Source organism: Lactuca serriola, chromosome 4 (assembly GCF_051521515.1).
Source record: "Lactuca serriola cultivar US96UC23 chromosome 4, Lser_US96UC23_V15, whole genome shotgun sequence".
Taxonomy (NCBI): domain Eukaryota; kingdom Viridiplantae; phylum Streptophyta; class Magnoliopsida; order Asterales; family Asteraceae; genus Lactuca; species Lactuca serriola.
The window spans coordinates 209,885,883-210,174,240 of NC_136411.1; positions in this window are offsets into that span (position 1 = coordinate 209,885,883).

Consider the following 288,358-nt stretch of genomic DNA (forward strand, 5'->3'; position numbering starts at 1 on the left):
GAGTCTGGATACCTACGGATGGGTTGTTAATTATTTGACCTGGTGGGTGGTCCTTCGTCCATACGTGAAGACGAGGCATCAGATGGTCATCGGCTGTGGTAGAAGGAATGTTTTCAATATCAGAGGTTTCTTCGGATGGGGAGGGCAGTTCCCCCTGGATTTGAGAACATCCTGCATAGTTATCTTGGCTTGTTGGAGCGAGAATGAAATTTTGAGCAGCTTGGAGAGGTTCCCTCTGGATTGCTGATGGGAGTTCCTTTGGAACCTGAGAAGGTTCCCCCTGGACTGCTGATGGGAGAGAAATGATTCTTGAATCGGTTCGAGTGTCAGTGGTCTCTATCATTTCATCATCCGAATCCGAAGATACGTTTGATGGTAGTGATCTTTTAGGGAGAGGAGTTTGAGCATCATCAAATATTGGAACCTCGATGGTTGTTGCTTGATCCGGAGTAGAGCTTTCCCTCTTAACCGGAGAGGTGAAAGTATAGAGAGATGCTACTTCGAATAGAGATGGTCCAGAAAAATCAGCATGTTGTTGTTGAGCAGTCGGTGACACAAGAACTTCGGATTGTTTAGCAGTTTCAACAAGGTCGAAAAGATAATCATAAGTGACTTCAACCAGGTTTAGAGGACCTATAGAAGCAAGAAGATCACTTTCCATGATGGCAGGGGTTTCAATAGATGGAGGGTGTTGCGGATGTAAGAGTCATCGAACTTCACATCAAAACTTTCAATGATAAGCCTCGTACGTCTGATAAGAACCCGATAAGCAACCTTGTTCGTTGAGTAGCCAAGAAAAATGCCTTCATCGGACTTCGGTGCAAATTTGTTAAGCTGATCTCTGTTATTGATCACAAAACATCTACACCCAAAGATGTGAAAGAAACGAACATTTGGTTTCCGGTTGTTGAGACCCTCATATGGTGTTTTATTAAGGCGTTTGTACACAATGCTTCGGTTTTGAACAAAGCATGTAGTTGCTACGGCTTTAGCCCAGAAGTAAAGAGGAAGGTGTGCGAAGTTGATCATGGATCTAGCAGCTTCAACTAGAGTACGATTTCTTCTTTGTACTATGCCATTTTACTGAGGTGTATAAGGAGCTGAAAAATTATGGGAGATACCTTTTGACACCAAGAAGTTGTTGAGAGGATGGTTAGTGAATTCAGTGCCATTATCACCATGGATGCATCTTACAAGCAGTTTAATCTGAAGTTCTATCTCTTTGATGAAGTTAATGAGAATCTGTGGTGTTTCTAATTTGAGTATGATGAAGAATACCAAGTGAAGCGAGCTAAGTCATCAACTATAACCAGTATGTACTTTTTATGATGAAGACTGGCTATGGTTGATGGACCGTAGAGATCAATGTGTAGAAGTTCAAGTGGTTCAGATATTGAAGAGTCAACCACCATGGGATGACTTGCTTTGGACTGCTTACCACATTCACAAGTAGGACATAGAGTGTCATTGCTGTACTTGAGAATGGGTAATCCTCTGACCAGCTCTCCAGTAACCAAGGTTTGATATACTTGTAGTTGAGATGAGCGAGCTTGCGGTGCCATAACCAGCTAACTTCGGATACATATTTGGAGAGAAAACACAACTGTTGTTTTCCGATGATAACAGAGACATCCAGAGGATACATGGTACCCTCGGATCCTTACTTGATCAAGCAGGTACTTCTATCACTCGTCATAACGTAACAGAATTGATCATCAAACTCAACTCGACGACCTGCCTTACATAGTTGGCCAACACTGATGAGATTGTGTTTAAGGATTTCTACATAAGCAAACTTCTAAATTGAAAAGTTCCCCATAGTGAGTACACCGTAACCTTAGATGATTCCATTCACATTGTTGCCAAATGTAACATTTCCACCATTGCATATAGGCCGGAAATCCCGAAGGTATTCTAACCTTCCGGTCATGTGTAAGGAGCAGGCACTGTCGATCAACCATTCTTCTTCTTGATCCTCCTTGCACAAAGCCTACAAAATTTAAGTGGTTAATTTGGGTACCCAAGCGAGTTTGGAGCCCATAGTAGCTCAAGAAGTTTCAAAAGATGCATGTTGTGAGGTTGTAGGGATAGGTTTCAAGTCAACTTTCAAGCCTAGTCCTGGGTGTTTGAGATTTTTTGGAGTTTTGTGTGATTGAGGATAGCTACGAGTCTTTTGAAAATGATTAGATTTGTCATGAGAGAAGATCTTTTGACACTGACATTGACACGTGAACTTTGTATCATTTACCCTGACATTTGGCTTGATCTGTGGATTTGAGGATGAAACATGCTTTCGTGCAGTCCGAGGATTGTAAGATTTGACCTTTTTGTTTGTGTGTTTTGAAAAGGTGTTTTTTGCAGGTCTTGCAGGTGTGTAAGCACATGCAGGCGTTTTGTGATGTGATTTCTTAGGCTCTTGAAGTGACCTTTTGAGTGTCGGAGTTGGAAAAATTCCTTTCCAATTTTGAGTGTTTGAAAATGACTTTAGAAGGATTGGAGTAGGTAGAATACATTTCCATTTTGGATTATCTAATGAATAGACCTGAAAACCATTTGATCGAAAAGACTTATCCTTTGAGTCAGATGATTTCTGAGCAATTTTTAAAACAATGAACTCCTTCCTTTTTGTTTTCATGGAAATAGTTGATTTGAAGTGATAATTTGAGAAAACAAGTTTTTCTGGACTCTTTGACTTGGTACATTTAGCAAATTTCTTTTGTTTTGAATAAATTTCTCGTTGCATGCCATGGGAACGAAATTCTTCTTTTAAAACTCTTTTTGCTTCGGTTTTAGGAGAACCGCAGTCAGTGACATTCAGTTGCGGTTTCCTTAAATCCTTTGAAAATTTCGAAAAACATGGACTAGATTCATCCGAACTGGAGAAATCAGGGCTTTGAGAGCATTGACCAACTTCAAAATTTTCGTTTGGAAATTCATGATTAATTGGTTCAATAGTCACAGAACTTTTGACTATGGTCTGCGGTGTATTGCTTTGAACAACCACAAAGTTAGTCTTTGTGGACAAGTTTGTGGCACATTTGATACTAGGTAATGGGACAAATTGAGGTTCATGACTGTGGTTAGGAGTACTGCGCTAAGACTGAAGGGATGGAAAGTCAATGTGACTTCAAGACTTTCTACAACAATTTCCTCATCAGCTACGGTTGATGTTTGAGAATTTGAGTGAATTATGTTATCATCATCATTAGAAAATTCTAGAAGAATTTCCTCGATAACACAGTTATTACTCAGATCATGAAGTTTACCAAAATGAGTTGGATATCTTCAGGAAAAGTTTTGTCATTGACCGGAAACAAAAAGTTGTGGTCTGGAGGGACGTAGGGACGTTCCGGGGTGAACCGGGGTGAGGAGTCCGTTACGGTTGGATATCCATTGGACCATCACCAATTGAAAGTGTTATCAACATTCCCAATATTAACTAGATTCTCAATGGCCTCAGTTTCATTAAAAACCTTTTCAATCAAAAAATTTAAGCGTACAATTTCACTGTGTGTTAAATCTCTCTGATTTAAAGCTATGTCTAGTTGTGTTTCACTTAACATTCTACCATCTTTTTCTAGCATCAAGTCCTTCTCTATCATTGCTATTTTGAGTCTCTTATTATCCAAACGTCCTCTAACATGGAACATGTCCTGCGAAGTGATGTTCTTCTTATCTAAGGCTTTATTGTAGTCTGTAAGGATGGCTGCACATGTGTCATTGAGTGTGTCCAAGTAAGGTTGACAGTCATGCATGCTATAATTTAAAGTTTGGATCATAAGTTTTACCTGTTCCACAATGTTGAGAGTTCCATTTTTCCCCATATAGCAATGGTTCTTCTTTAGCATGGTTGAGTAGTCTTCACCAGCAGTTGCCATCATACAAATCTTTCCTTCTCCTTTACTGTGGTCGTCTTCGTCTTCGTCTCCGGATGACCACACTTGATGATTCCTTTTCAGTTGAGCAACATAAGCTTTTCCCTTTTCTTTGTCTTCCAGTTCTTGAACCATTCTAAGATAAAAGGCTCTATCTTTCACTACGTTTGCCTTGTAGTCCTTGGCAAAATGGTTTTCCTTGTTACACTTGTGACATATAACAATATCACTTTTGTCTTCTAAAGAAGTACCAGAGTCAGTTGATTGAGACTGCGGTGGTACATCTTTAGACTGTGTTTGCTGAGACTACGGAGGGAGCGGATTCTTGGTGGAACGAAGGTGATTGTTTTGAAAGTTGCCGTTAAAAGGTGGTCAGTTGTACTGTTGATTTTTACGAAATGAAGGTGGTAAGCGATTGAATTTTTGACTGACAAGGGAAATGGCATTCTGAAACTCTTCTTCATCGTCATATTCTGAATCTGCTTCATATGACTGCAGTGGTGAGTCATACGAGGTGGGATATGTTTGAGTGTGAGGTGATTGTGCTACAAGAGTAAGTGGACCTCCGAAGTCTGAACAGTCCTTGAGAACAGTGGACTCTTGAGCTTGCAATTCTCCATAGAGCTTATAGAGAGACAACGAGTGAATCTTCCTATCTCCCTGAACAATCATTTTGGCTGTCGTCCAATGTCCTCCTAATCCATTAAGGAACTGTAGATTTGTTTCATGATTGCTGTGGACAGTGACAACATTGGACAATTTTGTGACAATCAAGTTGAATCTTTTAAAGGAGTCTTACAAACTTTCACCGGTGTGAGCTTTGAACTTGTTGAACTCATTGAGTGCAATTTTAAGCTTCTTGTCTTGAGCTTGCTCTGAGCCTTTATACAAATTTTTGAGAACATCACATATCTCTTTTGCTAATTTTCAATTTATGATGATGTCGAAGTTGTTAGGAGCAACTCCACATGAGATTTCATAAAAGGCAATGACATCATTTTCCATCTTGTCGAGATCATCCTTGGTGGGACGGTTCAAGGCTGGTTAACCTCCTCCTAGCCTTGCTATGGCTCTGTTAGTTTGTACTGGTGTAAGGACTGGGACATGTGGTCCTTCTTCAATAGATCGCCTTACATCTCTGCCAAGTTTTCTGAGATATCTTTCCATCCTTTATGACCAGTGATGATATTCATTTGCAACCAGTATTGGGGCTCGATTTGAACCACCAACACTGTTGGAAACATTCAGTGATAACGATTGTGCCATGTTTTGAAGTTTTTCTTTTGTTGATATTTTTTTAATAAATGAGCTTCATTGGTATTGAAGGCTCTTCGACAAATCAGAGTTCCGATTTTCAAAAAGCAACCACTATGGCTCTGATACCAATTGTTGAGAGAAAAACTTTGAGACACACTTGAGCAAACGTTAGAACAAGTATATAGTAGAATAGTTAATCTCGAAGGATCAAAAGCTCAACAATAATATTAAGAATTAGAAGTTAGAGAGTTAGTTGCAGAAAAGTAAAGAAATGTAAATGACAGCAATTGTTATATCAAGTATACACATAAGCAGATTCATAACGAGGAATGCATTCAAACCAAGTTAATAAGTGAGATCAAACTTAGTGATTAAGTCACAATAGACTTGCTCCAAAGAGATATGATGATTAATTATGTGAGTAAGAAGATTGGATAAGTAAGATCGAAAAAGAATTCAGAGATGTGTATTAGAAAATAGATGAGATGTTTTTTGTATCTCACCGTGTTTGAATTACATGAGAATGTGCTCTATTTATAGAGACTCAAAAGATAGTAGATTTACAACTCTAAGAGTAGCCATGCAAGGCATACTGGACGATAGAGTGTTTTACTATAAAGACAATATAATCTAAGTAAAGATAGTGACTGCGGTGCTTGAAGACTTCGGATGATGATTGACGAAGAGACTGCTTGACTGCGGTGGGTTGGAGGCTGCGGTAGCTAAAGTTCAAGAGGGTCACTTATTTTTTGCTTCAACATTGGGGATGTCACAGTTCGTTTTAGAGCATTAGTTTAAGCGAACTAGGAATTTGTAGGATGTTTGGACTTAAACTTAGAATGCTAAGTGAAGATTAAGAGATAAGTGTCTGTCATATTTTAGACATGAGAATTAGTTTATTTTAGGAAAGATGCCTAAAATGGTTTTGTGTGCTAAATGTTATATGTTTGCCATATATGATATTATTTTTTCAGATCTACGGTTTGTTGCCAACCGGATCTGGAGACCTTATGTGCTTAGGATTCTAAGCATATGATTACAGTATTAGAACTAGCATGTAAATGTTTCGAAGTGATAAGGAAGATTTAATTATGTATCGTGACTGAGGATCTAAATTCACCTTATTCGGTCTATAGATCAAAAATGTCAAGAACTAGAAGTTGAGTTGGAAACGCAAACGAAAACAAGAATCAACCACCTATGATTGAGCAAGTGGCTGTTGCAGCAGCAACACCTGAGCCAATGACAATGGTTGGGGTACAAGCGATGATCCATATGATGTTGGATCGTCAAATGGAAGAAACTAGACGTCTGATTCAGCTGAATCGTGAAGAAATTTCAATTCCGATTGAACAGCCTGAGTTAAATGGTGGGCAGTAGGAAGGAGGTAAGTTTAGTGGGATTGTTGGTCAAGCCAACCCACCATTAGTTAGACAAAATAACCAAGAGGGAGGAATTGATGGATTTGGATGAAAGTACAAATATTTTCTGACTTGCAAACCACCGACCTTCACTGGAAAGGAAGATTCGATCGGAGTCATGGATTCCTCCCTCTAACAGCTATGGAATCTTCTGAGAGACTCCAACATCTGCCTTGTTTCAGTTTTTTCCATGGGTAAGGGGTAAGATTTAATTTATTTCTTTTGAAAATGTCTCCAGAATCTGAAGGCTCATTAAAACTGTCATCAACTACGTAAACCGATGGATCATGATCCTTGGATGGAGAAGGTTGAATTCGATGAGTGGACTCTATGGTTGTGACTTTTCTCTTCCTTAAAGCACCAACGCCCTTTGATACAACATTTGTCACACCCCAAAACCACGAACGGCGGAAACGTTCAGGGGTGTAGGACGTCATGTACAGTATCACAACAGTGTAATATAATAAACAAGCAACAACATCATCCATTGCATTATAAGTAAAGTTTTATACATGTGTGTTCTTTCATGGTGGTAAGACACCAAAAATATACAATCAAAAATAAAAGACGAGACTTGTCTGCTCCGTCTTCTCATAACCTGGCCTCCGTACCTGTCTACTGGCGACCTGAGAATACAAGTTATTTTGAAAGAGAGTATCAGCTTTAAAGCTGGTGAGTTCATAAGTATATAAGTGTCATTGCTTTGTTTGTGAAAACCTGCTATGAATGCCATGAAAAACCTTTAAGTGAAAATGTTGAGGTAAGTATGAAATCCCTAGAAAAACCCTTATTTTCTATAAGTATGAAGTGTAGTCTTCTACCAAGACCCAGTATTTTGTATGTATGAAATGCAGTCTTCTACCAAGACCCAGTGTTTTGTATGTATGAAATGCAGTCTTCTACCAAGACCCGAATGTTTTGTATGTATGAAGTAGTGTAGTCTTCTACCAAGACTCGAATGTTTTGTATTTGTGTAGTGTAGTCTTCTACCAAGACTCGAATGTTTTGTATGCATGTAGTGCAGTCTTCTACCAAGACTCAAATGTTATGTATGTATGAAGTACAGTCTTCCACCAAGACTCGAATGTTTTGTATGTATGTAGTGCAGTCTTCTACCAAGACTCGAATGTTTTGTATGTACGTAATGCAGTCTTCTACCAAGACTCAAATGTTTTGTATGTATGTAGTGTTTTTCCTTTGTGTAGACTAGTACTAAAAGTGCTTAGTCTAACTCATCGTTTATGTGAAGGTGTCACAAAATAAAGTAAATAGGAAAATATGATATGGTAAGTGTTGTCACTGGGTACTAGGACCAACACTACATCGCACAAAGTGAAAGTTAGACCCCGAGGAACATCCGAAGAGTGTCCCCTCATCCCCTGTAGCAGCAGCAGGATGGAAGGAGGGTTAGTCCCTGCATCGATCTCTTGACGTAGATCGTCAACTTAATGATCCTCCGAAGATTCACATCTCGTCCACTGTTGCAACAGCGGGCGGAGGGATAGTTAGTCCCGTCACTGACCACAAATCAAGTGACTACCTTAGACATCCGTAGACGCCATCTCTCACTGGCGCTAAACAGTGAGATTCGCAATGGTAAGTCCCGCTGTAAACATCCCCTCGAACGGGAATAGGAAAGACAATTTATACAGTAAATACAAATAAATCATCCTCTTAGATCTAGTTCAAGTATCCAAGGTAAGTAAGTACAGAATAATGTACTTAATAAGAAGTGTCCCTGTCTAGAATTCATGTAGGTGTGTTCCTGTAACAGGTAAGTATATGTAAACATATTCATGTTTCATAGAATCCTAAGTACAGGTAATCATGTATCATGTAAGGCATTAGTATAGACTCATGAATGAACTGACTCTTGTTTGATATTCTCTGACTATCCCTATGATAGTTAACTGAAATGTATGTTGTTGTTCAAGTAGGTTTATGCAAGGTATCTAGGAGCTTTGAACAATAAGATAAAGTGACTTGAGGTCATTTTACAATTCAAAACTAATACTTCTGTTGTCTAAGTATTTTAAGATAGAAAACCATTTCACGTGACTTCCTTTGAAATATGTGAAATCTATGAGTGAAAACATAGTTATAAAATACATGAACTGATTTAATAACATGTTTGTTTCTACTTGTATTCCCCCCCCATTAAAGCATTTAAAATCCTTTAAAACATTAATTACGGGGTATGAACTCACCTGTAGTTGGTGATTGGAATGAACTGAACGGTATCGGATGGCTAGGTGTCAAGCGAGGACTTGTGCACACACTACGATCCTAATGAACATATAAATCACACATATATGCACTCAATTAGACACCAAAGACTAATTGATAATGTTTAAGACATCTTAGATATAGATAACACTTTATGTAAGTGTTTTAAGCCGTAAGGACTTCATCTAAGCTATTGTGGGACTGGGTACTTGAGTTTAGGGTTTCCAAAGGACCCCATATGAGAGTTTACTCTCCATAAACCATCACACATGGAGTTTACGGTTGTAAACTCTTGAGTTTACGGCCGTAAACTCCCAAACATGTGTGTTTGGTGTGTTTTGAAGTCCAATATGCTTTCTAGAATTATTCTAACCTAGTGGCTATGTTCTTGGAAGGGTTTAAGGCCTAGAAGTGCTCCAAATAGGAGTTTACGGCCTATAGGACAATTCCCCTTGGAGTTTACAGCCGTAAACTCCCTTGGGGTGGTTCCTTGGTTGTTTTCAAGCCTCTTGCACTAGTGGGATGTGTTCTAGACTTTTAATCCTAGCATATGAAGGCATTAGGCACCACTTAGTGCCCTTTATAGGAGTTTACGGCCCAAGAACCATGTCTTGGCCGTAAACTCACTTGTTTAAGTGATTTTGGTGTTGTTTGGTCCTTCCATTTAGTGTGTACAATTTCTTGTAAAGGGCTAGGGCCTTAGGTGTCATGAAAACACCCTTTGTGACCATTTTCATGGAGTTTACGGCCTAGGAGAGTTCTGGGCCGTAAACTCACTTTCATTTGTGTCATTCGAAGTGTTTAAGACCTTAAGCTACTTGGGGAATTAACCTAGATGCAAGCCTTAAAGTCCTTTAGTCCAAAAACCACCATTTAGCCCTTTGAAATGGAGTTTACGGCCTAAGAGAGTTCTGGGCCGTAAACTCCCAATCTTGGGTGGTTTTGTGTGTGATTTCATGTCCCTCATGTGTTTACCTAATGTCCTAAGGCCTTATTCTAGCATCAATGTCGGTTTTGGCCTTGTTTCGGGAGTTTACCGCCCAAGAACACCTTGGGGAGTAAACTCCTAGATCTCATGATTTAGCCCACTAAATCATGTTATAAGCATCAAATATGTAATATAACACTACAAGAAAGAGTTACTCAGAATCTGGGATAAAAACCCGAAGATCTGTCAGAGAGAAAATGGCTTTTCTCTAGTTGGAATTGTGAATAATGAATTAAATAAATTCAGAAAACTATTTATAGTCCTGAAATATTTTGACAGAAAATATTTTTATTCTGGAACTTAGACTGTAACAATATGAAACTTGAAATGACCAAATTTCACAATCTCAGGAGCATCCACTCTCCTGATATCTCCTAAAGTGTAAACCCTAAGGTACACTAACTTGTTTGGAAAAGTCTGAAAATCACTGAAATTGAACTGACTTCTATTGAATAGATATTGTTCGTACAAATGGAAATTTCGGGTTGTCACAACATTTGAGGGAGTTTATTTGATAGCTAAGGATTTAACCCTTTTTGGCTTGGGCTACGGGGCTTGGACTTTGGTTAGATGTGGGGGGCTTAGCGGGGTAGAGCGGTATGGGGCAATACCACTCGTATGCACAATATGGTAAACCAACAGAAGAGTAGTGAGTCTAATAGACTCAAGAATGTCCTTGAGAAGACGTCGAATGGGACCGCAGAAAGATTGATCTTTAGAAGGATTTTACCTTTTGAGATGTCTTGCAGAGAAGAGATTGGTGTCATTGCCAAGGCTGAGGTATGCATCTTTGTGAAGATCGACCAAATACAGGGACCAAAATCTTGTAGATGTTAGTTCCATCATCCCTTCCTTTGGGGTCCCCTTGCTGAGTTATTGGAGAAAATCCTCCCAGAGAATGTTGCCACAGTTTACCAGGTTTCTAGTGAAGATGCTCCACACTATGTCGAGAAGTGGCTTGCCCATGTTGTCTGTACCACCTGTCCTTTTGGACAGACACCTGATCATATACTGGCAAACGTTTTGCCAAATAGCAGGCAATCTTCTTTTCTTAAATGCAGCTACCCCTTTCAGTTTAGCTTGATAACCCATCTGGTATAAGGATGTGAAGATATCGTTGGTGCTGGGAGAGTAGAACTTAGTTTATGGTAGAACTATTATATTGATGGCTTCTAGAATTTTTTCCTTGGTTAGAACATCCAGGGAATCATTAATCAAATGAAGATGAACTTCTTGCAGTTTGTTCAAAGGCCTAAATGCAGAGAAGGCACATTTGGACAAGATGGCTTGGGGAAAAACTTCTGTGAAGGAGTCAAACGCACAAAACAGTGGGTGAGTGGGAAGGAACTTGATCATAATCCTAATAAAGTCTTTATAGCTTTCACGATCATCAAAAATGCCTTTGTAGTTGCCTGCTGCGAGGCAAGGAGTGTGATCCTTGATAGTTGATCCAAATCTGCTAGGTTTAGTAGAGCAAGAATCTTTAGATTGTTTCTTTTGAGACTCTGATTTCACCATTGTTTCTAAAAGGTTTTGAAGAACTTGTATGAAAAGGGTTTTTGGTGGCAGAAGAAGAAGAAGAATATCGTTGGTGAGAGTTTAGAAGGTGTAAAGCTTTCTTGGGGAAGAAAAAGGGTTTTTATACTTCCGGATGTCAAAAGTGATTAATACTAGTTTAACTATAGCTGTTGAAAAACCGTTGGGTTTTTATCTTTATCGGTTAAAAAATAAATCAAAAATGTTTACTGGGAAAAGAGGAAACATTAACTGCTATTGCAGTGCATGATGATGCATCCGACAGCCGTGGGGTGAAAATGGTTTCATCCGTTGAATAAAGTGGGGGAGTGGAACAGATGTGACCTCAAACAGTTTCTTAATGGGTTAGGCTAAGGAAAATGGGATTTTCATAAAATATTTCTTTTTAAGGAAAATGAACATGTTTATCCTATACCCAAAAATAGGCCTGATTAAGAAAAGTCACTTGAAGAGAAAACGTTTTTATGTGCGACAAATTAAATGAAGAATAAAACATTTTTCTTTTGAATTATTGAAGTTCCAGATTCATTAAATAGCACATAATGAAACTTAATATGTCTGATTCAAGATGGATTTAGGCTGCGGGATGAGTCTGCGAGAGATGATACTTTAGAGCATCTAGAACACAAAGGTTAGAAATACAAATAATAAATAGACCAGAGGAGTAAACAGATCATAAAGGGTCTTTGGTATACAGAGCATACTGAGGAGCAACTTATGAAGTATGCACTACATCAGTTATTCTACAAATAGATAAGGTAAGTAAAATGCTTCAAAAGTTTTGCTTAAAAGAAAAGAAGCCAATTTAATTAAACCCGAAGATCATGAGATCTTCATTCGTTATCCATTCAATAAGAATTTATGTTCTAGATTCATCATTCCTAACATTTCTTAAAATTAATTAACATTTGTGGTTTTAAGTGCTTTTATGAAAACATCACCTATTTCCTCGTGAGATGGAACAAAGATTAGTTCAATATTACCTTTGAGGATGTGGTCATTGATGAAGTGATAACATAGCATTATGTGTTTCATCTTTGAGTGATTAATAGGATTGTGTGAAATGGCTATTGCATTTTCTGAATCACAATAGATGGGTACGCATAACATCCATACTCATAGTCCATAAGCCGAGTTTTCATCCAGAGGTCCTAAGAGTAGTAACTGGCTGCAACAACATATTCAGCCTCTATGGTGGAGAGTGGAACACAATTTCGTTTCCTTTAAGACCAACTCACTAATATTCCACCTAGAAATTGGCATCCTCCTAATGTGCTCTTTCTATCATATTTGCACATTGCATAGTCTCTATTAGTGAAACCCTTCAGACTGATGTCGTTTCCTATTGTATACAAGAGACGTAAGGCTTTGCTCAGTTTAAGATATCTGAATATCTACTTGACTGATTTCAAGTTTGATTCTTTGGGATCAGCTTGGTATCTAGCAGATAAGCCCATGCCGATGACTAAATCTAGTCTACATGCGGTGAGGTACATCAATGAACCAATTATTACTCGGTATATTTTATGATCAACTGAGTCTCTAGTAGGGTCAGCTGAGATCTTATATCTAAAGGCCATGGGGACCTTTGCTAAGGAGCAGTTGTCCATTTAGAATTTCCTCGAATTTCAATCGTATATTTTCTTGACGGATAAAGATTCCTAGAGAGACCAACTTGAATTGAAGACTTAGAAAGAAATTAATCTCTTAATTGATATTCATTTGAAATTTGTTGGTCATAAGCATTGCAAAATCATCCACCATTCCTTGATTAGTTGAGCCGAAGATAATATCATCCACAGAGAGTTGCATGAGCATTAGGTGTTTGCGATTTAATCTTCTAAAAAGAGTGGTATCAATTACACTTTTTTTGTACCTGTAGTCGACAAGAAACTCTAAAAGAGTCTCATACCAAGCTCTTCGTGCCTATTTTAAACCGCAGACCACCTTCTCCAACTTATAACAATGGTTGGGAAAATCTAAATTTTCGAAGCTTAGAGGTTGCTGAAGATACACTTCTTTTTTTAATTCTCCATTGAGGAAAGAACTTGTCACATCCATTTGATGAACTTTGATGTCCTTATGAGCTGCACACACAAGAAAAATATGTATGGCCTCCATCCCAGCAACCGTGCATATGTTTAATCATAATCAACACCATGAAGTTGACTATATCCTTTGGCAACCATACGAGCTTTGTTACAGATCACCACACCCGATTCATCAAGTTTTTCTTGTAGACCCATCGGGTCCCAACTATAGTATGGCCTTTGGGCTTTGGTACCAGTTTCCAAACCTTGTTCCTTTCAAACTTTGCCAGTTCCTCTTGCATTTTCATAATCCAATCCGGCTCCAGAGGAGCTTCTTTCATGGTTTTGGGCTTGGTTGATGACATAAACGTTGCATAGTGACAAAGATTAGTTAAATTGGAAGAAAAACCAATTAGTATACCTTCAGATGGAATCTAAATGATCTGGCCGTGTGGGTGGTCTTTTGTCTAGATATGTAGATGAGATTATTGATGTTCAAAAGCTGCCTTAGAGGGAATATCCTCTACTTCAGCAAGTCTTCGCGTATGTTTGTTGAAGGTTGTTTCCCCTCAGTTTGTGAGCATCCTGCAGATGAGTCTTGGACTGTTAGGATTGGTTCACTAGCTAAATTGGAAGGTTATGGGTTTTGAGCATCCTAACATCCTTAAGGTGCACATACAACCCTAGAATCCATGGAACTAAGTTTTTTCTATTATACATGAAAAATGATTTCCAAAGCTTTAACATATCTAGCATGCAATCCTAGGTACATGAATAACAAAAATTCTAGATAGAATTACATACCTTTTCGTTGTAGTGAGTAGCTTGGAGTTTATGAGCCTAGCACCAATAATGTGGATGCCTCATGTGGTGTCACAAATCACCAAAAGTAGTTGGAAGCTCTTGAGAGAATTAGAACACTATAGAAATCAGCTCACCCTTATGCTCACACACACTAGTGCAAATTCTTGAACCAAAGGCTCCTTTACCTATGGATGATTAGGGTTACATGCATGCAAACCCTAATACCCATGAGTCTTCATTTACATAGGTTAAAAGCTCCATGGACTATCTATAGACCTCATATACTCTTAGCCCATCCTAAATAAATCTAAGCCCAATCCATATATATATATATATATATATATATATATATATATATATATATATATATATATATATATATATATATATATATATATATATATATATATATATATATAAGTCCATATTTAAGTAGCTCCATTTTGATCACTAAATTAATTCTTGATCAATACTAATTAAATAATTATTATTTCATATTAATATATTATCACTAATAATATATTAATGTATCATAAACATCTTATTCTCAAAAGTATAACCATACAAGTTGTTAGGAAAAGTGCAACCCAAATGGACCAGGCCGGGTCGGGTCAAGTTGATAGCAAATACAATTACGGACTTAGAAACTTTATCCAACAGAAAGATCCCCTGGACTGATAATGGATCTCCCGGGATTGATGATGGTTCTCCCTAAATCAAAGATTGAGTTACTATCCTTGGATTCTCTTCGGTATCAATATTTTAACTTTTTCATCCTTTGAATCTTTGGAGATTGTAGACTGATTGGTCACTTTGTAGACAAGTACTAGATCAACATCTTCAAGTGCTAGAACCTCGATGGTTTCGATTTCTAAAGGATTTGAGTTTTCCCCTTGAACCGGCAAGGTGGAAGTATTGAATAAGGATCCTTTAGAAGTGGTTGGTCCAAATACTTCTGAATGTTGTTGTTGTGCTATCGGAGACACTAATATCTCTGAAATACGTGAAGTCTCTACGGGGTCAAACATGTCGTCATAGTTACTTCAACTATGTTTAAGGGTCCTGATGATGGCGGGATATGATTTTCCAAGAAGATGCATCCATCAGATTGTGGTGCAAATTTGTTGAGATGATCCTTATTGTTGACCACAAAACACCTGCAACCAAAACTTTGAAAGAAATGTACATTGGGTTTTCTGTCGTTAATACCTTCATATGGAGTTTTGTTGAGGCTTGCAGATGATACTTCGATGTTGAACAAAACATGCAGTTGACACAACTTCAACCCAAAAGTAGCGAGCTTAGTTGGCATTGTTGAGCATTGATTTTCCAACTTCGACCAACATTCTATTCCTCCTCTTCACTACTCCATTTTATTGTGGTGTGTATGGTGTCGAGAAGTTATGGCTAATTCCTTTTGATACTAAAAAGCTATTCAACAACTCATTAGTGAACTCAATACCATTGTGACTTCTTATCCGTTTGACAGGAAACTTGATCTATAACTCTATCTCTTTGTTGAAGTTGCCTAGAATCTACAGTGTGTTTGACTTTAGTCTCATGAAGAATACCTAAGTGAAAAGAGTGTAGTCATCAACTATAACCATAATGTAATTTTTATGATGAAGATTGGATAATGTTGAAGGACCACAAAGGTCTGTATGAAGAAGCTCCAAAGGTTGAACAATTAAAGAATCAACTATCAGAGGATGACTTCCTTTGGTTTTTTTTACCACACTCACATGATGGGCACAAAGTATCATTGTTGAATTTTAGAATCAGTAGTCCTCGGACTAGCTCTCCAGTCACCAAATTGTTGATGTATCTGAAATTGAGATGTGCAAGCTTTCGATGCCATAACCAACTGAACTCAGACACAACTTCTGAAAAGAAACATAAATGTGGTTTGATGATGATTAGAAAAACATCGAGTAGGTACAATGTCCCTTGAGCTCCGGACTTGATCAAGAACTTATTTTTGTCATTTGTGATGATGGAGCAATACTTATTGTCAAAGTCTACCTGGTAACCAGCTTTACACAATCGACCAACACTGATTAGCTTGTGTTTTGAACCCTCTACATAAGCTACTCATTAAATATAGAAGCAACCAGTAGTTAACACACCATATTCCCTTATTATGCCATTTGCATTATTCCCAAAGGTGACATGTCTGGCACCACTAATCGGCCTGAAGTCACGAAGGTAGTCTAAGTTTCCTGTCATGTGTAAGGAGAAGGCACTATAAATTAACCATTATTCCTCAAGGTCCTCCTTGCACATTTCCTACATGACTAGTTGGTTAGTTTGGGCACACAAACTAGTTTCGGGCCCGAGGTAACAAGTGAAACGTTCTTAACAAAAGTCGGCACGTGGGAATGATGAAGTGATTTCTTTTTCCATATTTGTTTGTGTGACATCCCCAAAATTACGGCCAGAAAAGACCGGTTTGTTTATGCTTTGTTTAAAAATCAGAGTAACATTTTAAATGAAAGTGTTGCGGAATTTGTCCCAAAACAAAATATGATAAAGATTTATCAAAAGCATTTCCATAGAAATGTATTTCATTAAAATTCTTGGGATGTCATGTTCGTACAGATCAAAAGCATAAACAGTACAATATAAGCCTTACTACATTATTTCATATCTACAGGCCTATATCCGTAATCCCTCGTCCAAAACATCACACCTATGCTCATGCGCCACTACCTGTAATACATAAAACTGAGTGGGTCAGGCTTGGGAGCCTGGTGAGCACATAGGGTTTTAAACCCACAATAAATAAGTTTATTAATTTCATCGATCAACAATAACCCGATTACCCGTTCCCGTTATCCTCACTTTACGTCCCTAAACACCTACCATAAGGGACCTAGCCTAAGGATCATCATCGGGACGGACACTACTGCTAAGGGGATTCCTCAGCAATAAATGTCCTAAAGGCAACCATGTGGCGGATGGAGTACACCGGTGAACATATCGTTCACAAACACCTACAGGTTGCGAGCCTGCTAGTGTTCCACTGGACTGTCTAGAAGAGTCCGTGGTCGTCATCCATACTCCGCTAGATGACAGAATCAACAATATCAACATCGAGGCCTCTCATCATTTTATCACACATCACCTATTGCATCTACCCATGTTTTACCCCAACATTTTCGTAGATATAAAATACATATACAGTTTAAATCATTGAAAACATGTATAACAACGTTCATCTAGCATAGATAGCAAGTATTGAGATAATATGCACTTATAGCACGTAATTTATATAAAATACTTCATATCTACGTGTAAGTTGAAAGTAACTATGCACTCACTTGTTAAGGTGATGATTCCAAAATCGGGCAGCGCTTGCTTCTAACGATTCTATTTTCCTTCGACGAAACCTAGCATTATTATCGCTAAATTTTAGTCTAATATTTACCGTGACCAACTATTAGTCTTAGTATTATTATTATTATATAAGCGTTAAACAATATTTTCCAACCACTATGTACAGACAGGGGCCAGACATAAAACACCGGAGGGCAGGACCATTTTGGCATATAACACTTCTGAAATCCAACAACCCTATGCGGCCCTTTAAACCAGATTCCCCGTACCGCGAGTAGTTAAAAAAAAATTATAACGACACTTATATAAGTTATAATAATAGCTCAAATATTTATTATAAGTTCATAATAACAATACTAATTTTAAATATAAGCTATATTAAAATAAGGTAAGCATAACTTACTTACAAGGGGGTTTTAGCTAGGAGTCGGGCTCTGCAGGGGCAAAACTTCGTCGCTGAATCTTTCTAAGAAAGATTCGTGCAGCGCTTCAGCGCTCACCTTACTATACTAAGCTACAAAAAGAGAAGTCGAATCACGAGGGACCGAAATGCTCGGGGGATAAGGAGAGAAAGACTCTTGAATCAAGAGAATGGTGCAAGAAATATGAGAGCCCAAGGCTCTTATTTATACTAATTGAATTTTCAAAAACTACCCTCCATAATTACTTAATGACCTTTTAGTTATATAAACTACTAAACACCCCTCTATAATACTATTATAAATGGATTTAATGATATTGTACTAAACTAATGTCGAAAGAACTCAACATTAGTCTTATAATGACCGCATCGCCGATACTTTTCTAATGATATATACATATGTATATATATGTGTACCTATACATGATTTATACTTTATTTTAATACGTAAATATGCTATTATAATTTGTAACTCGTTCATACGAACTCCGTTTTTGACGTTCCTTATATCCACGCGTAGGTGAAGACGTACTCTACAACTTCCGTTTAGACTCCGTCGGCTAATTTTGACTTTATTTTTAAAGTTATATTTTTAACAAGCCGGGACACGATTGGTCTGTTTAAAATCTCATAACTTCTTCATACGAAGTCAGATTTGGGCGTTCTTTTTATCGATATTCTTAGTTTAATATATTCTACGACTTTCGTTTAGATCACTAAGGCTAAATCTCGCTCTATCGTAAATTCACTATTCACGCTTCCCGGTATCGTGTCGGTTCTGTCGTGAAACTTCGACGGGTCATAACTTCTTCGTTATAACTCGGATTTCGGCGTTCCTTATATGCACGGAAACCTTGAGACATATTCTACAACTTTATGTAGAGATATCGGGATTATCTCACACTTTAATTTTTGACGCTCATTTTTTATTCTTTATTAATTATACATTTATAATTAAATAATAAACACATATAATTCACATAATACTCAAATATTTCATCTTTATTACTTCAAAAAGACTTACAAGAGTTGACCTAGACTATTACATTGACTAAAATGCTTAGCCCTGAAACCCGGGCGTTACAGTTTGTGTCCATGATGTTTTACGTTCTTTTTGACACTTTGAGTTGGGATTGAAGGTGTCTCTTTTGATGTTGGATAGAAACAATAGGTGAGGTTCTTTTCATTAATCCACAGACCATACTTGGTCAATGATCTGGAGGGTGTCGTTTGGTTCGTTTGACTGGTCCTTGGGTTGTGCTTTACAGAAGTGTCCGTTGTGATTGAAGAGGACTTATTAAAGGACCTAGAGATAGGTTTTGACATCCTAATTGATTGATGGGATTTTGAAGAGTGTGGAGTGTTCAAAATACATTTCCTTTTTGGTTCTTTTTAGGAAATTTGTGACAAGGATTTGACCTTGTTGTGAGTGGGTACAATGTAGTTGTTTTCGAAGGATTTAGTCACTGAACAAGTTTTTTGACAAGATCCAATGATTGTGGTGTCATTTTGATTTTTTTTTTTTTTTTTGCAGTGGTAAATTTTTCGAAATTCCATTTGTTTGAAAATTTGGCCTGAGTGTTGAAAGATTTGTTTCAAGACTCAGCTTCCTGCTTTTCTAGTCGAGATCTGACTTCATTCTTCAGAACCAATTTTACCTCAAATTTTGGTGTGACAACATCATAAGCATTTACTTGGGTTTTTTTTTAAAGTGCTTTGATCTAGGAATTGACCCGGGGTTTGAATCATAAAAACTATAGAGTTCATGATTTTGGGAGCACTGCCCAAACTCAACATAGTTAATGGGCAGTTCGTGTATGAATGACTGAAGAGTTGATGTGGACTTGAATGGGGTCTGTGGGATGTCATTAGTTGTTTATAAGGGATGAAGTACCACATAGTAGGTTAATAGAAGATCTTTTTTTGGGACTAGTCTTGGTTTCAGGTTCTTCCATAACTATTTCCTCGTCCACTACAAAGCTGCACTGAGAACTGGGACTAATCCTACTGATGACAAGAAAGAAAATTTCAGAATTTTGCGAGGATTCTGGATGAATTTCCTTGATCACAAAATTGTTACTGAGGTCATGAAGTCTAACGAACTGGCATTGAAGGTCTCCCGGAATAGTCTTGTCATTGACTGGATAATGAAAGGCCCAGTCTGGTGGGACCAAAGGACGTTCGACATCAAACTGAGGAAGAGAGTTCTATTTGGTAGAGTACCCATTTGAGCATCCCCAATTATATGTGTTATCAACAATCCTATTATTAACTAAGTTTTCAGTGACCTCACTTTCATTAAACAACTTTTCAGTTAAACGATTCAGACGTAAAATTTATTTACAGGCTAAATCCCATTGATTGAAAGCAACTTCTAACTGAGTCTCACTAAGTAACCTAGCATCCTTTGCTAACAACAAATCTCTTTCAAACATTATGACCTTCAGCTTCTTGTCTTCTAGTCTTCCTCTCATTTGATACAACTCTTGGGTCGCTAAGTTATTTTCATCAAAGGCTTTGTTGTAGCCTATAAGGATGGAAACACACGTTTTGTTATGTCTTTCTAGTTGAGGTTCACAATGATGCATGCTAAAATTATTAGACTGAATCATAAGTTTTACCTGTTCAACGATGTTGAGGGTCCTTTCCCTTGCCATGTAGAAGTAATTCTACTTTAGGTTGGTTGATCCATGTTCTTCACTTGATACCACCATGCATATCTTTCCTCTCTTCCTTTTGTTGTCAGTTTCCTTGCCTTCATCACCCAAATACCATGCCTGATGATCCCTACGAACTTGAGCTACACATACTTTTGCTTTTTCTTTCTCCTATTTTCCATCTCCTGAGTTGTTCTAAGATAGAAAGCTTTGACTTTCACCACATTGGATTTATAGTCTCTTGCAAAGTGATTTTCTCTGTGGCATTTGTGGCAGACAAGAACTCCATCTTTGTTGTCTTTGGTAGTAATACTAGAGTCTGGTGATTTGTTAGTCTGCGATATTTCCTTATGATTGGAAATCATTTTAGAAGCATTCTGAGGCTGAGGTTGGTGATGAGGGTTTCTGGCATACCGTTGATGATTTTTCTGTGGGTTGAAGTTTCAGTTAAAAGGTGGTTTAGTGAACTGTTGGTTTTTATGAAAAGTTGGTGGTGGGAGTCGATTAAATTGTTGAGTGACAAGGGCTATGGCATTTTGGAATTCTTCCTCATCATATAGTTCTACATATGCTTCATTGATTGTAGAGAGTTTTCATATGGATGCTGATATTATTCTCAGGGATAGGGATGCTGATGTGCTTGGAGGGCATACTGAGGAGTTTGAGCCTTTCAAGCTAGTGATCCACCCATATTTGAACATTATTTTAACACCATGGATCCTTGAGCCTGAAGTTCACCATAGAGTTTGAACAATGAAAGAGTCTGGATCTTCCTATCTCCTTGAACTATTATTTTTGCAGTTGTCCAATGTCTTCCTAACCTATTTAGAAACTGCATTTTGATTTTGTGGTTGCTTCTAACGGTACCAGTATTTGAGGGTTTGGTGATTATGAGGTTGAATGTCTTATAGGAGTCATCCAGACTTTCAACACATAGAGCTTTGAAGTTGGTGAACCCGTTGGGAGTAGTAGTGAGCTTCTTGTCTTGAGCTTGTTTAGACATTTGGTAGAGATTTTTTAGTACATCCTAAATCTCTTTGGCAGATTCACATTTGATGATGATGTCAAAGTTGTCTAGAGCAATGCTACATGAAATTTCATAGAAGGTAATTGCATCTTTCTCCAACCTTTCAAGATCATCCTTGGTAGGTCTGTTCATGGCCACTGGATCACATCCAAGTCTTGTCGGGGCACCATCAGCTGCAATGGGAGTGCGAAAAGGGACATTAGGTCCTCATTCTATAGATCTCCAAACAGCTCTTCCAATTCTCTTTAAATATCTTTCGATTCCTTAGGACCAATGATGATATTCAACTGCAACAGGTATTGGAGCTCTATTGCAACCTCACCCACGGTTTGAAATGTTTAAAGAATAAGCTTATGCCATTGTTCCTTGTTTTAATGAGCTTTAGTGGTATAGAAGGCCTTTTAAATCAGAGTTTTTAAAGAAAATGCTTCGCTTTTCTGAAAGTAGTTAAAAGGAAACCACTTTGTCTCTGAAACCAATTGTTGTGAGAAGAACTTAATAAAAGTTAGTAACAGGATAATATATTGCGGAATAATAAGTTAATCTCAATGGATCTTTGTTAGCTCAACAATAATAGTTAGATTGCAGGAAAGTAAGGAAAGTAAATAGCAACAAGTGTCACACCCCAAAACCGGAACGATGGAAACGTTCTGGGGTGGATGACGTCATGTCAAGTATCACAACATATGTAGTATAGTAAATCAAAGTACAACAACCATTGACGGTAAAGCTCAACATCCGAAGACTTTTATTCTTGTTCTTCTTGTGATACTTGTGTTTGAGTGTTTAGGTTCTGGATGTTCTTATACTTTGGTAAAATATGGTTATATTTTAAAGTAAAATTCTTGGTCAGAGTGTTTTATCCCTATGTATTTATAGGCTGTATATCTTTTATGAATTGATATACTTAGCTCACTATAAAAAATGCTCTGATACCAATCTATCACACCCCAAAACCGGAACGACGGAAACGTTCTGGGGTGGATGACGTCATGTCAAGTATCACAACATATGTAGTATAGTAAATCAAAGTACAATAACTATTGCATTAATGGTAATAGTTTTACATGGTTTACATTACAATACATCAAGGTAATACAAGTAATAGTCTATGTGCAGCTTGGTACTAAGCTATCTTCATCAAAGGATCCTGAGATGTACCTGTCTAATGCTGACCTGAGAATACAAGTTATTTGAAAAGCGAGTATCAACATTTTTACAAATACTGGTGAGTTCATAAGCATTTAGTGACATTGTATACAAATAACTTTATATAAGTAGTAGCTTTCAAGTATACAGTGAAATAGAGTCCTTTCCAGAAAATCCTATATTTTCTAATTAAAAAGTAGTCTTCTACCAAGACTGGTCAGAGTTATGTGGTAAAAAGTAGTTTTCCCTTAAACACTTTCATTATCCAAATACGGGATTTGCTTTTTAAGAAAGTCGGAGAATATCAGGGAAAATAACATATGCCTCAGCAATGAGGACTGCTGACTAAGGCAAAAAGAATCATAGACTCCAGGAGAGTATCGAATGAACGGTATGCCTGGCTCAGTCTAACAAAAGGAGACACAGACCCCAGACAATATCAAATGAAAGATACGTCTAGCAGGGTCTAAAAACAGTGAACACAGACCCCAACCAGTATCAAATGAAAGATACAGCTAGCATGGTCTAAAACAGTGAATACAGACCCTAACCAATATCAAATGATATATATAGCTTGTAAGGCCTAATACAGTGGAGATAGACCCTAGACAGTATCAAATGAAAGATACAGCTAGTAAGGTCCAATACAGTAGAGACAGACCCTAGACAGTATCAAATGAAAGATACAGCTAGTAAGGTCCAATACAGTGAACACAGTGTATATAGTAAATATTGTGTATAAAACCCGTTACCTTAAAGCCATGAATTATAAGGTAACCCTGAGATACTCGTAACCATACTGATAGACACTAGATAATCATGACGCCGTGCAAGCGTTGATATAAATATGACATTTTTCACCCCTTGGCTTGATAGGCCGTGGACTGTAGCTAGCAGTCAGGGTGCAGGGGTGTCAATCCCATATAGATCTATACACACAATGTCCGCTCTCCCTAAAAGAGACTCTGGATACCAACTCGACAACGGAGAAGGCCGTGTACTGAGGATGTATCTCGTGTAGTGAGATTTAATGTAAAATACCGGACTAACGATAGAGACTCACAACTGAACTGACCAATGTAAACCTATATGTCTATGCTTGTATACATAATATATAGATAATGATCAAACGACCTTCAGACGGACATCCGATCCCACCAGACCACATCTCAACGAAGAAAAGGAAATAGGGCGAACAAACCTTCCTAAGTCCTTTAAACATTATTTATATATATCTATACAAGCACAGGGATACCTTTAACAAATAGGAACGTATCGTGAAGTAGAAGCGTATCGTGAAGTATAAGCGGATCGTGAAGTAAAAGTGTATCGTGAAGTATAAGCGTATCGTGAAGTAAAAGCGTATCGTGAAGTATAAGCGTATCATGAAGTATAAGCGTATCGTGAAGTATAAGCGTATCGTGAAGTAGGAGTGTTAACAAGTATAAGTGAAGTAGAAGCGATAACAAATATAAGTGAAGTAGAAGCGTTACAAGTATAAGTGAAGTAGATGTGATAATAAGTATAAGTGAAGTACAAGCGTTAGAAGTATAAGTGAAGTAAAAGTGATAACAAGTATAAGCGTATCACGAAGTGAAAGCGTTATCAAGTAGGAGTTTAAACTAAGTAGAAGTGAAGCAGTGGTATCTTAGCCAAGTAGGAGTATAAAAACATAGACGAAAACTTTGGAAAACCTTTATACATTAAGAAAATCACGACTTGGTATTCCTTTGTAAAATAAGTTTGAAAATCTTTAAAAATCCTTTGAAAACCTTTCATAAATGAGTTTAAAATGAAACTTTGATTTAACATTATAAGTAAAAGCTGAGCAAGTAACGATGTTTTAGAAAAACATTTTCAGTATCATTCTCGGCAAAACAGTTAACAGTGTAATAAATCCTTGTGCATGCGGGTTATCAATCACATGTGATTGATATGATAACTGGCATGTTTAACTTGTATTCCCCCCTATAAAACTTGTAAAAACATTTAAAAGGTTCATTCAGGGATATGAACTCACCTGGAGTAAGTGGATCCATCGAACGTGCCGGTTGGGTGCTCGGTGTCAAGTAAAGACTTGAACACACTTAGTGACCTATTAACATATGACAACATATGTTTACATACAATTAGTATATATAATACCAATTAAACAAGTATACGCATCCTAAAGTGTGGAAAACACTTTGATTAAGTGTTTGGAGTGTCCTGGGTAACATTTAAGGGCTTGAATGGCTTAGGAATTGAGTTTACTCTCCAAGAGTAAACACTATATATAGAGTTCACGGCCCAGGGACAACCCCCCATGAGTTGACGGCCGTAAACTCATGGTGAGGGTGTTCTAGGATGCTTAAAGGCCTTATATAAACTGTGGAATTTTGCTAGGTCCAAATTTAAAGTGTATGAATGGATTTAAGGCACCTAAATGGACCAAATGGGAGTTTACAGCCCTAAACAAGGGAGTTTACGGCCATAAGCTCCTATGGACATATTCCTTGGGTGTTTTAAGGGCTTAAATGATAGAGGGTAAATTCCTAAGCATTTTTCCAAGTCAAATGGGGAGTTTAGGGCACCATTTAACCCCTTTATAGGAGTTTACGGCCCAGGTACCCTTTCATGAGGGGTTTACGCCCGAGAATTTCGTATGGAGTTGTTTTAATCATGCTTAAGGCCCCTAACTTGTTGGTGGTTGATTCTAGAATTCAATCTAAGGCTATTGGTGTGTTTAAGTGGCTTTTAAACACTCAAATATGAGTTTACTCCCCATAAAGAGGAGTTTACGGCCCAAGCATATTCTTGGGCAGTAAACTCATGTTTACTCCCCAAAATGCTAGTTCAAGGTGTTCTAAATCCGATTCCATAAGCCTACAAGTGATATCTAAGCCTTAGGGACAATTTGGAGGGGTTTTGGGGCTTAAAAACCCCATTAAATGGTGTTCACTGTCCAAGAGTGTTCTTGGGCTGTAAACACATGATTTTGTCCCTATTTTATGTTTTAAACACGAATTTGCATGCTAGATAAGCTATACTACGAGTTAGGATAGTTTACCTACTCGTTTGGGGCTCGAAATGGACGATTTTGGCTCGAAAACTAAGTTGTAGAGAGAGAGTATAGAGAGAGAGTGAAGAGGGTGGAATTGAAGTCCACTCCCCTCTTATATAGGGGTTTGAGTTGGGCTCAGTGGAAATCTACCCGATACTACCATTAAACAGGGCTTTTTGTGTTGGATTAATGTCTAAGTCCATAACTATAATTGGTAAGACTTGACCCGACCCGGCATGGTCCATTTGGGTTGCATACCATCATGCACTTGGATAGACTATAATGAGAGAAATAAGACACTTATGGTTATTAATATATTATAAGTTCTAGTATATTAATAATAAGAATAATAATATTATTTAATTAGTATTGATCAAGAATTAATCTAGGATTAATTAAGTGATCAAAAGAAGACTAATTAAATATATGGGTTGATTGTGTAAATCATCCATACTTGTATAGTGGGCTAAGCTCCATGGATAATCAAGTTGGGCTAAAACCCATAGGATGGTCCATGGATTCTCCATGGTGTATTTGAACCCATGGATCCAAGGAAATGGAAAGTCATGACAATTAGGGTTTACCCTAATTGTAACACTATATAAAGATCACATTCTTGGGAAAAATCGGCCACTAGAGAGAGTAAGAAAGGGCTAGCCGATTTCCATGAAGTGTAGAATTCTCTCAAGTCATTCCATTTGTATTTGATGTTGTGTGATTCCATTTGAGGCTTCCACACTATTGGGGCTAAGCTCTTAAAGCTTGAAGACATCAAGCTACATCAAAAGGTATGTATTCTATCTTGTTACATTCATTGATTTGTATGCTAGATTAGGATAATACCTTGGAAGTTCTTATTTGCATGTATAATAGAGAAAACATAGATCCAAGGTATTTAGGGTTGCATGTACACTTAGGAAGTGTTAGAATGCTCAAAACCCAACATTTTGGTCGCGCCCAATTAAACGGTCAAATTTTGACTTGGTTGTAACTAAACATTTTTAAGGGCATGTTGTGGGTGTTTCTAATTTGTTTTAACCCTTACCAAGTCATTATAAAAGTCTTAAATTAATTAACCTCTTCCAATAGGTTTAACGGACGAATAAATAAGCGAGGCTTATTAACAAAAGGAGGTTAAAAATGACGGAATAAATTTCGGGTTGTCACAACAAGTTATATCGATAAGCATTAAACAAGTAGACACTTAGTTGAATCGTAACATGGTTTGCATGCAAACACAAGTTAGTAAATGATGAACAACATAAGTGAATAGGTACTCGGATATAGTATCAATAAGATAACTTTAGATAGTATAGAGATGAATATATTTTCTATTGATAAGTTCAGAATTGGTAGGTAAACATGAAGTGGAACACTCTATTTATAGAGGCCTAAATGTTACACCAAATTAATAAACAATTACAAAGCAGCTGAATTCGGTGACCCTTAAAGGTACATTGGATAATACTAAGTTTACAAGAAAAGTCGGTAAATGTAACTTGTTGCAGTCTTCATGTTACATACGTCTACGAGTTTTCTTCTTGTCTCCGGGCTTCCATAAGATAACAAACAGTCTTCAGTATCCACCTCTCCAGTTCACACGAGCATTTGGGTCTTCAGGTTCATTTTAGCTTCTGAGGATTACTTTCTTGTATCAACAAGGTTAGCTCATCGTCTACCACTTTTGTTTTCCTTTAAACCAACCAAAATGGAAATATTAGTAAGTGTTAGCATTTGTGTGTATTATTAGATACTATATTAACAATTTATTAGATTCCTCATTAATCCCAAGGAATACCAAGTCCTATCAAATAAGTAATGACCAGTTAAGATCATATTGGAGTTAGGATCCATTTGATATATATATATATATATATATATATATACACACACACACACACACTTTTTAGAAATCTAATTTAAACACGTCACTAAGATATTCTGTAGACATAAATCCTATAATTAGATTAATCAATACTATAACTTCAATTAGTGATGAGAATCTTATTTATAGGTTCATCACAATGACAATGAACAAAATATAAGTTACACTTAAAAGAATAGTTATTGCGAGTCAACATACAAGGTTTTCTTGCGAAAATTCAAAAACTTTGCAAGGAGAAATTTGATGTTGAATACTTCTTTTGTCGAGCTTTTGAACTCTGTAATGTCTCGCTATTGTTAGGGCCAGGATCGTTGAAATATTCAGGATCCTCAGCCGCCTCTGGATCTCGTATATCACCGTTATTATTTTTATTAATATTTATAGCAATCATATTTCATCCATAACTAGCACGTGTGCAAAAGTAGTCAAGGGAAGACCAATTCTCAACAAAGAATCATCTCAACTATGCTAAAGACCCGGAATGCTTGGTTAAATAATGTTTGTGAAGCTGGTCATAGAGGATCCCATAAATATCGGACATCTTGTTGGCTAGTTTAGAGTATAAATTGACACTTGTAGTCTGCACACAACACACTGTTTTTTTTACTAGAAGCTTACTCTACGAGATTAATCACATGTTCATACTCAAATATTATCTATAAAAATTATTTTACATCAATAAAATCATCAAGGCAGGTGATCATTATCACTTCTCAAGGTTTTATACCGGAGATCCTAGCAATGATCAAGGGATTTCCTTGTAAACCATTGTGTCACATTCTTTTATCATTTGCTATTATATAATCTGAACATCATAGCCTCTCATTCATTTTGGTTGATTAGTACTTGTGTAATTTTTCACCACAACAATTTGGCGCCCACCGTGGGGCTGTGGTGTTCAAAATCTTCGAAAAAATGTTGTCTACACAGCCGATCGTCTCTTCGTACTCTGCTCCTTCCATTCCAAAAAAAAAGCTACCACCTCCTCCCAGTGGCCCCCCTACTCAGAGGAAAACGCCTGACACTTCCAAGAAAAGAACCCCCTCGATCGCCAATCCAGAAATTTTAGGATCCTCATGGGTCCACGATCCGACTGCCACAGTCACTGCAGTTGAGCTTTTCGCTATGATGAGGAAAATGACACAACAGGTGACCCAATAGCAGGAGGAAAATAGAGGGCTGGTCAAAAAGTGGAGAGGATGAAGGTGGAATTTCAGAAATCCCAGGAAACAACTCCCACAATTGTGCAACTAAGGATCCTAGACTTCGATAATGTAGGATCCTCAGAAAATCGCCAAAAGAACACAGTTCCTACCACTGTGGCATCACCCTGGGGGACAACTACGGACAGGGGAGGTCCTAGTAACTTCTTAAACAACAATATTATTAATACTAACTATACTAACGTTGATGCAGGAATAAACCCAAACATGGCCAGGGAACTTCAGCAGTTGAGACAAATGATCTCAAGTGTACCCGAGGAGGTCCAACGTGTACTGGAAGCGTCTCCAACAAGTCAAAATATCTCTAGATTCGCCCCCGCAATAGCCGATACTGAAGTTCCTAAGTGCTTCTGAACTCCTAGCATGAAGCCATACGATGGAACTACGGATCCTGAGGAGCACATAGCGCAATATCGAGAAAGGATGGACATCATTCCTATCCCAGGACACTATAAGCAACCTTGCCTATGCAAAGGATTTGCTTCAAACCATACAGGATCAACTCTCAAATGGATGCTAAACATTCGCCCATACTCTATTACTTCTTTTGCACACTTACTCAACATTTTCAAAAAGCAGTTTTGTTGCAGCAGAACCATCAAAAAGATGACTAGTGATCACTATCTAGTGGTCCAGGATGCTAAGGAAAGACTTAGGGATTTCGTTAACAGGTTAGGCCGGGAAGCTCTAAGCATCCCTAACATTGACATGGCTACTGCTGTAGACGCCTTCAAGATGAGACTAAGGAAGGACTTACCCTTCTATGAAGACCTTGTGATGACCCCATGCAAAATATTATACGAAGTCAGGTGCTGAGTGTTAAGGTTCATAAGGATCGAAGAGGACAAAGAAATACATAAGAGAAGCAACCCCTAAAGTTAATATGAGAACCCCAACAGGAAAGCCAAATCCTCAAACCAAAGATCTTACAAATTGAGGCCATATTCCATACCGGATCATCACAGGGTTAATGCCCTTGATGATGATGGAGAAGAGAAGTTTCCAAAGATCAATGACTATTGTTTTTCTGTGAATGTTTCAAGTGTAATTTATGTTATGAAGGATCTTGGAGACAAAGAAAGTTGTCCAACGAGGGATAACAAGTCCACCACTTGGAAAGACAAGTCCAAATGGTGTGCTTACCACGAAGACTTTGCCCACATGATGAAGGAATGCATAGCCCTAAGAAATGAAATCAGCTACCTCCTTAGTAAGGGACACCTCAAAGAGATGCTCGGAAGAAAAAGAGAAAGATCGAAGGAGAACAAGTATGATGGTCACAGGATCCTTGAGAAACCAGGATCTCTACCCTCTGACGCTAAGATAATTAACGTTATCTCAGGCGGATCTAACATCTGTGGTACTTCTTATTCGCAGGCGAAAAGACACATCAAGGTCTCTAAAATAGAAGAGGATAATAGACCACAGAAGAATACCATGATTAGCAGTGAAAAAGAAATTGCATCAGACGAGACAGATAGGGAAGGAATTTAGGATCCTCACTATGACGGACTTGTGATAACACTATACATGGCTAAACATTTTGTCAGAAGGATCCTTGTTGACGGAGGATCCTTGGTTAATATCATACTGCTAGACGCACTAAAAAGGATGAACATCCCACAATCAGAAATAATCAAGAGATCCTCATTCCCCATTGGATTTAGTGGGGAAACAAAACACACGATTGGGGAAATGAAGCTACCAATATACATAGAAGGGGTAAACTCTATAAAAAATTTATGTGTTATTGACACCTTATCTTTTTATAATGTGATACTAGGTAGACCATGGATCCACGAGATGAAAGCGGTTACATCAACATGCCATCGGTGTGTAAAGTTTCCTACTCCATGTGGAACAGTGAAGATCATGGGAGATCAACAAGAATAGAAAGAATGTTATAAGACCTCCATGAAATTTATTACCAAACTTCAACAAGCATAGTAATTCAGGTAGGGGGAACAACACATCCTGGAAATGAAGGAACAAAATGTGAAGGAAGTGACCTTGGGCATCGAGGATCCTGAAGCTAAAATCCTCATAGGGTGCTCATTTCCTAAGCAGATCAAGCAGGATCTATTGAATTTCCTAATAACCAGAAGCAAGACATTCGCATGGAAACACGAAGATATGATAGGTATAGACAAGAGTGTTATCACTCACAAACTTAATATTGATCCTTCTTTCAGACCAATACATCAAAAGAGAAGGAAGTGTTCACCTGAAAGGAATCAGATCATCCAAAAAGAAGTAGAGGAGCTCCTAGAGATAGGAATGATCAAGGAGTTAAAGTTCCCAAGGTGGTTAGCTAACAAGGTTGTCGTAAAAAAGAAAAACGGAAATGGAGAGTGTGTGTAGACTACATAGATCTTAACAAGTCTTTTCCTAAGGATCCTTTCCCTCTACCACATATTGACTCTATGATAGATGCGACGACTTGCCATGAACTCCTGACCTTCATGGATGCTTCAACAGGATTCCAAAAAATCCAAATGGAACCATCAGACCAAGAAGATACAATGCTCATAAGACCAAAATGTATATATTGTTACACCACAATGCCTTTTGGTCTGAAAAATCTAGGTGCAACATATCAAAGGTTGGTGAATCGGATGTTTAAAGACAAGCTGGGGGACATCATGGAATTCTATATCGATGACATGGTGGTGAAGTCAACGAAAGATGAAGATCATCTCAGAGATCTTAAACAAGCATTTGGCTTCCTAGAAGAATACAATATGAAGTTAAATCCACTCAAATGCCACTTGGGAATGAAGTGGGGAAAGTTCCTTGGGTATGTGGTAACCAAGAGAGGAATTGAAGCAAACCCGAAACAGATCAAATCGATCATTAAGCTAAAATCCCCATCTTCAACATAAGACATCCAACTGCTATCTGGAAGGGTAGCGGTACTCAACAAGTTTATCTCAATATGATAAGAAATATGTAAACTCTGTACGACATCTTGAAGAAAAACAAAAGGTTCGAATGGACAAAAGATCACGAAAAAGCCTTTCAGGAGCTCAAAAAATGCTTGAGTTCCACATCATTACTGGTAATGCCCATAGACGGGGAACCACTCTTCCTCTACCTCTCGGTATCCTTAAACACCGTAAGTGCTATCTTGGCTAAGGATCTTAACGGAGACCTACATCCTATCTACTATGTAAGTAAAAGTCTCCTGGATCCTGAAACCAAGTACTCTCACCTGGAAAAATTAATTCTTGCCGTAGTAACTGGTTCTTCTAAATTAAGACATTATTTCAAAACATACAATATACATGTAAAAACTAATTATCCTGTTAAGAATGTCATGAGAAAACCAGAAATGTAAGGATGGATGGAAAAATGGTCGGTGAAGTTAAGCACGTCTGACATCAGATATGGACCAAGATCTGCCATAAAACCACAAGCATTAATAGACTTTGTGGCTGACTTTAGTAATGATCTTTAAAAAGAATTAGACATGGAATCTAAGCAAATCCTAGAAGATGAACACCTAAGAAAATGGACATTGTTCACATACGGAGCTTCCAATAAAAAAGGAATAGGGCTAGAGATCATACTAAAGTCGGCACTGGGGGACATCATACACCAGGCATTTAGTTGTGAATTCAACACTAAAAATAATGAAGCAGAATACGAAACACTCATCACGGGACTACAGTTAGCTAAGGATCTTCAAATCAGGGATCCTCAGGTATTTGTTGTTTCTTTATTACTAACCTGCCACATTAATGGATCTAATGCAGTGAAAGGTGAAAGATTAGCAATATATCTACAGATCATCAAAAAATTGGCTTCTAATTTCGAAAACATTAGCATATCCCAAGTTCCTAGAGAATAAAACACAAAAGCAGATGCATTTTCCAATTTAGGATCCTCCCTTAGAATCCCACCAGAGACGAAGATTCCTATAACCCATATAATAACTCGAGCCACATAAACCCTCTCCGAAAAATCAGAAGATCCTAAACATCCGAAAAGTGTAGCAGCTATTGAAGATCCTAACCCTATGATTCCTCCTCAAAGGGACCTCGATGAATAGGATCCTTGAAGAAGTCTGTGATCTTCGACCCAACCCATTATGGAGTATTTCCCAAATGGTACGATCCCGATAGAAGAAAAAAGTTAAAGAGCTTTCAGGACGAGAGTCTCAAGATTCGTGTTAATCCTAGGTAAAATTTATAAAAAATCTATGGCAGGTCCATACCTTAGATGCTTGGAAGACCCTAAAGCTGCAGAAAGGATATACATGAATGAGATTGTGGCAATCACAACGGGGGCAGATCCTTATGCTCCATATTACTAAGAAAAGGATAATACTGGCAAACCATGAAGAAAGATTCCTTTCTACATGCTCAACAGTGTGATGGGGGATGGATATAGTAGGAAAATTACATGTGGCCCCGATAGGAAAAGCCTTCGTGCTGGTAATGACTGATTACCTCTCCAAATGGATCAAAGATGATGCCTTCGTTCAAGTAAGAGACAACGAGGTAGTATCATTTATTAAACGTAATATCTTGACCAGGTTCAGGATCCCGACTAAAGTCATATGCGAAAATGGATACCAATTATAAGAAAAAGGACAAGAGACTTTTGCACAAGCTAGGGAATGAAAATGATAATGTCCATTCATGTTCATCCCCAAGCTAATGGCCAAGCGAAATCTAGCAACAAAATCATAGTAAAAAATTTGAAGAAAAGGTTAGACCACTTCCAAAGTAGCCACAGGTTAGACCCCCTATTCGTTGGTGTTTGGGACAACAGTAGTAATCCCTACTGAAGTAGTGATCGCAACAACAAGATAGTTGTTGCAACACCAAGAGATTAACGACAAGATCCTAGCACTGGATCTTGACACTATTGACCAACTTAAGGATCTTGCCAAAATACGCATTGATGCTCATCAACAAAGGATTACCAAGGCTTACAACAAGAACACAAGAATAAGAAGCTTTAAAATAGGAGACTTGGTATTAAGGAAAACATTCCAAAACACCAAGGATCCTAGTGTAGAAAAATTAGCTCCTAAATGGGAAGAACCACATCTTATTGATTTTGAAGCAGGAAAGGAGCTTATTGGCTACCAACAATCGAAGGAGACATTCTGCCAAGATCCTAGAAATATGTACACATCAAACCATACTACATGTAAGTAGGGGCGACTAATCCACAACAACACCAAGGTACACATTCTCTTTACCTTAAAATTTTCTTCTTTACTTATTTTATCCTCGAATACATCACTAACTTAAGGATCAGAGGGGCATTAGCTAGACTAATGCCCACCCTAGCTGACGTTTGCTATGCAGAACAACATACAATTAAGGATCCTTAACACTGAAGATCCTGAAACATATGGATCCTTCAGATTGAATACCCTGATACACAAGGATCTTGACACGTGAATATCTTAACACCATAATACTTGATAAACTCCATTATATTTAACAGTGTAATCTACAGACTATCATATACACATGCTAGAGACTGATCATCTCTCCTTCGCTTAAGGGTACTTAATCCCCTCTATGGTTTAAAGAGGTAATTACCTATTTCGCACTAAATAAGGTTTTTATACCTCGCTTGGACGCATGATATCTGACTTTGGGATGCAGGTAAAGTGATCATTTCACGATTCAGTGGCTTGGAAATCCCTTTATCTTTGAACATAATTTGAGATCCTTAAGGTTTATACAATTTTTATATTATAAAAAAATTGGGATCCTACCCCAGCGATAACTTAAGGTTTATAACATTTTCATGTTATCAAAAAATTAGGATCTTGCCCCAGAAGCTATAGAAGGTCTATAACATCTTCATGTTATCACACATTAGGAATTTTCCCCAGAGAATACACTTGAATCATAAAATTTTCATGTTATCATAAGGCATAAACTATATCACAAGCTAGAATCCTCCCCACGTATATAATATTAATGTGTTATCTATTGAACCTATGGTGCTGCATGATAATTTTGTCAGAATCTATAACCTAAACACGTTATCCTAAGAAGGTATTTTCCTTGTATGATCTAGGATCCTCATCTTTAAGAATCCTCGTGCTTAAGGATCGTTGCCCTTAAGGATCCTCATCGACCCTCATTAGTAAAGAGCCTCATTATGAGCAATGAACCAAAGTTCTCTCCTAAGCTGAGATTTATCCTCATATAATTTCAAGACTTACAAAGCATAAGAAAAAACTTGGAGATAATCAGGTTCCATCTATCCTTATTCTCAAAGAAATTTAGATAAATTTTAAGCGTCATGAACCTTCCAGAATCCTAATTATTTAAGGATTTTAATATCATAACAGCCGTGTAGAGAAATCATGAGTGGTATATAAAAGGTAAATGCTACCATACCATTCAAAAGAAGAATGGGTTAACTATCAACCCATCTAAAAGGTTAATTGTCTTACATTACTAACAAAAATAAAAACTATTTAAACCAAATTTTTGCAGGCCTAGACCTTAGTATGGTCATCATCATCCGCGTTCTTCGGTCAACAACAACAGAGGATCCTGATTGGCAATAGCAAGCTTATCGGTCAGTTTAGCCAATGCCTCGAGCCATTCGTCCATGTCCCAAGAACTTGCGGTTTCTAGATCCTCAACCAGCTTAATCTTAGCCTACAGAATTGCTACCACATCACTTTTGTTTGCATCAACAATCACCTCCTCATGATTCGCGAGATGCTCTTCTTCCTTTTCGACTTTCTGTATACTTAACGACTCTACCCTATTGAGAAGATCCCCATTGCTGACACTCTATGTCTTCTCCTGCTCCTTTAGAAAAAACTCGACTTTATCTACATGGACCCTGAGGTCGTTGGTGACGTGGGAAACATGAGCGAAGATCTGAAAGAAACATAAACATCAACATGAAAGAAAAGAACATGTATCATAGATTAATATAAATTATGCCTATGCGCAGAACACTTACAGCTTGGGACAATCAGTACAACTTCCCAAGAGTATCCTCGATGATGAGGTTCTCTAGGATGAAGTCTATAGCCTCATAAGTATTTCATTTTCGGGATCCTGAAGCCTTAACATTAAGATCTTTATGATATCTCTTGGGAAGAGGAAGAATAGCACCTTTTTCCTATTTGACTTTAATCGAACCACTGGTCATATCATCTTCAAGATATCCCAAACCACAGAGGGCCTTGGATCGAGTAGTCTTAGAACCTGCCAGAGATCCCTGTTAAATTAGGATCCTCTAAAAGACACATCCACGAAAAATAATATTACCAGTGGCCATAGAAGTAGTAGTGGAGGAACCTTCTTGAAGACTGGAGTATTCAAGCTTGAACGACCACTAAAGTGCAGGAAGTGTATGAAATTTGGAAATCTTATTCTCAGAATCACCAGCGACAGTAATAAGCTCCTCAAACCTGAACGCTGCATCAAAACCAACAAAATAAGTGAAGTAAATTTTAGGATCCTTGAAATATAATTTATTTCCTACCCTTTTAATCCATGTTTTTGGCAGCGAATCCCCATCAGGAATCGAGTCACGTCTCACGAAGAAATATTTTTCATTCCAAGCGCCATCATTTTGCTAGGATTTCAGAATGAGGTGGGGTCTGTTTGTCTTAACTCTTAATAGGAAACAGGAAGAACCGAAAGTAGAGAGATCATAGATGGAGGCCAACTCAGGTAAACCACTATTCATATTCTTGGACTGATTCAAGAGATTATCCAAAAGAGTATCCTCCAAACTACGATCATAGTTTGGATATAGGAGATTTGGGTATACAGAAAAAATCATGAATATTACTAGTAAAAGGATAAGTTAAACCTAGAGTGAATGGGTATTTAGGAAAACAAACCCACGATAGAGACACGAAATCAGGTTGAACGATAGCCTCAAAAGGACAAAAAACCACATCAGAAAGAAAATCCCGAATGGCTTTCAAAAATTCCATGTCTTCATTGTCAATGGAGAAAAATTCATCATATGTTAAGATTGCATGATCACTTAAATCATTCTCGGAGGATGTGACAATACTGACTCGAGAGAAACTAGTTTTCTTAGCCATGACAAGAAAAATCGAAACAATAGGAGAAAAATTAAAATGAAAAAGGATTACCTTCACAATGAGATGATGGCGACTTGGGAGAGTAAAAACAGGAGTTACCGGAAGCCCTCATTTAAACCCACGTTGTAATTCACTAAGTTTGGTCCTTATAGACCATTTTGCTATTAAAATAATATTGACTACTAAATCAATTTTTGATATTTGAAGGATAAAATCTCAATGTACATTCTCTCTCTAACTATAACCATTTATTTACAACCAGTCACAACTCTTAATTCTTTTCCACTACTAATATTTCTCTTACTACTATCCATAATTGTTAATAGCATTTTTTATCATCAACTAATAGTATTTCTCTTACTCTTAGTCATAACTATAAGCTATCAATACTCACTCCTTTTAACTCATCATCCACTCATTAATCACATAATTCAAATTTTTACTCTAAAATAACTCAATACAATATTTTTTTACAATACTAATAATAACTACAACGTATATCAATTAAATAAACTCTCAACTCTTAACTGAACTTTGTATATACAAGAAATAATGTATTATATGATAATTAATAATTTTTTGATTCATAATGATATCAACCTTCTGATGATATCATATCTTCATCAATTAACTCACATAGGTTTTTAACTCATTTCTCTTTATACTCTACCAAATGCTTGTCTTCTTTCAATATGCATGGCTCTTCCTTCAATTTTATATCTTACGTCATTTCATTCAGTCTATTTATTACTCTAGTTGTATTTCCCATACTAAATTCAACTTACTCTTTCTTAAATATTTTTCTTGTCTCTTACAAGTTTAAACAGCCCACATATTTATATTTAGACACCTCATGTGTCTTAATTCATCTAACTCTTTGGTAGTGACCGACTTTAAAAACTAAGGAAAAAGGTCCCGAAAATTAAAAATCGATACTTCTCTTTTAAAGTGTGGTCACTTCACCACTTCTAATTTAATATATCCACTTAACATGTTTAATACATGCTTCTCAATTCTATTAAACACTATAAATTATTAGTTATACTAATTAGAAACAAGTCATCTCGTATTTAATCTGTATATACTATAATCACACAATACATAAAATTTTTATAAATAATAAGTTATTTCACTCATTCATAGATATCAGAGGTGTCACGAGGCAACTCTATTTGTGTCACGATGTACTAAATATCTTGCAACATATAACTCTACTATTACAATTGTACTCTTTATAGTTTAATCTCGTTATCCAAATAAATTTTAGATATCTACAACATTGTAACACCCCAAATTTCAAGGCCGGAAATTTCGTTTTTAAATAAATTATAACATAAAAACCAACATTATAAAAACATTCATAATGATATCTCATGTCGCAACCAATGTCTCAATAATCCAAAACATGTCACCATAAAAACCATTTTGTCAAAAGTGAAATAAATCAAAGTACATTCCCAGGAAACACCATGCGTAAAACATGTGTGTGTGTGATGCACTGCTATACCGCCGGCTCCTTCCCTTAGACGAAGAAGTACCTGAAACCAAAACTGAAACTGTAAGCACAAAGCTTAGTGAGTTCCCCCATCATACCCATATCACATAATCATTAGTATCTTTCAAATGGTAACCGGGAGCTACCCTCCCCTACGGTATCTTTCAACCGGTAGCCGGGAGCTACCCTCCCCTTCGGTATCTTTCAACCGATAACCAGGAACTATCCTCCCTTTAGTATCTTTCAACCGGTAACTCGGAGCTACTCTCCCCCTCGGTATCTTTCAACCGGTATCTGGGAACAAACCTCCCCTTCGGTATCTTTCAACCGGTACCTGGGGACTATTTCACCCCTATCCCTATCACATATTACAGGTCATAAACATATTGGTTTCATAATAACATACATAAGCATATTGAGTCACATAATTACATATCATTATCGTACTACTATACATACATGGGTTTAATCCACCCCTTCGATATCTTTCAATCAGTAATCATCCTCAGTATCTTTCAACCGGTAACTAGGGCTAGTGTACCATACTACTACTTAACACATACTCAACACATATATAACAACCAGACAATTATCACATAGATAACCGTCTCGACCATAATCACCTACTGGTGGGCCAACATTGGTGCCTTAGACCCACCCCTACTAGAAGGTAACTCACCTCGTAAGGCTGACTGCTGAAAAGTTGATCCACAGATGTCTGACTGTTGCTCCGGTGATCCTCTAGCTATAATCCCCATAAAACAGTTAGTCAGGCATTGATAACTATTCCTAGGGTAAATGACTATTTTACCGGTGACCAAGTCAAAGTCAAAGTCAACTTCCAGTTGACCTGACTCGCCGAGTTGGGCCTCCAACTCGTCGAGTCCTTACCCTTCATCTATCCTTCTTCACGCCTCTACTCGTCGAGTTTAGCAATGACTCAACGAGTTCTCCTTCTAAAACAACCTCGAATGAACCTTCATCCGACTCGCCGAGTTGTATGAACAACTCATCGAGTTCATCCTCATTCTACAAACAAGTGTTGTCCTTGACTCGTCAAGTTGTATGAACAAATCGTCGAGTTCATCTTCAATAGTTGGGAGATTGCCTTGGACTCGCCGAGTCTACTCATGCTCTCGTCGAATCCTATGAACTCCAGGTCTATGGCTAAGTCCAATGCGTTGGGTCACTCCTCGGACCCTTCTAAGGCCATTCTAACACTCATTGGGTTCCTTTGAAGCATAACAGAAAAGGGAAGTCAAGCCTCAGACTCGCTGAGTCCCAAGAACAACTCGCCGAGTCGAGGTTGTCCAACTCTCATTTCTTGATTTCTGATGTACAACATTGGTCCAAATGATAGATCTAGGCTCCTAAGATCGATCTATCATGTAAAGTTACGAACTTCACGTGCATGCATGGGATTATGAGCTAAAAGGACCCTAAAAGATGCTCTTGAGTTGCCTGGGGCTTCCCATGGGTGCAAAGGCAGTCCCTTTCTGCCTTCTAACCCTTTAATGAGCCTAGATATGAAAACTTAACCCCCACCATGCTTCCAATCATGGTTGGTCACCAAGAATGGCTTATAAACGCCCTAAATCTCCCCAAAAAGTGATCTAATACAAGAAGGAGCAACATGACAACTTTATACCTTCCAAGGACTGTAGATGATGCACAAGTTTGACTCCTCTGGCCAATCTCTTGGTTCCTCAAGTTTCTCCTTCCTTCTTGCCACCACAAACCACCAAGAATCACTAAAAAGGCCTTAGATCTTCACCAAGGACGATTAGGGTTTGATGTGGGGGGGGGGGGGGTTCTGAGAACATAAGGGGTGAGAGAGGCTGAATAAGACGTTTAAATAGGGTGCAAACCCTTGGATTAGGGTTTTGTCCATCCATAGTCTGCTCGTCGAATCATGCAGCCAACTTGACGAGTCTGCCACTTAACCCCTGGGTCCAAGTCGCTACTACTGGATGAGTTGGGCAATCAACTCGCCGAATCTTAGTCCAAATTATGAAAAATACTTAAACAAAATACATACCAGGAACCGGGTGCTACAAACATATTCTCACTAATGTTATTTTATGGATATCAAAATTTATTCACACATTCATGGAAATGACTAAATCAAATTTTTAGTCATATTTGTCTCTCAATGTGACTAACACATAAAATTCACATAATAGTAAGCAACAACTCTATAATGTTGATAACTCATTTATAATGATAATAGTTTGAACTACTCATGCCATCATTCTAAATTAACAAAATTCATAAATGGGTTTACAACCACTATAGGTACCATTATAATCATCACGAGATACCCATTATGTGACATCAATTCTCTCGTTACTCAATATAAAAAGAAACTCAACATGTGATATATTTAATAACTCTACACCATTATATACAATCTCGACTCTTTATTATCAATATATATATATATATATATATATATATATATATATATATATATATAAGAACAATACTTAACTCTTTACACTATATAGCTATAATATAGTTATTTTACACTTACTCAAAAATATTTTACCATAAAATATTCTTTATATGGTTTACCATACTCATTCTTTCTATTAACAAAATATTGTCAGAAGGAGCTTGTATTGTGACTCACCATACTCAATTATATTTTTAGTTAAAGAAACTCTCACTCTTATTACTCAACTCTTAACTTCATGAAATCATTTACTAATAATTTAACACATGATCACTTCAAAATTCTCTATTTACACATTAACTTAAACTCGAATACATGCCCTGGCCTGATCCTAGCCGTGCTGAGATCTTCTCGCCATAATTAATCATATAACAATCTACTTTCAATTCATGTCGTGGACAACTCCATCCCATAGTGATAGTTCAAAGTACGTTACCCTATTTACTCACTATTTTTAACAACGTTGTGGTATACTCATAACCGTGTCTTGGTAATCCAGTTAAATTGCGGTATCATTCTCTCCATGTATTGATTTCTAAAACACAACTATAACATCCTATTTATGACCACATCATGATCACTTTCATTTCACGTCGTCGTTAGCAATCTACATTGCTATTTTTCAATTAAACCACACCGTGTACCTCTGATCACTGCTCCATGTATCCATAGTCAGCGCACCACATATCTTTAGTTACCATGCCATATATACCACTGTAGATCTCGCAATTATGCTCTGCAATCTTTCTCCATAATGCTCCATGAGATTATTTATAAGGAAATATATATATATATATATATATATATATATATATATATATATATACATACATACATACATATATATATATATATGTATATATATATATATATATGTATGTATGAATGTATGTATATATGTACGTATGTATATATCTGAGTTCCCTAAATGTCAATTAATTGGCTAACTCATACTTATCAGCTTAGATCAATAATCATCTCTACTTTATGGTTTAGGATTAGAAATTTAGTATAAGAACCTAATTCTTTTAAACCACAGCTCTGATACCAACTTGTTACACCTGAATTCTTAAAGCATGGTACACCAAAAAAGTTTCACTTTTTATTTAATAAAAGACATTTGTGTACTCTTACATTAACAATCCAATACAAGTAGTTATCAACAAGTTCAAAGAAAATAAATACAATGATCCGAGTCGGATATTCCAATCTGTTTATTTTTGTGCTGGCTTATATAAATTTTCCTGCAAAACACACATCAAAAAGAGGATAACCTACAAAGAGCTTATTGAGTAATCCTTTTTTCAACTCACATAATAATTATAACTTAACTATTTTCTTTAATTATAGTATAAAATACGATGATCCGAGTACCTTTTCAATCTAAATTATATATATATATATATATATATATATATACATATATATATATATATATATATATATATATATATATATATATGAGTATAAATTTATTTAATAAAACCTTAGCTCTTTTGTATTATGTTGAGCAAAAGGGTATCTTTTCCTAATATTTTATTACTGTTTATACAAAATATTGCATAACATAGGTTTTCATTACATACAGAACATACATATAAACTATAATAGGTATAGTTTAGGGAACTTACATACTATTTTACTAAATCAGATAACAGTACGAGAACAAACATATAAACTATAATAGGTGTTGTTTATGGAACATATATACATGGTTTTCACTATGGAAAGGATAACTCGTACGATTTATCATTACTAAATGGATTTTCATTATTCTAAATGTAAGAGTTAATATAGCTTTGTGAGACATACCTTCATGTACTTATCTAAGTGCCAACGAAAGATCTGATTTTTTTACCAGAGTCTCCTAAAGGTAGAGCTTGAATTTGTGTATATATCTATATGGGACTGACAATCATGCACCTAAACTTTTAGCTTCAATTTGGCCAGTTGGCCTGGGGTGAAAAATGTCATAACTATTCTGACGCATGATGAACGTCGTATCCGGCCATCATAGGTCATCAGACATGGTTATAAAAGCTCATAATTTGGTATTAACAATACGATTAGTGTATGAGTACATAAAAGACGGTACGTAGTTTATATAATAATAAAAATACAATACAAGACTTTACAGTACAACTGGTGAATCCAGGAACATACCTTCGAACTAGTAAGAAATCATGGACCCTTATTGCTAATTCTATGATTTATTAGTTTATACATCAAATTTATACATAAATAATATCATATAGGAAGTGGAATGTGTGATTCCACCTCATTTCCTGTTCGTTGTTTGGTTGTGGGCTTAGGGTAGAATCACAAAATCAATTGTCTATTCGATCTTTTTTATATATAAATTGTATACACTAAGTAATCATAGGAGGAACAGATATGAGTGATACTACTGATGAAGCGATAATCGAGTTTTAAACAAATCAGACTAACAGAAATGTAATAAGAATAGAAGAAGTAAATATAATCTAGTTTCAGCTCAATTATACTTTCAACTGTTTACAGAAAGAAAAATAGACAAGTTCTGTAAAGACTCTTATCTAACTCTAAGTAATGTCCTTATTTATAAGAGATGTGAAATTATACAAAAATACTAAGGCATAGACATTAGGCTTCCTACAAAAGACACCTTAGCAAATATATTACAAAATATATGAAGGGAATGATAAACATACTTCGACTCTTTACAACATTTCGACCCTAACAATCCCCCCTTTGTAAACAAGTCGAATCCTCTGAGTTCGTGAGTATTTGTATAGCAAACATCATCACACTTTGTATTTCCGTGTATCGAGAAATAATTTTCATTAACTCCTTCTTATCCTTTTCATTATTCTTCTTGCAGTTATTCATACGAACTATAAAGTTTGTATACTGGGACGTTGTGTACCTTTCTACTTCACAGGCTTCGAACAAAAACCATTTAGCCTTCCCACTCTTATCTTTTCCTACAAAGACCATTCCAAAAGGCTTTAAGCAGATCTCCCCATCTGCATACTTCTTCAACTCTGATTGAGACTTAGTTGGCTCCATGGGAGCTTTCACTTCTAAACCCTTCGCAGAAGCTAACACAACATCAGTAAGTGCTAAACACTCATAATAATTGTCTATGAATATCTTGATTTAAGCAACTCCAAGTCCAAAAACCTTTAGATCAGTTTCTCGAAGATACGAAGCATTTTTGTCTTTTAAGAGCAATGCAACTTGTATAAACTCATACAAGTTCATCAATGGAAAGTCAGCCACAGAAAAATCACAAACTTGCCCATTTGTTCATGCCACATAAAACCTAAGATTCTGCATTGTGTCTTCGAATAGAACATCCTTCTTAATGTTGATAACCTTCTTTATTTTTATCACTGACCATATTTGCTTAGGAGCTTTCCCAAGAACAGCATCAAAATCAAAGTTTCATGTAGTTATATTCATCTTTATTCTTCAACTTCTCTGAAATCTTGAACTGAGGCATGAAGAACATCATTTCGTTAATTGGGAAATCAAGTTGGCGCATATCTGCATTGTAGGGTTTCAAAGCACTCCATGGATGATGGCAATGGGCCCATTTGATGAATTGTAGGTTAAAAGCCCAAGACTTGTCTTTTCCGTATAAATAGTCATGTATTATTCACAATTAGGGTTAAGAGTGAGGCAAAATGTAGCCGCCACGTGAGGTTTTTTATGTAGTGTTAGATTCTTTAGTCTATGCTGAAAGTGTAATTTATTCCTCATATTTGAATAAATCGAGTGATCATTCGACCTAATCTTCATATTTGCATTTGTTCTTATTTTCCGCATCTTGTTCATCAAATCTTAATTAGGGTTTTAATCCCAACAAGTGTTATCAGAGCGGATCTGTGAAGATCTATTGATTTTTGAAGTATCGGTTCTTGATTTGATGATTTTCTACACAAGATTTTGAAGATTTTTGATGTTTTGGCGGTATGGAATCAAGATTTTTGTTCGATCTACTGTTCATGGGGATTTATGTTGTTCATCTACTGTTCATCTGGTATTTTTTTTTAATTTGATTCATTTTTCTGTTCATATTTGATCAGATCGTTTGCTAAATCCCAAATCAATTGATCTTATTCCTTTATTTTAATTCGGATCAGTTTTGTATTCAATTTTGTTTTGTCCCAATAATTCATCCATCACTGTTCATGAAGCGTGATAATCCAGTTTTCATTCTTTGGCCCTTATGTTATATCGGGTTTCTGTACGCTTGAATTCTTGTTTATCAAATCCGATAATCGACGATTTCTCTGAGAGTATGGCTTATTGTCATTTATAAATCAACGATTCCCATTTTCTTGTACTGTTCATCGACGGTGGTTTTGTCCCTTTATCATGTTCTTTGTAATCGTGGACTGCAGTCAATAAAGCTTATCTATAATTGTCAAAACTATTGCTCATCCATTCCAAAGTCGATTACCGTGAATAAAGCCATTATCGAGATCAATTTTTATTTTATCAATTGATTCCATGATTTCATAAAGGTCGAATCTTGTTTCCAATTAAATTTGACATGAAGGGTTCATTATTAAGAATCAATTCTGGGAAGCTGCTGATTCGTTATCAGGTTTCAAGATCTGAGAACGAACCACTTGGATGTTAATGGGAAGATGGTTTGGTCTGATTGCGACTGGGAAGGACTTCAATTGGGAAGAAGTTTGATGGATTGTAGTTGGTGTAATGGTCCTGCAAGCAGAATGGTTTTTGCGTATCTGTTCGCTTTTGCAGGTCAATTCTCAAGGTCGAAATTGGTATTGCAAACACTTTGGTGCAAGCGAACTCACTGAGAACGAAAGAAATCGGAATTGGTATTCAATTGGGATGAACAATGGTCATTGAAAAGTCAAAATTGACTGTGAACGGGGTTGAACTTTCTTTGAATCTCACTGTGCTTTCCACGAAAAACGAACCTGTGACGAACGTTCGCTTTCGGATGTGTAATGTGAACGAATGAATTGCAAATCAAAATTCAACCAGGGGGAATATGATTGTGTACTTGCTCGCAATTGGATCTCAAAATCAAAAAGTCAAAATTTGACTGCGATTCGCATCGGGGTCGTGAACGATTGATTTGGAACGAATGTTCTTACCTGCAAAAATTATCGGATTCGTAGCTCCTTCAAACATCAGAAAAAGCGAACCTGGAATGAACTTGAGGTCGTTTATTAGTGGTTGGAGCGAACGAAGGAAGGACCGAAAGCGAAAGGTGATTCGCCTGATGAAGCTCGGAACGAACCTGAGATTCACTTTCGGTCCGTGTCCATTTGAAATTAGAGCGAAAGGAATGAATCTGCATTCATTTTGGGCTGTATTCGACCGAATCTGAAGCGAACCTATGATTGGGTTCGTTTATTAGCCTTGGAACAAAAGAGGGGAAAGCGAACCTGTGATTCGGTTTGGCTAAGGTTTCGCTTTTGTCATGAAATTGGATTCTGATGCTCGGAACGAAAGTGTAAATTCGGGGGTTATTGATTTCTTGGGTTTGTTATTTGATCGTGGGTTGTGTCGCTGTGCTCTTTCATCTACGCCTAAATGGGGAAGAAGATAGTAAAGTTTAATTTTTGGTCCCTGCAACTTCAGCGCATTGGCACTTTTGGTCCCTGTTATTTTCATAGCTTGGTGATTATGGACCATTTTTAGATTTTGTCACAAATAAAGGGGGTATTGATGCAGAATTACATTTTCAGTCCCAGAATTTCTGCAAAGTGACAATTTCAGCCATGTATTCCGAAAAGTTTACAAATTTAAGTGCAGGTGAACAGTTTTGAATTCTTTAACGCACACATTTTTTCGTGAACAGAAAAATAAAGATTCCATCAAGTCTTGGCGGTTCGGAAAGTCGTTTTTCGTGATAACCTCAAATTTTCACAATTTTTTTCGGATTTTATACATTATTGTGTATATCATTTTGTCACGGGGGAGCATGGTAAACTTTTATCCATTCAAGATCATTCTCATGACCATTTGAAGGCTTTATAATCATGTTTTTGATTATAAATCGGGGGAGAATTCAGTATGACCATTCGAAATTGGATTTGTGACTTCTCAAAGTTGAAGTTTTTTTTGATAAAGCTTGTGGTAGAATCATGAAGGTAGCTTTTACAGCGGAAGTTCTTCATCGAGCTCTGCTAAAGCTTTTACAGAGAAGTATCCTTTACAGCGGAAGTTCTTTATCGAGCTCTGCTAACGACTTGTTATATCTCCGACTTCTTGTATTTTCTCAATCAAGTGGCGTTACGAATCTTAAAGTTTGGGTTGTTACATGATATTTTTTGATGGCTTATATCATTAGCTTATTTGAAGATCATTGTGACTTGGAGGGGGAGCTCTTCAAAGACAAGAAGTGATTCGGTTTCTTTGTTCTGAAATGGGTTTTTATGGCGGGTTTGGTTTTCATGAAGATTCTTTGGGATTACATTCGAAAATGAAGTTTAAAGACATTACTTCAGTGCTTGATTTATATATCCTAGAGCCCGTGTTTGAAGACTATTGAAGAATCAAGATTCGTGGATTGCTTCATATATTCCTCGTTGCAGATCTTTTTATTTGCTAGATGCTTGTTTTGGAAGTTAAAGCATTGTCATCCATTCCATACTTTGAGGGGGAGATTGTAGGGTTTCAAAGCACTCCATGGATGATAGCAATGGGCCCATTTGATGAATTCTAGGTTAAAAGCCCAAGACTTGTCTTTTCCCTATAAATAGTCATGTATTATTCACAATTAGGGTTAAGAGTGAGGCAAAATGTAGCCGCCACGTGAGGTTTTTTATGTAGTGTTAGATTCTTTAGTCTATGCTGAAAGTGTAATTTATTCCTCATATTTGAATAAATCGAGTGATCATTCGACCTAATCTTCATATTTGTATTTGTTCTTATTTTCTGCATCTTGTTCATCAAATCTTAATTAGGGTTTTAATCCCAACATGCATTCGTAACCATGTAGCTTTGCTTTGGTTTTTTCTCAAAAGCATACATGTGGTTGTACGCCACTTTCGCTTGAATGGTCTCATAGTTATAATGTTTCGCGGGATCTTATTTGTTCATTCCAAGAGGATCATTTGCACATTGCCTCATAATGCTTTGAACAACTCTTAATTTCTCAATTTCAGCTTCAACTTAAGCTTTCTTCTTCTCTTTTGATTTTTCAACCTCAATTGTTTTCCCTTTGTTAGAAGAAATATTAATGGCTTCCTTTTTCTTTTCCTTCGAAATGCTACCACCTTCAACAGAAGAACCAATCACAATTCCTTTTGAAATTGTCCTTGTTATTGGCATTGAGGTTACAACAGTTGAAGTAGCTGGCCCTGCAGATGAAATGATCGGTTTTGTTGATGGAAGTTTTGAATAAATAATTTTTCCAATAACCTTAGCATCTTCATGCGAAGCTTCAGCACCATCCTTCGCATGCGAATCTTCACCAACCTTCTTCTCTCCCCCTTGCACCCCTCTAAAAATAGGAGGGGCATTGGTTGGTAATAAAATTGAAATCCGTGATAAAGGAGCTAACTATTTGTGAAGGATTGCTTCGAATTGAGTGAACCTTTGTGACAAAAACTCATAAGTGATTAACGAAGAAGAGCTTGACTTCGTGAGGAACCCTTTCAACTCGATTAACTGAGAAGTGATCTCAATTAAATTTTTCGCTTCTTGAGTTTGACAAGTTAGTAAGTTGAGGACTAATGGCTTCGTATAATGTCACATATTTTGTTACAACATCAGCAATGGATGAGATTGTTTTCAAAAGTAGGTGACTCAATGGATGAAGTATTGGGTATGATATATGAAAGTAAAGAAACAAGGGCACTAGTGACAGTTTCGATAGGAAAGACAATAGGAGTACCTTGGGAAGATTTTGTTGCTTCTTGATGCAAATCTCCTTCACCCATGTTGACATTTACATCCGTACTAGATACGTGTGTAGCAATGTCTGAAGTTTGTACCTCCTCATGAAATGACTTGGTAGACGAATGTTTGGGTGGTGTGACTGTAGTCTTCTTAGGAGATGAAGTTTTGATAACTAGAGTTGCTTCGGAAGTTTCAGGCACTTCGAATTCTTTAGAAGACTCTGTTGGTATAACAAGATTTCTTGGATTAGTCTTCTTCTTATTCTTCTTCTTAGAAATTTGTTTTGCCGTGTCTTCAACTTTTTGTTTCTTAGATGAATGGGAAATAGGAACTGGAACTTCACGGATAAGAACTCCTTGATGATTAATATGAGGTTTTCGAATAACATTGGAAGTTGGAGATCTTTGCGAACCACTATATCTCTTCTTAAGTCTTCAAAAAACACCAAACTTTTATGGAATAGTGAATAGAGCTTGTTTAACATCAACAGGTTCAACTGGCTGTATCAAAACATTCGAAACTTGATCTTTTGGCTTCGCATGTTCCTTTGGGGACTTTGTTTTCTTTGGTTCGTGAACTGCTTTCTCAGGAGTAATGGTGACATTCTTCTTTGACTTTCTAGATTTCTTTGAGGAACCTGCATCTTCTTTGGTCAATAACATCCGAGTTACAATCCTAGAATCAACAGTCTTCATATATTCCATTAACACAGAATTTGTCAAATCAACATGCTTTAACATTGCATCATGAATTCTTGCAATGTGTGTAAATATTTCAGCATCATCGGAAACCTCCTTAGGAAAACGATATTTCATAAATTCAGCAGTTTCTTCATCAGCAGACACCTGAATCCCTTCTTTATCATAGAAATACCAAAGAATGAGGCTCCAATACCTTGCACACGAAATACCTTGCACAACTTAACATTCGTGTTTTCTACACCCTTCTAAAATACCTTCCGCAACTGTGTAGAGTAGTCCATAGGAATATCATAGTAGACACCTGCTACCATGGCATACACTTCCATCCTTCCTTTTTCAAGACCAACACTGCGACCAGTAAAACAACATAAAAAGATTCAAAATAGAAAATTCTAGATCATCGGAAGACCAGACTTCTTAAAATCACTTCTCTTGGTGAGTGAGGGTTGATGACCCATCTCATTAAACATATGGTTGACTTGGTCAAAAGAAAGAGCAATATATGGTGGTGAGTTAGGAATTTCCAAAATCTGACAAAACAATTTGTTCGTCAAATGAACCTTCTTGTCATTCACTAGATTAAATGCAATGACATCTAGGGATTTCCTATAGGTTAGAGTGGATCCTGCTTGTGAAAGCCAGTATAGCGGAACTGCAAAAGAGTTGAATATGGCTGTTGAAAGAACACAACTTTTAAGAGAAACCACCAACATCTTCAAATCATCAGAATAAAGTGATACGTTTTCTTCGACCTAATAGTTGGTTCCTTGGATCTTCATGATCGGTTGAGAAGTAATGTCTTCTGTGGTTTGGGATGGTACATCAACATCAATAGGATTAGCCATGATTAGGGTTTTGAAAGCTTCTGAAGAACAAATTGATTTTGCAGAGAGAATTTGGGAATTTTTCTTTTGAAAGTGTAAACTGATAAAGAACCCTTGAATCCCCTTTTATATGTAACCTTGAAGTTTGAATTTGAAGCGGGATATGCATTAATGAAATACAACGTGGCACCTTGAAACTCACACCATATGCCGATAAAGTAGCCATGCATGAAAAAGTAACTGTCACTTCTCCTTGAGTACCAGAAAGAATACGAGACCTCACATCAAACAACTTGTTTATTTCTCCCAATAGAACTTTAATCGACACCAACCTTTGGATAGAGGTAATGCTCTTTCACTTTTGGGATTTAAAGCGAAGTCATGTGCCAGACTTTTGAAATCATCAGCTTGAGTTTGTATTACTGAGAACCTCAAGGATTTCTTGAGTGCAGTGTGCCAAAAAGAATAAGATAAGAATCTAATTAACGAAAATTTTGGATTCTGTGATGTCGAAAAAATAAAATTTCGACACAAAGGCAGTATAACCCCGGGCAAAGGTTGCTTCGTTAATCATCAAAAGAGATGAACAACAGCTTGTGTAGTTTCCCTTGAATTACAATAGAATACTTATGAAGAAGTATCGAAGGGCTTCTTTTTCAAGGCTTCGTGGTTGGCTTTACAAAGTTCGTTACATTTCAACCTAAACATAAGGTGAGTAATTGAAACATAAATCACTTATTTGATCAGTGTAATCAGTGACAAGTACGCTTTGGATTGATTTTGAAAGTGACTCAGAAATCAAATGAAACTCACACGGAAATCATATTCATGAAAAAAAAAATTATGCTGGATCCTGTTGGTTAACAAATATCATGGGTTTCGATAATTTGATCAACATCACTCATAAGAAATGAATATGACTTTGAGTTTCGAAAATGGGTATTGAAACAAATGTTTCTTTAAAATCTGGAACATAGTTCCCCATCAATTCTTTAAAAGGATCAATTTTGGATATCACTTTCATCACGGCCTCATGATGTTAGATCATTAACAGGAATTTTTAATATGTCTAGATCTTGACGGGTTGTATCAAAGACCTCTTGGACACATGTCTTCGTGTGTGTAAGTATAAGAAATTTGTAGAAGAAAAAGATTGGTTTGAGAAATGACTTGTACCTTTGTTATGTTCTGACATGCACGAACATGCTTCTAGGGATGCCCTAACTAGTGTAAAGTTTTTGAAAATTTACCTGGCCCTAGAACTGCAAGCATCTATCCAATACAAATCATCATTGATATATGCCATAAAACACTAAAACAAATAAAGAAAAATATTTTTTTGTTTTTGAATTTTTCTAAATTCAAAGACAAAACAAATGAAAATATTTTTGTAGTTTTTTAATTTTTCTAAAATAAAAGACAAAACAAATGAAAATATTTTTGTGGTTGAATTTTTCAAAAAAAAATTACAGACTAATGAAATATTGTAACAAACACACGAAAAGTATGACAAACTAATTAAATTTTGACAAACTAACGAAACTTTTGTCAAATTAACGAAATTTTTTCAACTAATGAAATGTTACATATTGTCAAATGCTAAGGGGGTTGAAGCGCTGAATATGAACAGTAACCTCTATACGCTGAATGAAATCCCTTTGTTATTTTATTCAGCACCTCTGAATCGACACCTTTTAACCCTTATACCTTGTTCCTGGAACAGAATTCCCTTCGATCATTCCAAGTCCTCCTAAAATTCTCATAAGTGATTTTTCATCTAATGGTTTCGTGAAAATATCAGCCAGTTGATCAATACTTTTTACGAAATGCACTTCAATATTTCCATCCTCCACATGATCTTTTTATAAAATGATAACGAAGAGCAATGTGCTTGGTCTTCGAATGTTGCACCGGATTATGACAAATACGTATTGCACTTTGAGAATCACAATACAATGGAAATTTCTTCATATTAATTGCATAATCACACAATTGACTTTGAATCCAAATTATTTATGATGTGCAAGCTGCAGCCGCAACATATTCTGCTTCTGCTGTGGAAATCAAAACACCAGTTTTCTTTTTCGATTGCATGCTCACCAATTTTCCATCAAGTAATTAACATCCTCCACTTGTGCTTTTTCGATCCAGATTGCAACCTTCGAAATTAGCATCTGAGAAATCTTGAATGATGAAACCAGTTTTCGAAGGATGCCCCAATTTCCTAATGAAATTGAGCCTTTGAGATAACAAAAAATATTCTTAACTGCAGTGAGATGTGGTTCTTGTGGATTTGCCTGGTACCTGGCACAATTACAAACAAAGAACATAATATCAGGTCGACTTGCCATGAGGTAAAGTAACGAACCTATCAGGCTTCTGTAAAGAGTTAAATCAATAGCAGGTTTATCTAACGAAGGTGTAAGCCTTTTTTCTGTTTCCATTGGTACTCGTAAATTTGTGCAATTCATCAATCCAAACTTTTCCAGCTGATTCTTTGTATATTTTTCTTGATTGATAAAAATTCCTTCTCTGCTTTGACGAATATTTAGACCAAGAAAATTATTAATTTTTCCCATCATACTCATCTCAAATTTGCTTTTCATCGGATTTTCGAATTCATTTGATAACGCAAAGTCAGTAGAGCCAAAAATAATATCATCGACATAAATTTGAACAAGCATCAGATGATTCCCAACTTTCTTTCAAAATAATGTGGCCTCAGCTGATCCTTGTTTAAACTTTGACTGTTTTAAGAAAGACATAAGTGTTGCCTACCAGGCTGTTGGTGCTTGTTTTAACCCATAAACTGCTTTATCTAAAATATAAACATGATTAGGATATTTTTCATTTATAAAACCTAGAGGTTGTTCAACATACATTGTTTCTTCGAGTTCTCCATTCAAAAAAGCACACTTCACTTCCATTTGATAAGCATCGAAATCTTTGTGAGCTGCATAAGCTAAAAATATTCGAACAGCCTCGAGTCTTGTGATAGGGGCAAAGGTTTCTTCATGATCGATACCTTCTTGTTGCGAATAACCTTTAAAGACAAATCGTGCCTTATTCCGTACAAGCTTTCTATCCTTTTCGGTTTTATTTTTGAAAATTCATTTTAACCCGGCAATTGAAACATCTTCAGGTTTAGGAATTAATATCCAAACCTTGTTTCGTTCAAACTCAACCAATTCAGATTGCAGTGCAACAACCCAATCAGAGTGTTCCATTGTATCCTTAACTGTCTTTGGTTCAAATTTAGAAATAAAAACATTGAACATACAATATTCTTGATGAGTATTCAGTACTTCATTCTTTGCACGAAGTCGAGCTCTTGTTAAGACTCCATCTTGTGGATTCCAAATAACTTGTTCCTTCGGATGATCTCTTGTCTATTTTTCGAGTGGTGGATATGCTGGATCAAAATACAAATGTGCATATTTGTATAATTCTTCATTTTCAGATCCTGCAACAAAAAAATTATCATTAATTTCATGAAATATATCATTTTGATCAAGACTGATCGTATCATTGTCATTATGATTCTGTTGCAACCCTTCAACTGGATGCTCCCCCTAAACATCTTCATTCATTCTTCCATTCTCCCCTTGAAAGAATCCTTCCCCTGAATCTGAGTATTCGAATCCAAGTGCTCCCCCTCCACTTGATTATTAAGCATACTTTCGCCAATTCTTGGAGAATTCAATGTTGAATTGCTGTCAACAATGATTTGAGTAAGATCCGAGTGATCAATATTCTTCGAAGATTTAGATTGATGATTATCATTTGCATGTTCTTTAGCATTCATAGTCCTGTCAGGAACACCAAAAATTAAATCATAATACAAATCAAATGAACTCACAATTTCATACTCATCATTTGATTCATTAATAATCAACTTTTATTCAAAACGTTTGTCAACTTGTTTGACATAAAAGTCATCAAAAGTAAGATTGAATGTCTCTTCGACTTTTCGTGTGCGCTGATTTAACACTCTGTAGGCAACCGAATTTTGAGAATATCCCAAAACTATTCCTTCGTCAGCCTTAGCTTGAAATTTCGAAAGATTATCCTTGAGGTTCATGATAAAGCACCTACAACTAAACACATGAAATAATTTAACATTTGGTTTTTTATTATTAATAAGTTCATATGGGGTGATGTTAAAATGTCTATGAAGAAAAGAACAATCCTGAGTAAAACATGCTTTTGACACTACTTTGGCCCAAAAATATTGAGGAAGATTCGCATGTGTCAACATTGTTTTGGCTGCTTCGCAAAGTGACCTATTCCTTCGTTCAACTACACCATTTTGTTGTGGTGTATATGGTGATGAAAAATTATGCAAAATTCCTTTCTTAACTAAGTACGAATCCAACATTTTATTTTTGAACTCAGAGCCATTATCACTTTTGACTTTTCAAACATTCTTTTTCAAACAGTTCTCAATTTTCTTGATAAAATCAATCACTGTTTGAGCAACTTCAGATTTTAACCTGAGAAAATACAGCCAAGTAAATTGAGAAAAATCATCAACAATAATCAAAATGTACCGTTTCATATTGAATGTTTCAACAGTTGATGGTCCACAAAGTTCAATATGAAGTAATTCCAATGGTTCCGCAATTTTCGAATCGATCACAATTGGATGTCCTTTCCGATGATGTTTCCCTTGTTCACAAGTTGCACATAAGGTATCATTATAAAATTTTAAAACTGGTAAGCCTTGAACAAGATCATCAATTACCAACTTATTTAAATTTCAAAAATTTAAATGTGATAAATGACGATGCCATAACTAGCTAAAATTAGATGTAGCTTTCGAAAGTAAACAAATTGAAGGTTTCCCAACAATCGGTTTCATATCAATAGTAAACATGTCGCCAAAGCGTTTTGATTTTAGCAACACTTCGTTCATTTCAATCTTTGAGATTATACTTCCTTCTTCGTTAAACACAACTTGATTGCCAGTGCGCACATCAAGTTGTGAAACACTTATCAAATTATGTTTAAGACCTTTGACATAAGCAACACAATTTACAGTGAATTTTCCATTCGTTACTTTATTGTATCCTTTGACTTGACATTTGTGATTGTTTCTGAACTTCGTAACTCTAGCATTTTCCAAACTTCGAAAATCTCTCAAATTTTCCTTTCGACCAGTCATGTGACGTGAGCAACCACTATTGATATACCATTTCTCATCATATTGCTTGTCACATAGAACCTGCGATCAATGAAAGAATTTAGGTACCCAAGACTGTTTGGGTCCTTGGAAATTAGTTGTAAATATATAATGAAATGCAAAACTTTTAACCCAATCACGAACTTTAGTTTTGAGACCATTAATTAAGTCCACATCACTAGGCAAAGGAACCGAAACATAAGTTTTCGATAGTTTGGGATTGTTACTGACATAAGCCTTCGTCTTCTTAGGTTGTATCTCAACATGCTTTTCTTTCAAAACCGGTTTCCAAGTCTTTACTGAAACATTCGAATCTTTTGACGATGAACTTTCAATTGACGAAGTATTCAGATACTTCTCATACGCTTCTTCGATTTGTTCTTGAGAGTAATTCTTTGATTGATACATTCGTCCTTTTCCTTCAAGCGAATGATCAATGTTTTTCTCTCGAGACAACCCTTATGTGTATGAAACATTTAAGGTTTGTTTAATCGAACGATTTGGAAAATTCGATTTTTGTGGAATAAAATAAACATTGGATTTTGGAGGAAATGTTTGAGCATCTTTACCATGAACCTCGTTTTTATCATTTGTACTTGGAAAATGTTATTTTGAAAATGTTTTGATTGATTTGGAAATGATTTTGGTTTTAAGTTCTGATTTTGAGAAAATCTTTGTTGTGGATGATATGAAAAACAATTTCCAACATTTTGATTTTGAAATTTCTTTGAAGAATTATTAACATTTGAAGAAAATAACATCTTTTGAACTTTTAAAAACTTTTTTTGTGAAGTGAATTCAGACTTTGATTTCTTTCTTTGAGTTGAATTTTTCTTGTTGTCTGAATAGTATGATAATACGAATACTTGTTTTTCACAAATTTAGTGTTTGTGTTTGCAGATGTTTTCGATGTCAAATCTTTTTGTTTCATTCGAGACTCAATGGGTTGCCAGAAAATCTTCTTTCACGCTTGTCTTTTTGAAATTTTATTTTGTTTTGTAACCTTGTCAATTTGTTCTTTAAATTCTTGTGAATTTAATTTGACAACTGGTTCAGTCTCCACAATAACCTCTTTTGTAACTACTTTCACAACCCACTTTCGTTGAGGTTTTTGTCTTTGAAAAATATACAAATTCTTTGTTAATGTGTTTTCGATAGTGTTTTGATTTGCAAAGAATCCTCTTCTGTTGTTTTCTTATTGTCTTCTTCAACTAATTTCTTGAACTCCGGTTTGACATTCTCAACATTCCCAGTAGTAACAAATACTTGATTTAGGAATATAACAGCATCGGTGCACTTTATATTTGGATACATCACAGTGTTTGTTTCCAGAAAATGAGCACCTTTTTTTGACAGCACTTTGTCGAATTTTTCTCTATCCCCATACACTTGGTCGACACTATATGTGGAAGTACATTTCCTTTTTAATCTTTGATTGAAGAGATGTTTTTGTACAAATTGTCTTTATCATTTTTCAGTGTCAATCTTAACATTCGAATCCTTACATATTTCTTTTCCTTTAGATTTTGATGCAACATTAATGATAGACAACTGAGAACAGTCAACATCCTCAATATCGCTAATTTCACTAATATTATCAGAAATATCTTCAATATCAGCAGAATTAGAATGAGAATCAGATGTCAAATTCTCAGTCTTTTTCAAAATTTTGATTTGTTCACATTTAGTCAAAGTTTCATTTACAATGTTAACTAATTCATTTGTATCAAGACATTCATCAATTTTGACAATTCCATATGCATATCTATCATCAAGAACTTTGTCAAACTCAACAATATTTTTCTCACAATCATACGAAAGATTCTCAACATTCTCTCTTTCATATGTTAGAAAAGGCAATAATTTTCTATGTTGTTTCTTGCTAATTTCACACGAATGATGTAATGCAGTTAATTTGCCATAAAGTGTTTTAGTAGAATTACAGTAAATATTACGTTGAGCTAACAATAGTTTTACATGACTAGTAAGAGAATCCCTATCACACATGATGCTTGCAACCTGCAATTCTAAACAAGCTATCTTGGCAATTTTCGTATCTAACTACTTTAGAGTCTCTAACAACTGTGTGCTTAATTTCTTAACTTCGTTACAAGCAGACACCACAAGTGAATCAAAGTAAGCAATAGTATCATCAAAAGCAACAATTTGTGAATCATATGCACTCAAAGGAAATTTAAAAGATTCAAGTATAGAGCATACCTTAGTTGTCATTGGAGACTTATCAGCAGATTTTGATACAAAACATCGACCCATCAAATCTTCGTCTGAATCTTTCTCTAGCTTCGCATACATGGCACCATGCGTAGGATTATGCATTTCTTCATCATCTGATCCCGAAGACCAGATCTGATAAGTGTCATCATCGTCCTGTTCACCTCTAGCCACCAAATACATATTCTTCGCCTTAACTCTCACTTCCTCTACTCTCCCAGTATAGTACTCTTCATCCTTCACTTTGTTCTTTCTTTCATCATTCTTACGAAGAATGCAATCATTTGCTAGAAGATTTGCTCCATTGCAGTAACGGCAATACACACCCAAATCTCATTTCCATTTCCTCTCATTCTTATCCTCAACTACTTTTCCATCATTCTTCTCAAACTTCTTTTTCTCTTCTACAACATTTTTTTTCACTAAACTTCCTTTTCCCTCACTTTGTTTCACTTTTGAATTAAACGGTTTCTTGAAAAACTTTTTGACTCAGTTTTTCGAGTAAAATGCTATTGCCTCATCATCCGAATTTATGATAAACCCCTCTTTCTCATCAGAATCACCTTTTCAGATACTTTACAGACAAGAGCTAGTGGACCTCCCAGACCGTGCGTCGACTCTTCAGCTATTTCATTCACCTCATTTTCGTGTGTTTTTAATTGATTGTACAAATCGTTTAAAGAAGATGTGTAGAAACTCGGTTGATTTTTTCACCGTCATGCTAGCAATCCTCCACTCCTTACAATGTCCCATAATAAATGTAAGATTGAACTCCATAGCAGACCATGTGATTCCATATCGATTGCACCGATAAATCAGCTCATTTAGGCGAGCATAGTAAACTTCAATTGTTACACACTCCTTTTGTCTGAATTCTTTCAGTTCCACAAGTCATTGCTTTACTGAATTGATTTTCATCTTCTCGTTTCCCTGATATTTCTCGTTGAGAGTATTCCAGATTTCCGTTGCACTATTACACCCACGCATGTAATTGTAAACCACAGGATGTGTTATACATATCAATTCTCTCATACAACACTTTTCGATTTTTTTTTAAACTTGCGGATTGTTCATCAACAGCAGAGGTGGAATTTGAAGATCCGGTGTTTTGAACATTCAATGGAGGTTGAGCAGTTCCTAAAATACAATTCCAGAGTTCTTCATCCAAGCCATTCAGATAATCCTCCACGCGATCAGCCAATCGGTCATAATACTCCGGAATTAACGTAGGAATCTTTGTGGAAGATCCTAAAAGCTGAGAGAAAGAAGTAATTGTGTTCATGTTGAAGTTTGCCATTATTGTACTGATGAGAATTTTTCTGAAAACTTGAAGAAATTTGAATATGATTGAATGAATTGAACAGAATGTCAAAATCAAACACTCAATTATGCAAATCAAATGCAAAATCAAATCAAAACTGATGATCAGAGATTATTTTTTGAATTTAATAGTGCGGAAACTTTTGAATCAAACTTTACGATTCAAAAATAAAAGATTCAACTGAAAATCAGGCCACAGTTATACCAATTGATGAAGTGATAATCGATATTTAAACAAATCAAAGTAACATAAATATAATAAGAGCACATGAAGTAAATATAATCTGGTTTCCACTCAATTATACTTTCAATTGTTTTATAGAGAGAAAAATAGACAAGTTCTGTAAAGACTCTTATCTAACTCTAAGTAATGTCCCTATTTAGAGGTGTCGTGAAAGTATACAAAAATACTAATGCATAGACATTAGGCTTCGTACAAAAGACACCTTAGCAAATATATTACAAAACATACGAAGGGAATGATAAACATACTTCGTCTCTTTACAACATTTCGACCCTAACAACTACTACGTACTGGTATAGGACACTATTTTCTAACATAGAATTTCGAATTCCAAGAAACATTAATTTTATGGTTTTATGTGGGTTAAAACTACATCATACTGTTTCAGTGTACAATAACATTTACACAATTTGGTCTTTAGATATTAAGACTACAATACATTTACAACATGAAATATTGGATTTTCTGGAGGAACACACTAATGTATTCAAAGAACAAAGAACATATCTTCTCATATAAAATACTTATGAACTCACTAAATTAAATTTTGTTACACTTTCAAAATCACTTGGATTCTCAGGAAACCAGTAGACAGTTACACTCGCAGGTTTTGAGAAGACGGAGCATCATACTGACATATCTTATAGTTTTTTCTTTATAGTATCAACGTAATGGTGGTTGCTTTGATTACTATAGTTCAATTGTTGTGATATTGTACATGACGTCATCTACCCCCGAACGTTTCTGCTATTCCAATTTGGGTGTGTGACAAATTGGTATCAGTGGATTGTTTATAGTGAACTATGTATATCAACCTATATAAGATATAAAACAATAAGTACAATGGGGATAAAAACACTCTTACCAGGATATATGCTTTTAAAATATAACAATATTTTTATAAAAGTATACACAAATACATACTAGAGCAGTATCACAAGACGAACAATGCAAAAGTATTTAGAAAGTTGAACAACACGAGTAGGCCTAGAGATATATAATCAGTTCTGGAAAGAATATAGCATGATCAGCTATGTTTATCCGAGAGGTGATTAACAAATGCCAATGAATGGTCGTGGTGTTGCAACAGGTCTAAAACTTTCCAACTCTACATGCAAAGGAACACTACAACCAAACATAAAATTTAAAATACTATAGGAGTATTTTACGATACTATACAATAACAAGTCTGAAAACTTATCGACTTCGTATACCAAGAAAATGCTAGAATCAAACATAAAGTTAAAATAAAATAAGAGTATTTTCAGGTACTATAAATAACTTATGTTAAAAGTAAAAGACCCTTACTAGTAGTTCTATAATTGTTGAGTGGATACGCTAAGGTTATACATAATTAAGATTTTATAGACTTATAATTTGTGATTTTTGCTCTACTCCTGTTGATTGTTTGGTTGTGGTCCTAGAGTAGGATCACTTATTTGAAGATCTACTTGATCTTAATTATATATAACTGGTATGCACTACGTAATTATACGAGGACCCAATAAGGAGCTCCCCATAAAAATTTATTTTTTTTATTAGAAATGTTCTATTAATCTCATAGATTGTTTAGACATCCCTACTCTCGTGTACACAACCTATTTCGATATCGAAACCCCACTACAACAATCAGCCGAAGATTTGAGGAAGAACCAGAAAGGGTTAATGAGGAGGATTCTGAGGAGGGATCAAACGAAGAGAAAGGCACATGAGAGATTGTTAATGAACCTTACCCCACCGGGAGCAAACTAGAGAGCCCGCTCGGACATTTGGGTCCAGATTAGAGCAATCATAGGAACGGTAACACCATAGGAATTCCAGGAGAAAACCAATCTTTACAATTGAAACTAGGGCAATCATACCCAAGACAAAGAGCAGAAGAGACTATTCGCGAATCATGTGAGGAGGCCGAGTTCCTTATGCGTCACACTAATAACTAATAAACTAATATAACCTAGTGAGTTAGTGATTATGCTACTCACACTATGTGTTAGGCTTATTGCCTTTTTCATAACAATGAATACTAGTAAAACAAGTCACATGATTTCATTAAAGGTGGTCACTATTAAAAATTCATAAGTTTATTTTATATAGACCGCTGTTATTAATTTTTTGCAAAACACTATAAAAGTCGAAACATGATACGCACAGAACCAAGATAACAGAGTTCGATAGACACTCGACTTATAGCCACTACTAAAAGACTTACCACAATTTCATCTTTTAAACCATATAGCAGAAAGATGTCGCCTCGTAGATATATCAGGCGTAACAACAACACGTCAACAAATCCACCACCACCTACACCACCACAGTACGATCTTGCTGTCTTTCAAGTTGATGTAACAACCATAGTAACAGTCACCGTGACTCAAATCCACACAAGTGGTACCAGTGGGACGGGTAGAGGTGCCAACCCATCTAACCATGGAGGAATCCACGGACACCCGAGGGAGTGTACCTAAAAAGACTTCAATAACTGCAAACCTAAATCCTTTAATGGTAGTGGGGGAGTCATTCCTCTAATGCAATGGTTCGAGAAAACGGAGTCAGTTTTTTAGATTTGCTCATGCCCAAAAAGGAGCCAGATAAAGTTTGTTGCATGTACCTTCTTTGACAGAGCCCTTACATGGTGGATGTAACAATGTAAATTTTCAAAACAATTTTTCATTTTTAAAACATACACATACTCATAAAATATTGTCAAAACATATTGTATCAGTTGTTTTCATCACAAAACTGTTGGGTTTTGAGCAATCTAACACTTCCTAAGTGTGCATGCAACCCTAATAAACCTTGGATCTATGTTTTCTTCTAAAATACATGCAAATAATAACTTCCAATGTTTCTTGCTAACTTGCATAGCATAAGGATTATGAATCATAAAAGTACTAGTAGAAATACATACCTTTTGATGGTGGTTGATTTCTTAGAGTTTGAGAGCCTAGCACCAATAATGTGAATGCCTCAAATGGAATCACAAATGACCACAAAAACTTGGAAAACTTTGAGAGAGTAGTATACTTTCTTATGAAATCGGCCACCACTAAGTCTCACACAACTAGTGCCACTAGTGGCTATTTCATGCAACATAAGCATGCTTATATAGTGTACATGATTAGGGTGAAACCCTAATAACCCATGACCTTTCCTTTTCCAAGGATCCATGGGTTAAAAGCTCCATGGATAATCCATGGACTTCCATACAAGTCTAGCCCATTAACAAATGAGTGTTAGCCCACACTATATAAAACCTATAGCCCACAATCTAGTTAGTCTTCCTTTTAATCTCTAAATTAATTCATAATTAATTTAAGACTAAGACTAATTTAAATAACATGACTTTATATTAATATATTATAACTTATAATATATTAATAAATCGTAAGTATACAATTCTCATAAAATTATCCATAAATCGTTTGGGTGAAGTGCAACCCAAATGGACCATGCCGGGTCGGGTCAAGTATGTACCAAATAAGTTATGGACTTAGACACCTTATCCAACAGACTCCCACTTGGATAAGTCTAATAACTATATTTGCGTTTGTTACTTCCGTAACCAACCAGCAATCGTAGCTCTCAAAAACTCTGTTGAACTATGAAGCGCCATTTTAGATAAGTGATCATATAATCCTCTGTTCTCATGATATAAGCCAGACAAATACATGGAACAACGTCGTACTTATTGTCCATCAGTTTGTTTCCCGATTTTCGATTTGTTTGACAAAGAACTTAATCGAACACATCAATTTAGTTCTGACCGGCCGGTACATAGGTCACAACAAAATCATCGAGGGGCCCAGATATCGCTTCTATTTCTAGAAGGAACAGATAAACTTCGACTCATATGCTTGTTCTACTACTTGTTGAATTGTACACAAAGGCACGTTTTATAACATCAAGTTACTGATGCGTTTACGTGCAATCAATGCACAACCAACTCATAGGTAACAACTCATATCTCTAGGTTTGAAGATTTATATGATATTACCATCTCACGATCACTCGAGATAAATTCCATGAAGTGATACAAGTGAGCGTGGGTTTATTCCAATACTCATAACTTATGAGCACTCATGAATATTGTAGCAACCATTGCTATGACTAAACCCATTTAGCCATCTACAAACTCGATTCATGACAGTCTTGATTCATACCTAGTTCCAACATATGAACGACTGTGGAGTGTTTAAATAACTTAGTCATTCGGAAAGAATAACCTAGCTATTTTGGAAGTCAAAACATGCAAAGTGAAACACAATAATAATAGAATCCAATATGGTCTCAGAACCCATTTGAATATAAATAGAACTACCTTTTATTTATCACCATATTGATTACACATTATTCATTGTATAATGTTTCAAACAATCAACCTACGACTCGAATAAAAAACAACAGTCGTCCCATGCTCCTAGCATGTACACTTTGTTTTTCTAAACAATAGTTATGCCATACTCCAAGTATGCACACTATGTTTCTCTATGATCCTTACATTGTGATGTAGATCAATTGAACATGATTCCAATGATACTCATTTCACAATCCCAAATCCTTATTGTAAATGTGAGAATCCCTAATTCCTATCATTTACCAAAAAATCTGTTAGATTTTAAACTTTTATGCAATGTTCCTCTTGTAATGATTATGCACAAAGTCACCAAAACCTTGTCACCAGTCATTACAGAGTATTCCAAAGAAGGTCAACTTCTATGGAACGGAAGTCTCATATTCAAAGTACATTGCTTTGCACATCCTTCTTGCATTAAGGTTTTCTAATCTTACATAAATTGAATAACTTCCACCTATGGAGACATTTCCATAGTCCCATTTTGAATATCACTTCCGAACAAGAGTTACTTCTTTTCAGAATATGTCAATATGGTCCTTTCCGACCACTTACATGATACTTCCAACTTTCCCTGAGCAACCAATCTTTGGCGAACCTCAGATTGTCCTTGACAATTGCTTAATCACTTTAGTCATATCCAATTCTAGACTTTTCCCTTCTCAATGCCTTAAGCATTTGGAAAATTTAGAAAAGATGAATATTATAGCACATGCAATCGATCCTATATCCGAAGCATATGGGACACGATTCATGATGTTTGACATAAAGACATGATACTAGACAAGTCTTTTGCTACAATATTTTTTTATTTGCCATATTTTCAAAATTTAACTATGAAGAGGGATGCCGTAGTCATAATTGAATTTTGAGAGCGCAACATATATAGAATTTCTTCAAGTTGAACCATTCAGACATAAAATTCATATATATATGTCCTTGACTAAAGATGATTAAAATCTCAATCTAAGCTCCTAGAATTGAAATGAAGTATAATTTCCTCTCCCTTAATTATAGCAAAACAACTTTTCAACCCCTGCAACTTCACGAATTGAAAGTTTGTTTTCTATAATTAACATTGCTAACTTGTAACACTAAACGTAATAATCATGCTCCCACTAACATGATGATTATCAGCATAACACTTATGCTCCCACTAGCTCTGACATATTTCTAGAAATTTGCTGGACTTCTAAAATTTAGATTCATACACCCTTTCTTAGATAGCTCACATGTGTGTCTAAACAATTTTCAGAACTATGAAAAGGGATGCCGTAATCATAGTCTCATTTGCTTAGGCATTTGCCATTTCTCACAAGTCCATGTTAGTGTGCCGGTTAACCACACGCGCTCCACTAACGACTTTTGAAAATGCAAATAACATAATTGATATCTACGTAAAATCTACTTAGTGAAAGCGTTTCCTCACCATCATTTTCATGAATCGGAGAGAAACCTTATGACACTAAGATTTTATAGTGTATGAGTTCCTATCCATGTGAATTTGTCAAAACCATAATCACAAGATAAGGTTAGTGACAAATTCAGCCTTACATGGATTAAACTTGTTCAGTCTTAGTTTCTTGTCACCTTGGTAGCACAAGGCCCACCAATGGTTCCAAGTTGAACTCTGATAACTCACATCCAAATTCAACTTATTTGAAGTAGGTAAAGAAATAAGAATTATGTCAACACGATAGGTTGCAAACCTTAAGTCGTGTGCTAGTGATAAATTACAAGTTTTACTCTTGATTAAATCTTGAAACTTTTTCAGGATCTTTAAGGCTCCCACTGTCCCCTTGACATATAAGTTTCCCCAGTCAAGAACCATTCCTTGACAAAACAAATATTCAAGTGCAATGCGGATTCTTATCAAGACTAACACTTCACACAATTGGTCTTAGTTGGTCTTTGTCCCATCCAAGACATCACAACTTACCAATCTCAAATGTACAAGAGTAGAAAACATTTTACTCTTACATTTGACTAGTGTTAATAAATCTTCCTTTATGTCACTCTAAGAATTGTTTTGGAATGAAGTATGACTCGTCTTCTCGATCTTAACCAATCCAATAATTCATGACCTCTCTTCTTAGCCATAACAATGCACTAAGACGTCCTTAGAGTATGAATTTGTGATATGGTTTCATAATCATTAAGATGATCATGAAATACGATACTAAAGTACTCTCCCATCCTTTCAGATTTGAGAAACTTTTATCTTTCTGCCTAATTTGATTCTTCTCATTTGTTTTGTCACACATTGTAACCTTTCCAATGTTATAGAATTATACTTAACCTCATAAGTATAATCATATTTACTAATCTTTAGTAAGTCATGACAAATCAATCTTTGTGGAGGACCTTGACTAGCGCACACCCAATGTACCTAATTCCTTAGTCCTTCAATTGAGTCACATATACATGTGATCAAAGAATTAGTCTTAATGTTTAAAGATGAAAATTCTCATTCATCATACAATACAATTTGTATGATTCCAAGTTTCTGTCCAATTGAAACTTGGGTGATGAAAAACATTCTTCATTTCGTAAATTCAGACACTACCACAAATGAAAGAATCAAATCCATTTTCCAGTATTGCCATTACTGGAAACATATAAGCAACAATTTTCCACAGATGCCATTGTAAGGATATTTTTAAAATAAATAAAATTAAAACCCTTTTTTTTATTTTAAAACTTTGCGGAAAAACTTATCCTTACAATCCACATGAAAACCTTGTTGTTATCTATTCATAAGTAATATATTATAACTCTTAAGCAATAGCTCAAAATTCTGATTGCCGAACCATGCGATCGAAACCCACCTTTGCAATCAGAATCAACATATACTTACTTTAAGCATCCTATTTGATTCTTAAAAACATCAACATGTGACCAATTCACATTATGTAATAAGAATCTCAAAATAGGAACTTAATAGAGTTAGACAGTGGACTTTACCCGAAGTAGAGTCAAACCTCTTGACTTGATCAAACTTCTGACCTTTCAGGCAGCTTCGCAACCAATGCCCCTTCCTTTGGAAACAAAACACATGGACCCTTTGGTAATGGCACATGAGACTATCTCAGAATTTGCCTTTCTCTTTACTATTTGGTCAACCGAGTTGACTATAGCCGATCCCTTTCCATTGGGAAGAGAAATCTTTTTCTAGATATCCAATGCTACCTTTGTCGATGTCCATGTAGACTTGGGAAGTTGTTCTTTTAATCAAATTTGCTTAACTGGTGCTCCAAATCATTGCTGATTCCACAACACCAAGCAAATAGCTAACATCATTAAGGGTAATGTCATAGTCTGCCTCATAGTAGTCCCAAAGAGACTCACTATGTTACTAAGAAAGTGATTGAACATCCAACTTTCACGAGAGTTTGACACCCAACTCTCCCGGCTTGTCAATATGTGACTTTATCTCCAAGATGTGAGCACACATAGACTATGCTTGCCAATAGGGATTGAGTGACTTTAAACTTTTCAACAACTTGTGGGTGAGGGAGAATAATTGGAGGAGGTGGAGGAAGTGAAGCATGATGTTGAGGGACACCATCTTCAAGAGATTTGGGAAGATCATAGTTGTCTGAACCAGACATCTATAATGGGTGAAAATCAAGTTAGTTGATTCAAAGTCCTTAATATAACACCCAATATGAAATATTAAGGCTAGGACCCAACAAAATATTTTATAATTTGGAAGAGGGATGCTGTAATCCAAGCTATAAAATATTTGAAGGTAGGCGAATGACGATTCACCAATTTCCACCATGAAAAACGAAATAATTTATTAGGTTTTAATTGGATTTGAAATTCCTAGATCTTTTGAGATTCATTGAAATTTTCAATGGCATGTTTCAATCTCGAGTGTGTCCTCTCAAATTTTGGGACTAGGATGCCGAGGATCACAAAACAAGGCGTGAATAACCATACCAATTCACTTGGTACCCTTAATATTATCACCCAATCAATGTGCCGGTTAACCACACACGCTCCATTGATCCATGACAAACATTAAGTCAGCCTTCGTGATCCTTACTAGTCCAAGTTAGTGTGCCGGTTAACCACACACGCTCCACTAACTTGGTAAGGTACAAAGTGTGAATTCCATGGGCTAGCACCAAATTCACATTTTTCCTAAAGTAACTAAGATTGGGAATTAAATAAAAATATTTAGTTACTTTATAATAATCATTATACTTTTAATGAGAATTTAAAGTCATTGTCCTACCCGTTCGGCTAACGACCCTCCACCGATCAAGCAAGCGGTGGGTGAGAGTGGACACCCATTAAGTCGCCATTTTATAGGCAACAACCTTATACCCAACTTATAGACCGACTTCGTGAATGAGGCCTACTAACGGTAAAACGACTTGTTCTTATACATATATATAATAATTAACCATTAATCTTATAATACTATAAGGGTAGAATTTTAACATTTAAAACTTCTAGGGTGTGGAATTAAAGTTTGTGTGAGACTTTACAAATTCCTAAACTTGAGTGCAAGTTTTGAACAATTCATAAACTTTTGGACATTCATAACTTATGAGTTTTAATTAAGTGTTTAAAACTTTTAATGAAGAGTCTCTTGGAAATCCATAACTTGAGGACAACTTATGGAGTCCATAAAACATTTATGGGAAAAACTCTTCAAGAAAATGTAACCTACAACTTCTTAAAAAACATTTAAAAGAAAACCACTTGGAATTCCATAACTTGAGGACAAATTATGAATTCCATTGAAACACATTAAGATCAAGAATTAACTAACAAACAATTTGCAAATAATTCCTATGATCTAACAAAACTCATATGAACATGAACATCCACATCAACAGTTTCAAGAATAATATGAACACATATAAACTTGAAATTTTGATTATCACTTTGAAATTGGTCCACCATCATCATTACCACATCAAAAACAGGTTTTATGAGTCCAAAACAGTTTAAGGTAATGATTCTAGACCAATTCCAGCACGAAAACTCGAAGATATGCTGTCTGGGGGTCCAACTCGTCGAGTGCATGAACCAACTCGCCGAGTTGGATGAGTTTTGCCTTGGACTCGTCGAGTCCCTTCATGGACTCGGCGAGTCAGCTGTGCAGACAGCATAAAATCTTCGATTTTCAGCACTTTGCATCAAGTATTCAAACAAGCAAGCCTAGTCTCCGATACCACTGTTGGGTTTTGAGCAATCTAACACTTCCTAAGTGTGCATGCAACCCTAATAAACCTTGGATCTATGTTTTCTTCTAAAATACATGCAAATAATAACTTCCAAGGTTTCTTCCTAACTAGCATAGCATAAGGATTATGAATCATAAAAGTACTAGTAAAATACATACCTTTTGATGGTGGTTGATTGCTTGGAGTTTGAGAGCCTAGCACCAATAATGTGAATGCCTCAAATGGAATCACAAATCACCACAAACACTTGGAAAACTTTGAGAGAGTAGTATACTTTCTTTTGAAATAGGCCACCACTAAGTCTCACACAACTAGTGCCACTAGTGGCTATTTCATGCAACATAAGCATGCTTATATAATGTACATGATTAGGGTGAAACCCTAATAACCCATGACCTTTCCTTTTCCAAGGATCCATGGGTTAAAAGCTCCATGGATCATCCATGGACTTTCATACAAGTCTAGCCCATTAACAAGTGAGTGTTAGCCCACTGTTGAGCTGAAGATTATTTTGAAGTGTTGCGTCGTTGGGCTCGATAGTTTATTTATTTTGTATTCCGGTTTGGGCCTGTCCAACCGTGAGCCCATTATGTTTAATATAAAAGTATATGCTTGCATGCATATTAGGTTAATGATTTTAGCGATTCATCTAGAGCATAACGATAGCATTTACAGGTTTCTTTAATCGTTCTTGTAACCTACCAATCCTCTACAGTTGATGTTCCTAATCGAGCTCTTCTGAGGATTTTGTTTAACCATTCGACACATTTGATTCACTCTTGTCTCGTTCTTATTTTTGTGTTCTTACAGTTTTATATTTTCTTACTTGTTCAAGATCTAATCGATCTTCATAGTTTAAAGGTTTTTAAATCTCATCAATTGGTATCAGAGCGGGAGACTGTGTAATCAATACACATCTTTTCTGTGAAAAGGTTTCAATTAGGGTTTTTCCGCAACTACCGATATTTATTGAGCCGTCATCTCATTATTGACGTATCTTGATATTTATTGTTTTGCCCTAATCTGCTTTATTACAAGTCTGATCTTTGAACAGGTTTTTACGATCATAATGGACGAGTCACAATCAAATCCAATCAATATTTGTAACAGCATCGGTTCAACCACGAAGATTCCAATTCTATACACCCATGACTATGAAGTATGGGCGCATCACTTCGAAGACTACGTGATTGGATCTGAGGATAATGGGTACCTCATATGGGAAGCTATCATTAATGGACTGTTTTCTCACTCTGCAACGTCCAGGACTATTAAGACACAAAAGGAATACAATGATCTGCTAAAGGATGTGAAGGATATTGCACAAGATGAAAAGGACAAATTTCAGTGCAATATCAAGGCGTTAAGGTTGATCAGATTCGCCCTTCAGTCCGACACCTTCAGGTTGGTCAGCTCATGCACGACGGCAAAGGAAGTTTGGGATAGACTTCGCGAACTGTATTCTACAGACGAGGATCTTGAACATTCTATCCAAACTTTGCTCTTATCTGAGTTTGGAGAATTCAAGCAAGGAGCCGAAGAAACAGTAACCCGGACGTTCGATCGCTTCAATCATCTTCTCAACAAGATGATCAAACATGACATCGAAAGGAAGCTTATCGAGTAGAAGGTTACTTTCTTAAATGGTCTGAGGTCTGAATGGAGAGCAGTGGTGTCTACAGTCAAAGCCCATGAGCAGTTTAAATCATACTCTTTGGCAAAACTGGTGGGTATTCTCAAATCCCAAGAGAAGATTGTGCTGCAGGAGAAGAATGTTGTGTCAAGCCTTGGTTCGTTGGCTCTCCTATCAAAGAGTAAAGCTGTGATGGAGGATGAAGACCTCAACTTGGAGGAGTATGACCTCACGTCTGAGGATTATGCTATGATGGTGTCTAATCCCAAAAGGTTCATAAAGAAGAGATTCCCCAGCAATAAAAACCGAAACTGGCAGGGGAGCTACAGTTCAGAAAAGGTGAACAATGAACCGAAGGTTGAGGAGCCCAAGAAGGAACCGAAGGTGGATGGCGATTCCGGAGTAAGCTGTTACTAATATGGTGGGAAAAACTACTATGCTAAGGATTGTGTCCTTAAGAAGATGGCTGAAAAAGATGATGGAAAGGATGAGGAAGTTGTGTTGCAGAAAAGGATGGATAAGTTGAGAAAGAAGAAGTCTACCGCTAACCCTTCTATTAATGCTCTTATTGTGCAGGGTTCGGTTAATGATGACGAGTTCGATAGCACGGAAGTTTGGTCTACCGACTCAGAAGACGATGAAGTGAGGAAGCCTACTCATGGAAAGGCTTATGTGGCAAAGGAGGAGAGCAGTGAAGGAAGATGCTTCATGGTGTCTGATGTATCTCAGATGAGGGGATACAACACCGATGGTGGAAGCGATGGACCGAAGGGGCAGGAGGACATGTGCTTTACGGCCAAACCACTCAGCCAATAGTTCAATGAGCTTGATGAACTAATAAAGAAGGTACAATCGGTTTTCATTTCATCTAAAGTACCACAATCCTCATATGAGAAAGAACTAAAAAACGTTAATACAAGAATTTCTCATCTAGATAGTAGCTTAACTCAAACTCGAGTCACCAATTCTAACCTAACTGATCAATTAAGCAAGGTGTCTTCGAAGAGTGAAGAGCGGCGGATGTGGATCGAGTTGAAGGAGTCTGAATTAGTTAAAATAAAAGACGAAAACATTTATTTACAAAGAGACAATTTGAAGTTGTTAAAACAGCGAAATGTTTTTTGTTTAATTGCAAAATGTCTATATTCTAATATTACTCAGCTTCACTTGGACTGTGAAATAGGCCAAAAGATCCATCGCATGATCTTGCCCTTCCTTGAGTTTAAGGAGGATGAAATCGATGCTGAAGCCTATAATTGTGAAAGTGTGATATCGTCTGATGATGTCAATCCGACCTACATGTATGGACTGGACAAAATTGAATCCTTCATTAAATCCAAGGACCACAAAGACATGCTTAAAAATCTTTTGGATGAAAATGATAGACTTAAACTGAGAACCGAAACCATACAAAAATTTGACTCTTTAAACGCCAACGTAAGCTCAGAAAACAAAATTGATGTTGAAAATGCATCTGAGCTTAACGAAGACGATAACATGAGTGAAATTTCTGTAGAGGACATGGTTGACTGCTCAGAATTTGTTAAAAGCGAACCTGAAAACCACAAGAATCTTATTTCTGAAAATTCAGTGGAGTTCGCCCGATTGTCCCAACAAAAGTCCCCGATCTTAGCAGAGAAAGCAGTTGTGTATCAAAAGGTCAGAACCACTCCTAATCAAGTATACAAGGTCACTGGAGTTACCGAACATCAGACGGCTGAACTCACAGCTATTGTAAACGAAGACAATGCTGATGGCTGTGATGAGAACTTCTAGTCAGCTCCTATAGATAATGCAAACGAAACAGTGGGCTTGTCTGAAAGGACCTCCTGGATAAGTAAAGGTAGATACATACCTGAACCCTTGAATAAGCCGGATAATTTCGATGAGCCAAGCACCAGTGGTACGAAAGACATTCCCCAGGAGGATGAAAGTTCGGCAAAAGAAGACGTTCCCTCCACTCCCTCAGCTCAAAGTGAAACTCCTTCAGACATTCCCTCTACTCCCTCAGCTCAAAGTGAAACTCCTTCAGACATTCCCTCTACTCCCTCAGCTCAAAGTAAAACTCCTTCAGTTCAAAAGGAACCAGCCAAGGAAAAACCGAAAATGAAGGCAAATATTCATCATCAACCAAAGAAGATGAGGAACAAGAAGCGTGAGAGGAACCAAAGATACAGGAAGAATCTGTCTGAAAGGAGACAATTCTGGCAATCCCAGAATGCATACTTCTCACATCAAGTCAAGAATCTGAAGTATGAAAACAATCCTGTAGGAAAGCCTGAGAGCAACAATAACCGACAGCAAAGGTTCGGTTCTGAGAATGACTTCAACCGAAAGCAAAGGTTTGGTTCAAAGAACGATTCCAACCGAATGCAAAGGTTTGGTTCTGAAGTCAAAAGAGAACAAAACTCTAAGGTCAGTCCCTCCAATGATCAAAAGCAAAAGGGTCACCTAGAGTCTCCAGCCAAGAAGTCCTCTCAATCCAAACCCACTCCTTCTAGTTCTTCTAATTCTTCCACTTCCACTAATTCATCTCATCTTGCTCTAAAGCTAATTCTGTTCGTTCTCAAACATCTCATTCGTCAGCTGAACAAAAGGGCAAACAGAAGGTCAATGAATCCAAACCAGAGTCCAAACCGAACGCACCCAATCCTAATAAGATAAAAGTCTTTACCATTAAAAAGAAAAATGAAACAACACTCATAAAACGAACATATCTTGTTGACATCTCTCTTACTGTTCCTGTTCCCATGAAAAGCTCACGTGGACCTAAGAAACTTTGGGTTCCTAAATCTGCTTAATTTTTGCAGGTTATAAGTGACGAGCAGTTCGACGAAGAATGGTACATCGATAGTGGCTGCTCACGTCACATGACAGGGAGGAAAGAGGAGCTCAGGGAATATAGATCTCTTGCAAATGGTGGCAATGTCAAGTTTGGAAATAACTCTTTCGGCACCATAAAGGGATACGGGATGATAACAAATGGTGACTTTACTATAAGGAAGTTGGCTTATGTGGAAGGACTCCAACACAACCTCATTAGTGTATCTCAGCTTGTTGGAGGTACAGGGCTCAAAGTCTCATTCGATGATGAAGGTTCTGAAATTATTGAGAAGAAAACAAAGAAGGTGATTCTCAAGTCGGAGCGAAAGGGTGAAATGTTTCCTCTAAACATGAAACCCATCAAAGGAAACCCAGCTATATGCTTATTATTAAAAGCTCAATCTGACGAAAGCTGGTTGTGGCACCGAAGACTCTCTCATCTCAACTTTAAAGATATCAACCGACTTGTCACAGGAGGTCATGTTAGGGGCCTTCCATTGCTCAAGTTCGACAGAGATCATTTGTGTGCTGCATGCGAAATGGGGAAGCAGAGTCGTCAAAGTCATCCATCTGTAATCAACACAAAAGTTGTTGAACCACTCGAATTACTTCATATCGATTTGTGTGGTCCTTCATCTATCGAAAGCATCGGTGGTAGCAAGTATATTCTTGTTATTGTTGATGACTTTTCACGATTTACATGGGTGTTCTTTCTAAAGCTCAAATCTGAAGCGACTCATAAGCTGAAAATGTTCATCAAGCAGATTGAAGTACAGCTGAAGAAGGTCGTTCGCAACATTAGAAGCGACAATGGTCTGGAATTCAAGAACAAGGAGTTTGAAGAGTTTCTAGCAGAAAAGGGAATATGTCACAACTTCTCAGCTCCCTACACACCTCAACAGAACGGAATAGTCGAAAGATGAAACCGATCTTTGTGTGAAGCTGCCCGAACTATGCTAAGTTTCGCTTCCTTACCTCTTTATTTTTGGGCTGATGCTATTTCTGCTGCTTGTTTTACACAGAATAGGTCTTATCTCAACAAGCGATTCACGCTCACACCTTATGATATACTAAACAACAGAAAGCCCAATGTGAAATTTTTCCATGTGTTTGCCTCACGGTGTTTCATCTTTAACTCTAAAGAACACTGCAACAAGTTCGATGTCAAAGCCGACGAGGGAATCTTTCTGGGTTACTCGCTCACATCCAAGGCATACAGGGTCCTAAACAAGCGTTCGAGAAAAATTGAAGAGACATACTATGTAACCTTTGACGATAGCTATGTCAAAAAGCTACATGTCAAAGAAGACACCGCTGGGGAAATTTTTCCTCAAACTGGCCAAGTCACAGTCTCGATCGCTAACCTATACGATAAATTTCTGGAGCTCTTTAATGAACCAGAGAAAGCTTCTCTCTCAGAAGCAGGTGCAGCAGAGAACAAGGTTGACCACATGAAGCAGATTGTCGAAGAAGCTGCAAGGAGAATGCGTGAAGGAGGATCGACTACTGATGACCCTCCATCCAACAATACTTCAGTCGAGGGGGAGCCAAGCTCAAACGTCGAGAGGGAGCCAAACTCTCATGTCGAGGGGGAGCCAACTTCTACAACTCCAACCAAAGGTGCTTCTCCAACCGAAGGTGCTTCAACGCCTGAAAGCTCAGCACCACAAGAAACCCCTGAACCTCAAGTTTCTCAGAGCTCATCAATCGAGGGGGAGCATGATGATATGACGCTTGATTATGATAGCCAATCTGAGCCAGAAGAAATGATCAATGCTGAACTAGACCCAACCTTTGATTCGAATTACCCTCCTCTTACCAAATGGACCAGAGATCATCCTATCTCTCAAGTAGTTGGTGATGTATCTGAAAAGGTTCTGACCCGATCACAACTGAAGGCAAAACAGACATCCTTATTTTCAAAGGTTGAATTTTGTATGTTTAACTCATTCGTATCAAAAGTTGAACCGAAGACAGTTAACACTGCCTTCGATCACTCTGATTGGGTTCAAGCAATGCAAGACGAACTGAACGAATTTGAAAGGAACAAAGTCTGGCGCCTCATTCAAACTCCTCCAGATGCTTCGGTTGTTGGTCTCAAATGGGTTTTTAGGAACAAAATGGACAAGGAAGGTAACGTTATAAGGAACAAGGCTCGTCTGGTGGTAAAGGGATACTGTCAAGAGGAAGGGATAGACTATGAAGAGACTTTTGCTCCGGTAGCTAGGCTAGAATTTGTTAGAATATTTCTGGCTTATGCTGCTCATAAAAACTTTGAAGTTTTCCAAATGGACGTCAAGTGTGCATTTCTCAATGGAGAACTCGAAGAAACTGTATATATGGAGCAACCTCCTGGGTTCGTGAACGAAAAGTATCCAAACCATTGCTATATTCAGGATAAAGCTGTGTACGGCCTCAAACAAGCTCCGAGAGCCTGGTATGAAACGCTAACTAAATTTTTAAAGATGTCTAAATTCAAACAAGGTTCGGTTGACCCAACCTTCTTTCGCAAAAAGGAAGGTAACCACCTTATGATAGTTCAAATTTATGTCGATGACATCATCTTTGGCTCCACGAATCCCAGCTTAACAGCTGAATTCAGAAAGCTGATGGAGACTAAATTTGAAATGAGCTCAATGGGTCCTATTAACTTTTTCCTTGGATTGAATATTAGACAGGGACCCGAAGGCATCTTTATCAATCAGGAAGCTTACACGAAGACTCTCCTAGCAAAGTTTGGCATGATGGGAGAATCAAAAGTCAAAGTCCCAATGGCATTCGGCACCAAGCTTACCCCATCTCTAGACAAATCGGCTGTCGATATCACGCTCTATCGTCAAATGATAGGCTCACTAATGTATCTTACTGCTAGCAGGCCTGATATCATGTTTTATGTGTGTTATTGTGCTCGATTTCAGGCAAACCCACGCGAACCTCACATGCTTGCAGTGAAGAACATCTTACGCTATCTCAAGCGAACCACCTCCTTAGGTCTATGGTATCCATCCAACTCAGGCTTCTTTGTTCAAGCCTATTCTGATGCTGACCTTGGAGGATGTGGACTCGACAGAAAAAGCACAACTGGTGGCTGTCAATTCCTTGACGGGAAGTTGGTCAGCTGGCAATCCAAGAAACAAACATGTGTGTCATTGTCTACTGCCGAAGCGGAATACATTGCCGCTGCATCCTGCACATCACAAGTGATTTGGATCCAAAGTCAACTTCGAGACTATGGACTCAATATGAAGAAGATCCCACTATACTGTGACTCTGAAAGTGCAATTAGGATCTGTCATAACCCAGTGCAACACTCTAAAACCAAACACATAGCACTGAGGTATCACTTCATCAAAGATCATGTGGAAGATGGAAATGTCGAAGTTCACTTCGTAAGAACCACTGATCAACTGGCTGACGTCTTTACCAAAGCTCTTCCTGAAGCATCATTCAATAAAATATTGCAAGGGCTAGGTATGATGGAATCAGAGTCAGTACCTCAAACTACCTCTCTACCTCAAACGTAAGAAGCGAAACCAACTGAACGTTCGGCTTCGGTTAAACCATCTGACTCGCTCATCACTTCAAAGGTAGTTTTTCTCTGTTGTATATTACTTGTACAATTTTGTTTTTCTTTGTGTTAAAAGTATATTCCAATTGCATGTCTAAATTCCTTGGTTTCTCGAAATTTTTCCAAAACCAAAAACTACCGAAGGTTCGGGTTCGGTTTTTCAAAATTTTGTTGAACCGAAACCAACCGAAGGTTCGGGTTCGGTTTTTCAAAATTTTGTTGAACCGAAACCAACCGAAGGTTCGGGTTCGGTTTTTCAAAATTTTCCTGAACCGAAACCAACCGAAGGTTCGGGTTCGGTTTTTCAAAATTTTCCTGAACCGAAACCAACCGAAGGTTCGGGTTCGGTTTTTCAAAATTTTCCTGAACCGAAACCAACCGAAGGTTCGGGTTCGGTTTCTCAAAATTTTCTGGAACCGAAACCAACCGAACGTTCGGGTTTGGTTTTCCAAAATTTTCTGGAACCGAAACCAACCGAACGCTCGAGTTCGGTTTTTCAACTTTTTCCCAACCGAAACCAACCGAACGTTCGGGTTCGGTTTTTCATATTTTTTCCAAAGTTTTTTTTTAAGTCCTATTTTTTTTTACTTATTTTTTTTATTCTTTTTATTTTTTTTTATTTTTTTTTATTTCTTTAATAAATCTCAAAAACTCCAAAAATATTTTTTTATTTTTTTTGTATGTTCATTCGTTTATGGGGGTATAATTGATGAATTACTTAAGTGTCCCTAGAAGCATGCTGCTGTATGTGTCCCAAACCTCATAAGATTTTGAATAATAGCCTTCATGACCTGGTATACACAAACCTTGTCTTCCCAATAAGGCTAACACATTTATTCTAATCGTGAGCTACCTCACTCTCTTCTCACATGAGTTAAGAGTTTCCTGCTTGGTCCTTATTTTCGCAGCAGAGGTACTATGTTTTCTTACACCATCTCCATTTTACTTCTCCATTACATTCGTGTCATCATCGTAACCCTTGAGACTCTCAGAAATTACCACTGAGGTTTATGGTTACACAACATCTGTGTTTATGATCTTAGTTTCGTGTCACTACGAGCTGAGTGAAACCCCAAATTCAACACCTAATGGATTTACGGTGAACAATTAATTTGCTCAAGTTTTCACCAAAGGATTGACGAATGTACCCTAATGAAATCTCAAATTTTCTTTTGTGTGATTCCTATGAAATTGTTAAACACCATAACATTTCTTCCCTTGGGATCCAGTTTTTATTTTTTTCTCTGAGATTTTATAATTTTCCAAGCCAATTTAAAATAAATTCCTACCTACTTGTTCAACAGGCTACACCGGTCTCACAAGTACTTTGTTCACTTTCTTTCTTCCTTCAAGAATAGAATCGCTGAATCAAAGCGAAAGCCACCCTTATTTAGCCTAATTAAAAGAAGCCTTTCAACATTTATTAATAAGTGTTTGATCGTAATTCAACGGGAATCCACACTAACACTTTAAGGTCTCTCTTGACCTTGAAGGAAGAGATTCGTGCCCGGGATCGTCAGTTTCGTGTCATTATTGACATCACAGAATATCCTTAAGAGAGTTGCTTTATTTCTTTTTCTTTTACACTCTTTGCACGAAAATCTTTGATTTTCCAAAATTCCGTTACTAAATTTTACAGGCTGTATTATTACTTGGTGGTTAATTATGGAGTTGTGGTAAAAAACGATCCACGTGGGCATTTAATTCAAAAGATGCCGTTTAAAAGGATAAGACGAAAGGTTGCTAACTCGGCGGGAGTTAAAAGGATTGAAATTCAAACGACGGTAAAAAGGGGGCGCGTGTGAATTTGAAACAGCCATGCTTTTACTGACATTGTGGACGCGTGTGCAAAATCCAAGCATCATCACTCTAGTAATTAAAGGCGCGTGAGGAATTGAAACGGTTTTCTCTCTGAAACGGCGCTTGTTGGGCGGCGTGATCCTAGGAATCTGACATTCTCTCTCCTACGTGATCATCGCACGCCTCAATTGTCATCCATCTGTCCCTCAGGAAACCTTTTCGTATTTCCATAGAAGATTTGAAAAGATTTTTCTCTCTCCTATCACTCACTATAAAAGGCCATCTACACCACCTTTTACCTCTTTACTGCCTCCGAAATTTCCAAAGAACACATACTCCCAAACAGCTTCACTGTTCATCATCTTCTTCATACCTTCAACAATGGCTGAATCCTCTTCCGTCCATGCTACTTCACAAATCCTCCCCATCCGTCCACAACAATGTCTGGTGATTGACCTCAACCCTTTGGCGTACGATTCCTACATGTCACCGATTATTGAGTGCTTGAAGTACTCCCAACTTGCTCCAACTCTCTCAAGAATCGAATCTGTGCCAATGGTAGCCCTATCGCAGGTCTACGCGATTGCTTATTACGACAAGGCAGTCAAACGGGTGTTCTTCGAAATTGCAGACCACAAGACATCAGTTTCTCGCCAACGTTTCTGCACCATGCTTGGGTTTGCTGTTGACCCATCAAGAATTAATCCGGAGACGATTCCGGTTGGGCATCTGTATAACATGTTTTACAACATGGGGTACACGGAGGTCCTCACCTCCGTCGCTAAGTTCAAAAAGTCCTGCCTGCCGCCACAGTGGAACGACTTATTTACAGTCCTCTTCAAGGGCTTGTTGGAACGGAGCTCAGGATCCGACGGTGCCAGTCGCCTCTTCCTGTCGATCATGTACGCGGTCTACAACGGGATTAACCTGGACTATGGGTTGGTCCTATGGCAACAGCTCATCCATAGCCTTTCTTCATCATCACGACACTCTGAGGTGTCGTTGGCCCGGTTCTGGATTTTGATTACAAAGTGGGCGATGGACAAGTTTGACATTCCCACTGCTGCCGGTGCATCGATGTCATCTGTTGGTACGTTTCATACCAAGAAGATCATCGTCTCAGATGCATCTAAATTCTCTTTCATTGGATCCATTCCGAAAACAATGTATGGAGACGTGCCCTCTGAAAGCAGGTTGATTCGTACGATCAAGGAATTCAGGCCAACTGGTCCTAGGGAGCTTACACCAGATATGCTCAGGTCTATTCACGATCTAGACAAACCGATGAACAGGGGCAAAAAGGATGAAAAAGGGAAGCAAGCACCCAAAGCTCCTAAGGGTCCTTCTCCCAAGAAGAGGAAACAGACAAAGGCTGCACAGTCCCCACAGCCGAAGAGGAGGAAGACACAACCGAAGCGCAAGCTTGTTATTCCCTCTTCTTCAAGTGATTCTGAGGGCGAGAGTTCGGGTTCTGACGGCTCTCAAGGAGACGAATCCCCTCAACGAGGCAACACACCACCTCGATCACCTACCCCAGAGATGGAACTTCACAATTCACCAGTTCCTTCACCTCCTCCAACCATTCATACTTCCATTCCGACCATAAACCCCACTATTCCACCAACATCTTTCCCTATACCACCACCCATTTTCACAACTGCCACCGAAACACCACCAGTAACCGAAACCCCTCCCGTAACCGAACCACCACAAACCGAAACCCATACAACCGAACCTACCCATACTCAACCACCACCCAAATTTAACCCCACACCCACTCAACCTGAATCTACCAAAACCACAACACCCCCAGCTTCACCACCCCCTCCATCTCCAGAAAATGCCTCTGATGGAGACAACCCTTACCTTGGCGGTGAACACATGAACTTTGATTCAGTATACTATAGTCCGTTTCAGGTTCTGAGTGACGAGGAGGATGATGCTCCAGTGACAAAGAAACATCTAAAGGAGCTCCACGAGAAGGTTGACCTACTTCTCGCCTCCTCTTCCAACCAGCAGTCCTCTCTCTCTGAAGTTGCGCTTCAGAAAATTGTTGATGCCTTCTCCCGGGCTCAACATGATTCGGTGGCCTCAGCAACTACTGCTATTGACGCCTCAACAAGAGCCTGTGAGGCGGCGACCAAAAAAGTCGATAAACTATTCACCGATGCTTCCATCCTGTTGAAGTCCTTACAGGAAAGCGCCGACGCCACAAAGACAACTTTGGAACCGATTGTTCAGCAATTGGCCAAGTTCGTCTCCACGGAGTTGACTTCGTTCGCTACCCTTCGCCAAAACATAAGTGACGACAACTCGGCTCTTCGTGCCTCCATCGATGCGCGCCTCGCTAAGCTACAGGAGGATCTCGCAGCCGAGAATTCTTTCATGGACGTTCTGGCGAGCAAAACAACCGCCCTAAAGGTCAAGAGCACTCAGCTATCCAATTCTCAACAACAGCTGGAAGCTCTTCGTTCCGAAAGGGAGGTCATCAAGACATGTGTTTCGGATGTACACGCTGCCTTATCAAACATCCTTGAAGCACACGATCCTATTCTCAACCATTCAGTGAGGCGAACCCTTGCTGAAAAGCTCTCTCCGACCATGGACCTTCTCAGCAAAATAGAAGGCCTTCCTAGTTTCGTGTCCATTCCGAAACAAGGGGGAGATGAGAAGAAGAACGAATCGAAACCACCTCCTTCCTCCAAAGCTACTCACACAACCGAACCACCTCCGACTGGTCAAGCTTCGGGTTCGGGTGTGAAGAACAAAGGCAAAAACATAGCTGAGGAAGAAGATGAGGATGAAGACAAGGAGACCATTGCTGACATGTTGAAACGAAAGAACAGTCACAATGCTGACGATGATGCTAGTCGTGTGGCGCGAGAGGCTGAAGAAGCTGAACGCAAGCAAAAGGAAGCCCACGATCTCCTTGAGAGCAGGAAGACTCTCTTCCCTGCCTGGACCAGAGAGCGCTTGATTAAAGAGGCCATAGATACTCCCAGCATCTTATGGCTCGAGCCGGTTATCTCGTTCGACTGCAATAATACTGTCGACTCGCAGTTCGACATGCCGCTGACTCGAAAGGCGTTTATCTTCCATGCCTTCTCAAACATCTTTGAAGTCACTCATCCGAACGCTGAGCTTGACAGAGAGCTCATTGACTTCTACCTGGCGGCTGCTCATCCTCAATACCTTACTTGGAGCGCCCAGAAGATTGTAAACGTTCGGGTACTGAAGCCTTACACCGAAGGTCGTTTTATAAACGTTCGGTTCAAGTTGATTCGGGGATCTGCAAGAACTGCTCATCTTATCTCCCTGGCAGATCTACCGAACCTAAATCCTCATGATTGGATTGTCCTGCATAATATCCTTTTGACTGATGAAGCCAAATATAGTCCTATCATAGACCATATCAAAAGGATGTTAGTCTGTTATATCATGGAGGTTGCCCTTATGGATCAGGAGGTCGCCACAGTCTTCAAGAAGAAACCAAAGATTGCTCCTGTGGGATCGGCCAGTGATCTCAACCAAATGCAAATGGGCAAGATCGACCCGAGACGCAACTCGGTTATGTTCACTAGAGCAGAAGGACAGAAATGTCTCTTTGCTTTAGCCGACAAACACCTTTACACCACTGCTTGTCTGGAGCATGTGTTGTCGATCATCAAGAGGTGTAAAGAGAATTCGGCTAATGACATCAAGTACTTCAACGACATGATCCAATGGTACATTCGGTTTAGACAGACAATTCTCTCTCTCACCAAATGTCTGTTTAGCACCGTGAAGAAGAAGGTACCTGCTTCAGCTGCTGGCCCAAGTAACAAGTGAAGGTCTCGCTCCAATTGACGCAAAGGGGGAGATTGTTGAGCTGAAGATTATTTTTAAGTGTTGCGTCGTTGGGCTCGATAGTTTATTTATTTTGTATTCCGGTTTGGGCCTGTCCAACCGTGAGCCCATTATGTTTAATATAAAAGTATATGCTTGCATGAATATTAGGTTAATGATTTTAGCGATTCATCTAGAGCATAACGATAGCATTTACAGGTTTCTTTAATCGTTCTTGTAACCTACCAATCCTCTATAGTTGATGTTCCTAATCGAGCTCTTCTGAGGATTTTGTTTAATCATTCGACACGTTTGATTCACTCTTGTCTCGTTCTTATTTTCATGTTCTTACAGTTTTATATTTTCTTACTTGTTCAAGATCTAATCGATCTTCATAGTTTAAAGGTTTTTAAATCTCATTACCCACAATATATAAAACCAATAGCCCACAATCTAATTAGTCTTCCTTTTAATCTCTAAATTAATTCATAATTAATTTAAGACTAAGACTAATTTAAATAACATGACTTCATATTAATATATTATAACTTATAATATATTAATAAATCATAAGTATACAATTCTTATAAAATTATCCATAAATCGTTTGGGTGAAGTGCAACCCAAATGGACCATGTCGGGTCGGGTCAAGTATGTACCAAATAAGTTATGGACTTAGACACCTTATCCAATAGACTCCCACTTGGATAAGTCTAATAAATATATTTGCGTATGTTACTTCAGGAACCAACCAGCAATCGTAGCTCTCGAAAACTCTGTTGAACTATGAAGCGCCATTTTAGATAACTGATCGTATAATCCTCTGTTATCATGATATCAACCGGACAAATACATGGAACAACGTCGTACTTATTGTCCAGCAGTTTGTTTCCCGATTTTCGATTTGTTTGACAAAGAACTTGATCGAACACATCAATTTAGTTCTGACCGGCCGGTACATAGGTCACAACAAAATCATCGAGGGGCCCAAATATCGCTTCTATTTCTAGAAGGAACAGATAAACTTCGACTCATATGCTTGTTCTACTACTTGTTGAATTGCACACAAAGGCACGTTTTATAACATCAAGTTACTGATGCGTTTACGTGCAATCAATGCACAACCAACTCATAGGTAACCACTCATATCTCTAGGTTTGAAGATTTATATGATATTACCGTCTCACGATCACTCGAGATAAATTCCATGAAGTGATACAAGTGAGCGTGGGTTTAATCCAATACTCATAACTTATGAGCACTCATGAATGTTGTAGCAACCATTGCTATGACTAAATCCATTTAGCCATCTACAAACTCGATTCATGACAGTCTTGATTCATACCGACTTCCAACATATGAACGACTGTGGAGTGTTTAAATAACTTAGTCATTCGGAAAGAATAACCTAGCTATTTAGGAAGTCAAAACATGCAAAGTGAAACACAGTAATAATCGAATCCAATATGGTCTCAGAACCCTTTTGAATATAAATAGAACCATCTTTTATTTATCACCATAATTATTACACATTATTCATTGTATAACGTTTCAAACAATCAACTTAAGACTTGAATAAAAACAACAGTCGTCCCATGCTCCTAGCATGTAGACTTTGTTTTTCTAAACAATAGTTATGCCATACTCCAAATATGCACACTATGTTTGATTATGATCCTTACATTTTGAAGTAGATCAATTGAACATGATTCCAATGATACTCATTTCACAATCCCAAATCCTTATTGTAAATGTGAGAATCCCCAATTCCTATCATTTAACAAAAAATCTGTTAGATTTTAAACTTTTATGCAATGTTCCTCTTGTAAAGATTATGCACAAAGTCACCAAAACCTTGTCACCAGTCATTACACAGTATTCCAAAGAAGGTCAACTTCTGTGGAACGGAAGTCTCATATTCAAAGTACATTGCTTTGAACATCCTTCTTGCATTCAGGTTTTCTAATCTTACATAGATTGAATAACTTCTACCTATAGAGACATTTCCATAGTCCCATTTTGACTATCACTTCCGAACAAGAGTTACTTCTTTTCAGAATATGTCAATATGGTCCTTTCCGACAACTTACATGATACTTCCAACTTTCCCTAAGCAACCAATCTTTGGCGACCTCAGATTGTCCTCGACAATTGCTTAATCACTTTAGTCATATCCAGTTCTAGACTTTTCCCTTCTCAATGCCTTAAGCATTTGGAAAATTTAGAAAAGATGAATATTGTAGCACATGTAATCGATCCTATATCCGAAGCATATGGGACACTATTCATGATGTTTGACATAAAGACATGATACTAGACAAGTCTTTTGCTACAATATTTTTTATTTGCCATGTTTTCAAAATTTAACTATGAAGAGGGATGCCGTAATCATAATCAAATTTTGAAAACACAATATATATAGAATTTCTTCAAGTTGAACCATTCCAACATAAAATTCATATATATATTCTTGACTAAATATGATTAAAATCTCAATCTAAGCTTTAGAATTGAAATGAAGTATAATTTCCTCTCCCTTAATTATAGCAAAACAAATTTTCAACCCTTGCAACTTCACGAATTGAAACTTTGTTTTCTATAATTAACATTGCTAACTTTCAACACTAAACGTAATAATCATGCTCCCACTAACATGATGATTATCAACATAACACTTATGCTCCCAATAGCTCTAACATATTTCCAGAAATCTGCTGGACTTCTGAAATTTAGATTCATACACCCTTTCTTAGATAGCTCACATGTGTGTCTAAACAATTTTCAGAACTATGAAAAGGGATACCGTAATCATAGTCTTAATTGTTTAGACCGTTGCCATTTCTCACAAGTCCATGTTAGTGTGCCGGTGAACCACCCGCGCTCCACTAACGACTTTTGAAAATGCAAATAACACAGTTGCTATCTACTTAAAATCTACTTAGTGAAAGCGTTTCCTTACCATCATTTTCATGAATCGGAGAGAAACCTTATGACAGTTAGATTTTTATAGTGTATGAGTTCTTATCCATGTGAATTTGTCAAAACCATAATCACAAGATAAGGTCAGTGACAAATTCAGCCTTACATGGATTAAACTTGATCAATCTTAGTTTCTTGTCTCCTTGGTAGCACAAGGCCCACCAATGCTTCCAAGTTGAACTCTGATAACTCACATGCAAATTCAACTTATTTGAAGTAGGTACAGAAATAAGAATTATTTCAACACGATAGGTTGCAAACCTTAAGTCGTGTGCTAGTGATAAATTACAGGTTTTACTCTTTATTAAATCTTGAAACTCTTTCAGTATCTTTAAGGCTCCCACTGTCCCCTTGACATATAAGTTTCCCCAGTCAAGAACCATTCCTTGATAAAACAAATATTCAAAGAATAGTGTGGATTCTTATCAAGACTAACACTTCACACAATTGGTCTTAGTTGGTCTTTGTCTCTTCCAAGACATCACAACTTACCAATCTCAAATGTATAAGAATAGAAAACATTTTACTCTTACATTTGACTAGTGTTAATAAATCTTCCTTTATGTCACTCAAAGTTACAATCTTGGAGTATGACTCTAAGAATTATTTTGGAACGAAGTATGACTCATCTTCTCGATCTTAACCAATCCAACAATTCATGACCTCTCTTCTTAGCCATAACAATGCACTAAGACGTCCTTAGAGTATGAATTTGTGATATGGTTTCATTATCATTAAGATGATCATGAAATACGATACTAAAGTACTCTCCCATCCTTTCAGATTTGAGAAACTTTTATCTTTCTGCCTAATTTGATTCTTCTCATTTGTTTTGTCATACATTGTAACCTTTCCAATGTTATACAATTATACTTAACCTCATAAGTATAATCATATTTACTAATCTTTAGTAAATCATGACAAATCAATCTTTGTGGTGGACCTTGACCAGTGCACACCCAGTGTACGTAATTCCTTAGTCCTTCAATTAACTCACATATACATGTGATCAAAGAATTAGTCTTAATTTTCAAAGATGAAAATTCTCATTCATCATACAATACAACTTGTATGATTCCAAGTTTCTGTCTAATTGAAACTTGGGTGATGAAAAACTTTCTTCATTTGGTAAATTCAGACACTACCACAAATGAAAGAATCAAATCCACTTTCCAATATTGCTATTACTGGAAACATATAAGCAACAATTTTCCACAGATGCCATTGTAAGGATATTTTTAAAATAAATAAAATTAAAACCCTTTTTTTCTTTTATTTTAAAACTTTGCGGAAAAACTGATCCTTACAATCCACATGAAAACCTTGTTGTTATCTATTCATAAGCAATATATTATAACTCTTAAGCAACAGCTCAAAAATTCTGATTACCGAACCATGCGACCGAAACCCACCTTCGCAATCAGAATCAACATATACTTACTTTAAGCTTCCTATCTTTTCTTTGATTCTTAAAAACATCAGCATGTGACCCATTCACATTATGTAATAAGAATCTCCAAATAGGAACTTAATAGAGTTAGATAGTGGACTTTACCCGAAGTAGAGTCAAACCTCATGACTTGATCAACCTTTTGACCTTTCAGGTGAATAGGGCAGCTTCGCAACCAATGCCCCTTCCTTTGGCAACAAAATACATGGACCCTTTGGTAATGGCACATGAGACTATCTCATACTTAGTCTTTCTCTTTACCATTTGGTCAACCGAGTTGACTATGGCCGATCCCTTTCCATTGGGAAGAGAAATCCTTTTCTAGATATCCAATGCTACCATTGTCAATGTCCATTGATGACTTGGGAAGTTGTTCTTTTAATCAAATTTGCTTTACTGGTGTTCCAAATCATTGCTGATTCCACAACACCAAGCAAATAGATAACATCATTAAGGGTCATGTCATATTCTGTCTCATAGTAGTCAAAAAGAGACTCACTATGTTACTAAGAAAGTGATTGAACATCCAACTTTCACGAGACTTTGATACCCAACTCTCCCAGCTTGTCAATATGTGACTTTATCTCCAAGATGTGAGCACACATAGACTATGATTGCCAATAGGGATTGAGTGACTTTAAACTTTTCAAGAACTTGTGGGTGAGGGAGAATAATTGGAGGAGGTGGAGGAAGTGAAGCATGATGTTGAGGGACACCATCTTCAAGAGATTTGGGAAGATCATAGTTGTCTGAACCAGACATCTATAATGGGAGAAAATCAAGTTAGTTGATTCAAAGTCCTTAACATAACACCCAATATGAAATATTAAGGCTAGGACCCAACACAATATTTTATAATTTGGAAGAGGGATGCCGTAATCCAAGCTATAAAATATTTGAAGGTAGGCGAATGACGATTCACCAATTTCCACCATGAAAAACGAAATGATATATTAGGTTTTAATTGGATTTGAAATTCCTAGATCTTTTGAGATTCCTTGAACTTTTCAATGGCATGTTTCAATCTCGAGTGTGCCCTCTCAAATTTAGTGACTGGGATGCCGAGGATCACAAAACAAGGTGTGAATAACCATACCAATTCACTTGGTACCCTTAATATTATCACCCAATCAATGTGCCGGTTAACCACACACGCTCCATTGATCTATGACAAACATTAAGTCACCCTTCGTGATCCTTACTAGTCCAAGTTAGTGTGCCGGTTAACCACACACGCTCCACCAACGACTTGGTAAGGTACAAAGTGTGAATTCCATAGGCTAGCACCAAATTCACATTTTTCCGAAAGTAACTAAGATTGGGAATTAAATAAAACATTTAGTTACTTTATAATAATCATTATACTTTTAATGAGAGTTTAAAGTCATTGTCCTACCCGTTCGGCTAACGACCCTCCACCAGTCAAGCAAGCGGTGGGTAAGAGTGGACACCCATTAAGTTGCCATTTTATTGGCAACAACCTTATACCCACCTTATAGACCGGCTTCGTGAATGAGGCCTACTAACGGTAAAACGACTTGTTCTTATACATATATATAATAATTAACCATTAATGTTATAAATAGTATAAGTGTTGAATTTTAACTAATAAAATTCTAAGGGTTGGAATTAAAGTTTATTAAAGTGTGTGAAACTTTACAAATTCCAAAACTTGAGGGCAAGTTTTTTAACTATCCAAAAATTTTCATTTCATAACTTATGATTTAAAGGTTCATAAAAATGAAGACTCTTCATTTTCATGTAACTTATGTGTTTTAAGTGTGTGTTAAAGAAAAGTGACCTTTGGATATCCATAACTTGAGGACAAATTATGGACTCCATTGAAACACATAAATGATCAAGAATTAATTCTAAACAATTCTGCAAATAATTCCTATCATCTTCTAAATTCATAAGAACATGAACATGATTATCAAAGTTTCAATAATTATATGAACACATACAAGGCATGAAATTTTGATATATGCTATTGTAAATGGATTAGAACAACCATTACACCAACTAAAATAAGATTTAAAACATCAAAACAGTTTAGGGAACCTACTCACCTTCTACTCACCGAGTGCACGAACCTACTCGGCGAGTAGGATGAATTTTGCCTTGGACTCGTCGAGTCCCTTCATGGACTCGGCGAGTCAGCTGTGCAGACAGCATAAAATCTTCGATTTTCAGCAATTTGCATCAAGTATTCAAACAAGCAAGCCTAGTCTCTGATACCACTGTTGGGTTTTGAGCAATCTAACACTTCTTAAGTGTGCATGCAACCCTAATAAACCTTGGATCTATGTTTGTCTAAATACATGCAAAATAATAATTTTCCAAGGTTGATAACCTATCTAACATGGCATCGGGTACTTTTAAACATAAAAGAATTAGATAAGATTACATACCTTTTGATGATGAGTTTGATTTCTAGGGAGTTTGAGGGCTAAGCACCAATAGTGTGAAAGCCTCAAATGGAATCACAAATCACCACAAACTCTTGGAAAACTTTGAGAGAGTGTATACACACATATAAAGTCGGCCACACACAAAGTCTCACACAACTAGTGTCATTAGTGGCTATTTCATGCAACATAAGCATGCTTATATAGTGTGCATGGTTAGCGTGAAACCCTAATAACCCATGACCTTTCCTTTTCCAAGGATCCATGGGTTAAAAGCTCCATGGATCATCCATGGACTTCCATACAAGCCTAACCCATTAACAAATGAGTGTTAGCCCACACCATATAAAACCAATAGCCCACAATCTAATTAGTCTTCCTTTTAATCTCTAAATTAATTCATAATTAATTTAAGACTAAGACCAATTAAATAACATGACTTCATATTAATATATTATAACTTATAATATATTAATAATCATACGTGTATAACTCTCATAAAATTATCCATAAATAGTTTGGATGAAATGCAACCCAAATGGACCATGCCGGGTCGGGTCAACTATATACCAAATAAGTTATGGACTTAGACACCTTATCCAACAAGAAGACCCGGAGGAAGACCCAGAGGAAATCGAAGAGGAGGTCGAGGAAGAACTCGAAGGGGAAATCGAAGAAGAATTCGAAGTCGAAGTCGGAGAGGAATTCGAAGTCGACGAAGAGGTCGAGGAAATTACTAGTGGAACAGACTCCGAGCCGGAAGTAATCGACCATCCCATCCCTCATCCTCCCGAAATCAGACCATATCAACCGGGACCCATTCCCATGTGGGGAAGTCACCTCTACTACTGGAGCTGCCAGCAAGGTGTACGCCCTCCCTTCGGCATGTGTCGAGATTTTTACAATGTCAGTGGGGGAGGCTCAGCTGATCGAGCACTTCCTGTTATTGTGGGCGCCATAGCTACCAAGAAGTACCAGACGGACAAGCATGCAACCAGAGTTCGCGAGATCAATGCTGTTACTCAAGGTAACGCCGCAGACATCCGTCGTTTGGAAGGACTACATGAGAATACCCAAATCTACATAGGGACGCTTCAGAACCAAATGATAACGACACTAGTAGAAATAAGAGAGATGAAGGAACAACAAGCAGATCTCGAGAGGCGCCTGATGGGAGTCAAATAGTCGGATGTCGAATCTAGCTCCAAACATGCAACACGCCGCAAGTAGAGCTTGCTCAAACCCCAAAAATTTTGTTATAAAATAGGACTTCGGATAAAAGTTTTTCCCTTATTTCCTTTTGTATGTGTTATCGGAGACCTCTAGGTAGGTCAAATTTTCCAAAAAGAAGCGTAATGTAACACACCTCAGGTGTGACCTATCTATATGAATATGAAGTACTACTTTGTATACCTCTCGGAACTTATGGGATTAACTAAAAATTTCTATACTTACCTTGAAACCATAAACTAAAGTCAAAACAAATTACAAGATACAACTAACACACGATTGTCAAAACATTAGAAACTTATAGTATTCATTCTTATTTTCTCTACCAGAACATGCCTCCTCGTAGATCAACACGTAAAAACTCAACTTCAACACCACCTCCACCACCTCCTCCAATTATGGATGACGTTATTGTTGGGTTTTGAGCATTCTAACACTTCCTAAGTGTACATGCGACCCTAAATACCTTGGATCTATGTTTTCTCTATTATACATGCAAATAAGAACTTCCAAGATATTATCCTAATCTAGCATACAAAACAATAACTATAGCAAGATAGAATACATACCTCTTTGGTGTAGAAAGTCTTCATGAAGCTTGAGTGCTTAGTGCCCCAAGTGTGACACCTCAAATGGAATCACAATCATCAAAACACTTGGAATAGCTTGAGAGAATTCTACACTTCTTGAAATCGGCTAGCCCTCTCTAGAATACTACTAGTGGCCGATTTTGCCAAGAATAATATCTTTATATAGTGTTACAATTAGGGTAAACTCTTAATTGTCATGGCTTTCCATTTCCTTGGATCCATGGGTACAAATACACCATGGAGCATCCATGCACCATCCTATGGGTTTTAGCCCAACTTGATTATCCATGGAGCATTAGCCCACTATACAAGTATGGATGATTTACACAATCAACCCATATATTTAATTAGTCTTCTTTTGATCACTTAATTAATCCTAGATTAATTCTTGATCAATGCTAATTAAATAATCTTATTATTCTTATTATTAATATACTAGAACTTATAATATATTAATAACCATAAGTGTCTTATTTCTCTCATCCAAGTGCATGATGGTATGCAACCCAAATGGACCATGCCGGGTCGGGTCAAGTCTTACCAAATATAGTTATGGACTTAGACATTAATCCAAAAGTTATGTTCCAAACTGCTGTAACCGCTGCTGTAACCGCAGCGATGGCTCAAATGAGCAACAACGGATCGGGAGGAGGAACAAACAGCTTTACAAATGGCCAAGGTCAAGGCCGTTCAGGGGTATGCACTTACAAAGACTTCACCAACGGAAAACCTATTCCCTTTTATGGGACTGGGGGAGTATTGGCTCTATTTCAATGGATAGAGAAAACAAAAGTTGTAATCGAAATTTGCGCATGCCCTGAAGAAAGCAAAGTAAAGTTTGCTGCTTTTACTTTCTCTGAACGAGCCCTGACATGGTGGAATGGCCACGTCAAGACACTAACCCTAGTGGTGGTGAACTCCATGGGTTGGGAAAACTTGAAACAAATGCTCCTTCGAGAATACTGCCCAAGAGGCGAGATTCAGAAGCTTGAACAGGAACTGTGGAGCCTTTCGATGGTAGGCTCGGACATCGCAGGTTACACCAACAGATTCAGTGATTTAATAACACTTTGCCCAGGAATATTGATCCTGGAAAGCCAAAAGGTCGAGAGATACATCTGGGGACTATCACCCCAACTTCGAGGAAGTGCGTTAGCTTCCAAACCCATGACCTTCGACAACGCCAAGGAACTGGCGCAATCTCTCATTGATCATGGTGTCTGTCAAGGAGTCACGGCTATCATGGCTGAACCAACTAAAGGGAACATCAACAACGATATCGATGCCAACAACAACAACAAGAAGAAATTCTGGAACAAGAGAAAGGGGCAAACTACGCAAGAACCTTCAAAGAAACAAATGGTTGCGGTTCATGCTGCTACTACTCCCACCACAACTCCTGCTACCCCTGCGCCAACAAAACCATATGCAGGGAACCTGCCCAAGTGCAGCAAATGCAACTACCATCACCACGGTATTTGCTGCGAGATGCACTGTAAGAACTGCGACAGGAAAGGGCACACAGCCCGTTTCTGTAAGGCTCCAACATGACCAATCACTCAAGTTCCTGGTACTGGGTTAAGCCAGGCATGTTACGGGTGTGGAGAAACTGGGCACTTCATGAAGGACTACCCCAAGACGAGCAATGTCGGCGGTGTTGGGAGTGTACTAGCAATAGGTCAAAATGAAGCAATAGCCGACCCAACGGTGGTTACGGGTACATTTCTCCTCAACAAAATTTATGCATGCATACTCTTTGACTGCGGTGCGGAGAGAAGTTTTGTGGGTCATAAATTCAAACACTTACTTAATCAAAGACCCCAACCACTCAATAAAATATTCACTGTAGAAATGGCTAACGGTAAAACGGAAAGCACAAGCGATATGTACGTAGGGTGCACATTAAATTTAGACGAACACTTATTTAAAATCGACCTAATGCCCATTTCGATAAGAAGTTTCGATGCCATCATCGGTATGGACTGGTTGAGCCTTCACCATGCCCATATAATTTGTCACGAAAGGGCCTTTCGCCTCAATCTGCCAAACGGCCAAAACTCTTGTTATTTAGGGTGACAAACCTAGTTCAAGTTTACAAATCATCTCCTGTGTTAAGGCACAAAAATATCTTCGCAAGGAATACCATGCCTTTCTAGCCCCTGTAGTAGACCAGAAACAAGAACAAAAGAACATTAAAGACATTCCGGAAGTCTGCAACTTTCCAGATGCAGGAACTGTCCAGTCAATTAAATGAGCTGCTGAGCAAGAGATTCATCAGACCGAGCTTCTCACCATGGGGAGCACCAGTCCTATTCTTGAAAAAGAAGGACGGATCCTTTCGCATGTGCATCGATTATCGGGAGCTGAACAAACTCACGATCAAGAACTGATATCCCCTACCGCGCATAGACGATCTGTTCGACCAACTACAGGGAGCAAGCTTCTTCTCAAAGATCGATCTAAGATCTGGTTATCACCAACTGCGAGTGTTGGAGGGAGACATCCCCAAAACGACTTTCCGAACACGTTATGGTCACTACGACTTTGTAGTAATGCCCTTCGGTTTCACAAATGCTCCAGCGGTGTTCGTGGACTTGATGAACCGAGTATGTCGTCCCTTCCTAGATAAATTTGTGATCGTGTTCATAGATGATATACTCATCTATTCTAGAAGCCAGGAAGAACACTGCCAACACCTCCGCCAAGTCTTGGAAACGTTGAGGACAGAGAAACTTTACGCAAAATTTTCCAAGTGCGAATTTTGGATTTAGAAAGTGGATTTCCTAGGACATGTAGTAAGCAAGGACGACATACACATGGATCCTTCTAAGATCAAGGCAATAGAACGTTAGACGACACCAAGGACCCCTACAGAAATCCGGCAATTTTTGGGACTCGCCGGGTATTACCGAAGGTTCATACAGAACTTTTCGAAGATTGGCAAAATACTTACCACCCTAACTCAGAAGAGTGTGACCTTCGACTGGGGAGAAAAACAAGACACCGCGTTTCAAACGCTAAAGCGAGCCTTATGTAGTGCGCCCATCCTAACCTTGCCAGAAGGAACGGAGGACTTCGTGGTCTATTGTGATGCATCAAACCAAGGACTTGGGTGGGTCCTGATGCAACGAGGGAAGGTCATCGCCTACGCCTCAAGGCAACTAAAGACGCACGAAGTGAACTACACAACGCGCGATCTTGAGTTAGGAGCAGTCATCTTCGCTCTAAAGATATGGAGGCACTATCTCTACGGCACAAAATGTACGATCTTCACCAACCATAAAAGCCTCCAACATATCCTCAACCAAAAAGAATTCAACATGAGACAAAGACGGTAGGTAGAACTACTAAATGATTATGAATGCGAGATTCGATATCATCCCGGAAAGGCTAACGTGGTGGCTGATGCACTCAGCCGGAAGGAATACTCGGGCCGCAGAGTAAAGTCTTTAACCATGACAATCCATTCACACCTGTCCACACAAATCAAGGAAGCCCAGATAGAAGCCTTAACATCTGGAAATGTGGCAGGAGAAGCCTTAAGGGGAATGGATAAGAAGTTTGAGGTCAAGAATGATGGAGGTCATTACTTCATGGATCGGATCTGGACGCCGAAGTTTGGCAGATTCAAAGGTGTCATCATGAACGAAGCCCATAAAACACGATACTCCATACACCCCGGCTCCGATAAGATGTATCTCGACCTCAAGAAATTGTACTGGTGGCCGAACATCAAGGCCGAAATTGCTACCTACGTGAGTAAATGTCTGACGTGCGCTAAGGTCAAGGTAGAATACCAAAAACCCTCGGGATTATTGCAACAACCAAAAATACCCGAATGGAAGTGGGAACGTATAACCATGGATTTCATAACCAAACTATCCAGAACGGCAAGCGGATTCGACACTATCTGAGTGATTGTCGACAGGTTAACTAAACCAGCGCACTTCCTACCGATCAAAGAGACGGATAAATTAGAGAAGCTAACTAGGACATACCTCAGAGAAATTGTACGACTATATGGTGTGCCCATATCCATTATCTCAGACCGAGATAGTAGGTTCACCTCAAGGTTCTGGCAGGCACTACAAAAATCTATAGGGACAAGATTGGACATGAGTACTGCTTATCACCCACAAACCGACTGCCAGAGTGAGAGAACCATACAAACCCTAGAAGATATGTTGAGGTCTTGCGTAATCGATTTTGGTAAGGCATGGGACACACATCTACCTTTGGTCGAGTTCTCGTACAACAATAGCTACCACACCAGTATCAAAGTTGCTCCGTTCGAAGTCCTCTATGGCCGCAAATGCAGGTCGCCTCTGTGTTGGGCCGAAGTGGGGGACACACAGCTAGCAAAAGGACAAGCAACAGACAACGCGCTCACTGGACCAGAAATCATAAGAGAAACTACGGAGAAGATTGTTCAGATCTGGGAACGTCTAAAAGCATCAAGAGATAGACAAAAGAGTTACGCGGATAAAAGACAGAAACGCTTGGAATTCTAGGTCGGAGATCGAGTTCTACTAAAGGTCTCGCCCTAGAAGGGATTAATACGCTTCGGGAAGTGCGGGAAACTGAACCCAAGATACATCAGACCATTCGAGATCCTTGCCAAGATCGGCCCAGTGGCTTACAAACTTAGATTACCTCAGGAGCTCCACAACGTACACCCTACCTTTCACATATCAAACCTAAAGAAGTGCTTGTCCGATGAGACCCTTGTCATCCCTCTAGACGAAATTGCAATAAATGAAAATCTCCACTTTGTAGAGGAACCAGTAGAGATCATGGATCGGGAAATAAAAAGGACTAAACAAAGCCGCATACCTATTGTAAAGGTCCGCTGGAACGCCAAGCGAGGACCTGAATACACCTGGGAACGCGAGGATCAGATGAAACAAAAGTACCCGCATCTTTTTCCTAACCGGTAAACTTTATCTTAGATTAAATTTCGGGACGAGATTCCCTTAACAGGGGGATGATGTGACAACCCTATATTTTTCCAAAAGCAGTGTAACGCTCAAAAGTCAAAAACAACGAAAACTATTTGGAATCAACTAAATTAACCCCAAAAATAAAGTGTTCAAATATCTAAGTTGGGATGCATCAAATATTAGATATCGTGCCAAGGTTTCCAAAAACATAAAGAACGTTCAAAACCTGGTTATATTGAAGAAATTATAACCAATCGTATATTTACGACACACCGTTAAAACGCTATTTAACGTAAAAAGTGAAATTTCAATAAAATGCATTTTTGCCTTAAGTATCTAAACAAAAGATGTAGAGTTCGTTAATCTATAAACATACATAAAAAGATCGCCCAAATTGGACCTCGTATGAAGAAGTTACGAATTTCCTATGTTTCGTAACAGTAGTAGAGGCCTAAAAATTCAAATTGAAGATTGAGTGTTATTTAGCTATCGCCACCTAAACGGAAGTCGAACATCTCCACAATTGTAATAAAATGATAAAAAGGCAAACGAAAACCGACGTCGAATAAAGAAACTATGAATTTTAACGGACTTTAGTAGTCCCGGCCTATTAAAACTATATCACTAAAAATAAAGTCAAAACTACCCGCCGGAGTCTAAATGAAAGTTGTAGAGCATAATCTCACCTGCGCGTGGATATAAAGAACGCAAAAAACGGAGCCTGTACGCGAAGTTACGGAATTTAGAAAATGGAAGACTGGATTACGCCCTGCGTAATCCAAAATTACGCCCCGCGTACTAGACCCAGAGTGGAGTCCCCTCGGCTGCAACTCTACGCTTCGCTAGACCGGAGTCGTAAGCCGTGATGCATTTCTACGCCCCGCGTACCAAGTACGCCCTGCGTACGCCGGTAGTACAACCCGCATACGCGGATCCTCCAGCTTATAAATAGAAGGTGTGAGCCACGGGTTTTTGCACACATTCTCAAACTCTCAGTCACTCCCTCATACATTCAAGCTTCAGAGACCATCCCGACACCCTCGGTTTCCGTACCCGATCCCTCGACGAAAGATCTACGCTACCGAGACCCCCAAAGAGCCTGAAGGCGCAACTTTCCACGGTCGAAGTTCTGCTCAACTCTAGCGTCTCTCTCTTCAAACCAAACGAGCGAGTTCATACCCTTACTTTTCAATTCTTTTGATGTTTTAGGGGGGAATACAAGTACATTACAAGTCAAAATATCGTTTTATAAACATAATTATAATATCTATCTTATAGAGTATCGATACAAACATCTTTATGTTTAAAGGGCTATTATATCACCAAGTTATTCTTACTAAATGGAAACATACTTTTTGAGAAACTATAATGAGTATAGTTAACAAGTTATTCATACATTTTACATATACATCTTGACAAACGATATACTTTCAACTGAAGTAAAGTCTTTCTTATCGTAAATTTGTTTATACCAAGTAATGTGAGATATTCAAACTTCAACGTACTCGTATGTATGCATTTCAAGTCCTGCATTATATACCATAATCTCTTGGAGGGAGAGCGTGATACTTGTGTATAGATCTATACGGGATTGACAACCCCGCACCTAAACTATTAGCTATAGTTAGACCGGCAGGTCTGGGGTGACAAATGTCATAACACTACAACACCTGAATAATGTTTTTACAGGCAGTCAGTGTCAATAGTATGGTTATAGAACTCACATAAAAGTATAAAAACAAGTTTGATTTACGAGATTCATATATGCATTCAGTTTTCCACATCGTTTTTATCACAAACTTTATCATTATTATTCAAGTATGGAACATACTAATGCATCCAACTCTGGAAACTTTTCAAACCATTTATAGAAAATACTGGATTTTCTGAAAACCTCGTTCATCGATTTACTACTAAAAGGACATACTTTTCAATGCAAAACACTTATGAACTCACCAACTTAATTGTTGACACTTTTTCGAAACCACTTGTATTTCTCAGGGAATCAGTAATACAGGTAACTACCAGCTTTTGAAGAAGGAACGCTAAGGACATTTTATTATTGAACATTTATCATCATATTGTAATATTCTTTTGCTAATATGTATAACGCAACAATATACGTTTTCATTATATATATGATGGTTGTGTTACTTTCTTTACAATATTCAATTGTTGTGATACTACGTGAAGTCATCCACCTTCAAATGTTTCCGCCATTCTGGTTTGGGGGTTTGACAGATTGGTATCAGAGCATTGTTTATAGTGAACTAAGTATATCGAACCACATAAGATATACAAAACTATAAATGCAAAGGGGACCAAAAACCCTCTATCAAAATGTTTTCATGAACAATATATTTTCTTTTAAAAATATACATCTTTACTCGCATGTATTAGTCTCGTGTCATGACAAGTTTTCTAAAGAGTATTAAGGCAAGTTGCGACACTACGATTGGGCCTCGGGGTATGTAATCAGGTCGAGAATAAATATAGCTTGATCAACTATATTTATCCTAGATTTGACCAACGTACGTCGAGGAATGGTCGTAGTGGACAACAAGCCAAAAACTTACCAAATAGAAATTATTTTAGTTTCGCCAATTTGAAATACTATAGGAGTATTGTTAAAAATAATTATACAATGAAACACTTGCGCCCCGTAAGGATATAGTTAAACATAGGGAGTCGTTAAATAGAAATTTCTTTTCTTATGAAATTCTCATACCTCTAACCTAGTACAGACAAATGGCTGGATTCCATTTACCGGGAGATCCCCACTACCCAAACCAAGGCAACGACGGCTGGATAGAAGAAGACCCGGAGGAAGACCCAGAGGAAATCGAAGAGGAGGTCGAGGAAGAACTCGAAGGGGAAATCGAAGAAGAATTCGAAGTCGAAGTCGGAGAGGAATTCGAAGTCAACGAAGAGGTCGAGGAAATTACTAGTGGAACAGACTCCGAGCCGGAAGTAATCGACCCTCCCATCCCTCATCCTCCCGAAATCAGACCATATCAACCAGGACCCATTCCCATGTGGGGAAGCCACCTCTACTACTGGAGCCGCCTGCAAGGTGTATGCCCTCCCTTCGACATGTGTCGAGATTTTTACAATGTCAGTGGGGGAGGCTCAGCTGATCGAGCACTTCCTGTTATTGTGGGCGCCATAGCTACCCAGAACTACCAGACGGACAAGCACGCAGCCAGAGTTCGTGAGATCAATGCTGCTACTCAAGGTAACGCCGCAGACATCCGCCGTTTGGAAGGACTACATGAGAATACCCAAATCTACACAGGGACGCTTCAGAACCAAATGATAACGGCACTAGCAGAAATAAAAGAGATGAAGGAACAACAAGCAGTTCTCGAGAGGCGTCGGATGGGAGTCAAACAGTCGGATGCCGAATCTAGCTCCAAACGTGAAACACGCCGCAAGTAGAGCTTGCTCAAACCCCATCAATTTTGTTATAAAATAGGACTTCGGATAAAAGTTTTTCCCTTATTTCCTTTTGTATCTGTAATCGGAGACCTCTAGGTAGGTCAAATTTTCCAAACAAAAAGCGTAATGTAACACACCTCAGGTGTGACCTATATATATGAATATGAAGTACTACTTTGTATACCTCTCGGAACTTATGGGATTAACTTAAAATTTGTATACTTACCTTGAAACCATAAACTAAAGTCAAAACAAATTACAAGATACAACTAACACACGATTGTCAAAACATTAGAAACTTATAGTATTCATTCTTATTTTCTCTACTAGAACATGCCTCCTCGTAGATCAACACGTAGAAACTCAACTTAAACACCACCTCCTCCAATTATGGATGCCGTTATGCTCCAAATTGTTGTAACCGCAGCGATGTCTCAAATGAGCAACAACGGATCGGGAGGAGGAACAAACAGCTTTACAAATGGCCAAGGTTAAAGCCGTTCAGGGGTATGCACTTACAAAGACTTCACCAACGGAAAACCTATTCCCTTTTATGGGACTGGGGGAGTATTGGCTCTATTTCAATGGATAGAGAAAACAGAAGCTGTAATCGAAATTTGTGCATGCCCTGAAGAAAGCAAAGTAAAGTTTGCTACTTTTACTTTCTCTGAACGAGCCCTTACATGGTGGAACGGCCACGTCAAGACACTAACCCTAGTGGTGGCGAACTCCATGGGTTGGGAAAACTTGAAACGAATGCTCCTTCGAGAATACTGCCCAAGAGGCGAGATTCAGAAGCTTGAACAGGAACTGTGGAGCCTTTCGATGGTAGGCTCGGACATCGCAAGTTACACCAATAGATTCAGTGATTTAATAACACTTTGCCCAGGAATATTGATCCTGGAAAGCCAAAAGGTCGAGAGATACATCTGGGGACTATCACCCCAACTTCGAGGAAGTTCGTTGGCTTCCAAGCCCATGACCTTCGACAGCGCCAAGGAACTGGCGCAATCTCTCATTGATCATGGTGTCTGTCAAGGAGTCACGACTATCATGGCTGAACCAACTAAAGGGAACATCAACAACGAGATCAATGCCAACAACAACAAGAAGAAGAAATTCTGGAACAAGAGAAAGGGGCAAACTACGCAAGAACCTTCAAAGAAACAAATGGTTGCGGTTCATGCTGCTACTGCTCCCACCACAACTCCTGCTACCCCTGTGCCAACAAAACCATATGCAGGGAACCTGCCCAAGTGCAGCAAATGCAACTACCATCACCAAGATATTTGCTGCGCGATGCACTGTAAGAACTGCGACAGGAAAGGGCACACAGCCCGTTTCTGTAAGGCACCAGCACGACCAGTCACTCAAGTTCCTGGTACTGGGTTAAGCCAGGCATGTTACGGGTGTGGAGAAACTGGGCACTTCATGAAGGACTGCCCCAAGACGAGGAATGTCGGCGGTGTTGGGAGTGTACTAGCAATAGGTCAAAATGAAGCAATAGCCGACCCAACGGTGGTTACGGGTACGTTTCTCCTCAAAAACATTTATCCATGCATACTCTTTGACTGCACTGCGGAGAGAAGTTTTGTGGGTCATAAATTCAAACACTTACTTAATCAAAGACCCCAACCACTCAATAAAATATTCACTGTAGAAATGGCTAACGGTAAAACGGAAAGCACAAGCGATATGTACGTAGGGTGCACATTAAATTTAGACGAACACATATTTCAAATCGACCTAATGCCCATTTCGATAAGAAGTTTCGATGTCATCATCAGTATGGACTGGTTGAGCCTTCACCATGCCGATATACTTTGTCACGAAAGGGCCGTTCGCCTCAATCTGCCAAACGGCGAAACTCTTGTCATTTATGGTGACAAACCTAGTTCAAGTTTACAAATCATCTCCTGTGTTAAGGCACAAAAATATCTTCGCAAGGAATACCATCCCTTTCTAGCCCATGTAGTAGACCAGAAACAAGAACCAAAGAACATTAAAGACATTCCAAAAGTCTGCAACTTCCCAGATATTTTCCTAGAAGATCTTCCAGGAATTCCACCAGAGCGCCAAGTTGAGTTCAGAATCGACTTAATCCCCGGAGCTACCCCAGTAGCAAAGTCGCCTTACCGTTTAGCCTAGCCGAGATGCAGGAACTGTCCAGTGAATTAAACGAGCTGCTGAGCAAGGGATTCATCAGACCGAGCTTCTCACCATGGGGAGCACCAGTCCTATTCGTGAAAAAGAAGGACGGATCCTTTCGCATGTGCATCAATTATCGGGAGTTGAACAAACTCACGATCAAGAACCGATATCCCCTACCGCGCATAGACGATCTGTTCGACCAACTACAGGGAGTAAGCTTCTTCTCAAAGATCGATCTAAGATCTGGTTATCACCAACTGCGAGTGCTGGAGGGAGACATCCCCAAAATGGCTTTCCGAACATGTTATGGTCACTACGAGTTTGTAGTAATGCCCTTCGGTTTGACAAATGCTCCAGCGGTGTTCATGGACTTGATGAACCGAGTATGTCGTCCCTTCCTAGATAAATTTGTGATCGTGTTCATAGATGATATACTCATCTATTCTAGAAGCCAGGAAGAACACTGCCAACACCTCCGCCAAGTCTTGGAAATGTTGAGGACAGAGAAGCTTTAAGCAAAATTTTCCAAGTGCGAATTTTGGATTCGGAAAGTGGATTTCCTAGGACATGTAGTAAGCAACGAGGGGATACACGTGGATCCTTCTAAGATCAAGGCAATAGAAAGTTGGACGACACCAAGGCCCCCTACAGAAATCCGACAATTTTTGGGACTCGTCGGGTATTACCGAAGGTTCATACATAACTTTTCGAAGATTGCCAACCAACCCTAACTCAGAAGAGTGTGACCTTCGACTGGGGAGAAAAACAAGACGCCGCGTTTCAAACGCTAAAGCGAGCCTTATGTAGTGCGCCCATCTAACATTGCCAGAAGGAACGGAGGACTTCGTGGCCTATTGTGATGCATAAAACCAAGGACTTGGGTGTGTCCTGATGCAACGAGGGAAGGTCATCGCCTACGCCTCAAGGCAACTAAAGACGCACGAAGTGAACTACACAACGCACGATCTTGTGCTAGGAGCAGTCATCTTCGCTCTAAAGATAGGGAGGCACTATCTCTACGGCACGAAATGTACGATCTTCACCGACCATAAAAGCCTCCAACATATCCTCAACCAGAAAGAACTCAACATGAGACAAAGACGGTGGATAGAACTACTAAATGATTATGAATGCGAGATTCGATATCATCCCGAAAAGGCTAACGTGGTGGCCGATGCACTCAGCCGGAAGGAATACTCGAGTCGCAGAGTAAAGTCTTTAACCATGACAATCCATTCACACCTGTCCACACAAATCAAGGAATCCCAGATAGAAGCCTTAACATCTGGAAATGTGGCAGGAGAAGCCTTAATGGGAATGGATAAGAAGTTTGAGGTCAAGAATGATGGAGTTCATTACTTCATGGATCGGATCTGGACGCCGAAGTTTGGCGGATTCAGAGATGTTGTCATGAACGACGCCCATAAAACACGATACTCCATACACCCCGAATCCGATAAGATGTATCTGGACCTCAAGAAATTGTATTGGTGGCCGAACATGAAGGCCGAAATTGCTACCTACGTGAGTAAATGTCTGACGTGCGCCATGGTCAAGGTAGAATACCAAAAACCCTCGGGATTATTGCAACAACCAAAAATACCCGAATGGAAGTGGGAACGTATAACCATGGATTTCATAACCAAACTACCCAGAATCGCAAGCGGACTTGACACTATCTGAGTGATTGTCGACAGGTTAACTAAATCAGCGCACTTCCTACCGATCAAAGAGACGGATAAATTAGAGAAGCTAACTAGGACATACCTCAGAGAAGTTGTACGACTACATGGTGTGCCCATATCCATTATCTCAGACCGAGATAGTAGGTTCACCTCAAGGTTCTGGCAGGCAATACAAAAATCTCTAGGGGCAAGATTAGACATGAGTACTGCTTATCACCCACAAACCGACGGCCAGAGTGAGAGAACCATACAAACCCTAGAAGATATGTTGAGGTCTTGTGTAATCGATTTTGTTAAGGCATGGGACACACATCTACCTTTGGTCGAGTTCTCGTACAACAATAGCTACCACACCAGTATCAAAGTTGCCCCGTTCGAAGCCCTCTATGGCCGCAAATGCAGGTCGCCTCTATGTTGGGCCGAAGTGGGGGACACACAGCTAGCAAAAGGACAAGCAACAGACAACGCGCTCACTGGACCAGAAATCATAAGAGAAACTACGGAGAAGATTGTTCAGATCCGGGAACGTCTAAAAGCATCAAGAGACAGACAAAAGATTTACGCGGATAAAAGATGGAAACCCTTGGAATTCCAGGTCGGAGATCGAGTTCTCCTAAAGGTCTCGCCCTAGAAGGGATTAATACGCTTCGGGAAGCGCGGGAAATTGAACGCAAGATACATCGGACCATTCGAGATTCTTGCCAAGATCGGCCCAGTGGCTTCCAAACATAGATTACCTCAGGAGCTCCACAACGTACACCCTACCTTTCACGTATCAAACCTAAAGAAGTGCTTGTCCGATGAGACCCTTGTCATCCCTCTAGACGAAATTGCAATAAATGAAAATCTCCACTTTGTAGAGGAACCAGTATAGATCATGGATCAGGAAATAAAAAGGACAAAACAAAGCCGCATACCTATTGTAAAGGTCCGCTGGAACGCCAAGTGAGGAGCTGAATACACCTGGGAACGCGAGGATCAGATGAAACAAAAGTACCCGCATCTTTTTCCTAACATGTAAACTCTATCTTAGATTAAATTTCGGGACGAAATTCCTTTACCAGGGGGATGATGTGATAACCCTATATTTTTCCAAAAGCAGTGTAACGCTCAAAAGTCAAAAACAACGAAAACTGTTTGGAATCAACTAAATTAACCTAAAAAATAAAGTGTTCAAATATCTAAGTTGGGATGCATCAAATATTAGATATCGTGCCAAGGTTTCCAAAAACGTAAAGAACGTTCAAAACCGGGTTATATTGAAGAAATTATAACCAATCGTATATTTACGACACACCGTTAAAACGCTATTTAACGTAAAAGTGAAATTTCAATAAAATGCATTTTTGCCTTAAGTATCTAAATAAAAGATGTAGAGTTCGTTAATCTATAAACATACATAAAAAGATCGCCCAAATTGGACCTCATATGAAGAAGTTACGAATTTCCTAAGTTTCGTAATAGTAGTAGAGGGCTAAAAACTCAAATTGAAGATTGAGTGTTATTTAGCAATCGTCACCTAAACGGAAGTTGAGGATCTCCACAACTGAAATAAAATGATAAAAAGACAAATGAAAACCGACGTCGAATAAAGAAACTATGAATTTTTAACGGACTTTAGTAGTCCCAGCCTATTAAAAATATATCACTAAAAATAAATTCAAAACTAGCCGACGGAGTCTAAATGAAAGTTGTAGAGCATAATCTCACCTGCGCGTGGATATAAAGAACGCGAAAAACGGAGCCCGTCCGTGAAAGTTATGGAATTTAGAAAATGGAAGACTGGATTACGCCCTGCGTAATCCAAAATTACGCCCCGCGTACTAGACCCAGAGTCGAGTCCCATCGGCTGCAACTCTACGCTTAGCTAGACCGGAGTCGTAAGCCGTGACGCATTTCTATGACCCGCGTAACCGAAGTACACCCCGCGTACCGAGTACGCCCTGCGTACACTGGTAGTACGCCCCGCGTACGCGGATCCTCCAGCCTATAAATAGATGGTGTGAGCCACGGGTTTTTGCACATATTCTCAAACTCTCAGTCACTCTCTCATACTTTCAAGCTTCAGAGACCATCCCGACGCCCTCGGTTTCCGTACACGAGCCCCCGACGAAAGATCTACGTTACCGAGACCCCCGAAGAGCCCGAAGGCGCAACTTTCCGCGGTTGAAGTTCTGCTCAACTCTAGCCTCTCTCTCTTCAAACCAAACGAGTGAGTTCATACCCCTACTTTTCAATTCTTTTGATGTTTTAGGGGGGAATACAAGTACATTACAAGTCAAAGTATTGTTTTATAAACATAATTATAATATCTATCTTATAGAGTATCGATACAAACATCTTTATGTTTAAAGGGCTATTATATCACCAAGTTATTCTTACTAAATGGAAACATACCTTTTGAGAAACTATAATGAGTATAGTTAACAAGTTATTCATACATTTTACATATATATTTTGACAAACGAAATACTTTCAAATGAAGTAAAGTCTTTCTTATCGTAAATCTGTTTATACCAAGTAATGTGAGATATTCAAACTTCAACGTACTCGTATGTATGCATTTCAAGTCCTGTATTATATACCATAATCTCTTGGAAGAAGAGAGCGTGATACTTGTGTATAGATCTATATGGGATTGACAACCGCGCACCTAAACTATTAGCTATAGTTAGACCGGCAGGTTTGGGGTGACAAATGTCATAACACTACAACACCTGAAGAATGTTGTTACAGGCAGTCAGTGTCAGTAGTATGGTTATAAAACTCACATAAATGTATAAAAACAAGTTTGATTTACGAGATTCACATATGCATTTAGTTTTCCACATCATTTTTAGCACAAATTTTATTATTATTATTCAAGTATGGAACATACTAATGCACTCCAACTCTGGAAACTTTTCAAACCATTTATAGAAAATATTGGATTTTCTGAAAACCTCGTTCATCGATTTACTACTAAAAGGACATACTTTTGAATGAAAAACACTTATGAACTCACCAACTTAATTGTTGACACTTTTTCGAAACCACTTGTATTTCTCAGGGAATCTGTAATACAGGTAACTACCAGCTTTTGAAGAAGGAACGCTAAGGACGTTTTATTATTGAACATTTTATCATCATATTGTAATATTCTTTTGCTAATATGTATAATGCAACAATATACGTTTTCATTATATATATGATGGTTGTGTTACTTTCTTTACAATATTCAATTGTTGTGATACTACGTGAAGTCATCCACCCTCGAATGTTTCCGCCATTCTGGTTTGGGGGTGTGACACATGGAGAACTACTCGGCCGGATAAACCCCTTCCCCAGCAGCTCTTGAAGCTGCAAGAATAACTCATACATCTCCGGAGGAGCAAGGCGATATGGTGCCTTGGCGATAGGCGCAACTCCGGGAACAAATCCAATTTCAAACTCTACCTGCCTCTCCGGAGGCACACCCGGCAACTCCTCTGGAAACACATCCAGAAACTCACACACTATCGGGACCTCATCAACTGACTTCGGTCTTTCTGAATCAACCCTCGCATCCGTCACATATGCCAAAAATCCCCTACATCCCTGTTGTAGACTCTGTCTCGCTCTGGTGGCCGAACAAAATGCTGACCCCGAGCGTGTACCCTCGTCGTACACCGTAAGAACTCCCCCAATAGGGTCTCGAATCGTCACCAATTGACGCTCGCAATCTATCATAGCTCCATATCGGCTTAGCCAATCCATACCCACTATAACACACACGTCCCCTATCGCGATCGGACCAGATCTATCGGAAACTCCACACCGAAGATCTCAAGGACACATCCCCGAATCAGATCCGAAGCATACACTGGTCGCTCATTAGCTATGGAAACTCACAGAGGCCGATCCATTGCCTCTTTACGGATACTAATATGCTGACTAAATGCTACGGAAACAAACCAGCGACTCGCACCCGAGTCAAATAATACCAACGCAGACACAGAACTCACAAGAAAAGTACCTACACATACCATCATATAAGCATAAAACTCAACTCAAATAAAAGATGGAAAGAGAATACATACCAGCCACAACATCGGGTGCCACGCGGACCTCCTCCGCAGTCAACTGGAATGCTCTTCCACGAGCCTTCGGGGCCTCAACCTTCACCGGCCAAACCTCGGTAATCCTAGCAGCAGGCGCAGATCCCTGTGTTGATCCCTGAAGAAGCTACGGGCACTTGGACTTCTGATGGCCAGTCTGGTTGCAATGAAACAAACCAAAAATCCCTTTGGGAAATCCCTCGCGATATGCTCCTCCTTCCCACACTTGTAGCATACCCTAGCCCTGCACGTCCCCTCGTGACTCTTACCGCACTTCCCACAAGTGTGGACCTTCGCGCCCCCAGATCTCGAATCAGCGGGACTAGCCCACTTGGCTTCCGGCTGAGACTGAGCCGGCCGCCGATCCACCCTCAGTGACTCGGCTCCTCCATGGCCTGAGTCTCCAACTCGATCTCCCTCTTCCGGGCATTTGCTTGGAGCTCAACAAATTTCTGATAAGTCGAGTTCACCACGATCTCCCGAATATCTCTCCTCAGCACACTCAGATATCAGCTCATACGAGCCTGCTCAGATGACACCTGCTCAGGGAAAAACATCCCCCTCTCATGAAACTTCCTGGTGATCACTGTTATAGAATCAGTACCCTGCTTGAGGGTCAAGAACTCCTGAATCAACCGTTCCCTCTCCACTGGGGGAACATACTCCTCTCTAAACATAGCGGTGAACCTCTCCCAGGTCACCTTGGAAATTTCAGTCAAAGTGAAGTTCGTCGTCATGAACTTCCATCAATCCTTCGCCCCCAGGCGGAGCTTGTTCAAGGCGAACTGAACCCTCAAGTGCTCTGGACAAGAGCACGTATAGAAACATCCCTCGATGTCAGAGATCCACCTCATAGCGGCAATTGGATCCTCCGTCCCGTCGAACTCTGGTGGTTCGTGTTGCTGAACTCCCGGAAAAACAACCAGTCACCTCCCTGAGGTCTGGCAGCAGCCACAACAGCAGTAGCTGCAGCTGCAGTAGCCTCAGTCAACGTTGCGTACCGCTCAGCAAAAGTCTCAATCAACGTGGTCATGATGTCCCCAAACATCTCAGGAATCTTAGTCCGGATGGCAGCAGCCACCTCCGCATGAATCAATCGACGGATCTCCTCGTCGCTGACACCACTGCTCTCAGGTGTGTGTCGGGTCCCAACCATGATGCCTCTAAAATACAATAAAATTATCAGAGACCCGATCGAGCACACACAAACACGATGATGCAACCCTACTTGTCCTCTGTTGTCCAAAAGATTCTTACCAGGAATGCCCACTGATCCGTTGTCTTCAGTAGTACGGTCCCAATACTACTGACCACACTGCATCAGCATTCACTCCAAGTCCTCCTCCTTGGATCTTGGATTACAAGTACTCTATCTTCATGAGTTCCTAACTGATATCTACTCACTCACGAAGCATCTCAGCAGCAAAAATCTCCTAGGCTAAGGCATCACAAATCAGGCCACTCTAGTCCTAATATGTATACCTAGCCTACTTTAGCATGCAAACATAACATATCTCATAACACATAATGTAAGGGTACTTTTGGGGGATTCACTGTTCGGGCGCTGGCTGATCATACACACGACTCTGCTCTGTTTGTCTCAAAACTCTTTTTATTCTTTTCAAAAATTTTACTTTATTATCAAAATTTTCCTCAAATCCTCAGTTTGAGTTCAGATACGCCCGAAGATGCATCCGAATCCGTCAAACCAAGGCTCTGATACCAACTTGTAACAACGTAAATTTTCAAAACAATTTTTCATTTTTAGAACATACACACACTCATAAAATATTGTCAAAACATATTGTATCAATTGTTATCATCACAAAACATCTCCCTAGAATCTCAAACATAAACTCCATAAGTGTGTACGAATCATGTCGGCGCCTTCCCGCGCTCAACACTAGTACCTGAAACACATAACAAACAACTCCAAGCATAAATGCTTAGTGAGTTCCCCAAAATACCACATACGACATATACACCACTCGAGGCTATAATACGACCTTCCGGTCGATGTGTCTCAGCGGTACCCTCCAGTCCTGTAGATTCGTTGGGCCCTCTGGCCCGGTCTAAATCGTTGGACCCTCTGGTTCGGTCTGTATCGTTGGACCTTTCGGTCCGGTCAATACAATCATATAGCATATAAATATCACATAGAACATAGATTCACATAGTCTTATAGATAACACTTAAGACCCTCCGATCCACATAAATACCACTCTAGGTAACGTATAATGAGAAGGCTCACCTCGAATAGCTCGGTAACTCGCAATCTCTGAAATCTCAGACTCCGTGGGATAAGGCCTAGCCTCCGCCTAATCATATGAAATAAGTACTCGATATCAACACATTTCCCAAGGCTAGACCATCCCTTCTGTTAATAGTCTTATGAGGGTAAAAGACCATTTTACCCTTCACATGGCTCAAATACCCTAATGTTAACCAAACCCTAAAAGTCAATAAAAGTCAACCCTTCGGGTTACACTGCACGCACCAAACATGTACACTGGGCGTAACCGATAACATCAGAGGATCGGGGTGTGCCACCCCCTACGTTGCGCGTAGTGGAATTACGCCCGGCGTAATACCCAGTTTCAGTCCTTCAGCTCTTGGGGACTTAAACAGTTAAGAGCCACGAACAACTTTTAGATCTGACCATATCTAACCCTCCAAAACCATAAAGTAGATGACTTTAAGCCCTTGCATGGCTGAATAAGTCACTAGAACCCAAAACATCTCATTATCTAACCCTAGAAGGCATAGAACTCAAGTATGACCTCATATCATCGACATAAATGGGGACTTTATGGATCTAGACCACAAATGCTACAGAAAAGGGACAGATCTTGGACCATGGAGCACCTTACACTCATAAAGTCTCCACCTTTGGGGGTTTTAACCCTAGAAAAGGCACATGCAACCACAACCAAAAAGAAGAGGAAGGTTTTGAACTTTATACCTCTAAATGCAACTCCTTTCTCTGTAGATCTTAGATCCAAGCTTACACTTCAAGCTTTTAGTCTCCACAAGCTCCTTTCTTCCTTCTTCAATAACACACCAAGGCACTATTAGCTCCAAGAACACACACACTCACTAAAGATGATGAAAGGCTCTCTCTTAGGGTTTTACTCATTGATATGGAGGTTGAGGAATGAGCCTTAGCCTCCTTTAAATAGTGCACAAGACTTAATAGGGTTTTGCATCTGGGGTGGGTACGCCCGGCGTAACTATGGGTACATCCAACGTGTTGGATATAGTGTCTAAGTCCATAACTTTATTTGGTATGTACTTGACCTGACCCGGCATGGTCCATTTGGGTTGCATGGCATTGCAATACTTGGATAGACTAAATGACAGAATATGGCACTTATGATTATTAATATATTCTAAGTTCTAATATATTAATAATAGTGTTATTTAATTAGTATTGATCAAGTATTAATCTAGTATTAATTTGGTGATCAAAGTGAGACTAATTAAATATATAGGGTTGATTATGACAATCATCAATTCTTTTATGGTGGATTAATGATCCATGGTTTATGGGTTATGGATGTAACCATTTGGAGCTCCATGGATAGTCCATGGGAGTTACAAACCCATGGGTCATGAGAAATAAAGAGTCATGACAATTATGGGTCTTCTTAATGAAACCCTAATTGTGACCCACTATAAAAGAAACCCTTTGGCTAGCAAAATGGTGACCTAGTGTTACTAGAGAGGGCATAACCGATTTTGAGTGCTACAAGTATTCTCTCAAGTTATTCCAAGTTTTGTGGTGTTGTGTGAAGCATTTGAGGCACAACATTTGGGGTGCTAGGGTCACAAAGTCTTGAAGGAATCCAAGCAACATCAAAGTATGTATTTCTACTAGTTTTATATTTTATTTATTCCCCATGCCATGCTAGTTAGATAATAACCTTGAAAAAGAAATTTGCATGTATATAGAGAAAACATAGATTAAAGGTTATTAGGGTTGCATGTAAACCTAGGAAGTGTTAGAATGCTCATAACCCGTCAGTGGTATCAGAGCCTAGGATTGTTTTCTGTATATTTGATGCAAAACTGCTTGAAAATCGAAAATTCTGCTCACTATCGACTGGACTCGCCGAGTTCATGGGGAGGAATCGCCGATTCCATGAACAAATTCATCCTACTCGTCGAGTAGGATCATGCACTCGACGAGTAGGAGCGTGCTGGGCAGTCTTTTTGTGTTTTGTTGCTGGAAATGGATTAAAATCATTATCCCAATCTATTTTGGACTTGTAAAATCTGTTTTTCAAAATGATAATGATTATGTTAACCCATTTTACATGACTTTTATTAATTTTCAAGTATTGTATATGTTTATATGATTTCTTGAAATTCCTTGACATGAATTTGTGTTCTTATGAGTTTTTAGAAGATCATAGGAATTATGTGTAAGCTCCATGTATGTTTAATTCATGATCTTAATGACAATGATGGTGTTCATAACTTGTCCTCAAGGTATGGAGAACCAAAAGTCACTTCTTTAAATTGTGGTTAAAGAACTAAAGAGGTTTCATAAAATGAGGAGTATTCATTTTTATGAACCATTAAAACTCATAAGTTACAAATTGAAGAGACTTGGAATAGTTTCAATTCTTGCCCTCAAGTTTTGGAATTTGCAAAGTCTTACACTTTAATACTTTAATTCCAAATTAAACCTTAGATTTTTAAAAAGTTTAAAAATCAACACTTATACTATTATTATAAGTTTATTATATAGATATGTACAAGAATATGTCATTCTTACCGTTAGTAGGCCTCACTCACGAAGTCGGTCTATAAAGGGGGTATAAGGTTGTTGCCTATAAAATGGTGACTTAATGGGTGTCCACTCTCACCCACCGCTTCCTTGATCGGTGAGGGTCGTTAGCCGAACGGGTAGGGTACGACTTTGAATTCTCATTAAAAGTATAATGAATTATAAAGTAACTATACGTTATAAATTCCCAATCTTAGTTACTTTAGGAAGATGTGAATTTGGTGCAAGCCCATAAAATTACACTTTGTACCTTACCAAGTCGTTAGTGGAGCGTATGTGGTTAACCGGAACACTAACATGGACTAGTAAGAGTGGCAAAAGGTAACTTGACTTTATTATAGATCGGTGGAGCGTGTGTGGTTAACCGGCACATCGATTAGGTAATATTGTTAAGGGTACCAAGTCAATTTGTATGGTTATTCACACCTTGTTTGTGATCCTCGGCATCCCAGTCACAAACTTGAGAGGGCACATTCGAGATTCAAACATGCCATTGAAAAGTTCAATGTATCTCAAAAGATCTAGGAGTTTCAAAAGCAGTAAGACCTAATAATAAAATATTTCGTTCTTGTGGTGGAAATTGGTAAATCGTCATTTACCTACCTTCAAATATTTTATAGTGTGGATTACAGCATCCCTCTTCCACCTATAAATAGTTTGTTGGATCCTAGCCTTAATATTTCATTGGGGTGACTTATTAAGGAATCTTAATCTAATGAAACTTATCTTCCTTTTATTCCAGATGTCTTCCAATAATGTTGTTGGCTTAAACCCGACGGGCTCCTTTTCCCTAATGAACTTTTGTGTTAAGGTCATCTTTGATGGATCCAACTTTAATGAGTGGATCAGAAACATCAAGATGATTACCCACTATGAGGAGAAAGAATATGTCCTTGACAGGGAGCTTAAGGTTGTTAATGAAGCCACTGCTACACCAGAAGAGCTTACGGAGTTCATTGCACATGAAAAGGATGGCACCAAGGTGTCCTGCATCATGATGGCCACAATGACTCCGGAACTCCAAAAATCTTATGAAGATTTCTACCCCTATGAGATTCACCTAGATCAGATGGAAAGGTACCATCAGAGCGCGCGTCAAGAGAGGTATGAAATCATTTCCTCCATGATAACCGCAAGGATGAAGGATGGTGAACCCATCACCAGTCACTTGTAGAAGATGCAGAGGTTCATTGACCGGTTGCTAAAGCTTAATGTTGACTTCCCTAAGGAATTGGCGATTGACATCATTCTCCATTCCTTACCTCCAAGTTATGATCAGTTTTGTATGACTTATCATATGAACAAGGAGGAAGTCACACTTAGCAAACTTCAAGGACTCTTAAGGACAACTGAAAATGGCCTTAAGGGTAAAGCGGTTGCTACTTCTACTCCTTTAACAACCGCTGTTCTGGCTATTTGGCAGGGAAAGAGTAAGAAGAGGAAAAGCCCTTCGAAGGGTACCAAGGGTAAGACTCTTGATGGTTCCTCTTCAAGTGGGACAAAGAAAGGTCCCATTACTCCTTCTTCAAACCCAAAGGAAGCACAGTGCTTCTATTGCCAGGATAAGGGACACGTCAAGCGAAGCTGCGCCAAATATCTGCAAGATGTAAAGGATGGGAAGGTTAAACCCACCCATGCAGGTATTTACACAATATTGTATAACAACTCATCTAATGCTAATTCTTGGGTGCTTGATACAGGGTGTGGTATTCACATTTGTACTGATTTGCAGGCACTAAGAAGATGTGAGCAAGTGGAGCACGGGAAGATAAACTCAGTCATGGGCAACAGGAAAGCATCACCTGTTACCAAGATAGGAGTTTATTCTTTATTGCTTAATAATAGGTTAATGTTAGATTTGAATAAGTGTTGTTACTCGCCCGAAATGGCGAGAAATATTATTTCTTTTCATGGCTTGTACAAACAAGGTTTTACATTTTCATTTGATAATAAAAATGGTGCTATTAATGTTTATTACAATGACGTATTTTACTTTAAAGCAATACCTTATGATGGTGTATATGAAGCTGTGAATGTTGTAGACAATTTAGGAAATAATGTGTTGTATATTGATTCTTCTGATAGCTTGGACAAAGCATCCTTGTGGCATTGTCGTCTTGGACATGTTAACAAGAAGCGCATAGGCCAACTCCAAAAGGCTAGAGTCTTGGAATCATTAGACCTCAAGTCAGATGATAGTTGCGAGTCTTGTTTACTTGGAAAAATGACAAAGTCACCCTTCACAGGTACTTGTGATAGGGGTGAAGGTTTGTTGGACCTTGTACACATAGATGTATGTGGGCCCTTCAGAGTTGCTACAAGGGATGCTAATCGTTATTATGTGACTTTTACTGATGATTACAGTAGATATGGATATATTTACTTAATCAAGCATAAGTCAGAAACCTTTGAAAAGTTCAAAGAAAACAGGAAGTTGAGAATCAATTGGGCAGGAACATCAAGATGCTCTGATCCGATCGGGGAGGAGAGTATCTTAGCATTGAGGTCCTTGACTATCTTAAGGAATGTGGGATTGTCTCACAATTGACACCTCCAGGACACCACAGTTGAATGGTGTAGCTGAGAGGCACAATCGAACCCTGTTGGATATGGTTCATTCCATGATGAGTGGAGCTTCATTACCAATCTCTTGTTGGGGGTATGCCTTAGAGACTGCCACCCATATCCTTAATCTAGTCCCTACTAAAAAGGTTGCCAAAACACCTCATGAGATGTGGACTGGGAAAGTGCCCAATTTGGACCACATTAAGATTTGGGGTTGTGAAGCTTTTGTGAGGCGTGAGACTCATGACAAGCTTGAACCCCGAAGCGAGAGGTGTATTTTGATCGACTACCCACAGAGATCCTTTGGTTACCTCTTCTACAGACCCAGTGATAATGTGGTCTTTGGAGCAAGAAGAGGAGTCTTTCGTGAGAGAGAATTCATAAGCTAGGGGGACAGTGGGAGGCAAATTGACCTTGAAGAGCTTCAAGAGTCAAGTGTTGAAGGAACCTCAAATGCTGTCAGCCAACTTGAGGAGGAAACTCCTGTTGAGCCGATAGATGAGTCTGTACCTCCAAGACATTCCACTAGGGTGAGGAACACACCTGAATTTTATTATGGTTATCACATCACCACTGAAGGTGATATATTTATCAGTGATAGTACACTGATAGATTTGGATGAACCTAATAATTATAAGGAAGCCATGGAAGGCCCTGAGTCTGCGAAATGGAAAGTGGCTATGGACAGCGAGATTCAGTCCATGTATGACAATCAAGTTTGAAACTTGGTTGACAATGTACCAGGTCGTAAGACAGTTGCGTGCAAATGGATCTTCAAGAAGAAGACTGACATGGATGGGAAAGTACACACTTATAAAGCGCGACTGGTTGCGAAGGGCTTTACTCAAACTCCGGGAGTTGACTATGATGAGACCTTCTCACCAGTATCTAAGATTAAGTCTATTAGAGTTTTATTAGCCATAGTTGCATTTCATGATTATGAAATATGGCAAATGGATGTCAAAACCGCTTTCCTTAATGGGAAGTTGGTTGAGGATGTTTACATGGCTAAGCCAGAGGGTTTTGTCGATCCAAAATACCCTAATAGAGTGTGTAAGTTTGAAAAATCCATTTATGTATTGAAACAAGCATCTCGCAGGTGGAATCTTTGCTTTGATGAGAAAGTCAAAGAGTTTGGCTTTTCTAGGAATGAGGATGAGTCTTGTGTGTATGTTAGGGCTAGTGGGAGCATAGTTAGCTTCTTGGTGTTGTATGTGGATGACATACTACTCATAGGAAACGACATCCCAACTTTGCAGGAGGTTAAGGCCTGGCTTGGGAAGTGTTTTGCTATGAAGGACCTTGGGGAAGCTGCCTATATCCTAGGGATAAGGATATTGAGAGATAGAGTAAGAGACTAATTGGACATAGTCAAAGTACTTATGTGGATAAGGTACTAAAGAGGTTCAATATGCAAGATTCTAAGAAAGGAGAATTACCAATCTAGAGTAATGCGAAGCTAAGTAAGACTCAGAGTCCGAGCACAGAGGCTGAGATAGCTGAAATGAGTCAGATACCATATGCTTCCGATGTGGGCTCGATCATGTATGCTATGACTTGTACTCGCCCTGATGTGGCCTTTTCTTTTAGCATGGTCAGTAGATATCAAGAGAACCCTGGCAAGGCACACTAGACAGCGGTAAAGAACATTGTCAAGTATTTGCGGAGGACTAAGGACTGGGTCCTTACCCTCGGAGGTAGTGATGACTTGAGAGTGGAAGGATATAGTGATCCTAGCTTTCAAACTGATAGGGATAATTTCCGCTCTCAGTCAGGCTGGGTCTTTATCCTAAATGGAGGAGCAATTACTTGGAAAAGTTCCAAGCAGGAGACAGTAGCTGATTCGACTTGTGAATCAGAGTACATAGCAGCAAGCGAGGCAGCAAAAGGCGCGATATGGCTAAATAACTTCATCGGAGACCTTGGAGTTGTACCAGCTATAAAGGAGCCAGTGGAAATTTTCTGTGACAGTGAAATTGCGGTTGCTTTGGCTAAAGAACCAAGAGATCATGGGAGATCTAGGCACATTGACAGAAAATACCATTTCATCAGACATAGAATAGAAGAAGGACTCCTCGTTGCAAAGAGGGTATCAACAGATGAGAACCCGGCAGATCCCCTCATGAAGGGACTGAGCAGGGTTAAGCATTTACAGCATGCGAGGCGCATTGGGCTGAAGGATGATATTAGTTTCAATAATTAGATTCCTGAAACTTCTAAAATGTAATTGACATTTGATGATAAATAAAAGTTGTTATTTATTTATGAGTAAGGTGTTACTATCTTGTGTTGATTGTTTACTATGTTTCAATTTTGTATGTTTCTACTTCCAGAATAATCATGTTATTATTCAAACCATCCACAGTCAGTCAAACTTTGGAAGTAAGTATTGATTTAAGACTGTCATGAATTTGGATTGTATGATTTGTCTAAAGTGCTTTAGACAATGCAATGGTTGCTACAACATTCATGAGTACTCATAAGGGTTGAGTATTGGATTCAACCCACACTCACTTGCATCACTTCATGGAATTTATCTCGAGTGATCGTGAGACAGTAATATCATATAAATCTTCAAACCTAGAGATATGAGTTGTTGACCATGAGTTGGTTATTCATTGATTGTACGAAAACGCATTGGTAACTCGATGTTATAAAACGTGCCTTTGTGAGTAATTCAACAAGTAGTTAGTATAAGCATATCAGTTGAAGTTTATCTGTTCCATCTAGAAATAGAAGCGATATCTGGGCCCCTCGATGATTTGGTTTTAACCTGTGTTCCAGGCCCGGTCAGAACCTAATTGATGTGTTCAATTTAGTTCTATTTCGAAACAAATCGGAGATCGAGAAACAAATGTTGGACAATAAGTAAGACCATGTTGCATGTGTTTGTCCGGCTGATATCATGAGAGCAAAGGATTGTATGATCACTTATCTTAAAGGACGTATCATCATCATCTTAGTTCCGAGAGACTTTGAAAGAGCTACGATTTCTAGTTAGATTTTGAAGTCATATTTGCAAATATAGTTATTAGACTTATCCAAGTGGGAGACTGTTGGATATAGTGTCTAAGTCCATAACTTTATTTGGTATGTACTTGACTCGACCCGACATGGTCCATTTGGGTTGCATGGCATTGCAATACTTGGATAGAATAAATGAGAGAATATGGCACTTATGATTATTAATATACTATAAGTTCTAATATATTAATAATAGTGTTATTTAATTAGTATTGATCAAGTATTAATTTGGTGATCATAGTGAGACTAATTAAATCTAGAGGGTTGATTATGACAATCATCAATTCTTTTATGGTGGATTAATGATCCATGGTTTATGGGTTATGGATCTAACCATTTCGAGCTCCATGGATAGTTCATGGGAGTTACAAAACCATGGGTCATGAGAAATGATGAGTCATGACAATTATAGGTCTTCTTAATGAAACCCTAATTGTGACACCACTATAAAAGGAACCCTTTGGCTAGCAAAATGGTGACCTAGTGTTACTAGAGAGGGCATAACCGATTTTGAGTGCTAGAAGTATTCTCTCAAGTTATTCCAAGTTTTGTGGTGTTGTGTGAAGCATTTGAGGCACAACATTTGGGGTGCTAGGCTCACAAAGTCTTCAAGGAATCCAAGCAACATCAAGGTATGTATTTCTACTAGTTTTATATTTTATTATTCCCCATGCCATGCTAGTTAGGAAATAACCTTGAAAAAGAAATTTGCATGTATATAGAGGAAACATAGATTCAAGTTTATTAGAGTTGCATGTACACTTAGGAAGTGTTAGAATGCTCAAAACCCGTCACAGCGTACCTAGAGACTCTGCGTCCAAAATAAGCGCATGAGTACGCACAACGTACCCCTCTGGTACGCCTAGCGTACTCACTTGCAAGGTTTTCTCCACTCAAGGACCAATCATGACCAATTGACAAAGAACAAGGGTGAAAGAAATGCACCTGAATCTCGGGGTGTTACAGTGGAATGGCCATGTCAAGTAACTAACACTTACAATGGCTAACTTAATGGGCTGGGAGAACCTATAAGCACCGATGATGGATGAGTAATGCCCGAGGGGTGAAGTACAAAAGCTAGAACAAGAGCTTTGGAGCCTTATCATGACATGCTCTAACATCGTGGCCTACACTAATAGATTTAGTCACCTAGCAGCACTATGCCCCGGGATGGTCACCCCGGAAAGTTAGAAAGTGGAAACGTACATCTGGGGACTATCTCCTCAGATCCAAGGAAACGTGATACTACAAATCCACCCACTTTCGATAGTGCCAAGCATCTGGCTCAAGCGCTCATGGACCATGGAGTCCTCCAAGGCATGATGGCCCCTATTCCTAAGACATCCAAAGGGAGTGAATATAAGAGAAAGTCTTGGAGTAAGAAAAAGGGACAACCAACACAACAGCCCTAGAAGAAACAACAAGTTGTTGGTGTTCATGTTGCCACAACCCCTGTCACTCCGGCACCCGCTAGTCGTTACTCTGGAAACGTTTCAAAGTGTAACAAGTGTAACTTCCATCACACCGGAGTTTGTCGAGACATGCATTGCAGAAATTGCAACAGGAAGGGGCTCACTACCTGTTTCTATAGGGCACTGGCGCAACCCCTCACCCAAGTCCCCGGCATTGGAGTAAACCCGGCTTGTTACAAGTACGGTGAAATAGGACACTTCAAGAGATATTGTCCAAGAGCAAGGAATATTCGTAGTGATGGAAGTGTACTGATGACCACCGCAGGAGAGACTCTCGTGAACCCGCCAGTGAATAATGGTACGCTTTCAAATAAAATTATTTAATGCTTAAATGTTACTAAAACTGGTGACAATTAAATCGTAAGCATAAATTTACTCCCTCATCCGAATAAAATGCATCGTTGATAAAAAAACTAAGAATCCTAGCAGGTGGTCTATGATGGCTTAGTGTAAACATTAGGGTCATATATAATTATGGTTCTACAGGCTTAGAGTGAGTGATTCCGTCTTATCTCCTGTTCCTTGTCTGGTTGTGGATTTAGTGTAGAGTAACTCAGTCGATTGTCTTCTCAATCTTAATTATATACGACTTGTATACACTAAGCAATTATAGAGGGACTTCGTAGGGATCATATTACAATATTTCATCACTAATTATCAGAACACTCTTACTGTTTGGGCTCACTAAATGCGGTACAAAATCATTCGCAGTAGTAACCATAAGGATAGAACGAAAGGCACTAAAAACATATACATAGAATACACCATCACTCTAAACAATCACTCCTTCCAAATCAACTTAACACCTTTTACCATAAGAAGCTCCGACATCATCATTTGACATGGATTGGCTTGGTCCTCACCACACCAATTTCGTGTGCTTCGAAAATTCCCATCGCCTTAACCTGCCAACTAACAAAATCCTTTCAATCTATAACGACAAACCCGACACAAACCTTTGTATCGTCTCTCGCTTCAAAACTCATAGGTACCCATGCAAGGGGTACCATTCCTTCCTATCCCACTCCGTAGACAACAAAATTGAAGCGAAAAACATCGAGGATGTTTCAGATGTTTTTGTAACCTTCCTGAAGTATTCCCAGCAGACCTCACGGGAATACCGCTCATACAGCAAGTCAAGTTCAGGATTATAGACTAAGGATCCATGCAACTAACCTTTCACCACTAGGTGTATACGCGAGGGTGGTATATAATTAAGATTCTACGGACTTAGGATGTGTGATTTCGCCCTACCTCCTATTCTTTGTCTAGTTGTGGACTTGGGGTAGACCCATGTTGAGTCTAGTGGATTGCGTCATGGGCTCGGTTCATAGCCTAGTTTAGTTGCCGGTATTAGGCATGTCCAGCCGTGCATAATTTTGTATTAAGGTTTAAGTATATAAGTTGCATGCATGCAGACTTAGTAAGTAGCGCTTTCCTTGTTTTCGTATTCATTAATTTCGTAAACCCTAGCTCGCCTCTACAGCGGAAGTTCTTCATCGAGCTCTGCTGAGGCGTGACTCAGTTTTGAATCATAAGCTCTTATTTGATTCTGATCTATGCTCGTTTATAATTTATTCTTGTCTGTTATAATTCTTTTATCGTACTTGTGAAAGATCTAAACGATCTAAGAGTTTTGAACTCATCAATTGGTATCAGAGCAGGAGACTGTGTAATCCATACACACCTCTTCTGTCGAAGAAGTTCATAGGGTTTTTATTCCGCATTGATTGATATTTATTGAGCCGTCATTCCTTATTGGCGTATCTCATTAATTGTTAATCTAACCCTAATCGATATATTACAAATCTGATCTTTTACAGGTTTTCGATCAAAAGTACTCACAATGTCTATGGACGATTCTCAAACCAATCCGATAAATATCTCAAACAGCATAGGGTCTACAACAAGAATACCGATCTTGTATACGCAAGACTATGAAGTCTGGATGCATCACTTTGAAGACTACATGATTGGATCAGAGGATAATGGGTATCTAATCTGGGAAGCTATCACTTCAGGCCCATTCGCTCATTCTAGCACGTCAAAGATTGTTAAAACGCAGAAAGAATACAATCAGCTTGTTAATGACGTCAAAGACATCCCTCAGGATGAAAAAGAGATGTTCCAATAGAATATCAAAGCTCTCTGGATGATACAGTTTGCGCTACAATCGGATACATTTCGATTGGTAAGTTCCTGTGCTACAGCCAAGAAGATCTGAGATAGATTGAAGGAATTGTATTCTAGTGATGAAGATCTGGAACACTCTATTCAAACCCTCTTGTTGTCAGAGTTTGGTGATTTTAACCAAAAGCCTGAAGCAAAAGCTTATCCAAACTTTCGATCGTTTCAATCATCTTTTGAGCAAGATGATAAAGCATGGTATTGAAAGAAAACTGATTGAACAAAACGTCACTTTCATGAATAGTCTCGGACCTGAATGGATGGCCGTTGTGTGAACTGTCAAAGCTCATGAATAGTTCAAGTCGTACTCTTTGGAAAAACTTGTGGGTATTTTAAAATCCCATGAGAATGCCTTATCAAAGGAAACGAATGTTGTTTTGGGTCTTGGTTCTTTGGCTCTTGTCTCGAAAGGAAAGAGCTCGATTGAAGAAGAAGAGGAATTAGATCTTGCTGACTTTGATCTAACCGGCGAAGACTATGCAATGATGGTGTCAAACCCCAGAAAATTCATTAAGAAGAAATTCCCATCCAACAAAAACCAAAATTGGCTGGGAAGTTATAGCGTCGAACGGGTCAAGGAGGAACCGAAGATGGGATCAAAATCTAAAGAGTCTATGAAGGAAGCTAAAATTTGAGGCGACTCAGGATTTGATTGCCATTACTATGGAGGCAAAAATCATTTTGCGAAAGACTGCATGTTGAGAAAGAAGGAATAGAAGACAGGAGAAGATGATGAGGAAGCGAGCCTCCTGAGAAGATTGGAGGAAATAAAGAAAAGAAAGTCTGATGTTAATAACTCTACTATGAATGCTTTAATTGTGCAGGGTTCAACCAACAGTGATGAGTTTGGAGGTGTGGAAGTCTGGTCTACAGACTCTGAGGATGATGAAGTTAGGAAGCCAAATCATGGAAAAGCAATGATAGCAAAAGCAGAACAGTCAATGGGAAGATGTTTTGCAGTGACCGAGGGTGTGTCCCAAATGAGAGGATACACAACAGATGGGGGAGTTGAAGAAGAAAGAGAGCGAGAGGACAGATGTTTCGCTGCCAAGCCTGTAGTGCTCAGATCAATGAATGCGATGAGTTGATCAAAAAGGTACAAGATATTCTTGCGTCTCTAAAATTACCTGCTAATAATTATGAAAAGGAATTAAATAATTTGAAGTCAAAATTCTCTAGCATAAGTAGCAGTCTCACCCAAACCCGTGTCACCAATTCTAACCTAACTGATCAAATCAGTAGGATTTCTTCAAAGAGTGAAGAACGAAGAATGTGGATTGAGCAAAAGGAAAAGAAATTAATTAGATCAAACGATGATTCTATTTATTTGCAAAGAGACAATCTTAAACTTCTCAAACAAAGAAACATTTTTTGTTTAATTGCTAAGAGGCTTTATTCTAACATTACTCAGTTGCATCTTGATTGTAAAATAGGGAAGAAAATTCATCGTATGATTTTACCTTTCCTTGAATTAAAGGAGGATGAAATCGATGCAGAAGCATACAACTGTGAAAGTGTTGTGTCCTCTAACGAAGTGTCTCCAGCATATAAGATTGGTCTGGACAAAATTTAATCTTACATAAAGTCCAAGGACCACAAGGACATGCTCAAAAATCTACTAGATGAAAATGACAAATTGAAACTGAGAGCCGAAACTAAACAAAAATTTGACTCATTGAATGCCAATTTAAGTTTAGATAACAAAATTGATGTTGAAAATACATCTAAACTTAATGAGGTCGATGATATGAGTGAAATTTCTGTACAAGATTTGGTAGATTGTTCCGAATTAGCCAAGAATGAACCAAAGTCCATAAAAAACCTCATTTCTGAAAACTCTGTTGAGTTTGCTCGTTCCACAACTGACAAGTCCAAAACTCTCAAAGCTAAAGTTGTGGTGTACCAAAAGGTTCAAACTACTCCAAATCAGGTTTACACTGTGCCGGTGGTCACTCCACAACAAACTGCAGAGTTCACTGCGATGGTAGAAGAAGACAATGCTGGTGGATGTTATGAATACTTTTGGTCTGCCCCAATCGACAACACAGACAAGACGAAGGGTCTCTCTCAGAAAACCTCATGGAGAGTGAAAGGTAGATATATACCCGAACCACTGAATGAGCCAACAAAGTATGATGTGCCTAGCACAAGTGGAACTAAACCTTATGTTGATGAACCGATGCAAACTACGAGTGACACTTCTTCAACAAAGAGTAAATGTTGTGCTCATGCTTCTAAAAGAAAGGCCAATATTCACAGAAATCCCAAACAGGTCGTCGATCGAAAGCATCAACGTAACGTAAGATACAAGAAGAATCACTCCGAAAGAAAACCATTTTGGAATTCTCAAAATCCTGACTTTGTAAGGATTGAAAGAAAGTCTAAACTGGAGGAAAACTCAAAGAACCAGAAGCGCAGTTACGACAGGAACCAAAAGAGCAGCTTCGGTCCTTCAAGAGATTGGAACCGAAAGGGTGGTTTCGGTCCATCACCCATCAACAACCGAAAGGGTGGCTTTGGTCCATCACCCATCAACAACCGAAAGGGGGTTTTGGTCCATCACCCATCAACAACCGAAAAGGTGGTTTCGGTCCATCACCCATTCACAACCGAAGGGGTGGTTTCGGTTCATCTTCCAACAACAACCGAAGGGAGAGTTTCGGTCCCTCATCCTTGGACAACTGAAAGGGAAGTTTCGGTTCCCCATCCAACTCCAACCGAAAGAAAAGTTTTAGTCCTCAAGCCTACAAGCCAGATCTCAATAATCAAGAACCTAACGTCGCTCCTAATTCTAAATATCTAAATTCTAGTCCTTCTGTCAAAAACTCTTGTTCTCCTAAGTCGACAAAAATTAAAGTTTTCACCATTAAAAGAAAAGATGAAACCACTTTAATTAAATGCACATATATGGTTGACATTTCTCTTACTATACCATGTCCTATAAAAGGCTCATAAGGACCCAAGAAACTTTGGGTTCCTAAATCTGCTTAATCTTTTGCAGGTTATACATGACGAGCAGTTTGATGAAGAATGGTACATTGACAGTGGCTGCTCACGTCACATTAAAGGAAGAAAGGAGGAACTAAGGGAGTTTCCCTCTTTAAAAGATGGCAGCATTGTAAAGTATGTCAACAACTCGTTTGGACCTATTAAAGGCCATGGAATGATCACTAATGGCGAATTCTCCATAAGGAAGGTAGCATACATCGAAGGACTTTAACACAATCTAATAAGTGTATCACAGCTGGTGGTTGGTACCGGGTTGAAAGTATCTTTCGACGATGAAGGCTCAGAAATTGTCGAGAAGAAGTCAAGCAACGTTCTAGTAAGATCCAAGCGAAAAGGAGAAATGTATCCACTGAACCTCAATCCAATACGAGGTAAACCTGCAATCTGCTTACTCTCAAAGGCACACTCCGACAAAAGCTGGCTATGGCACAGAAGACTCTCACACCTGAACTTCAAGGACATCAACAAATTAGTTTTCGGTGATCATGTTCGAGGTCTGCCAGTTCTGAAATTCAATAAAGAGCATCTTTGTGAAGCATGTGAAATGGGAAAGTAGAGTCGACAGAGCCATCCCTCAATAATCAACACCAAAGTAATAGAACCATTGGAGTTACTGCATATTGATCTATATGGTCCATCATCCATCGAAAGCATTGGAGGAAAAAAATATATTCTGGTTATAGTAGACGATTTCTCAAGATTCACATGGACCATCTTTCTCAAGCAAAAGTCTGAAGCTGTAACAAAGCTCAAGCTCTTCATTAAACTGTTTGAAACGCAATTCAGAAAGATTGTTCGAAATGTAAGGAGCGATAATGGCCTGGAATTCAAAAACAAAGATTTTGAAAGTTTTCTTGCTGAAAAGGGGACAACTCGCAATTTCTCAGCCCCTTATACTCCACAATAAAACAGCATTGTTGAAAGGAGAAATCAATCCTTGTGTGAAGCTGTTCGTACCATATTGTGCTTCGCATCCTTGCCATTATACTTCTGGGCTGATGCAATTGCGGCTACATGCTATGCCCAGAATCGATCTTACTTGAATAAACGGTTCTCCATTACTCCTTACGAGATTTTGAACAATTGAAAACCAAACGTGAAATTTTTTCATGTGTTCGGTTCTAGATGCTTCATTTTCAACTCCAAGGAGAATCGAAACAAGCTCGATGCCAAGGCAGATGAAGGAATTTTCTTAGGCTACTCCTTGAACTCCAAGGCATATAGACTTCTCAATAAACGCTCGAAGAAAATTGAAGAAACATACTATGTCACATTTGACGATAGTTATGTTAAGAAGTTAAGAGCAACCAAAGATGCATCACAAGACATATTTCCAAAGAATGGTCAGGTTACTATTTCCATCTCAAATCTTTTCAATCAACTCATGCTCTTGTTTGATGAGCCTCAGAAAGCAATTGACTTAGAATCAACTGCAAAAGACAACAAATTTGACAAATTAAAACAAGTTGTAGATGATGCTGCTAGAAAAATGGATGATGATCAATCCAAAGGAACCAAAAGTACAGACGGAAGCGAACCTTCTGGTGACCATCCTACTGTCGAGGGGGAGGGTTCTTCTCCTCATCATGGTCAAGGTTCTTCGTTCCAAGGGGAGAACTCATCGCCAAATACAACAGCCTCCACTGAAATTCCAACCAATGAAGGAGGTACAAATGCTTGTCCTAAACAGGAATCATTCTTCGAGGGAGAGAAAACAATTAGTGAAGATGACAACTTGTCTGAACTCAAAGAAGAAATCAATGCTGAATTGGATCCCATCTATGATTCAAAGTTTCCTCCACTTGTGAAATGGACCAAAGATCATCCCCAGACTCAAATTATTGGGCAATCCTCTAAAAAGGTGTTGACACGATCTCAAATCAAAGCGAAACAGGCTGCTCTATTTTCAAAGATCGAGTTTTGTATGTTCAATTCATTCGTGTCCAAAATCGAGCCAAAGACTGTTAATTCGGCTCTTGATCATTCAGACTGGGTTTAAGCCATGCAGGATGAGCTAAATGAGTTTGAAAGAAACAAGGCATGGCGTCTTATTCCAACACCAAAGGATGCTTCGGTTTTCGGTCTCAAATGGGTGTTCAGAAACAAGATGGACAAAGAAGGAAATGTTATTCGTAATAAAGCTAGGCTAGTAGTCAAAGGATATTGTCAGGAAGAGGGAATCGATTATGAAGAAACCTTCGCTCCAATAGACCCGATATCTTGTTCTCTGTCTGCTATTATGCTCGATTTCAGGCCAACCAACGAGAACCTCATCTTCAAGCAGTGAAGAACATCTTTCGCAATCTAAAGCGAACTTCCTCTCTAGGTCTATGGTATCCAGCCAACTCTGGATTCTTCATGCAAGCATTTTCAGATGTTGATCTGGGTGGCTGTGGATTGGATCGAAAAAGCACCACAGGAGGATGCCAATTTCTAGATGGAAAATTAGTCAATTGGAAATCAAAGAAACAAACTTGTGTTTCGTTATCCATTGCAGAAGCCGAATATATTGCTGCGACATCTTGTACATCTCAAGTCATATGGATACAGAGTCAACTTCGGGATTATGGCTTATACATGAAAAAAATCCCCCTATACTGTGACTCTGAAAGCACAATTAGAATTTGTCACAACCCAGTCCAGCATTCGAAGACAAAGCATATCGCACTGAGATACCATTTCATCAAGGATCACGTCGAATATGGCAATGTAGAAATTCACTTCGTAAGAACGACTGATCAACTGGCAGACATTTTCACAAAGGCTTTACCTGAAGCAAGCTTCAATAAAATCTTACAAGACCTAGGAATGATGCAAGTCTAGTCAGTACTAAAATCGCCTTCGCTCTCTTAAAGGTAACAAGCGAAATAGAGCGAACCTATATGAACCGAAATGAACCGAGCGTTCGGTCTATTTAGGGTTCGATCCATTTCGGGTTCGGTCTATTTCGGGTGAAGTTGGTCCATGAACCGAAATGAACCGAGCGTTCGGTCTATTTCGGGTTCGGTCCTTCTGAACTTGTTCATTTTTTTAGGCGTTTTCAAGTGTTTACTTATGTACATCTTTTCTCTATTTTTTTTTCTCTCTTATAAAATTCCCAAAATATTTTTTCTTTAAAAAATCTTAAGAAATCCAAAAAAAAAATATTTTATTTTTTTGTTTTTTTATCTCAATGGCATTGCTAAGACAAGCAAATAGTTTTCCTAGTTAGGAGTCCCTAGAAGCATGTTGTTGTATGTTGACTAAAGCCTCGATATATTTTGAGTGAAGCCTTAATAACATGATATATACCAATCATGTTTTCCCAATCCAGGCTATGTGATTCACTCTAATCATGAGCTACCTTACTCTACTCACATTGAGCTTAGAGTTTTCTGCTTGGTCCTTCTTTTCTTTAATACAGAGGTACTTTCTCTTCTTCTACCATCTCTATCATCTTCTCCATTATAATTCGTTTCATCAATATAACCCTTGAGACTCTCAGTCTTAGCCACTGAGGTTTATGGTTATACAAAATCTGCGTTCATGATCTTAGTTTCATGCCACTATGTACTAAGTGAAACCCAAAATTCAACACCATTAACGAATTGACGGTGAATTCAATAATTCAAGATATTACTTGTTACCCAATGAAATCTCTTTTTCTTTTTGAGTAATCTTTATGAGATTGCCTTTCACCAAGGTGTCTCTAACCCTAAAAGATTCAGTTTATTTTTTTTTTGAGATTTCTTAAACTCAGTTGTCACTATAAATTATTTATCACCTACTTGTTCAACAGGTCACAATGATCTCACAAGTACTTCATTCTATTTTTATCTTATGTTAAGTATCAAAATTATGAAATGAAGCGAAAGACACCCACTTTACCCCTTAAAGAGAAGCCTTTCAAAACTTCTGAACAAGTTATTGATAGTTATTTCATTGGAAACCAAGCAAGCACTTCAATGTCTCTCTTGACTCTGAAGGAAGTGATTTTTGCCCAGAATCAATTGCTTTATGTCTATACACGACATCACAATCAATCACCAAATACTCGTTCTATTTCTTTATCTTTTACACTCAATTTTCCAAAATTCTAAGTTTTACAAAGATTATCAAGACACAAATACTCAAGCGTTATCTGGTGAAACGATTAGGTTGAAATGGTCGCTGACTCAGTAGAAATTCAAACGGTTTGGCGATTTGAAAAAGGTGAGTTTTTATCAAAAGGCGTGAAAAAGGGGAAATGTTTTTCTCTCTCCTGCATCACCTTTGGCATGCCAACTGTTCCCACATCAAGGCAGGCGCGTTTTTAGAGATAATCCAGGATTTCAGCCAGATTCTTCTCTCTCAACCCTGTACGTATAAAAGGAATTGGAACGGTACTCTCTCAACCTTTATCAGTTCCAAAAATCTCTCAAAGAAACCCGACTATTTTCTACACTCTTCATCAACATTCCCATGTTTCTACAATGGCAGAATCTTCATCTGTTCTTGATACCTCAGTTCGTCAACCCCTCCTCACAATAAAACCCCAACAAAACCTAATCATCAATCTCACTCCCTTCGTTTATGAGCCGTATATGCTTTATGTGGTTGAGTGTCTCAAATACTCACCTCTTGTAGATGCCCTGAAAAAGGTTGAAATTGTGCCAATGTCGTTCTTATCTCGTGTCTACTCCACGACGTTCTACGATAAAGCCAATGAGTGTATCCACTTCGAGCTTCACGATGAGAAGTTCTCTATCTCCAAAAGCAGATTATGTGCCCTAATCGGTCTCTCACAAGACCCGTCTCTGGTAAACCCTGACTCCATTACCACTAGCCAACTGTTCACCATGTTTTATCAGATGGGGTATACTGAAACCCTAACAACCGTCACAAAGTTCAAGAAGTCCTGGCTTCCTCCTCAATGGAATGGGCTACTCACACTCTTGTTCAAGGGTTCATCTGAGCGAAGTGCTGGTTCTGACGGTGCTAGCAAGGCCTTCATGATGGTGTTGTATGGGTTGTACAGCGGGCTCAATCTTGACTATGGGTCTATCATTTGGCAGCAGCTGGTTCGAAGTTTACTTTCTTCATCAAAGCACTCCGAAATTTCTTGTGGGCGTTTCTGGACCATTATCGCCAAGTGGGCAATGCATCGCAATCCCGTCCCAATAATGGCGGATTCCTTACTTTATTCGATCGCCAACTTTCATACGACGAAGATCATCATCACTGACCCCACAAAGTTTTCATACATTGGTTCCATTCGTGAAAGAATGCTTAATTCAATCTCAACATCAAGCAATCTTCTTTAGCAGTACCAGAAATGCAAGTCTGTTGGTCCGCGTGAGCTTACTCCTACAATGCTTCGTTCTATTGAAGAAGTTGATAAACCAGCCAAAAGGGGCAACAAACCTGAATAGCAAAAGGAGGGACTAGTAGCAAAACCATCCAAGGGGCAGACTCCCAAGAAGTGGAAAACTGATCAAGCAGCTGCTTCTCAACCACAACCCAAAAAGCAGAAGAAGCCTGCCAGGAAACTTATTCTTTAATCCTCCATCGACTCGGATTCAGAATACTTTCCTCCTAACCAGAAGAAAGCTCTGTCATCATACTATGAAGACGAAAGTTCAGATGAAGAGGCTTCAAGCCGAGGGGATACTCCACATTGCTCCCCAACTCTAGAAATTCCGGTTCGTTCATTGCCTCCTTCACCTCCACCTGTTACCATTCCTGCTTCTATCCCTCCTATCTCTCAAACAACCACCTCTCAAACTTTCACTTCAACACCTATTCCCACTCCCATCCTCACAGACACAACCTCTACCACCACTACAAAACCTACCTTCACTATTCCCAACCCACCTGTAACCGAAGCTACTCAAACAACCGAACCTCCACCTTCCTCAAAACCCTTATCACCAACACCTTCTACAGAAACAACCCTAATTTTGGGCGGTGAGGACTTGGAGTTTGACTCTACATACTTCAGTCCTTATCGATTACGGAGTGAGGATGATGATGACGAGCCTATTACCAAACGTCATCTCAAAGATGTAAACGAAAAACTGGATCAAATGCTTTCCTCCTCTTCCTCATGCGCTTATTCAGATGTGGCATTTAAGGCTCTCTTCTCTTCAGTTCTTGCTGAACATTCAACCTTCTTAACTGCTGCAACCAAGGCTATTGAAGCCTCCACTTCTCAGTGTCAACAGGCCTCTAAAGCTGTTGATGCATCTACAAAAGAGTGCAAGGATGCGACCACAAAAGTCGATAAACTAGTTTCTCAGGCTCATATCTTTTTAGATTCTTTGCAGGCTGCTGCTGCCAAGAATGCTGCTACAGTTACTGTTGGGTTTTGAGCAATCTAACACTTCCTAAGTGTGCATGCAACCCTAATAAACCTTGGATCTATGTTTTCTTCTAAAATACATGCAAATAATAACTTCCAAGGTTTCTTCCTAACTAGAATAGCATAAGGATTATGAATCATAAAAGTACTAGTAGAAATACATACCTTTTGATGATGGTTGATTGTTTGGAGTTTGAGAGCCAAGCACCAATAGTGTGAATGCCTCAAATGGAATCACAAATCACCATAAACACTTAGAAAACTTTGAGAGTGTGTATACACACATAGAAAATCGGCCACACACACAAAACCACACTAGTGTCACTAGTGGCTATTTCATGCAACATAAGCATGCTTATATAGTGTACATGATTAGGGTGAAACCCTAATAACCCATGACTTTTCCTTTCCCAAGGATCCATGGGTTAAAAGCTCCATGGATCATCCATGGACTTCCATATAAGGCTAGCCCATTAACAAATGAGTGTTAGCCCACACTATATAAAACCAATAGCCCACAATCTAATTAGTCTTCCTTTTAATCTCTAAATTAATTCATAATTAACTTAACACTAAGACTAATTAAATAACATGACTTCATATTAATATATTATAACTTATAATATATTAATAAACATATGTGTATAACTCTCATAAAATTATCCATAAATAGTTCGGGTGAAGTGCAACCCAAATGGACCATGCCGGGTCGGGTCAAGTATGTACCAAATAAGTTATGGACTTAGACACCTTATCCAACAGACTCCCACTTGGATAAGTCTAATAACTATATTTGCGTATGTTACTTCAGGAACCAACCAGCAATCGTAGCTCTCGAAAACTCTGTTGAACTATGAAGAGCCATTTTAGATACGTGATCATATAATCCTCTGTTCTCATGATATCAGCCGGACAAATACATGGAACAACGTCGTACTTATTGTCCAGCAGTTTGTTTCCCGATTTTCGATTTGTTTGACAAAGAACTTAATCGAACACATCAATTTAGTTCTGACCGGCCGGTACATAGGTCACAACAAAATCATCGAGGGGCCCAGATATCGCTTCTATTTCTAGAAGGAACAGATAAACTTCGACTCATATGCTTGTTCTACTACTTGTTGAATTGTACACAAAGGCACGTTTTATAACATCAAGTTACTGATGCATTTACGTGCAATCAATGCACAACCAACTCATAGGTAACAACTCATATCTCTAGGTTTGAAGATTTATATGATATTACCGTCTCACGATCACTCGAGATAAATTACATGAAGTGATACAAGTGAGCGTGGGTTTATTCCAATACTCATAACTTATGAGCACTCATGAATGTTGTAGCAACCATTGCTATGACTAAACCCATTTAACCATCTACAAACTCGATTCATGACAGTCTTGATTCATACCTACTTCCAACATATGAACGACTGTGGAGTGTATAAATAACTTAGTCATTCGGAAAGAATTACCTAGCTATTTAGGAAGTCAAAACATGCAAAGTGAAACACAATAATAATCGAATCCAATATGGTCTCAGAACCCATTTGAATATAAATAGAACCACCTTTTATTTATCACCATATTGATTACACATTATTCATTGTATAATGTTTCAAACAATCAACCTACGACTCGAATAAAAAACAACAGTCGTCCCATGCTCCTAGCATGTACACTTTGTTTTTCTAAACAATAGTTATGCCATACTCCAAGTATGCACACTATGTTTGTCTATGATCCTTACATTGTGATGTAGATCAATTGAACATGATTCCAATGATACTCATTTCACAATCCCAAATCCTTATTGTAAATGTGAGAATCCCTAATTCCTATCATTTACCAAAAAATCTGTTAGATTTTAAACTTTTATGCAATGTTCCTCTTGTAATGATTATGCACAAAGTCACCAAAACCTTGTCACCAGTCATTACAGAGTATTCCAAAGAAGGTCAACTTCTATGGAACGGAAATCTCATATTCAAAGTACATTGCTTTGCACCTCCTTCTTGCATTAAGGTTTTCTAATCTTACATAAATTGAATAACTTCCACCTATGGAGACATTTCCATAGTCCCATTTTGAATATCACTTCCGAACAAGAGTTACTTCTTTTCAGAATATGTCAATATGGTCCTTTTCGACAACTTACTTCCAACTTTCCCTAAGCAACCAATCTTTGGCGAACCTCAGATTGTCCTCGACAATTGCTTAATCACTTTAGTCATATCCAGTTCTAGACTTTTCCCTTCTCAATGCTTTCAGCATTTGGAAAATTTAGAAAAGATGAATATTATAGCACATGCAATCGATCCTATATCCGAAGCATATGGGACACGATTCATGATGTTTGACATAAAGACATGATACTAGACAAGTCTTTTGCTACAATATTTTTTATTTGCCATGTTTTCAAAATTTAACTATAAAGAGGGATGCCGTAATCATAATCAAATTTTGAAAACGCAATATATATAGAATTTCTTCAAGTTGAACAATTCAAACATAAAATTCATATATATATATTCTTGACTAAAGATGAATAAAATCTCAATCTAAGCTTTAGAATTGAAATGAAGTATAATTTCCTCTCCCTTAATTATAGCAAAACAACTTTTCAACCCCTGCAACTTCACAAATTGAAACTTTGTTTTCTATAATTAACATTGCTAACTTGCAACACTAAATGTAATAATCATGCTCCCACTAACATGATGATTATCAGCATAACACTTATGCTCCCACTAGCTCTGACATATTTCCAGAAATTTGTTGGACTTCTGAAATTTAGATTCATACACCCTTTCTTAGATAGCTCACATGTGTGTCTAAACAATTTTCAGGACTATGAAAAGGGATGTCGCAATCATAGTCTCAATTGCTTAGGCATTTTCCATTTCTCACAAGTCCATGTTAGTGTGCCGGTTAACCACACGCGCTCCACTAACGACTTTTGAAAATGCAAATAACACAATTGATATGTACGTAAAATCTACTTAGTGAAAGCGTTTCCTCACCATCATTTTCATGAATCGGAGAGAAACCTTATGACACTTAGATTTTATAGTGTATGAGTTCCTATCCATGTGATTTGTCAGAACCATAATCACAAGATAAGGTTAGTGACAAATTCAGCCTTAGATGGATTAAACTTGTTCAATCTTAGTTTCTTGTCACCTTGGTAGCACAAGGCCCACCAATGCTTCCAAGTTGAGCTCTGATAACTCACATCCAAATTCAACTTATTTGAAGTAGGTATAGAAATAATAATTATGTCAACAACATAGGTTGCAAACCTTAAGTCGTGTGCTAATGATAAATTACAGGTTTTACTCTTGATTAAATCTTGAAACTCTTTCAGGATCTTTAAGGCTCCCACTGTCCCCTTGACATATAAGTTTCCCCAGTCAAGAACCATTCCTTGACAAAACAAATATTCAAGGGATAGTGCGGATTCTTATCAAGACTAACACTTCACACAATTGGTCTTAGTTGGTCTTTTTCTCATCCAAGACATCACAACTTACCAATCTCAAATGTACAAGAGTAGAAAACATTTTACTCTTACATTTGACTAGTGTTAATAAATCTTCCTTTATGTCACTCAAAGTTACAATCTTGGAGTATGACTCTAAGAATTGTTTTGGAACGAAGTATGACTCATCTTCTTGATTTTAACCAATCCAAGAATTCATGACCTCTCTTCTTAGCCATAACAATGCACTAAGACGTCCTTAGAGTATGAATTTGTGATATGGTTTCATAATCATTAAGATGATCATGAAATACGATACTAAAGTACTCTCCCATCCTTTCAGATTTGAGAAACTTTTATCTTTCTGACTAATTTGATTCTTCTCATTTGTTTTGTCATACATTGTAACCTTTCCAATGTTACAGAATTATACTTAACCTTATAAGTATAATCATATTTACTAATCTTTAGTAAATCATGACAAATCAAACTTTGTGGTGGACCTTGACCTGCGCACACCCAGTGTACCTAATTCTTTAGTACTTCAATTGACTCACATATACATATGATCAAAGAATTAGTCTTAATTTTCAAAGATGAAAATCCTCATTCATCATACAATACAACTTGTATGATTCCAAGTTTCTGTCCTATTGAAACTTGGGTGATGAAAAACTTTCTTCATTCGGTAAATTTAGACACTACCACAAATGAAGGAATCAAATCCACTTTCCAATATTGCTATTACTGGAGACATATAAGCAACAATTTCCACAGATGCCATAGTAAGGATATTTTTAAAATAAATAATATTAAAACCCTTTTTTTTTAAACTTTACGGAAAAACTTATCCTTACAATCCACATGAAAACCTTGTTGTTATCTATTCATAAGCAATATATTATAACTCTTAAGCAACAGCTCGAAATTTTGATTACCGAACCATGCGATCGAAACCCACCTTCGCAATCAGAATCAACATATACTTACTTTAAGCTTCCTATTTGATTCTTAAAACATCAGCATGTGACCCATTCACATTACGTAATAAGAATCTCCAAATAGGAACATAATAGAGTTAGACAGTGGACTTTACCCAAAGTAGAGTCAAACTTTTCGACTTGATCAATCTTATGATATTTCAGGTAAATAGGGCAGCATCGCAACCAATGCCCCTTCCTTTGGCAACAAAACACATGGACCCTTTGGTAATGGCACATGAGACTATCTCAGACTTAGCCTTTCTCTTTACCATTTGGTCAAACGAGTTGACTATGGCCGATCCCTTTCCATTGGGAAGAGAAATCCTTTTCTAGATATCCAATGCTACCATTGTCAATGTCCATTTAAGACTTGGGAAGTTGTTCTTTTAATCAAATTTGCTTTACCGGTGTTCCAAATCATTGCTGATTCCACAACACCAAGCAAATAGATAACATCATTAAGGGTCATGTCATAGTCTGTCTCATAGTAGTCCCAAAGAGACTCACTATGTTACTAAGAAAGTGATTGAACATCCAACCTTCACGAGACTTTGACACCCAACTCTCCCGGCTTGTCAATATGTGACTTTATCTCCAAGATGTGAGCACACATAGACTATGCTTGCCAATAAGGATTGAGTGACTTTAAACTTTTCAAGAACTTGTGGGTGAGGGAGAATAATTGGAGGAGGAGGAGGAAGTGAAGTATGATGTTGAGGGACACCATCTTCAAGAGATTTGGGAAGATCATAGTTGTCTGAACCAGACATCTATAATGGGAGAAAATCAGGTTAGTTGATTCAAAGTCCTTAATATAACAGCCAATATGAAATATTAAGGCTAGGACCCAAGACAATATTTTATAATTTGGAAGAGGGATGCCGTAATCCAAGCTATAAAATATTTTAAGGTAGGCGAATGACGATTCACCAATTTCCACCATAAAAAACGAAATAATTTATTAGGTTTTAATTGGATTTGAAATTCCTAGATCTTTTGAGATTCATTGAACTTTTCAATGGAATGTTTCAATCTCGAGTGTGCCCTCTCAAATTTTGTGACTGGGATGCCGAGGATCACAAAACAAGGTGTGAATAACCATACCAATTCACTTGGTACCCTTAATATTATCACCCAATCAATGTGCCGGTTAACCACACACGCTCCATTGATCTATGAAAAACATTAAGTCACCCTTCGTGATCGTTACTACTCCAAGTTAGTGTGCCGGTTAACCACACACGCTCCACCAACGACTTGGTAGGGTACAAAGTGTGAATTCCATGGGCTAGCACCAAATTCACATTTTTCCTAAAGTAACTAAGATTGGGAATTAAATAAAACATTTAGTTACTTTATAATAATCATTATACTTTTAATGAGAATTTAAAGTCATTGTCCTACCCGTTCGACTAACGACCCTCCACCAGTCAAGCAAGCAGTGGGTGAGAGTGGACACCCATTAAGTTGCCATTTTATAGGCAACAACCTTATACCCACCTTATAGACCGGCTTCGTGAATGAGGCCTACTAACGGTAACACGACTTGTTCTTATACATATATATAATAATTAACCATTAATGTTATAAATAGTATAAGTGTAGAATTTTAACTTTTAAAACTTCTAGGGTATGGAATTAAAGTTTGTGTGAGACTTTACAAATTCCAAAACTTGAGGGCAAGTTTTGAACAATTCATAAACTTTTGGATATTCATAACTTATGAGTTTTAATTAAGTGTTTAATACTTTTAATGAAGAGTCTCTTGGAAATCCATAACTTGAGGACAAGTTATGGAGTCCATAAAACATTTACGGGAAAAACTCTTCAAGAAAATGTAACCTACAACTTCTAAAAAAAATTAAAAGAAAAAACTTTTGGAATTCCATAACTTGAGGACAAATTATGAATTCCATTAAAACACATTAAGATCAAGAATTAACTAACAAACAATTTGCAAATAATTCCTATGATCTAACAAAACTCATATGAACATGAACATCCACATCAACAATTTCAAGAATCATATGAACACATATAAAATTGAAATTTGATTATAACTTTGAAATTGGTCCACCATCATCATTACCACATCAAAAACAGGTTTTATGAGTCCAAAACAGTTTAAGGTAATTATTCTAGACCAATTCCAGCACCAAAACTCGAAAATCTGCACTCAGGCCTGCCAACTCGTCGAGTGCATGAGCTGACTCGGCGAGTTGGTTGAATATACACATGGACTCGGCGAGTACCATGAATGGACTCGGTGAGTCTGCTGTGCAGAATGCAGTTTTTCGACATTTTTCAGCAATTTGCATCAAGTATTCAAGAAAACAAGCCTAGTCTCTGATACCACTGTTGGGTTTTGAGCAATCTAACACTTCCTAAGTGTGCATGCCACCCTAATAAACCTTGGATCTATGTTTTCTTCTAAAATACATGCAAATAATAACTTCCAAGGTTTCTTCCTAACTAGCATAGCATAAGGATTATGAATCATAAAAGTACTAGTAGAAATACATACCTTTTGATGATGGTTGATTGTTTGGAGTTTGAGAGCCAAGCACCAATAGTGTGAATGCCTCAAATGGAATCACAAATCACCACAAACACTTGGTAAACTTTGAGAGAGTGTATACACACATAGAAAATCGGCCACACACACAAAACCACACTAGTGTCACTAGTGGCTATTTCATGCAACATAAGCATGCTTATATAGTGTACATGATTAGGGTGAAACCCTAATAACCCATGACCTTTCCTTTCCCAAGGATCCATGGGTTAAAAGCTCCATGGATCATCCATGGACTTCCATATAAGCCTAGCCCATTAACAAATGAGTGTTAGCCCACACTATATAAAACCAATAGCCCACAATCAAATTAGTCTTCCTTTTAATCTCTAAATTAATTCATAATTAATTTAAGACTAAGACTAATTAAATAACATGACTTCATATTAATATATTATAACTTATAATATATTAATAAACATATGTGTATAACTCTCATAAAATTATCCATAAATAGTTCGGGTGAAGTGCAACCCAAATGGACCATGCCGGGTCGGGTCAAGTATGTACCAAATAAGTTATGGACTTAGACACCTTATCCAACAGTTACTGCTTCTGTAGAAACTCTTCAACAAACTCTTCAGTCTGAGTGCTCGAAGGTTGAAGCAGCACGCCATGCTATTGAACAGGCGAATGAAGCGTTCCATGCTGATGTTAACGAAATCTTATCTCAACTACAAGCGGACTTAGCTATGGAGAATGGGCTTATGGATGAGCTTGCCAGACGCACAAATCAGCTTAAATTGCAAACACACAAGCTGCAATCTGCTCATGCTGAGATTGATGACCTCAAATCAGAGAGAGAAGTTATAAGGAGTTCAGATGCCGACGTTCACTCCATTCTTCTTCATCTCATTGAAGGTCAAGATCCCCTTGTCACTATCACCACCCGATGGCAATTAGCAGACAAGCTCCGACCGACTCTAAACGTCCTTAGTCGTATCGAGGGTGTTCCGGTGACTGGGGTCCGACCGCAGCAAGGGGTAGAGAAAGAGTTCAAGAAAGAGAAACAATAGGCGAACCAACCTCCTCCATCTAGCTCCAAGCCAGCTGCTGAACCGAAGGTTAATGAAGCTTCGGTCAGTAACAACGAAAAGAAAAAGAAGAAAATCGGTGAAGATGATACCGACAACGAAGATGATGTCTACGTTGATGTGACATCCCCATATTTCTCGTCCAGAAAAGACCGATTTAATTTATGCTTTTTAAAATCAAATTAGAGAAATCTTTTTATAAGATGTTGCGGAATTGGTCCCCAAACAACATATGATAAAAGTTTATCAAAATCCTTCATTAAGAAGGTATATATTTTCCATATATATATATATATATATATATATATATATATATATATATATATATATATCAACACCTCGGGATGTCATGTTCCGATACAGATCAAAAGCATAAACAAGACATTATAAGCCTTTCAACAGTTATTTACAACTACTGGCCTATAATCCAAAAATCTCTCGTCATCCTGCGACTATGCTCGGGGTCCACTACCTGTAATCATAAAACTGAGTAGGTCAGGCTTGGGAGCCTGGTGAGCATATAGGGTTTTCAACCCACAATAATAATATACTTATTAAGTTCACCAATCAAGAATAACCCTGATTACCCATTCCTGTTGTCCTCACTTTACGTCCCTAAAAACCTATCACAAGGGACCTTGCCTAAGGATTTTCATCGGGATGGACACTACTGCTAAGGGGTTTCCTCAGCCATACATGTCCTTAAGGCAACCATGAGGGGGATGAACTATGCCAATGGACATTTAATTCATCAACACCTACAAGTTGTGAACCTGCTAGTGTTCCACTTGGACTATCTAGAAAGTCTGTGGTCGTCATCTATACTCCGCTAGATGACTACAACAACATCGAGGCCTCTCACCATTTTAACACACATCAACTATTTCATCTACCCATGTTCTACCCAATATATTTTGTAGATAAAAACATATACAGTTTAAAACTTGTATAAAACATCAATTCAAGAGTCACCTCGAATAAACAATTAGCATATTTACACATAACACGTATTTCAAGGTAAATACTTCATATCTATGTGTAAATTGAAAGTAACTACACACTCACTTATTTTGGTGAAAATCGGGTAGCAATTTGTTTCCTAAAACGATCGTTTCTAATAAAACCGGGAGTTTTATTGAGAAACCAGGCTCTGCAAAAGTCGGGCTTCGAAACCGAAAAGATAAATTTTCCGGGCTTCACAGGCACTTCGTGGTGTATTCCGAGCTTTACAATGGATACCGGGGCTTTACGGGATGTTAAAATGAAGAAAATATGGGTTTAGGGTTAAAAATGACAAAATTCCAAAATTACCCGGGAGGTCTCGCACCCTTCACTTTATAGGGGCGAGGCTTCTGATCAGATGGTCAGGAGGGAGACACGCGTCGCAGATCCGAAGCTCGCAGAGGGGGATGGCTCAGACATGGCTCGCACATGGTCTGCGCATGCGAGGGCTCGCTGGCAGCTTCCAATTGGACCGCGGCTTACTGGTGCACCTGCGAGGTTCGAAGTTGGGTGCGAGGCTTGGAGCTAGGCTATGCGAGGCTCGAACACACGCGGCAGCAGGGCGAAGCTTCGGCTGGGGAGCTGGCTGCTTCGGATTGGGCCTCCTCCTCGGTCCAATCAGAAGTGGACACGTGGCTTTGCATGACTCAGCCGTGTCGGTGACTCAGTAGCCTGGTGACTCAGCAGCCTAGTGACTTAGCAGGACACGTCTCACATTCTAAGCAAGGGTGACGTGGCAAAGTGTTACTATGCGAAATTTCTCGGTTTTCGCGCCAAAACTTCTAAAATCCACAACTTTCGCATACGAGCTCCGTTTTTGACGTTCTTTATATGCACGCGTAGCTAAAATTACGCTCTACAACTTCCGTTTAGATTTCATCGGCTAATTTTGATTTTAAATTTTATATTATTATTTTTAATACACCGGGACAGGAAATCTGTTAAAAATTCATAACTTCTTCATCCGACGTTCGTTTTCGTCAGACTTTTTACCGTTTTGCTCCTAATGACGAGACCTTCAATTCTCGTGTAGGTTGTGTCAACTAAAAATCGCTCGATCTAAAATTCGAGTTTTTAGTTGTCTACTGCTACGCTGAAACTTCGAAAAATCATAACTTCCTCATACGAAGTCAGATTTGGGCGTTCTTTTTATCGAACTTGTCGGTTTAACGAATACTACGACTTTCGTTTAGATTACTAAGGCTAAAAAGTAGTTTATCAAAAACTCACTTTTTACGACATTCAGCACCGTGCCGGTTTTGTCGCGAAACTTCGACATGTCATAACTTCTTCGTTATAACTCGGATTTTGGTATTCTTTATATCCCCGAAATCATTGTTGTGACCACTACAACTTAATGTAAAGATATCGGGCTTAGCTCACACTTTAATTTTGACGCTTATTTTTATTCTTAATTAATTAAGCCCTAATAATTAAGCATAAAACATATAATTCACATAATATTCACATAATTCCTTTTCATTTCTTCAAAATGAGTTACAAAGGTTAACCTAGACTATCAACTCAATATAAATGCCTAGGCTAGAAACACGAGTGTTACAATTCTCTACTTCGACATGTCATAACTTCTTCGTTATAACTCGGATTTTGGTATTCTTTATATCCCCGAAATCCTTGTTTTGACCACTACAACTTAATGTAAAGATATCGGGCTTAGCTCACACTTTAATTTTGACGCTTATTTTTATTCTTAATTAATTAAGCCCTAATAATTAAGCATAAAACATATAAATCACATAATATTCACATAATTCCTTTTTATTTCTTCAAAATGAGTTACAAAGGTTAACCTAGACTATCAACTCAATATAAATGCCTAGGCTAGAAACATGAGTGTTACAATTCTCTACTCCTTAGGATGATTCCGTCCCCGGAATCACATATCACCAAACAACTGCGGGTAGCGACTCATCATGTCACTCTCCGTTTCCCAAGTGAGATTTGGTCTATTCGTATGTTTCCAACGCACAAGCACTAAATCGACCATCTTGCGTCGTAACTTCATAGTCTTACGGTCAACGATTGCCTCAGGTTCTTCGATCAACCTCTTGTTTTCATCCAACCTTAACTCAGAAATCGGAATTATGTCGGGCACATCTCCTGTGAATTTTATCAAATAACACACATGAAAGGTGTTATGAACACCCTCTAGTTCTTCCGGTAACTCTAGCTTGTAAGCTTGATTCCCGATTCTCTGAAGAACTTTAAATGGTCCAATAAACCTTGGACTCAATTTCCCTCTCTTACCAAATCTTATAAGTCCCTTCCACGGCGAGACTTTAAGTAAAACCGAATCTCCAACATCGAAGGATATTGGTCGTCTTTTCTTGTCAGCATAACTCTTTTGTCGATCTTGAGCAGCTAACATCCTTTCCCTTATCACTTTCAACTTTTCAACAGCCTCATGGACTATTTCAGGTCCCATAAACTGCTTTTCCCCAGCTTCCAGCCAACATGATGGCGTTCGACACTTCTCCCCATACAAAGCGTGATAAGGTGCCATCTTAATGCTTGAGTGGAAACTATTATTATAGGAGAATTCTACTAAAGGTAAGTGTTCATCCCAGTTACCTTGGAATTCTAGGGTACATGCTCTCAGCATATCCTCCAATGTTTGAATCGTTCGCTCGCTCTGACCATCGGTTTGCGGATGGTAAGCTGTACTCAAACACAACTTGGTACCCAATTCCTCTTGTAGACTCCTCCAAAACCTTGAGGTAAAATGGCTATCACGATCGGACACAATCGTTAACGGAACACCATGAAGCCTCACAATTTCCTTCACGTAATAATTCGCAAGTTTATCCATAGACCATTTCTCTTTGGCCGCTATGAAATGCGCACTCTTAGTGAAGCGATCAACGACCACCCAAATCATGTCGTGACCGTTCCTTGTTCTGGGTAGTTTAGTCACAAAATCCATGGTGATGTCTTCCCATTTACCCATGGGTACGAGTAAAGGTTCTAAACTCCCATACGATTTCTGATGTTGTACCTTAACCCTAGCATAAGTTACACACTCGGCCACATACTTAGCAACATCGAGCTTCATCGTTGGCCACTAATAATAGGGTCTTAGATCCCTATACATTTTTGTACTGCCGGGATGAATCGAGTACATGGTCTTGTGAGCTTCTTCCATCAGAAGATCTCTTATTCCGCCCGTCTTAGGTACCCAAATTCTATCTTGCAATACCTTCAACTCTTGGTTGTTTGTACCGAACACTAACGTTTTGCCCAAACGTTCTTCCTTTCGTTCATTTTTCTCTAAAGCTTCCTCTTGAGCTTTCTTTATACTTTCCACAATTGTCGAGACAACTTCAATTCTCAACGCTCTTGGCCTTTTCTTTTCAAGGTTTACCTTCTGACTGAGAGCATCGGCAACAACATTTGCTTTACCAGGGTGATAAAGTATCTCACAGTCGTAGTCCTTGAGTAACTCTAGCCAGCGTCATTGCCTCATGTTCAATTCCTTCTGATTAAAGAGATATTGCAGACTCTTATGATCAGTGAAAAGTTTACACTTTGTGCCATAAAGATAATGCCTCCATATCTTCAAGGAAAATACTACCGCTGCCAACTCCAGATCATGAGTGGGGTAGCTCTTTTCATATTCCTTCAAATGCCTTGATGCATACGCGATCACTTTATCCCTTTGGGTCATAACACAACCTAACCCAACTCCAGATGCATCGCTATAAACTGCGAAGTCATCAACTCCTTCAGGCAATGAAAGAATCGGTGCTTCACACAATCTTTTCTTCAACTTCTCAAAGGCTTCCTTATGCTTCTCAATCCAAGCATAAGTGTCTCCTTTGTGGGTCAAAGCTGTTAATGGAGTAGAAATCGAAGAAAAGCCTTGGATAAACCTTCGGTAATATCCAGCTAATCCTAAAAAGCTTCGAATCTTCGTAGGACTTTTTGGTTGTTCCCACTTCATCACAGCTTCAATCTTTGCTGGGTCAACCATTATTCCTTCTTGGTTAACCACATGACCTAAAAATTGGATTTCTTGAATCCTAAATTCACAGTTGGAGAACTTTGCATACAACTTCTCCTTTTTCAGGACTTCTAGCACTTCACGTAGATGCTTTTCATGCTCCTGCTTGCTTTTCGAATAAATCAAGATATCGTCTATGACTACTATCATGGATTTATCTAAGAATAGTTTACAAACCCTATTCATCAAATCCATGAAAGCTGCGAGGGCATTGGTTAGTCCGAGCGACATAACCAAAAATTCATAGTGTCCATATCACGTTCTAAAAGCAGTCTTTTCGATATCCTGCTCTCTCACCTTTAGTTGATGGGATCCCGATCTAAGATTGATCTTCGAGAAATAGCTCGAACCCTGCAACTGGTCGAACAAGTCATCGATCCTTGGAAACGGGTACTTGTTCTTTATCGTCACTTTGTTCAGCTCTCTGTAATCAATGCACATTCTCATGGTTCCGTCTTTCTTCTTTACAAATAACACAAGGGGCTCCCCAGGGCGATGAACTAGGTCGAATAAAACGTTTGTCCAATAACTCCTGAAGTTGTGTCATAAATTCTTTCATTTTGGTTGGCGCTAATCGATAAGGTGCTTTCGCTATCGGTGTCGTTCCTGGTAACAAGTCGATACGAAATTATACTTGTCGATCAGGGGGCAATCCGGGAAGATCTTTGGGAAAGACTTCCGGATAATCACACACCACCGGAATATTTTGCACCTCCTTCTTTTCCATCTTAGCATCGATCACGAACGCTAGGTATGATGTACATCCCTTGACCAAACACTTTCTGGCTTTCATTAAGGAAATGATTCCAGAATTTACTCTGCGTTTGTCTCCATACACCATAAATGACTCTTTCCCTGGCGGGTTTACTTTTACTATCTTCTTTCTACATAGTATTTCTGCATTATTGGCGCTAAGCCAATCCATTCCTAAAACTATGTCGAATCCATTTAACTCGATAGGCAATAATTCATCTTGGAACTTATTCCCATCCAAGTCAATGAGGATGTTTTTCATACGATGGCTAACAGGTACAAACTTGCCACTAGCAATCTCGACTAATAAGGCATTAACTAGCCTAGCTACAGGTAAAGCTAGCTTTCTACCAAATTCATGCGATATAAAGGAGTAATTGGCTCCAGAATCAAAAAAAAAATTGGACAGGTAATTCGTTTACGAGAAAGGTACCTGAAGCGACATCGGCTTCTTCTTTCGCAGCTTCGAGCGTCATCTGGAAGGCTCTCGCCTTCGACTTTGGTGGTAGATTGGGTTTTGCTGTGTCCTTCTTCTTCGGGCAGTCCTTCAAAATATGCCCTTCTTCATTGCACCCAAAACATACGTTCTTATTGAAGGTGCATTCATTGGCATAATGCCCTGGTTTTCCACATTTGTAACAAGTGACTTCCACGCTGCACTTCCCAGCATGTTTTTTCTTACACTTGTCACACCACTTGGCTTCGGCTCCATCTCCAAACTTTCTCGAACCAGTCTTCGAGAACTTGTTCTTTTTATTGGAACCTGAAGTTCCTTCAAACTTTCTCTTTTCGCCAACTTCAACCTTGCTGGTGGCTCTCCCTTTTATCATATCTTCAACAGACTTGGCAGCCGAAATAGCTGCCTCCAAAGTAAGTGTCTGACGTACTGGCACCGTGTACTCCCATGGAAGTCCCTTTACGTACCTGTCTATTTTTGCCAACTCATCTGGGACAATATGCAAAGCAAAGTCCATTTTGTCTGTGAAGTTATTCGTATATTCGTCAACGGTCATACTCCCCTTCTGCAATGTTAGAAATTGGTTTTCTAACTCAAGTACGTTTTGGGCCGAGCAGTACTTGCACTTGAAGTGCACCAAGAACACTGCCCAATTTAATTGCAATGGCTCATCAGGGCTTAGGGTTTTCCCCAAAGTGCTCCACCAACGAGCAACACTACCCCTGAACTGACGTACTGCAAAGGTAGTTTGCAACTTTCCTTGGCAATCACAAGTCATGAAAGCCAACTCCATTTCCGAGATCCAGTCCATTACTCCGACAGGATCTTGTTTTCCATTGAAGGTCGATGGCTTGCAAGTCATAAAGTCCTTATACTTGCACCCATTTCTCTCCATTCTACCCTCGTGGTTATTCCTCCCAACCACAAGCGGTTCACTATGACCAACCGATCTACTGTTGTTCCCTTCTTCAGATCGATCGTCATTTAGTTCAAGTTGTTCAACAGGAATTGAAGGTTCATCCCTGTCGTTCAGCAACATTTGCCTCAATTCCTCCCTTTGTTCAGTCAACATGGCCTGAATCATGGTTCGTACTCCAGCCATGGTGATGGGTTCGGGTGCAGCTCCTACTATAGGCACCTGTTCCACCACTTGAGGTTGAGGTTGTTGGTTTCTGTTTGCATTTCCAGCTCCACTCCGAGTTCTTGCCATTATAATCTATATACCGAATAAGGCGAATTTAGGTCTATATTTTTGTTAGACATTTCAATTCCCTTATCACTCCGAAACGTTTACATGTTAGTTCTAATCTCGTATTTATACGCTTAGAATCCTACAAATAGAAGGTTTCCAGATCTGGTCGGCAACAGACCATAGATCCGAACAAATAATGGAAAACATGGCAAACACATAGCATTTAGCACATAAGGGAATTTTAGGCATCTTCCCTAAAATAAACTAGTGCTCGTGTCTAAAATATGGTAGACACTCATCTCACAATCATCACTTAGCATTCTAAGTTCAAGTCTAGAAATTCTACAATTTCTTAGTTTGCTTAAACTAATGCTCTGATACCAACTGTGACATCCCCATATTTCTCGGCCAGAAAAGACCGATTTAATTTATGCTTTTTAAAATAAAATCAGAGAAATCTTTTTACAAGAAGTTGCAGAATTGGTCCCCAAACAACATATGCTAAAAGTTTATCAAAATCCTTCATTAAGAAGGTATATATTTTCCATATATATATATCAAAACCTCGGGATGTCATGTTCCAATACAGATCAAAAGCATAAACACGAAATTATAAGCCTTTCAACAGTTATTTACAACTACTGGCCTATAATCCAAAAATCTCTCGTCATCCTCTGACTATGCTCGGGGTCCACTACCTATAATCATAAAACTGAGTGGGTCAGGCTTGGGAGCCTGGTGAGCATATAGGGTTTTCAACCCACAATAATAATATACTTATTAGGTTCACCAATCAGGAATAACCTTGATTACCCATTCCCGTTGTCCTCACTTTACGTCCCTAAACACCTATCACAAGGGACCTAGCCTAAGGATTATCATCGGGATGGACACTACTGCTAAGGGGTTTCCTCAGCCATACATGTCCTTAAGGCAACCATGAGGGGGATGAAGTACGCCAATGAACATTTAATTCATCAACACCTACAAGTTGCGAACCTGCTAGTGTTCCACTTGGACTATCTAGAAAGTCCGTGGTCGTCATCTATACTCCGCTAGATGACTACAACAACAACAACAACAACAACAACAACAGCAACATCGAGGCCTCTCACCATTTTAACACACATCAACTATTTCATCTACCCATGTTCTACCCAACATATTTTGTAGATAAAAACATATACAATTTAAAACTTGTATAAAACATCAATTCAAGAGTCACCTTGAATAAACAATTAGCATATTTACACATAACACGTATTTCAAGGTAAATACTTCATATCTATGTGTAAATTGAAAGTAACTACACACTCACTTATTTTGGTGAAAATCGGGCAGCAATTCATTTCCTAAAACGATCGTTTCTAATAAAACTGGGAGTTCTATTGAGAAACCGGGCTCTGCAAAAGTCGGGCTTCGAAACCGAAAAGATAAATTTTTCGGGCTTCTCGGGCACTTCGTGGTGTATTCTGGGCTTTACAATCGATACCGGGGCTTTGCGGGATGTTAAAATAAAGAAAATATGGGTTTAGGGGTTAAAAATGACAAAATTCCAAAATTACCCGGGAGGTCTCGCACCCTTCTCTTTATAGGGGCGAGGCTTCTGATCGGATGCTAAGGAAGGAGCCACGCGTCGCAGATCCGAAGCTCGCAGAGGGGGATGGCTCGGACATGGCTCGCACATGTTCTGCGCATGCGAGGGCTCGCTAGCAGCTTCCGATTAGACCGCGGCTTACTGGTGCACCTGCGAGGTTCGGAGTTGGGTGCGAGGCTTGGAGCTAGGCTATGCAAGGCTCGGACACACGCGGCAGCAGGGCGAAGCTTCGGCTGGGGAGCTGGCTGCTTCGGATTGGGCCTCCTCCTCGGTTGAATCAGAAGAGGACACCTGGCTTCGCATGACTCAGCAGTTTCGGTGACTCAGCAGCCTAGTGACTTAGCAGGACACGTGTCACATTCTAAGCGAGGGTGACCTGGCAAAGTGTGACTATGCGAAATTTCTCGGTTTTCGCGCCAAAACTTCTAAAATCCATAACTTTCACATACGAGCTCCGTTTTTGACGTTCTTTATATGCACGCGTAACTAAAATTACGCTCTACAATATCCGTTTAGACTTCGTCGGCTAATTTTGAATTTAAATTTTATATTATTATTTTTAACACACCGGGACAGGAAATCCGTTAAAAATTCATAACTTCTTCATCCGACGTCCGTTTTCGTCAGACTTTTTACCGTTGTGGACCTAATGACGAGACCTTCAATTCTCATTTAGGTTGTGTCAGCTAAAAATCGCTCGATCTAAAATTCGAGTTTTTAGCTGTCTACTGTTACGCTGAAACTTCGAAAAATCATAACTTCCTCATACGAAGTCAAATTTGGCCGTTCTTTTTATTGAACTTCTCGGTTTAACGAATACTACGACTTTCGTTTAGATTACTAAGGCTAAAAAGTAGTTTATCAAAAACTCATTTTTTACGACATTCAGCACCGTGTCGGTTTTGTCGCGAAACTTCGACAGGTCATAACTTCTTCGTTATAACTCGGATTTTGGTATTCTTTGTATCCCCAAAATCCTTGTTTCGACCACTACAACTTTATGTAAAGATATCGGGATTATCTCACACTTTAAGTTTGACGCTTATTTTTATTCTTAATTAATTAAGCCCTAATAATTAAGCATAAAACACATAATTCACATAATTCCTTTTCATTTCTTCAAAATGAGTTACAAAGGTTAACCTAGACTATCAACTCAATATAAATGCCTAGGCTAGAAACACGAGTGTTACAGTTGAAGTTCCAAGAAAGCCTGTCCCAAAGGTTGCTCCTTCACAAAAACAAACTAGAGAAATTTCAATGCAGGAGCGAGCTGAGCTAGAACAGAAGCGAAAGGATGCGGAGCTCCTTGAAAAGAAAAAGGCCATGTTCCATAAATGGACTAAAAACTCACTTCAGAGGTGTGCGATTGACGAGCCAACTATTCTATGGCTCGAGCCAATAATGTCTTTCAGCCTTGACAACTCCAGGGATGCGCAGTTCGACATGCCAATCACCAGAAAGGCTTTCGTCTTCCATTGTTTCAACTCAACTGCTGCCATTCCATCTCCAGACCCGAAGGTAGATAGGGATCTCTTAGAATTTTACCTAGAGTTTGCTCAACCTCAATATCAGACATGGAGTTCAAAGAAGATAACCACCGTCAAGGTGATGAAACCCTATTCAGCAAGGAAATTCATTTATGTCAAGTTTAGGGTGACTAGAGGAACCGAAGGCTCCGTTCACCACTTTTCCATTGCTGATCTACCGAAACTCAACCCCCATGATTGGATACTCCTCAACAACATACTTCTGTCAAATCCTCAGGAGTATCAGCCGATTATTGATCATGTCAAGCGTTTGCTTGTATGCTACATACACGAGGTAGCAAAGATGGACCAGGAAATTGCATCTGCTATACACAAGCAACCCACGATCAAACCGATGGGCAGATCTGGCAATGTTTACTCCATGATCAAGAGGAAGATTGATTCCAAGTATCACACAGTAATGTTTCTCAGGGGCGAAGGTCAAAAGTGCATGCTCGCTCTTGTTGACAAACACCTTTTCTTGACGTCTTGTCTTGAGCATATCTTGGAGATTATACAAAGGCGCGACCAGAACAGTGCAACAGATAAAAAGCTGTTCGTCGACATGCTGAGGTGGTACATTCTATTCCGACAGACTCTTCTCGCCATTATTCCTAAACTGTTTAAAGTTATCAAGACGGTGAGGCCTGCTCAAAATAAATAATATCTCGCCTTATTTGACGCAAAGGGGGAGATTGTTGAGTCTAGTGGATTGCGTCATGGGCTCGGTTCATAGCCTAGTTTAGTTGCCGGTATTGGGCCTGTCCAGCCGTGCATAATTTTGTATTAGGGTTTAAGTATATAAGCTGCATGCATGCAGACTTAGTAAGTAGCGCTTTCATTGTTTTCGTATTCATTAATTTTGTAAACCCTAGCTCACCTCTACAGTGGAAGTTCTTCATCGATCTCTGCTAAGGCGTGACTCAGTTTTGAATCATAAGCTCTTATTTGATTCCGATCTGTGCTCATTCATAATTTAGTCTTGTCTGTTATAATTCTTTTATCGTACTTGTGAAAGATCTAAACGATCTAAGAGTTTTGAACTCATCAAGCCACCCATCTGACAGCCTTTGAATCTCAATTATATACGACTTGTATACACGAGGTGATGATAGATGAACCAAGTATGAGTCCTATCATGAACTTTAGGATAAAGCTACCCAAGACTATGAGTGGACATGCTACCATTCGAGTGAACGTTGACAAGTAAACCAAACCCACACCTCTTTTCCGTAACCCTTAAGGTACCACCCTAGAACGAATTTCGGGACAAAATTCCCTCTAGTTGGGGGATAATGTCACAACTGGGAAATTTTAGACCCAACAAAGTCTAAACCCTAACCAAGTATAAGTAAAACCATATTACAATCTGGGTTAAATTGTATCATCTATAGCCTTAGGGGCATGTCTATAAGCTAGTAACTAACCATGGATTGAGACCTAAGTTAATTTAGCTTAGTATAACTTAACATTTTGCAAAAGGTTAAGCATAAAACCATAAAGTAATACCCTATATAGGGTTATCGTTCCAAAGATTCTAGAAACCTGCAGATTTTTGTTTGCGGAATCTAATCAAAATGAGTTTTCGGTTGCATAATTCAAGGAACATTAGGTTTTCGGTCATGTATGACGGAAATCACCACCTTTGAGATCGAAATCAACTATTGAAGCCCATTAAGGACCAATATCTCAAACAGTAAGGCCCTTTAAGGCCAAAACCACTTTGCTGTATAGATATGTTTAGCCACAAACTCAATTCATTTCTCAATTCTGAAACTAATATCACTCTCAATTTGCTCTCAAAACACATTTGAGAACCTTCATATCTTTATAATACTTTATCCAGATTCCTTCATATCTTCATAAAGTTATCAAGAACATTGATAAGGATCTTCAAAACTCCTTATTTTCACCCAAGAACACCAGTAACATCTTCAAATAATTTCTAAGGCTTTTGTAAGTATTTCTTACATGATTGAGTGTTATTTAACATTTTAAATTATTATTTAAATTAATATTTCATTAATTTAAATACGATATCATGTATAATTATTATTAAGATATGACTACTCGTACATGTTTTAACCCGAGGATCATCGCTACCACTTCGTATCCAAACAAGAATGCACATTCGAGCTGAGTTCATACCCCTACACTTTCACTATTTTTCAATGTTTTTAAGGGAGGGGGGGAATACCAGTAAAACACAAGGAATTTTGTGTTAACATTTCAATGATTTAACACTATTTCAATTGGTTCAAACTATTTTAAAAAATTTCATACTACTTCAATTATTTCAACTGTTGTTTCTCACAAAATATATATATATTTATATATGTGTTAATATATAATTAAGATTTAGCAAGCTTAGGACTGGTGTTTTTGCCTTAACTCCTATTCCTTGTTTGGTTGTGGGCTTAAGGAAGAGTCACTTGTCCGATTGGCTTTTCAATCTAAATTATATATGTCTAATATATATATATATATATATATATATATATATATATGTATATATATATATGTATATATATATATACATATATATATATATATATATATATATATATATATATATATATATATATATATGAGTATAAACTTATTTAAATAAAACTTTAAACCATTTGTATTATGTGGAGGAAAAAGGTATCTTTCTCAAATATTTGACTACTGTTTATGCAAAATATTTCATATCAAAGGTTTTCATTACATACAGAACATACATATAAACTATAATAGGTATAGTTTATGGAACTTACATAGTATTTTACTAAATCGGATAAAAATACGAGAACAAACATATAAACTATAACAGGTGCAGTTTCTGGAACATACATACGTGGTTTCTACTATGGAAAGGATAATGCATACATTTTATCATTACTAATTAGATTTTCATTATTCTACACGTAACCGTCGATATAGCTTTGTGAGACATACCTTCAAGTACCTATCTATGTGCCAACAAAAGCCCTGATTTCATAACCAAATTCTCTTAAAGGGAGAGTGTGAATTTGTCTATAGATCTATATAGGACTTACAATCCTAGACTTAAACTGTTAGCTACATTTAGGCCGACAGGCCTGGGGTGACGAATGTCATAACTATTCTGACGCCTGAAGAACGTCGTATAAGGCCATCCTAGGTCATCAAGCTGTTGGATTAATGTCTAAGTCCATAACTATAATTGGTAAGACTTGACCCGACCCGGCATGGTCCATTTGGGTTGCATACCATCATGCACTTGGATAGACTATAATGAGAGAAATAAGACACTTATGGTTATTAATATATTATAAGTTCTAGTATATTAATAATAAGAATAATAAGATTATTTAATTAGTATTGATCAAGAATTAATCTAGGATTAATTAAGTGATCAAAAGAAGACTAATTAAATATATGGGTTGATTGTGTAAATCATCCATACTTGTATAGTGGGCTAATGCTCCATGGATAATCAAGTTGGGCTAAAACCCATAGGATGGTCCATGGATGCTCCATGGTGTATTTGTACCCATGGATCATGGAAATGAAAGGCCATGTCAATTAGGGTTTACATGGTGTAACCCTAACTATATAAGCATCTTATTCTTGACCAAAATCGGCCACTAGAGTGTGATGAAAAAGGGCTAGCCGATTTCATGAGTTGTAGAATTCTCTCAAGTTATTCTAAGTGTTTTGGTGATTGTGATTCCACTTGAGGCTTCCACACTATTGGGGCTAGGCACTCAAGCTTCATGTAGACTTTCTACATCAAAGAGGTATGTATTCTATCTTGTTACATTCATTGTTTTTGTATGCTAGATTAGGATAATACCTTGGATGTTCTTATTTGCATGTATAACAGAGAAAACATAGATCCAAGGTATTTAGGGTTGCATGTACACTTAGGAGTGTTAGAATGCTCAAAACCCAACAGTGGTATCAGAGACTAGGCTTGCTTTCTATTATACTTGATGCAAATTGCTGAAAAATGCTGAAAAACTCGATTTTCTGGCTTTCTGGGCACTAGACTCGCCGAGTCCACTGATGAACTCGCCGAGTCCATGAGTAAGATCATCCTACTCGCCGAGTAGGTTCATGCACTCGCCGAGTAGGAGCCCCAGACAACATATATTCGACGTTTTTGGCTAGAAATGGACTAGGAACATTACCCTAAGTTGTTTTTGAACTTATAAACTTGTTTTTGATGTGGTAATGTTCATGCTAATCCATTTTCAAAGATAATTGTCAATAGATTCATGTTTTGAATTAGTTTAGTGATTAGGCTAATTACATGAAAAAGTTTGATTTGAATTATCTTGTACTTATGAGTTGCTTAGATTAATAGAAAAGTTAATTGAAATAGTTGTTTTCAATCCATTTTAATCTAAGAGTTGAGTATAAAATGTGTTTGTGTAAGTTGTCCTCAAGTTACATGAAGAGTCACATTAACGACTCATAAAACTCATAAAAGTTGGCAATGGTTACAAAAGATGAAGAGTCTTGTCCTTATGTTATAGAGGTTCAAGAGTCACTTAATCAATAAATTAATAAATTAAGTGTAACCTTAATTAATTTCATAAGTTATAAAATAAAGAAAAGTTAATTCTTTTATTAGCTTAAAGTCTTCCATAACTTGTCCTCAAGTTATGGAACTTGAAGAGTTTTTGGATTAAAACTACTTTAAACACATAAGTTATGGAATTAATTAGTTTTGAATAGTTTCAAAACTTGCCCTCAAGTTTTGGAATTTGAAAAGTTTTCACTTATGAATACTTTAATTCCAAGTTAGCCCTTAGAATTTTAAAAAGTTAAAATTCAACCCTTATACTTTAGAATATTATAAGTTAATAATATATATATATATATATATATATATATATATATATATAGATATATATATATATATATATATATATATATATATATATATATATATATATGTATAAGAGTAAAGTCAGTCTTACCGCTAGTACGCCTCATTCACGAAGCCGGTCTATAAGGTGGGTATAAGGTTGTTGCCTATAAAATGGCAACTTAATGGGTGTCCACTCTCACCCACCGCTTGCTTGACTGGTGGAGGGTCGTTAGCCGAACGGGTTTAACAGGACTTTAATCCTCCCTTCATTAAAAGTATTAATGATAAATACTAAGTAACTAAACTCTTAATAATACCCAATCTTAGTTACTTAGGAAAAATGTGAATAAGGTGCTAACCCATGAAATTACACTTTACACTTTGTCTAAGTCGTTAGTGGAGCGTGTGTGGTTAACCGGCACACTAACTTGGACTTAACAAGGTAGGTAAAGGGTGACTTAATATTTATCATAGTATCGATGGAGCGTGTGTGGTTAACCGGCACATCGATTAAGGGGTAATTTATTAAGGGTACCAAGTGATTTGCATGGTTACTTCACACCTTGTTTTGTGATCCTCGGCATCCCAGTCACAAAACCTGAAGGGCACACTCAAGATTGAAACATGCCTTTGAAAAGTTCAATGAATCTTAAAAGATCTAGGAGTTTCAAATCCAATTAAAACCTAATAATACATTTCGTTTATCTTGGTGGAAATTGGTGAATCGTCATTCACCTACCTTCAAATATTTTATAGCTTGGATTACGGCATACCTCTTCTAAGTTATAAAATAGTTTGTTGGGTCCTAACCTTAATATTTCATATTGGGTGTCTTATTAAGGACATTAAATCAACTATCTTGAATATCTCCCAAAAGATGTCTGGTTTAGACACCTATGATCTTCCCAAATCTCTTGAAACAAGGGTTCCTAAATGAAGATGATGTCCCTTGGAAATCATACTTCTTTCAGCTCCTTTAACTATTCTCCCTAACCCACAAGTTCTTGAAAAGTTTAAGGTCACTCAAGCCCTATTGGCAAGGCAAGGTCTAGGTGTGAACACATCTTGGAGATGTAGTCACATATTGACTAGCCGGGAGAGTTGGGTGTCAAAGTCTTGAGAAAGTTGGTGGTTCAATCACTTTCTAAGTCACATAGTGAGTTCCTTTGGGACACCTATGAAACAGACTATGACAAGACCCTTAATGATCTTATCTATTTGCTAAGATCAACTTCCTAAACTTCATGGACATTGACAATGATATCTAGTAAAGCTCTCTCTTCCAGTGGAAAGGGATCGGCCATAGTCAACTCGGTTGAACAAATGGTAAAGAGAAAAGCTAAGTCTATGATAGTCTCGTGTACCATTATCAAAGGGTCCATATGTTTATATTGCCAAAGGAAGGGGCATTGGTTGCGAAGCTGCCAAGTTTACCTAAGGATGTTAAAGTCAATGAGTTTGACTCTACTTTAGGTAAAGTCCACTATCTAACTCTGTTAAGTCTCTATTCTGAGATTCTTGATACATGATGTGACTGGGTCACATGGTGATGTTTTAAGCATCAAAGAAAAGTGAAGAAACTTAAAAAAAGAATATGCTGAATCTGATCGCGTAGATGGATTTCTATCGCATAGTTTGAAGATCGGATTCCTGAGCTACTTCTTAGGAGTTATGAGATATTGCCTAGGAATAGATAACAACAAGTTTTCATATGGATTGTAAGGATAAGTTTTTTCGCAAAGTTTTAAAATAATAGAAATTTTTTGATTTTATTTATTTTAAAATATCCTTACAATGGCATTTGGGGAAAATTGTTGCTTATATGATTCCATTAATAGCAATAGTGGAAATATGAAATTGATTCTTTCATTTGTGGTAATGTCTAAATTTACCAAATAAGGAAAGATTCTCATCACCCAAGTTTCAATTGGACCGGAACTTGGAATCATGCAAGTTGTATAGCATGATGAATGAGAACTTTCAAGTATTGGAAAATTAAGACTAATTACTCGGTCACATGGATGTGTGAGTCAAGTAATGGACTAAGGGATCGAGTGTGCACTGGTCAAGTCCACCACAAAAGATTGATAAGACTATTCGTCATAGTTTACTAAAGCTCAGTAAATATGATTATACTTACAAGCTTAAGTATAACTCTAAGACATTGGAAAAGGTTCCAATGTATGGCAGAGCAAATAAGAAGAATCAAAATGGCAGAAGGATAAAAGTTTCTCAAATCTGAAAAGATGGGAGAGTACTTTAGTATCAGTTTTGTGATCATCTTAATGATTAAGAAACCATAGCACAATTAGTTCTCTAAGGAAATCTTAGTGCATTCTTATGACTAAGAAGAGGAACTTGAATTGTTGAAGTGGTTAAATCAAGAAGATGAGTCATACTTCGTTCCAATACAAGTCTTAGAGTCATACTCCAAGATTGTAACTTGAGTGACATGTCTCAAAAGAAGGTGAAAACACTTGTCAAATGTAAGAGTAAAAGTTTTCTACTCTTGTACATTTGAAATTGGTAAGTTGTGATGTTTTGGATAAAACAAAGACCAACTTAGGCCAATTGTGTGAAGTGTTTGTCTTGATTAGAATCCGCACTATCTCTTGGATGTTTGACAAGGGAGTCTTATAGGTCAAGAGGACAGTGGGAGTCTTAAAGGTCTTGAAAGTCTCAAGAACTAATCAAGAATAAAACCTGAAGTTCTTCACTAGCACACGACTTGAGGTTTACAATCTATCGTGCCGACATATTCTGTGCCCATTCCAGTAAGTTGGCTATGCATATGAGTTCTTAGAGTTCTCAATTTGTTGCACAACAACTTGGAAGCAATGGTAGGCCCTTGAGCTGCCAGGTGGCAAGAAATTAAGATTGAGTTCAGTCCATATGAGTTTGGGTTTGTCATTATCCTTGTCTTGTGACTATGATTTTGACCATTCACATGGATAAGAACACATACACCAGTAAATCTAAGTGTCATAAGGTTTCTCTCCGATTCATGAAAATGATGGTGAGGAAACACTTTCACTAAGTAGATTTTATCTAGATAGCAATTGTGATATTTGCATTCTCAAAGTCGTTAGTGGAGTGTGTGTGGTTTACCGGCACACTAACCTGGACTTGTGAGAAATGGCAAAAAGGTCTAACCATTATGATTACGGCATACCTCTTCATCATTGTTTAGACACACAAGTGTGCTATCTAAGGGAAGGTGTATGTTTTTGATAAAGTCTTATCAAAACAATCTAGTATCAGAAATCTGAACTTTGGTAAGAAAGTTAGTTGATCTTTGAGTACATGTCAAAGCTAGTGGGAGCATAAGTGTTATGCTAATAATCATCATGTTAGTGGGAGCATGATAATTATGATAAGTATTGCAAGTTAGCAATGTTAATTATAGAAAACAAAAAGTTTCAATTCGTGAGGTTGCAGGGGTTGGAAAAGTTGTTTTGCTATAATTAAAGGAGAGGAAATTATACCTCATCTCAAATCTATAAGCTTAGATCATGAGGTTTTAATCATTTAGTCAAGGATATATATATGAATTTCATGTTGGAATGGCTCAACATAAGGAAATTCTGTATATGAGTCCATTATTTGCGTTCTAAAATTCGATTATGATTACGGCATCCCTTTTCATAATCTGAATTATGAGAACTTGGCAAATAGAAATGGAAATGTTATAGCAAAAGACTGGTTTGGTCTTTATGTGAGACATCATGAATCGTGTCCCATATTCTTCGGATATAGGATCGATTACATGTGCTATACTCATCCGTTCTAAAATTTTCCAAATGCCTGGGGCATTAAGAAGGGAAAAGGTTTAGAACTGGATATGACTAAAAGGATTAAACAATTGTCAAGGACAATCTAAGGTTTACCAAAGATTGGTTACTCAAGGACAGTTGGAAGTATAGTGATAATTCTGGAAGGACCATATTGACATAATCTGTAAGGAGGCAACTCTTGTTCAGAAGTGATAGTCAAAATGGAATCTAGAAATCTTTCAAAGTTAGAAATTTCAATCTGTGTAAGATTAAGGAAACTTAATGCAAGAAGCATGTTTCCAAGGAGTTGATCTCCTTTGGAATACTCTGTAATGATTGTTGCCAAGTCTTTGTGAGTTTGTGCATAATCGTTACAAGAGGATCAATGCATATAAGTTTAGAATCTAACAGATTTCAGTAAATGGCATGAATTTGGAATTCTTGCATTTGCAGTAAGGATTTGGGAGTGTGAAAAGAGAATCATTGAAGTAATGTTCAATTGATCTAGTTCACAAAGTAAAGGTCAAAGACAAACATAGTATGCATACTTGGTGTATGGCATGACTAGTGTTTAAGAAAACATAGTGTACATGCTTGGAGCATGGGACAACTATTGTTTTAAATTCAAGAATAAAGTTGATAGCTGAAACAGTATACAATGAATAATGTGTAATCATATGGTGATAAATAAAAGGTGTTTTATTTATGTTCAAAGGGTTGATACCATATTGGATTCAATTATTATTGTGTTTCACTTTGCATGTTTTGACTTCCTGAATAAACTAGGTTATTCTTCCGGAATGACTAAGTTATTCAAACCATCCACAGTCGGTCATATGTTGGAAGTAGATATGAATTAAGACTGTCATGGGTTGGCTTGTAGAGGTCTAAGGTGTTGGACAAAGGGCTACAACACTCATGAGTGCTCATAAGTTCTGAGTATTGGATTCAACCCGTGCTCATTGGAATCACTTCATGGATTTTATCACGAGTGATCATGAGACGATAATATCTTATATTCTTCAAACCTAGAGATATGAGTTGTTACTATGAGTTGGTTGTACATTGATTGCACGAAAACGCATTTGGTAACTCGGTGCTATAAAACGTGCCTTTGTGTATGATTCAACAAGTAGTAGAACAAGCCATATGAGTCGAAGTTTATCCGTTCCTTTTACCTTCGGGATAAAAGCGATATATGTGGGCCCCTCGATGATTTGATGATGACAAATGGAAGTGCTCGGCCGGGCCAGGACTGATTTGATTTGTTCAATTAGTCAGTCGTCATAAATCGCAAATCGGGAAACAACAAATGGACAGAGATAATGATGATAATCCATGTCTCAGTCCATATGATATCTAGAATGGAGGAATATATGATCCCTTATCTAATGGACAAGTCATTGACAAAGGTCAGAGTTCATCTACAAGGTCAGAGTTCGACAGAAGCTTTTGAGAGCTACGATTGCCAATTAGTTCCTGAAGTCATACGCAATAATAGTTTTAGACTTATCCAAGTGGGAGACTGTTGGATTAATGTCTAAGTCCATAACTATAATTGGTAAGACTTGACCCGACCCGGCATGGTCCATTTGGGTTGCATACCATCATGCACTTGGATAGACTATAATGAGAGAAATAAGACACTTATGGTTATTAATATATTATAAGTTCTAGTATATTAATAATAAGAATAATAAGATTATTTAATTAGTATTGATCAAGAATTAATCTAGGATTAATTAAGTGATCAAAAGAAGACTAATTAAATATATGGGTTGATTGTGTGAATCATCCATACTTGTATAGTGGGCTACTGCTCCATGGATAATCAAGTTGGGCTAAAACCCATAGGATGGTCCATGGATACTCCATGGTGTATTTGTACCCATGGATCATGGAAATGAAAGGCCATGTCAATTAGGGTTTACATGGTGTAACCCTAACTATATAAGCATCTTATTCTTGACCAAAATCGGCCACTAGAGTGTGATGAAAAAGGGCTAGCCGATTTCATGAGTTGTAGAATTCTCTCAAGTTATTCTAAGTGTTTTGGTGATTGTGATTCCACTTGAGGCTTCCACACTATTGGGGCTAGGCACTCCAGCTTCATGAAGACTTTCTACATCAAAGAGGTATGTATTCTATCTTGTTACATTCATTGTTTTTGTATGCTAGATTAGGATAATACCTTGGATGTTCTTATTTGCATGTATAATAGAGAAAACATAGATCCAAGGTATTTAGGGTTGCATGTACACTTAGGAGTGTTAGAATGCTCAAAACCCAACACAAGCATGGTTATAAAAACTCATAATTTGGTATTAACAACACAATTAGTGTATGAATACATAAACAACGGTACATAGTTTTATATAGTAATGTAACTACAGTATAAGACATTACAGTACAACTGGTGAATCCAGGAACACACATTTGTACGAGTAAGACATAAAGGACCCTTATTGCTAATTCTATGATTTCATAGTTTATACATTAGATTTATACATAATACTATCCGATAGGCAGTGGAATGTGTGATTCTACCTCATTTCCTGTTCCATGTTTGGTTGTGGGCTTAGGACAGAATCATACAATCGACTGTCCCTTCGATCTAGATTATATATAACTTGTATACACTAAATAATCATAGGAGGAATAGATATGGGTCATACTACTATATAAAAGTACAATACACTATTTTCTAACATAGAAATTTATATTTCAGGAAACATTTATTTTATGGTTTTATGTGGGTTAAAACTCCATCATACTGTTTTAGAGTACAATAACATTTACACGTTTTGGTCTTTGGATATTAACAATACAATACATTTACAACAGAATATATAGGATTTTCTGGAGGAACACACTAACGTTTTCAAAGAACAAAAAACATATCTTTTCATATAAAATACTTATGAACTCACCAACTTAAATGTTGATACAGTTTCAAAATCACTTGTATTCTCAGAAACCAGTAGACAGGTACACTTGCAGGTTTTGAGAAGACGAAGCATCATAGTGTTCCGTCTTATAGTTTTTGCTATACACTTTTGGTGTTATACAAACAATGATATAAACACAATGTACACTTTATATTATCAATGTAATGGTTGTTGCATTGATCACTATTACTCAATTTTTGTGATACTATACACGACGTCATCCGCCCCCGAATGTTTACGCCGTTCTAGTTTGGGGTGTGACATTATGAAATCCCGTAACACATACTCGGGATTAAAGACTATTTACTTATATTTATAATTTTTTAACTCGATTAATTCAAGAGTTCTATTCATAATGAATGAGGCTAGCTAGCTACCTCTAGTTACTTTGGTTACTTCGTTTCCCTCTTTCCTTTATGTGTGTACCACTACCGAATTTCCAACTAATCTCGATTTAGGCAACATCAGCAATGAAGAGGGGATAGAAGATTTTATTTTGAACATTACGAAGGGTATTCACTGGATTAATAAATTTTCCTATCGCATTAGGGCTCTTGCACCTCTATTGTTGTAAAAGAGCTAGAGTGTTGAGAGGGTAGTGAAGGACTTAAAGGTACTCAATCAAGATACAAGGCCCTAGAGGAGGAGAATTTGTAGTTTTCATGTGATCAGATGATTTAACTGAGATAAGTAAGAGTACATGTCAACGAGTAGAACTGTGCAATTTGAACAAAGATTCAGAAATCAAAACTCAAGAAATTATCGAACGACACCCATTAAGAAAAAGTTTATAGGAGTCTACTCGAAAGCTTGAGGGTTCAAGGCTTTGTTTATAGAGAAGGTTTCAAATATTGACATTTATTGTTTGGATAAAGATATAGGAATCAAGTTTCACTGAGATGAGGCTAATTCAAAAAAGTTGTTGTTGAGAGTAAGAATGTTCATATTTAGAATCTTGAGGGAGAGTAGCCATCGCCAATTAGAAGGTGTTACTCAAAAGAAGTCCAAACACATTTTACTGATATTTGTTAGCCTTTATGAAGGGGATACCATCATTGGCTCCTTCCCTGTTTAACTCAAGAGATTTTGGTACATCGAATGGATATCTACAAAATACTTCTATTCATTTGTGGTTGGATCAGGCTTGTGTGGAGATGAAAGAGAAATTTTATGAATAACTTTCTAGGAAAGGACCTTTGTTTTCTTATACTAGTGTCGAGGAGTTAGTGATGTAGTGTCTTTAGAACTTGGTAGGTCATGGTTACGTGTTTCTATAGACACTGAAGGCCGGTGAGGTGGATGTGGAATTGCTAAAGAAGCGTCTAGAAAGGTTAATCCAGGATGAATCAGGGTAGAAGAAGTTGGTTCTTGTAATTGATGTTTTTTTTTCAACATGCGTGCTTTTGCACTTGTCTTTTGTATTTTCTTGACATATAGATCAATGTAGTCCTTGCTTTGTGTAATGGTGTTATTTTGTAATCAGTTGATTATCGACTACTGTGTTCCATTGTCTGATGGCTTTCATATTATTACATTAAGGGTGTTATTGAATCCTTATTATTATGTTTGAAACAAGAAATTTTCCAAATTTCTTATTTATTTCTCGTGTCTTTCTTTATTTCATCCTTTGATCGCTTTAGCTATACTTTTCATTGAGAGTTGGTTAAGTAAGTAGCTAGCTTACTTTTACCCAAAATTATTAAAGAACAACTTGAAATTTTCTTCATGATTTATTTTTGGTTTTATCATTACTTGCTATCATTGTTTCGAGTCGTGTGCACCAAACGACAATTTTGCCAATTTATGCTTGGTATATTCGTTTTGACTTATGTATGTTACGTGATCGATTTATAAGTGCCTCTACTTGCATATTCCATACTATGATAATCGATGCAATGTTATATTATTTGTGACAACAGTCAAGACTCGGGATATTACCCAACATGAACATCACAAATTTCGTATGTAGAGACAACTTAGTAATCACATGGACTTGTGTATGCTTCAACTTAGGTATTGTTTGTTTTATTAGAAAACCTCTTCAAACCACTTTTTGATGTGCAGCGCAACACTTGACTTCCCTCTTCAAGCTTCTTCGACATTCATTTTTTCCAAGTGTTTTTTTAGAATTTTGGTATAACTTTTTTTTTAAAAACTTTTATTTTTTTTATAAAAAAAAAACATTGATTTTTTTAAACTTTTATTTATGGATTTGATATAATTCCTTTTTATTGTTTCCAATTTTTTTTAACTTGATTTAAAAAAAAAAATTTGATTTTTTTTAATTTTTTTTATCGTTTCTATTAACAATATTTTCAGTTTCAGTTGCATCTTTTTTAATGTGTGAAATTTTTTACGAATTCCATAGACATTGTCTGCAATACTTTCTTAAATTTTTTTTATTATTTTTTTATGTTTTTTAAAATTAGTTTTTTTTTTAGAATAAAACTGTTATTTTCTTTTATATTTTTTAATGTTCTTTTTTTAAAAAATATATATTTTTGTTTTTTTTTGCATGTTCTTTTTAGGATTCTTTCAATGTTTTAATACTAGAATTATTAAAATTTTGGTGTTTAAACTATATTCAGTTTATAAAATTAGTTAATTTAAATTTTAGTTTACTGCAGCAGTCTGCAGAGGTTAAAAAACAATAAAGTTTCTTATTATAGGTTGCAGCCGTTTGTTCCACCTCTTCTGCTATAGAGTATTGTAGAGGTGGTCCGCAGACTTCATGAATTTTCTCTTCGAAAAAACAAACAACACCGAAGACTAGAGTACCAAAAATCTATACTTGATGACAATTCACAAACAAAGTTTATCCAGTTGTCAATTTTGGATAAAAATAACACTTTGCATATTTAATACATGATTCAAAAACTACATAAAAATCCTTATACTTTATAAAGTTGTAAAGGATTTTTATAAAAATTAACAACTAACTTTTATAAAGGTTACCAATTACAAAGGAATCATTCTTTCTACCTCCCCCCTCTCTCTCTCTCTCTCACTCTCCTTCTCCCATCCTAAAATTCATGCATACTGCCTTGGTTAACACTACTCTTTTAAAATTTCATGTCTCCACTCAATTACATATTTCTCCACTTAAACTCTTCTTCCATCTTCCAAGAAATCTTTCTCACTCAAAAACTTCTCAAGTTCATCCGCAAAACAACTATTTTCCGTCATACATCCATGAAACCAGGATGTTCTTGGGTGTTCTTGAAGCTCAAAATCGAAAACTTGGTTGCATTCTATGCCCCTTTTCTTTCTAAACTTGAATTCTATACGCCTTCTACGGCTAGAATATTTACATGCATCATAGTATTTGTAGATCTCCACCATAACAAATCGCATATGTTTAAAATGTTGAAAATATGGGATCAAACTAGGGATAAAATCAAAGGAAACCTTGCATGTGACACCCCCGAACTAGACGACAGAAATGTCCGGGGGCTTGGGTGACTTCATTTTTGTAATATCATCAAAGTGTATATAATTGAAACAAAACATCATCATCATCACTCATGCAATAATACAACTGTCATTATTTACATCAAGTATTATATTTCAATAGTACATGTCAAAATATACAAAATATGGTGATACCAAAATACAACAAAATATTTAGGTATTCTTGCTGACCAACCTGCTCAACGATTTCCTTAGAATACAAGTTAATTTGCAAAGGTCAACATATATAATGTTAGTGAGTTCATAAGCATGTTTGAGTAAAATATTTTGTATTAATTTGTAAACACCAGAAAATTCGATATTTCTGAAAAACGGGTTGTAGTGTTTGTGTCAGATCTTGTATTAATGCATGTGTGTTAATGCTTGTGAGTGTATGAAGTGAATGATCCTAGAAAAACCGATGTTGTCTGTATATATGAAAAATGTTGTGATTTCAGCACCCTAAAACTGATTACTAATGTGTGTATGTTCCCATGTTATCAATAGATGTTGTATTCTGTATATTTTTATAATGGTGTTATAACCATATTTGATAATGACAATTCCGCCTGTCAAGACGTTTTTCGGACACCAATGTCTTTAAGGTAAGGTTTGTCACCTTAGACTGGCCTAGTCTAACTGTAGCGAATAGCTCAGGTGTGGAGTGTCACCCCCGTATAGATCTATACACAAATTCTCGATCTCCCTCCAGGAGACTTTGGTTATAACTACAAGCTATGGTGTACACTCGATAGGTGCCAAACGAAATGTCTCATAAGATCCTTAACCAAATTTACGCGAATATGAAATTGCACAATGTATATTGTTTGTGTGTAAGGATTTAGTTTTCAAAGCCCAACGTCTGCGTAGGCGCATGTGTGAAGTCAACAAGCATGTAGACGGACCACGAATGCCCAATAAACATGTAAGGAATATTCCAAGCCCAACAAACATGTAAAATGACAACTAAGGCCCACTAAACAAGTAAATTATATTCCAGACCCAATAAACATGTAAAAGGACAACTAAGACCCTATAAACATGTAAATTTTTTTCCAGGCCCAATAAGCATTTAAAAGGACAACTAAGGCCCACTAAACATGAAAATTATATTCCAGGCCCCAATAAACATGTAAAAGGACAACTAAGGTCCAATAAGCATGTAAATTGTATTCCAGAGCCAATAAGCACAAAAATGACGTAATTGATTCGTTTGTTGTTGCGTTAGTTGCTTACCAAAATGACATAAAACAGTCAATTTTTGTAAAAAGTCATTTTTGGTCCTTAAAAACAAAATTTTTAATTAAGGCACATTTTTGGTAAAAATGACACTTTAGGTCCTTTAAGACCAAAAGTTTACATTTAAGGCTAGTTTTAAGTAAAAACAACATTTTTAACCCACTTTTGTCAAAAATATCATTTTTGGCCTCAATTTGATGAAAATTGACATTGTCGACCCAATTATGAATAAATTTATCTTTTTGGTCCAAGATTTAATAAATTTTCATTATCATCCCTTTTTATCAAAAAATTACATTTTTGCCTCAAATTTGTTTAAAATGACACTTAAGCCCGCAAAAGCACAAAAATTTACAATTTTGGCCCAAAAGTCGTGAAAGCCCAAAATGAGGCCCATTTGTGATAATCTTCACTTTTAGCCCTATTAAAATCTCAAATACCCTAAAGATTCATATTTATCAAAAATAAATCCTTTTTGCTCTCTTAAAAACAGTGAGTTATATATAATAACCTCACTTTTGATTATTTTGTCATTGTTGGCTCTATCATGCAATTTTCTTAATTTTAAACAACGTTGAAGTGTTTTAAACTTCTTCTTTTCATAATAAGTTGTAATAAGTGTTATGTTCTACAAATATCAACATATTTTAGCAGATTTTCAAGTTTATGAAGTTTATAACACATAATCACACTTATATCATGAAAAACACACATAATCATGCATATACATATTGATCTACACAAAACAATTTGTATTCTCCCCCAAAACATAGTAAATACCAAAAATAGGGGGTATAAACTTAGATTGGTTTGATGATTTTGGTTGTAGTGAGAAAAAATGCAGAGATCTCGGCCCTAGTAAGCTTTCTTGAGTAGATCTCGAACCTAAGATGGATCTAAGAGCATGGATCATGAAATGATGTATTAAGGAGTGAAGATTATCATAAACATTGAGTATTATGTAGTGCGTCATTGGGCCTGTTTTGTTTAGACCGTTTGTATAAACGAGTTAGGCCTGTCTACTCGTATTTATTGCTAGGGTTAGAGTATATAAGGTGCATGCATGCATCATACTTAGAAAAAATATGATATTATCTTTGTAATGCTATTTTTACGCCTATACAGAAGTAATTCTTCATCGAGTTCTTCTGAGCATGACAGTTAATCATTCAGCACCAGTTTGATCAATATTGTGTTCTTATTCTTTACCTGTTTGAATCTATTAGATCTTTAAGGTTTTAATCTTATCAATTGGTATAAGAGGAGGAGACTGTGTAATCTATACGCATCTTTTTTTTTTTATAGAATTTTAGGGTTTCCATTAATATAGGATCTAACTCAGTCTACATCATTCTGACGGCTTAAAGAGATCTTGATATTACCCTATAAACAATCTTTGTTTACATGTATGATTCTTTATAGGTATTAAAAGGTTTTTCACCATGCAGCGTGACAATTCCAACATCAACTCATTGAGTATCTCAAGCAGCATTGGATCAACAACCATGATCCCGATTCTTTTTCCTCATGATATGAAGTCTGGGCACTCCACCTTGAAGACTATGTTCTAGGCTCAGATGATAATGGTTATCTTATTTGGGAGGCAATCACTCTAGGTCCGTTTGTTCATATAGACACCAAAAGAAAAATCAAAACCCAGAAAGAGTACAATAAAAGACTCCTTGATGTGAAGGACATGCCTCAAGACAAGAAAAAAAAAACTCATAAACAATGAGAACCATCAGATTCGCTTTACAAGCAGACACTTTTCATCTCGTGAGTTCTGGTGACACAACGAACGCCATTTGGGATAGGTTGAAAGAGCTCTACTCCACATAGCAGATCTAGAGCATTCGACTCAAACTCTCTTGTTATCCGAGTTTGGAAAATTCATTCAAAATCCTGAAGAAACATTAAGTGCCACGTTCAATCGATATAATCATCTTCTCAGCAAAATGATGAAGCATGGGACTGGACGTGAACCGATTGAGCAAAAGGTCACGTTCATGAACAGACTGCGATAAGAGTGGTAGGCAGTAGTGTCAACTATTAAAGCACACGAACAGTTCAAGAACTGTACTCTTGCGAAGCTTGTGGGTATTCTGAAGGCAAGAGTGTGTGAAGTGACGAACGAAGCGAAGGTGATTTATGGGATGGTTTCCTTAGACTTGGTTGTGAAGGGCAAGACAATTGCTGATGACAGATTTGGATCAAGTCACTCTGAGTATGAGCTCTCAAACGAATATTTCTCTTTGATGGTGTCAAACCCTAAGCGATTTGCTATGAAGAATTTTCCCTCCAGCAAAAACAAAAATTGGAGGGGAAGCTATAGCTCGGAGAAAGTGAAAGAGGAGAATAGGAGTGCTTCTCAGAAAGAGGAAGAGAAGAAGGAGAGAAAGGTGGTTGGTGACTCTGGATATGATTGTAAATATTGTCATGGCAAAAACCATCTTGCCAAGGAGTGTATGCTGCGAAGGTAGAATGAGAAGAATGAAGGAGAGGATGAGGAAGCTTACCATCTGAGAAAGCTAGAGGATATCTAGAGGAAGAAAACTAATGATAAATCTATGCCTGTGTTGACTATATAGGAAAATATGGCTAAAGGCGAGTTTGGAGGAGTAGAAGTTTGGTCGACAGACTCAGAAGATGACTAGGTTCGCAAGCCCATAGATGGATGGGTGTTCGTAGCGAAAGTAACAAGTTCGTTGTTATCAGGAAGATGTTTGATGGTAACTGGTGGAGGTTCGCAAATGCAGGAGAGTGTTAGTGGAAGTGATGAAAGTTTTTTTGCCGCACGACCTGTTCCTAAACAAATCAATGAGTGCGAACAACTGATCAATAAAGTAAATTCCATTCTCGAGTCTCTTAATATTCTTGTATCTAGATATGAAACTGAGTTAAGAGACGTAAAATTGACCTTTTCTAGTATAAGAGATAGTCTAAAGCAAACCCGGTTGGCAAACTCTAACTTGACATATCAATTGAGCAGGGCTACATCCAAGAGTGACGAGAGGCGTATGTGGATTTAGAAGATCGAGTCGGATTTGTCTAAGTCTAGGATGAATCTATTTATTTGCGAAGAGATAATCTTATGCTTTTGAAACAGCGCAACACTTTTTGTTTTATTCCAAAATGGCTTTACTTCAATATCACTCAACTACACATTGATTGTGAAATTAGGAAGAAAATCCCCATGATGATTTTGCCGTTTCTCGATTTAAAGGAAGACGAAGTAGACGCAGACTGCTACAAATGCGAATCCATCGTTTCATCTGAAGAAACTTCTGATGCGTGCCAATATGGACTTGAACGAATTGAAAATTACATTAAGTCTAAGGATCATAAAATTATGTTGAAACAAATTTTGGATGAGAATGATAAAAAGCAGATTAAATATGGTATTGTGCAGAAATTTGAATCATTAAATGTCAAGTTGAGTTTGTAAAACAAATTAAATGTTGAAAACACTTCTGAATTCGATGAGGATAGTGATATGAGTGAAATATCTATAGAGGATGAGGTTAACTGCTCGTAATTTGTTAAAAACGAACCTCAACCTGCGAAAGCTCTTATATCTGAAAATTTAGTTGGATTAAAGTCCATTACAGATGAGGATAAGGCAACTGTTTTTCCAAAGGTCCAAACTACTCCCAATCAAGTTTTTAAAGTTAATGGAGTGACACAAACTCAAACCATCGAATTAAAGTCCATTATAGATGAGGATAAGAAGGATGGTTGCGATGAGCACTTCTGGTCAGCTCCAATAGATAGTGTTGACGAAACGGTTGGATTATCTAAAAGGACCTCATCTAAAGTGAAGGTAAGATACGTGACTGAACCAATAAACCATTGCTCGACATTTGCAAAAGTTGGCCCAAGTGGTACCAAGGAAGTTTGCAGCAAACCCAAACCAATGAAGAGCAAATCTGATGAGAGAAAAGCAAAACCAAATGTGAACATTCACAAGTCATCTAAACAACTTGCAGATCAAAAAAGACAAAGAAATGAGAGATATAAAAGAAATCTCATTGAAAAGAAGCAATTTTGGCAATCCAAAAATTCTGACTACGTTCGCAACAAAAGAAGGATTAATCACAATGCAAAAGCTCCTTCGTAGGTAAATCACAGTTAATGTTCACATTGTTGCTCTCACAAGCCAAGACACTCTCAGCATAAGGATACTCTAAAACCCTTATTCACAAAGAAACCAATGGAGAAACCAAAGCCTTATTACTCTCAATCCACGAAGGCTACACCTAAGGACATCGAAGGCAAAGGAAAGTTAGTTTCGGAGCCGAAAGTTACAACCAAGAAAACAAATGCTAACCATAAAGAAGCTGAGAAGAAGTCCATTAAGAATCAAGTTAATAACAAGAAAAAATCTTCTGATTCTAAAGAAACGAACTTAAAAAATAACAAAATCAATGCTTTTTCTATCAAACGAAAAGATGAAACCACACTCATAAAACGAACATATATGGTTAATCTTGACATTAGTTTTCCTCTTTCTGTGAAAGGCTCACAAGGACCCAAGAAACTTTAGGTTCCTATATCTGCTTAATTTTTGCAGGTACTTCGCGAAGAACAGTTCGACGCTGAATGGTACATTGACAGTGGTTGTTCGCGTCACATGATAAGAAAGAAGGAGGAGGTACTAGAGTTCAGGTCTCTTAAGGATGGTAGTAATGTAAAGTATGGGAATAATTCTTTTGGAAGAATAAAAGGCTATGAAATGATAACTAATGGAGACTTCTCAATTCGTAGATTAGCTTATGTTGAAGGCTTATAGCACAACCTTATTAGTGATTCACAATTGGTTGTGGGAACTAGGTTGAAGGTGTAGTTTGATGACGAAGGATCAGAAATCATTGAAAACAAGACAAAGACTGTTCTCTTAAAGTCACAACTAAAAGGTGAAATGTATACATTGAATTTGAACCAAATACGAGGGAAGTCGGCCATTTGCTTGCTTACAAAATCACATTCAGATGAAAGCTGGTTACGGCATAGAAGACTCTCACAGTTAAATTTCAAACATCAACAAGCTCGTTCTTGGTGATCATGTGCCAGTACTTCCTTTGTTGAAATTTGACAGAGATCATTTATGTGCAACTTGTGAGATGGGAAAGCAAAGTAGAAAAAGTCATCCAACTATCGTAAACACAAAACTCATCGAACCTTTGGAGCTTCTACCCATTGACCTTTGCGGGCCTTTTGCTATTGAAAGCGTTGGTGGTATTAAATATATTCTTGTAATTGTTGATGATTTTTCTCGTTTCACTTGGGTATTCTTTCTTTGACGGAAATTTGAAGCAACGCCAAAGCTCAAATATTTTATCAAGCAAATCGAGCTTTAACTGCGAAAGTTGGTTCGCAATGTTCGCAGCGACAACGGACTAGAATTCAAAAACCAAGCGTATGAAGAATTTCTTACTGAAAAGGAGTCAAACATACCTTTTCTGCTCCTTACACTCCACAATATAATGGCGTAGTTGAAAGACGACACCATTCCTTGTGTGAAGCTGCGTGAACCATGCTAACGTTTGTAGATCTACCACTCTACTTCTGGGCAGATGCGATTATGTAACATCCCGGAATTTAGGTTTATCTCTTTGATCCTTTCTTTCCTCAAGTTATCACATTTAATCCTTGAAAATATTTTATGCAAATTGAGTACGCTGGGCATACTGGAGGGTATGATGCGCGTACTCATGAGCGTGTTCTTAACTCGGATGCTACCCTGTACGCTGGGTGTACCATAGTGTACGCTGCACGTACTAGGTTAAGATTGAAACCCTAATTGTGGGGGTGAGGCCTATTAAAGGAACATATTGGGCTCACTATTAGCCACCATTTCCAGAGAGTAAAACCCTAAGAGTGCTAAACCCTCGTTCTAGAGCTTGTGTGTGTGTGTGTGTGTGTGTTTGAGCATGATAGTGTTCTTGTGTGCCTTGAAGAGAAGAAGGTGCCATTGAAGAAGCCAGAGTTGGAATGAAAGCCTTGGATCTGAGCTTTTCAGAGGTTGGAGCATCAGTTGGAGGTAAAAAGCTCAATGCTTTCTAAACCTTTTTGCATTTGCGCATTATGGACCATTTTTAGGGTTTTTGTCCGAAAGGTGGAGACTTGATGAGTGAAGGAGATCCATAGAGCTTGATCTGCCCCTTTTCAGTGTATATTGTGTTTTAGATCCATAAAAATCCAATCTTGGACGTTAAGAGTGAACCATGTATGAGTTATCAGCTTCTTAAGGAAGGAAGTGGTGTTATTTGGGTGATGGTGACCTCTACAACCATGCAATGGCTTAAAGTCACCAACTTTATAGATTGAGATGCTTTAGAGTGACCAGATATGGGTTTTGAGCTCATGTCTTAACCAATTAAGAGCAAAATCATGAAGTTGATGAAAATAGGGCGTACGATTGGCGTAATCCCAGTATGTGCAACGTAGGGGTCGAGTGTCCCTGATTCTGTATAGCATTAGAGTAAGCCCAGTGTACAGAGCTTATATGGGCCGCGTAGTCCTTAGGGTTGACTTTCATTGACATTTAGGGTTTAGTCAACAAGTGGACCTTGGGACAATTTGAGGGGTAGAATGGTCTTTTACCCTTCTGAGTTATTATAGGAAGGGACTCATCTAGCCTTTCAGAAGCGTTTTTTATAAGAAGTGTATTATGTATTTGTTAAGGTGGAGGCTAGATCAGTGTTTTGAGTTCAAGATCATCCGAGTTTACCCGAGATAAGTCTTCTCAGTATACATTACCTTGGGTGGTTTCTATGTGTAGACCGGAAGGTCATGCGTGTTTGCTTGAGATTAAATGTTTTGTGATAATGTATGCTATGTGCTATTCTGACCGGACCGGACGGTCCAATGATTTACGAGGCCGGAGGGTCCTCAACCAGACCGGACCAGACGGTCCAACAAGCTAGAACGGACTAGAGGGTCCAACGAGCTACTAGACTGGAGGTTCCCGCTGAGATACATTGACTAGAGGGTCGTACTGAGTATAGCCTTGAGTGGCAAATTGTTGTATGTAGTTTTTTGGGGAACTAACTAAGCATGTGTGCTTACCGTGTTATGTGTTATGTGTTTCAGGATACCTCAGAGGATCGCGGGAAGGCACCCGCGTGATTGTACACACACTTTTGATTTGGAGCTGTATTTGTGGATCCTGGAATTGAACAATTATTTTGAAAACTTGTTGATTGGGTTTTGGGGATTTAATGTTGAGACATATGTTTTATGAATATTAACAATGAAAATTTTGGTTTGAAATTTCTTGTTGTTTCAAGTTGGTATCAAAGCCTTGGTTTGAGGGATTCGGATACACCTTCGGGCATATCTGGACTCAAACTGAGGATTTGAGAAAAGTTTTCAAAAAGAAACAATTTTTCTAAAAAGAGAAAAGGATTTCCAAAAAGAGCGGAAAAGAGTAGTGTGTACAATCAGCCAGCGCCCGAACGGTGATTTCCCAAAATACCCTTACGTTATGTGTTATAATATTATGAGATGTATTACGCATGCTAGAGTAGGCTAGGTAATTCATATCTTAGGACTAGAGTGCCCTGATATGTGATGCTTTAGCCTAGGAGTTTCTGCTGTTGTGAGTTGCTTTGAGTGCATGTAGGTAGAAGAGAGTAGCTTGTGAGAAGTCTTCTAGAGAGTAGGTTGTATTCAGGGTGGTATAGAGTACTTGCGAATTAGGATCCTATGAGGAGGACTTGGTGTGGATACGGATACGGTGTGGAAGGTAGTATTGGGCCTGTACTACTAAAAGCACCGGATTGGTAAGCATTCCAATTAAGAATCCTTAGGGTGCTAAGGAACAAGTAGGAACAGTTGATCGAGTGTGTGTGATATCGGTCGAGCCTCTGATTATTTTATGTCGTATTTCATAGGCATCATGGTGGGTACGCGCCACAACCTAGGAGGCAGTGGTACTAGTGATGAGAAAATTCGTTGGTTGATTCACGAGGAGGTGGCTGCAGCCATTCGAGCTGAGATACTGGAGATGTTTGGGGCTATCAATACCATGCTAATTGAGACATTCGATGCTCGATATGTTGCTCTGTCCAAGGCTATTATTGTTGCAGCTATCGCCGCTGCTAGGCCGCAGGGGGGTGGCTTGCTGTTGTACCGAGAGTTCAGTAACACGAAGCCACCAGAGTTTAACGGGATGCATGAACCGATTGATACTATGAGATGGATCTTTGACATTAAGGGGTGTTTCTACAATTGTTCTTGCATGGAACATTTGAGGGTGTGGTTGGCGTTGAACTAGCTTCGCTTGGGAGCGAAGGACTGGTGGAAGTTTGTGACAGCTAACTTTTGTACTGTAGAGCTTACCGTGGTGACTTGGGAGAGGTTCACCACTATGTTTCGAGATGAGTACGTTTCCTCGGTGGAGAGGGAGCGATTGGCCCAGGAGTTCTTGTCCTTCAAGAAGGGGACATAGTCTGTGACTGTGATCACACAGATGTTTCATGAGAGGGCGTTATTTTTCCCTGAGCACTTGTCTACTGAGCAGGCACATATGATCCGATATCTGAGCATACTGAGGACAGAAATTCGTGAGATGGTGGCAAACTCGACATACCGGAAATTTTTTGAGCTCTGGGCGAATGCTCGGAAGTGGGAGATTCAGCTAAAGACTTATGCTAGGGAGGAGGCGGAGTCTCAGAAGAGGGATAGGCGACTGAGGCAGTCTCAGCCGGCGGCCAAGCGGGCCAAGCCCGCTAATTCGAGATCGGGAGGTCATAAGGGCCGCACTTGTGGGAAGTGCGGCAAGAGCCGTGATGGGATGTGTAGAGAAGGTGTGTGTTACAAGTGCGGGAAGGAGGGGCATATCGCCAGGGATTTCCCCATGGGATTTTCTGTTTGCTTTCATTGCAACCAGACTTGCCATAGGAAGGCCGAGTGCCCGCAGATGCTTTAGGGATCAGCGCAGGGATCTGTGCCTTCTGTTGTTCGAGCTACAGAGAGTCGGCCAGTGAAGTCTGAGGCACCGAAGGCTCGCGGTAGAGCCTTCCAGTTGACTGCAGAGGAGGTCCGTGCCGCACTCGACGTTTTGGCTGGTATGTGATTTTTTTGCTTATTGTTATGTTATATATATGGTGTTTATTGTGTTGTTCTTAGGTACTTTTATTGTGAGTTATGTACCTGCTTTAGTGTTGTTTGACTCGAGTGCGATTCGGTCCTTTGTATCATTAGCATTTAGCCATCACATCAGTATACGGCGAGAGGCGTTGAGTCGACCCTTGAGAGTTTATATAGCTATTAAGCATGCTGTTTTTGCGACTAACATGATCCGGAGATGTGTGCTTGAGATTTTTGGAGTGGAGTTTTCGATAGATTTGGTACCTATCACGATGGGGGATGTTTGTGTCATTGTAGGCATGGATTGGTTGAGTCGATTCGGAGAATTGATTGACTGTAAGCATCAGCTGGTGACCATCTGAAACCCTAGTGGGGGAGTACTTACAGTGTTCGGCGACGGTACCCGGTCTGGGTCAGGATTTTGTTCGGCTGCGCGAGCGAGGCAGAGCTTGCAGCAGGGTTGCATGGGTTTTCTGGCATATGTGGCGGATACACATGATGTTACGGGGAGACCGAGTTCTGTCGCTGAGGATCCGATAGTGAGTGAGTTTCCGGACGTTTTCCCCAAGGAGTTACCAATTCTGCCTCCCGAGAGGTAGGTGGAGTTTCGTATTGATTTACTTCAGGGGGCAGCACCTATCGCCAAGGCACTCTATCGCCTTGCGCTGCTAGAGATGCAGGAGTTATTCTTACAGCTATATGAGCTGTTGGGAAAGGGATTTATCCGGCCGAGTAGCTCGCCGTGGGGAGCACCGATCCTTTTTGTCAAGTAAAAGGACGGTTCACACCAGATGTGCATTGATTATCGGGAGTTGTACAAGTTGATGGTCAAGAACCGTTATCCCCTCCTGAGGATCGACTATCTATTCGATCAGTTGCAGGGTGCATCTTGGTTTTCCAAGATCGATTTGAGGTCTGGTTATCATCAGATGAGGGTTCGTGAAGAGGACATTCATAAGACAACATTTAGAACTTGTTATGGGCATTACGAGTTCGTGGTGATGCCTTTCGGGCTCACCAATGCACCAGCAACGTTCATGGATCTCATGAACTGGGTATGCAAGCCTATGTTGGATCGTTCGGTGATCCTGTTCATCGATGATATTTTGGTGTATTCGAGGTCTAGAGAGCAGCATGACGAACATTTGAGAGAAGTCCTTGGAGTATTGAGATCGGAGAGGCTTTTTTCCAAATTCTCCATGTTTGATTTCTGGTTATGAGAGGTCCAGTTCTTGGGACACCTCGTTAATTAGAATGGGATTTTGGTCGACCCGGCCAAGATTGAGGTGGTTATGAGTTGGGAGGTGCCGAGATCTCCTACCGAGATCAGGCGTTTTTTTGGGGTTGGCCGGCTACTATCGGAGATTTATTAGAGAATTCTCCATGATCGTCGTTCCTCTCACCAAGTTGACCCGGAAGGGTGTTGCTTTTACTTGGGTTCCTGAGCAATAGACCTCGTTCGAGACTCTTCGCCAGAGATTGTGCGAAGCTCAAGTGTTGGCTCTTCCAGATGGAATGGAGGACTTTGTGGCTTACTACGATGCGTCTACATCAAGGTTAGGTGTAGTGCTTATGCAGAGAGGGCACATGATAGCATATGCATCGAGGCAGCTGAAGCCTCATGAGTTGAGGTATCCCACCCATGATTTAGAGTTGTGGGTAGTAGTGTTCGCCCTCAAGATTTGGAGCCCTTACTTGTATGTGGTTCGGTCTAACATATACACGGACCACAAGATCTTGAAGTATCTGATGGACCAGCCCAACCTGAATATACGCCAGTGAAGGTGGTTGGGCATGGTAAAAGATTATGATTGTGAGATTTTGTATTACCCGATCAAGGCTAACGTGGTAGCAGATGCCCTGAGTCGCAAGTGGGAGAGTGCCCCGATACGGGATATATGTTTGAGGATAACTGTGATGACTCTAGTGTTGGATACCATTCGAGATGCCCAGGAGGAGGTCGTGATACCGGAAAACTGCAACAAGGAGCGGGTAATTGGGCAGGTATCCGAGTTTGTGACGGATAGTCGGGGACTTATGACCTTTCGAGGTCGGGTTTGGGTTCCTTATACGGGCAAAGCTCATAGCATTTTCATGGAGGAGGCGCATAGATCGAGATTTTTGATCCATCTCGGGGCCACTAAGATGTATTTGGATCTGAAGAGGGACTATTGGTGGCCTTGTATGAAGAGGGATGTGGCTTGGGTGGTCGAGAGGTGCTTGACCTGTAGCCGGGTCAAGGTCGAGCATCAGCGTCCGCATGGCAAGTTGCAGCCGTTAGAGGTTCCCCAGTGGAAATAGGAACAAATCTCCATGGATTTTATCACCAAATTGCTGAGAACCGTGCAGGGTGTCGATGCGATTTGGGTGATTGTAGATCGGCTTATGAAGAGTGCTTACTTCATCGTTATCAGTAAGAGCTCTTCTGCATAGATGTATGTGTGAGAGGTCGTGGCTTGGCATGGAGTGCCGACCTCCATAGTGTCAGATTGGGATGTGCGTTTCACTTCCAGGTTTTAGAACAAATTCCATGAGGAGTTGGGCACGCGTCTACACTTCAGCACTGCGTATCACCCCCAAATGGATGGGTAGAGCAACCGGATGATTCAGACGCTTGGGGACATGTTGCGTGCATGTGTCCTGGACTTCGGAGGAAGTTGGGACACCTACATACCATTGGCTGAGTTTTCTTATAACAACAACCATCATTCGAGTATTGGTATGCTACCTTTCGAACTCCTGTATGGTAGAAGGTGTGGAACCCCTATTTGTTAGGGTCGAGGTGGGACAGAGGGTGATAGGCAACACGGAGATAGTATTGAAGATGACCGAGCAAATTCAGAAAGTCAGACAGAGCTTAATTACGGCCCAAAGCCGCCTGAAGAGTTATGCGGACAGGCGGCGGTCCAAGCATGAGTTCTAGGTTGGGTATTTCGTTCTCCTGAAGGTATCCCCATGGAAGGGTGTGACTCGGTTCAGGAGGAGGGGTAAGCTAGGACCCCGATACATTGGTCCTTTCAGAGTGGCCGCTAGAGTGGGTAAGGTAGCTTATCATTTAGAGTTGCCCGAGGAGTTGAGTCAGATTCATGACACCTTTCATGTGTCACAGTTAAGGAAATGTGTGGCCGATGAGGTGGCACTGGTTCCACTAGAGGATATTTAGGTGGATGCGGGTTTGAATTATATTGAGAGACTGATCACGATTATCGATCGCAAGGTGAAGACTTTGAGGAACAAAGATATACCCTTGGTTTAGGTTCAGTGGCAACATTTGAGAGGTCTAAGATGACTTGGGAATCAGAGTCAGAGATACGGGAGAAGCATTCAGAGTTGTTTGTGGAGCATAACATCGGGGGCTAAGTCAAGTTCTAGTGAGGGAGAATTGTAAAATTCTGGAATTCAGGTTTATCTCTTTGATCCTTTCTATCCTCAATTTATCAAATTTAGTCCTTGAAAATATTTTATGGCAATTGAGTACGTTGGGCTTACTGGAGGATACGCGGCGCGTACTCATGAGCGTGTTCTTGATGCGAAGGCTACCCAGTATGTTGGGCGTACCATAGTGTACGCTGCGTGTACTAGATTCAGATTGAAATCCTACTTGTGGCGGTGAGCCCTATAAAAGGAACTTATTGGCATCACTTTTAGCTACCATTTCCAGAGAGTGAAACCCTAAGAGTGCCAATCCCACTTTATAGAGCTTGTGTGTGTGTTTGTTTGAGTTTGATAATGTTCTTTTGTGCCTTTGAAGAGAAGAAGGTGCCATTGAAGAAGCTAGAGTTGGAGTGCAACCCTTGGATCTGATTTTTTCAGAAGTTGGAGTATCAGTTGGAGGTAAAAAGCTCAAAGCTTTCTTAACCTTTTTTGGATTAGTGCATTATGGACCATTTTAGGGTTTTTGTCCCAAAGGTGGAGACATGATGAGTAAAGGATCTCCATAGACCTTAATCTGCCCCTTTTCAGTGTATATTGTGTTTTAGATCCATTAAAATCCAATCTTGGACGTTAAGAGTGAACCATGCATGAGTTATGGTCTTCTTAAGGAAGGAAGTGGTGTGGTTTTGGTGTTGGTGACCTTTACAGCCATGCAAAGGCTTAAAGTCACCGACTTTATGGATTAAGATGCTTGAGAGTGACCAGATCTTGGATTTGAGCTAATGTCTTAACCGATTAAGAGCAAAATCTTAAAGTTGGTGAAACTAGGGCATACGCTGTGGGTAATCCTAGTACGCACAACGTAGGGGTCGAGTGTCCCCAATTTTGTATAGCATCAGAGTACGCCCAGCGTACAGAGCTTGTACGCGCCGCATACTCCTTAGGTTTGACTTTCGTTGACTTTTAGGGTTTAGTCAACAAGTGGACCTTTGGACCATTGGAAGGGTAGAATGGTCTTTTACCCTTCTAAGTGAGTATAGGAAGCGACTAGTCTAACCTTTGAGAGTCATTTTGAATTAGAAGTGAAATTTGTATGTGTTTAGTAGGAGGCTAGATTAGTGTTTTCAGTTCGAGATCATCCAAGTTTACCCAAGGTGAGTCTTCTCACTATACATTACCTAGGGTGGCATATATGTGTGGACCGGAAGGTCATGCGTATTCGCTTGAGAATATGTGTTTTGTGATTATGTAGGTTATGTGCTATTCTGACCAGACCGGGGGGTCTAACGATTTACGAGGCCAGAGGGTCCTCAACCAGGCCGAACTGGAGGGTCTAAGGAGCTAGACCGGACCAGAGGGTCCAACAAGTTACGGGACTTGAGGGTCCTGCTGAGACACATTGACCAGAGGGTTGTACTGAGTATAGCCTCGAGTGGCAAATTTTTGTATGTTGTATTTTGGGGAACTCACTAAGCATTCGTGCTTAGCGTGTCATGTGTTATGTGTTTTAGGTAACTCAGAGGATCGCGGTAAGGCACCAGTGTGATTGTACGCACACTTTTGATTTGGAACTATATTTGTGGATCATGGAATTGAACAATTGTTTTGAAAACTTGTTGATTAGTTTTTGGAGATTTGATGTTGAGACATGTGTTGTATGAATATTAACAATGAAAAATTTGGGTTGAAATTTCTTGTTGTTACAGATTGCTACCGCCAGCTTTACTAAAAATAGTTCCATCTTGAATATGCGATTTTCAATTACTCCATATGAAAGTTTAAAAAATCGCATACCTAATGTCAAGTTTTTCCACGTCTTTGGTTCCAGGTGTTTCATTTACAACTCTAAGGAACAACAGAACAAGTTCGATGTGAAAGATGAAGAGGGTATATTCTTGGGATATTCACTGACCTCTAAGGCATATAGGGTTCTCAACAAATGGTCAAAGAAAATCAAAGAAACCTATTATGTCACGTTTGATGACAACTATCTAAAGAGGATTCAGACAATCGAAAGCCAAATACAGGAAATCTTTCATAATCCTAGTGTTGTCGTTATTCCCATTTCCAACCTATATGAGGAGTTCATGTTACTGTTTGCTGAACCTGAGAAAACCATCACATCTGAAGCCAAGGCAGTTGATAACAAAGTAAACGAACTTAAGAAGATCATTGATCATGTTTCTAAGGACATGCAACAACATCCATCTACTGCGAACATCCCTCAAAGCACGAACACTACTCTCCAGGGAGAGAATTCTGAATCTAATACAAATTTCCAGGGGGATGATGCCACACCTCAAAGCACGAATACTCCACTACAGGGGGAGTGTTTCACCTCACCTATTCCATCTGAGCCTACCTTTGATGGAGATTTTTTATCTCCTTCAATGACTCATGAACCTCCGTTAGCAAGCGATGATTCGATTCCTGAAGTTAATGAGTTCGCATCATTCGAGGGGGGGAATAAGGAAACAAAGGATGATTCGGGCGCTCAATGCGTTTAATAAGAATTTGAGGAAATTAATGTTGAACTAAATCCATCCATAGATCCCAATTATCCACCTATGACTAAATGGACCAGGGATCACCCAAAAGCTCAAGTCAATTGTGAATCTTCTTCTGATGTCCTTACACGATCCCACTTAAAAGCAAAGCAAACTGCATTATTTCAAAAGTAGAATTTTGTATATTTAATTTGATTGTATCCAAGATAGAGCCCAAAACCATTAACATTGCTCTTGATCACTCTGATTGGGTGCAAGCGATGCAGGATGAACTCAATGAGTTTGAACGTAACATGGTTTTGGGATTAATTCCAACTCCACCAGATGCATCAGTTTTTGGTTTGAAATGGGTATTTTGCAACAAGATGGATAAAGAAGGGAATGTGATCACGAACAAAACAAGACTTGTGGTCAAAGCTTCTTGTCAAGAAGAAGGTATCGACTACGAAGAAACCTTCGCACTAGTTGCAAGGTTGGAATTCGTTCGCATATTCTTGGCATATGCGGCACATAAGAACCTGGAAGTTTTTCAAATGGATGTGAAGTGTGTGTTTCTAAATGGCGAACTGGAAGAGACAATTTACATGGAGCGACCACATGGGTTCGTGAATGAAAAGTATCACAACCACCGCTATATTCTCGACATGACAGTTTATGGTCTAAAGCAAGCTCCAAGAGCCTAGTATGAAACACTAACTCATTTTCTCAAAATGTCCAAATTCAAACAAGGTTTGGTTGACCCAACCTTTTTTCACAAGAAAGAGGGTGACCACTTAATGATTGTCCAAATTTATGTTGATGATATCATCTTCGGATATACTAATCCCAGCCTAACAACTGAGTTACGAAAGTTGATGGAAACTAAATTTGAGATGAGCTCAATGGGTCCAATTAACTTTTTCCTTGGATTAAACATTAGACAGGGACAGGAGGGTATTTTTATTAATCATGAAGCTTACAAAAAGACATTACTTGCTACGTTTGGAATGGTGGGAGACTCAAAGGCGAAGGTTCCAATGGCATTTGGAATGAAACCGAATCCTTCACTGGATAAACCTGCTGCAGTGATGACCCTGTATCGTCAGATGACAGGTTCACTAATGTATCTAACAGCTAGTAGACTAGATATTGTGTTTTCAGTTTTTTATTGTGCTAGGTTCCAAGCCAACCCACGTGAACCTCATATGGTTGCAGTCTATTTTATGGATGCGAATCGGCGCGAACTCTCGTCGTATTTCGCAGCCCACTGTTCATTCGTGGCTTGATTTTACAGATATCCTTTTGTACTTTTTGTATATTATTGCTTTTCTTTACTTTTTATTTTGTGTTTATTTTTTTACAAACCATCAAAATTCCCAAAAACAATAGATTCACATCAAGATCATAGAAGAAGATGTTCGCAACATCTATCAATTCGTGTGATGGGGCAAGTATAACTCTCTTTACTTATGTATTAGCTAAGTGTCCTTAGAAGCATGCTGTTGCATGTTGACCTAAACATCAACGACTCGAATGAGAAGCCATAATGAGTTGATACTACCAATCAATTCTTCCAAATCATGCTGTTAATTTACACCAGTCATGAGCTACCTTACTCTTCTTACATTGAGTTAAGAGTTATCTGCATCATCTCTTTCACATTGCAAAGGTACTTTCTCTTTCTAATAACCATCTTTACATTCTCCATTACTCTCGAATTCATACTTGTAACCGTTGAGACTCTCAGATCTTACCACTGAGGTTTATGGTTACACAACATCTATGTTCATGATGTTAGTTTCGTAAACCACGAACTAAGTGAAACCCAAAATTCAATACATTTCATGAATTAATGGTGAACAATGAAACAATCAAGTATTTTCACCAATGACTTAATGAAAATCCACTTTCATGGTCTGTACCAGGATATCTCTTTTTTTGTGTGATCCTAATGAAATATTCTAGTCCTAAGATATTTCATCCCAATGGATCTAGTTTTTTTTTTTTTTTTTTTTTTTTTTTTTTTTTTTGAAATTTCTATTATTCTCCAAGTCACTAAAACTCTTTCAAACCTACCCATTCAACTGACTACACTGGTCACACGAGTACTTCTTCCAACTTTCACACTTTTGTGATGTTCGTGGTTCGATAGAAGACTGAACCACCCTTTATAAGCTATATCAAAAGAACCCTTTCAATGTTTCTCATCAAACATTTGATCGTTATTCAACGAGAAACCACATAGACACTTGTTAGTCTCTCCTTACTTTGAAGGAAGCGATCTATGCCCGGGATCAACAGTTTCATGTCTTTGTTTTGGCGTCACTAAAATACCACATAAATGCTTAGATTTATTTCTTTATCTTTGACACTCTTACACGAAGATCCCTATGGTTTTCAAGAGGTTTGGCTAGTGGTTACTAATGGTATTTCAGGTTCGCACTTGTATCCATGCTCGTCGAACTAAATGTTTGTGGCATATAGATTCATAATGCTACCTCACTGCAAAAAGGGAATAAGGTGTCGTCGCATATGTTAAGAGATAAGAATTCAAATGGGCATGTGAAAAGATAAATGGACAGCTATTCATACGCTGCATGACGCACACGTCTAACACATCACAGTTGTCAAATCATGCTTTTTCAGGAGACGGTTCAGCAACCGATAAACTCTCTCTCCGGATGTTACTCACCAAATCAAATCGTATATAAGGATTTTGACTATTCAATATCTCATTACTACTTTCAAAATCTCTAAGAGATTTTCATCGATAAAAAGGCTCTTAACTGTTCATCTTCTTCCTCAAGTTCATCAATGGCGGCTTCATCTGACAATCTTTCCGTTCAAGACCACACTGTTGAATCAACACTCCTGTCCATCAAGCAACACCAAAACCTCATCAACGATCTCGGCCAATGTAAGTATGATGCGTTTATGATTCCGTTGATCGAGTGCCTGAAATACTCCCCTCTGATAACCATTCTGTCTCAACTAGAGAATGTTCCAATGTCGATTCTCTCCAAGGCGTACACATCATCCAACTATGTTCAAAATGAACAACGGATCAACATCGAGGATGATGATCACCTTGGCGAATTCACTTATAGTCCATTTCAAATATGGACTGAAAGTGAAGATGAAGCCACTGTGTCACAAGGGTAGCTTAAGTCTCTTTACGAGAAGATCAATCAACTACTTCTCGCTTCCAAGGCCTCTTTTTCTGAGGCATACTCAAAATTAGTAGTTGAGTCTATTTTAGAGCAACTCACGAAGGAGCATGTTGCTAATGCTATGACAATGTCCAAAGCGATATCTGATTTAGCTGAAGTGTGCAAATCAACGACCGAAAAAGTCGATAAACTACTTATTGACACCATTAAGTTTATGGAGGATTACAAGACTACTTATAACTCCAACACTACCACTACGAGTCAAGCCATTCAGAATGTGGGTGCTTTGTTCAAAGCTGAAAAGGCCGACTTTGTTGAACTTTGCAAGGGCTTTCAGACTGATCAAGAAGCTTTCCAATCTTCCGTCCTTGAGAAAATCACAAAGCTGCAGGACGACTTGGCGATGGAAAAAAAATAATGGATTCTCTCGCCCTGAAAGAATAAAAATGCAAAGTGTTGAATCTAAAGCTTCAGAAAGCTAAAAAAAATTCGATGATTTTCTTTTAGAGAGGGAAGTGGTGCGAAGTTGTGTGACCAATGTCACTGGACTTCTCTCTGATATCATTAAGATAAGGGACTCCATGATCTCTATCATCGTTAAGAACCATTTGAGTAAGAAACACAGACCGGTGATGGAAATGCTACACCGTTTGAAGGGTATTTCGAAAACTGAGTATTTTTCGAAACAAGGGGGAGAAGGTGGCTCCATTGCTCAAAAGAACAAACCTCCCAAATCCCTAGTAAAACCCGTTGTGTAGAATGAGCCCAAGGGGAAAGAAAAATTGTCTAAATATGAACCCGTTATTGGCAATGACGATGAAGACGAAGAGCCTGATGAAAACGAGCTCAAAAGTCGAAAGGCTCGCGAAGAAGATATAGATGAACATGCTCGCATCATCAGGGAGTTAGAAGAAATGGAAAGGGGTGAAAAGGAAGCTCAGGCCATTCTCAAGAGCAGAATGATGTTATTCCCAAAATGGACCCTGAATCGTATTCAAAACGATGTTGTGGGTTTACCAAGCCAATATTCTTTGGAGCTAGTACTATCCTTTGATATCCAAAACACTCAGGATTCACAATTGGATCTTCCACTGACTCATAACGCTTTCAGGTTTCGTGCCTTGGTGAAGGTTGCGAATACACCTTTCATTGACAGCGGAGCGAATCAAATGTTGTTTGCTTTCTACTTAAAGAACATGAAGCCCCAGTATGAAACTTGGAGTGCACATAAGATTGTCAGTGTGAAGGTCACTAGGCCGATCGAGACTGAAAGTTTTCCTAATGCTAAGTTTAAAGTTGCGAGAGGATCAGCTTGTGATGCCTACGAATTCACCCTCGCAGATCTGCCTTGTTTCAACCCCAATGAATGGATGGTAGTTTTCAACATGTTGTAGAAAGAGAAAGCGTAGTACGAACCTCTAATGTCCCATCTCCAACTTATGATCAATTCATATATTCAAGAAGTTGGATTGTTGGATCTAGATATTGCCACCCATTTAAAGAAAAAGCCAAACGTTGTTCCAAAGGAAGCTCCGAAGGACTTTGAAAATTTAAAGCCAGGAAGGATCTACAAGGAATGATGGTTCGTAGTATACATGTCTAAAGATTTTCTAGGAGCAGATCGTCGCAGGTCATACTTCTATCTCGAAGACAATCATTTGTATTATACTTCATTTCTGGAGTTTGTTTTGGATCTGGTTATGAAGTTCAAAGGCAACCACAAGGATGATGTCAAGTGTTTCACGGATACGATCATGTGGTATATTCATGATCGCAACCTGCTGTTATGCTTCATTCCAAAGATCTATGAAGCGCAGAAGCGAATCTCCAACTAATGCATCGTGCTCTCAAATGACGCAAACGGGGAGATTGTTGAGTATTATGTATTGCGTCATTGGGCCAATTTTGTTTAGTCCATTTGTATAAATGAGTTGGGTCTGTCCACTTGTATTTATTGCTAGGGTTAGAATATATAAGGTGCATGCATGCATCGTACTTAGATCAACTCTGATATTATCTTTGTAAACCTATTTTTATGCCTGTACAGAAGTAATTGTGATCGAGTTCTTCTGAGGCGTGACAGTTAATCATTCACCACCAGTTTGATCAATATTGTGTTCTTATTCTTTACCTGTTTGAATCTATTCGATCTTTAAGGTTTTAATCCTATTATTAAAATGAAGTTAATCATCAAAGTTAGAGAGTAGCTTACCAAATGAGTAGATTTTTGGTGGAGTATCCTTGGATTTACACTCTAGCACAGACGAATTTCGGGAGACGAAGATGAAAGAATTTTAGATGGCATTGAGAGGAGTTTTGTAATGATGGAAGTTTAAATGGTGAGTGGTGAGTGAAGAGAAACTTAGCCAAGAATAAGAAGGAGAAGGAGAGTGATTTGAAATGAGGTTATTACATGAAGTTTTAGAGTCCTAAAAACATGAGATTTGTTGCTTGGTTAACCTCTAAACATTAGTGTGGCGGCAACTCCCTTATTATCCTATTGTTCTTTTTTTGTTATACATCCGTGAATGAGGGGGAAAGAAAAGAGAATGAAGAGTTTCGGCCATGTATTGTTATATTCGAAATTATGTTGCCCAAATTGAAAGTTTTCGGCCAATTGGATCCATATGAGGGTTTACGGCCCAATAATGACAAAGAAAGGGAGTTTACATCCCAATATGGTTCAACAAACCATTTACGGCCCATTAAGGCCCATGACCACAAAGTGAGACATTTTAGGACCAATGAGGCCATAAGAAGTCTTATGGCCCAAAATGCTATTGTTTATTGAATGTGGGTCCAATTAGGGCCCAATTGAATATTCTAAGCTTAAAAGAATCAATTTGAGGGTTTATTGGTCCATTACGCCCAATAATGATTCCTAGCCCATTAAAATGTTTGGACTGGGATATTAGGGTTTTCAAACCCACAGTTGAGTGTATGAGATGTATTAAATTTGGTTTTGAACTTCACTCATGAGTTTTGATTCAAATGGTTGATTTTTAGTGAGCATAATACATAACATCAACATAGATTACAAGTTATACAAGAGTTGATTTACATGAAGACATAATTTCCTAGCCAAAAATGCTAGTTGTGACATTGCATGTGCTTCTAAAAACCATACTTTCTTCTTCTTCTTCTTCTTCTTCTTAGTTTGTTTACTTATGGTTAAAGTAAATTCTTGAAAATCTTGAATGTGAAAGATCCTTATGCCCAATAGTCATCATGCAATGATATTTATTAATGAAATATGATCCTATAGGGTCACACCTTATAGCAAGTTACTACTTATTGATTATTTATTAAAGTAATTTGATTACTAATAATTATTATCAACACTTGTATTTAATTGAAATATTATTATTTTATGAAAGTAAAATTTTCTACAACTAATTGGGAAATTATTACTTTTTGAAATAATACTTTTTAGAAGAGAAAATAACTAGTAAAACATAAAGTATGTTTTAGATGTTCTGTAAAAAAATTTGGACTAATAGAAGTTCATAACTTTAAAAAATATACTTGTAAGAATAATTAGGTAAGTGTAACACAATCTTAGTCCTCATTTTCTTCCTTATGGCCAAAAATTAGGATGAGTTTGATGGGTGCTTGTTTGACTTAAATAAAACACCCACACCTTCTTACATGACCATTATTGCACACTTAATAATTGTATGACTATTGCATCGTGTGTGCTAGTGTATAAGAGAGAGTATGGACTTGCTAATGGCTAGCTTTTTCCATTTCTTTATCTCTTCTTTTTTCTCTAAATTTTCAATGAAAAAAATGTTGTTTTTCTCACTCAATCTCTTTCAATTTGGTGCCTGTTCTTGGATGATTAAGTTGCTTCTTTTTTGAAGGTTTATTTGGTATAAACTTCTAAGGAACAATTGAAAACACGTGAAGACTAGCATATTGAAGCAGTTGATCCTTTCTTGTTGGATACTTGTATAGGAACCATCGTTTGTGCTCTTTTTCCATAATCATTAACTTTCAACCTCCCGATAAGAATCAAAGTCTTCAAAGGTTGTAGTTGTTTCTTCATATGGTTGTGTTAATCTTATCATGCTTTGTAGAATAATTCCCGGTGGGTTAAAAAGAGATTCAACTTTGTTACATTTTGAAGCTTCTGTTTCTATTTTAGTGTTTTTAGGAAATCAATTTTAAATAAAACCTAATAATTGGTATGTGAGCCATTTTCACAAGCTTGGCTACATTATTAGATTATTTGGTATAATTTTTGTTTTTGAAAAACAAGGATGGTTTTCTTTGTAATAAAATTAATACATATTTTTCATGACGACACTATAATTGATATTTTTTGTGACAAAAGCTTACACGCATACTTTGACACAAAATTATCTTAGAAAAACAAAGTACTTTTTTACGTATGTCTTGGGATGAGTACTTTTCATTAAGATCATGTAAAGGAAATGAAAATGAGATTTTAAACATCAAAAATGGTACATTGAAACAAGTGTCTCATAGAATCTTGAAGAATAGATGCTCATCGTCAATTGATTAAGTTTTGGTTATTTGTGTTTGACCTTCGTCAGGGAAAAATCATTTAGGATCCTAAAAACAAATTTGTGACATACCTATAGCTTCGTTGGTTTCCACTGGATATGTCTTGGGAACGTGTCATTATCTGTGATCGTTTTAGAAATTTTTCGTGAAATATATTTGATGCAAAAATTCATTGTACCTTTGCGAACAATTAGACATAAACTAAATCTCTTTACTCAATATAAGAAGAGAAAGGTAGTTCGTCGACTGTTGTGAGTATAACCTAATTGGGAATAAACTTTCATAAGAAAATTTTCATTAAGGCTATGTATACAAATAGTTTGTGAGGCTTGTGGACAACATGATGCAACAAGATTTTAGGGACACTTCACTAGTACATAAGTTTCATATCATACCATCCCCCTATGGATCTTCATATTAGGCATGCGAAAGTGCAACACGTTGTTACAATGAAGTTATCCAATCTCAAAAGAAAGTAAGGAAAATATATTTTTGAAAATGAAAATTCAATGAAAACAAAAATATTTTTGGATTTTTTATTTTTATATGGAAAAGACAAAAATAAGAAAATGTTTTTTGATTTTTGAATTTTATAATGAGAAGAGGAAAATAAGAAAAATCTTTTTGGATTATTGAGTTTTATAAAGAAAAGATGAAAATAAGAAGATCTTTTTGGATTTTTTAATTTTATAAAGAAAGGATGAAAATAAGAAAATGATATCATCAACATTTGTTATTTGTTATTGAAAACACATATTTCACACGAGAACCAATTCTTTCCCATCTCCAAAGAGATATCCCATAAACAAGCGCTCACCATAGGTATGTATTTCCCATCGAGTGACTAATTCCATGCTCTAGTTGTGAATTTGCGTTGAACGAATCACAAAGAAGTCGAACGTGAAGCCAGTCAAATGCATTTTGTGAATAGTAACGATTGAACGAGAATTGGACAAGTAATGAAAGTTAGTACAACAAACGAAAGTAATTCCAAATAGCGAAAGTTAGGTCAACTAGTGAAAATTAGTCCAATTAGCGAAAGTTAGTTCAATTAGAAAAAGTTAGTTCATCTAGAGAAAGTTAGTCCAACAATTTTGCACATCAAATCCAAGAAGAATTATGTAGAATTAGGAACATAACAAGCTTCCATAATTCCAAACCATTTAAAATTCTTAAAAATGATTTTTTGTCGAATGGTTTTGTAAAAATATCGGCAAGCAGATCAGTTGTTTTAAAAAACTGAAATTTAATATTCCCATCTTCAACATGATATTTGATGAAGTGGTTTTGAAGTGCAATATGCTTTGTTTTTTAATGTTGAACTGGCTTATGAAATATGCAAATTGCGCTTTCCGAATTGCAATATAATAGAATTTTCCTCATGTTAATTACATAGCCACGTAGATAGATTTGGATCCAGATCACTTGAGACGTACAAGCCACAACAACAATGTATTTAGCCTCATCTATCGAAATCAATACACACGTCTTCTTTTTCGACTGCCAACTCACAAGTTTCCCATCTAGGAATTGACATTGTCTGGTAGTGCTTTTTCGATCTAATTGAAATCCTCCTAGATCAACATATGAGAAAGCTTGGAAAAAGAAAACTGTCTTCGATGGATACAACAGTCCAAAAGTCTTTGTAGGATGAAGATAGTGAAGGATATTTTTCACCGCTATAAGATGATTTTCTCTTGGATTCTCTTGATACCTGGCACAATTACACACAAAAAACAATATATTAGGTCGACTTGCAATTATATACAAAAGCGAACAGATCATGCGTCTATATGTTTTAAGATCAACAACATAATTATCCAATGAAAGAGTGTCGACTTCGATAGGAACATTAGCTTTCATGCAATTCGTTATTCAAAATCTTTCAAGAAGCATTCGTGTATAACTTTATTTATTAACGAAAATTTTTTCCCAACTCAAAAAAATATTAAAAACCAAGAAATGGTTGATATTCCCTATCATGCTGATTTCATATTGACTCTTCCTTAGCTCCTCAAATTCCTTTGATAACGAAGGGTCAGTTGAACCCAATATAATTTAATTAACATAAACATGAACAAGCATAGGTGATCCTCTATTTTCTTACGAAATATAGTGGGTTCAAAGAATCCTTTCTTGAATTTAGTGATTTCAAAAAATTGGTAAGCATTGCATACCAAGCACAAGGTGCTTGTTTTAACCCATACACATCTTTGTTAAAAATGTAGTAATGATCAGGATACTTATTATTAATGAATCTAAGTGGCTGTTCGACATAGACCGTATCTTCAGGAATATAATTATGGAATGTGCACTTTACATCCATTAGGTAGACTTCAACAGACTTATAAGCTGCATAAGCCATAAATATTTGTATAACCTTGATGCTTGGGACAGGGGCAAAGATTTCTTCATAATCAATTCCCTCTTGTTGACAATAACGTTTTATGACTAATCTAGCCTTGTTTCGTACAATATTTTCTTCTTTTGCATTTATTTTTTAAAAGCCCTTTTGTGACTGACAATCAAAACATCATCAGGTTTGGGAATTAGCTTCCAAACCTTCTTTTAGTCGAACTCAACCAACTCAGACTGCATCGCATCTACCCAATCGGGATGTTGTAATGCATTCTTGACTATTTTTGGTTCGATTTTTGAATTAAATATTATAAAGATAAATAATTCCTGGAGAAAATTTAGAGCCTAATTCTTGGCTCGAACATGTGCTCCTATTAAAACTCCCAAACTTGGATCACCTAGAATTTGTCCTTTAGGATGATCCCTTGTCCATTTCTCCATTGGAGGAAAGGCAGGATCAAACCCCAAATATGCATCCTCAAATGTCGCTTTTTCTTCTGAGAACTAATATGAAATATAGATATTATTAATAAGATCAAGAAATATTTTACCTTGAATATCATTATCATCATTATTCGTTCCACTTGGATCCCCTTAACTAATAGATTCGTCGTCTGGTGCTCCCCTTAACACCAGTGTGACTAGTCAACAACCCCCCTCAACATCTGCATACAAATTTGATAAATCCCCCTCAACATCAGAATTTGAATTTCTTATTTCTATATGAGGTGAATAAATCAAGTGCACCCCCTCTACATGACAATAAACCGAAGTTTGTGTTCTTTCGACATTGTCTCTTGAGGTTGAGGATGAATGTTCTTCATTTTCTTCATTAGTGACGATATAATTATCTGAGTGTTTCTACACCTCTGGAAAATGATTATCTTCAATAATGACCTGAACATCAATTTCCATGTTAGGTATACCAAAAATTAAATCATGGTCAACATCGAAAGTAAGCATTTTCTCATATTCTTCATTTGTTTCAGAAATTATACGTTTCTTCGGAAATTCTTGTTCAACTCTCTTGACATATTAATCATCAAATGTGAGATTGAATGTGTCATCAAAATTTTGAGTTCTATTATTCAAGACCCTATAGGCAACAAAGTTGTGTGAATATCCCAATAAAATTCCCTCACCAGCTTTCGTCTGAAATTTTGAAAGGTTATCTATGAGATTCGTTATGAAACATCTGCAACCAAAAACATGGAAAAACTTAACATTGTGTTTCCTTTTGTTAATGATTTCCTAAGGTATGATTTTAATACAAGACGAATAAATGAATGATTTTGCATAAAGAAAGTTGTCGAAATGGCTTCCACCCAAAAGTAATTAGGCAAATTCGCATATCTGAGCATCGTTCTCGCCGCTTCACACAAAGAATGATTTCTCTTCTCAACAACACCATTTTGTTATGGTGTGTAGGAGATGAAAATTTATGTGAAATTCCCAGTTAAGTGAAAAAGGAATCCAAATTCCATTTTTGAATTCATACCCATTGTCGCTCTTTATCTTGCGAACATTCTTCTTCAAACTTAGTTCAAAGTTTTTGATAAAATCAATCATTCCCTGAGGTGTTTCATACTTTTTCTAAAAAATAAAACCCAAGTAAATCGCAAAAAAATCATCAACAATAACAAGTATGTACTTCTTCTTATTGAAAGACTCAACAATCGAGGACGACACTAGTCAATGTGTAGAAGTTCTAGCGGTTTGCTGATCTTTCAATAGTGGTTGAATGACCTTGATGATATTATTTACCCTGTTTAGAAGTTACGTATAATGCATCATTGTCAAAATGTAACAGAGGAAACCAAGAACAAGATCATTAAGAAATAGTTTGTTCAGATTTTTTGCAGTTAAGATGTGAAAATCTTTGATGCGACAACCAACTGAGGTCAGATGTTGTTTTTTATAGAAAGCACACAGAAGGTAAACCCAATATAGTTTTCATGTCCATAGTGAACATATCACCTTTCCTCCTTGACTTCAACAAAACTTCCTTTGTTCCTTTGATCGAAATTATGCTTCTTTCGTCATCTTGGTTCCTAATTCCTAACGAGAAGTTCAGATACACTTATGAGATTATGCGTTAACCCTTCGACATAAGTGACAATTTTCAATGTGAACTTTGCATTACTTAATTTCCCATATCCTTTAACTTTTCACTTTTTTTGTTCCCAAACTTTACAACTCCATCATTTTCTAACTTGTGAAAATCTCCATACTTCTCATTCCTTCCAGTCATCACATAATATCTGCAATCAGTTAGAGAGATTTAGATCCATAAGTGTAACACCCAATTTGAGGTATTTTTATTTTAACCCTTAGTATGTTAATACTTTGTAGATTTTTCCCGTAGGGGGCAGTTTTGTCATTTCCGACAAAACTTCTTGTATGCAGGGCGTACTCCTTGTACGTCGGGTGTACGCATGTAGAGGACAAACCCTAAAAATTCAGGGTTTGGAACTTATTTAAACAACATTATGACCTTTTATTCTCACATTTCATAGACACCATTTCCATTAGAGTGCCATTTCGAAACCCTAGCCCCTTTTTATGAGATTTGACCCCTATTGTGTGTGTTTTAGTGTGTGTTGGTGAGATTTTAAGAAGAACTTGGAAGAAGGAGCCTTGATCAAAGGAGGGCTTGCAGATCCAGATTTATCACATCATTTCCAACTTCATTGATGTTTAAAGGTTGAAGTTGCTCCTTGATTGCTTAGATATAGTCTTTATGTAGTTTTGGTCCCCTTTTGTTGTTGTGGATCAACCATGCATGTGTTTAGGTCATTATGGTGAATGTATAATTCTAAAAGTGAGGTTTGGGTGTCACACCCCAAAACCGGAACGGCGGAAACGTTCTGGGGTGGATGACATCATGCAAGTATCAGAAAACATGCATTATAGTAATCAAACTACAACAAAACATTGCATTAATAGTAATAGTTTGACATGGTTTACATTACAATATATCCAAGTAATACAAGTAAATATAATAAGTACAATATGGTACTAAGTTATCTTCATCAACAGCTCCGGAGATGTACCTGTCTAATGCTGACCTGAGAATACAAGTTATTTGAAAAGCGAGTATCAGCATTTTTTACAAATGCTAGTGAGTTCATAAGTATTTACTGTCATTTTATTCAAATAACTTAATAAAAGTGATAGTTTTTAGAGTATCCAATAAATTAGAGTCCTTTCCAGAAAATCCTATATTTTCTTTAGTCACAGCAGTCTTCTACCAAGACTGGACGGAGTTCTGTGGTGAAAAGGTAGTTTTCCCTTAATCGTTATCATTATCAAACTACAGAATTTGATTATTAAACAAAACAAGAGAAATCAGGGAAATAACATATGCCTCAACAGTGAAGACTGCTGACTAACGCAATGGAATCATAGACTCGAGGAGAGTATCGAAGAAACGACACGCCTGGCTCAGTTTAACAAAGAGAGACACAGACCCCAGACGGTACCAAATGAAAGGTACGGCTAGTAAGGTCTAAAAACAGAGGATACACACCCCAGACAGTATCAAATGAAAGATACAGCTAGTAAGGTCTAAAAACAGTGAATATAGACCCCAGACAGTATCAAATGAAAGATACAACTAGCAAGGTCTAAAAATAGTGTGACTCTGAGAGTGGGTTTCCAGCATACAGTGTAAATTGCTAGTAAAATACCGTTACCTTAAGGCCATGAATTATAAGGTAACCTGGGATACTCGTAACCATACTAACCGACACTAGAGTACCTGACGCCCTACAAGCGTCTATAAAATGTGACATTTGTCACCCCTTGGCTTGGTAGGCCATGGACTGTAGCTAGCAGTCAGGGTGAGGGGGTGTCAATCCCGTATAGATCTACACACAAAATGTCTGCTCTCCGTACAGGAGACTCTGGTTACCAACTAGACGACGGAGAAGGCCATGTCCCGAAGATGCATCCCAAATAGTGGGTAGTGGGTTTCCAATATAAGTGCTGAACTAGAGGTAGAGACTCATAATTGAACTGACTAGAGTAAACCTATATGGCCATGCTCTTATACATAATATATAACTAATGAATCAAACGACCTTCGGATGGACATCCGATCAGACCAGACCACATCTCAACAGAAAAGGAAATAGGGCGGACAAGCCTTCCTAAGCCCTTCAATCATTATTTATATGCATCTATACAAGCACATACATACATCTAACTATGTTTCAGTGCGTAACAAGTGGAAACATATCGTGAAGTATAACCAAATCGTGTGGAATAACCGAATCGTGAAGTAAAAGCGTACAGTGTGGAATAATCGAATCGTGAAGTATAAGTGTATAGTGAGGAATAATCGAATTGTGAAGTATAAGCGTTACCAAATATAAGTGTATCACGAAGTAGAAGCGACAACAAGTGAAGTAAGAGCGTATAATAGGCATAAGCGACTACAAGTATAAGCGAACTAGAGGCAATAACTAGTATAAATGCATCACGAAGTGAAAGAGTTATCAAGTAGGAGTTTAAACTAAGAGCGAGTACCAAAACATGGAAGAAAACCTTTATACTTGAGAAAATCACAACTTGGTGTTCTTTGGTAAAATAAATTTGCAAACATTTAGAAATTCTTTGGAAACTTTTCATAAACCAGTTTAAAATGAACCTTGATAAAACAGTATGAGTAAGAGTTTTGAACAAGTGAAATCCTTTTCGAAAACCATTTATAGTATCTTACTTGGTAAAACAGTTTACAGTGTAGTAAATCCTTGTGCATGCGGGTTATCAATCACATGTGATTGATATGATAACTGGCATGTTTAACTTGTATTCCACCTTATAAAACATGTAAAAAAAACATTTAAAAGGTTCATTCCACGGTATGAACTCACCTATTGTAAGTGGATCCGACGAAGGTGCCGATTGGGTGCCAAGTGTCAAGTGAGGACTTGACTACACACGCAAATCCTATTTAACATGTAATCATACATTTATGTATATAATTAGCCATTTAATAACTAATTAAGCAAGTAAGGATGTCTTACTACATAAAAACACTTTGCTACAAGTGCTAAAAGTGTCCCGGGTTGCATAGAAGGTTAGTATGGACTCACATTGGAGTTTACTCCTCAAATAAAGGCCCTTACGGGTATTTACGGTTTCAAGGCCCTTTCCCCCATGAGTTTACGGCCGTAAACTCATGGTAGTAGTGTCATGGGATGCTTAAAGGTCTTAACTCACTCATGGAGTCATGCTAGAGTGGAATCAAGGGCTAAGGAAGTGATTGGGGCTCAAAATGGGCACAAAGTGGAGTTTATGGTCCAATGTTTACTCCTTGAGGTGTTTACGGCCATAAACACATGATTTTATGGTCATAAACTCATGTTGTCCCATTCCTTTGGTTGTTTGGTCGTTCTAACTCTTGTATACAAGGTTCTAGTGGGTTTTAGATGCATCGGAAGGTGTTTAGGGCACTTAAACACCTTGGAAAGGTGTTTACGGTCTAAGGAGATACACTTCGGGAGTTTACTACCTTACACACACGAGTTTATGGCAGTAAACTCATGTTAGTCCCCCAAATCATGCGTTTTTGTGGTTGTAGGTCAAGCATACGAAGTTCTTGGTCAGATTCCAAGCCATACAAAGTGTTAGAGTCACTTTAACACCCTTTGGGGTGTTTATGGTCTAAGATTGGGTGTTTACGGTCCAAGAACCTTCTTGGGCCATAAACTCATGTGTGACACGATTTTTGTATGCTTTGGTGCATAAAATGAATGAAAATAAGGTTCTATGCACCCTAGGAAGTTCATGGAAGCCCTTGGAGGTGTTTGACGGGTAGTTTGACACCATAAATGGTGTTTATGGTCCATGAACATGGGTTTACGGTCCAAGAACATTCTTATACCGTAAACTCATGTTTACTCCCCTTTTTGCCAGATTTTGGTGTTCTATGTCCTTTCAGGTAAGCATCTAATCCATTGCTAAGCATGAGAAGTGGTTTGGAAGGGTTTTTGAGTATACAAACCCCTTTATGAGTGTTTACGGTCCATAAAGGTGTTCATGGGCCGTAAACTCATGTTCTTGGTGTCTCCGGATGGTTCAGTCATGAATTTGCAAGCTAGGAAGGTTAACTTACCGATTTGGAACTTTAATGGGCGATTTTTGACCAAAACCCATTTTTAGAGAGAGAGAGTGTGTATAAGGTGGTAAAAAGGTGGGAGTGAATCCCACTCCTCCCTTATATAGGGTGGGGCTTATGGCCTGGCTGGGGTTCTCCTGACACCAACCGCGAACGGGTTTTTTACCATTTCCTTAATTACAGAAAATTTTAAAATTATACTGCCTTAATTTTTGTTCGCTTGACGAATATTATTTTAAATATTCTAACGGGTTTAATTCCGGTCAAATATATTTTTGGGATAAATTTGGCTAATATTTGACGTAACAAATTTCGACGTTAATTTTGGACGTAAACTTCGACGTTAAAACTAACAGAAATTTTTGGGTTGTCACATCATCCCCTCGTTAGAGGGAATTTCATCTCGAAATTCAGTTTTAGGCCAGGAAGTAGGTATGAATGATCGAGTAGAGGTATGAGGATACTTCCTGTTTGGTTCATCTACGAAGTAAGGGTTCTCAATGGTTTCTATCCAGATGAGTGGGGCACAAAGAGTGACGTCGGGCAAAGACTTATCAAGGCTAGAGATTTGTGAAATATCCGGAAGTAGTAGCGGTCTGAAAAGGGTTGGACCAATCTCCGTAAAGGATCTCGGATGGTCCAAAGCTCTCAGAAGGGTAGAGCTTTTTAGTACTTAGAACATAGCGTACATCTATGGCGAGATCTTCACTGGCGTGATCGCCATTCTGAATTTCCAAACGTTCTCTCATACTGGGAGTGTAGTTCTTCAAGTTGGTTCTTAGGAAGCTCGGGTTGTCCTTGGATTCGTGTTTCCTGTCAATTGGCTTTTAGAGACTTACTAGATCAACAGATGGGCTGTGTGTCTACGGTATCTTTTTGTTGTAGAGTGGCTATCTCAATCTTGTGCAAAATGGACCTGCACTAATGAATCTTGAGATATTCCTAACGGAAACCCTCAGGGTCGGGGAGATAGGGTTTCACCAGACGAGTGTTGGACTATCTCGTGAGGTGGTTCTACTATTTCTGCGAGAGATAGTATCCGTGGAACACCTAATAGTCCAATGAATCTCTAAGACTTTGGTTTATTCTAGTGCGGAAAGTGCATGCTCCTGCATAACCCCTCGACTAACACCAAGCCTGGTGTTAAGTCTATAATCTCTTCGTGATTTGGGTCATGAGGCTTATCGCAACTACTTTCGGACTCTGATCAAGTATTCTTGGCTGTGGAGGTTATCCTGTGGTTCTTGGTATTCTATTGTTTACTTCGGAGAATGAAGTCTACCGCCTACAGGGCGACGACGATTTCCTCCATGCGAGAGGGCGGAGGATGATAGGCACTACTCGTCTGTAACAGGGTGGACGAAGTGCCTGAGTAGTGCGAGCATCTACTGCAACTACTCTTCCGAAGGTTCTGAGTTTTCCCGGTCTATGTCAAATCTAGTGAGTATAGGTTCCCATCACTCGGAACTTTAATCTCTTTACTAACTGAGGGTGTTAGCTATCAACTGAGCTTAACTGGTATGACAACAAATTTTGGATTTGTGGTCATTAAGGTAGCTCAACCCGCAGTAGTTCTCTTGACTCTAGCTCCTATTTTATGGAATAGGATGAAGGGCTTTACCATGAGGTTTGTGGTAGAGCTCATACTTGGCTTAACCACTAATACTTGGTGTATGTAGGCCGTAGATAATTGAGGTCGGCAGGTTGTTCAGTTGTGCGCCTCCACCCCAGACCCACAACCCAACGAGGAACAGGGAGTAGGGAGGAAGCACACATCTTAAATCTTTTTTATCTCAACTATGTACCACCTTTATGCATATACCTGGTTATAGTGGTCAGTCCCATGAGTTCTATCCTCTGGGTTCATGAATCTCATGTGCAAGGTGCGAAGGGTCTTTCTGGGGAATCTACGAAGTACGCTTCGGATGGTTATCGTCTTCTGGAGTATCTCGTAGTGTCTTTCGCTTCGGTTTCCATATGAATAAGAGGGGTCGGTCAACAGCGCGCGGTACCCTTCTCCTAGGTACTTCGGAAAGTTTGAAATAAGATTCGTGACTAACGGATTGCATTAGTCTTTATTATTTTTATTTTGCCTAGGTTCAGAAGAACCTTTATCTGCCGAATGGCTATGGAGAAAGTTCTTTTTACACAACACTAAGGATTTACACATGGTTGGATGAAGTCAAACCATGATCGATAGAGGCGTCAAAGTTGGCATACTTTGACATGATATAGAATGAGGGTCGATAGAGACATGTGCTAAATGGGCACACAAGTTCTAGGTGTCTCGAGTTTCGTCCCGTGTATCATTGTCACAGATACTTGGACCGATAGAGTCGACGTGGAACTGTAGAGAGTCCTAAGTCTTTCCGAGTAGAATACCTTTTCATGAATGGATTCTCACGAGGAATTTCTCTAATCGCCTAACATATACTAGACATGTATAATTAAGGTGGGGAGGACTGTTGACTGAGCGACTCTACCCTAAATCCACAACCAATCGAGGAACAGGAAATGAGGCGGCATTCACTCATTCTAGGTCTATCCATCTTAACTATACATGACCGTAACGTATATGGTTAGCCATTATAGTTTTACCTGATGCATTTTAAATTTTATAACAGTGCTGTGAATTTCGCCTTATTGGGGAAGTATTTACATTCTAATTAGCCTTTTAATGTTTTCAGTTTAGTTATCCGAGATCGAGAGACGTACCAAAATCTTCCGGGTTCCTTGATGCTTCTCCCTAAGCAGTAGAGTTAGGCTCGTCCCGTGTCCTTGTTGTTTCCTTCAGTTGGGCAATCTCTTTTGAAGTGTCCAATCTCACTACATAGTCGGCAAACTGGATTGGCCGTCACATTGGTGATTGATGCAATACGCTCCACCGGAGTTCTGCATACACGAGCAGTATGCCCCTTCATGTTACACCTAGCATATATGAGTTCCCGGAAGACACCATGATGATGGTAGTTGCACTTGCTATAGTGGGGGAGGTTTCCTAGGTATGGTATTCTTGAAGTCAGGAGGGGAGGATTGACAGGGGTATTGACTGCCTCAGCTCGCGTCCCTTCAGAAGGTCCTTGAGCCGAGATACCTCCATCCTCGATCTTGAGTTTTCTCTTTAGTGGATTCAATTGAGGTTCTTGGGTGGCTGGGTATGCAGGGTTTGGTTGTTGCTGTCCATTTCTAGGATCGGAATTTCCGATAGGGCTATTGCTAACATTGGCGTTGTTAGCACTCAGTTGAGCCATCACAGCTGCTAAGGCTGCTGCGACTGCAGCTTGGATCGTAGCTTCATCGAATAAGAGAGTAGGTTTCTTGCTTGTGGACTCGTTGCGTTTCTTTGGAGGCATGGTTTTTCCTACACGAGAAGGAATACAAGATAATGAGAGACGTTGGATAACCCTGGACATATGTGTCCTGACCATATTAGGCCAAAATTTTTCCCGTGCCTCGGGTACTAGTTGTCTGAGTGTCGACCTACATCCCTATGATGTAGTCCTGGTGTACAAGGTAGGAGTATGAGTATCGGAAAAAGGCCATAAGGTGCGAGTCGTTCCTACTACGTTACCTTTATACTGGGAAAGTTTTCACTCTCTGGCCTGGAAAGATTTGAGAACAGTTCAGAACGAAACCGCAGAAAGAGAGGCTTATGACGACTTATGGCTAAATACTCACAATAGTGGTGCGGGGATTCTCTCTGATCGTGTAACTGGGAACAGGAAACGACGATTTACCTAACACATAGCGTGAGTAGTGTAACCACTAACTCACCATATTGTTTTATTTTTGGGTGTATTAGCGTGACGAACACGAGGAAAAGACAATTCTCGGGTTCCATGTACTGGCTCCCTCTGTCTGCCTCGTATCTTTGACTGGAATAGGCGTTGGTTTCCTTCGGCTAGTTACCTAGGGTTCTCTCCTCGTATGGACATATTGAATCTCTACTCCGCCTTCCTTCTGATTTCAACTCCAGGTGTCATCACTACATGATGGATGACTGGGAACCTCGGAAGTTTAGGCAAGTTTCTCACCGATGCCCCTAAAGAGATATAGGAACTTGGTGATTTCAATAGTCTAGACCCAGTTCATTTATTTCCGAACTGGAATCTTCCCAATGAACTTCTTCGGGGTCGGAATCAACTCTTCTGTCAAGCACTGAAGTGGATAGGCTTGTCTATAGGGTTCGTGCGAGAATGGAAATGTCTAAAGAATCCTAAAAGATTATTAACATTTCACTGGATGATCCATATCGAGTCCTGATACGATTACACAGGGTATACAAATCATATATAGCTTAGATCCGATAGGCTTTCGAATATGTGATACTACTCTATATCCACATCCCAGCGAGGAAAATGAATTAGAGCGAAACCACACATTCTTAGCCTATGGGATCCTTACTATATATAACCTTGGGAGTACATTCTCTGTAATTGTAGGTATATCAATAAGGATCATTTTAGTTCTTCACACAAGGTAAGCTATGGATCCTAAAATACCCCTATGGTAGTTTAATTTCTTGTTGGGTTCTTATCTTCTGAATATGGTTCTTGGATTAGTGTGAATCTTTTAGTGTTCCAAAATACTCCTATAGTATTTTAACTTTATGTTTGGCTCTAGCATTCCTAGTTGGTAAGTTTCAGACCTGTTGCAACACCACTATCACTCTCAAGCAAACGTTCATCGCATCTCGAATAAATGTAGTTGATCAGGTTACATTTACTCCAGCTTACGATTACATAACTACCCAGGTTTGACGGTAATGTTCAACATCCGAAGACTTTTATTATTGTTCTTCTTCTGATACTTGTGTTCAAGTGTTTAGGTTCTGGATGTTCTTATACTTTGGTAAAATATGGTTATATTTTAAAGTATAATTCTTGGTCAGAGTGTTTTATCCCTTTGTATTTATAGGATGTATATCTTTTATGAATTGATATACTTAGCTCACTATAAACAATGCTCTGATACCAATCTGTCACATCCCAAAACCGGAACGACGGAAACGTTCTGGGGTGGATGACATCATGTCAAGTATCACAACGCATGCATTATAGTAATCAAAGTACAACAAAACCTTGCACTAATAGTAATAGTTTTACATGGTTTACATTACAATACATCAAAGTAATACAAGTAAATATAATAAGTATAGCGTGGTACTAAGCTATCTTCATCAACAGCTCCGGGGCTATACCTGTCTAATGCTGACCTGAGAATTCAAGTTATTTGAAAAGCGAGTATCAGCATTTTTACAAATGCTGGTGAGTTCATAAGTATGTAGTGTCATTTTATTCAAATAACTTAATAAAAGTGGTAGTTTTTAGAGTATCCAATAAATTAGAGTCCTTTCCCGAAAATCCTATATTTTCTTTAATCAAAGCAGTCTTCTACCAAGACTGGACGGAGTTCTGTGGTGAAAAGGTAGTTTTCCCTTAATCGCTATCATTATCAAAATATAGAATTTGATTATTAAAGAGAACAATAGAAATCAGGGAAATAACATATGCCTCAGCAGTGAAGACTGCTGACTAAGGCAACAGAATCATAGACTCCAGGAGAGTATCGATCAAACGACACGCCTGGCTCAGTCTAAAAAAGAGAGACACAGACCCCATACGGTACCAAATGAAAGGTACGGCTAGTAAGGTCTAAAAACAGAGGACACAGAACCCAGACAGTATCAAATCAGAGATAAAACTAGTAAGGTCTAAAAACAATGAATACAGACCCCAGACAGTATCAAATGAAAGATACAACTAGCAAGGTCTAAAAATAGTGTGACTCTGAGAGTGGGTTTCCAGCATACAGTGTAAATTGCTGGTAAAATACCGTTACCTTAAGGCCATGAATTATAAGGTAACATGGGATACTCGTAACCATACTAACCGACACTAGAGTACCTGACACCCTACAAGCGTCTATAAAATGTGACATTTGTCACTCCTTGGCTTGGTAGGCCGTGGATTGTAGCTAGCAGTCAGGGTGCGGGGGTGTCAATCCCGTATAGATCTATACACACAATGTCCGCTCTCCGTACAGGAGACTCTGGTTACCAACTAGACGATGGAGAAGGCCGTATCACGAAGATGCATCCCAAATAGTGGGTAGTGGGTTTCCAATATAAGTGTTGAACTAGAGGTAGAGACTCATAACTGAACTGACTAGAGTAAACCTATATGGCAATGCTCTTATACATAATATATAACTAATGAATCAAACGACCTTCGGATGGACATCCGATCCCACCAGACCACATCTCAACGAAGAAAAGGAAATAGGGCGGAAAAGCCTTCCTAAGTCCTTCAATCATTATTTATATGCATCTATACAAGCACATACATACATCTAATTACGTTTGAGTGTGTAACAAGTGGAAACATATCGTGAAGTATAACCAAATCGTGTGGAATAACCGAATCGTGAAGTATAAGCGTACAGTGTGGAATAATCGAATCGTGAAGTATAAGTGTACAGTGAGGAATAACCGAAATTGTGAAGTATAAGCGTTACAAAATATAAGTGTATCACGAAGTAGAAGCGACAACAAGTGAAGTAAGAGCGTCTAATAGGCATAAGCGACTACACGTATAAGCGAAATAGAGGCAATAACAAGTATAAACGCATCACGAAGTGAAAGCATTATCATGTAGGAGTTTAAACTAAGAGCGAGTACCAAAACATGGAAGAAAACCTTTATACTTGAGAAAATCACAACTTGGTGTTCTTTGGTAAAATAAATTTGCAAACCTATAGAAATTCTTTGGAAACTTTTCATAAACCAGTTTAAAATGAACTTTGATAAAACAGTATGAGTAAGAGTTTTGAACAAGTGAAATCCTTTTCGAAAACCATTTATAGTATCTTACTTGGTAAAACAGTTTACAGTGTAGTAAATCCTTGTGCATGCGGGTTATCAATCACATGTGATTGATATGATAAATGGCATGTTTTACTTATATCCCCCCCCCCCCCCCCGTATAAAACATGTAAAAAACATTTAAAAGGTTCATTCAGGGGTATGAACTCACCTGTTGTAAGTGGATCCGACGAAGGTGCCGGTTGGGTGCCAAGTGTCAAGTGAGGACTGGACCACATACGTGAATCCTATTTAACATGTAATGATACATTTAAGTATCTAATTAGTCATTTAATAACTAATTAAGCAAGTAAGGATGTCTTATGACATCAAAACACTTTGCTGCAAGTGCTAAAAGTGTCCTGGGTTGCATAGAAGGTGAGTATGGACTCACATTGGAGTTTACTCCTCAAATAAAGGCCCTTATGGGTGTTTACGGTTTCAAGACCCTTTCCCCCATGAGTTTACGGCCGTAAACTCATGGTAGTAGTGTCATGGGATGCTTAAAGGTCTTAACTCACTCATGGAGTCATGCTAGAGTTGAATCAAGGGCTAAGGAAGTGATTGGGGCTCAAAATGGGCACAAAGTGGATTTTACGGTCCAATGTTTACTCCTTGAGGAGTTTACGGCTGTAAACACATGAGTTTACGGTCGTAAAACTCATGTTGGCCCATTCCTTTGGTTGCTTGGTGGTTCTAACTCTTGTATACAAGGTTCTAGTAGCTTTTAGAGGCATTGGAAGGTGTTGAGGGCACTTGAACACCTTGGAAAGGTATGGTCGAAGGAGATACAATTGGGGAGTTTAATACCTTAAACACATGAGTCCATGGCAGTAATCTCATGTTAGTCCCCAAATCATGCGTTTTTGTGGTTGTTGGTCAAGCATACGAAGTTCTAGGTCAGATTCCAAGCCATACAAAGTGTTAGAGTCACTTTAACACCCTTTGTGGGTGTTTACGGTCTAAGATTGGGTGTTTACGTTCCAAGAACCTTCTTGGGCCGTATACTCATGTGTGACATGATTTTTGTACGCTTTGGTGCATAAAATGAAGGAAAATAAGGTTCTATGCACCCTAGGAAGTTCATGGAATCCCTTGGAGGTGTCTGAGGGGTAGTTTGACACCATAAAAGGTGTTTATGGTCCATGAACATGGGTTTACGGTCCAAGAACATTCTTAGACTGTAATACTCATGTTTACACCCCTTTTTGCCCGATTTTGGTGTTCTAAGTCCTTTCGTTTAAGCATGTAATCCATTGCTAAGCATGAGAAGTGGTTTGGAAGGGTTTTTGAGCATACAAACCCCTTTATGAGTGTTTACGGTCCATAAAGGTGTTCATGGGCCGTAAACTCATGTTCTTGGTGTCTCTGGATGGTTAAGTCACGAATTTGCAAGCTATGTAAGTTAGATAACAAGCTAGGAAGGTTAACTTACCAAATTGGAGCTTGAATGGGTGATTTTTGACCAAAACCCGTTTGTAGAGAGAGGAAGTAGAGAGAGAGAGAGAGAGAGAGAGAGAGAGAGTGTCTAAGGTGGTAAAAAGGTGGGAGTGAATCCCACTCCTTGCTTATATAGAGTGGGGCATATGGCCTGGCTGGGGTTCTCCTGACACCAACCACGAACGGGTTTTTCACCATTTCCTTGATTACGACAAATTTTAAAATTATACTGCCTTAATTTTTGTTTGCTTGACGAATATTATTTAAAATATTCCAACGGGTTTAATTCTGGTCAAAAATATTTTTGGGATAAATTTGGCTAATATTTGATGTAACAAATTTCGACGTTAATTTTTGACGTTAACTTCGACGTTAAAACTAATGGAAATTTTTGGGTTGTAACATCATCCCCCAGTTAGAGGGAATTTCGTCTCGAAATTCAAGTTTAGGCAAGGAAGTAGGTATGAATGATCGAGTAGAGGTATGAGGATACTTCCTGTTTGGTTCATCTACGGAGTTAGGGTTCTCAATGGCTTCTATCCAGATGAGTGGGGCACAAAGAGTGACGTCGGGCAAAGGCTTATCAAGTCCAGAGATTTGTGGAATATCTGGAAGTAGTAGCGGTCGGAAAAAGGTTGGACCAATCTCCGTAAAGGATCTCGGATGGTCCAAAGCTCTTGGAAGGCTAGAGCTTTTCAGTACTTAGAACATAGTGTACTTCTATGGCGAGATCATCAGTGGCGTGATCGCCATTCCGAAGTTCCAAACGTTCTCTCATACTGGGAGTGTAGTCCTTCAGGTTGGTTCTCAGGAAGCTCGGGTTGTCCTTGGTTTCACGTTTCCTGTCAATTGGCTTTTAGAGACTTTCTAGATCATCAGATGGGCTATGTGTCTACGGTATCTTTCTGGTTGTACAGTGGCTATCTCAATCTTGTGCAAAATGGAGCTGCACTAATGAATCTTGAGATATTCCTAACGGAAACCCTCAGGGTCGGGGAGATAGGGTTTCACCAGACGAGTGTTGGACTATCTCGGGAGGTGGTTCTACTATTTCTGCGAGAGATAGTATCTGTGGAACACCTAATAGTCCATTGAATCTCTAAGACTTTGATTTATTCTAGTGCGGAAAGCGCATGCTCCTGCATAACCCCTCAACTAACACCAAGGCTGGTGTTAAGTATATAATCTCTTTGGGATCTGGGTCATGAGGCTTAACGCAACTACTTTCGCACTCTGATCAAGTAGTCTTGGCTGCGGAGGTTATCATGTGGTTCTCGGTAGTCTAGTGTTTACTTCGGAGAATGAAGTCTACCGCCTACAGGGCGACAACAATTTCTTCCATGCGAGAGGGCGGAGGATGATAGGCACTACTCGTCTGTAACAGGGTGGACGAAGTACCTGAGTAGTGCGAGCATCTACTGCAACTACTCTTCCGAAGGTTCTGAGTTTTTCCGGTCTAGGTCAAATCTAGTGAGTATAGGTTCCCATCACTCGGAACTTTAATCTCTTTACTAACTGAGGGTGTTATCTATCAACTGAGCTTAAATGGTATGACAACAAATTTCAGATTTGTGGTCATTAAGGTAGCTCAACCCACAGTGGTTCTCTTGACTCCAACTCCTATTTTATGGAATAGGATGAAGGGCTTTACCATGAGGTTCGTGGTAGAGCTCATACTTGGCTTAACCACTAATACTTGGTGTATGCAGGCCGTAGATAATTGAGGTCGGCAGGTTGTTCAGTTGTGCGCCTCCACCCCAGACCCACAACCCAACAAGAAACAGGGAGTAGGGAGGAAGCACACATCTTAAATCTTTTTGATCTCAACTATGTACCACCTTTATGCATATACCTGGTTATAGTGGTCAGTCCCATGAGTTCTATCCTATGGGTTCATGAATCTCATGTGCGAGGTGCGAAGGGTCTTTCTGGGGAATCTACGAAGTATGCTTCGGATGGTTATCGTCTTCTGGAGTATTTCGTAGTGTCTTTCGCTTCGAGTTCCATATGAATAAGAGGGGTCGGTCAACAGCGCTCGGTACCCTTCTCCTGGGTACTTCAGAAGGATTGAAATACGAGTCGCCACTGACGGATTACATTAGTCTTTATTATTTTTATTTTGCCTAGGTTCGGAAGAACCTTTATCTGCCGAATGGCTATGGAGAATGTTCTTTTTACACAGCACTAAGGATTTACACATGGTTGCACAAAGTCAAACCATGATCGATAGAGGCGTCAAAGTTGGCATACTTCGACATGATATAGAATGAGGGTCGATAGATTCATGTGCCGAATGGGCACACAAGTTTTCGGTGTCTTGGGTTTCGTCCCGTGTATCACTGTCGCGGATACTTGGACCGATAGAGTCGACGCGGAACTGTAGAGAGTCCTAAGTGTTTCCGATTAGAGTACCTTTTCATGAATGGATTCTCACAAGGTATTTCTATAATCTCCTAACATATACTAGTCATGTATAATTAAGGTGGGGAGGACTGTTGACTGAGCGAATCCGCCCTAAATCCACAACCAAACGAGGAACAGGAAATGAGGCGGCATTCACTCACTCTAGGTCTATCCATCTTAACTATACATGACCGTAACGTATATGTTTAGCCATTATAGTTTTACCTGATGCATTTTAAATTTTATAAGAGTGATGTGACTTTTGCCTTATTGGGGAAGTATTTACATTTGATTTAGCCTTTTAATGTTTTCAGTTTAGTTATCCGAGATCGAGAGACGTATCAAAATCTTCCGAGTTCCTTGATGCTTCTCCCTAAGCAGTAGAGTTAGGCTCCTCCTGTGTCCTTGTTGTTTCCTTCAGTTGGGCAATCTCTTTTGAAGTGTCCAAACCACATAGTCGGCAAACTGGATTGGCCGTCACATTGGTGATTGATGCAATACACTCCATCGGAGTTCTGCATACACGAGCAGTATGCCCCTTCATGTTGCACCTAACACATATGAGTTCCCGGCAGACACCATGATGATGGTAGCTGCACTTGTTGCAGTGGGGGAGGTTTCCTAGGTATGGTCTTCTTGAAGTCAGGAGGGGAGGATTAACAGGGGTATTTACTGCCTCAGCTCGCGGCCCTTCAGAAGGTCCTTGAGCCGAGGTACCTCCCTCCTCGATCTTGAGTTTTCTCTTTAGTGGATTCGATTGAGGTTCTTGGGTGGCTGGGTATGCAGGGGTTGGTTGTTGTTGTCCATGTCTAGGATCAGAATTTCCGATAGGGCTCTTGCTAACAATGGCATTGTTAGCACTCAGTTGAGCCATCACAGCTACTATGGCTGCTGAGACTGCAGCTTGGATCGTAGCTTCATCGAATAAGAGAGTAGGTTTCTTGCTTGCGGACTGGTTGCGTTTCTTTGGAGGCATGGTTTTTCCTACACGGGAAAGAATACAAGATAATGAGAGACGATGGATAACCCTGGACATATCTGTCCTGACTATATTAGGCATAAATTTTTCTCGTGCCTCGGGTACTAGTTGTCTGAGTGTCGACCTACATCCCTATGATGTAGTCCTGGTGTACAAGGTAGGAGTGTGAGTATCGGAAAAAGGCCATAAGGTGCGAGTCGTTCCTACTACGTTACCTTTATACTGGGAAAGGTTTGTCACACCCCCAAACCAAGGATGGTGGAAACGTCCAGGGGTGGAGGACTTCATGTTCTGTATCACAACAACGTGTACAATAGTGCTCAAAGTAAATACAACCATCATAAATATAATTGAAAGAGTTACATCAAAGCGTATGTTTACATGTTTCAAAATCAATTACAATATGATGACAAAAATAAATTGTTGATGGTTTATCGTCCCATCCTCAAAGCGCTGAAATTTTCCTGTTTCACTGGTTTCCTGAGAATACAAGTAGTTTTGAAAAAGTGTCAACAATTAAGTTGGTGAGTTCATAAGAGTTTTGTTGGAGTAGAAACCGTTTTCCTTTTTAAAATCGATGAAGTTTGATTTCCAGAAAATCCCATATTTTCTTAGTTAAGTGTAAACAGAATAATCCTATACGATGCGATGATGAATTCTAGATTTACCCGTAGATTTCCCCTATAATTGTCCAGCATATATAAGTTATATAATATTTAGGTTAGATAAAACGTCGAATATAATGGGTCCGCCCTAGGTCCACAACCAAACAAGGAACAGGAGATGAGGCGGGCACCACCAATTCTAAGCCAATCCAGACTAAATTCTTGTATGACTCAAGCATATACGCTCAACGATTATAGTTGAAGTCTAACAATACGAAAATCTATCGTGAATATAACCTATACATATCATAGTTCACCGGGGAGTAATAGAGATTAGTGAACCTGAACTATGCATATGATAGCTTATCGAAGTGATGGTGATGGTGAGTGTAACCTATACATATCATAGTTCATCGGGGAGTAATAGAGATTAGTGAACCTGAACTATGTATATGATAGCTTATCAAAGTGATGGTGATGGTGAGTGTAACCTATACATATCATAGTTCACCGGGGAGTAATAGAGATTAGTGAACCTGAACTATGCATATGATAGCTTATCAAAGTGATGGTGATAGTGAGTGTAACCTATACATATCATAGTTCACCGGGGAGTAATAGAGATTAGTGAACCTGAACTATGCATATGATAGCTTATCAAAGTGATGGTGATAGTGAGTGTAACCTATACATATCATAGTTCACCAGGGAGTAATAGAGATTAGTGAACCTGAACTATGCATATGAATAGCCTATCGAAGTGATGGTGAATTCCTTTCTTGTAATTAAGTTCCTAGAGTAGATGAAACATAAACTATACCTATTATAGTTTATTACTTTGTTTGTAATATGTATTTACCATAACTATACCAATTATAACTAACGAGTTCGTTTGTGGGGGTATAATGGCTTAACTATACTTATTATAGTTTATCTTAATCGTCCATAGCGGCAATAACTCTTTTGTAAGTGTAAGGCCTTTAATATTGTGTTTGTTATATGAATGACCCCAAACTATACCTATTATAGTTTATCGATTGATTTCGTGGGAAAAGAGCATAGGCCTTACTTGTCATAAATTATCAATGTTTATATTTTAATGGATATAGCCTCGTAATATCGTATTTATATATATTTTTGTCATACTTGTGAAGATGTAAATCCATGTGTTATCTGATGTATGTCTATGTAGGAATACAAAATTTGTCATATATTGCAACTACACATAATCAACTAACGATGTACACCTTGCTCAACATGTTACAAGGTGAAAAGAATTTATTGTGTTTTTCTGTTAATAACCTTTTCTGTAACTGATATTGGAAAAATTGTAGAAAAATCATAAAATGTCCAAATCAGATTCTGTAACTTCTGAGAGTTTGGAAAAAGAGTCTAGTTTGTTCATAATTTTTATTATAATTTTTAATGACCTCTAACTTGGGTGAGAAAGTCCATAATCACAGACTGGTCCGGATTGATGTTTGAAATGATAGGCAGTTTTGTAAAAATCACCATAAATTGTAGAAAAATCGTATGGAGATGTGCAAGTAGTCATTTTAAAGCTAAGAAGTGGAACTACAAGCACCTAAAACAGTTTTGAAAACAAAAATATTTAAGATATCCAAAACACTCCGTGAATGGAGTGAAACTTTTCTGATAAAAGCTGTTAGAAAAATGTAGTTATGTTCTAAGCATTTTAACTTGTATTCCCCCCCTAAAAACTTGAGAAAACGTGAAAATGTAGGGGTATGAACTCACCTTGTGTGATTTCAGTAGATAAGCGATGAAGAAGAGAAGTGTTCAACCCAAGAACACTAGAAGAACCGCTTGAAGATTTGAAGCTCTAACACATATATAATGGAATTTGTGTAAGATATCCATGATTTGAGTGGAAATAATTGAGATAATCATAAAGGAAATGGATTATGCTTACCAAAGGTGGAGGAAACTCTCAAGATCAGCCCTTGAATCTCGGATTTCTAGAGAGAGAGAGAGAGAGAAAGGAGTTTGATCTTCTTGTGAAAATGAGAACAAATGAGAGAAAATGAGGAGAGAGGGTGAATATCCAGCTCTCAAAGCATGGAGGTGGCTTGTGAGGGAGGTAAAAAGTACAAGGTATGGTGGGGAGGAGTGTGGGTTGATCATGGAGTGGGTATGGGGTTGCTTGTGTTATAAAATAAAGTCAACACTCTTCTTTTTGTACTTTACCAACTCCTTTTAATAAGATTTTATCCTTAAAATGTGATTAAATCACTAATTTAGGGGCCTTATATTTAAAAATAAAGTTTTGGGTGAAAATCCCATGTTAAAATAATTAAAAATGGGTTTAAAACGCAAAAATATGCAAAAACGGGCGAAAAATGTAATTTCCAGCAAGTTTCTTCGGACCTAGGCCGAGGCTCGGTCCCTAGGCCGAAGTCTGGTCAGGCGGCGCTTGGGTTCGGACGCGGGTGGCTGGTCTCGGAAGCGAAGGCGCGAGCCGGAGGGAAGAAACGAAGCGAAGCTGGTCCGAGGCTCGGTCCGAAGTGAAGGCGAGAAGCGAAAGCGGGTTCGGTCCGAGGCAGGCTATCCGACGCGAAGGTAGAGTTCGGTCCGAAGGGTGGCTAGAACCGAAGCTACTGTTGTGAACAGTAGTGAACAGTAACTTCGGTTCGGACCTTCCTTCCATGTGAGGTTCGGTTCGGACCTTTCTTCTTAGCAGGGTTCGGTTCGGATCTCTTTCATGGCCGGGTTCGGTTCGGATGAACAGTACTTTCGGTTCAGCTCATGAACAGTACTTTCGGTTCGGACCCTCATGAATAGTGCTTTCGGTTCGGTTCATGAATAGTACTTTCGGTTCGGAGGGTTCGTTCCCTTAAGTCCGTTTTTCGCGTAGACTTCCGTTCTTGGGCTATTTTCGCCAAATTCGAGGGTCGGGATGCCCCGAGTGATTATAGAAAATTGGGAGAGATTTCGAGAGAGATTTGAGAGAGATTCCTCGTTCTCAGAGAGATTTGGGAGAGATTTGACGTACTTGGAGAGATTTCGCATACGAAGAGATACGTGAGGGAGATTTCGCATACTTAGAGAGATTTGGGAGAGATTTGACATACTTGGAGAGATTTCACATACAAAGAGATATGTGAGAGAGATTTCGCATACTTTGAGAGATTTGGGAGAGATTTGACATACTTGGAGAGATTTCACATCCAAAGAGATATGTGAGAGAGATTTCGCATACTTAGAGAGATTTGGGAGAGATTTGACATACTTGGAGAGATTTCACATACAAAGAGATATGTGAGAGAGATTACACATACTTAAAGAGATTTGGGAGAGATTTCACATACTTGGAGAGATTTCACATACTTAGAGATATGTGGGAGAGGTTTCACATACTTAGAGATATGTGGGAGAGGTTTCACATACTTAGAGATATGTGGGAGAGGTTTCACATACTTAGAGATATGTGGGAGAGGTTTCACATACTTAGAGATATGTGGGAGAGGTTTCACATACTTAGAGATATATGGGAGAGGTTTCACATACTTAGAGATATGTGGGAGAGGTTTCACATACTTAGAGATATGTGGGAGAGGTTTCACATACTTAGAGATATGTGGGAGAGATTTCACTGGTGACCTTTTTGAGTGTCCGGCTACGCACTGCAAGGTCCTTAAACCCCGTTAAGCCTTGATTAGGGATCTTGCATACTCCCGATGAGTATGTAACATTGTTGTATCGGTTTGGCTTTCTACGTACCACCGTTTTAGGTTAAGGAGATTTAGGTGAACGCACTTTTCGATTTATGATCTCTCATTAGAATAAAGAGTTGTTTAGAAGTTATATAACGTAAACTTTAGTACTCACGGCAAATTGGGTTGACCGGTTTGACTTGTTGACTTTGACTTGACCGAAAGTTGACGGTTGTCACATCATCCCCCCGTTAGAGGGAATTTCGTCCCGAAATTCGAATTTAGGCAAGGAGTTTGAAAATGACTAAGGTCGGCTCTACATTATTTTGATTCTGACTAAGAGACGAGTTATCATACATGAAACTTAGCTTATACACATTATGATATAACCAATACTGGGCGGATAGTAAAATGTGTGATTCTATTTCAGTTTCACATCCCAACGAGGAAAAGAAACTAAGTCAGAATTCTCACATTTTATTATCTACCCGGCATTTGTTATATATAACTGGGGAATGTATAAGCGAGGAAATCATAACAAATAACTTAGTAATTCTTCTTAATGAATTAGAGTTCCTAGTCAGGGCTAACATTGAACCTAGATGTATTTTAACCGCTCACCTATAAAGTAGAAACATGTTCTCGAAAGTCTGACCTACATCCCTATGATGCAGTCCCGTTGCGGAGTCGAAGCAAATTCATAGAATGGTCTTATGACGACCTTGGAATTTCCTATTGTTTATGCTCTCAGTTTAATCTTTGGCATTACTACTATGCATGCTTAAATCGATGTTAGACTTAATTAAATAAAGAAATTTGGAATTTAAACGTCGGTGTTAGAAACACGTACTAATATTTGCAGGCAGTTCCGGGGTGGTCTCTCCTTCGGTGATCGCAAGTACCCTTTCACCACCACTGGCATCCCTTGCTCTTGGGCAGTTCCTTTTAAAGTGGCTTGTTTCTCCACATTTGTAACAGGATGGGCTTACTCCAGAGCCGGGGAACTAGTTGATGGGTCGTACCGGTGCCTTACAGAAACGGGTAGTGTGCCCTTTTCTATTGCAGTTCATGCAACGCAATTCTCTACAAGCCCCAGTGTGATGGAAGCTACACTTGTTACATTTCGGAAGGGTTCCAGCATAATGTTTTATGGGAGTGGGTGTGGTGAGGGTTGTGGCAGCATGAGTCGCGACAATTGGCGTGGTTGTCGAAGTGTCACGGCTGGCTCGATGGTCGATGAGTTGTTGTGCCAACTCCTTGGCGCTGTCGAAGGTAGTTGGTCTTGAGGCCAATACACTATCATGAATCTGGGATGATAGCCCCCAAAGGTATCGTTCTTTCTTCTTCTCCTCTGGGGTGACCATTGCAGGACAGAGGAGTGCTAGGTCATTGAATCGGGCAGTATAAGCTTCAAGATCCATTCCTGACATTTTGAGGTTCCAGAGTTCCTCTTCTAGTTTTTGCACTTCGCCTCTTGGGCAATACTCCTTTAGCATTAAAGCTTTTAGATCCTCCCAGCTTATAGAGTTAGCCACTGCAGGAGTAAGTCACTTAACTCGGCTATTCCACCAAGTAAGAGCTTTTCTTGTAATAGTGAATGCCGCATACTTGACTTTGCTCGCTTCGGGACAAGCGCAGATTTCAAAGACTGCTTCGGTCCTTTCAAACCATTGCATCAGCGCGATGACGCCCCCGCTTCCGTCGAAAGAATCGGGTTTGCCATTTGTGAAGTCTTTGTAAGAACACTCCTTAGTGCGTCCTGTGCTGTCCCCCTGATTCGAGTTAGTATTCCCGGATCCGAATCCGCCGGATCCATTTGTACCCATTTGCGACATTGCTGCCGCCACTGCTGCTGTTACGGCAGCTTGAAACATTATGGGATCAAACTGCGGAGGGGGCGGTGCTGTGCTCCCGGAGGGTCTGGACTTTTTCTTTGGCGGCATAGTCCTGTCATAAGTTGGTAGAGACGTACAAACGATAAGTTTTTGATAGTAGTGACAAGTCAGAAGTTATCAAGCCAGACTTGTCTGTATCATGTTCTGTCTTAAAAGTATTTTGTATGTATTTTGCAACAAAGTCCTTGTGAATGAATTTTAGTGGTAGTGACTCAAATGCAACTAGTGATTTGTTTCGCCTGATCCCTTTTTAAAATTACTTGATATATATTAAGAATTTCTTAGAGTTACCATATGTATATTGTTTGTAGTATAGGGTTCGAGGATAATAGGTCTACATCTCATTAACGTAAGGAAGATTTTGGGCAATGCTACGGTTCCCTTGAATAGTGTAGTCTCCGGATTCTGAAGGATTCGAATGTCTCCACTTAACAACCTAGGTCGGTCGTGTTCTTCTTTCCAGGTTTCCAAGCACTCTACCCAAGGAGGCGTTGGGTAGGTTCACCACTTCAGGGTTGGGGTCAGGACCATCAGCAAAGCCTTCAGCTTGATGACCATCCAAAGGGATTCGGTATTCACTCTATGGCTCCTCTCCGAGCCATTCAGTATTGCCGTGGTTAGGGTAGTACGGGTCGTCGTGGAGAAGGAATATGAGAAATAACTAAGTAGACGTACTAATTAGATAATTATAAGGTGATCTTTATCAGGTACTTCAATATATTATTTAGTGCATACTAGTCACATGTATTTGGGACAGGATAGACCTTCGAATAAGCGATCCTAACTCTAAATCCCCAATCCAACGAGAACAGGAAGTAGAGCAAAGATTCACAGCTTCTAAGCCTATGACGTCCTGGATACATATAGTTTCATTGTATCCTCTAGGCAGTATTGACCTATTGATAAAAATCTATTTAGTTCTCAAATAAGTAATCATAATAATTCCAAATACCTCTATGGCATTTCATTGTGGTAGTGTTGGTAAGTTTTTAGACTTGTTGCAACTCCTACGACCATTCCTGGGCATATGGTAATCATTTCTGGGTGAGACATAGTTGATCAGGCTATGTCATTCCCAGTCCTGACTATACATCCCCAAGCCTACTCGTATTGTTCAACAATTACTACTTTTGTCCCATCCCATCGTGATACTGACCCTAGTGTGTGTGCACATGCTCCTACTTTTACCGAGGGATTATTTGTTTCTAAAAGTATAGTTGTTCAGAAAACTTTAAATCAGAGACTTTCGGTCCCAATATATTTATAGTTTGTATATCTTATGTGGTTCGATATACTGAGTTCACTATAAACAATGCTCTGATACCAATCTGTCACACCCCCAAACCAAGGATGGCGGAAACGTCCAGGGGTGGAGGACTTCATGTTCAGTATCACAACAACGTGTATAATAGTGCTCAAAGTAAATACAACCATCATAAATATAATTGAAAGAGTTACATCAAAGCGTATGTTTACATGTTTCAAAATCAATTACAATATGATGACAAAAATAAATTGTTGACGGTTTATCGTCCCATCCTCAAAGCGCTGAAATTTTCCTGTTTCACTGGTTTCCTGAGAATACAAGTAGTTTTGAAAAAGTGTCAACAATTAAGTTGGTGAGTTCATAAGAGTTTTGTTGGAGTAGAAACCGTTTTCCTTTTTAAAATCGATGAAGTTTGATTTCCAGAAAATCCCATATTTTCTTAGTTAAGTGTAAACAGAATAATCCTATACGATGCGATGATGAATTCTAGATTTACCCGTAGATTTCCCCTATAATTGTCCAGCATATATAAGTTATATAATATTTAGGTTAGATAAAACGTCGAATATAATGGGTCCGCCCTAGGTCCACAACCAAACAAGGAACAGGAGATGAGGCGGGCACCACCAATTCTAAGCCAATCCAGACTAAATTCTTGTATGACTCAAGCATATACGCTCAACGATTATAGTTGAAGTCTAACAATACGAAAATCTATCGTGAATATAACCTATACATATCATAGTTCACCGGGGAGTAATAGAGATTAGTGAACCTGAACTATGCATATGAAAGCTTATCGAAGTGATGGTGATGGTGAGTGTAACCTATACATATCATAGTTCACCGGGGAGTAATAGAGATTAGTGAACCTGAACTATGTATATGATAGCTTATCAAAGTGATGGTGATGGTGAGTGTAACCTATACATATCATAGTTCACCGGGGAGTAATAGAGATTAGTGAACCTGAACTATGCATATGATAGCTTATCAAAGTGATGGTGATAGTGAGTGTAACCTATACATATCATAGTTCACCGGGGAGTAATAGAGATTAGTGAACCTGAACTATGCATATGATAGCTTATCAAAGTGATGGTGATAGTGAGTGTAACCTATACATATCATAGTTCACCAGGGAGTAATAGAGATTAGTGAACCTGAACTATGCATATGAATAGCCTATCGAAGTGATGGTGAATTCCTTTCTTGTAATTAAGTTCCTAGAGTAGATGAAACATAAACTATACCTATTATAGTTTATTACTTTGTTTGTAATATGTATTTACCATAACTATACCAATTATAACTAACGAGTTCGTTTGTGGGGGTATAATGGCTTAACTATACTTATTATAGTTTATCTTAATCGTCCATAGCGGCAATAACTCTTTTGTAAGTGTAAGGCCTTTAATATTGTGTTTGTTATATGAATGACCCCAAACTATACCTATTATAGTTTATTGATTGATTTCGTGGGAAAAGAGCATAGGCCTTACTTGTCATAAATTATCAATGTTTATATTTTAATGGATATAGCCTCGTAATATCGTATTTATATATATTTTTGTCATACTTGTGAAGATGTAAATCCATGTGTTATCTGATGTATGTCTATGTAGGAATACAAAATTTGTCATATATTGCAACTACACATAATCAACTAACGATGTACACCTTGCTCAACATGTTACAAGGTGAAAAGAATTTATTGTGTTTTTCTGTTAATAACCTTTTCTGTAACTGATATTGGAAAAATTGTAGAAAAATCATAAAATGTCCAAATCAGATTCTGTAACTTCTGAGAGTTTGGAAAAAGAGTCTAGTTTGTCCATAGTTTTTATTATAATTTTTAATGACCTCTAACTTGGGTGAGAAAGTCCATAATCACAGACTGGTCCGGATTGATGTTTGAAATGATAGGCAGTTTTGTAAAAATCACCATAAATTGTAGAAAAATCGTATGGAGATGTGCAAGTAGTCATTTTAAAGCTAAGAAGTGGAACTACAAGCACCTAAAACAGTTTTGAAAACAAAAATATTTAAGATGTCCAAAACAGTCCGTGAATGGAGTGAAACTTTTCTGATAAAAGCTGTTAGAAAAATGTAGTTATGTTCTAATCATTTTAACTTGTATTCCCCCCCTAAAAACTTGAGAAAACGTGAAAATGTAGGGGTATGAACTCACCTTGTGTGATTTCAGTAGATAAGCGATGAAGAAGAGAAGTGTTCAACCCAAGAACACTAGAAGAACCGCTTGAAGATTTGAAGCTCTAACACATATATAATGGAATTTGTGTAAGATATCCATGATTTGAGTGGAAATAATTGAGATAATCATAAAGGAAATGGATTATGCTTACCAAAGGTGGAGGAAACTCTCAAGATCAGCCCTTGAATCTCGGATTTCTAGAGAGAGAGAGAGAGAGAGAAAGGAGTTTGATCTTCTTGTGAAAATGAGAACAAATGAGAGAAAATGAGGAGAGAGTGTGAATATCCAGCTCTCAAAGCATGGAGGTGGCTTGTGAGGGAGGTAAAAAGTACAAGGTATGGTGGGGAGGAGTGTGGGTTGATCATGGAGTGGGTATGGGGTTGCTTGTGTCATAAAATAAAGTAAAGTCAACACTCTTCTTTTTGTACTTTACCAACTCCTTTTAATAAGATTTTATCCTTAAAATGTGATTAAATCACTAATTTAGGGGCCTTATATTTAAAAATAAAGTTTTGGGTGAAAATCCCATGTTAAAATAATTAAAAATGGGTTTAAAACGCAAAAATATGCAAAAACGGGCGAAAAATGTAATTTCCAGCAAGTTTCTTCGGACCTAGGCCGAGGCTCGGTCCCTAGGCCGAAGTCTGGTCAGGCGGCGCTTGGGTTCGGACGCGGGTGGCTGGTCTCGGAAGCGAAGGCGCGAGCCGGAGGGAAGAAACGAAGGGAAGCTGGTCCGAGGCTCGGTCCGAAGTGAAGGCGAGAAGCGAAAGCGGGTTCGGTCCGAGGCAGGCTATCCGACGCGAAGGTAGAGTTCGGTCCGAAGGGTGGCTAGAACCGAAGCTACTGTTGTGAACAGTAGTGAACAGTAACTTCGGTTCGGACCTTCCTTCCATGTGAGGTTCGGTTCGGACCTTTCTTCTTAGCAGGGTTCGGTTCGGATCTCTTTCATGGCCGGGTTCGGTTCGGATGAACAATACTTTCGGTTCAGCTCATGAACAGTACTTTCGGTTCGGACCCTCATGAATAGTGCTTTCGGTTCGGTTCATGAATAGTACTTTCGGTTCGGAGGGTTCGTTCCCTTAAGTCCGTTTTTCGCGTAGACTTCCGTTCTTGGGCTATTTTCGCCAAATTCGAGGGTCGGGATGCCCCGAGTGATTATAGAAAATTGGGAGAGATTTCGAGAGAGATTTGAGAGAGATTCCTCGTTCTCAGAGAGATTTGGGAGAGATTTGACGTACTTGGAGAGATTTCGCATACGAAGAGATACGTGAGGGAGATTTCGCATACTTAGAGAGATTTGGGAGAGATTTGACATACTTGGAGAGATTTCACATACAAAGAGATATGTGAGAGAGATTTCGCATACTTAGAGAGATTTGGGAGAGATTTGACATACTTGGAGAGATTTCACATCCAAAGAGATATGTGAGAGAGATTTCGCATACTTAGAGAGATTTGGGAGAGATTTGACATACTTGGAGAGATTTCACATACAAAGAGAAATGTGAGAGAGATTTCACATACTTAGAGAGATTTCACATACTTGGAGAGATTTCACATACTTAGAGATATGTGGGAGAGGTTTCACATACTTAGAGATATGTTGGAGAGGTTTCACATACTTAGAGATATGTGGGAGAGGTTTCACATACTTAGAGATATGTGGGAGAGATTTCACTGGTGACCTTTTTGAGTGTCCGGCTACGCACTGCAAGGTCCTTAAACCCCGTTAAGCCTTGATTAGGGATCTTGCATACTCCCGATGAGTATGTAACATTGTTGTATCGGTTTGGCTTTCTACGTACCACCGTTTTAGGTTAAGGAGATTTAGGTGAACGCACTTTTCGATTTATGATCTCTCATTAGAATAAAGAGTTGTTTAGAAGTTATATAACGTAAACTCTAGTACTCACGGCAAATTGGGTTGACCGGTTTGACTTGTTGACTTTGACTTGACCGAAAGTTGACGGTTGTCACAAGGTTTCACTCTCTGGCCTAGAAAGATTTGAGAACAGTTCAGAATGAAACCGCGGAAAGAGAGGCTTATGAAGACTTATGGCTAAATACTCACAGTAGTGGTGCGGGGATTCGCTCTGATCGTGTAACTGGCAACAGGAAATGACGATTTACCTAACACATAGCGTGAGTAGTGTAACCACTAACTCACCATATTGTAATATTTTATGGGTGTATTAGCATGACGAACACGAGGAAAAGACAATTCTCGGGTTCCATGTACTGGCTCCCTTTGTCTGCCTCGTATCTTTGACTGGAATCGGCGTTGGTTTCCTTCAGGTAGTTACCTAGGGTTCTCTCCTCGTATGGACATATTGAATCTCTACTCCACCTTCCTTCTGATTCTGACTCCGGGTGTCATCACTTCATGATGGATGACTGGAAACCTCGGAAGTTTAGGCGAGTTTCTCACCGATGCCCCAAAAGAGATATAGGCACTTGGTGATTTCAATAGTCCAGACCCAGTTCATTTATTTCCGAACTGGAATCTTCCCAATGAACTTCTTCGGGGTCGGAATCAACTCTTCTGTCAAGCACTGAAGTGGATAGGCTTGTCTATAGGGTTCGTGCGAGAATGGAAATGTCTAAAGAATCCTAAAAGATTATTAACATTTCACTGGATGATCCATATCGAGTCCTGATACGATTACAAAGGGTATACAAATCATATATAGCTTAGATCCGATAGGCTTGCGAATATGTGATACTACTCTATATCCACATCCCAACGAGGAAAAGGAAGTAGAGCGAAACCACACATTCTTAGCCTATGGGATCCTTATTATATATGACCTTGGGAGTACACTCTCTGTAATTATAGGTATATCAATAAGGATCTTTTTAGTTCTTCACAAAGGTTAGTTATGGATCCTAAAATACCCCTATGGTATTTTAATTTCTTATTTGGTTCTTATCTTCTGAATATGGTTCTGGGATTAGTGAGAATCTTTTATTGTTCCAAAATACTCCTATAGTATTTTTAACTTTATGTTTGGCTCTAGCATTCCTAGTTGGTAAGTTTCAGACCTGTTGCAACACCATTATCACTCTCAAGCAAACGTTCATCGCATCTCGAATAAATGTAGTTGATCAGGTTACATTTATTCCAGCTTACGATTACATAACTGCCCAGGTTTGACGGTAATGTTCAACATCCGAAGACTTTTATTATTGTTCTTCTTGTGATACTTGTGTTCGAGTGTTTAGGTTCTGGATGTTCTTATACTTTGGTAAAATATGGTTATATTTTAAAGTATAATTCTTGGTCAGAGTGTTTTATCGCTTTGTATTTATAGGTTGTATATCTTTTATGAATTGATATACTTAGCTCACCATAAACAATGCTCTGATACCAATCTGTCACACCCCAAAACCGGAACGGCGGAAACGTTCTGGGGTGGATGACGTCATGTCAAGTATCAGAACACATGCATTATAGTAATCAAAGTACAACAAAACATTGCATTAATAGCAATAGTTTTACATGGTTTTCATTACAATACATCAAAGTAATACAAGTAAATATAATAAGTACAACATGGTACTAAGCTATCTTCATCAAAAGGTCCAGGGATGTACCTGTCTAATGCTGACCTGAGACTACAAGTTATTTGAAAAGCGAGTATTAGCATTTTTACAAATGCTGGTGAGTTCATAAGTATTTACTGTCATTTTATTCAAATAACTTAATTAAAGTGGAAAATTTTAGACTATCCAATAAATTAGAGTCCTTTCCATAAATCCCTATATTTTCTTTAATCAAAGCAGTCTTCTACCAAGACTGGACGAAGTTCTGTGTTGAAAAGCTAGTTTTCCGTTAATCTCTATCATTATCAAAATACAGAATTTGATTATTAAAGAAAACAAGAGAAACAGGGAAATAACATATGCCTCAAGAGTGAAGACTGCTGACTAAGGCAATGGAATCATAGACTCCAGGAGAGTATCGAACAAACGACACGCCTGGCTCAGTCTAACAAAGAGAGACACAGACCCCAGATGGTACCAAATGAAAGGTACGGCTAGTAAGGTATAAAAATAGAGGATACAGACCCCAGACAGTATCAAATGAAAGATACAGCTAGTAAGGTCTAAAAACAGTGAATATAGACCGTAGACAGTATGAATTAAAAGATACAGCTAGCAAGGTCTAAAAATAGTGTGACTCTGAGAGTGGGTTTCCAGCATACGGTGTAAATTGCTGGTAAAATACCGTTACCTTAAGGCCATGAATTATAAGGTAACCTGGGATACTCGTAACCATACTAACCGACACTAGAGTACCTGACGCCTACAAGCGTCTATAAAATGTGTCATTTGTCACCCCTTGGCTTGGTAGGCTGTGGACTGTAGCTAGCAGTTAGGGTGTGAGGGTGTCAATCCCGTATAGATCTATACACACAATGTCCGCTCTCCCTACAGGAGACTCTGGTTACCAACTAGACGACGGAGAAGGCTGTGTCCCGAAGATGCATCCCAAATAGTGGGTAGTGGGTTTCCAATATAAGTACTGAACTAGAGGTAGAGACTCATAACTGAACTGACTAGAGTAAACCTATATGGCCATGCTCGTATACATAATATATAACTAATGAATCAAACGACCTTTGGATGGACATCTGATCCCACCAGACCACATCTCAACGAAGAAAAGGAAATAGGGCGGAGAAGCCTTCCTAAGTCCTTCAATCATTATTTATATGCATCTATACAAGCACAGACATACATCTAACTACGTTTGAGTGCGTAACAAGGGGAAACATATCATGAAGTATAACCAAATCGTGTGGAATAACCAAATCGTGAAGTATAAGTGTACACTGTGGAATAACCGAATCGTGAAGTATAAGTGTATAGTGAGGAATAACCGAATTGTGAAGTATAAGCGTTAACAAATATAAGTGTATCACGAAGTAGAAGCGAAAACAAGTGAAGTAAGAGCGTCTAATAGGCATAAGCGACTACAAGTATAAGCGAAATAAGGGCAATAACAAGTATAAACACATCACGAAGTGAAAGCGTTATCAAGTAGGAGTTTAAACTAAGAGGGAGTATCAAAACATGGAAGAAAACCTTTATACTTGAGAAAATCACAACTTGGTGTTCTTTGGTAAAATAAGTTTGAAAACCTTTAGAAATTCTTTGGAAACTTTTCATAAACTAGTTTAAAATGAACTTTGATAAAATAGTATAAGTAAGAGTTTTAAACAAGTGATATCCTTTTGGAAAACCATTTATTGTATCCTACATAGTAAAACAGTTTACAGTGGGGTAAATCCTTGTGCATGTGGGTTATCAATCACATGTGATTGATATGATAACTGGCATGATTAAATTATATCCCCCCCTACAAAACGTGTAAAAACATTTAAAAGGTTCATTCAGGGGTATGAACTCACTTGTTGTAAGTGGATCCGACGAAGGTGTCGGTTGGGTGTCAAGTGTCTAGTGAGGACTTGACCACACACGCGAATCCTATTAAACATGTAATGATACATTTAAGTATCTAATTAGTCATCTAATAACTAATTAAGCAAGTAAGGATATCTTACGACAAAAAAACACTTTGCTACAAGTGCTAAAAGTGTCCTGGGTTGCATAGAAGGTGAGTATGGACTCACATTGGAGTTTACTCCTCAAATAAAGGCCCTTATGGGTGCTTATGGTTTCAAGACCCTTTCCCCCATGAGTTTACGGCCGTAAACTCATGGTAGTAGTGTCATGGCATGCTTAAAGGTCTTAACTCACTCATGGAGTCATGCTAGAGTTGTATCAAGGGCTAAGGAAGTTATTGGGGCTCAAAATGGGCACAAAGTGGAGTTTACGGTCCAATGTTTACTCCTTGAGGAGTTTACAGCCGTAAACACATGAGTTTTGTCACACCCCGAAACCGAAGGCGGAAACGTCTCGGGGCGGAGGTGACTTCATGTGAATCATAACCAATGTACATAGTAAGCGAAGTAAAACACAAAACATTACATTACATAGATTTCATTACATCAGTTGAAAAGTAAAGTAGTACAAGTTTCATAGATATATAGTTTAAACAAAAGAAAGACGTGACTTCCATTCGCTCCGTCTTCTGCAAAAGAACGCTGGATACTTGTCTAAGGAAAACCTGAGAATACAAGCGGTTTGAAAATCAGCATAAAGCTGGTGAGTTCATAAGCGGTTTATTTTATGAAAAGAACGAGTCCTTTAGTTTCCTGAAAAGGTGGTTAACCAAGAAAATCCCATATTTTCTTAAGTGTTAGATACCAAATCCAAATTGTAATGTAAAATATGTACAATGAAAACATGATTGTTCTCATGATTTGTAAAGTTTAGTTATTTAACTTATTACACTTATCTGGTTACAAACTACTGTTACTCAGGAAAATCCTATACTTTCCTATATGTGTAAGTGTGAACTATTACTGGTTCTGTGTGAGCTAACTGATACTGATTCCGATTATGTTCATTATTATCCATAGGAAAACCCTATGTTTTCCTGAATGTGTGTGTGTACTATTACCAATTCTGTGTATGCTAACTGTTACCGATTCTGATTATGTTCATTGTTATCCATAGGAAAACCCCATGTTTTCCTGAATGTGTGTGTGTACTATTACCAATTCTGTGTATGCTAACTGTTACCGATTCTAATTATGTTCATTGTTATCCATAGGAAAACCCCATGTTTTCCTGAATGTGTATGCTGATAGTCTGATTATCCCTAAATGTACATTAGCTTTACTACGTACATAAAGCTAGTAAATGAGTCTAAAGCGTTAATAATCTAGATTGCGAGTCCTTAACCATACTCAGACTAGATATGACTCGACTCATGGCCAGTATCATTTTTATGACTTTCGCCACCCTTGAACCTTTCGGTTCGGCTGTAGCTAGCAGCCAGGTGTGGGATTGTCAGTCCCGTATAGATCTATACACTCAAGTCACGCTCTCCTACATTCATAGATTCTGGTTACAGGGGTAGTCCTCCACTCTCGTGCCACAGGACTGTTGGATTAATGTCTAAGTCCATAACTATATTTGGTATGTACTTGACCCGACCCGGCATGGTCCATTTGAGTTGCACTTCACCGACACAATTTATATGGATAATCTTTTGAGAATAGTATGTTTATGATTAATATTAATATATTATAAGTTCTAATATATTATTATGGAATCATATTATTTAATTAGTATTGATCAAGAATTAATTCATAATTAATTAAGTGATCAAAAGGAACTAATTAAATATGGACTCTTATATATATGGAATGGGCCAAGTTGATTTAGGTTGGGCTAAGCTTTCATGGATAGTCCATGGAGTGTTTAACCCATGGATCCTAGGAAATGATAGGTCATGGGTATTAGGGTTTAACCCTAATCCTCGATACTATATAAAGATGTCCTTGGTTGGTGAAATTGGCACTAGTGTGGATACACTAAGAAGGGCTAGCCAATTTCACAAGAGAAAACCAAGTAATCATATTCTCTAAAGTATTCCAAGGTGTCTTGGTGATTTGTGATTCCACTTGAGGCTTCCACACTATTGGGGCTAAGCTCTTAAAGCTTGAAGACATCAAGCTACATCAAGAGGTATGTATTCTATCTTGTTACATTCATAGTTTTTGTATGCTAGATTAGGATAATACCTTGGATGTTCTTATTTGCATGTATAATAGAGAAAACATAGATCCAAGGTATTTAGGGTTGCATGTACACTTAGGAAGTGTTAGAATGCTCAAAACCCAACAGTGGTATTAGAGCCAGGTTTGTTTTCTTGTTATACCTGCAATAGAAGCTGAAAAAACGAATTTGGTGCTGTCTGATCATCAGACTCGGCGAGTCCATCAGAGGACTCGGCGAGTCCATGCCTAAAAATTGATGAATTCGATCCAACTCGCCGAGTTGGTTCATGCACTCGACGAGTTGGACCCCCAGACAGCATAAACTCGACTTTTTTTTGGCTAGAAATGGACTAGGAACATTACCCTAAGTTGTTTTTGAACTTATAAACGTGTTTTTTGATGTGGTAATGTTCATGCTAATCCATTTTCAAAGATAATTGTCAATAGATTCATGTTTTGTATTAGTTTAAGGTTTAGACTAATTACATGTAAAAGTTTGATTTGAATTATCTTGTTCTTATGAGTTGCTTAGATTAATAGAAAAGTTAATTGAAATAGTTGTTTTCAATCCATTTTAATCTAAGAGTTGAGTATAAAATGTGTTTGTGTAACTTGTCCTCAAGTTACATGAAAAGTCACATTTAAGACTCATAAAACTCATAAAAGTTGGCAATGGTTACAAAATGAAGAGTCTTGTGTCATTGAATAATTTTTTATGACTCCATAACTTGTCCTCAAGTTATGGAAGTTCAAGAGTCACTTCATTAAAGAAAAATATGTAACCATAATTAAATCCATAAGTTATAAAATAAAGAAAAAGTTAGTTATTTTATTAGTTTAAAGTCTTCCATAACTTGTCCTCAAGTTATGGAACTTGAAGAGTTTTTGGATTAAAACTACTTTAAACTCATAAGTTATGGAATTAATTAGTTTTGAATAGTTTCAAAACTTGCCCTCAAGTTTTGGAATTTGAAAAGTTTTCCTTATGAATACTTTAATTCCAAGTTAGCCCTTAGAATTTTAAAAGTTAAAATTCAACCCTTATACTTTATAATATTATAAGTTAATAATATATATATATGTATAAGAGTAAAGTCAGTCTTACCGCTAGTACGCCTCATTCACGAAGCCGGTCTATAAGGTGAGTATAAGGTTGTTGCCTATAAAATGGCAACTTAATGGGTGTCCACTCTCACCCACCGCTTGCTTGACCGGTGGAGGGTCGTTAGCCGAACGAGTTTGACAAGACTATAATTCTCCTTCATTAAAAGTACTAATGATAATACTAAGTAACTAAACTCTTAATAATACCCAATCTTAGTTACTTAGGAAAAATGTGAATAAGGTGCTAACCCATGAAATTACACTTTACACTTTGTCTGAGTCGTTAGTGGAGCGTGTGTGGTTAACCGGCACACTAACTTGGACTTAACAAGGTAGGTAAAGGGTGACTTAATATTTATCATAGTATCGATGGAGCGTGTGTGGTTAACCGGCACATCGATTGAGGGGTAATTTATTAAGGGTACCAAGTGATTTGCATGGTTACTTCACACCTTGTTTTGTGATCCTCGGCATCCCAGTCACAAAACCTGAAGGGCACACTCGAGATTGAAACATGCCTTTGAACAGTTCAATGAATCTCAAAGATCTAGGAGTTTCAAAACCAATTAAAACCTAATAATACATTTCGTTTATCTTGGTGAAAATTGGTGAATCGTCATTCACCTACCTTCAAATATTTTATAGCTTGGATTACGGCATACCTCTTCTAAGTTATAAAATAGTTTATTGGGTCCTAGCCTTAATATTTCATATTGGGTGTCATATTAAGGACTTAAAATCAACTATCTTGAATATCTCCCAAAAGATGTCTGGTTTAGACACCTATGATCTTCCCAAATCTCTTGAAACAAGGTTTCCTAATAAAGATGCTGTCCCATGGATATCATACTTGTTTCTCCTCCTCCAACCATTCTCCCTAACCCACAAGTTCTTGAAAAGTTTAAGGTCACTCAAACCCTATTGGCAAGGCAAGGTCTAGGTGTGATCACATCTTGGAGATGTAGTCACATATTGACAAGCCGGGAGAGTTGGGTGTCAAAGTCTTGAGAAAGTTGGTGGTTCAATCACTTTCTAAGTCACATAGTGAGTTCCTTTGGGACACCTATGAAACAGACTATGACAAGACCCTTAATGATCTTATCTATTTGCTAAGATCAACTTCCTAAAACTTTATGGACATTGACAATGATGACATTGGATATCTAGTAAAGCTTTCTCTTCCCGATGGAAAGGGATCGGCCATAGTCAACTCGGTTGACCAAATGGTAAAGAGAAAAGCTAAGTCTGTGATAGTCTCGTGTACCATTATCAAAGGGTCCATATGTTTGTATTGCCAAAGAAAGGGGCATTGGTTGCGAAGCTGCCAAAATTTACCTAAGGATGTTAAAGTCAATAAGTTTGACTCTACTTCAGGTAAAGTCCACTATCTAACTGTACTAAGTTTCTATTCTGAGATTCATGATACATGACGTGACTGGGTCACATGGTGGTGTTTTAAGAATCAAAGAAAAGTGAAGAAACTTAATGAAAGAGTATGCTGAATCTGATCGCGTACATGGATTTCTACCGCATAGTTTGAAGATCGGATTCTTGAGCTACTTCTTAAGAGTTATGAGATATTGCTTAGGAATAGATAACAACAAGTTTTCATATGAATTGTAAGGACAAGTTTTTTCCGCAAAGTTTTAAAATAAAGGAAATTTTTTTTTGATTTTATTTATTTTAAAATATCCTTACAATGGCATTTGAGGAAAAATTGTTGCTTATATGATTCCATTAAGAGCAAGAGTGAAAATATGAAATTGATTCTTTCATTTGTGGTAATGTCTAGATTTACCAAATAAGGAAAGATTCTCATCACCCAAGTTTCAATTGGACCGGAACTTGGAATCATGCAAGTTGTATAGCATGATGAATGAGAACTTTCAAGTATTGGAAAAATTAAGACTAATTACTTGTTCACATGGATGTGTGAGTCAAGTAAAGGACTAAGGGATCGAGTACACATTCTTGTGCACTGATTAAGTCCACCACAAAAGTTTGATAAGACTATTCGTCATAGTTTACTAAAGCTCAGTAAATATGATTATACTTACAAGCTTAAGTGTAACTCTGAGACATTGGAAAAAGTTCCAATGTATGGCAGAGCGAATAAAAAGAATCAAATTAGGCAGAAGGATAAAAGTTTCTCAAATCTGAAAAGATGGGAGAGTACTTTAGTATCAGTTTTTGTGATCATCTTAATGATTAAGAAACCATATCAAAATTAGTTCTCTAAGGAAAATCTTAGTGCATTCTTATGACTAAGAAGAGGAACTTGAATTGTTGAAGTGGTTAAATCAAGAAGATGAGTCATACTTCGTTCCAATACAAGTCTTAGAGTCATACTCCAAGATTGTAACTTGAGTGACATGTCTTAAAGAAGGTTTAAAACACTTGTCAAATGTAAGAGTAAAAGTTTTCTACTCTTGTACATTTGAAAATGGTAAGTTGTGATGTTTTGGATAAAACAAAGACCAACTTAGGCCAATGTTGCGAAGTGTTTGTCTTGATTAGAATCCGCACTATCTCTTGGATGTTTGACAAGGGAGTCTTATAGGTCAAGAGGACAGTGGGAGTCTTAAAGGTCTTGAAAGTCTCAAGAACTAATCAAGAATAAAACCTGAAGTTCTTCACTAGCACACGACTTGAGGTTTATAACCTATCGTGTTGACATATTTTGTGCCCATTCCAGTTAAAGTTGGTTTTGCATATGAGTTCTTAGAGTTCTCAATGTGTTGCACAAACAACTTGGAAGCAATGGCAGGCCCTTGAACTGCCAGGTGGCAAGAATTTAAGATTGAGTTCAGTCCATATGAGTTCAGATTTGTCATTATCCTTGTCTTGTGACTATGATTTTGACAATTCACATGGATAAGAACACATACACCATTAAATCTAAGTGTCATAAGGTTTCTCTCCGATTCATGAAAATGATGGTGAGGAAACACTTTCACTAAGTAGATTTTAGCTAGATAGCAATTGTGATATTTGCATTCTAAAAGTCGTTAGTGGAGCGTGTGTGGTTTACCGGCACACTAACCTGGACTTGTGAGAAGTGGCAAAAATGTCTAACCATTATGATTACGGCATACCTCTTCATAATTGTTTAGACTCACAAGTGTGCTATCTAAGGGAAGGTGTATGATTTTGATAAAGTCTTATCAAAACAATCTAGTATCAGAAATCTGAACTTTGGTAAGAAAGTCAATGAAGTATTGATTTCTAGAAGTCCAGCTGATTTCTGGGTACATGTCAAAGCTAGTGGGAGCATAAGTGTTATGCTAATAATCATCATGTTAGTGGGAGCATGATAATTATGATAAGTATTGCAAGTTAGCAATGTTAATTATAGAAAAACAAAAGTTTCAATTGGGAAAGAGTTGTTTTGCTATAATTAAGGGAGAGGAAATTATACTTCATCTCAAATCTATAAGCTTAGATCGTGAGGTTTTAATCATTTAGTCAAGGATATATATGAATTTCATGTTGGAATGGCTCAACATAAGGAAATTCTGTATACGGGTCCATTATTTGCGTTCTAAAATTCGATTATGATTACGGCATCCCTTTTCATAATCTGAATTATGAGAACTTGGCAAATAGAAATGGAGATGTTATAGCAAAAGACTTGTTTAGTCTTTATGTGAGACATCATGAATCGTGTCCCATATGCTTCGGATATAGGATCGATTACATGTGCTATATTCATCCTTTCTAAAATTTTCCAAATGCCTGGGGCATTAAGAAGGGAAAAGGTTTAGAACTGGATATGACTAAAAGGATTAAACAATTGTCGAGAACAATCTAAGGTTTACAAAAGATTGGTTACTCAAGGACAGTTGGAAGTATAGTGATAATTCTGGAAGGACCATATTGACATAATCTGTAAGGAGGCAACTCTTGTTCAGAAGTGATAGTCAATATGGAATCTGGAAATGTTTCAAAGTTAGAATGTTCAATCTGTGTAAGATTAAGGAAACTTAATGCAAGAAGGATGTTTCCAAGGAGTTGATCTCCTTTGGAATACTCTGTAATGATTGTTGCCAAGTCTTTGTGAGTTTGTGCATAATCGTTACAAGAGTATCAATGCATATAAGTTTAGAATCTAACAGATTTCAGTAAATGGCATGAATTTGGAATTCTTGCATTTGCAGTAAGGATTTGGGAGTGTGAAAAGAGAATCATTGAAGTTATGTTCAATTGATCTAGTTCACAAAGTAAAGATCATAGACAAACATAGTATGCATACTTGGTGTATGGCATGACTAGTGTTTAACAAAACATAGTGTACATGCTTGGAGCATGGGACAACTATTGTTTTAAATTCAAGAATAAAGTTGATAGCTGAAACAGTATACAATGAATAATGTGTAATCATATGGTGATAAATAAAAGGTGTTTTATTTATGTTCAAAGGGTTGATACCATATTGGATTCAATTATTATTGTGTTTCATTTTGCATGTTTTGACTTCCCGAATAAACTGGGTTATTCTTCTGGAATGACTAAGTTATTCAAACCATCCACAGTCGGTCATATGTTGGAAGTAGATATGAATTAAGACTGTCATGGGTTGGCTTGTAGAGGTCTAAGGTGTTGGACAAAGGGCTACAACACTCATGAGTGCTCATAAGTTCTGAGTATTGGATTCAACCCGTGCTCATTGGAATCACTTCATGGATTTTATCACGAGTGATCATGAGACGATAATATCTTATATTCTTCAAACCTAGAGATATGAGTTGTTACTATGAGTTGGTTGTACATTGATTGCACGAAAACGCATACGGTAACTCGGTGTTCTAAAACGTGCCTTTGTGTATGATTCAACAAGTAGTAGAACAAGCCATATGAGTCGAAGTTTATCCATTCCTTTTACCTTCGGGATAAAAGCGATATCTGTGGGCCCCTCGATGATTTGATGATGACAAATGGAAGTGCTCGGCCGGGCCAAGACTGATTTGATTTGTTTAATTAGTCAGTCGTCATAAATCGAAAATCGGGAAACAACAAATGCACAGAAAGAATGATTATAATCCATGTCTCAGTCCATATGATATCTAGAATGGAGGAATATATGATCCCTTATCTAATGGACAAGTCATTGACAAAGGTCAGAGTTCACCGACAAGGTCAGAGTTCGACAGCGGCTTTAAGAGCTACGATTGCCAGTTAGGTTTGAAGTCATACGCAATAATAGTTTTAGACTTATCCAAGTCGGAGACTGCTGGATTAATGTCTAAGTCCATAACTATATTTGGTATGTACTTGACCCGACCCGGCATGGTCCATTTGGGTTGCACTTCACCAACACAATTTATATGGATAATCTTTTGAGAATAGTATGTTTATGATTAATATTAATATATTATAAGTTCTAATATATTATTATGGAATCATATTATTTAATTAGTATTCATCAAGAATTAATTTATAATTAATTAAGTGATCAAAAGGAACTAATTAAATATGGACTCTTATATATATGGAATGGGCCAAGTTGATTTAGGTTGGGCTAAGCTTTCATGGATAGTCCATGGAGTGTTTAACCCATGGATCCTAGGAAATGATAGGTCATGGGTATTAGGGTTTAACCCTAATCCTCCATAATATATAAAGATGTCCTTGGTTGGTGAAATTGGCACTAGTGTGGATACACTAAGAAGGGCTAGCCAATTTCACAAGAGAAAACCAAGTAATCATATTCTCTAAAGTATTCCAAGGTGTCTTGGTGATTTGTGATTCCACTTGAGGCTTCCACACTATTGGGGCTAAGCTCTTAAAGCTTGAAGACATCAAGCTACATCAAGAGGTATGTATTCTATCTTGTTACATTCATAGTTTTTGTATGCTAGATTAGGATAATACCTTGGATGTTCTTATTTGCATGTATAATAGAGAAAACATGGATCCACGGTATTTAGGGTTGCATGTACACTTAGGAAGTGTTAGAATGCTCAAAACCCAACAGGGACGTGTTACAAAGGACGTGTATTCAATCTTTAAGATTACTCATTACATTTCGCCTAGGAGAAGTAGTATCAATGACTAACTAGGTTCTAACGTACCTGTCCTTTACACTCGGGCCTAGGTGTTATTATTAAGGACATTACAAATGTTCTGTGTTTTCTAATGATGACTATCCATTTACACTCGATCCGAGGTGCATTATTAAAAACATTACAATGTTCTATATTATCAAATGATTGTTGTCCTCTACACTCGAGCCTAGGTGTATTATTAACGACATACCGAAGTTTTATGTTTTCTTTATGGTGTCTAACTTTTATACTCGTGCCTATGGTATTTTATTACAGACTTTACAATGTTTTATGTTTTCTATCAATTTAAGTATGAACAATCAAATGTGAAGTATACAATATGACAGTAGATAATAAGAATTGAAAATCGGTTTTTAAACAAATAACTCTGCAAGTTAAAACAGTTTGTTAAAAGGACTTTCAATCCTTAAAAATGTACAAGTATGAAACCATTTAACTAAAATCATAAGTTTAAGTACAAGATATTCTTGTACTCTTGCTTGTATTCCCCCCTGAAAACATTGAAAAACCATTGAAAAAGGGTAGGGGTAAGAACTCACCGGACGCGAAAATGTGTCGAATGGGATGCTAGACGTCGGATCAAGGCTTGAAAACGTGCGAGGTTCCTATGTAATGTTAAATGATACACAAAGGTATCTAATTAGAATTTAAAACACTAATCAGATACGATTTTACACTCCAGAGGCAAACACACTTCAAATTAAGTGTGTGGAGTGATCCGGGTGGCGTTTCAGGACATGAATGGCTAGGATATGGAGTTTACTCTCCAAGAGTAAACTCTAGGGAGTGTTCACGGCCTTAAACACCACATCCCCATGAGTTTACGGCCGTAAACTTATGGTGGGTGTTTTTATGAGATAAATGGCCTTAAATCAATTAAGCGGTGTTGCTAGGTTTGGTTTTTTGGACATTTGAAAGGGACAAAATCATTATATGAATTAATAGAAGAGTTTAGGGCAGTAAACTAAGAGTTTACGGCCGTAAACTCTCACCCACATCCAACTTAATTATTTTGAAGGCCAAGGATTAATCACATGTGATTCAACTAATTTTTACAAGGCTTAAGGTGAGTTTAAGGCTTCAAATGGCGTCCATCTAGGAGTTTACGGCCCTGGAGCATATGAGTTGGCCGTAAACTCTCAATTAGAGTGTTTATGATGAGTTTAAGGCCCCTAAATGATTTTTGGTTGGTTCCACAATTTATTCCAAAGCCTAAGGGGTGTGTAAGTTGCATTTTAACACCCAAAAGAGGAGTTTACCACCCATTTATATGAGTTTACGAACCAAGCATATTCTTAGGCAGTAAACTCATGTTTACTCCTCAAAATGACATTCAAGGTGTTCCAAGTCCATTCCAATAATTCCTTAAGCCTTATCTAAGCTCCTATGGTGATTTGGAAGGCTTTTAAGGCTCAAAAACCCCAATTACATGTGTTCATGGCCTAAGGCTGATCCAGGGCCGTAAACACATGTTTATGGTCCTAACACATGATTTAAACACGAAATTGAAAGCTAAGGATGTTATACTAGGAGCTAGGATGCTTACCTTGGTGTTTAAGGCTTGAAATGGTTGATTTTGTCTTAAGAAGATGGATTTGAGGAGAGGGGTTAGAGAGAGAGTGAAAAAGCCTCAAATGAGGCTTAATCCACTTTAAATATGGTTTGACTTGGATACACGGTGGAATTTTACCCGATACCGACGTTAACCGATTCTTTGGGTCGCACCCGATTAAGTTGTCATTACCCGATATGGTCGAAACTATAATTTTTCAAATTACTAGTTCGGGACGTTTTCGCATGTTTCCAACATGTTTGGATACTTACCAAGTCAAAATAAAGGTTTTGACTTAATTGACCTAGATCAGGACGAAATCGGAACAATTCGCTTAAGACGGGTTTTGACGGAACGGTTACGGCGAGGAAGCAATGCTTTGGGTTGTTACATTATCCCCCCATTAGAGGGAATTTCGTCCCGAAATTTAAGAATTTAGATACAAAATTATGGACAAAGGGTGTGGATGTGTCTGCTGTATCGGGTCTTCGCGCTCCCATGCGAATTCATGTTCTCGCTTGGAACCTTCACTAACGGGACGTGGCTCGGTTTCATATGCTTGATTACTTGGTCTATGATCTTAGTTTGCTCGTCCAGAGAGTTTGGTTATATCAAGGTTCTTGTTCACACTAGAATGGATTTCTGTGGTTTTATCAGGCAGGTATTCATTAAGGATAGAGGTGCAAGGTACAGGATGAACGTTGCTAATTACTGAAGGTGTTTCGGAGATGAAGGCTAAGGAATCAATCCGAATGGGGATCTCAAAGGGTCTAATGTACCACATACTAAGTTTTCCATGCCTTATCAAGTTTGCTATGGTGCCGAACATCTCTCTATTGCTTCGATCTTAGGAGGATCTACGCGTACGTCTTCATCATCTACTACATGACCGGAAAGAAAATGGTTTGACCGAAGGGTATCAATATGAACTCTCAGTTATCATATCTAATCCTGAATATTGTCTTTGAAACATGAACTCGTAGCTGGTGGTGTCTCGACCTGAGGCATATCTTCGAGGAGTAGTTGGCTCCCTGAAGTTATCGAAGAAATCGTCTGTTCAGAAAAGAGAATATCGGTTTTGACGATCAACTCATTAAGTCGATTGGATAACTCCTGCATTTCTGCTGGAGCAAAGTGATACGGAGGTTTGGCTATGGGGATAGTGTTGGATATAGTGTCTAAGTCCATAACTATATTTGGTATATACTTGACCCGACCCGGCATGGTCCATTTGGGTTGCACTTCACCCGAACAATTTATGGAAAATATTTGAGAATAGCACAAGTTATGATTTATTAATATATTATAAGTTCTAATATATTAATATAAGATCATATTATTTAATTAGTAGTTATCTATAATTAATCTAGGATTAATTTAGTGATCAAAGATATTACTAATTAAATATGGGCTTTTATATTTATATAGTGTGGGCTTATGCTTATTTGGAATGGGCTAGGCTTGGATGGAGAAGTCCATGGATACTCCATGGAGCTTTAACCCATGGATCTCATGGAAATGAAGAGACATGGGTATTAGGGTTTACATGGATGTAACCCTAATCCACCACACTATAGAAAGGAGGCTTTGGCTCTTGGAATCACACTAGTTGACACATGTTGAGGTGAGGGCCGATTTCAAGAAAAGTGTGACTATTCTCTCAAAGTTCCAAGTTTGTGGTGATTTGTGACTTTCATTTGAGGCATCCACATTATTGGTGCTAGGCTCTAAAACTCCAAGGAATCAACTACAACTACAAGGTAAGTGTTTCTACTAGCTTTATTTGATTCAAGTTCCCCATGCCATGCTAGTGAGGATATAAGCCTTGGAAAAATAATTATTTGCATGTATCTTAGACAAACATAGATCCAAGGTTTATTAGGGTTGCATGTACACTTAGGAAGTGTTAGAATGCTCAAAACCCATCAGTGGTATTAGAGCCTAGGCTTGTTTGTTTGATACTTGTTGCAATATGCTTGAAAAAGTCGAAATCTTGCTGTCTGACTGATGGACTCGCCGAGTCCATGGGGGGACTCGCCGAGTCCACTTGTATCTTCAACCTACTCGCCGAGTAGGTTCATGCACTCGACGAGTAGGGTCGACAGAGTGCAGTTTTTCGACTTTAGTTGCTGAAAATGGATTAGAAACATTACCCTAAACTGTTTTGGTACTTGAAAACTTGTTTTAGAAGGTGTAATGTCTTTTCTAACTCATTTACAACAACTAGTTATCAAAATTACAAAGATTAAAGTGTGATTTTGATATATGAAAGTGTTCATGTTCATGATCTTGTTCTTATGATGTTTAGATGATCATAGGAATTATTTGTAACCTATGTGGTAGATTAATTCTTTATCATAATGTTATTTAATGGAGTCCATAACTTGTCCTCAAGTTATGGAAAATCAAAAGTCTCTTGGATTGAAAACCATTAAAAGAACACAAGAGTTAGAAAAGTGAAGAGTCTTCATTTTATTACTCTATTAAACTCATAAGTTACAAGATATGAAAAGTTTTGAAAGTTTACAAAACTTGCCCTCAGGTTTTGGAACAAGTAAAGTCAAGTTAAAACTTTAGTTCCAACCCTTAGAATTTTAAAAGTTAAAATTCAACCCTTATACTTATATTATTATGATTTAATAATTATATATATATATATATATATATATATATATATATATATATATATATATATATATATATATATATATATATATATATATATATATATGTATAAGAACAAAGTCGTCTTACCGCTAGTACGCCTCATTCACGAAGCCGGTCTATAAGGTGGGTATAAGGTTGTTGCCTATAAAATGGTGACTTAATGGGTGTCCACTCTCACCCACCGCTTGCTTGACTGGTGGAGGGTCGTTAGCCTAACGGGTAAGACAAGGACTTATAAATTCTCATTCAAAGTATGATGAATATTATAAAGTACCTAAATGTTTTATTAAATTCCCAATCTTAGTTACTTTAGGAAAAATGTGAATAAGGTGCTAATCCATGAAATTACACTTTACACTTTGTTTAAGTCGTTGGTGGAGCGTGTGTGGTTAATCGGCACACTAACTTGGACTTAACAAGGTAGGTAAAGGGTGACTTAAAGGTTTATTATAGTATCGAAGGAGCGTGTGTGGTTTACCGGCACATCGATTGAGTGATAAACTTTAAAGGGTACCAAGTGATTTGCATGGTTACTTCACACCTCGTTTTGTGATCCTCGGCATCCCAGTCACAAAACTTGGAGGGCACACTCGAGATTGAAACATGCCTTTGAAAAGTTCATTGATTCTCAAAGAATCTTGGAATTTCTAAGAACCAATCAAAAACCTAATACTTAAATATTTCGGTTTTCGTGGTGGAAATTGGTGAATCGTCATTCACCTACCTTTCAAATATGGTATAGCTTAGATTACGACATACCTCTTCTAAGTTATATTATATTGTGACTGGATCCTAGCCTTAATATTACATTTGGGTGTTTTATTAAGGACTCTCTTATATCTAAACTAATCTTGTTCTCTTCTTTTTAGATGTCTTCAAACAATGCTGCTTCTGGCTCTAATCCTAATGGCTCCTTTACCCTTAGGAACTTGTGTGGGAAAGTCACCTTTGATGGGTCCAACTTCAATGAGTGGATTAGAAACATCAGGATGATTACCCGCTACGAGGACAAAGAATATGTCCTTGACAAGGAGCTTAAGGAGATTGATGAGACCACTGCAACTCCTCAGGAGATCGCTGAATTTCGGGCACATGAAAGGGATGCTACGAAAGTGGCTTGCATCATGATGGCCACGATGACAGCGGAACTCCAAAAGTCTTATGAGGATTTCTACCCTTATGAAATGCACCAAGATTTGATGGAAAGATACCATCAAAGTGCAAGACAAGAGAGGTATGAAATCATCTACTCCATGATAACAACCATGATGAAGGACGGGGAATCCGTCACGAGCCACATGCAGAAAATGCAAAGGTATGTGGATCGTTTGCTGAATCTTAATGTGAACTTCCCTGAGGATCTTGCAATAGATATCATTTTGCACTCCTTACCATCGTGCTATGATCAATTCCGCATGACATATCACATGAATAAGGAAGAGGTCACACTCAGCAAACTTCAGGGACTTCTCAAGACCGCAGAATCAGGTCTTAAGGGGAAGTCGGTTGCTATCACTCCTACTCCAAACTCAACTCCAGTTTTGGCAATTGGGAAAAGTCGATGGAGGAAGAGAAAGAGGTCCTCGAAGGGTACCAAGGCTCGGACCCTTGATGGCTCTTCTTCAAGTGGAACCAAGAAAGGTTTCGTCACTCCTTCTTCTGACCCAAAAGAGGCTGAATGCTTCTATTGCCATGAAAAGTCTCATTGGAAGCGGAACTGCCCAAAGTACCAGCAGGATGTGAAGGATGGGAAAGTCAAACCCAACCATGCAGGTACTTACACTATCATTTCTAATAACTCACCTCATTCTAAATCTTGGGTCCTTGATACCGGTTGTGGTATTCATATTTGTTGTGACTTGCAGGGACTAAGAAGAAGTGAGAATGTGGAGCAAGGAAGAATAAACTTGATCATGGGGAATAGGAAAGCTTTACCTGTTACCAAGATTGGAGTTTATACTTTATCGCTAAGTAGGGGGTTTAATTTAGATTTGAATAAATGTTTTTATTCGCCAGGAATGGCAAAAAATATTATTTCCTTTCATGCTTTGTACAAACAAGGGTTTACCTTTTCATTTAATAATGAAGTTGGTTCTATAGATGTTTTCTATAATAATGTTTTTTATTTTAAAGCATTACCTTGTGATGGTGTGTATGAAGCCGTATCTGTTGTAGATAACTTAGGAAATAATGTTTTGTGTATTGATTCTACTAATAATAATAACTTGGATAAAGCATCATTATGGCATTGTCGTCTTGGACATATAAGCAAATTGCGCATAGGCCAACTCCAAAAGGATGGAGTCTTGGAGTCGTTTGACCTAAAGTCATATGATAGTTGCGAATCATGCTTACTTGGAAAAATGACAAAGTCACCCTTCACAGGCTCGTGTGAGAGGGGTGAAGGTTTGTTGGACCTTATACACACGGATGTGTGTGGACCATTCAAACATGCCACGAGGGATGCTAATCGTTATTATTTGACTTTTACTGATGATTACAATAGATATGGATATGTCTACTTAATCAAGCATAAGTCAGAGACTTTCGATAGGTTTAAGGAATTTAAACAGGAAGTCGAGAATCAATTGGGCAGGAACATTAAGATGCTTCAATCCGATCGAGGAGGTGAGTATCTTAGTTCAGAGTTCCTCGACTATCTTAGGGAATGTGGGATTGTCTCACAATTGACACCTCCCAGGACACCACAGTTGAATGGTGTGGCTGAGAGGCGTAATCGAACCTTGTTGGATATGGTTCGTTCCATGATGAGTCGAGCTACGCTACCAATCTCATTCTAGGGGTATGCCTTAGAGACTGCCGCCCATATTCTAAATCTTGTCCCTACAAAGAAAGTTGCCAAAACTCCTCACGAGATGTGGACTGGCAAAGTACCTAAGCTAGACCACATCAAGATTTGGGGTTGTGAGGCTTTCGTGAGACGCGAGACTCATGATAAGCTCGAACCTCGAAGCGAGAGGTGTATTTTCATCGGCTACCCACAACAATCCTTTGGTTACCTCTTCTACAGACCTAGTGACAATGTGGTCTTTGTAGCAAGAAGAGGAGTCTTTCGAGAGAGAGAATTTATAAGCCAAGGAGACAGTGGGAGGCAAATTGATCTTGAAGAAATTCAAGAATCAAGCGGTGAAGGAACTTCAAACACTAGCCCTTAACTTGAGGAGGAAACTCCTGTTGAGCCAGTTGATGAGCCTGTACCTCTGAGGCGTTCCACGAGACTTAGGAATGCACCTGAGCATTACTATGGTTTCCATATTACTACGGAAGGTGAGACAATTATTAGTGATGAGACACTAGTAGGTCTGGATGAACCTAACAGCTACGCGGAAGCCATGGCAGGCCCTGAGGCTGCTAAATGGAAAGAGGCCATGGATAGCGAGATACAATCCATGTATGACAATCAAGTTTGGAACTTGGTTGAGAATGTACCAGGTTGTAAGACTGTAGGGTGCAAATGGGTCTTCAAGAAGAAGACCGACATGGATGGTAAAGTACACACTTATAAGGGGAGACTGGTTGCAAAGGGCTTCTCTCAAATTCCTGGAGTGGACTATGATGAGACCTTTTCTCCAGTAGCCAAGATTAAGTCTATTCGGGTTCTGTTGTCCATAGCTGCATTTCATGATTATGAAATATGGCAAATGAATGTCAAAACCGCTTTCCTTAATGGAAAGTTGGCTGAAGATGTTTACATGAGTCAGCCAGAGGGTTTTGTCAGCAATGAGTACCCTAATAGAGTGTGTAAGCTCGAGAAATCCATTTATGGATTGAAACAGGCACCTCGCAGGTGGAATCTTTGCTTTGATGAGAAAGTCAAGGAATTTGGCTTTTCGAGGAGTGAAGATGAATCTTGCGTCTATATCAAGGCTAGTGGGAGCATAGTCAGTTTTTTGGTACTGTATGTGGATGACATACTACTCATAGGAAATGACATTCCAACCCTGCAGGAAGTAAAGTCCTGGCTTGGGAAGTGTTTCGCTATGAAGGACCTTGGTGAAGCTGCCTATATCCTAGGGATAAAGATTTTGAGAAATAGGAGTAAAAGGCTAATTGGACTTAGCCAAAGTACCTACTTGGACAAAGTGTTGAAAAGATTCAACATGCATAACTCCAAGAAAGGTGAGTTACCCATTCAGTGTAGCACCAGATTGAGTAAGACACAAAGCCCTAGTAGTGAGGCTGAGATAGCAGAAATGAGTCAATTTCCTTATGCTTCAGCTGTAGGATCGATCATGTATGCCATGACGTGTACTCGACCTGATGTAGCCTTTGCTTTGAGCATGGTTAGCAGGTATCAGGCGAACCCTGGCAAGGAACACTGGACCGCGGTAAAGAATACCCTCAAGTACCTGCGAAGGACTAAGGACTGGGTCCTTACCTTCGGTGGGAGTGATGACTTGAGAGTTGTAGGGTATAGTGATGCTAGCTTCCAGACTGATAGGGATAATTTCCGCTCTCAGTCGGGCTGGATCTTTACCCTAAACGGAGGAGCAATTTCTTGGAAGAGTTCCAAGCAGGAGACAATGGCTGATTCCACTTGTGAATCAGAGTATATAGCAGCAAGCGAGGCAGCAAAGGAGGCGATATGGCTAAAGAACTTCATCGGAGACCTTGGAGTTGTACCAGCTATAAAAGAGCCAATGGAGATTTTCTGTGACAGCAATAGTGCGGTTGCCTTAGCCAAGGAACCAAGGGATCACGGGAGATCCAGACACATCGACAGAAAATACCATTTTATCAAACATCGAATTGAAGAAGGACTCCTCATGGCGAAGAGGGTATCATCGGATGAGAACCTGGCAGATCCCCTTACGAAGGGACTGAGTAGGGTTAAGCATCTCCAGCATGCTCGGAGCATAGGGCTGAAGGATGATATAAGTTTTAGTAGTTAGATAACCCAGAAATTTGTAAAGTGTAATTGACATTTGATGATGAATAAAAGGTGTTTTATTTATGAGTAAAGTGTTGCTATCTCTTGTCGATCTTTTACTATATTTCTTTTGCATGTTTTGACTTCCAGAATAATTATGTTTGGTATATCATATTATTCAAACCTCCACAGTCGGCCATATGTCGGAAGTAGGTATGTATCAAGACTGTCATGATTGGTTGCAGAGGTCTAGGGTGTTGGACATGGCTACAACAATCATGAGTGCTCATAAGTTCTGAGCATTGGACTCAACCCACGCTCACTGGAATCACTTCATGGAATTTTATCTCGAGTGATCGTGAGACGGTAATATCATATAATTCTTCAAACCTAGAGATATGATTTGTTACTTACGAGTTGGTTATGCATTGATTGTACGTAAACGCATTGGTAACTCGATGTTATAAAACGTGCTCTTGTGTGTAATTCAATGAGTGGTAGAACAAACATATGAGTCGAAGTTTATCTGTTCCTTCTTGGATTAGAAGCTGATATCTGGGCCCCTCAATGATTTTGTTTTGACCTATGTACCGGCCCCGGTCAGAACTAAATTGATGTGTTTAGTTGAGTTCTATGTCAAACAAATCGGAAATCGGGAAACAAATGCTGGACAATAAGCAAGACAATGTTCCATGTGTTTGTCCGGCTGATATCTAGAACAGAGGATTATATGATCACTTATCTAAATGGCGCGTTCTAGTTCAACAGAGTTTAAAGAGCTACGATTGCTGATCGGTTCCTGAAGTTATACTTGCAAATATAGTTACTAGACTTATCCAAGTGGGAGGCTGTTGGATATAGTGTCTAAGTCCATAACTATATTTGGTATATTCTTGACCCGACCCGGCATGGTCCGTTTGGGTTGCACTTCACCCGAACAATTTATGGATAATATTTGAGAATAGCACAAGTTATGATTTATTATATTATAAGTTCTAATATATTAATATAAGATCATATTATTTAATTAGTAGTGATCTATAATTAATTTAGGATTAATTTAGTGATCAAAGATATTACTAATTAAATATGGGCTTCTATATTTATATAGTGTGGGCTTATGCTTATTTGGAATGAGCTAGGCTTGGATGGAGAAGTCCATGGATACTCCATGGAGCTTTAACCCATGGATCTCATGGAAATGAAGAGACACGGGTATTAGGGTTTACATGGATGTAACCCTAATCCACCACACTATATAAAGGAAGCTTTGGCTCTTGAAATCACACTAGTTGACACATGTTGAGGTGAGGGCCGATTTCAAGAGAAGTGTGACTATTCTCTCAAAGTTCCAAGTTTGTGGTGATTTGTGACTTTCATTTGAGGCATCCACATTATTGGTGCTAGGCTCTAAAACTCCAAGGAATCAACTACAACTACAAGGTAAGTGTTTCTACTAGCTTTATTTGATTCAAGTTCCCCATGCCATGCTAGTTAGGATATAAGCCTTGGAAAAATAATTATTTGCATGTGTCTTAGACAAACATAGATCCAAGGTTTATTAGGGTTGCATGTACACTTAGGAAGTGTTAGAATGCTCAAAACCCATCAGATAGATCCATGGATTAAGTTGATATGAAACTCAACTTGGCGTTCGGTAGGAATTCTCGGGATCTATTCGGAAAGATATCAGGAACATTATAGTCCTCGGGGACGTTCTTGGGGTCTTTAACTCCTTGTTTCTCGCTGATCACATGGACTAGGAATACTTGACCCTTGTTTCGCAAGAACTTTCGAGTTTTGACGCATTGAACGAAGCGAAGATTTGGGCTAAACTCGCCACCATGAATTATGAGGGTTTGATCAGAAGGAAGATTGAGACGAATAACTTTCTATATCGAGGTGTATCAACACAGTCGGGGCTCAATGATACATAATAAGGACAACATCAAAGCTCTTACTGAAACTGACATCGGGTTAATGAGAAATGAATGATTACTCAAGGTAAGGACACAATGTAGAGATAAGTCGTTTAAACACTCATTCTCACTGACAACTATCTTGACGGTAAATGTTTTTGGTTGTCAAACGAGGACTATGTTTAACAAGATAATTGAATGAATGACTAATTGAACTTTCTTGACACTAGATTCAAAGAGGATGCGAGCATAAGGATAGTCGGAAAGAAATATACCCGTGACGTTAGTGGGATTGGCGGCTGCCTCCTCATGCTTGAAAGCTAAGACCATTCCGGCGTTGTTGACATTGTTGGGGGTTGTTGCTTTTGGGCAGTTTCGCTTGAAATGCCCAATTTCTCCACAACTGTAGCAGACCTGTTCGATACTTGATTCAGAAGTTTGTTCGAGGTGTTGGACTAGTGTTCTGCAGCTTCTAGCAAGATGACCTTTCTTGCCACAGCATTTACAAATCATCTTGCGACACGGGCCAGGAATATAATGATGATAACTACACCTGCTGCACCAAGGGAGATTACCAGCATACCCAGTGACAGGTGCTTGAGCCTTAGACGAAATAACAGGAGTAGTGGTAGCTTGAACTATAGGAACAGCGGTAGGATTGGTAGCAACTTGGACTGCCACATTTTTGAGCTTCTTGGAGGATCCTTGGGAACTCTGACCCTTTCGCTTTTTCCAGATAACCTTATTACTCTCATCAAACTCATTTTGATGCCCCTGAACATTTTCACGGTTTTGGGGGTAAGGGTTATATCCTGGACCAATGGACTTCTTAGGGTTCAAGATCGTCATTGCAGTCGTCACTGCAGCAGAAACAGCTAGCTGGAACATCACAGGATCGAAGCAAGATGAGGGTGGGGATGAAGGGTCATTGTTCTTCAAGCTAGGTTCTTTCCTTGAAGACATCTCGATCTAAAAGTTTAGGAAAAATGGATAATAAGTCCTCTAAATTGAATCAAGAGATACGAAACAAAGGATATCTCTTTATGACAGACATAAAAATCTATTAAGCGAATAAGTAGGAATGAATTATCAAAGCAGACATTTATCGCTAACGGAATAATCGAGGGGCAATGCTTGAATGAGGAATTTCTACTACAACGTTGGATCCAGAAATACTCCCATAGTATTTCACGATTCACCGCAACGACGATTCGTTGTTTATGGTATTTGGGTAAGTTTTAGGTATGCCGCATTCCACAGTCACTCCCAAGCACATGTTGGCCGTGTCTTGAATGAATATAGTTGATCAGGCTACAATGATGCTAGAAACGACAACATAACTGCCTAGGTTTAACTGTAGCATACAACGCCCATTTACTTATGTTCTATTCTACTTATAGATACGATTCTCGACGGCTAGGATACTTGTATACTTTTTGAAAATACTTATATTTGAGATATACTTTTAGTTCAGAGCACTTAGGCCCCTTAATGTTTATAGTCTTATACCATGTAAAGTTTGGTATACTTAGTTCACTATAAACAAGGGCTCTGATACCAATCTGTCACACCCTGAAACCGAAGGCGGAAACGTCTCGGGGCGGAGGTGACTTTATGTGAATCATAACCAATGTACATAGTAAGCAAAGTAAAACACAAAACATTACATTACATAGATTTCATTACATCAGTTGAAAAGTAAAGTAGTACAAGTTTCATAGATATATAGTTTAAACAAAAGAAAGACGTGACTTCCATTCGCTCCGTCTTCTGCAAAAGAACGTGGGATACCTGTCTAAGGAAAAACTGAGAATACAAGCGGTTTGAAAATCAGCATAAAGCTGGTGAGTTCATAAGCGGTTTATTTTATGAAAACAACGAGTTCCTTTAGTTTCCTGGAAAAGTGGTTAACCAAGAACATCCCATATTTTCTAAAGTGTTAGATACCAAATCCAAATTGTAATGTAAAAGATGTACAATGAAAACATGATTGTTCTTATGATTTGTAAAGTTTAGTTATTTAACTTATTACACTTATCTGGTTACAAACTATTGTTACTCACAAAAATACTATACTTTCCTATATGTGTAAGTGTGTACTATTACTGGTTCTGTGTGAGCTAACTGATACTGATTCCGATTATGTTGATTATTATCCATAGGAAAACCCCATGTTTTCCTAAATGTGTGTGTGTGTACTATTACCAATTCTGTGTATGCTAACTGTTACCGATTCTGATTATGTTCATTGTTATCCATAGGAAAACCCCATGTTTTCATGAATGTGTGTGTGTACTATTACCAATTCTGTGTATGCTAACTGTTACCGATTCTGATTATGTTCATTGTTATCCATAGGAAAACCCCATGTTTTCCTGAATGTGTATGTTGATAGTCTGATTATCCCTAAATGTACATTAGCTTTACTACATACATAAAGCTAGTAAATGAGTCTAAAGCGTTAATAATCTAGATTGCGAGTCCTTAACCATACTCAGACTAGATATGACTCAAGTCGTGGCCAATATCCTTTTTATGACTTTCGTCACCCTTGAAACTTTGGGTTCGGCTGTAGCTAGCAGCCAGGTGCGGGATTGTCAGTCCCGTATAGATCTATACACTCAAGTCACACTCTCCAACGTTCAGAGATTCTGGTTATAGGGGTAGTCCTCCACTCTCATGCCCCGGGACATGTTACAAAGGACGTGTCTCCAATCTTTAAGATTACTCATTACTTTTTGCCTAGGAGAAGTAGTATCAATGACTAATTAGGTTCTAACGTACCTGTCCTTTACACTCGGGCCTAGGTGTTATTATTAAGGACATTACAAATGTTCTATGTTTTCTAATGATGACTATCCATTTACACTCAAGCCGAGGTGCATTATTAAAGACATTACAATGTTTTATATTATCAAATGACTGTTGTCCTTTACACTCGAGCCTAGGTGTATTATTAATGACATACCGAATTTTTATGTTTTCTTTAAGGTGTCTGACTTTTATACTCGTGCCTATGGTATTTTATTACAGACCTTACAATGTTTTATGTTTTCTATCAAATAACTCTACAAGTTAAAACAGTTTGTTAAAAGGGTTTTCAATCCTTAAAAATGTACAAGTATGAAACCATTTAACTAAAATCGTAAGTTTAAGTACAAGATATTCTTGTACTCTTGCTTGTATTCCCCCCCTGAAAACATTGAAAATCCATTGAAAAAGGGTAGGGGTATGAACTCACCGGACGCGGAAATGTGTCGAATGGGATGCTAGACGTCGTATCAAGGCTTGAAAACGTGCAAGGGTCCTATGTAATGTTAAATGATACACAAAGGTATCTAATTAGAATTTAAAACACTAATCAGATACGATTTTACACTCCCAGAAGCGAAAACACTTCAAATTAAGTGTTTAGAGTGACCCGGGTGGCGTTTCAGGAGATGAATGGCTAGGATATGGAGTTTACTCTCCAAGAGTAAACTCTAGGGAGTGTTCACGGCCTTAAACACCACATCCCCATGAGTTTACGGCAGTAAACTCATGGTGGGTGTTTTTATGAGATAAATGGCCTTAAATCAATTAAGAGGTGTTGCTAGGTTTGGTTTTTTGGACATTTGAAAGGGACAAAATCATTATATGAATTAATAGAAGAGTTTAGGGTAGTAAACTAAGAGTTTACGGCCATAAACTCTCACCTACATCCAACTTAATTATTTTGAAGGCCAAGGATTAATCACAAGTGATTCAACTAATTTTTACAAGGCTTAGGGTGAGTTTAAGGCTTCAGATGGCATCCATCTAGGAGTTTACGACCCTGGAGCATATGCTCTGGCCGTAAACTCTCAATTAGAGTGTTTATGATGAGTTTAAGGCCCCTAAATGATTTTTGGTTGGTTCCATAATTTATTCCAAAGCCTAAGGGGTGTGTAAGTTGCATTTTAACACCCAAAAGAGGAGTTTACCACCCATTTATATGAGTTTACTGCCCAAGCATATTCTTGGGCAGTAAACTCATGTTTACTCCTCAAAATGACATTCAAGGTGTTCCAAGTCCATTCCAATAATTCCTTAAGCCTTATCTAAGCTCCTATGGTGATTTGGAAGGGTTTTAAGGCTCAAAAACCCAAATTACATGTGTTCACGGCCTAAGGCTGATCCAGGGCCGTAAACACATGTTTATGGTCCTAACACATGATTTAAGCACGAAATTGAAAGCTAAGGATGTTATACTAGGAGCTAGGATGATTACCTTGGTGTTTTAAGGCTTGAAATTGTTGATTTTGGCTTAACATGATGGATTTGAGGAGAGAGGTTAGAGAGAGAGTGAAAAAGCTTCAAATGAGGCTTAATCCACTTTAAATATGGTTTGACTTGGATACACAGTGGGATTTTACCCGATACTGACGTTAACCGATGCTATGGGTCGCACCCAATTAAGTTGTCGTTACCCGATATGGTCGAAACTATAATTTTTCAAATTACTAGTTCGGGACGTTTTCGCATGTTTCCAACATGTTTGGATACTTACCAAGTCAAAATAAAGGTTTTGACTTAATTGACCTAGATCAGGACGAAATCGGAACAATTCGCGTAAGACGAGTTTTGACGGAGCGGTTACGGCGAGGAAGCAAAGTTTCGGGTTGTTACAAGTTTATGGTCATAAACTCATGTTAGCCCATTCCTTTGGTTGTTTGGTGGTTCTAACCTTGGAAAGGTGTTTACGGTCTAAGGAGATACACTTGGGGAGTTTACTACCTTAAACACATTATTTTATGGTAGTAAACTCATGTTAGTCCCCAAATCATGCGTTTTTGTGGTTGTAGGTCAAGCATACAAAGTTCTAAGTCAGATTCCAAGCCATACAAAGTGTTAGAGTCACTTTAACACCCTTTGGGGGTGAATATGGTCTAAGATTAGGTGTTTACGGTCCAAGAAGCTTCTTGGGCTGTAAACTCATGTGTGACATGATTTTTGTATGCTTTGGTGCATAAAATGAAGGAAAATAAGGTTCTATACACCCTAGGAAGTTCATGGAAGCCCTTGGAGGTGTTTGAGGGGTAGTTTGACACCATAAAAGGTGTTTATGGTCCATGAACATGGGTTTACGGTCCATGAACATTCTTAGACCGTAAACTCATGTTTACTCCCCTTTTTGCCCGATTTGGGTGTTCTAAGTCCTTTTGGGTAAGCATCTAAGATATTGCTAAGCATGAGAAGTGGTTTGGAAGGGTTTTAGAGCATACAAACCCCTTTATGAGTGTTTACGGTCCATGAAGGTGTTCATGGGCCGTAAACTCATGTTCTTGGTGTCTCCAGATGGTTAAGTCACGAATTTGCAAGCTAGGTAAGTTAGATAACAAGCTAGGAAGGTTAACTTACCGATTTGGAGCTTGAATGGGTGATTTTTGACCAAAACCCGTTTGTAGAGAGAGAAAGTAGAGAGAGTGTCTAAGGTGGTAAAAAGGTGGGAGTGAATCCCACTCCTCCCTTATATAGGGTGGGGCTTATGGCTTGGCTGGGGTTCTCCTGACACCAACCGCGAACGGGTTTTTCACCATTTCCTTAATTACGACAAATTTTAAAATTATATTGCCTTAATTTTTGTTCGCTTGACGAATATTATTGAAAATATTCCAACGGGTTTAATTCTGGTCAAAAGTATTTTTGGGATAAATTTGGCTAATATTTGACATAACAAATTTCGATGTTAATTTTTGACGTTAACTTCGACGTTAACTTTGACGTTAAAACTAACGGAAATTTTTGGGTTGTCACATTGGGTCCTTTTGAGCCATGCAAAGGTTCCAATTTCACGAATTTATGGATTAAGACATCCATTTAGACTTAGATTTGAAATTTGGATGTTGGAATGCAAGTATTAAGCACTTAAGGATGAAGTGATTAATAGGCGTGTATGTTGGGCATACTCAAGGGTAAGAAGTTTGTACACGCCCATGTCTTTAATATACATGTAACCTAGTATACTAGGAGTACATCTAATACCGATAACGTACCAGGCCTGGATTGAACTTTTGCAAGGTTGGGCCATATGCGGACTAGGAGAGTTTAAGCCATGATGGACCATCGACCCTTCTGACTTTAAGCCATTGTTGGGCTTTAGGCCTTCTTGTGTTTAGGGCAATAATGGGTTTTGGGAATGTTTTAGAGTTATGAACCATATTAGGCTTTTTGGTGCTATTGGATTGTGCCTTAGTTTTCTGCCTAGTTAAGAAGGGGTAAAATACTCTTTTACCCTAAGTACTGGACAGTTTGACTAGATCCTAGTTATGGGTTGTAACCCAATTATTGATTGGATATTATTTGATGGTGTTAGCACAAAGATTTTCTAGAACAATAGTCCAAGTATTATCTAAGAGATTCAATAGCTTGAGGTGAATACCTTCACTGTGCTTGACGGGTCGAACGCACTAATGTTGGCCCATGGTTTGTTCTCATTAGGATGCTAGTTGCCTGCGCGACTCCTGCATGTGTTATGTGTTTATATGTATATTGGGCAGGGCCGATGCTAGACATGGCTATATGACTACATTTTTTTGTTATTTATCTTTGTGATTCGTGCATGTGTTTATGTGTTTGTATATATATATATCGGGTGAGACCAAATGCGAAGTAGGGCCTGATGAATGTAATGTGGTGGGCCCATCTCATATTACTGTCATATCTATTCTGAGTGGGGCCTGATGACGGGCCGGGCCTATTATATATTTGATGTGTATGGTATGTGGTGTTTTGGGGAAGTCAGTAAGCTTCATGCTTATGGTTTTCAGTTTATGTTTCAGGTACTTTCAGATCCAAGGGGAATAGCTTGGGGTGATCGCACTGCACACACCACATTGTTCCGTATTTTACTTTACTCCTATGTGAATGGGATATTTTAATCAAAATTGATTCTATTATGGTTATATGAACATGTTTTAATGGTGGTTTGATTATAATTAAAAAGAATTTTTTGCCTTAATGTTTAGGACGTTACAAGTTGGTATCAGAGCCTTTGTTTGAGAGATTCATGCATACTCTCGGGTGTGTTTGAACTCAAACTGAGGATTTGGTAAATTTTGCAAAAAGAAAATGTTTTATAAAAAGGAATTTGTGATAAATGAAAGGGGTGTGGTGCATGCAATCGATCGACCTCAAGTAAGTTTTCCCAAAATAAACATTCATGTTATGTTTTACTTTGAATTGTGAATCTAAATCGCACGCTAGATTAGGGCTAAGGGTCTGCTCTAGATTGCATGATAAAATGATAAGAGAGATGTCTTTGTATTCATCTTATATGAGCTTGTAGACTTACATGCTAGTACTACTAATTAAGTGATATGATCACCTGTTCAGGTTATTCTTGATTCTGATTACTCATTGCTTGATTGTTGGTTGCTTTGTACTTTTTAGCAGTTCTCATTAACTTCAGCTAACTAGTAAGCAAATATGATAAGTTACATATTATTGACACTAAATAATTTTAGAAGGTTAGTTTTAAGTCTATTGTGCAACTCTTGTTTGAGTCCAACCGTTTTAGTGTGAGACCTTTCACCAAAGAATTATCTGGTGTCGGTAATATTTAATTGTATTCGTTAACTAGTTAGAGGGCGTTAGAGGGGGTTCATTCTGTTGTTGATGGCGGTGACTGGTGTGGTGCTTGCCCTAGGATAGCCTAGGAAGAGATTTAGTACATGGAGCCTTATGTTTGTGAGGGTTGTATATATTGATAAGGGTGTGATTGGGAGGATTCAAAGCGATCCTTCAGGAAAATACAGATAGGTATGGAAGGTAGTATAGGCTCATACTACTGCAAGCAGAGGATCCATACTCGAGTCAAGGAAAGTTGTGATGATACCGGGAAGCTTGTAGGGTATGGGATTCCTCGATGTATATACATTTGTCTATTCTGATGGTTCAAATGGTATATTTTTAGTATGATGGTCACTTAAGGGATACATGGTAGTGGTTCTGGTGCTGGTGAGGGTTCATTCTTGGGTTCTAGAGCCGGGCAGTTGGATGATCAGATGCGGGAGTTCATTTCAATAGAGATTACCCGCAACATATTCAAGAAGACTCATGTGATCTTTGGTACGATCAAGTAGGGTGTCATGGAGATTTTAAAGGAGAGCTTTGGCTCATTCTATTTTGAGATGGTAGCGATGATGAGAGCTTGCACTTTGACTTTCCGTGAGTTCTTGTCTTGTTTGGCCACAGAGTTAGTTAGTAGATGTCGCTAATGCCTTCCGCACTAGCAGTTGTCCTGGTGAGGCAAAGGTCAAACTTTCTTCCTGTCTGCTAAAAGACAGAGCTCGAGACTTATGGGAGGACGTAGGACATGCCTTGGGAGGCGAGGCGATTGAGTCGATGACATGGAAGGATTTAGTGACGAGATTTAGAGCTAAGTTCGCACCTGTGATTGAGGCCCAACATTTGGCGCAAGAGTTTCAGGATCTCTGCCAGACTACTAAGACGGTGGCTGAGATCAGCTCTATGTTTTGCGAGAGGGCTTTGATAGTTCCATAGTATGTAGTAGATGATAAGATGAAGAAGGTGAGATACCATGAGAGGCTGAGGAGTGATATAGGATAGTTTGTGAGTTCATCTAGTTGTAGGACAATAGATGATATGATTGAGAGAGAGAGACAGAGAGAGAGGAAGAGGAAGCCAAATCAGACTCAGGGTTCAGAGGGTTCGGGAAAGAAACCCAAGGTTTTTGATTCGAAATCGAGAGGCTAGCAGGGTTGGATCTGTTGTGGCAAGTACGACAAGACGCATGATGGAGCATGCAAAGCGGGTGGTTCTGGTTGATTCAAGTGCAGCATGACGGGATATATTAGTAGCGATTGCACTACTACCACCACCATCACATAGACATCTGACCTGATTTGCTTTCATTTCAATTAGAGGGGCCATAACAAGGCCAATTTCCTAATTTTGTCAGCAGCAATATTAGTGGTAGCACCCGCTCCAGCGGCTCTTCGGATTACTAATGACCACTAGGATATTGTGGATACGCCTATTGCGAGGAGCAGGACATTTCACTTGACAATCGAGGAGGCTCGTGCAACACTTAATGTGGTTATGGGTATGTATACTCTCTTTATCTCTATATTTATTTTGATTTTCAGCTTATATTTGTGTGTTTTGTTTTAGGATCGTTCCTTGTGAACGAGCTCTCTACGTTGGTATTGTTTGATTCGAGGGCTACCTGATCTTTTTTATATCTTGCACTCATCAAGAGGTTAATTGGTGCTCTGGGAGAGTTGGATTGTCCACTAGAGGTTGATATTGCGGACGATCGACCTGTTCGGGTATAGAGGGTTCATAAGGTTGTGTTCTAGACATTTTCAGTGAGCGGTATCTGATCGATTTGGTTCCTATTCCTTTACATGGGGACAAGGTTATTGTTGGGATGGACTGTTTGAGATAGAATGGGGCAGTGATTGATTACGAGCATTATATGGTATGTATTCGGACCCCAAGTAGTAGAGAGTTAGCAGTTTAGGGAGAGAGTGCTCAGTGTGGGCCAATTCTATGTCCAACAGCTAGGGTCAGGCGCTATCTTCATCAAGTTCTTGTTCTAGATGTGTCACATAGGTTGTGGATACGTGGTAGAAGGGTAAGGCGATTGTGGATGATGTGTTGGTTGTTCGGGAATACATGGATGTGTTCCCAGAGGACTTTCCTGGAATCCCTTCAAAGATGCAGTTGGATTTTAGGATTTACTTGTTCCTGATGCGACTCTAATAGCCAAAGCATCATATCAGTTAGCTCCTCCAGAAATGCATGAGTCATCTACCCAACTAAAGGAGTTGTTAGACAAGGGGTTTATTTGACCAAGCAGTTTGCCGTGGGGAGTACTGATCTGGTTCGTGAAGAAGAAAAATAGGTTGCATCGGATGTCTATTGACTACCGGGATCTGAATAAGCTAACGGTGAAGAACCATTATCCACTCCCAAGGACTGATGATTTGTTTGACCAACTTCAGGGTACATCTTGGTTTTCCAAAATTGATTTACCTTTGGGATATCATCTGATGAGTTTCATAATTTCCTTCAGTTGCAAGGTTACTACCGGTGGTTCATTTAGGATTTCTCCAAGATAGTGGTTCCTCTAATGCGGTTAACGAAGAAGACTTTCACTTTCGTTGGAGGGCATGAGCACAAGACATCTTTTGAGACCGTGAGACAGAGACTATGTGAGGCACCGATTCATACCCTAAGTGAGAGCGTTATGAATTTTGTGGTTTATTATGATGATTCGATCACAAGTTTGGGTACAGTTCTGATATATAGATGGGTCATGTCATTGTTTACGCTTCGAGGCAACTAAAGCCTCATGAGGCAAATTATCCTACATATGATTTGGAGCTGGGGGTTGTGGTGTTCGCCGTAAAGATTTGGCGGCATTAACACTGTAATTTCGTTGTACTATTCACACGGATCACAAGATTCTGAGGTATTTGATGAATCATCTGAATCCGAACATGAGGCAACGTAGGTGGTTATGCTGATATGGGCATATTTAATCATAAAATTCATGCATTATGTTAATACCTTATGTTGATTTTAGCCTAAATAATGAACAAAAGGTTCGTAATTACTTTAAAATATCATTTTTAGTAATAAAGACATGCTTGGATGTGAAAGGAAGTTGATCTAGCAATTGGAAGCTTTGAAATTGGATTTTGAAGAAAGAAAACAAAAATGAAGAACTCGTTGAGTGTGGTGTTTCAACCCGACGAGTAGAGATGAAAATTCCCTATAAATTAGTGCCTTGCCATACATGTGTATTAAGTAAAAAACTCGGCGAGTTTGTTCATAAAACTCGACGAGTTGGACTGATTTTTGGAATCTATGCATAGAACGTTTTCATTCGAAACCCTAACTTATGTTAGAGGCTTTTAGTGACTGTTGGAGTCCATAAAGGTTCTTATAAGTAGTGGTTTTCAATATTCAACTAGAGGCATGGAATTGCCGAGTTCTAAAGGCATAATCACTAGTAAATTACTCAATTCTCTTGTTTACATTATGTCTACATTGATGAATTTCGTTTTTAATGTGTTATTTGCTGAAGTTATGGGCTAAAACTCCATACTTCTATTTAGACTAGATGATCTTGTGAATATGGTTTGATTAGTGGCTTTGGATTATATTAATTTGGTCATTTATCATGTTAATCTTGTTAAAAGATCCTTATGTGTTAATGATAATTATTTTCTTTAAATAACTAAGTTAATTGAGTTTCATGAACATCTACTTAATTGCTTGAATCTTATAATTTTTTGAAACAAGATTGTATGCCTAGTATTAGTGAACATGAACCTAGGGTTAACTAGAAAATAAGTAAGTTAATGTGTGAGCATGTATGATGACTAACCACATATGAGTTAACTAAATCAACCAATTTAATTAACTAATATTACAAGTCTTACTTTTCGAACTGAACATAAGGAAACTTGTTAGTTTAATCACTTGTTTACTGTTTGAATTAACCTGTTTGCTAAATGATTAGTAATAGTGAACATGAACCTAATCAAATTACAAATCAGTTACCATTGATATATTAATCCATTGCACTTGCCTCGAATTCAACCACATGAATAAGTGAATCGAATCGACATGGAAGTCTCTTTCATTTTATTGAATCTAGATTTCTTTGGTTTCTCTTTTAGTTCTTAATTGTCCTTTGTTTAAGTCCTTAGTAATTGCTTAAGTTTCTATTATTGCAAAACTAGAGAAAACCCCCTGTTAAATTTATATTATTTTATTTATATAATATTAGTATTAATTTTAATTGTTTGCCGTTCCCTGAGTTCGATATCCTACTTTCCTGAACTTTACTGCTAATCCATAGGTACACTGCCTTTCGTGTGTTTATATTTGTGTTTAAAGTTTGTAGGATTAAAACTAGTACATTCTACAGGTATCAAGTTTTTGATGTCGATGTCGGGGAACGGTTCTAAATAGTTAATTTTATTTGCTAGTGTTATCGATCCTTTGTGTGAGATTTATCTCACATAAAGTTACTAGTTTTCCTGTTTTAATTTTCGTTTTAATTTTTTTCTATTTTAGTTCTGAACTTGACGAGTTCGTCGTGTTTCGAGTTTCGTTTTTTTTCGTTTTACACATGATTTTTGGTTTTTTTTTCAGGAAGTTTGTGACCAGGAACTCTAGTTCTACATTAGTGCCACCTGTGGAAGATCCGAAATCAATTATTCACAAAAAGAAGGACAAAGAAATCGGGGAATCAAGTGGTAAAAACGAGAAGGTGTTAGATTTCGAGCCAAAAACAACTGAATTTGAAGAAGAGATTGAAACCGAGCAAGAAGAATAAATGGAAAACATTGAAGACATACCCATGGGTGAATACAAAAGGAGGATGTGTGATGATACCAGGCTAGGACTTGTGCACCCACGATTCTAGCAATAGCAAACTTTGAGCTGAAAGGTCACATTCTCACCCAACTGAAGGACATCCTATTCTAAGGAAAATATCACGAAATCAAGTTCAAGCATATTGATGAGGTCAAAGACATTGCCGACTACTTCAACATCCCTAATGTGCCTCGCGAGACAGCTTTAGTTAGGATGCTCTCGATTACATTCAAGGCGGTCGCAAAAGATTGGTTGAAATCACTCCCACAGGATCCATTACGACATGGAAAAAGATGCGCGAAGAATTCATAGATTAGTTTCATCCACTATCCAAAGTAGCAAAGTCAAAGAATTCCATTGCAAAATTTGAATAACAAGGAGGCAAGTCACTCTATGAGGCATGGGATAATTACAAAGGCTTGGTGAGGAACTGCCCTCAAAATGACCTAAATGTTCAACAAGAAGTCTCATAATTTATGGAGTGAATGTTACAACTAGGCAGTTACTTGACTCACAAGGACCACTCACGAAGAAGGCACGTGCGGTGATAAAAGAGTTGATTAAAGATTTTTATAAACATTCTAAAGAATATCATAACCCAATAAATGAATCAACTAAAGGAGTGGTGAACTCAGTTTCTGATGACATGGCAGCAGTGATGGCTAAGTTAGAAAGCATAGATCGTAGGATGGTAAAGATGGGCCAATCCATCCACGCCATCCGGGTGGGTTGTGAAAGTTGTAACAGGCCTCACCTTACTAATGATTGTGACTTGGATGAGAATGGTAACCGTAAAGCTCAAGCTTGTTACTCGAGCAGGGATAGGTACGATGAAGATTGGAAAAAACCTAAAAAGGAGTGGCTAACCTATGAATAATATAGGAAGCAGAAGGAGGAGAAATATAGACAAAAGGTGAGGGCTTTTTACCAAAAACAAGAGCATCTCCAAGAAAATAAGATGGATTTTGAGGATATGCTCACATGCTTTGCATCTGCATCCGAGAAGAGACACGATGAAATCGATGTGGAAATACATGAGCAACAAGCAATAATTAAAGGGCAGTAACCATTAATGAGGAATCAACAAGCCTTGATCGTCAACATCGAGAAGCAACTAGGGCTAGTTGCAAGGCAAATCAATGAGCAGTCGCCGGTCGGACTTCCATGCAATACCAAGCAAAACCCGAAAGTAACTCATGTAAAAACGGCAAAGTATGAGAAGAGTTTCACACCTATGACACCAGTCTTGAACGAGTATCCAAAACTGGTGCAGGAAATAAATAAAGAAAGCCAAGAATCTCAAACAGACGAATAAACTGGACGAGTTCAGAAACGGAACTCGACGAGTTTTATAGCTGATGAGAAAAAAGATCCTCCATTAAAACTGTACTAGCCACCCTTGCCATTCCCACGTCGAGCCATACAAGATAGACAAAATGAAGATTAACAGAAGCTTTTAAAGCACATAAAGGCCCTCCAAGTTAACATTATGTTCATTGAAGCGATAACAAAAATGTTCAATTATGCAAGGTTCCTTAATGAAATCCACACAAATAGAAGTAAGGTGGAGGATGTATTAGAGATAGTTTTAAATAAATTTGTTTAGCCGCTATAAAGAACAAACTACAAGAAAATATGGGAGATCCAAGCAGTATAACTTTACCATGCCAATTTGGAAACTTGACAACTACTTATGTATTGGCTTATTCGTGGGCTAGTGTAAACCTAATGCCATATTGATTCTTCAAGGGGTTAACCCTTCTAAAAAAACCCATCCATATGGCGATCCATCTAGCTAACAACACGATAACATATCCAAGGGGGAACTGCAAGGATCTTTTGGTCAAGGTCGATAAATTAGTATTTCCCGCCGACTTTATAGTACTAGATATGGAAGAGGACCATAAAATCCCAATTATTCTTGGAAGACCATTTCTAAACACCGTTTTCACTATAGTGGATATGCGAGAGTTTAAACTTATTCTCCGGGTGGGAGATGAGTCGGTCACTTTTGGATTCGATAAAGCGATAAAGCATTCATGGTCTAGTGATGATGCAATTTCCTCGGTGGATACATTTGATGAATTGTTAGAAAAAGAACTAGCACTTTGGCAAGAAAACAATTCAAAGGAATTCACATTATATTCCGAGGAGGACTTTGATGCAAAAAAGAGAACTACAAGAATTGGAGAAACTAATTGAAAAAAGTGTAAGTGAAGAAGATACAAAAAGTTTTGAAATTGAAACTCGTCGAGCTTATGAAACAAACTCGGCGTGTTCAGACCAACATTCGTGACATGGTGAATAAAATAAAGACAACAAGGCGGAAGTTACCTTTTATCCTAACCCAAACGAGAACACCATGGTTTGCAATGAAAGGAAGAATAGTAACCCTTTCATTGAATTGCACACCATTGATCAGAAAATGGAAGAAATTTAGTCAACAAAAGTAAAACGAACCATGCCTTGTGTTGTAGTATCTACTACTTTTGAAGTCTTTACCTTTCAACCACCCGATTATCAAGAAAGTGAGACATAAAATATGATTTCAAGTGATGATGAGGGGATACATGAAAAGGAAATAGGGATAGATTAGATGGAAGTGGTAAAGGTGGGACAACAAAACGAAGAAGAGAAGGCCATGCTTATTAAAAGAGGGAAAGGAGCAAAGCGTAAGTATGGAGAAAAGTCCACTAGAAAGAAAATGGAAGACTTGAAAAAAGCATGTACAAAAGAAAGTTCAAGCTTTCAAAAGAAGATGGAAAGAGCAAAGATTGAAGATGGTAGTTTCGTTCGAAGCCGCCACAACGTAGAGCGGGAAGGAGTCCAACTAAAGACTCCTCAAAAAGAAGCGCTTGTAGGAGGCAACCCATCGTTTGATTTTTGCTTTCTTTTTCTTTTTTTATTTTCTTTTTAGTTATATTTTTAGTCTTTTATTTCCATTATTTCTTTATGTTTTTGTTAGGCTTTTCACTCTTAGTCTTCTAATATTTTTTTAAATGTTGCTTGTGATGGGTTTTATGCATAAGAACAATCATATGTGCTCATACAAACCATAATGCTTGGATCTAGGTTTCTCTATTGTACATGCAATGAATCCAAGACTAATAAACTTAGTGCCTCAAGTGTTTAATCTCTAATGGAGTCACAAACACCATATGCAACTTGGATGAAGAAGAGGAGAAAGGAGGTTGCCCAAAACGACTAGAAACCCTAGAGAATCAGTTGCCCACGTTTTTGGGGCCTAAGGGGTCCTTTATATACTTGTGTGGGCTGCTAGGGTTTCAGTCAAAACCCTAATGGACAGCTTAAACTCTAAGCAGCCCATGGAACATTCTGGATAAGGCCGTGGACGAAAATATGATGGGCTCCCATCATAATTTCGTTCACCCCTTGTTCCTTTACCATTCCTTAGCACAATAACTCAATTATCCAATAATTGCAGTCCAGTCCCCTAAATTTAATTAATCTCTTTTAGCCACAAAATTAATTCTTAATTAATTCTTGACTAATATTAATTAAACAATATGATTTCTCCTTTAATATATTATTCTCATAATATATTAATAAATCATATTTAAACCTTTCTCTCCTTAATTCATCCTACATATTGCTATGGTGAAGGCAACCCAAAAGGACCATGCTCACAATCGGGTCAAGTACATACCAAAATAGTTATGGACTTAGACACTAATCCAACAGTCTCCCACTTGGATAAGTCTAATAACTATTTTCCGTATGACTTCAGAACCTGATCAACAATCGTAGTTTTCAAAAGCCGCTGTCAACTCTGATCTTATCAGATAGCATGTCCTTTAGATAAGGGATTATATATTCCTCCATTCTCAAGATATCGTATAGACAAAAGACATGAATTTCAATCATTCTCTCCATACTGTTTCCTGACTTTCGATTTATAACGACTGATAACAGACTATAATTGAACACATCAACTTAGTCCCGGCTTGGCCAAGCGCTTAGGTGTCATCACTAAATCATCGAGAGTCCCACATATATCGCTTTTATCCCACTGGTGCGTTTACTTATTATCAATGTGCAACCGACCAACAAATAACAACTCACACGTCTCGGTTTTAAGAATATATAATATTATCATATCACTAATCACTCGTGATAAAACCATGAAGTGATCCAAGTGAGCGTGAGTTTAATCCAATACTCTAATCTTATCAAAGCACTCATGAACTCTGCAGCAAACTTGTGATACGTCTAAACCTTTCAGACAATCTACAGACTCTTCATGACAGTCTTCCTTCATACTTACTTCCAACGTATGACCGACTGTGGATGTTTGAATAAACTAGTTATTCAGGAAGTCAAAACATGCAAACTGAAACATAACAATAATAATTAATCCTATATGGCCCCAAACTTGTGAGAGTAAATAAAACACTTCTATTTATCCACCATACTGATTACTCGTTATTTATCATTTAATGTTTCGGATAATCAACTCGTTACTTGAATGACAAAAACAATTGTCCCATGCTCTAAGCATGCACACTTTGTTTCCTATGGTCCATGCTTTGTGAAATAGATCAATTGAAAACTTTTCCAATGATTCTCATTTCACAATTCCTTAATCCCCATTGTTAGTGTAAAAACACAAGGTTCTTGCCACTACTAGAATATGCTAGATTCTAACATTTTACCCAACGATCCTTTCATAAAGTCATAGCATAAAAGTCACCAAGACTTGGCTAATGAAATTACAAAGTACTTTCTTAGAAATTGTTACAAGACAATTCCATAGACGTGAAGTCTCACATTCAAAGTACATTCCTTTGAACATCCTTCTTGCATAAAAGTTTCTAATCTAGACATAGATTCTCAATATCCAACTCCCAATATAGAAACATTTCCTCATTTGCCATATGACAACTCATTCTTAATATAATCTTATCTATTAATAATAATGTCAATATGGTCCATCCAATACCATACTTCCAACTACTCACAAGCGACCAATCCTCAGCGAACTTTGGACCGTCCTTTGATAGTTGTTTAATTATTTTAGTCAAAACCAATTCTATTCCTTTTTCCCTCTTAATGCGCTAGACATTTGGAAAATTTTAGAATGGTAAAATATTATAGCATTTGCAATCGATCCTATACCCGAAGCGTATGGGACACGATGCATAATGTCTTAAATAATGATATGATACTTTACCAATCTTTTGCCATAATATTTTATGTGTCATGTTCTCACAATTCGAACTATGAAGAGGGATGCCGTAATCATAATCGAAATTTAAGAACACACAATGTATCCTTTGACTAGAAAATATCAAGATTTCTCAATCTAAGCTTTAGATTTTGAAACAAAGTATAATATTCTCTCCCTTAATTATAGCAAAACAATTTTTCAACCCATGCAACTTTGCAAATTGAATCTTTGTTTTTCTATAATTAATCTTGCTAACTTGCAATACTCGCCATAATAATCATACAAGCATAACAATTATGCTCCCACTATCATGATTATCGTATAAGCATAGCACTTATGCTCCCACTAGCTTTGACATATATTTAGAAAACAAATGAACTTCTAGAAAACAATACCTATTGAATTTCTGAAATTCATATTTCTAATACTAGATGCTTCGATAAGCCTTTATCTAAGCTTCTTAAACTTATACACCTTTGCCTTAGATAGCTCATATGTGTTCTTAAACAATTTAGAACTTATGTTACTAAGTTCAAAATGTTCAAACTAATTGCCAAATCTCACAATTCGAACTATGGAAAGGGATGCCGTAACCATAATCGAATTTGAGAATACAATTTTCACAATTGCTATCTTCTTAAGATCTCTCTTAGTGAAAGCATTTCCTGATAGTCATTTTCATGAAGGAGGGAATCTTATGACACTTAGATCTTATGGTGTATGAGTTCCTATCCATGTGAATTTGCCAAAACCAAAGCTTGCGACAAATCCAAACTCATATGGACCGAACTTTCTTAATCTTGATTTCTTGCCTTATGGTAACACGAGTGCCCACCATGTCTTCCAAGTAGTTTAGTAACTTGTCCTTACATATCAATGTACTCTCCATCAACTAAGGCGCTAGTATGCATTCAAATGAGAACTCATAGAACTCACATACACAATTAACTCAATTGGAATGGTTTATTCTTGGTTTGTTCTTGAAACCTTTCAAGACCATTGCGACTCCCACTGACTCCTTCAGATATAAGATTCTCTTGTCAAGAAAAATTTCTTGACAAAGCAAATATTCAAGAGTTAGTGTAGTTCTTATCAAGACAAAACACTTCACATAATTGGTCCTAGTTGGTCTTTGTCTTATCCAAGACAGCACAACTTACCAATTTCAAATGTGCAAGAATAAGAAAACTTTTCCAAATTCCACATTTGATGAGTGTTATAAACCTACTTAATACTTTTCACTCAATGTCACAATCTTGACTTTAAGACTTGATATTGGAACGAAGTATGATTGACTTCTTGATTTAACCTTTTCTATAATTCTCGATTCCTCTTCTTAGACATGCAATTGCACTAAGACTCACTTAGAGGATCAATTGACACATGGTTCTTAATCATTAAGACTTATCATAAAACACAATAAAAGATACTCTCCCTTCTTCTTAGAATAGAGAAACTTTTATCTTTCTGCCTACTAGATTCTTCTTTATTCTTTCTACTAGTCATTGAAACTCTTTCAATCAACTCGGAATTACACTTAATCTTATAAGTATAATCATATTTACTAAACTTTAGTAAATCACGACGAATATCTTTGTCACTCTTCTGGTGGACTTAATCAACGCACAACCTAGTGTACTCGATCTCCTAGTCCATCAATTGACACTTTGTCAAAGAATTAGTCTAAGTTTCCCAAATGTGAAAGTTTTTCATTAATCATACAATACACATTGCATGATTCCAAGTTTCTGTCCAATTGAAACTTGTGCGATGAGAAACTCTCCCTATTTGGTAAACTTTTGACATTTCCACAAATAACATAATGAAGAATCGAATCCATTGTTGCTAATAATAGAAACATTCAAACATCAATTTTTTCATACATGCCATCGCAAGGATAAATAAATAAGATAAAATCAAAATTCATTTTATTGTGGAAAAATTTTATCCTTACAATGCAATTCAATTGAAAAACTATGTTATTACATATTTCTTAACAATCTATTCTAACTCCAAGTAGTAGCTGAAGAATCCATTCTTCAAGTAATGCGATTGAAATCGATTTCTTCATGATTAGATTCAGCTCACTTCTTCCCTCAAGCTTCCTCTCTTTTCTTCGATCCTACAAAACATCAAAATTTAATCTTATCACATCATGTATTAAGAATCTAGAATAGGAACTCAAAAGAGTTAGATAATGGATTTTAACTGAAGTAGAGCCATACATCTTGACTCTCCCATCTATTAGATCTCTCAGCTAGTTAGGACAACTTCGTCTCCAATGCCCCTTCTCTTGGAAATAAAAGCAAATGGACTACTTTGGCACAACACATCGGAAAATCACAGACTTAGTTCTTTCGGTACTTCCAATGTTGCCAGTGTCCATTGAAGTTTGGGAGTTTAATTCACCAGACAAATTTGCTTGACCAGCACACCAAATCATTGCTGATTCAGCAGGTATAAGCAAATAGGAGAGATTAATGAGGGTCACGTCATGATCCATCATATAGTACTCTCTAACGAACTCACTATATGATTTAGGAAGTAACTGAAGAACCCAGTCAGCATCCAACTCGCTTGAAATCTCGACACCCAACATGCTTAACCTATCAATGTGTGACTTCATCTCTAAGACGTGTGCACACACAGGTTTCCCATCTTCGTGTTTACTTGCCAAAAGGGCTTGAGTGAGCTTGAACTTTTCAAGCCTTTAAACTTGTGGGTCAGGGAGAACAATTGCAGGAGGTGGAGGAAGTGAAGCAAGACTCTCATTTCCTTGATCGTATCTTGGAACGTCATCTTCATTTGGAAAGCTTGTTCCAAAGGATTTAGGAAGACCATTGTAAGATTCAGACATCTATAAAACGGGAGGAAATTCAAGTTATGTTGATTAGAATTCTTGATGTAACACCCAAATGAAACATCAAGCTAGGATCCAACACAATACTCTACAACCTAGAAGAGGGATGCCGTAATCTAGTTGCAGAATATTTGAAGGTAGGTAAATGACGATTTACGAATTTCCACCAAGAAAATAGAAAAGGAAGTTTAAGTTTTAAATGAATTGAAACTCCTAGATCTTTTGAGATTCATTGAACTTTTCAATGGCATGTTTAATCTCGATTATGCCCTTCTATTTGTGACATGAATGCCGAGGATCACATATAAGGTGTGAATAACCATACGAATCACGTGGTGCACCCAATGCTACTATTACCTTAATCGATGTGCCGGTTAGCCACACACGCTCCATTGATCTATGACAAACATCGAGTCACCCTTCGCTACCAATGTCATCCCCAAATTAGTGTGCCGGTTAACCACACACGCTCCAATAACGTTTGACAAGGGTTCGAAGTGTAATTCTATGGATTAGCATATAATTTCACATTTTTTCTAAAGTAACTATGATTTGGGAATTTGAAAAAGCATTTAGTTACTTTGTACTTCATTATACTTATAATGGAAGGTTTCTGTCCTATCCTACCCGTTCGGCTAACGACCCTCCACTAGTCAAGAGTGCGGTGGGTAAGAGTGGATACCCATTCAATCGCCATTTTATAGGCAATTTCCTTAAACACCCCTTATAGACCAGCTTCGTGAATGAGGCCTATTAACGGTAAGACTGACTGTTTACTCATACATATATAATAGTAGACTTTTAATGTTATATATAGTATAGGGTGTATTTTACACTTTTAAAATACTAGGTGGTTTAATTTAGTAAATTATACTTTTAATTTAATTAAATGTAAACCAAAACTTTATAGGTTTGTTAAATCACTTTTAATTATACACTTTAATTAATTAACAAAACCATAAGGGTGTGATTTGAACTTTTCAAATTACTTGGGTTTTAGAATTTAACATTTCAAATTTAAACTTTTAATCAACTTTTAAATTCCAAAACTTGAGGACAAGTTTTGAAACATTTCAAACCATTAGGGATCAAATAACAAATAATTCAAATTAAACAATTAATTTCATAGTTATCTATATTTGACCTAATCTTATTTTAGTCACTAGATAATTACCAAATAATTTGAAATAATCCATATTTATCATATAAACAACCAATATTTAAATGATTTAAAATTATCTATCACTAATTTAAGATAAAAATCGGATTTTAACTTCAAAAAACGAATTAGGCATTAAATCCAAGTCAAAAATAGCAGTTAAATCCTGAAATACCCTCTGTCTAACGCTCGAACTCGCCGAGTCAGCTCTGAACTCGCCGAGTAGGGGCCAACTCGCCGAGTAGAGTCGGGCAGAGGACAAAAAAACGAATTGTAGCAAACAAAACAGTTAAGCATCATATACAACTGAAACCAATCAAGGATCTGATACCATTGATGAGTTTTATGCATAAGAACAATCGTATGTGCTCATACAAACCCTAATGCTTGGATCTAGGTTTCTCTATTGTACATGCAATGAATCCAAGACTAATAAACTTAGATCTAACATATGATAAAGCTGAATTAGGGTTTAGAGAATTACCTTTGATTGTTATATATCAATAACAATCAATTCCTTGCTTGGATTGGCTTCAAAAGCTTAGTGCCTCAAGTGTTGCACCTCTAATGGAGTCACAAACACCATATGCAACTTGGATGAAGAAGAGGAGAAAGGAGGGTGCCCAAAATGTCTAGAAATCCTAGAGAATCAGTTACCCACGTTTTTGGGGCCTAAGGGGTCCTTTATATACTTGTGTGGGCTGCTAGGGTTTCAGTCAAAACCCTAATGGACAGCTTAAACTCTAAGCAGCCCATGGAGCCTTCTGGATAAGGCCATGGACGAAAATATGATGGGCTCCCATTATAATTTCGTTCATCCCTTTTTCCTTTAGCATTCCTTAGCCCAATAATTCAATTATCCAATAATTGCAGTCCAGTCCCCTATATTTAATTAATCTCTTTTAGCCCCAAAATTAATTCTTGACTAATATTAATTAAACAATATGATTTCTCCTTTAATATATTATTCTCATAATATATTAATAAATCATATTTACACCTTTCTCTCCTTAATTCATCCTACATATTGCTATGGTAAAGGCAACCCAAAAGGACCATGCTCACAATCGGGTCAAGTACATACCAAAATAGTTATGGACTCAGACACTAATCCAACAGCTTTAGGGCAAGCAATGTTTGAGTGTTGGGTGTGGTGAATTTTTTGTGAGAAAAACTTAAATTGTTTTAAACAAAGCCTTAAACTCAATGAGTTCCAATTGTGCACTAGACGAGTTCGTTAGATTTTTCGCGACTTTTGTTCAGAACCTATCTCTACTCGACGAGTTTGGATCCGCCAACTCGACGAGTTAACATTTATTACCGAAAACAAAAAATAAAGGTTTTTATAATCAGTAAAACAGGGTTTTAACCCTAAAAGTCAAAATTCGACAGTTTTCAACATCACACTCCAAGAACTCGCCGTGTTCTCTCTCATGTGCAACAAATTTTCAAATCCTTGCGCATTCCACTCCAAATTCTCAACAAAGGTTAGATTTTTCACACATAATTCGGTTAAACTGGAGATTTTTTATGTGTTTATGTTTGATTTAGTTGAAAGAACAACCGATTTTGATCTTAGCATAAATTCTAGGGATTCAGTTTTGAGTAAATTAGGTTGTTTTAGTTAGTTTTTCTTGTGACTTAATACATGGTTTGGTACCCTAAACAAACCCCTGGAATGATTTTGAGATAATATGGCCAAATCTATTTGAATCATAAAAATGTTTTGGATTGTTCATCGGACTCCCCGAGTAGTTCATACAACTTGACGATTTGATTTTCCAGAAAGCCCAATTTCGACTAAAAAATTAATTTTGACCTCTTTTTTTGTTTGTTTGGTCTCCTATGTTGTTTGTTTTACACAAAAAATAAGGAGGTGTAACAGAAGGCAACAAATCCTAAGAGACCAAGGGGATTTCCCTTGGTTTAACATTCCTCAAGTGGTATCAAAAACAACAATGGTTGAATTGAACAAAAAGATAGAGACATTGAAGAAGAAAAATTCTACTAGGAAAACGACGTGAATTGCTCATGGTTAGAACAAGTTGGATTGGTGGATACGATGAATCCGTATCTAATGAAATTTTTTCTACATGAAAAGGTTAACGTGAAATGTTTCGGGTGGAGGAGAATATTTCCATTGCAAGAACCCGTATATAGGGAATTATGCTTGGAGTTCTAAGTAACGATGAATTTTTTTTGGGGGGAGGGGGTGACAATTACATTAACACACACACACTTTGAGTTCTTGTCTTGGTGGAGAGTATGGGGAGTGCAGCATGGTTGAACTTGCTTGGAGGATGGATTTGTAAAACTGATCCGAGGCTATGAAAAAAGCATTTGGTGTGTTTTTAGATAATTGTCATAGAGGGTTCCCAAATGAGTTTAACGGTGCAAATTGGTGGAGTTCAATTGCCCAAGGGGTTTATATTCCGTTGGCAACGAAAGAAGGGGATATTAAGTCACCGATCCACAGGATCATACATAGATTCATCTCCAATACAATTAACATGCGGAAAGATGACGATAAGGTCCCAAGACATGATTTGTGCTATTTGTGGAGCATCCTCACCCAAACACTTTCTCCAACAAACCTTATTGTTTGGCGAAATATCTAGTAGAGGGGGAGTCAAGGAAAGAAAGAACTGAAGGATTTGTGGGGGGATGTTACTAACTAGATTGGCAAGTTCGTATGGTATTTTTGAAAATGGAGCCGAAAATTTACTTACCATGGTAAATGCAAAGCCATTTTCTAATACCCGAGATTTTCCAGGTATTATGTTGCTTTCTATTATAATTATGATATGTTGAAATTTTTGGGGTGAAGCGTATGCTGGGCGTACAAGGTGTACGCATGGCGTACATATATGAGGCACGGAGCGGGGAGCCCCCATGCCTACGTGGTCGTACCCATGCGTACGTTGGGCGTATGGTGACCAGATATAAACCCTAAAATGTAGGCTTTGAACCCTATTTAAACAACTTATAACCCTCCAAACCCTTATCTTCTAAGCCTCCCTTGTCCTTGCAGTGCCGAACTCGAATCTTAACTCCATTGTATGTATCTTGAGATTACTTCGAGCATTTGGGTGTTGTTTTCGTGGTTTTGAAGAGCTAGGAGTTTGAATAAGGAGCATGGACTTGAAGAGAGCTTGTTGATCCAGAAGTTTTGCATATTTTCATACTTGTTTGAGGTATCAAGTTCCAACCTTGACCATTACATGCTTAAATGTATTTTTGGGGTGTTTTATGTCACATTTTGGTCCCATACTTGAGGTCCTTTGAGTTTTGGTAGAATATATCCATACGATTTGTCATTTTGAGCTCATAGAAGCATTTAGGACCATAAAAATCAGATATTGATGGTTTAGCCCCAACTATGCAAGTAATAGGTGGCCACAAAGTGAGCTTATGGACTTAATGGCTGTCTTAATAACTTGCCATGCATGCAAAAGCATTAAGTTCATAACTTTATGCTTAAGGATGTTGTTAGGACACTAGATTTATGTTTTAGATGATGGGACTTAATGGGTTAAGTCAAAAAAAAAAGGACTTCAGGGTGACTGGCAGGAACGTTGGGTATACACGCCTAGTACATTGCAAGTTCCAGGTCAGTTTCGCGCTTTCGGCCAAGGTTAGCGTACGCCAAACATACGTGCCAGGTACCCTGTGCATACGCATATAGAGTGGTTAAGATGAATTTATGGGCCTTGGGAGATTGGGCCTACATTTGTTAGGCCTCATGGCCCACTATGGAGGAACGCCTCTGAGCCTAGGACTAGGATTTATGGTATTGGCCGTTTTTGGACCTTATTGGGCTTTAAAGCTTAAAGGAATGGTTTTAGGCCTTAAAGTGATTATAGGTTGGACACTGGGGGGGAAAAGGCCCATTAGGGCAAGGAGTAGGGGACCTTGCCTTGGGACATGAATTAGAAGTTGGGTCATAAGGGAGTCATACTTGGGCTCAATAACTAATTAAGGGTCTTGTTATGCTTTACGGAGAGGCAGTATGTTTATTGTATGGTATGTGGTATGATGGGGGAACTCACTAAGCTTCGTGCTTACGGTTTTTAGTTTTGGTTTCATGTACTTCTTCTTCGAATGGAAAGGAGTCGGCATGATCCCAGCACATCGTACTATGATTTTCTGCACATGAGATATTTGGGAGTTGTACTCTGATGTTCTTTCTTATGACATGATTTTAATATCGATTTTGATAATGACATGTGATGACACTGTTGATGTTTTTAGACTATTAGATTTTATAACTAAGTGATTAAAAATGAAAATTTTTGGTCATGAATTTTAGGATGTTATAAGTTGGTATGAGAGCCTTAGGTTGAGGGATTCGATTTTGGTCATGAATTTTAGGATGTTACAGGAAAAATAGTTTTTCCAAAATTAAAAATTAAGGGTTTTTAATAAAGAACAAGGAGTTTCATGTGTGTAATAAGCCAGGCTCAAGTAAATTTTCCCAAGATGCCCATACATGTTATCTTATGATATGAAGTGTGAATATGTGAACCGCATGCTAGATTATAGCTAAGGATCTAGGAAGGATGCCTTGTATGCCTACTATATGTGCTTATTGAACTGCATGGTAGATTAGGGTTACGGATCTAGGAAGGATGCCTTATATGCATACTGTATATGCTTATTGAACTATATGCCAGTACTGATTAGCTAGTGATATGATGGCCTGTTTAGGATATGCTTGGTTTTGGTTACTCGATTCTCGAATACTGCTTGCTTTGTGCTTTTAGGAGTTCTACTTATCTTTAATTAAATAGTAAATGACTACGTTAAGTTACATATTATGAGGACTAAATAATTTTAGAAGGTTAGGTATTGCCCCATTTCGTAGCTCTTGTCTGATTGCAACCGTTGTATGGTAGGGCCTCTCACTCAAAAAATTATTTGGTCTTAGTGATATGTAATGGTATTCGAGATATACTTAGGGATAGATAGCAGGGACTTCTTTTGCAACTGATGGTGGAGAGTGGGTCGAAGATTACCCTTGGGCAAGCCTTGGATGAGATTAGTGACAAGAGTTGTTCGATTGCGAACTGTATACATCAATATTAAGCGATATTAGTAAACAAAGGCAAACCAGGAGGAAAGTACAGATAGATATGGTAGGTAGTATGGGCCTATACTACTAAAAGTAAAGGATCCATACTTGACTCTTGGAAAGCTACGGGGAACCATGATCGGCAGAGTGTTAGGTCTTTTGTTGATTTTGTGTAATCCTCACAATTGTGTGGTTTGTATTAGAATGGTGGTGACATGTCATGGAGTAGGACGCTCAAGATCTGGGTCTGTTTCGGCTGCGAGTTCTAAGCCGATTGATTAGGGATTGCATGACTTCGTTGCATCCGAGATTACGAGAGGCATCCTTGAGTCGACCCCAGTTATTTTCAGGTCGATCAAGGAGGGTATTAAGCTGATGGAAGGTCACCATAGGGCATTCAGGAGAGACATGGCACCTGGCCAGTCAAGGACTTATACGCTCTCCTTCAAGAATTTCAGGGGATGCAGAGCGGTAAACTTCTATCGGGTGAAAGACCCCATTATGGGTAGGCGATGGATCGTAGACATTGAGTCTGCACGGGTGACGAGCATCTTCCCTAAGGGGTCGAAGGTTAGATTTGTCGATGTGTGTTTGACAGAGCGAGCTAGAGACTGGTGGGAGGCAGTCGGTGATACTTTGGGAGCCCCAGCCATTGAGGCCATGACCTAGTCAGATTTTGTGTCAAGGTTTCGGGCGGAGTCTGCACCAACTGTGGACGTTCAGTAGCTGTCCAGGGAGTTCTTGGATATGAGATAGACTACTAAGACAATGGTGGAGATTACCGCCAAGTTCAGGGAGAGTGCCTTGCCGGTGACCCAGTATATGGGTGATAAGGAGATGAAGAAAACTCGGTACCATGACATGTTAAGAGCTAACATTTGAAAATATGTCAGCTTTTCGACATGCCCGACCTTGGATGATATGATATCCAGGGCACGAGAGAGGAAGATTAATGTAGAGCACATCAAGAATAGGAATGCAGAGAGTGGGTAGATGACTAGGGTTTTGGTAAAGAAACCTAGGGAATTCGGCTCGAGGTCGAACAGCCAGCATGGCCATAGTCGTGGAAAATGCGGCAATACGCATGAGGGTGCTTGCATATTAGGGGGATGGGGCTGCTATAAGTGAGGAAAGTTGGGGCACTTTAGTAGGGATTGTACTGCCCCTACTGCCCAAGATTGGTATCAGGAGCGCCAGTAGCGGCGCTAGCTCCAGCGACCCTCAGGATCACAAATGGTCGCCAAGGCAAGTTAGATGCTCCGGTGGTGAGGAGTCGATTGTTGGAACCTAAAAGTGAACCTTTAGCAATCCTAAATACTTTTGTCAATTCCAAAGTCAAGCTATAGTTCCGAAGTGAAGTCTGCTCCAGAATCCATTAATGTCCGGACCTAAAGTCATGTTAACGATGAGAAGAATGAGAGTGAAGGCATTCCGGAATGGATTTTTGTGTCCAAAAGGTTTGTTTTTCCGGAATCCATATTTTGTCTTGATGCATTTAATGTGTTTGTCTTTTGTTTGATTTAACTAGTGGTAGGACTTAAAATTTTGTCAACTTGGATATTCAGAGTGTCATATGTAACTCTTTTGTCCAGTCCTATGAGTGTAATCGGTTAGTACCATGTACTTCATTCTCTTATTTATTTGAGCATTAAATGTTAAATCAGTAGACAGATTGTTCAAACCTTTTAGCAATATTTCATTCACTTTATTTACAAGATTTTCTTTGTTCTTCATTTATTAACTTTACCTTGATCTTTATTCTCATTCTTCATTTATGGCTTGATCATTTGTTGAATACATAAACTCAAACTTGACTGGTCAATCCAGAATTGACTGGAACATTCATTAGCAAGCCGACGTTGATCTTAAAGTATTAACTCATGGTTTGAGTTTTCAAAACATGTCCCTGCGCATCAGATCAATTTGTTCTCTCACCGAGCCTTCCAGCTGGCCGTCAGGGAGCTGTATGTCGTACCAGATGTGGTGACAGGTATGTTTCTTTTCCTTAACTTTTCTTGTATGTCAGTTTCAATATTTATATTCTATATATCTTGTTTTAGGATCGTTCCATGTGAACGGTATCCCATTGTTGGTATTATTTGGCTCGGGGGCTACCCAATCATTCATATCTCTTTCATTCAGCAAGAGGTTTTCCGAGACTACGAGTATGCGGGATTGTCCTTTGGAGGTCGAGATTGCGGACGATCGATGTGTTCAGGCATCAGAGGTTTATAGAGATTGCATCCTGGTGATGTATGGCGAGCTTTACCTCACGGATCTGGTTCCCATTACTTTACATGGGAACAAGGTCTTCATAGGCATGGATTGGTTGAGCCCTAATGGGGCGGTGATCGACTGTGAGAAGCATTTGGTTCGGGTTAGGGCCCCAAGTGGGGGAGAGCTAGTGATTTAGGGTGAGGGACCACAACATGGATCGGTCATGTGTTCTGCAGCAAGAGCTAGACGCTACCTTCAGCAAGGATGTGCAGGTTATGTCGCCTATGTTATGGATACACAGAAGAAGGGTAACGCGACCATGGAGGATGTGCCAGTTTTGTAGGAGTATCTGGATGTATTCCCCGAGGATTTACCCAACGTACCTTCAGATAGACAGGTAGAGTTTAGGATTGACCAAGTTCCTAGTGCGGCACCGATAGCCAAGGCACCATATCGATTGGCTCCTCCCAAGATGCAGGAGTTCTCTACACAGCTACATGAGCTGTTCGACAAGAGATAAATCAGGCCGAGCAGTTCGGTGTTGGGAGCCCTGATCCTATTTTTGAAGAAGGATGGGTCACATCGGAAGTGTATAGATTACCGGGAGTTGAAAATGGTAATGGTGAAGAACCGTTATACCCTCCCGAGGATTGATAACTTATATGACCAGCTTCAGGGTGAATCTTGGTTCTCTAAGATAGATCTGCTATCAGGCTACCACCAGATGCAAGTCAGGGACGACGATTTGTAGAAGACAGCCTTTCAGACTCGATAAGGTAACTATGAGTTCGTCATGATGTCGTTTAGGCGCACCAATGCTCCTGCCACGTTCATGGATCTCAAGAATCGTGAGTGCAGATCGATGATGGATCGGTCTGTGATAGGTTTTATTAATGACATCTTGGTGTATTCCAAGACTGAGGAGCAACATGAGGAGCACCTGAGGGGGGTGCTCGAGACACTGAGGAGGGAGACACTTTTCACAAAGTTCATTAAGTGCGAGTTCTGGTTACATGAGGTGCAGTTTCTTGGGCACCTTGTCAACCAAAACGGTATCCTGGTCGACCTGGCCAAGGTGGAGGCCGTGATGAGATGGGAGGTTCCGAGGTCTCTATCCGAGATTCGGAGCTTCCTCGGTTTAGCAGGCTACTACCAGAGATTCATTAAGGAATTCACCAAGATAGTGGTACCACTGACCCAACTGACCAATAAGTCGACGACTTTCCATTGGGGGTCGTCTGTGACATCCCCAAAATCTAGGCCAGAAAAGACTGATTTTCATTTATGCTTTTAAAATAATTTCAGAGTAAATCCTTTTGATTTGAAAGAGTTGCGGAATTTGTTCCCAAAAACAAAACATGATAAAACAATGTTTACCAAAGCATTTCATAAAAGAAATGTATTTTTCATTATATAATCAAAACTCGGGGTGTCATGTTCCGATACAGACCAATAAGCATAAATGATAACATTACAAGTCATTCAACAAATATAAACATATACATACTTGTAAACAAAACAACTTGATGGTTCATCCATCTTATGCCCTTGCGCCACTTCCTGTAATACAAATAAAACTGAGTGGGTCAGGCTTGGGAGCCTGGTGAGCATATAGGGTTTTCAACCCACAATAAATAATCATATTTAATTTTCACCAACCAACAATAACCTAATTACCCATTCCCGTTATTCTCACTTTATGTCCCTAAGACAACTAACATAAGGGACCTAGTCTAAGAATATTTCATCGGGGCGACAACACATGCTTCGGGGGTACCTCATCAATATAAGTCAAATAAGGCAACCATGAGGGGGATGGAGTACAGCGAATGAACACCCAAGTTCATTAACACCTACAGGTGGCGAACCTGCTAATGTTTCCACAAGACTATCTAGAAAAGTATGTGGTCGTCATCTAAACTCCGCTAGATGACTAAATCAAACAACAACGAGGCCTCTCATTTGTTTATTACACACCAACTATCTACCCATGTTTGGCTCGGGAACCGCACTTCTCGGGATCTTCGGGATCTCGGGACTTGCCTAGGGGCTCGAGAATAATACCGGGGCTTTGGGATATTTCTGGCACGCAAAACGATGCCAAACGGGAGAGAGAAGAGAGAAAATGAACAAAAGAATCGGCTGCCTTCGGATCCTATTTATAGGAGGGTGCTTACGCATCCGAAGCCACTTGCTGCGAGTGTCGACATCTTCGGTGTACGCAGGGCGTACACGAGTACGCGGGGCGTACTTCGGATCGGATTGCTGACTCCCCTTCGGATAATACCGGATTTTCAATTAAATTTAAATACAAAATATTTAATAAACTTCGGAAATTCATATCTTCTTCATACGAACTTCGTTTTCAACGTTCTTTATACCCACGCGAAGGTGAGACTACGCTCTACAACTTTCATTTTGACTCCGTTGGCTAATTTTAAATTTATTTTTATTATTTATTTTTAATAGGCCGGGACAGAAAAACTTCGTTATAAATTCATAACTTCTTCGTTTGACGTCCGTTCTCGCCTAACTTTTTATCGCTTCGATACTAACAACGAGACCTTCGATCCTCGTTTAGATTGCTTCGGCTAAAAACCCCTTGATCTCAAATCGAGTATTTCAGGCTGTATACCGCTAAGCCGAAACTTCGATAAATCATAACTTCCTCATACGAAGTCAGATTTGGGCGTTCTATATATATTTGGAAACCTCGTTTCACCTACTACAACATTAACCAAAGATATCAAGTTTATTTTACACTATAATTTTGACGCTTATTCTTATTCTTAATTAATCAAACCACATAATTAAGCAATTAAGCACAAAACACACAATACTTAAATAATACAATCTTTATTATTTCAAAACGGGTTACAGAGGTTAACCTAGACTATTACATTGCTAAAAATGGCAAGCCTGGAAACACAGGCGTTACATCGTCGCAGTAGGTGGCTTTTGAGACATTAAGGAAAACGTTGTGCGAGGCACCGAGCTTAGCCCTTCCAGAGGGCGTTGAGGAATACGTAGTTTATTGTGACGCGTCTATCTCAGGTTTGGGCACAGTGTTGATGCAGAGAGGGCATGTCATTGCTTACGCCTCGAGGAAGTTGAAGCCTCATGAGGCGAATTACCCGACGCACGACCTAGAGTTGGGAGCAGTTATTTTTGCCATCAAGATTTGGCGACACTACCTCTATGGGTTCCATTGTACCATCTACACTGATCACAAGAGTTTGAGGTACTTGATGGACCAGCTAAATTTAAACATGAGAAAGAGACGGTGGTTGGACGTGGTGAAGGATTACAGCTGCAAGATCCTCTGCCACCCTGGGAAGGCCAATGTTGTGGCTGTGCCGCAAGGCATTCGCAACCTCGATCAAAGACATCTTCCTGAGGATGACAATAGTGACTCCGTTTTTGGAGCGGATTCAAGAGGCTCATGAAGAGGCCATAAAGGAGGAACACCGGAAGAGTGAGTGTATCATGGGTCATATTTCCTCCTTCGACTATGATAGCCGCAGGCTATTGACACTCCATCATAGAGTGTGGGTTTTGTACACGGGCAGTGTGCGCCAAATCCTAATGGAGGAGGCAAACAAATCCGGATTTTCCATCCATTCCAGGGTGACGACGATTCATAGAGATCTACGTCTTGATTACTGGTGGCCCTGCAAGAATGCGGGATGTAGCCTGGTATGTCGAGAAGTGCTTGACCTGCAGGAAGGTCAAGACCGAACACCAGAGACCTCATGGCATGACGCAGTCGTTGGATATCCTTGTATGGAAATGGGAGGATATTACCATCGACTTCATTACGAAGTTACCTCGGACGGCAAATGGAGTTGACGTAATATGGGTCATCGTGGATCAGTTGACCAAGAGTGCCCATTTCATATCCTCTCAACCTCCATTATCCTCATAGTGCCCAACTCGAACCCTAACTCTATTGCTTGTATCTTGATCTTACTTTGGTCATTTTAGTGTTGTTTCTGTGGTTTTGAAGAGCAAGGAGTTTGTAGAAGCAGCAAGGACTTGAAGAGAGGTTGTAGATCCAGAAATTTGGCATCTTTTCTAACTTGTTTGAGGTATTAAGTTCCAACCTTGATCATTGCATGCTTAGATGTAGTTTTGGGGTGTTTTATGTCACATTTTGGTCCCATACTTGAGGTCCTTTGAGTTTTGGAAGAATTTGTCCATAAGAGTTGTCCTTTTGAGCTCTAGGAAGCATTTAGGATCATAAAAATAAGATCTTGATTGTTTAGCCCCAACCATGCAAGTAATAGATGGCCACCAAGTGAGCTTATGGACTTAATAGGTGTCTTAATCCCCATACATGCATGCAAAAGCGTAATGTTCATAACTTTATGGTGAAGGACGTTGTTAGGAGCCTAGATCTATGTTCTAGATATTGGGACTTAATGGATTATGTCAAAATAAGGACTTTAGGGTGACTGGTAGGAACGTTGGGCGTACACCCTAGTATGTTGCACATTCCAGGTCAGTATCTTGCTTCTGGTCAAGGCCAACGTATGTCAGGCGTACATGCTATGTATGCCGTGCGTACGCATGCAGGGTGGTTAACATGGATTTATGGCCCTTGGGAGATTGAGCCTGGATTTATTGTCCCACATGGCCCACTGTGGAGTAACGCCTCAGGGCCTTGGACTGGGATTTATGGAATTAGGCCTTTTGGGCCTTATTTGGCTTTAAATCTTGAAGGAATAGATTTGGGCCTTAAATTGACTATGTATTAGACCTTGAGGAAAAGGCCCATGAATTAGAATTTGGGACATAAGGGAGTCATACTTGAGGCAAGGAGTAGGGGACCATGCCTTGGGACATGAATTAGAATTTGGGCCATAAGGGAGTCATACTTGGGCCCAATAAATAACTAAGGGACTTTTTATTCCTTAGTGAGAGGAGTCCCGAGCCATCTGAGGAGTACGAGTTCAGAACAAATAGTTGAGGTGAGTTACCTTCCCTGTGTGAGTGGATCGAAGGCACCAATGTTGGCGCACTAGTAGTTGTTTATAGTAGAGATGATTGTCTTTGTAATAATTTTCTGGCACGACATTATTTGTTGAGATTTATGTGCTTGTATGCTATGCTATTACAAGGTAGCGATAGGGGGTGAAGTAGACCCCATAACTGGTCGAAAGAGACCGAAGGGTTTAGCAAGCACCCACATATGCTAGACAGTATGTGATATATGTGCTTATATGTTAGGACATTATGTGGTAGTGGTAGGGTGAAATAGACCCCGTAACCGGTTGAAAGAGACCGAAGGGATAGGCCAGCACCCGAGTACGCTAAGTAGTTATCGGTTAAAAGAGACCGAAGGGGGTGGGCTAGTACCCTAATATGCTAGGTGGTTACCAATTTAAAGAGACCGAAGGGGTAGGCCAACACCCTGATATGCTAGGGAGTACCATTTGGAAGAGACCGAAGGGGCGTTGTTTATTGTATGGTATGTTGTATTATGGGGGAACTCACTAAGCTTCGTGCTTACGATTTTTAGTTTTGGTTTCAAGTACTTCTTCTTCGAAAGGAAAGGAGCCGGCATGATTGCAGCGCATCACACTATGATTTTCCGCACATCAGATCTTTGGGAGTTGCACTCTGATGCTGTTTCTTATGACTTGCTTTGGATATGATTTTGATTATGACACGTGATGACACTATTAATGTTTTTAGACTATTGGATTTTATAAATACCTAATTAAAAAAGAAAATTTTCTGTCTTAAATTTTAGGATGTTATAGATTTAGCTTTCTTCTTTACAAGAGGGCTAGATGTCACACCCCAAAACCAAGAACGGCGGAAACGTTCTGGGGCGGAGGACGTCATGTAATGTATCACAACAATGCAAAGTAGTAAACAAGCAACAACATCATCCATTGCATTAATAGTATAATTTTAATTACATTTGAGTCCTTTCATAGTATAATTCTACAAAAATGAATATTCAAAAATAAAAGACGAGTCTTGATCGCTCCGTCTTCACAGAACTTGGTAGTCGTACATGTATATTCGTGTCCTGGGAATAAAAGTTATTTTAAAAAGTATCAGCAATAATGCTGGTGAATTCATAAGTATTTATGTGACTTTGATTTGTAAAGCAGTAAAGAAAGACCTGTAAATGTTTGAAGGAAAGTTCGTACCAATGAACATGTTTGTAATTAATTGTAAACGTTTGAAAATCCTAGAAAATCCCATATTTTCTACTAGTATAAAATGTAGCCTTCTACCAAGACCTAACTGTTTTGAATGTTTGCTTTAGAAATCAAATATTTGTTTATAAGTAGGTAGTAGTTTAAAAGACCCAAAAATGAACTACCATGATGCTTTTCGTGTCTAAAATATTAGATTATTGTACATATATAATCGCTAAGGTATATGATAACCCCGTAAATCAACGTGTTTTTACTACTCCATGTGAGTTTTATAACCATGCTAATGACCCATGTGAGTTTTTCAGGCGTTGGAATGTTATGACATTTGTCATCCCAAACCTGCCGGTCTAACTGTAGCTAACAGTTTAGGTGCGGGATTGTCAATCCCGTATAGATCTATACACAAGTATGACGCTCCCCCTACAAGGGATTATGGTATATAATACAGGACTTAATAATGCATACTCGAAAGTACGTGAAATGTCTCACAAAACCTAGTATAAAACAGATTTACGTATGAAAATGTCCATTTGTTCTTGTATATGAAAATATCTCTTTGATACAGTACTTGTAGTATGTAAAATTCTATGTATATCTAGTACACTATCTGATATAATCGTATCTCTTGTAATTGTATGTCTTGAAATTTGTATGCCTTGTAATTATATATAATCGTATCTCCTTATACAGTATGTAATGTATTAGTATAGACTTATTAATAAACTGACTCTTGTATGATTCCTTATATTTAGATTGGTAAGTAGTATATCCTAACTATATTTATTATAGTTACTAGTAGTGTATGTGTATAACCTAAATATGCCTTTGCCATCCAAAGGTGCTGAACCAACTGATGGAAAACTTTTATGTTTATATATGTATACATGATATATATATATATATATATATATATATATATATATATATATATATATATATATATATATGTAACTACACATGCATAGTCGTGCATTTGACCATAAAAATATAAAAGAAGTTTTTGTATAACCTTTGAGAAGTTTAATAAATAAGAAATGATGACTTGATGTCAGTTTTATAAAACGATTTGAAAGTAGTTTGTTTGATAAGAACAATTTTAAGTATAAGAAGACCTTTGTTTGAAATACGATTCTAACAGCGTTTGAAAGGAGACATAAAGTATGTAAGACAGTTTGATAAAGAGTTTTTAACATGTAAAAATGTTTTTCGTAAACTATTATAGTTTTTCAGAAAGTTTGTTTCGTTTGTATAGTAAACCCTAGTGTGATGCTCACATATTATGTAATGTGTAACTTTTTGTGGTGACATAAATGAACACATATATTCAAAGTATAAATAAAGTGTTTGATTCGTATACGTATAACAACATATTTAATTTTAACAGATAAGATAATATCATGATATATTTTGCGTGCGAAGGATTCCATATAGTGGTTATGAATCATATATGATTTACTTGATAAACATGAGTATTTAGTGAAACCTTGCGTTACACACGATAATAATCGTGTGTTTACTTGTATTCCCCCCCTTAAAAGTGTATATAAAAAGTATTGATAACACATTTACAAAAATGTAGTTTATGGGGTATGAACTCACCGAAGAAAGTGCATGATTTGAAGAAAATGAGATTTTCCCGTGCGGCACCTCGACCGGAAAGTGACGAGATTCTCGGGAATCTCGGGGCTTCGGACCTTTGTCGGGGCTTAGATATGAAACCGGGAAGTCAGGATGTTGTCGGCACGAAAAAAGAGGCAAAAATGTGAGAGAAATGAAAGATTTTAGTGAAAACAGCCGGCACACTCGCAATCTCTTTATAGGAGCTGGAGGTCCTCGGTACGCTGGGCGTACTTCGAACTTACGCGGGTCGTACTCCGAAGGTACGCAGGTCGTTCGCTTGCATCACTGCTGACCGCATCCTCGGGCGAAGTGTCTGGTCGACGTGGACGATCCGGAGCCTAGTATCCGAGTACGCTGGGCGTACGAGGGTACGCAGGGCGTACTCCTTCGGATAAGACTTTGAAGTGCGTGCCAAGAACTTCTAAAATGCGTAACTTTCGCATACGAGCTCCGTTTTTGACGTTCTTTACATCCACGCGAAGGTGAGGAAATACTCTACAACTTTCATTTAGACTATGTCGGCTAATTTTCAATTTATTTTTAATTATATTTTAATTAATAGGTCGGGACACGATATCCTCGTTAAAAATCCATAATTTCTTCATCCGACGTCCGTTTTCGTCAGACTTTTTATTGTTATACTCCTATTGTTGGGCTCTCTAACTTTTGTTTAGGTAGTGTCGGCTAAAGATCGCTCGATCTCTATTTCGAATTTTTAGCTGTATACTGCTAGGTTAGAAACTTCGAAAAATCATAACTTCCTCATACGAAGTCAGATTTGGGCGTTCTTTTTATGCATGATCACGGTTTAACGTAATCTATGACTTTCATATAGATACCTAAGGCTAAAACTTATTGTATCGGAACTTTGCGTTTTACGTCTATCAACGTTGCTGGTTTTTGCCGCGAATCTTAGATTGGTCATAACTTCTTCGTTATAACTCGGATTTTAGTGTTCTTTATATGTACGAAAACCTTGATACGATTTATACTACTTTATTTAACCCAAATAAGATTTTTAGGAATGTTATATTTTGGCCTATATTTGACAGGTGTTACATTTTATTGTCTCAAAATATCGGGTTGTCACATCATCCCCCTGTTAGAGGGAATTTCGTCCCGAAATTCGAGTTTAAGCAGAATTAATAAACATGCTACGGACAGAGGTCTTATTTGACACTCGTGTTCTTAAGTGAAAATTGGTCTTCGTCTGGCATTCCAGCGAACCTTTCACTATCGGGATACGACCTTGCCTCTTTCGTTTGACTTCACTGGTATGATAAGTTTTCTTTGTCGAATGTGTGTTGAGTGTTTTTGCGGTTTGTGAGAGTATTACATCTTGTCCCCTACAAGTAGTGTCTCAAGATCTTTTAGAGCAATTACCGCTGCTCATGGTTCAAGATCACGTGTTGAATAGTTAACATCCTGTGTCTTAGACTGTCTTGCTGTCACACCCCAAAACCAATAATGGCGGAAAACGTTTTGGGGTGGAGGACATCATGTACAGTATCATCACAATTGCATAATAGTAAGAACAAGAAACATACAACCATTGTATTGCATAGAGCTTAATTACAAGTGTGTTTTGTAATGTTCAACAAACATCAAAAGTATATCAAAAATAGGAGATGGATCTTGTAAGCTCCACTTCCCCAAAAAGCTGCACCTGTAAATGTCTATCTTTGTCCTGAGGATACAAGTTATTTTGAAAACGAATATCAGCCCAAAGCTGGTGAGTTCATAAGAGTTTTGTGTGAGTTTTTGTATAAAGAACATTAGAACCAATACTATGTAAAGCTGTAATTTACAGTCATAAGTAGTAGTAAAACCTAGAAAATCCTATATTTTCCAGAAATACTTTGTAAGTGATAACCTTTTAAGAAACATGCCATTTCCATCTTTGAAAATATTTTGCGTAAAGTGTAATAGTGACTCTCGAATAAGTAATACAATATGGTAAGTTATGCCTGAAGTCAATAATAGGGTATGAACTTGCTTCAGTGTTAGATCCTTAGTTACTTCGAGATATTAACTTAACCTTTAGTTTAGTATTTTAGTGTGAATGTAGTGTATTCTTTGTATGCTACTGATAGTGTGAGTAATAGAGTACCCCATGACCTTCCCGGTCATGCATAGTGTAGAGAAATAGTGGCATCCCTGGGCCTGCACGGCTCGGACCGAGGTTCTCTGTCGGGATGTAATAGTGTCTGCCCCGTATAGATCTATACATGTAGCTTCGTCATTCTGTCGAAAAACTCTGGGCATAGTATGTAGCGAATAGCGCATCTCATAGTGAATTAGTGTGTTATCCCCTGATTAGTGCTTTCCCTTGAATTATAGCGAAGTGGTCTTTTGTATAACTCGTATTTTGTTCTCTTATTAGCGTATAGTATCATAATAGTGTGTATTATAGGGTGTAGAGTAGTAGCTATAGCGAGTAATAGTGACCTTAACTATACCTATTATAGTTAACTTAGTACGTATGAGACTTGTCAGTTTAGTGGTTTAATCATCGAATGAAATGAAAATACTCGTATCCAACACTAATATATATGATATATAACTAAGAAATCAATGACAGTAAGACGGATAACATCTACCCTAAGTCCACAATCAAACAAGAACAGGAAATAAGGCGAGCTATCGGTCCTAAGTCCTTCAAGTCTTACTTATATAAATATATTAGTGTGGGTACATTTTATAAGGAATTTATTTAATAAAAATCTTGTCAAAAGTGAATATTTAGAAAATTGTTTATTTATCCAAATTAGTTTTGAAGACAAAATCCTTTTTATAAAAACATAGTGGTAAATCACATGTGATTTGAACTACGGATAGTGAATCACATGTGATTAATTTCCGTAACATGAATAATTGACTTGTATTAATTTCCATAACATGTATGATTGACTTGTACTAATTTCCATAACATGTATGATTGACTTGTATTAATTTCCATAACATGTATGATTGACTTGTATCCCCCCTAAAACATATAAAACATTTGAAAGGTTCATTAAGGGGTATGAACTCACCGTTTATCGAAGGGTTCGAGTGTCAACGGATGCCCTGATTGCCAATGGTTCCTATAAATCATGTGGTGACACACAACTGGGTTAGGACTAGGATGTTTCATGCTTAAACATGATGGATAAACATTCTCAGGGATCGGCATTACTGAATACTAGTGTCTCATGATCCATACTTAATGATTCATGCAAGTTTAGGGTCAAAAGTGGGCATTTGAGTGAGTGCATGGCCTAGAAATTGAGTGTGCGGCTAGATGTGTGTGTGTGGCTGCACACAAGTATGTGCAGCTATTTAGAGTGTGTGTGCGGCCGTACATAGGAGTGTGCGGCCATACACTCCCTTTGTGAGTCCAAAATGAGGTGTTTGCTCTTCACATTAAGGAGATTTGAATGTGTGCTGTCCCTTCATGAATGTGTGCAGCCGTACACCTTCAAGGGACCATAAATATGATGAACAAGATGAGTTTTAAAGCGTGGGATTCAAGTGTTTACCACTAATAAGCTTGAAGATGGACTAGATCACCATATGAAGTCTTCAAAGTGTTCCTGGTTCGATATTTTAGAGAGAGAAAGTAGGGAGAGAGTAAGGACTATCCAAATGAATGAATGAAGAAGGTACCCAGCTATATATATGTTTGGGTGTGAGGCTGGAGGGTGTGCGGCAGCACACATGGGTGTGTGGCCGTACACACAAAAGTGTGGCCGCACACACCTCTTTTGGTGTGTTTAATCCCATTTCATGATGCAAAACACTTTCCAACACCTCCTAAGACCCATAACTAGACTATATTGTGTCCAAAACACGCATTCGGAACCACAAGATTTAGAAAGGGTGATGAATTCAAGATTTAAAGACAATACGCGGATCAATTAAATAGGATGAAAGTGTCGGTTTGTCACATTATCCCCCCGTTAAAGGGAATTTCGTCCCGAAATAAAGAACTTCTACTGAGGATAGTTACAAAACTATTAGGCAAACAGATGGGGATATTTGAGTTTCATTTGATACTCGCGCTCCCAAGTGAATTCTGGTCCCCGCTTAGCGTTCCACCGAACCTTCACAATTGGGATGCGGCTTTGTTTTGTTCGTTTTATTTCCCGATCCATAATCTCCGTAGGCTCTTCCACGAAGTTGAGGCTCTCATTGACCTCGATTTCGTCGAGAGGAATCACGAGAGTCTCGTCAGACAGACATTTCTTCAAGTTTGAGACGTGGAAGGTAGGATGTATTTTACTTAGTTCGTGGGGTAAGTTGAGTTTATAAGCTACGGGGCTGATTCTGGCGAGAATCTCGAAAGGCCCTATGTACCTTGGGTTTAGCTTTCCATGCTTTCCGAGGCGTATCGTGCCCTTCCAGGGCGAGACCTTCAAAAGGACTCAGTCTCCCACCTGGAATTCCAAGGGTTTTCTTCATTTGTCGGCGTAGCTTTTCTGTCGATCCCTAGCGGCTTTTAGTCGTTCACGTATCTGTACAATCTTCTTGGTCGTCTCTCGGATGATCTCCGGACCAGTGAGGGCGTTGTCAAGAACTCGTCCTTTAGCTAACTGAGTGTCACCCACCTCAGCCCAGCACAGTGGGGATCTGCACTTTCGGCCGTAAAGGGCTTCGAATGGAGCTGCCTTGATGCTCGTATGATAACTATTGTTTTAGGAAAACTCCACAAGAGGCAAGTGTGTATTCCATGATTTACCGAAGTCGATCACACAAGCTCGCAGCATATCTTCTAAGGTTTGGATCATCCTCTCACTTTGTCCGTCGGTCTGCGGATGGTAAGCTGTACTCAAGTCCAGCCTCGTCCCTAGTGCTTTTTGAAGTGATTGCCAAAATCTCGACGTAAACCTACTAACTCTATCCGAGATAATAGATATGGGGACGCCATGCAGTCGTACTATTTCTCTTATGTATGTTCTTGTGAGTTTCTCCATCTTGTCCGTTTCTTTGATGGGTAGAAAGTGTGCAGATTTGGTCAATCTGTCGATGATGACCCAAATGGTATCCAATCCACCCGTTGTCTTGGGTAGCTTGGTTATGAAATCCATTGTGATCCGCTCTCACTTCCATTCCCGTATCTCTGGTTGTTGGAGAAGTCCTGATGGCTTTTGATATTCGACCTTGACCCTCGTGCAAGTAAGGCACTTGCTCACAAAGGTAGCGATCTCCGCTTTCATGTTAGGCCACCAGTATAAGTTTTTGAGATCCAGATACATCTTATCTGAACCTGGGTGAACGGAGTAGCGAGTGCTATGAGCTTCCCTCATGATTAAGTCTCTAAAACCTCCATGGCGTGGAGTCCAGATTTGGCCCATGAAGTAGTAGGCTCCGTCACCCTTAACCTCCAGATTTTTATCCATTCCACGCAGGGATTCTCCCGTCACGTTCTCAGGCTTTAAGGCTTCCAGCTGAGCCTCTTTGATCTGTGTGGACAGATGCGAATGGATAATCATCGTCAACGAATTGGTTCTTCGACCAGAATACTCCTTCCTACTCAGGGCGTCTGCTACTACGTTGGATTTCCCCGGGTGATATCTAATTTCACATTCGTAATCGTTAAGTAGCTCGACCCATCGACGCTGCCTCATGTTGAGTTCTTTTTGGTTCAGTATGTGTTGGAGGCTTTTATGGTCAGTGTACACCACGCTCTTCATCCCATACAAGTAGTGTCTCCAGATTTTTAGTGCCAAGCCCCTGATTTGATGCATCGCAGAATACTACAAAATCGTCTGTCCCTTCGGGAAGGGATAGTACTGGTGTGGTGCATAGGGCTCGCTTAAGATTCTGGAATGACTTCTCCTGTTTCTCTTCCCAGTCGAACGATACACCCTTCTGTGTTATCATAGTGAGAGGCTTCGCAATCCGAGAGAAGTTTTGGATGAATCTGCGGTAGTAGCCAGCGAGGCCTAGAAATTGACAAATTTCTGTAGGCGTCCTCGGTGCTGACCAGTTCTCAATAGCTTTAATTTTGGAGGGATCCACACGGATTCCGTCTTCACTAACCACATGTCCTAAGAATTCAACTCTTCGGATCCAAAACTCACACTTAGAGAACTTCGCATATAACTTTTCGGATCGCAGTGTTTCCAGGACTCGTCATAAATGATCCCTGTGTTCTTCCTCACTCCGAGAGTAGACGAGTATATCGTCAATGAAGACGATGACGAACTGATCTAAATATGGCCGACACACCCTATTCATTAAGTCCATGAACACTGCGCGGGCGTTAGTCAGTCCAAAGGGCATCACTACGAACTCAAAATGCCCGTAACGGGTTCGGAAGGCTGTCTTCAGGACATCTTCCTCAAGCACCCGTAACTGGTGATACCCAGATCTAAGATCAATCTTGGAGAAGTAACTTGCTCCATGTAGTTGGTCGAATAGGTCTTCGATACGAGGGAGAAGGTAGCAATTTTTGACTGTGAGTTTATTGAGTTCCCTATAATCGATGCACATCTGAAACGATCCATCCTTCTTCTTCAAGAACAAGACCGGAGCTCCCCAGGGTGAGAAACTTGGTCTTATAAAACCCTTGCTGAGCAGTTCGTTGAGTTGACCGGATAGTTCTTGCATTTCGGCAGGCGCTAGACGATAGGGTGATTTAGCTACAGGGATAGCTCCTAGGACTAGGTCGATTCTAAACTCAACCTGACGTTTGGAAGGTAGGCCTGGAATATCCTCCAAAAAGACATCGGGGAAATCGCATACTACGGGAATGTCTTTTGGATCTTTTGATTTTTGGCTTGTGTCGACAACGTGAGCAAGAAAGGCGCGGTATTCCTTACGCAAATATTTTTGAGCCTGAATACTGGAGATGATACGTAGGCTCGTACCGGGTTTATCTCCATAGATTAATAGAGTTTCGTGTTTCGGAAGGTTCAGGCGAATGGCTTGGTCGGAGCATAGGATATCGACACGATGGAGACTCAACCAGTCCATACCAACAATGACATCGAAGTTCTTGATAGAGACTGGTATGAGTTCGATTGGAAATGAGTGGTCGTCTAACGTGAGAATACAACCTATGTAGATTTCATTAGAGGTTTCGGTTTTCCCATTAGCCATTTCTACGACGAATATTTCTTTTAGTGGTTGAGGGATTTGTTTTAGTAAGTGTTTAAAGTTTTGGTTTATGAAGCTTCTTTCTGCACCACTATCGAATAAGACACAGGCATAAGAGTTGTTGAGAAGAAACGTACCCGTGACTACTGTAGGATCCGCTACCACCTCGTTGTGACCAATAGCGAGTAGCCTTCCAGTTCCCCCAGCATTTGTAGCCTTTGGACAATTCTTCTTGAAGTGGCCAGCTTCGCCGCAGCCATAACACGACGGGGTCACTCCTAAACCCGGAACTTGAGAAATAGGTTTGGGAGGGGCCTTGCAGAATCGCACCGTATGGCCCTTCCGTCCGCAGTTGGAACACTGCAATTCACGGAAGGGGCCATTGTGGTGGAAAGGGCACTTGGGACACTTGGGCAGATTCCCGCTATAAGCTTTTGGCGGGGTTGGTGCGGCTGAAGTGGCTGGGGTGGTGGCAGCATGGACCGCCACGATTTGCTGGTCCTTGGAGGAGGTTTTGGTTTTCTTGCCTTTCTTTTTATCCCATCGCTTCCTCTTTCTGTCAGATGAATTAGGCGGTGCAGTGGTAGTTGTGGTTGCTGTTGTAGGAGTGGAAGAGATTTCGTGGTTGATCAGACTCTGGGCC